The sequence below is a fragment of the Anticarsia gemmatalis genome, chromosome 4, assembly GCF_050436995.1.
Source record: "Anticarsia gemmatalis isolate Benzon Research Colony breed Stoneville strain chromosome 4, ilAntGemm2 primary, whole genome shotgun sequence".
Lineage (NCBI taxonomy): Eukaryota > Metazoa > Arthropoda > Insecta > Lepidoptera > Erebidae > Anticarsia > Anticarsia gemmatalis.
Genome location: NC_134748.1, coordinates 14,218,721 through 14,492,527, shown reverse-complemented (window position 1 = coordinate 14,492,527; position 273,807 = coordinate 14,218,721). Strand labels below are relative to the sequence as shown.

General features: G+C 35.8%; 4 protein-coding genes across 4 annotated transcripts; 2 read left to right on the top strand and 2 right to left on the bottom strand.

Annotated features, from left to right (window-relative positions):
• Positions 1–27,285: 27,285 nt before the first annotated feature.
• LOC142972626 (cytokine receptor-like) lies at positions 27,286–29,347 on the top strand. Its single transcript, XM_076113898.1, has one exon. It carries the CDS (start codon positions 27,344–27,346, stop codon positions 29,273–29,275), a length of 1,932 nt encoding a protein of 643 aa, XP_075970013.1. The 5' UTR covers positions 27,286–27,343; the 3' UTR covers positions 29,276–29,347.
• A 14,973-nt stretch (positions 29,348–44,320) lies between these two features.
• On the bottom strand, positions 44,321–64,794 carry LOC142987868 (uncharacterized). The gene is made up of 2 exons (XM_076136805.1): positions 64,036–64,794; positions 44,321–44,437 (listed from the first exon to the last, which is right to left on the bottom strand). Exons 1-2 carry the CDS (start codon positions 64,792–64,794, stop codon positions 44,321–44,323), a joined length of 876 nt encoding a protein of 291 aa, XP_075992920.1.
• A 31,324-nt stretch (positions 64,795–96,118) lies between these two features.
• Positions 96,119–254,716, top strand: AstC-R2 (Allatostatin C receptor 2). The gene is made up of 6 exons (XM_076113897.1): positions 96,119–96,303; positions 124,643–124,694; positions 183,727–183,777; positions 242,729–242,768; positions 251,372–251,416; positions 252,994–254,716. Exon 6 carries the CDS (start codon positions 253,041–253,043, stop codon positions 254,277–254,279), a length of 1,239 nt encoding a protein of 412 aa, XP_075970012.1. The 5' UTR covers positions 96,119–96,303; positions 124,643–124,694; positions 183,727–183,777; positions 242,729–242,768; positions 251,372–251,416; positions 252,994–253,040; the 3' UTR covers positions 254,280–254,716.
• LOC142987828 (uncharacterized) lies at positions 192,304–194,488 on the bottom strand. Its single transcript, XM_076136766.1, has one exon. The coding sequence runs from the start codon at positions 194,414–194,416 to the stop codon at positions 193,268–193,270; it is 1,149 nt and encodes a 382-aa protein (XP_075992881.1). The 5' UTR covers positions 194,417–194,488; the 3' UTR covers positions 192,304–193,267.
• Positions 254,717–273,807: the final 19,091 nt, after the last annotated feature.

The following is a 273,807-nucleotide window of genomic DNA, read 5'->3' as shown; positions in this document are numbered from 1 at the left end:
GTAGAAAATGTTTGAACGGAAGAACACCGACAATGGGTGACCAGAAAGAATGTAACACTCGCGTCGAGGAGGTTCAGTGTTGAGGTGCGGGGTCGCTGGTGTCGCGGCGCGTGAATAACAACGAGGTGCGCGTACGCACGCCAACGTCGCCCCTACCACCAGTGCACAAGGCACATTCTCCCGCGAGGCACAGCCACATTTAAATGTAAGTAAAAATCATCTTAAATTCAATGTAGGTAAATGTATGGCACGGTTCGGTTGAAATTCATTAGTATAAGCACAATGAAAGCGAGCGGTGACGGTGACGATGTTCACCGACGTCATTTGTAGGTCATTCGTATGTATGGGATTTTAAACAGTACGAATAATTTAAAATTGTTAATAGGCCATTCGAATTGACCTCCCACGTGAAAGGTTTGACTTGATATCCCGAAAACAGATTGTTTGTGTCCAAAGTGTTCTATGGGAGAAAACGTAGAACTTATCGGTAAAAATTATGATTAGGTACATGGCGTTACGGGTAGTAGAAACATTGTGTAAAATCAACCCTATTGTTGCTCAATAGCAAATAAAAAATAGATGATAAATAAATATTATTGGACAAGTCAGACACGGTCACTTGATTCCAAACTAAGCAGAGCTTGTACCTACTATGGTAACCAAATCTAAATAGGTATATATGTTACTGTAGGGGAAGTCCGGGAGAGTTGAACCACTTTTTCTTTAAAGTATCGTAATTTTCTTTAAATAAGACTTAGGGAAACCATTATACTATTAAAAATTAGCTTATTTATTTGGGTTTACTTACGCGTAGTAATTTTATGGCTTTTATAATACTGTAATATGTTATACATACTTCAATGAAAAATGGAATATGAGTCAAGTCTCCCCACCCCGAGCGACACTTGACCAGGGGTATGGGGAGAGTTGATCATGGATTTTTATAGGAGATAATAAAAAATAAACAGCTTAAATCGCATATTTATTTCAATAAACAACAAAATAAAACTAAAATTATAAAGAAACACAGTTATCTACTGTGTATTTAACAGAAAAACTTCTTCTTAAACAATTCAAGACAAAATAATTATTGTATCCTTTTATTAGCACGAGATAAGCTTGGTGGCTTCAGGTGTTCTTAAGATAACTCCTGGATTTCAGGAAAGGAAACCACAAAACCAGTCTTTTCCAGCGGCATGGTTTCTTGACCAGCTTTCAGGAAACTTTTTTGAATTTACTGTGGCGAAATCAGAAGCTAATTGCATCGCTTGCTTTCTAGTCAGGCCGCAATGCACTTTACTGCCTAATCTATACATATAATAAAATTATAACAACCTCATGTCTGTACATTATAGATATTAAAGAAAAACTAAGACGGATCTTCATACAACCAAGAGAAGCCAAAAATATGATTTAAATACGCTTTTTACGCAAAAACTTGATGAATGAAAAACTTTGATGATTTTTTTTTGTTATATAGTCCTCACTAACATATTGGCTATCTTTTTTTATTCGTCCAATTAACCTGTAATAAAAAAAATAATATTTAACGTAATTTAACAAGCAAAACACAAACCAAACACCAAAATCTGTCACATAAACACTGTAGAGCGAGAGTTGAACCCCTGAGCATGTTTCCCTACCTCACCATGGTGCAACTCTCCCGCATATACTACATCGACATAAATCTTGTTTCATAAAAAAACTATGAATCTTAGCGAAAAAACACTAAGCGTACGTCAAACTATAATAATCAGGCTACATTATAGTAGCAATACACAATACATACCTCTATAAACACCGTAATCTCAAAACGCTAAAAATAAATAAAAACCACTTCGCAATAACAAAAACACCTTTTCGAACCTGATAGCCCAACAAACAGACTATTGTAAAAAATGGTTGCGTGGTTGTCAATGGTCTCACGTGTGCTACCAATGACCGAAATGACGTTTCATTAGCGTGTAATTTAAATCGAATTTTTAAATGTGGTTCAACTCTCCCACCTGGGCAAGTCTCCCGGACTCCCCCTAAAAGCCCGACCTGTGGTAAATCCTAAGATTTTCCGGTAAAACCTAAGATTTACCAACTCTCAATGGTAAAAGTCCGAACAAGCCAGAGTTTAAAAACTATGTTACGATATATAAAAAAATCCTCCTTCATAACTATGTTTATAACTATTTCACGGTATAATTATATACTGTGACATAGTTATAAAGAAGGAGTTTTGGGCAAAGCGACATGGGTAGGTTAGGTTAGAAGGCTAAGGTACCCACCTTAGCCTTCGTGGTTATTTTTTTTTAACCACCCAGAAGGAGGAGCCCCGCGAAGCGGGGCTCCGGCGGCATCTCGACATCATCAAGTGAGTATAGGTAAAAGTTCGAATTAAAAGAATTGTTCGGACTTTTACCATTGCGAGTTGGTAAATCTTAGGTTATACCGGAAAATCTGAGGATTTACCATCGTTCGGGCTTTTACAGTAACATATATAACTCAAAGGTTCAAAGGACTGACTGACATAGACTGGCTGTCATCTAAAAACGCACAGCTCAAACCACTGGACGGATTGGGCTGAAATTTGGTTAAGACGTAGGCTAAGGATTTTGATCAATTCTATCCCCAAGGGGATAAAATGGGGAATGAAAGTTTGTATGAAAATTCTGTACCAAGTCAAACCACGCGGATGAAGTCGCGGGCAAAAGCTAGTCAGTAGTAACTGATAAATACTTGTAAATAAATACTTATATAGAAAAATTAACAATCAGGCTCTGGGCAGATACTCATGCTCATCACACAAATATTTGTCCTCGGTTTCGAGCCCACCACACGCGGCGCTACGGTTATTGCGGAGAGATGACCGCGTTAATCACAGCGCCAACTTTTTTTGTTTTAATTGTTACTTACTTTTATTTGTTTAATTTAAATCAATACATCAATACAATACATTAAGGATCACTTTCACGGCTTACGATATGTGACGGATAACTTATGCGATAGTTAAAGTGATAGCAAATGTATGAAACAATCGGCTAACATTTTTGGAAAGCTATCCGATGCAAAATTTTAAAGAGGCGACTCGGGCCGTGATTTACCTCTTGCAAACTATAGGTAATGTACATTGTACAGAACAGTTGAGCGCTATCAATCAGCGACATCTGGAGGCACGGAAGTGCCCCCGCAAGTCGAGCAAAAAAAAGCGGCACGGCCGTAACATCCTTTTCTCGAAGCAATTCGGGCTATTTTTGACACCCCTATAATTTCGTTGTGGATAAAACAAGAAGCCTGGATTTTCAGCAACTAATCAGTCATTGTATAAATATGGTATATTTAAAATTTCAGACAATTTGAACCAGTAGTTTAAGAATGACAACTTGTTAAAATTTTGAATTTTGTCACTCACTGATTCACTGATTCACTGACTCACTGACTCACTGACTCACCGATCATCAAAAGTCTAAGGATCTTCTAGCAGACTTAGAAGCTTAAAATTTAGAATACAAATAGGGTTTAGTGTCTTAATCATGGGAAAAATCTAATATTTTCTAATTTCGGTCCAGTTTTCTAAATACACCAACTGCAACAATAACTTTGTAATCCCATATAAATGTATAAGATTACAAGGTTACATTTGCAGTTAATGAATTATTATTACTGTAGAAAATAAAATAAATAGGTGTTAATAGGTACATACTATATGAGGCATAACGGGAGGGGGTATAGGGTGGGCAAGGGTGTTTAGCCCATGAAACTGAACAACATTCCCATAGGAAAATATGTTGAATTATGAAAAAATAACGTCTGTCCAATGTCCATACAAATTGGACTTATGTTTGCTCTACAAAAAGAAGTGAGATGCCATCAAAAACATTCTGTAAAAACCTCAAGACTCGCCGTAAAAAGTTGTGAGATCGATATAATACCAAGTCGATTAATCTATTTAGTCTCTACTTAAAGGACCTTCTGTCTTAAGTTATTACGTATGTTATTATCATGCCAATTTAAAAAAAAATACCTTTAAAACAAGTAGATCGACTTGGTCATCGCAAGAAAACACAAATTCGCCATTAACATTTCAGGTAACTTCTCGTCATGCTGTGTAGTGTGATACATACTAATAATGAAATCTTGCGATGGCCAGGTCGGTCTATTTGTTTTAAAGGTATTTTTTTTTTAATTGGCATGATAATAACATACGTAATAACTTAAGACAGAAGGTCCTTTAAGTAGAGACTAAATAGATTAATCGACTTGGTATTATATCGATCTCACAACTTTTTACGGCGAGACTTGAGGTTTTTACAGAATGTTTTTGATGGCATATTATCTTGTCGTTGCTATTCGCGGAAAAGCCGCGAACTTTCCACGTCACGGATATTACAATGTTTGTTTAAGTCACCTTCAAGCAAGCAGCCTGAATAACCTTGTTATGTACGTTAGCACAAGTTAGACAGGCCACGTTAAATAGGGCATATACATGTATGTTCTAATTAGGAAATTTTATCAGAAGGGCCCACTAAAATACTTCTAAACCCTGCTATCAATGCGGTTCAGTAACATAGCCGGGGACAAGTTTTAGATGGATTGTTGTTGTCCTCCTAAAAGTTAAACACATTGCTCCTCGGAGAACATGTCAAGTGGTTAGGATCGGCTGCCATAACTTTAAAACTTTCGCGTTGCATATAAGTATTTAATATACATATAATATAATATGAAAATTAACGCTAACTCGCGTTTTATCTTGAAGTACCTAACGTTTCGGTGCTGGTTGCACTCGCTGTAGGTCTGGTCGCAGGCTGACTGGAGCAGCGATTGTAGTACAGTCACAGTAGATGCTCATCAAAGTGTACCTAACTTCTTGTTAAAGTTTAACCTTTACTTCATCGATGATGTTCTCAAGCATGTTCAAGGGAAAGAAAGGGGCCTTCGTCTTCCTTAAAAAAAAACATCACTCCATGATTTTTACGTAGCGACCAGCGTCTTGACTCCTTGACATTTTTATTGGTCTTGAAGTATGATATGAGCCTTAGCTTCAGAGCTTTTTTATTATGTATCCAATTAATCTGCTACTGTTTCTGCTTAAGAGCTAGGGCTGAATGCGGATAGTAAGGAGTGACGAAGCTAGGAACAATAATGAACGCTAATACACTGTTTCTTATTTGTATCATTAACTGAAAGACGATTTGCGTGGTGTTGGACTCATACTTAGATTTAAGTTACGTACGTGGCATGAACGATTTAATTAATTGAAGACTATATGATCCATTATAGAACAAAACAAATTTTCGAGGAAGTGTATATTATTATTCTCTCATTTCCTTAAATTTCTTAGGTAAAGTTGTTACACAGAAATGGTGTGGTGCCATTAAAACAACTGATGCCGGGAAGTACCGTACACCATCATTATTAACTGATTGTGTTTTTACAAGTATAGCCTTCATAGTAAGTTCCAGTTTATAATCATTTCTAGCTCTCTAAAATGTCGTCCTGTCGTCAAGCCCAGATACGTTTCCGAGTCTTTTGTTTGCTGAGAATTCAGAAATATACATGTATATTTATCACTATTTTGTATTTTACTCGTAGTCGGAAGCTTAATAGTCTGACAACCAGCCTTACTGAGGAGTATTGTGTTACTCAGGTAACTGGGTTGTGGAGGTCCGATAGCAGTCGCTCCATATAAAATACTCATACTCACCTGCGTTAAGAGAGATTTGACTCTAACATAGCTGAAGGATAGACTTGGCTGGTATATAAATTATATAACGTATACCTACTAACAAAGTTTACAAACAATAATGCCTTTCACACTTCAATAGCAACTCACGTTTAAGCAAAACGTTAAAATATATCGGGTTGATTTCATTAATTTCCTTGCTGGAACTTGTGTACAGTATTAAGTAGGCTCTCTGTTCATTATTATCCTGCACAAGACCTCTTGATGGATCCAGGGCCTGACTCCCTCCCTCGATCCGGGAGGAAACCGTTGCCCATAGTGGGATGAGGGATGAGTGATGCGTTAATTAATTGGGTATCCCTAATCTTCCTTAACTGCGTTTAAAAATTGTCGAAGAGATAGGTTCCGTTTTTTTATCTACCTGGTTTATCCAAACCAAAAAAAATTAATACAGCCGAAGAGGGTTTTTGAAAAAAATAAAGACAGTTTCCAAGGATTGTAGGTATGCGAAGCTGAGCAGAAGTAGTGCGAGTACGAGCACCTCGAGTATGGAGGCGGAGCGTTACGCCTCCGTTCTATTCATACAGCTCAAATGATCTACCGGCAAGCAAATCTTCCGTTATTGTACACCGCCCTAATGATCTGTTTGCAAGCGTCAAGTGGTTGTCTCTGCTCGTTGCCGAGTGTATCACCGCGGGTCGTGTACTCGAGTATCAACTGAAACATATGTGAAGAGGGGTGGTGGAAGAATATAATTTGTTTTAGATTAGTGTCATTCAATATATAGGTGATATAACTTGGTACCTCCCACGCAAGTGGTCGCAGGTTCGAACCCAGGGCAAAACACCAATGACTTTTCGAAGTTATGTGTGTATTGTTCCGGTAAAGGACAACATCGTGATATAACCTTGCATGCCTGAGAGTTCTTTAGAACAGTTCTTGAAGGTATGCAAAGTCCCTAACCCGCACTTGGCCAGCGTGGTGGACTTAAGGCCTAGCCATAATTACGGGAGGAGACCCTTGCCCAGCAGTGGGACATTAAAGGGTTATTAGTGTCATTCAGTTTATAAAACGGTTGACCATACTGCATGTTTGAGACAGATGGAAGTTTGATGAAACTGTAATTATGTAGCATTCACTTATCACACTCGATGCTAACGCAATTACGATATGAGTGAATTATATGAAGTAAATAAGTAAGTCAAATGTAGGACATTGTAAATCAGAGGTCGCACTTATATAAAATGGGGTTATCGGGAGTCAGTGGACAACGTGACGCGAGGAGACGACGAGCTTCTGACACCGATAACTGGAGATAAGTGGGAACCGATCATACCTAAGAGTTACAGTTTTTATTTGTCGTTGGGTGGAATTCGCCACGTGTCATCGTCAAAATCGTTCGCATGAGACCCCCACAATATATAAGGTCCCCATAAAAGAAACGGAAACTCGTTTACGACGCACCGTCGCCTGGCGAACTGGTATCTCAGCGGCGACCGGGCGGCCGAGGCAAGAACCACCGGTAGCCTAGGTAGCCGAGGACGGCGAGGAGACGGGGTGGCTGGCGGTAGACGTGCCTGCAGTGGTGGTGGAGGCCGGTGGTGAGTCCCGGGGGTGGCGCGGCAGGCGGCGCCGGGCGTGGGGCGTGCTCGCGGCGCCGCCTCCGGCCGGGGCGCGGCGGGCGCGGGCAGGAGGCGAGCGCGCGGCGCCGCCACTCGCCAGTCGCCAGTCCGCGCCCAGCGCCGTCGCCGCGCGCTCGCGCCCCGCGCTCCGCCGCGCTTCACCGCGCTCCACCGCGCACCACGCTCTCGCCGCACCAGGTCCTGCAGACTTTGCCCGCTTCAATCGGAGTGGCGGTTCGCATCTTACCGGGCAGCATTAGAGTCGTATCGCTATTTTCTAATACTGTCAGGTAAAGATGTCGTCCGCGCTCCACGTTCTTCGATGGAATCTCTATGCCGCTAGGCGAAACCGGTCCGGCGACGACGGATATATTTACCGGCTCCGGCTTCGCGCTGGACGTCCGCTCCGAAGCTTCAGGTAACAGCGCGGGCACGACGCGCGCCGCATGCGCCGGCGCCGCGTGCTCGTTCAGCGCTCGTCGGGACGCCGCTCGTCGCTGGATTCTATGGTAACCTACAATAAGCGTATTGCGAGGTGGAGGGCCGGCACCATGCTGGTGGTGACGTCACGCGTGTCGCTGGCGGCGACGTGTCACCGGCGCCCGCACCGACAGATAGTAACGAATCGTCGCTTGCCAACACGCACGCCACATCGGTTCATGCTCAATTTCATTTTTGTCATCGCCGAGTCGTTCGCTCGAGCCGTAGCTCGCCTCGTGCGCCTCCACACATCGACACCGTTACCTTGCAACCGGTTATCGGCTAAGGTCTACTTCACGATTGTTTCGAATCTTAAAATATGTTGACGTGTTTTTTCAGTGTCCAATTAATGATGTTGTAATACTCTGTAATAGTATAAGTAGATAATAGTGACACGAACGCCATCTGTCCGATAACGCACGCGCCGAGTGTGGTTGAGCAAAGCGAGACGAGGCGAGGCGGCGAAACGGCGGCGGCGCTCGTAACGAGAAACGCGTAACAGTCGAGTTGTTCGGAGCAAGAAACGCTTCCCGAAGTCGATGTTATCAACATAATCCGCGCACTGTTGCGTTTCCTCATCGTCGCTCACGTAACCCACTTAACTAATTAAAATTCCTCATGGCCGGCAATGAGCACGCGTTTTCAACTCATTAACTCGCACACGATATTCCCGCCGCGGCCGCGCGAGACGCGCCGAGCCGAAGTCGCGTCGCAGTCGCACCACAGTCGCGCCACACTGCCCCTACCTCTGTATGTTTGTATGGACGCACTGATGGTTAGCATTGTTTACATAGCATGCGAGTAGACGAGTGCACTATATCAATGTCATGTTGTCTCCGCACGCACACCACGCTGACTAGTAATTCGCCGCGCAGATGCGTGATGAATGACGATGCGCTGGACGGGCGGTGAGTCGCGACTCGCGGCGGGATGCGGTCAGCAGCGACCTCACCGCAGATGCATAATTCACCAGATTATCGTTCCTCTGAGATGCGCTACATTATTCATTAGTAGGTGGAAAGTTTTGGCTTTCCGAATGTTAAGATGTGGGTCAAGGCTCGAGCCTTCACCGTGCGCCGCGGCACCCATCACACGCTCAGATGCAACCTCCTTTCTGCGCTTTTTAATTACATTTTATAGCTTCCGCTTACTCATACATAACTGACTTAGATTTAAACGATGTACGTAACGAGTACGACGAGCCAACATTCGAAAACATTTAACATTATGAACGCTTCTTTGAACAACCAGAGACCTGTACATTTTTTTATTATTTTCTGATGGGGCATCATCATGGTACTCCACACGAATGGTTTTGCGAATGTTGAATCTAGCATAAGTTTACGTACGATGGATCAATGATGAACAATGTGCATCCTGTGGCCACATGACGGACACAGAGCTACACGTGAGGCGCGCTTGTGGCGGACGCGCAGGCGGCGCGGCGCGGCGCGGCGCGGGGCGACTCGGCCGATAGCCGGCGCTCGATAACGCGACCGGTGAAAGCCGCAGTAAATTAATCGCTCAGGTGGATTCCGCTTTCGAAATGAATTTTTATCGGTATCGGAGAGTGTCGCCGCTCGGGACCGGTTCTTAATTTCCTATAGGTGCGCGCGTTGTGCATCTATTTCGGGAGTCGTTGACCGCGCGTTTGGCACTACGGGCGGCCGGTTTTATTCTGTTCGTGTCGAGAGTCGTTCCGGGAGCGGCTCGCCCGCCGAACGGCGATTTCGTGTAAAACTCGGGCGTATTTCAGGCGATGACGTAACTCGCGGGAGTGCGTCGTCCCCAGGCGCCGCGAGGGACATGCCTAATCGAGCATAATGTTATTAATAAGCCAGGGGCGGGCCGCGACTCGCCCTAGCATAAAACAACGTTTATCGCCCATCGGCCGCATGCAATGCCACCGCTATGACACACAGATATGACAGCTGCCCACCCACCACCGCACTGACCGCGCACCACAGCCCTGCACCGCTCAACAACGCTCAACACCGCTCAACACCGTACAGCTCCGAGCGAGTGACACCGCGGTGCACGTAGCATTGTTGCGCTATTTATACGCGCCACTTCTAAACTGAGCGACGACTCGCCTCCGCTAACCTGCTCATAGGAAACTAATTGCTTTGTAACTACACCACACTATATTCTGTACAACTTCCTTACCGTATCCTTTACACTACCATCAAGATCCCTATTATCATAAATCAAGTGAGTGGCTCAGATGAACCAAACGCGTCGATCAGCTGATATCAGTAGCTCTGAACGTTGAGATATTATATATGTAGATGACGTTGACCGCTGTAGAAAATTAGTTAAAGCATAGATTACCATGTATATTTGGCTAACTGTGAGTTTTTACGTGCGTACATTGCATGCTTATGTATAAAACATAGAGAGTAGCGGGCAGAGGGCGAGTGTTCCCGCCACTTCCCGCGGCCCGCTCCGTGTCGAATGCATGCTAATGTGTAAACAATTTAAGTAAATCGGTTATAATGGCGGTATTGTGGAGTGAAGCATTGTGTTGTTAATATAACGAGGCTCGGTAATCAGCGCTGATTCAGTAACCACTACAAATGCGCCACAGTAATGAGCTTCCACTAAATAATCTCATTACGCGTTATCATTTTTAAATGAATGTCACCGATCTGGGGCACCTTCATAAACTAAGTAGGTATCGTTGTTTCAGCCAATAACACGATACTGACGACTGCATTACATCTATTGTTGTCACTTTGTTAGCGATATCGTTCAGACTGTTTACGTTTTACGTTTATTTGTTACGACTGTTTGGCCTACGATCTCTAATATTATGAACTTATATGGAAGTTGTAATTAAAACACACAAGTTTCTCTAATATTATTTAATTTACAAAAGGTAAAGGTTGTTTCACGCATTCCAGTCTCTCCCCTTTCGTCTATACTAGTGTTATGCGATGACGTTTAACAAACATGAAAGCATTGGCATTGAGCTGTACGCATTTGATACTCGCTAAACCACGAAGCGCTAAAGTTTGTCTCTGTTTTTTGATGATCTTTACTTTTCGTTTACCTAGTAACAGTTTATTTTTTCATCAACTAAGGATAGCGGATAGCGTGTGTCTTTATCTTGTTATGAACAAAATGAATATGTTCGCTGCACAATTATAATAAACATTGTACACAAATTTATCACAGATCAGTGTTCGTAGTTCAGTTACTACAGTAATGTATACTTACCGCGAAGTCATCATTATACCTTCCTTTAAATGTATGCTAATCTTTTAATGCCGATGACTTGTACTTTAGTAAAAGTTTTAATTATCACAATGAATCTAACTTCTAGACATGTAATGCAATGACAGTAGAATATTGTATTGTTTAAACGGCGACTCAATCGCCTTGTTCTTATACTTAATACTAATCAATAAATACATCAAGTAACTTGATAATAAGAAAGACATTATTTCTCGACTCGATCTTTTTATAGATATCTATAAAATGTATTAAATTATGTGCGATTCGGTATCAGCAGAGTGTAATTGTCACTGGTTAAAAAAATGTGTAGATTTCGGACGCTAATTAGCATTGAAATGTGTGGTGATGTCGATAGCAAACAGGTTTATGTGAGAGAGCAGTGGGAGCAGTCGCCTCCTCGCGCGATACACCAGTGCTCAGTGTTCATATTACGCTTCATTTTTTACCAGATTATTATTGAACTGCTTTATAAGTATGGTATCTTAACGAAAAATTAAACCGTTATTTTTGTGTGGCGCAGGGATCACAGCATTATTCTATTTTCTAAAAACGCGAATAACCACAATTATATTTCAGAGCTCGTTTAAGATAACTCTCCACACCTTATTGCAAAAGCAAAGCACGTGTGTATATTTCACAGCAACTGTTCAGTATCTGCATGTGTGATTTATATAACGACATTCATGCGATACCTCTGCAATAACAGTGCATGAAAATGTAGGGTAGGTTGTGCGTTGAATTCTTTCCCAGCATCCCTCGCGAGGCGGGGAGTGCCGGCCTCCCGCCGCCCCTCCGGCGGCCTCGGCCCGCGCACCTCAGCGCGTCGCCGTCCTCCTCGGCCGAGCGACGCCTGCAAAAGACATCAACGACTCTACGCGCTACAGCCTTACGTATAACTCATCAACTAGCGCTCCTCGTGTAATGTGTTGCACAGCGAGTGTCGCCGCGCACTGAAGATCACTCATTCAATAAATACAAACCAAAACGACCTGTCAAGTAGTAGCGATGTCAACTTTGAAACAATAATTGCGGTCATGAGATGAGAACACGACGTAATCCATTATTATGTAAATAAATAGTTTACGAGATCGAGATGTAACGAGTAACTTCCGCTGTAATAAGCGTGGTGTTGTGTCGGTTACACGAGGTGGTGTCGCGCCGAGCGCCGCCGAGCCGGGCTGTTTGATCAGCTGGAAGCGAAGGCTGCGCGTCACACGTGTGCTCAATACTACTTGTAGTCAACGTGTACATACACTACACACTAGTACACACTGAACTCATCCTTCTCACATATTTGACAATTGGTGAGCATCGACTGCGATGAAGCGATTACTGCGATTACTATGGAAGCAGTAAGTTTATATTTCAAGGCTCTAGAAGTTAGAATAGTTACAGCAGGATAAGAGTCAAATGACGGCGGTGTCAGCGGTGACGGCGGCGACGGCGGATCACTACAGCGTCCACAGCAAACTATAAATAGTGAGCATTGTTGTTGTTGTGTGCGTTGTTGCGAGTGTTTATTTACGCGCGTGTGTGTCGCGTCTCTGCGCTACTATAAATACGCGCTCTTGTCTCAGCTCGGCTCGGCTCGATATTCGGATTCTCTCGTAAATGCCCACGTGCGTGTTACAGATGACACTCAATGCAAAAATAATAGTTAGCTGCGTTAAAACGAGACGAGGTTTTTTGATGGCGTCGCGCGGTTGGTGCGCGCTCGGTCGCTCGGCGACGCAGGCGCGGGCGCGAGGTCGAGCGCGCTAAGTTCAAGGCGCACTCGCCTCTGTGCGAGCTGCGTCCGCATCGTCGTCGACCCACCGGGAACCGGCTCATACGCATCATTCGTATAGATGCTGAAACTCCGAACAGAAACAGTTTATCGGTTCCTCGAGATTTTTTGCATCCATATATCAAACCGAAAGATTAAAGATGCTCTATGTAGAGTTCGAATGTTTCGATTTTAGATGTTGGTTAGTAATATTCACAATCCTGCACTTAGTAAGTAGCATCAGGGTTGAAGTTCTCCGTGGAGATAGGAGCGGCGAGGAGCGTCGCGCTCAGGCGCTCATTACACGCGCACCTTGCGACTGCGCAGATAAAACGTATCGATGGTTACTTAGCTGCGTATAACGTGCGGTTTTAAAAATACAGTTCCACGGTAACGGTCACTCGCCACACGAGGACCCAGAGATTCATAACGGACGGAGGCTCTCGGCAAGAGGGGGGCGCGCGGCGGCGGGGGCCGGCCGGCTGGACGAGTCAGCGGCGCGGGGGCGCGGGGGGAGGCGCTGCAAAGGTCAGGCTGCGTGCACCTGCGGCGCGCATTGCTGGTCCATTTATCACAATCGCCGCTACCACATTACCTATATTCCACCGCGGGCGCACACGCACAACACACTCCTACATACTCACAATGCATTCGACATATAATATACGTGCACTGCGCACTGTCGCTGCTCAACAGATCGTTACTGCCGCTGCCGGCTCACGTCTGTGGTTTGCACCTCGTTATCATATTAGTTGCGGTCAACTTATCAATCATCGAAGCTTCAACGTTTAGTTGTTGCGGAACTATTGCACGATGGCAAGGAAAACGTATTTTCACATGTCACGAGTCTGTATGGCCACAATCTTTTCAATATCGATAAATTTTTAATTAACCCTGCCGATTGAGTCATTGAGACACTAGTTATAAACCTAATTTTTCCTACGATTTGAGCCTCCAATCTTTATTTTTGTACAGTAGTTAGTGGTTACAATTTAATTGCTTTCTCGGAATAAATAGTTACTGTACATAAATGTATGTAGAAGAAAGTTATCGGACTGGTTGTACGGATTAACTCAGTACAGTTAACTGCTGAGGAAATTGTTCACACTTTGGAATAAAGCGTGGACTATCTCGCTTTACATGATACTTTTCCGCCGTTAAAACATTTATGCAGAAGCCGTCTTTTTCCCGTCGTTTTCCCGTCTACGTCTTTCAAGTCTGTGTTATGTATGCTTCTGAATATTTGTGCACTCCTGTAAACATTTCCGTAAATGCATATTATTATCAATTGAATAGAAACACATTCAAGCCAATAAGTTCACATAAACTGTAGTTGAGAGATCACATAGTGAAGTCACGTTAAGAAGCTGATACCCAGTACATATAACACTGTACACACGGTTATTTACATCGCGAGCAATGGTTTATACTTGAAGACGGTTACGGGTGTACACTCAAAAGTGTGTTAAATTCTATATAAATGTAGTAATCCGTTTAAGAGTGTATTATTGCATGCATACAATATGCTCTCACTCTTACACTCTCATGTATACGAGCAGCATTCATCGATCGTCACCAACTCTCTCGTTTATAATGTTAGTAGGGTAGTAAGACTGGCAGTAACATTAGTTGCTAAGCTGGTAAATAAGTGCCACTAGTTGTCTCACAGCGGGTGCTCGCTGTCTGTCCATTGTCCTTAATACTATCTCGATCTTCATCTTCGTGCCCAGCACCCCGCAGTTATTCATTTATACAATTAACATCTAGTTGGCGTCGTGTTTCAAATTGACACCGATATTAGATTGTATTCATGAAATCAACTATTTCTCTCTCATTATCTCTTAATAATCTCCGAAATATGGTTTTAGGCCTTAGGCTGAAGTAAAGATTGTAATGTTGACAAAGTTAAGAATAGTCTGTTGTTCGTGCGTGTCGTTGTGGTCTGGTGACGGGTCGTTGTTGGTCGGTGTATCGCTTGTCGTTATCACTGCTAATCGCCTCATTATCGCCGATACTGCCCAGTTTTGGGATAATGCGCCGATAACGCGAGATAACGGGCTGCCTCGTGTGTCCTACACGAAACACTGCCACCGGAACATCGCCGCTCAGTCACGTAGTCGCGACGACATCGACACGAACCCACGTGCCAAGGTTTGGACATTCCTTAATAATTAGCGTCATTTATAGCACAATTCACAATGTGCATGAATGTCGGAGCCGTTGATACGTTGATAGCAGGCATGCAGCGGAATGATGAATACAACGAGCACGCCTGTGAACAATAACACAATCATATGCTATTTAGGGAATATGTGTGGAATGTTATCAAAAATTAGCATTGAAGCCGTTCTTGGACGTGTGTGCGTATGAGTATAGCTAGAGCATGCGGGCAGTGCGTGTGTGTGCAGGGTGCGAGGACGCGGCGCGAGGTGCGGGGGTGAGCGCGGACACACATGACAACAGTGCACACGGGCTCATGTCCATTTGGTGGATGGGCGGTCGGCGACCCCGCGCGGCCGTGGGCGCCCGCGATAAACTTTATATATTCATACAGCGAGCCCCGCGCCGCCCGCCAGCGCCGGCTGGTTATGTCCGGTACCGTTACTTTTCTTGCTTTCAGATCTCGTTCGGTGTTTAATTCTTGTTTTAAAACTGGCCGCGCTGGCGCTGGGAGCCGGCGCCGCCGCCGCTAATGAATGTACCGCCGCATTAACATGCGCCACCACACGACACCGCGCGCACTCACACCACCGCACCCGCGCCACCACACCGCCACCACACCTCACCACACCTCACCACCTGCACATATCTATGCCATCCTGTGTCCGCCACACACCAGACATCGCCTGCTATCTGTAACCGACCACTTGTTGCTACCTAGGGTACAAGTATACAAGTATACCTGTCGGTTTGAGGTAACGCCCGCCGTAAGGGAAAACGACGCCGAATATACACAATATATATCGTAGACGCGTATGATGTTACGAGTTCCCAGTAAGTAGAGTCAGGTGAAAGCTGATAGTTTGTACAAGTAATGTGTTCACACCTCGCGATTACTTGTGTCAACGACGAAGGCAGTCGACGATTAGCACTAAACAATGAATGAAGGATACAGTTAATACAGTTAGAACATGTTATTGACAAAAATATATCACGATATGTTAGCGAGTGGACGGCGGAACCATGACGAATCGTTTAATGGCTCATTCATCAGCGGCCATTCAAGTGTCGCGTAGTGTGTGTCCGACTGAAGTGCAGGAACAACAGCAGCTTGTTCCGCGCACTTAACTGCGCTGTGTAGCGCTCTGTGCCGCCGCGGGTACGTGTCGGCGCCGGACACACCATGTGTCACACTTAGTGACTCTCGACACGAGCTCACAATGCTCACATACTTCACTCGATAATCAGCATTCGCTAGAACAGATCTCAATATAACCAGCTAACTCGCGCTAGTGTCATTGTAACACGTAAACACCAGTAGCGTTTCCTTTATCGCATCCAATATCCATCGGTGCAAGGTAAAAAGCTTGTCCATACATTTTACGCTGATAGCTTTTAACTAATATGTCGCCGAATTTAATGTATGTAACGTTGTGAGAGCTTATTACAAGAGTATACGATCAGCTGCAAATGCCAATAAGTGGTCGACATTTAACCGACTTGTCAACTTTCATTCAACTGGATAGCAGTCGAAAATATCGAAAAAAGTCTCGAAAGTGAGTGACAGCATTCCGGTGTAGACGCGTAGAAAGCAAGCAGGCTGTTACAGGCACATGGAGTTTATGCATGTCATTGCGACTGCCACGTCACGTTGTTGTTTGTGCTTCAGTCAGCTGATGGAGCAAACATCACACCACATATTGTTTTTTTCAGATACCAAATAAAAGAATCTAACAGGACAATTTCATGCACTACACGAAGATAGAGCAGTTTTGAGACAACTGCTAACATCCTTTGCATTAATGTCTTTTGTCAAGAGTAAGTGTTTTGACAGTTCTGGTCATAGTTCACGAGTGCCGTTCGTCACTCGAACTTATAAATAGCTTTCTTAGCCTTTGCCCTCATATCGAGCGCTCCAAACTAGTCCAAACTGTCCAACAGTGGAACGAAGGACGGTGTGTTGTCACTCGTCAGTAAAAGAGACGTGAGAAGCTTTGTCTCTAGCATTCGTCCATTAGTATTCTTTGTTTCCTCACAGTCGCCAGCTAATTGTATACAATTTGACAACACCACGAAACAACAATAAATAATAACTGAGAATAAAGATATACTTATTTTAGTTTCTCATGAGGTTACGTAATTCCTTAAATAAAAATAAGCTCCGTTTACAGGGAGTGTGTTAGTGTTGATTAGCAGATCAAATTAGATATTGTATAGAGACAAAGTGAAGGTACTTCATAGTTAAGTTACAGGTATGGATAGAGAAGGAGCGATATTTTAGATTAGTTTCAATTAAGGCTCGGTATCAGTTCTAGGGATCAGCAGGGTGTCAGCAGGCAGCAGGCGGGGGGCGGCGGCGGCGAGGGAGCGCGTCCGACGTCGCCCGCGGCGCTCTACGCTCGCGCCGCGCCGCCGCGCCGGCCGTAGAGGCGCGTACCGCGGTAGCTGCAATCCTGTCCACCATACACACCTACTACTATTATTTTATGACTTGCAACAAGAATTAACGTAATGTAATGTACAGAATAGTAGATGTTTTCGGTAAATTGGCCCCTAAATGTTGAGATTTGGCGCAGGCTACATGTTTTTATATAGTCTCGATCATTTATTAGCAAACTTATTATTTGAATGTGGACATAACTCTAATGAATTGTTGATAGATTGTCTTGTACGCCATTAGTAGTAAATACACGTTCAGGCAACATATAACGCGATGTCTGTAGAGTGCCCTACGCTTAACACTCGATCAATTAATCATTCAATGATTAGTTGTATTAATTAGTTTATTTGTTAAAACTGTGGAGTCTTATAAAATATACATCCTCAGAAATTTCGCAGTAACTATATTAGTCGGAAGTTAGATAAATCATCAATCAGAGTTAGATCAAGATACTTTGTTGTAGTAAAACGTTGAGTAACCAACAAGTACATTGTGTAATTACTGACTAGTGACTATTAACTGAAGAATTCAAAGCAATCATTGTCTATTTCTCTTACATGTGCTGATATACTGTACGCAACAAATGTATCCGTATTCACAAGATTGCCATACCTACTTATTCTTCGTGTTATTAGTAACTTTGGTTAATTGTATTTTGTAACGTTTTCTTTAATGACGTTTGAATTAATAAGTTAATTAATTGGCAGCGAAGCACCATTCTTCATTTGTATGGCAACGATGAGTTTAGGTTGTACATTGAATTCATCGTATAAATATAAATGAACATGTTTGTGTATAAAAAAGCAGGAGCGTAGAGTCGATGGAAAGTTCAAACATAAAAACGAGACCTTGAACTTTGCTGTACCGAATACTAAATATTCTTATAGGCGAGTTTCAATATATTTATATAGGTACATAGTCCTAAAAAGTTATCAATGCGCTAGTGTAAAGTGTATACCTACCTAAATTAATCGTAGAGTTTCCAGGTACACTATTTTAGGATACAGAGTAAATACACTATTGTTTAAGACACCTTCCGCAACACATGAAAAGTTATTTGATTGAATTATTTGTAGTTCCAATTTGTATTGATATGTACATTGATAGAGTAGAGTGCGCAGACGCATTAGTTGCAGACACAGCACATAGCTGCGAGTGTAACTACGTGATGTATATGTGATGTGTGCGATGTGTGTGATGTGTGCGATGTGTGTGATGTGTGCGAGCATATACCGAGTGTAAGCACATTCATTGATAACTTGTGACTCGCTAGACGTGAGCCATTTAATAATACCACTAATAGCACACTGTGTGACCGACTCTTCCTAAATAACGCTAATAAAAATCTACTTTATTCCAACCAGATAAGGTTTATTTTTGTATGCACGCGGCATGTCGATACTTAATAGATAATTGTTATTCGTGTATAAGAATGTTAAATCAAGGAAACGTGGGCATGTTTTGTGAGTTAAATACGTTATATTGTGTGGATTTAAATTGAATTCTGTAGGTATTGTGTTTCAACGATGTTCGGGTGTGATGTTTCGAGAATGTCGACCATGTTTTAATTGTAACAAATGTCGCAATCTTTGTATTAATCTCCTTTAGAGATATACATACGCTGAACTCTTAAGGCGAATTATTTTGAGTCATTTGGTTTTTAATAAGCAGTATTTTCGACATTTTTTAACATGCAAAAATTTAGAACATCTACTAGAGATAAGTAATAATTAACGATTGTACACAAATAATAATTTGACATTGTGAATGAAATGGTAACGATATAATATAGTAATAAGTTATTGTTTAATAAACATATAATTTAACAGCAGAAGCCGGCAAGTTGTGTGTAAGCGGCAGTTAACACATACTAGTACAGTTAATCTGTTTCTTATGAGGAACTGCCGTTACGTGGCTCTCGGTACTCTGTACAACACTACCGACTGCTTGTTATATCACTTGTGCACAGACGCGCATTGTTTGTGAAGACGAAAGTGTATCAACTGCATATCTGTAATTGTCATTGAAGCATTCATATCCATTTTTATTCTAGCCCCTTAAGTATAAAGTATTATTTTTGTGGCAAGTTATTCGTTTAATGTTCTGGAATCCAGTACCATAAATTTGTTAATCTTTGCGATAATAAGCTCTCGTAGCTACAATTGAGATTTGCTGAAGCTGAGTAGCAGGTATTATTCCATAGTGAAGTGAAAACTAGTATACGAGTTTTTGAAGCTATTAGTAACTAAGTACTTATGTAGTAGTAAACAAGTGTTTGTAACATGTGTGTTGTGTGTAAGCCGTGTAACGCTCCTAGCAATAAGTGTTTAGAGAATGTTGAACAGAAGCAACATGTGTTGACTTGTGTCTTATAATAGCTATGTGCTTGTGTCAATGTACCTATTTTAGTAATAAGTGCTATTGTGTTTTGGACACTGCCATCAATGATATACACACGTGTGGATGTCGCACGTGTGTGTGTGTGTGTGTGCTGAAACGATACGGAGCAGGCAGCCGGCGGCGTCGTCACATGACCAACTGTAACGTACATATTCAAATAAAATCGTTATGCATACATTTTGTTTTAATGGTCGATCGCTGGCGTCGCGCGCCGCTCGGGACACTCGTCAGTAAAGTTGGTGTGATCGCGGCGTGGGCGGAGATCCGCGAGGTGCTTGAACCGCCGCGTCACCGAGCTGCTGCACATCTCAGCGAGCGCGCACCAACCACGCACACACTTAGATAACAATATGTGTACGCGCTTCTGTCTCGCAAAAACTCGTCGAGTCTATCGGCGCCTGTATTGAATAATACCTGCAATGAAAGCAACTGGTGTAAACCTGCTAACATACCTAAGCTAGCATATAATATACGAGTATGCATAGTTCATCGCTAACGGTAAGGATGATCCCTGTAGGAATCAAATTCCTTGCAAATGGAAGCGCCACTGAGTAAGCACAACCAGTCGGTTACCATCCGAGTGTCGTACACGCGTCTATTAATAGACGAGAGTGGCGCGTGTGTGCGTGCGTGTGTGCACGCGTGTGGCGTGTGTGTGTGCCGCAGGTGCAGGCTCTCGGGCCAGCCTTGAGCGGGCAAGTGTCGCGCCGAGAAATTATTTGATGGCTGGCGGTCGCGCCGCGCCCACTACATTAACATACGCCACAGTACACAAACACCAGTAGCACAATTCATAAAATAAGTACTTATGTACCTATACAAAAACTTAATGTACTCACACTTTGCAGTCTCTGGGATTGTCCATCTGAAAAAAACTGCAAGTAGTTTACAGAATTAAAATAATTTAACTTTAAAAGAAATTAATTAGCCCTACAGCCTATCGCATTAGCCAACCAATATACTTATTATAAAGTAAAATAAATTAAATAATACAATACCAACGTATAAGTACAGCACAAAGTGAGGTAGAGAGCCGTAGTCCGTAGCCCCACCTGTGTGGAACAATTACAGATAGTCAACATTAATCATAGCCCTTATGGAATTAACGAAGCGCCCGCCGCCATCCACTGCGACGCGACCCATGAAATATTAACTTTAAACGCTATTAAGATTACAGTTCTTTGTTATAATATATGAAATAATAGTGCTCATACATAAACAAACGAGTATAACTCAAGTATACAATTAACAACAGGTATACATACTTCAAACGATATATTTCAGGAGAATTTTGTAATGCTTTAAGTAGGACAAAACAATCAATTGCTGCAGTGACATTCAATGTAAGATTGCCTCATAGGACGGCTAGAATAAACGTAATGCGTTTCAGTCTGAAATAATTAAGCTCTAGTGTAAACCACTTAAAAGTTATGACAGTATAGTTCCTTCCTAGGCACAGATTGTACAAGTGATATAATAACATCTAACATCGTATAGACACATCCTTATGCATCTAGACCCGCGATTTTTTATGCCGCCCATGCATTGGACGTGCGCGGTTATCCCGAGCTGTGACTATTCTTATTTCTATTTACTTGATTAATTTGCTTCACTCCTTGATATGAATTAATTTGAAATGAATTGGCAGTGTCAAAACTTGATTCCGAAATGTTAGTAAGTACCTAGCTATATTTGTATGTGGTTGTGGTGCTGCCTGTGCGTGCTGTGTGTCGCTCAGTGCAACTCATCGTGCGCCTCTCCACTGACTCTCACGACTAATTACACAACTCTACAAGTCTACATACTCGGAAATACTCTTCAATTCCTTTAAGCCTCCCCAAACAACGCTGGTCGACTGCTGGCAGAGTCTCCCTGCATCCCTTTACGAACTGTTTAACGAAACAGGACATTTTCTTTCGACTCAAGAACAAGTTATGATTATTTCTAACGTGTACATACAGTCGTACACACATAAACTTCTTTGGATTCTCGACGATATGTTTGGAAACCTTAAAAGTTTTAAAATAAACGTAAAAGCAGCAATTACGCAGAACGGAATTGGAGGATCCTACTTGTTTCCGTAAGAAATTCCACTTGTGTATGTTCTTGAGTCTAAAATGTTTTTTGCCGCTTGCGTGAACGTTGAGATGTGCGTCGTTATTACTAGTAACACTAAATTATACTTATGGGTGAATATTAAATTTATCATCCTTGCCCATTTAGAACAGAAAAGTTGGTAGGTTATTGACTCTGTTTTTTTTTCTTAAATCACAATCAAGGAAATCGTAAGCATATCACACCAAGTTTAGAATTACTGATCCAAGTAGTCAGACGATGTCCCACTACAACATTTTACATATTACCTGCTATATATTTTGATACGTATTCGTACCTACGAGGTTGGTACTACGTGGGTGTTGTGCACCTGTCCTCGGTCTCCACTGAAGGACACCCGCACGGACACTAGATCCTCCTCACATTTACTCTTTATTATATACAATAAACTTTTCAGCCTTAAACAAGTACCTACTTGTACATAAGCACTATGCTATCACTTTTATCAATATACGAATTTTGATAAATGAAAGGGCCATACTATTTGATTATGATTGAGTGGTCAATATCGCGACAATGTGCTCATATTCGTGCTCATGACTGTACATAAGTACGTACCTTGCGTCTGGCGCCGGCGCCCGCGCGGCCCCGTCTCGTCGCCGCTCCGTCCTCGCCGCGCCCTGCGCCCGCCGGCCTATGTATGCATATGTATGATTACATACATTACCTGCACACGACATGTACCTATGTACTGAGTCAAGGACACGGACTACTACTCATTCAAATACACATACCAATGATCCTGGACATTGTGGTGAGCAGGAACGAAAAAACTACATCAAACGCTTTTGGGCGATTTGAACCACTGGAAAACTGCGTTGACCCCTAGCGAGGCGAAATATAGTAATTTTGTCTTAATATAGCAATGTGTTTGTTGTTTTAATAATCTCATTGAAACAGGAATGCCACCGTCATTGTGAACAGCAGCGATATAGTGTGTAACGTGTTCACACACACGTACACTCGGTGCGTGTTTGTTGTACGTACACGTGCGCGTGTGGGTACACATTTTCACGTAGCTGTAGAAAAGTAATAGAAACAATGACTATCAGTTTTTATCAACACTAGTAATTGAGCGCCGCTCACGATGCGCGCGCGCACCTACGACAATAGCGCCGCCCCATACAATGTCAACACTGTACCAATACCAATATGTAGAACTAACAAACTAAAGCATCATTTTGATAGTCGTTTACAAAAGTTTTATCGTCATAAACTTGTCAGTCACCAGTTTTCTTATACAAAAGTAATGTATGTTATACTTACTAGCGACGCAAATAAGGATGAGAAGAACTTCTATCAATACTGTTACAAAACACATGGTCGATATTGCAACGCCATCTATTGTTATATAACCAAACACTTACTTAAATAACAATATCGTTTTATAGGTTATTGGAGGCCGGCGACTTCGCAGACGTGCATATTCGACAGTACAGACCGCTGCTGTTTGAAGTTTTGTCCAGAACGTATGAACTACTCCGTACAGAGCCAAAGTGGGACAGCATAACTCTTAGGTCCAGTCAGATAATACAAGTTTTAGAAGCGTTCGCCACTCCGTAAGTCAACGAGCTCTTATATGTAGTGTTAGATGATAGTAGAGTAGTAGATTTGATATTTCACACACAGTGTGTCACAGTGTCGCAGTTGGAAAGCGCGTGTAGTGGCGTGCGAGTGTCGCGACCCCGAGCGACGCATTAACATTCAAATTTATGTCGCCATTAACGTTCCGTAAACACCGCTTTAGTCGAATCACTGTCTCATTTGAATTTGTCAAATGAAATGGAACTCCCGATGAAGTTCTTTATAATCATTGTTGCCGTATATCAGTGCTTTATAATAAACTAATGGTCCTGCAGCTAGATCAGAATCTCCTCTCACAGGTGTGGGGGAGGAGCTACATTTTTAGAACGTATCGGTATTATTTTCGTCTACTGCAGAGTCAGTGATAACTTAAATGATGAAGATGCAATCCTACGAGTTCTAATAATTTTATTTATTCCAAAGTGTGGTGGTTCAGAGGGATATTTGTAAGTCAATCATGCCAAAACTATTAAACAGATTTTTTAGAAATTTGTTTAGTTTAAAACCGAGATGAACATATAAGACTAAAAGAAGCGGACAATAACTAGGATTGATACGCATGTAATTATAAATACTGCACATGCATAGATCTAGATGCATGCCATGGTCCATTAGTCAATCACCTGTTACATGAACTCTAAGACAGTATCTGTCACAAACGAACTGCAACGAATTGTAATATTATTTGATTTTGGCAGCGAAAGCTTTAAATCAAAGTCTAAAATATAAGTAGCACAGGAACTAACATATGACACCGACAAAATAATATGCCCAAAGATAAATAATTTGAAACCGATGGCATTAACCTTCAAATCACTACTCGAACAAAAGAACACTCTAGCACAAGGTTTCTACGGATAGATCTGATGTGAGAGCGAGCTAATCTCTGAAAGAAGCAGCTTCCTTGTCCATAATGAAGACAGTTTAGTAGTGGAGCGCGGCGGCGGCGTCGCCACATGAATATTGAACGCAGCGTCACTCGCCAACATTAGACATCAACGCGCCGCGCGGACACACCTCACACACACAAGCACAGCCTAACACAGCCTGACACACAAGCTGATATAGCTGATTATCAGTTATACTAACTATGTATAAATAACATCTTTACGCCTGTTATACCCCTAAACTTAGACACTGGTGAAATACAGGCACTTAAAGTAATTGTCAATATATACCAGACATAGTGACCTAAATCTAAGCTACGACTGAGAATAATCCAAAACAAATTAAAACAACTCAATAGTATTTGGCCTGAACTGGAATTTTCTAAATGAAAGTAGTGAGTGCTTCTCATGGGGTCAATTGAAATCGATCCAGATCTGACGAATAGGTGATTGATTAAATAATCATGTTTGATTAATGGTGGCTTCGACCGACACAACAAATGAGTAGGTAATGGAATTGTAGATTCACTAGATAGCATTTTCACATTGAAATCAGCTTCATGAAGGAAAAACCGGCCAAGTGCGAGTTGGACTTGCACACGAAGTGTTCCGTGCCATTATGTATTAAAACGTTCGTACGAGTATCACGTTTGTTGTATGGCAGCCCTCATACATACTTATTGTATTCTGTTTCTTAGTAGTTCTTGTTATAGCGGCAATATAAGAAATATATTATCTTTGAACATTTTAACTGTCTAACTATTCATTAAATGCAGGCAGCTTGCAAACAGACAGGGAAGTCTTAGTAATAAGCTGCCGTTTTGCCCTTTGGTTACGGAACCCCAAAAACATTAGAACAGATCAATTGCAATATGTACAAGAACACCGCGTCATCTGCAATCGAGTTGTTTGTGTGTGATAGTAATCTCAGTTGATAGGTAAAACCCCCACTTGTTATTGTAAAGTAATATAATATTCCTTTTGCCGTTCATAGTATTTTCCCCAGGTCAAGTGCGCCACCGATAGCGACAAATAAACGTGACCTCTTCTTCTCATTTAGGTATATCTCATTTCACAATAAAGTGATAAACCAAATACTCGATGAGTTTATATTAAATATGTTTCCCCGTGTAAATTATATATATGTAAGTGTACTATATATATTTAGGTCCGTTCTGAGTGACTTTGACCTATTAGCAAAACATTGAATTAATGGCATCTACATACCTATAGCTTCTGCCTAGTTTCATAACTATCATTTCAGCCGAGCGTTCTCGTGTTCATGTCACTGCTGTATACCACCACACATGTCAATCTATACTAATATTATAAAGCTGAAGAGTTTGTTTGTTTGTTTGTTTGAACGCGCTAATCTCAGGAACTACGGGTCCGATTTGAAAAATTCTTTCAGTGTTAGATAGTCCATTTATCGAGGAAGGTTATAGGCTATATATCATCACGCTACTACCAATAGGAGCAGAGTACCCGTAAAAAATGTTACAAAAACGGGGAAAATTTTGACCCATTCTCTCTTATGTGACGCAAGCGAAGTTGCGCGGGTCAGCTAGTGGTTAATAAAATAGTTCTAGATTGAGCGTCGCCATTCTCAGAAATATTTTCTGTGGTAAGTAGTAAACTACGTTTATCTGGGTTTTAAATCCGAATCCGAATTTCATTTCATAGTTTTTCGTGACGGAGTAACAAAGTTTCAGTTTCGTAACAAATATTCCATCGATCCCAAGAACAAATAAAATATAATTTGCGACAGTTAGATATGTAAAGATGTATGTTAGTGCATACATGTAGTTTTCATTGATAAACGTAGTTTTTGTGTTGGTCGTCCCAACTCGTCGCCGGTCTATTTTTAACTTCAACTGCGGATCTATTTTCGTAAGCGCATATCTTACCATATACGATGTGTTTCAACACACACTTATAAAAGAGGAAAATGGTCGACATGCGCACATTTCAATCAAACTGTTTGACCCTTTATTACTTGAATATAAATTCTCTTCTCATATAATGCTGTATTATGTTGGGTGTCTAATCTGAAAACTTAACAACTTGCGTCTTATTGTAAATTCTGCAAATTCGTTTAACTGATTTGAAAATTATACGTGGCTTAGTTTAGAGACGTTTAGGGGCAAAACGTCGTCATAAAAATATCAGTGATGTGGTGATTACATTTGATCGCTTATATGAGATTTCGTTCGTTGTGTGTGTAGTGGTCTGAGTGGTCAAGCGAGTGCGCTCGCGACCGGTTCGACTCCCGGGCCGCGCAGGCTACTCACACCTCTGGCACTTAACGGGACTTTAATATACCTTCTGTGTTTGTGTACTTGTATATCGTGAGGAGAAAACGTTTTGTTTAACGAACATTTCTGTAAGTTAATTAAATGAAATGAGAACTCGTGGTCTCTGTACATCATATGCCATCAAAAACATTCTGTAAAAACCTCAAGTCTCGCCGTAAAAAGTTGTGAGATCTATATAACACCAAGTCGATTAATCTATTTAGTCTCTACTTAAAGGACCTTCTGTCTTAAGTTATTACGTATGTTATTATCATGCCAATTTAAAAAGAAATACCTTTAAAACAAATAGACCGACCTGGCCATCGCAAGAAAACACAAATTCGCCATTAACATTTCAGGAGCAATAACTTCATTAATCCAGGCTTCTTGTTTTATCCACAACGAAATTATAGGGGTGTCAAAAATAGCCCGAATTGCTTCGAGAAAAGGATGTTACGGCCGTGCCGCTTTTTTTTGCTCGACTTGCGGGGGCACTTCCGTGCCCCCAGATTATTAACAGCTGAATTCTGACGGGTCTTGTGATGTTACACCTAATATATCTAGTTATCAGCACAATGTGTATAAATAGAGATGCGAGGGTTTCGCGAAATCGAGATAATAAATATCGTGTGTTTGTGACACATAGTATCACAATATTGTAATCAGCTCGAGACAGCGGACAGCAGCGATGGAAGCCGGCCGCGGATCTGTGAGCGGCACATGGACGGCATGGTGGTGGTGTGTCGCGCTGGCGTGGCTCGCGGGCGCGCCGCGCGTCTCCTCCTCCTGCCACGGTGTCAACATCTCCGTGTCCGTGGCACCCGCCGGAATTATCTTCGTACCTCACGGAGAACCTTTAGAGATATATTGTGTCAACGAGATATCTACCGCTGACGATCTACAGATGTATTTAGGCGCTGTACCCATCGAGTCGGGTGAGATAGTTAATAGCACTACCAAAAGATTTTATTTGGAAAACTTGAAAAAAGGCGCATACACTTTTTATTGTTCAAACCAAAGTACTAAGAAAAAATGCACTTCCAGAGTACTTGTGGACTCCCCGCCGTCTAATATTTCAGATTTCGGATGTTTGTCACAAAACTTGGAATCAATGAACTGTTCGTGGACATCCCCGGAGACATACTCGACGCCGCAGTACTCACTGTCGCTGTCTGTTACTAACACAGCTTGTGTTCCGAGGCGGAACGGCAAAATATATTCCTGCTATTGGGATAGTCACAGTGCTCCGAGGTACAGGCAGATGGAAGATGATTTTTATTTTGTATTAGAAGCATGCAATCATTTTGGTTGTATTCAACAGAATTTCACAATAAATCACGCATCGATCGTGCAACCTGCTCCACCAGAACTACTGAGAGCAGTGAGTACCGGCGCACACAGCGTGGACCTCACCTGGCACCTCTCACATAACTTGGTGGATCTCCTCCCGGGCGGCGTGACTCACAAAATTCAATACCAGATATTAAACTATAACGATGCGTCTCCGGGGTGTTTCCATACAGTAGACGCTTCTTTTTTGCCAACTAATAATCGTACATACAGATTTACGTTGTATTTACCATATGCTCACACGTCTTACATGGTAAGGATATGGCTCAAATCAAGGAACTCTGCCGATGATAAATTGTGGTCAGACTTTCAACAAGTGCAATTTTCTACCGACAGTGAGAAACCTCAAAGACCTCCGGCCACAGTAGCCGGCGCGTTCGAGCAGGCACTGTTTGATGGTAACAGAATTGTGTACGTATACTGGGAACCACTCGAGGAGACCGAGCGAGCCGGCGACAATTTTACGTATACAGTAATAGTCCCGTTTCATTCTCAAGCGTCACTCACTTTGGAACCGACAAACAATAATAATTACGTGGTACTGAAAAACGCACCTTCCGGAGCTATCGACGTTTCAATTTTATCAACAAACGCGATGGGATCTTCAGTCAATAGCAGTCATTTCTACGTTCCTGCCATACAAGATAGTGTGGCTATTACTGTAAACTCGTTTACCCAATTCGATGAGGGTAAGGGCAAATATCAATTATCATGGATGCCCAGAGAGAGCGTTGACAACTATACGTTGCTTTGGTGTGAACGCGTCGTAACACGTGTTTGTACCGGGCGTATATTTTCTACCGTGTTGCAAGCGAACACGAACACCCACCAGGTCGAGCTGTCGGTAAATAAACCATATCAGTTCGCAATATCAGCTAATAAAGGTGCTAAGAGCTCCGGTATGACATGGCCTTCCTGTGACGTATCCAGAGAAACGATACCGTTGTACAGCCCCTCGATAAAGTTAGACTACGAGCAGCCAGGTCCGACATCAGTGAAGATCACCTGGTCATCTGCTTGCCTGATACCCGATGTGATAAAGGGTTACGAGGTGAGGTGTTGTCGTGGTGCTAGCGCGGGTGCTGCTTGTGAGGCGGGCGAGGCGGGCGGGGTGCGCACGTGGCGCGTGGAGGGGGCGCGCGCCGCTCACCTGCTCGCGACGGAGCTCAGCCCCAGCACCACGTATCTGTGCACGTTGGCACTGAACACCACCTATGGCCTCAAGCCTATTGCCCACGCCTTTACGCGACTTACAACCGCATCAATATAACTGGACAATATCCTAGTGTCCATTCCAGGAAACTAGTAATGTTTTTTTTTGTTATTATACTTCTCGGAGTTATTTTTCATTTTTATTTGCATGTACCTACAAAATAATACCTGAATAAATAAATATATTTTCGTTACTTCCTTCACCTATTTTCAATAGTTTGTGAATCTCACGTAAGTCACATATAGTGTGCGAATACAGAGACCGATATGTCGAGTTAAGTAAGCAACTTTAGCCAGTATTAGACTTTGTTGTGGTTCAGCCCCGTAGCACATTTTTGCAAGAAACTTACTATATACCACTCACCAGACCGGTAAGCTTCCATTACTGGACACAGGCTAAAGGTGACGTATTCTTTCTATAAAGTCTTCTGGCATAATAACGGTAGTGTGCTGGAGACCGGAGAGCTCTGGTTCTGTACCTCGACTATCAGTGTTGTTGACGTAGCGCCACGTTGCAGCGGGTACAGGAAATTTAACCGGCCTTTTGTGTCTGGGTCTTTATTGCATTGATGAAGTAGCTTCCACCTGACACTGCTACGATTGACGACTACGCCGATTCTGACACCTTTTACTAACTTTCTTGTTTTTGAACTCGATATAGGTATTTGGCATTCGGAGGTGGTATTTCTGGGTTATTTTGGAAGCCCGTCAAGAATTCATAATCGGGCAACACGGGTTTGTACTGCTACTTCCATGTCAACGTCATATCAATAATCTATGGTGATTATGATACGGAATTGAGATTTCTCTTAGTCTCCTCTACTATATGGTAGAAGCACGATGGTCAAAACGAGACAACGATTTAATTCGTATAAGTACACAGTAAACTTTTTTCGTAGTCTGTATTGTAGGCTCAATTTTAATAGTAAGGCTGGTGCAAACTATAATAAGGAATTCTCAGTAATGTAGGCCTGTAGTAAAGAGTTTGCCAAAAATTCATAAGCACCGGTTGTAATGTAATGTGCGGGCGGGACGGCGGGAGTGGCCCGGGGCGCGGCGTGCGGGGGGTGAGGGTGTCATTTCACTAATTAACTCGTTGGGCGCGGCGCCACTCCATTACCGACTGTTTATTGTGACAATTATTCCACCTGAACTCTCCCCCTGCCGCCGCCGCACCCCGCCTCGCCTCCGCCTCGCCCCCGCCACTCATCATTCACCAGCCACGGCGCGCCTACGTTAGAGCCGCTGATACATTTTTGTCAGTGGATTCACTTGTTCACTCATCATTATCTTGTATGAAATATGATTAAGATATTTATTTCTGAAGCCCCAATCTCATGTAGAGTATGCAACTGCTAACGTCTGACTTGTACAAACGATAACGAAAACTGTCTAATATTAATGACTTTTTAGTCGGCTACGGCTACGGCTACGGCAGCCAGTCTTATTGGAACCAGCCAACTGTGTAGAACGTTATTCATAGTTTTAGAAATGTTTGCACAATACACAGAGGTACACTCTCTTTTCCCTTACGTTTGGTGTGACGTCTAAATCGACACGAGCAGGGAGAGGTCGGGCGCAGGACCGACCGAGGCACGAAGGTCCACGACCTCAATTCCCTAACTTCGGGCTATTTTTGTGATTTTTTTTTACAGAAAACTCAGAAAAGACTTTTTGGCACGACCAGGGATCTCTTACGCGGCGGTTGCATACACTACCGACCGCGCCACCGAGGCAAGTCAAATTTCAACAATTTTAAGAAGAACATCGTAACTGGATCATTTTCGACGCTGAATACCCAAACGGCATATCAGTCAGCTCTCAAAAATACATATGGTCAAAGGATGTGGATGTCATAAATACAGTTATTTATGGATATGTGAAGCTCACGCCAACTGTGATGTAATGTAACGTACTAGATCCATGTGAAAGAACTTAGTAGCTGGTTGTAGGGATTTCTTCTGATCGTGATGACCATGATGTTGGATAGATGTCGCTGTGTCGATGATGATCCAGTGATATCTTCGAGAGTTTTCCACGACTTTGATGCTCAAGTCCTAACACATAACGTGCGCGTGAACGTGTTATGTATAGTTACGGCGTGCCGCCGCCGCTGTCCGGCGCGCTGCAATCACGCCGGGTCACAGGCTATCTGCCACACTGCTGCCACCGATATCGCACCTCCTCACTCACCCACCGCCTCCTCACACTATATTACTGAAGCACAACACCGCAGTCTCTTCTGTCTATCGTTCAACAATAAACAGTTCCTTGCTCTAATTACATCTGGCGACAAACGCGACCCATTTCATACGCGCGTACACACACACACGTGCGCGGGCGCACTACACGTACTTGTGAGTGTGCGCTTGTGTGCGTGTGTGTGCGGTGCGCATGTTGAACGCGGGTGATAAGAAGTCGCGCGATAACCCGGCGGAGGCCGCCGATCACTCGCCGACTTCGCCTCTACACGAATTTGAGTGAAACGCGAGAGAACGCCGATTTGGACTTATTGTCTGCGGTATCTAGTGATGTGGCCTTACATGCAATCATTTTGTATCAACCACTAGCCTACTTGGAAAGAAAAAAGGGTTTAAAAATATATTTGCATATAAATGTGCCAATGTTTAGATTTTTTCAAATGTATTTCATTTAAGTAGTTACCGCATCTATGGAATAGTTTTTATAAGTAAAGCAAACCCGAGGTTCGATCAGGCCTAGGATGGTTATGAATTAGTTTCCACGTGGCGCGATGGTGGGCCACGATGGCTCCCACACGTGCGCGCTGAATACTACACAACTAGTATTTAAGATATGAACACGTTATCGGAACGCGAATAATTGTGTATGTACACTATGTACTGTTTCAACGAATACAATACATTTTATGAATGAGCGATCTAATGTAAGAAGGGAATGAGCGTCACCATAATTGTATTTTCACTAATTTGAATTTCATATCGTTGCCGTTTCGATGCAGAGACGACGCGAACGCCTCGGTACAGTCCACAAACACGTTTGAGACACGCTATCAAGTGTTCATATTGTTAATTCTTTCCATTCAGCCCTCCTCCTGTCTTAGTTAACTATATGCTATACAGCGAATCGTGGCATCTAAATCGTAGTTATCGTAACAGAAGGCAACTGATAACGAGTGATTAGAGTAGCCCGCCTTGCGGCTACCGCCGGCGGTGGCGGCGGTGGCGGCGGTGGCGGCTACGCGATTGACGGCGATAATGAAAATTAGCACGTTTTCGTTTATTAGATAACGCTGTAGCTGTAGCTGAAGCTTTGATTAATTAAATATAACTTACTCTCGCGAGTATCGTCAACAAGATTAACTTGCTCACACGTAATTTACTTGAAAACAGTCTTCTGTTTGCTATGAATAAGTTTTTCAGTTGAAATAAAAAAAATCGTTCTAAGAGCTACTTTATTTATAAACTGATTAATTTTGCTGTCAAAGTAAAACGTTATTGGTGACATAATTAGTTGAGAATTTCCGTAATTTCTTTACGATTCGTTTCCAAGTCATGGCTTAGATATAGGTATCGCCTTTCCTTATCGTTTCGGGTTATAATACTCTCGCATTCAATAGTATTCTGAACAAAATCCAAGGAACAAACATGTGTTTTTCGGGTGTACATACGTACGTGCACTTGTGTGTGTGTGTGTGTGCACCACGTGGCACTGTGGCACCGGAGGCGGCGCTGGTACCGAACTGTCTGTGAGAATGGTGCCGGCTGGCGGTCGACGCGCGCACAAGAATTCATTACTTTATGGCCTCGCGTGAATTTCTAATAGGAAATCGTTACCACTCAAATTTATAGGCGAACGAAGCATAAAATCAAATAAATGTTCTAGTGAAAAATATTCATAATTAGCATGTATTTGGGCTCCGATATCTTATGGCGCGCCCGGACGATTTGTAGTGTCGTTAAAATACTTCTTATTTTATTTGTTTTCTTTATAAATAGAGAATCTACTATGAAATTAAAATAGCGACTGTTTTAAATTATGTTTTTTTGTCATAACAGTTTATAGTAGCAGTGAAAGCGGTATTGCTATGATAACTGCGACTGCTGCGCAAAAGTCTCACGCTTGACGACTCGACCGCCAAAAGCAGTTCCTGAATTTTTCTGTTCAAATATTCAGAGATTGCCCGTAGTAAGGACACACTAAGGCACTTCTTAAGATGTTTGCTGGTTTCAGTGAAACTGGTCGCCCCTTAGATAAATTAATATCGGCTAGAGACCAATAATTTACTCTAAATCAAGTCAAGGTGAAAAGTTTAAACCCAACTTGAACCCTTTTTCTTTTTGAGTATAATATCGTTTGAGAATATAAGTTTTGTGTAGATGTAGTACATAAAAGTAGTACACACAGTATTGTGTAATAGGTACATTATGGAGTTTTCCGCAACGACGACGGTAACGTAAAGGCGAGACTTTCCGATATTATCCGATGTGAACCGATGTCAACCGCGGCTACCGACTGCTTTTTATTGCATCGCCAATAATGTTTGAACTTAGTGTAATCACGCATCGCCAAACGCAATTTATCTACCCCGTATTTATTATTTTGTACCTACAATCAATCAGTAGAATTTCAAAAATAGCAGATTAAGTGGAATTCAAAATGAAAAAGCAGCTATGCGTGATAGTCCACGTCGTCGGCCTACAGCGGATTGGGGACGTTGTTTTCAGAAATATGTCCGCAGGCGGAGGGTGTAGTCAGCGTAGTGTCGCGTCATCGCGTGTGTCGCACTAATAACCGCGAGGCGCTAATTAATGAGCCGGCACCTAGCTGTTACTTGGTCACGATACTGGCCACTTGATAACTGACACCATGTGGAAGAACGGACAAGCTTTGGCTCTACGATGGACAAACTGTTGACAGAATTTACATTTAAGTTGCTAAGAATGTTCAGCTCAAAATAACAGATGATGAACTAAATATTGTTACGCGCAATTAGAACTGAAACCATTTACAAAACCAGCATGTATATCAGCATGAATGTACAACAGACACACCGATATACCGTAGAGCTGCTACGAACTACAAACAGATCAAGCTCCATTATGTAAAACAATCTTACATAACGGACTAGTTGACATCGGCGACACACACACAGACACACATACACAGGCATACATAAACACATGTACAGTTGAATCAAGGAACTATAGGTACTGGAAACATACATCGATTGTTTAAATATTCGCGCGCAACTAGGCACGGTCAACACGCCGCACGCCGGGGTATTTGCACGCCACTTTTTAATACATTAGTGTGGGCGAGTCCGGGAGGGGGGGCAGTGTACCGAGGGCGACGATTGAAGGAGGAGGGGGGGGGGGGGGGTTCAAGACACTACTTGCACTTGACCAAACATGCGAGGATCTGTGTCAGCACACTCACTCGGTTACTCCACTTACAGGGAACAAACACCGCTGCCGCCCGCTGTTACATGTTTGAACATCTTAATTATGGTCTATTGGGATGTCATTCTATTGAATAAGGCATTCCAAGCCGTTACGTTGCTCGTTAGGTTAGGCTTTCACGTACTCTCAATAATATTAGGCTTCGGCCAGAACAGCCTGTTAGACCCTCGTGATGATATTTAAAGTCGGTATAGTATGGGAGCAATATAGGTATATCAAACCCTCCAACTATGAAAGAGCTAGCTAGTAACAGTTACTGTTAGCATCGAGAGAAAATCCGATCCACTTGCGAAAGGGCTTAGATTTCTACTTAATTCATGTCATCTGTAAAAATGATTAGGCATTGAAGTTAACAAGACATTATGTGTTATGTACAATATTGTACAGTAAGATCGACGCTGTGTAACATAGCTCAACATAGCTCATGTGACATTCATGTGTTACTTGAATTTCAAATGTTCGGGTGAGGCGGTGGACGTGCGCGCTGTTTTAAATATCGGCCATGTCGCGGCGTGTTGCCGTGTTGCTGCCTCATGTTGCCGACATGTGCGCAGGAAGTTGGACGTCAAGTCTACGAGCTCGTCGTGGGACATCCTACCTAACTGTTCCTGTACAACACCCAAATTAAGAAATCTTTGCTTAATTCCTGGATCTAAGTTATATTGATTACTTAAATAGTTTTTACAATTGAAGATAATAAGTATGATGCGACAAAGTTATGAAAACCTGATTTAATAGAACAGGAAAACTATTGTAAGTTTGTGAATATGTTAGTACGAAGCTGTTGACACGAAGAACCGTGCTCTAAACCTAGTTCCCCAATTTGTTCGCGGAGGTGAGTCGAGGTGACAGCAAACAGTCCTCAATCAGCTCCCCCTCCCCTGCCCCGGCCCTCTCGTGCGTCGCCGGGTCACGGCAATACTCCGACACACACAAGAAATTGATGAATAAACTATTATTTCTAAGTCCATTATTCGGACATACGTCCTCATTATAATTTGATATGTTCCACGGGATAGCCTTGAGTAAAGGTGCGCACTCATACGTTTGAGAACAACGCGCGTGTAATCGTTTCTTTAATCTCGAACAATTGTTTAAAACATAATTATTAAGTGTCTTATTGTTTGCATACCGTACGAGTAACAACCCTGAGCTTTATTGAGAATTAAGATTCGATACTATTGACAGAGTCGATAGTCTTACCACTTATGACTTAGACCACCGCGAGGAGCTTCAAACATTTTCTTATTTTTCAAATTAAATAAGTATTAAGTTAAAACATAATCATTAGTATCGTTTAAATTACAGCACGTGCGTGTTATTTCATATGTGCGTAGTTATATAATAATGCCACCAAAAACATTCTGTAAAAACCTTAAGTCTCGCAGCTCAGTCTTTCTGGCGTAAAAAGTGGTGAGATCTATATAATACCAAGTCGATTAATCTATTTCGTCTCTACTTAAAGGACCTTCTGTCTTAAGTTATTACATAAGTTATTATCATGCCAATATTAAAAATATTTTACGTTTAAAACAAATAGACCGCCCTGGCCATCGCATGATTTGTATGTATTATACTACACAGCACGACGAGAAGTTAATGCTCCTGAAATTTTCATGGCGAATTTGTGTTTTCATGCGATGACCAAGTCGATCTATTTGTTTTAAACGTAAAATATTTTTAATATTGGCATGATAATAACTTATGTAATAACTTAAGACAGAAGGTCCTTTAAGTAGAGACGAAATAGATTAATCGACTTGGTATTATATAGATCTCACCACTTTTTACGCCAGAAAGACTGAGCTGCGAGACTTAAGGTTTTTACAGAATGTTTTTGGTGGCATCTCACTTCTTTTTGTAGAACGAACATAAGTTCAATTTGTATGGAAAGACGTTTTTTCTTATAATTCAACATATTTTCCTATGGGAATGTTTTTCATTTTCATGGGCTAAACACCCTTACCCACCCTATATTTCCTCCCGTTATGCCTCGTATAGTATGTACCTATCTACACCTATTATTTATTATTTTCTACAGTAGTAATTATTCTTAACTGCAAATGTAATCTTGTAATCTTATACATTTATATGGGATTACAAAGTTAATGTTGCAGTTAGTGTATTTAGAAAACTGGACTGAAATTAGAAAATATTGAATTTTTCCCATGATTAAGACACTAAACCCTATTTGTATTCTAAATTTGAAGCTTCTAAGTCTGCTAGAAGTACCTTAGACTTTTGATGATCGGTGAGTCAGTGAGTCAGTGAATCAGTGAGTGACAAAATTCAAAATTTTAACAAGTTGTCATTCTTAAACTACTGGTTCAAATTGACTGAAATTTAAAATATACCGTGTTTATACAATGAATAATTAGTTGCTGAAAATTCAGGCTTCTTGTTTTATCCACAACGACATTATAGGGGGGTCGAAAATAGCCCGAATTGCTTCGAGAAAAGGATGGTACGGCCGTGCCGCTTTTTTTTGCTCGACTTGCGGGGGCACTTCCGTGCCCCCAGATAAGAATGTCAACCATCGATGGGCACAGAAAGCTCGCGAGTGACGTCATCGAGTGGCGCGGGCGCTTGCTCCGTGCTCGGTGGTAAATGGTAATAAAACTGAAACGAGATAGTGCGCGGGTTATCTTATTCTTTAATTGCTGTGTATCTCTTCATAAGATAATGTTGAAAAACTGATGACATAATATTTTTGTTGCACATTGGGAAAAGAACGACTCACAAGCTTTTTAGTTTTAAGCGATGAGAAATGTTATTCAGTAACATGTTAACAATGATGAGAGAAAGATTACTTGAATAAGTTTAATTTCTCTAATTATGATTTTTGGTTTGTGATGCTTAGCAAATATTATTTTAGACACATTTATGAAATAAAATAAAAAGTTTTAGTCTTACTAGGTACATAACATAAAGCTGACGACTATTTGCGAACATTCTGTTCGCGTAAGTGGCGAACGTCGGCGTGTGTTAAATATTGAGTGGTGACCTCAAGCAGCTCGTTAGCCGCTGTCGTATAATAGAGTACAAATAAACACGTATTGTTATATTTTAAACTGAGCTAGCTTTCGCCCGTGGCCTCGCTTCCGATCGTTTTTGTACGAGAGGTCATTAAACATCTCAGGCTTTAAACGAGTTATGAAATCGCCACAAAAACTCCAACAGAATTAGATTCACGATCGTATAAAAGTTAAGTAATTATGTACATTTATAATGAGCCTGCACGATTTCTTGCCACAACACTGTTATAATATTTAGCGCGACGACGGACGCTCCGTTCAGTGTTCAGTATTTACGGAACAGAAGCTCTCTCCACATTGTAGTTTGATAGTAGTAGGTAGGTAGGTATTATCATATCGTATGGTTCGACTTCAACCTAGTTTGTAGCCTGAAGAGTCTTTGACGCAATTTAAAGATTATTTTAAAGATCTTTATTGAAACAACCCGGAGCGACTTTTCACGTGCACGCAGCACGACCACATACAAATCAACTAACAGTAAGCGCCCACCCATCCATGGAAATTCCGCGCCAAGGGTTCCTTAACCTATAGATCGACCATAGACCGATGGCCGCACCAGGCTATGACAGCCTTTCTGGGTTTCTGAAAAGGATCAGCAAACAAGTCAAATAAAAAGACAAAATTATCAAATATAAAAAAAAAATGTTTCACTTACGGGAACAGCTTACTTCTACTATCTACCTACTTTGCAATATAATATTATGTAAACCAGCCAAATTTTGTATCGGTTCAGCCGTTTTGACGTTAATAAAAAGGAAAAACAGAATATAACAAGATACGGAAGTGTGGTGTCTAGTGGTTGTTATCACCGGACGTGACGTAGTATCAAACTTCCTGTAGGGCTGAGGGGAACATTTCGGCAAGAATGACAGCCCGTACTCCTTAGACGAACAATCATATTGCAATTGTAGAGTGCGCGATCAAATCGAACATCACCTTGCATCACAACACAACGCAAAAAAAATGCACAATATAGGCCTTAAACAGTCCATAATATTGTGCAAAACGTGGTCGTATTATTGGACGTTTTTGTAAGGCATTAGTTAGTAATGTCGAGTAAAGTGCATGCAAGCTCATCACTTGCGCGGTGTCGGAGTGGCGCGCGAGATTAATAGCGGGCGCACGCGCAGCCCGTGACGTCACCACCAGCCACCACCCGCACCCGCACCACACATGACACATGGCTCACCGCTAACGTTCCTATTACTCACACTTTATTATACAGACATACAAATAATCACAGTGATCATTGCATTCACTCGCGTCTTCGCCTGCGTTTTTAATAAACTGAAGGCCTAACCTTTCCCTCTTTACCAGACCCTTTATCCAGTAGTGGAACAGGAATGTTCAAAATGAATTGAAATTATCACTGCCTTTACTAAAGAATGTAAAAAAGACCACGATGAATAATGCGAAGAAAAGATGTACGGCACCGCGAGCTAGCCGCTTTCCTAGGACCGCGATGTAGAGAGATTGCGAGCGCGGGAGAGAGAATTAGGATGTAAGACTCTATAGAAAGCTGAAAACAAATGCGTAAAGTTATGTGTGAAGAATAGCGGGCGTAAGCCAACAGAAATGATTGTCGTTATCGCAATGGCCAATGTTTAAGTACATTCCACAGGTCGCGCGCCCCGAGCCACAGGTGGAGGGTGCTGCCCCCCCCCGCTCCCCTGCGCCCCCAGAGCGCGCCCCCGCGTGGCGCACCCTCCGTCGCGTGACGCGTGATAATTGCGGACACCTCGCCGTAATGAGCTCAGCACAGGTGAGTACCCATGTGACGTCCTGATGACTGATCCATCACAGCGTGCGTAGTGTGTGTATCTCAGTTAGCAGCAAATTGACTGCTTCTATGTTGCACATTGTTCTCATCCCTAAAATGATAGTGATTACGTCAAAGCAGCTACGTGTTGCTTACTGGTTGTTAATTTGAGACACAAAACGCCCGCAGGTGCTTGTTCATCAATATGGTGGTAGTTTACTTCGTTACAAGTGTGCAGCCAGTGTACGGCAGCAAGTATGGAATATTTACGTAATATCCATATCCATGACTACCAGTAATCCAGATTAAAAAAAATATCTAACCACAACAATAATACATAAATACTAGATTTATATTTTTACCAAACCAACACGACTTTATCTTATCGACCTATGAGAAAAGCAAAGAAAATGCCTGTACAACAAGGTCAGGTGATAAACAGCAAGGGTCACACCCTCGCCTCGTTCACCCTCAGTCCCTCACTGTCGCCGGGGCAGGCATGTTGACCGGAGGGTAACGAGCTGATCTACAAACTGCTACAAATACCTTCATTCATGCTAATACTAATCAATGCGAATATCTCTTCGTCTGTCTGCCCATCCAGCACTGAACTAGTTTCGATGAAATTGAACACGTTGTGAATTATTAACTGTAAAACGTTATAAGAGTCAGGTGGGACAATAATTTAGCAAAACTTATAAAAACAATTTAACTTGCAAATTCCCTATTGTCCACTAAAATAAAATGACGTTTATGTACAATTACTCTGTATTCAAGTAAGTTTGAGCAGGTAGGTATTGCACAGCGCAGTGTGCGAGTAGCCTAGTTACAGCGGACCAGTGTTACGTATGTTACTGGTTCAAACAGCGCATACGATACATTCTATTAATTTGGACAGTGTCGGTAGTAAGTGTGCGCAACCGACCGCGATGTTCACTGTACACGCGATGCTCTAGCGACGACCTGCATCGACCTGCATCGTAAAACATCGCCTGCCAGTAGCTGAAAGTGATGCCGAAAGTTAAGTTCACAAACGAATGTTCTCTGAGGGCAACAGCATACTATTTGACGGTTTAGGACGTCAAACGGTATCTTAAAGGCGTCAACCGTGCTTCCGAGCTGATACCAGTCAATTAATACCATAAGCTACGAAAACCATGAAACATCATATCGCTGGTCCCCGGTGGAAAGTGAGCATTAAACTCAGTTATTAGCATTATTAGCGATCGAGTGAAGGGTGCGGCTCACGTGTGCCCTGTCTCATAACGCGCTGACAAACGGCGCACATTAAACCATCCCCGCCGTGCCCGCGCTCGCCCCGACTCGCCCCAGCTCGCCGCGACTCCCTGGCGGACTCGGCCCACGCGGTCCCACTCGGCCCATACTTCATATTTGGAGGTCAACAAACGCGAGGTGGGCGCGCGCCCTTTTAATCATCACTTTATTATAATGAGCGTGTTTTGTAATCATTTAATGATCTACGTGCACTTTGTTAACGACTAACCCCCTCGGATCGTAAACGTTCGTAAACGTGGAATGGCACTGTTGTAACTGTTCACCATTTTGTATTTTTTATATCCTTCTATATAGGCTTTTATTTATAGCGTTATTCGATACCATGTTCTGTTGTAATAATGTCCGTGGCTGCGTTCTAGACTGACTCGTTTCAACTCGCAACTCATTTCTAAACTTTTACGCCCGCCGATACGTGTGTACACACGTTTCCCGTATGTTGGTTAGTTTTACCGTGCCGAGCTGTAACGCTGGACACGTGTATGTATAGGCCTACAGCTAAACTTGAAGAGCAAGAGAAAATATAAATTAGCCTTGAAATTTTACTTTTAAAGTACATAATGGAAATGCTACTTAAGTCAAAGCGAAAATAACTGGTTGTATTCAATATTCTGCCTCGTTCTCGTGTATCAAATTCATTTCTAAATGTATTTATATCAGTGTGTCGGAGAGTGTTATGTATTTCCTTGTTCGAATACATATGTATGTGCATATGTAATGTGAAGAAAGATTCATGTGGAGCAACTTTCTACGTTTGAGGAAAATATCATAGAACGTCGCGACATAGTTCACCGTCCGAGCATCGATGTCACTCGTCCGAATAACTTGAATAGCTGTTTCATTGATTAGTTTGTTACTAAGCGAGCTGCTTATACTGCCCACTGGTGAGATCTAGAAGAGACGCTAAGCGCGAATTATCCACTGCTTTATATGTATCTGTTATTACTAGTCAATAAGAACTCTTATCTGACCAATTAACTGATAGTATGCTATAAAGCCGACGTTACTTGCAATTTCTTTTTATTTCTAGTTTTTCTGTATAATATTTGAACGAATGTTTTCTGGAACACGTTGGATGTGAGGCATTCAGCGTAACGCGTTATAAAAAACTGGCCAGTGCTGGCAGTAGCCAGTAGGTACGGCCGAGCACCGAGTGTTACCGCGAGACGTCAGCGAGGACCTTAACACTGAGTGATCTTCCACAATAATATTTATAATGGTAATTTATACACTAGGAAATTTAAAGCGGCTAGTTGAATGTTGAGTATATCCGAAGTATGTTGGCAACAGTGAAATGATATGCGCTCACTTATTATTACACGAACGAGTTGGATCGTTTAACATAACCAGTGGTTTTATCGAATTGCCAAGTTCATGGCCGATGTCGATAATATACTGTATACTGGATACAAGCGTATACAAGTGTATAGTGTAATACTCGTACAGTGTGTGAGTATCGCGATAGCTGAAGTTCAACGGTAGCGAATGTATTATAAGAACTGTACCAAATGTATTGCACCATTTTATTAATTAACGGATAATTCAATCATTTTTTATCGTACTTGTATTGATAACTCTACTATAGTGAAACTAATATTTTTTTTAGATGTTTGTATGGCTACTGGTTAACTTACTTCTCTGTTCATTTGTTACTTTGTGAATCACAACAAAATTACCACTCAGAGCGCTTTTTCCACATGTCTTATATGGTTACCAAAAGCTCAAGCAAAGACTTCAAAATCAGCACAGTATATTATAACATCAGATTCACACATTGTGATGAGGAAGCTCTCGCTAATAATCTGCTTGTATTTATTAAAAGTAAATCTGTCAATGGACAGAATGTTACCAGACAATTGTTCGCAAAAAACTTGAACATCGTTGTGGAGCTGTGCGATGACGTCACAGGTGGTCACACCCCTCCGGGCTGCGAGGGGCTTGTCCGCGCTCCACAAACAAATATGACAGCGGCGAGGGCTCTCCTTAATTGCGAACACACCAACAAACACACCAACACACCGTCACACTGTCACACTGTCACCTGTCCTCGGGGACACACTCTATTATAAGTCTTTGAACTTATTGATCATTCAGTCAGATCAGTCTTTGAAATTATTTCCTCAATTTGTCTTTGTGTTCTCATAAATTACCAAGAAGAGTCAGCAAATTCACATAATTCGTCGTGTACGTCGGTTTATCTATATCTATACTTATCTATAATCTATATTTTCTATATTTAATATTATAAAGCTGAAGAGTTTGTTTGTTTGTTTGTTTGTTTGTTTGAACGCGCTAATCTCAGGAACTACTGGTCCGATTTGAAAAATTCTTTCAGTATTAGATACTCCATTTATCGAGGAAGGTTATAGGCTATATATCATCACGCTACGACCAATAGGAGCAGAGCACCAGTAAAAAATGTTACAAAAACGGGGAATTTTTTCACCCATTCTCTCTTATGTGACGCAAACGAAGTTGCGCGGGTCAGCTAGTCATTAATATTGCTTAACTATGTTTATTCCGCATTTAAAACTATCACCATATTAATTACAACCTGCAACTCAGAATGGATACAGACCGCCGGAGATTTTATTCAGTGGAAAGCTATAGGGCCCCCTCATAGCTTTGCCCAGCAGTCGACGTTACAGCGACGTTATTGTAATAATAAATAATGAAAAGCCTTGCTAGTAAACGTTCTCTGTATTTAACACAAATATGACGTTACGGACGATTTCAGTTTCTCTTCCGAATATTTCAAATGAATCAAGCTGGTATTTACCAATTAGTGTTTTGTCAGGAAACGACTCGACGTAAGTTATCGCATTTGTGCAAGTAATTTAAAGCACTGTGTTTATTGCTGTTAGAATCGCAATAGGTAGACATGAAATAATTATATTAGATGACACCCTTAGTACAGTGGTTAAGATGGGAACAATGCCACAATCACTACTACTTTGGTTGATTTATAGAACAATATTTATATTCAAGTGATTCTTGCTATTTCGGATACTATAAAAGTGGTATTGGATACGAGGTCGATTCTTAAAAAAATTGCTACCGGTTGTATCTGCTGCTTATTATTACTGTAGCGCAAATTTTCTTTATAATATTGCAAATGTAGTGAGTGTGTGCCAGTACACGACACAGTGTGACAAGTTGGAACACAGACCGCGACACAGAGAGCGGTCATTAAGAGACTGCGCTTCTTGACGTAATTAAGTAATGTGCGACGTATGATGTGTGTGTGCAACATGTTTGATACACATTGATTGATTACACAATACACAGTATACTGCTCACTATAACTATTATTTTAGGCTGATAGAGGGACCCTATCAACAAAGATTTGGTACCGTATTTTGTCACATAGCTATTTGTATTTTAAGAGGTGATTATCCTATATAATTTTAATCTGAAATTTCCTGTGTTCCATTATTTATCTAGGCATAGTACCAGTATTTAGATTTTTAATATAGATTTCGAAAGTTTTAAAGTATTATTCGGAAGAAGTGAGCAACGAATAATAAATAATTGGTGCATCATACAGAAATTTACAAATAAATACAGAAGTATGATTAAATGAGTGTAATATTGAGGGCAGCGGTAGTTTGCATAGTAATATGAGTGAATATTTGGAGCAGCACGCGCGCCGCGTGTGATCGTGCGAGCGCCGCCTCTCGCGTGACAACACTCTGTAAAACAACCATCATTTCATGAAAATTCATGAAAAACTATCGTGAATGGAACTCATATTTGTTGAATTTAATTATGAGCCTGAGATGTAGTAGTATCTTACTTTAATATCGTGTAGTGAAAAGTTATGGAATGTGTGCCATAACTATCCACTGAAGACTTTTATTTGCCCTGAAGATGATGATATTACTCTGATGAGCACACACGATTTTTTTACTACAAGAAATCTTGTCACGCAGACGAAGTTGTGGACAGAAGTTCCGGACCCGAATCATTTTCAAGGGGTTTGTTAGGTTCTTTAATTTGATAAATTTGTTACTGTTAATCAGAGCTACATCATAAATATTTGTCTAATCTTAATATTTTATCCACGATTTAAGTAAAGATAAAAAGAAAGATGCAAGGAAGTTTTTAATGCAATCTCTAATTAAAAATGTACAGAGAACTCAGTACGTTATTTATTCTTAAAAAACTTGTGTATAAGTACAAAAGTATATAGTAATAGTTAGAATGATTAGGGTGCAGTAACATCGTGTAGTGTCGGTCGGCGGGTCGCGCGCTCGACCTCGATGCCAGCCGATAGGACGTTCTTCAGCTATCGCCGCTTCCAGAAGCGCCCAGTTCAAGGGGCATGCATTATCACTCTCTTACACATTACGAACGATACTGAACCCTACGGTGTAAAACTTAAGATTAGTTTTTATTTGGACTTCTTATGGACATACAGAGAGGTCGCAGTGTTATCGGGTAGTTCTTCGTTATTTTCCGATTATAGTGATTAAGTATAAATATTCGTTGCTCTATTTCTGTATGTGGTGACAGACAGATAAGGACGGTACGTTTTTATGGGAGCTTCGATAAACGCGGCTTATCGCTGCTTGTTTGTAGACAGTCCCGGGACAGAGTGCTCAAGTACTCACTAACCAATGATGTTTATTTAAAATACTATGCCCGAATTCAGAATGTTAATACCTAATATACGGGGATTAACCGATATATGCCTCATTTGTTTACAAGTGAAAAGTGCAAGCTTCTTTCTATATTATTTGAAATCACCAAACGACGTCTACTGTCACTCAAACTAAAGACAGCATCTATATTACTTCAGCTAAATAGCAAAGCAAACTTATGAGCCACCACTAGTACGTTCAGAGACGATACATATACGATTAAGGATGTTGTTTTTAAAATAAATGTAACCTTACTTAAGAGAACAACGTGTTGCTCAGTGATTAATTGATCACACGTCGTGTATCTCTGCATTTATATATCGTAATTATACGTTACGAAGCTATTCCATAGACGACTGGTATTACGTATGAATGGAGGAAGAATACTAATCACTGTTAACACTTACTTGAGCTATCTTAAATAAATAACAAGCATCGTTACTTGTATATGATATTATAATGATTTGTGTAAGTTCAACGTTCAAGCAAAAGCACTATCTCCAAAATAAACTGTTTCAATCACATGACTATTATCTGTGTCATTTACTTACTAATACAAGATCACTTACTTGTCTCAGCTGTCACGTTGTAACGTTAATATATTGAACTCAGAATTGATATTTTTCGGTCTGCCTTTTCTGACCTCTGCCTAGCCGTCAGACATTTCCATTTGCGGGATGCTCTCTACAAAATCTGTTTAAAAAGATCTCATAGTTTCTGATTATAACTGTAAGCTTTCCTTTCAAAGCATTTCTATCACACAAGCAATAATACCTTTCAAAGTGTTTACCTTAACATTTGAGCTTTACGCCTAATAGATGGCACAGCTCAAGAAATGTACTGAATATTAAAGTTAATCTTTTAAAGCTTATAAAATAACGGACAGAAGAACGTTTTCGTACACATAATATATTATCTAAAGCCGGCTGTGGGACAGGTTGTTCACTAATCTGTCGTATAAAGTCAAGCTAATCTCTGGTTGTTTCGATGTGATTATCCGTTTCCTTGCTGCGTCGTGAACTGTTGTGCAACAAATACCGCGCTACTTAGCCAACAACTCGTTATGGAAATCACTGATTTACTTATTTATGTTTTATGATAGACACTGCCGATGCTTGTATACTTGTACGACTCATAATAACGAAAGCAGTAAATCTATTTCCGATTAAATTCGAAAGTTATTCCGTCTGTCTAGTTGTCTGCTAACTATTCACGGCTAAACTGTTTTAACTAATGCAATTAATATGGATGAATGCCTGTAGATGAATAAGCTAGAGAAAATGGGGGCAAGAAAACTAACTAGGTAGGTACTTTTAAGGATAAAAGTGTAGGGAGTATCTCCGATTACCTACTTGAGTACTTTCTGTAGTTAAAGTTCTTGCGAATGATTTCCAAACAGCTGTGTAGTTAAATAAACTAGAGTTAAGTTAGCAAAAGAGAGCATACTAGCAAGAGCTAATTAACCAATGAAACAAAAACACAATCAGAACATGTGGAACAAACAAAAACAAAACAAATCAACTTCAATACTAAACTTGTAGCTTTAAGCTCCACGTTACGTTTTTGCTACCGTATAAGTTTTTACTTGGAATAAAAAACATGACACGAAAGAAAAAGGAACACACGAACACACACACAAACACGCTGCACGTAAGTGTAGTGTGTCAGATTCCAATGTGGATCACCGATCACTTGATCAGCAACTTGTTTGTGCATCAAAAGTATTTGGACTTTGGCTACTCGCACACCTTCTTGATCTGGAATTCAGGTTTAGTATTTTGAATGTGTAGTTTCAGAGTTTCGGAAAGACGTTCAAGTTTATATTCATTTCGAAATTAAGGTAAAAAAACGAGCACTATGTACTACAAGTGTAATTTTTTTTCTGATCAAGATATATAATCTGAAAACTACAGTTGACCTTAGGGTCAGGGACGACCAAGAGCACCAATTTCTGATTCTGCTTACTTCACCTCCGTTGTGTTGAACTCGTTGTAATTAACGCTCAGATTGCCACACACTCATTAACATAGTTCGGAAAGTGTCGTGGAATCGGGCGCGTTACGCAACTGCTTACATAAAGTGAACATAATGCACATTGATCGGAACATTGGTGTAAGGTATAAGTAGGTTGAATGACACGCTCGTTCGTATCCAACACTGCAACGTGGTCGACGCACAGGGGCGCAGGGTAACGTGCTGATAGCCAACGATTTACGACTCAAGACAATGTCCAACTCTGATTCGATTGAAAACCTACTTTGCGATTTAATTGTTTTATATTTTGGAAGATTTCAAGTAATAATAAACTTAAGATAATGTGTGCTCTGAATCGCTTTTAATATAATTATGTTTTGCGTGAGATTTGAATTATTTGAATTTTGATAGCAAGATTATACTGGGCAGCTATCTTTAAAAGAGTCTTGTTATATGTTTACCCTTTTCAATTAATTTTACCATTACATACGTTATAATACCTAGAAATGGGAGTTTGAAACAACCTTGAGTTATTGAGCTTTTGCGCTGAATTCGAAGAAACTAGTTATCGCCCGCGTGCCGTTGCGTTCCATCGCCCAAATTAGGATTCATTCATTCATCCGAATTAGACGCTTTGCGCAAACACAGTTTCTGCGCTGGTCATAGGTCTCTTATCCAAATAGGGGAGCAAACATTTGCGATTTTGGAATACAGCTTTAAGTACATTCAGATCAATACAATTCCTAATGACATCCTGCATCGATTCAAGTCATCAAAAAAGAAAAGAAACTAGCTGTCTTAACGTATCTTGATAGTAAGATAATGAGCGTGGCCGTAGGTTCGTGTACTGGCCAGCGCTCAGAGGGCCAGGTGTGTGTGTTCACTAGTCACAGTTGTCACAGTGGTCACATAACTCAGGGCAGAAGGGCGCGCATAAATACACCATCGCTATTCATTGATATTCATTCTATATGGAAATTATAACCATGTTTAGCTCACGGCGTAAAAAAATTTGAACGTTTTTTTAATTGTACCGAGTTCTGTAGAATTTAATTGTTTTTTTAATGTTTGTCTACAGCTGTTTAGGTGTTCAGCGCCGTGTCTCAGTCTGCCTTTAGGCTGATTTGTTTTCGGAACGGTAGTTTAATGTAATTTATCAGCCAGCATTGATTATTTTTAACTTGATGATAAGCCTAAGTATGGAGCACGGAGATGCTCAATGAGAGCACAAACGTTTCATGAGCTGAAATAGCTATGAGTGCTTGAAGCAATCAATGTACCCTAAGTATTGTTTTTCCATGGTTTGCACGGCATTCTAACCAAAATGAAATTCTCTGAACAACATCGTTGAAACTTGAAATCTGTCGGTATGTATGAGTGTTGTACTGTGGCATGCGGTCATGTATGGATCATACTCGTAACATAATCGATCACGCGGTGAGAGGTGACGATCAATATAAGACACGTGGGCGCGTGACACCTCACTACTTAATTATTTAATTAACAGCTTATACCTATTCTCAAGCTTTAACAGTTCAGTGACCTCTCGGGCAGCTTTAAGTGGTTGCTATAGAAGAGCGAAGTATTGACCGAATCACTTAGTCAAAAGTACTTTTGACCAGCTCCATTGGGCAAAAGTACTTTTAACTGTTGTTTCAGTCAAAACCACTTTTGACCAGCCTGCTCAGTCAAAAGTACTTCCGTACTGTACCTACTCAGTTGACAACTATTTGAAAGCCACTCTACATCTCTTGGGGGGAAGTAAAGCGGGTAGCTAACGAGCTATTATCAGAATTAAAAAAAAAGATTTATACGTAATTTTCGTATAGGTGTTTGTTTGTATAGAGGTGGTCGTAAAAACTACCTCTGACGTCTCTAGTAATTAAGTAAATATAATGTGTCATGTACCTATGTGACGTCATTATTAAAAGTTATCGATTAAGAGATAAAACATATTTGATAATGGTTTATTGATTATTTTTTTTATCAGATAAGTTTTGATTAGGACTTAGAACTGTTATTACTTAACTAGCCGACCCGCGCAACTTCGCTTGCGTTACATAAGCGTTCAAATTTTTTCCCGTTTTTGTAACATTTTTCACTGGTACTCTGCTCCTATTGGTAGTAGCGTGATGATATATAGTCTATAACCTTCCTCGATAAATGGACTATCTAACACTAAAAGAATTTTTCAAATCGGACCAGTAGTTCCTGAGATTAGCGCGTTCAAACAAACAAACAAACTATTTAGCTTTATAATATTAGTATAGATTTTTGAGAGTTTCTACATTTATTATGAAATTATGTTGAAAAATCTGACAAGCTAGACATAGTTTCAGGGAGAATAAGAGATGTTTTAAGTATTTTTTCTAATATCTCCAGAAAATTAAAGTTTATTTGATATTCATAAACGGGCTCTCATACAGGTTTGTTTATTCCATAAGTCACAATCAGCTGTTGCCACCTGCCGGCGGTGAGCGGAACTAATCGAACAACATCACCGTCCATGGCGTCCATAATCTGATGCTCGTACAATTAATACGTTTAGCTATTTATGGCATTTTAGATTTAGATGTTTTATACAACAAATAACACTGAGTTACTTATCTCTCGTCTCATCCGGTTATAATGATTTTGTTATTGTGTTTTGATGTTTTCTTACAGATAATAGGATAAACGCGTACATACAGAAATGACAAGATAATGTAAGATCTATAAATTTTAATGAAACTGTTTAAAACTTTGTTTGTTCTTTGGTTTTCTCTCGTATATGCTTTAATACATAGATATATGAGTACTTATACGATTTGGCTCTATTAAGGATCACTTTAATTATGTTAAGAATTCTTTGTCAAATTCTAATAAACAATTTGGTTAGGAAGTCATATAACCGCTCTCTAATAACATAGTCCTGCTTTATTCACCAATATTTTTTGCACGTGGGAATGGAACCCACGATCTCGACACACCGTGGTAGCGCTGTAAACACTTAGTTTTGTCTAACACATACAAAAAACGGACAAGTGCTACTTTATATCAAATATAATGAGAATACCGCGATGGTATAGACTTTCACGTTGTCATACCTATGTAGTGATGACGCGACATAATGCGAACGACCGCGACCTGTTGCCGACCGAGCGTCGGGCTTCACCTGTAACATAGGGCGAACTCAGCAGTAAACGTGAGGGAATCAAGTGGTGTTAGGAAGGTCAGTGTGCATATCGAATTATACCTACATGCAAGTAATGTGTTGAGTTTGAATTTATTAATGAACAGACTGGGGAATGTAATCACATTATATCAGGTCTTAGAAAATAATTGTATAAGTCCGACTATTTTATTAGTTTCATATGAGAACACATGTCATGGGCACGGAAGGAGGAATACAAATAGACATCTAATAACGACTGAAAAGATATCGCTAAATATAAATGTATCTATACAAACGTACTTTCACTTCAGGATAAAATAGAGGCAATGCTTTAGAAACGCAGTTTTCAGCAGCGCGATTTCCTAGTCCCGGACTAACGAGTTTCTTTTTTAGATTTTCATACAAAACTTCGCGTTAGTACGGTAAAGTTGTTGATAGTCGATAGGGATAGAGACTCGCCCTACAGGTCTTTTGGGCTTTAAGACCTTTTTTAATAACTCAAGAATAGCTAGCAGCAATAGGAGTAAGGGCTGCTTATTTCATGATTACGTACCGTTCTTGTTTTTAAAGACAATCTGATATGTGCCTAAGAATGACGATATCTAAGTACTTAGAATAAGTGCAATACAAAATGTTGGGTAGGCGTCGCTATAAAATATCATAGAACATTTTATGTGTGATCTCGTGGAGCGTGGAGTGTCGCCGAGGTAACAATGTCCATATTGTCCATATACGGTGTTGATGTGGTCTATAAACTATCATCGGATGACGTCCTCCTCTGCTCATGTGGCTGACACTGTATGCAAATTACTGCAACATTGTACACAAATATATGATGCGTTAGATAAGTAGGTATATGTAGGAAACTAACTCACGATCCAATGTAGGTATGTAGTTATTTAAAAATGAATTAAATTAGCTTCGGTACGTATGTTCAGTATATGGTCAGTACGCACTGTGCCAGAATCTCAAGAAACCCAAATGTACAGAATTCATTTCTTTAGGTATAATAATTAAGATTTATGTGGGCTCTTGTATTGAGTTTCATGAAATAATACTGTAGAACACTATTCCGGTCGTTAAAGTGTGAAATTCGTTTGAATATTTTAGTTAGAAGCAGAATCGTGCAAAATAATAAATATGTTAATTGAGTGATTGATTTACGACATTTTTTAGTTAAAACAATAAAACAAAGTAGATAAGCATAATAAAAATTGTTTATACAATCTCAGTACCTAATTCGGAAGGAAATTTCCGAAGATAAAGTGAGCGAGGGCTATCGGAATATTGTTGAAATATTTCACATTCATTATGATATCATCAACCGGATGCATTTACATTTATTTATCACTCGCTCCAATCATGTTCACTTGTATTAATATGTATCAAACTATCTAAGTAGGTGTTATATTGCAATTGCTCTGTCATTATACTCCTCTGCTTGTTTCACCATTTTGGGTCAGTAATGACACAATTTTTGCTAATAATACGATTTAAACCTTTGTTGGTTATTTCTTCAAACAAAAGAAAGTTTCTTTTTCGTTCTAGGTAATGCTTTCTTTTACGTTCTAGGTAAAGCTTATGTCAGATTCAGATTTACTTGGGATCCCGATAAAATATGGGTAGTTTAGCCTGGGTATTAGTTTTCATGATACGAAGGTACTCGTATATTCCACAATGTATATTGTACTTATTATTAATAGTGCCCAATGCTTGCAAAGCAATCAGCGGGTAGGGTGCTTTTGGCATAATGGCATTTGAGCTGAGCGTCTCCTGAGCGTGCTTTGGATTGCACCTAAAAGTTGGTCCCAGTTCCTATCAAATAAGATAATTGTCGTCAAGCTTTGTCAGAGGCTTTCGGAGGGTTTGTTGATTAACTTTGATATTAGGTTGATAGGTTGACCATTAAGTGTGCGATAAATCAATGCATCTTTAATTGGGTTACTACCATTCAAACTTGCTATTCTATATGAAATGTCAAATCACATTTTAGTATAGAAATACGGAGTAATTAATGACTTCACAGTTTCATATTTTCGTTGGTATCGAATGAGTGACTAATAAAATGTGTCAGTCTGTAATAATCACAATTTCAACACTATTTACAAAATAAATTACACAGAATGAGCATGTTAGATGAACCTTTTACGAGTACAAGTTTAATAATTTTTCGTGAACGCAGTCAACTACCCAATTAAGTGGCTAGACTTGAACTTTAGACATCAATATCGATCACATGCATCTATTAGTCATTACACGTTCAATAAGCCTCGAATAATCCGTTCTTATTTAGAGGAAGAAGAAAAACAATCCGGTATCAAAACCCAATTGCTTATCTAATCATAATTATTTGTAGACATATATCATTATCATAACGATTAATGATCGTTACTGATTCGATAATCTTATTTCTTTCCAAACTTTTGTGTATTACTTAATACTCAACGTTGTGTTCAAGTTATTCAAGCCGCTGGAAATACTCTATCTTAACGACTGCAAAAGGACTACTTAGGGTGGCCATGTATGGGCTCGCTACTGACAGTTAACCGACCGATAAGTACAAATGTGTACGACTGTCAATAAATATGGTGTAACTGTTATCTGTTTCTAAAAATAACCTCGTAAAGGAATGTACCAAGTACCTACAGTCCTACATATATTAAAGGATGATAATGTACTACAGAGTAAGTCATACATCGACATCACGATTGAATTAGAATGATAGATTCCTATTTGAGAAAGTATTTGGCACTGGGCTCCTCTGTTTCGTGACGTACATATTAATAAAAGCAACAGAGGATTTGTGACTAGACAGCCCGAGAGGCTTTCAAAGGAGTTCTGTTATGAAGACCGTCGTTATTTTATAAAAGTGGAAAGTTTGACAACGCGTGCTTTAAGGCTATTGAGCAACCGGAAAATCCAACATTTTCCCGGACTTACGTGCCTTGTTCCGTGTCTAGTTGTTGGACCTTGATGTCCTAATTTCTTTGGAAAAATATTCTACGTCTGTATCTGGCTGGCATCATTGTTCCCAGCAAGTAAGAACGGCAAGTTAACTGAAATGTATGTAGTAGATGCAATAAACTGAGTAGAGGTCTAGAAGTGGAGATATAAGTTAGTCATACGCCCAGAAACATCTAGGGCCTCGTCGATTTCTCGTAATATTATGTATGAAGTCAATGTACCCAATATTGTACTGCGCCTGCCTTAAGTAATTTATATATACAATGTTGTATGTTAAATTATGTCAGACACTGAGATGTTTAGCGTAGTAGTCGACTTATCAATTTTGTTCTGATTTATCTGATCTTTAAGTAGAAAGTTAAAGAAAGCGTCAGAAGTTACTATAGCTAGTCCTAGTTGTGTATTTTGCTGTAGGAAATGGACGTTAAGAAAAAAAGAAAGAGCGGTTTGAAGCTCGATCCTGTGTCAAATTAAAGCTTTTTAGTTCCTAGTTTTTGTGGCATTTGTGTATGGTCTTCGTCGACCTGAATGAAGTTTAAATCAAATCTTAAATGACTGATATCTACGAAAATAATTTCATTAATTGAATAATGTTAAAGCTCTAAATTGTTGACAGAAATAAACAACATCGATTAATTTGGTTGCTACAATTAAGTAGTTATCATACATCTAATAAAACACGCCAAATAACGAGCGGCATAATCAAATTAGACCACGACACAGATCGTCCAAAACAAATCAGTGAGGACAAGACAACTTCGGGAACACTCGGCCATCGTCGGCGGTCGTCGGGTGTCGCCGGCCGCGCTATCGCCACAGATAATAAATCGTGCGATAGCCCCTGAACTGTGACATCTCGCGGCGATAACTGCACACTCACACACACCACAATACAATTCAAATAACACTCATTCCTCAGATAACTGGCCCATGTTTAGATCTATGCCTAATTTATTGTTGTACTCAATTATGAATTACTAAATGTATTCATTGATAATGACAGTTAGGTTTGCATGTGTTTAAAGTTCAACTATACTACTAACTAAATTAATTAATTAAATAATTTGAATATTATTATGTTGGCGTCTAGCTAACAAATTATTCTGAAATAAATTACGTTTTTCTAGTTCAAAGTAATGATTAATAACTCGCTTGCATGCTAAGTATGTATCATTTAAATGGTTTCTAAAATATTCTATCACGTTGCTTCATTTTATTTAATGATTCGTTTTGTTAAATTAAATGTGTTCAGTTTTGTTCAACTAACGCCATCTAGCGATAACGCACTGCGACATGATAATTAACACTGTACAATACTGAGCATCGTCATAGCTGTGATGCTAGTACTACATTGCTAGTAGTTTTATATAAGCAGGGTAGATGGCGCTAACATTAAAACAATAAAATTCACGACCATTTTTATTTTAGTGGATAGGTAGTATTTTAGTTATGCTGCATGCGTCGGGCATATTTTAAGAAGATTAAGTATATTACTTGGGCCGTAAAGAAGTTTAATAGATGGTTGAATTATGGCTATAGATCCTTAATAGCCTGCTTAATAGATTTTTTTATCATCATACAGAGCCTACATAATATATTTCCTTCATAACCAAATATAGGTATAATGTAAATTGCAATAAGTACATTTATTATTTTTGTGTGAGCAATTAATAGTTTCTAAAGTTTTGTTTTTAGAAGGCTGCGAATTTATAATGAGTAAGTTTAATAATAAATAGTGTTTTTGAACGACGACGACGTTGATGTCAAAACATTTTTATGACTTTGCCTTTTTAAAACTGTGAACAACAACTTGTTCTTGTCATTATAATAAATTTCAAAAGAAATATCAAGATTTTATGAAAAATATCAAGCAGCAAGGGCGTAGGACGTAGGCCTAATAGATCATATACAATGTGTACATGACAGCAATACAATAACTTTTATGAAATTAGGTATTTAATATCGTTTTGGTAGTAGATGCGTCGCGATTTTGCAAATGAACTGTTGATGCCACTGATAGAGATACATCAGCAATTCAGGACTGCAGATATCAGTCACCTAATATAATATTATGACAATGTAACTAACTCAATAATGCAAACGCATTCTATCTGCTTTGGAAGCAACGTAAAAATATAAACGAAAATAATAGAGAGCAATTTACCGTTATGCACTTAACATTCACTGAGATAGTTTAAGTTTCTTGGTACCTAAGTGCTCCAATTCCTGAAATAATGTCCCGTCATTTCATATTTGTCACATATAATTATTTAATTACTGGCAAATACGTTACAATCATACACCTCGTTCATTGAACTTGGAACAAAGTCACGATAATGATACATGTGGCGCCATCTATCCACCGTGTAACGACACCAACATTAATTATAAATTACACTTAATCATCTCGAGCACGCCAGATGGCGAGCCTTTGTCTGCTTAAACTTGGCTAAAATAATGATCTTCTTAGATAATAAATTCGAAAATTTGTGAAGATGGAGGTGTATGTAAGTATGTATGTTACTAAATCTTTCAAGCAAAATCTTTTGAACAAATTTTTGACCAATGGTTTATAACACATTTAATAAAATACTTTTTACCCCCTTGACATATTTTTGTACCGATAAAGCCGGAGATTGTAAATTAAAATGAAGCTGAAGATTAGTAACTTATAATCTTATAATACTGTAGATACCTCAACGTGTATGATGTAGGCTCGTAGCTGTCGTAGACTGTGTTGTAGTTTCGTAGACGTGTGCTACGAATTCTTGTAAACTATGTAAATATACAGAGTGGATGATATTATCGTTGCCTCAATGTCATAACTATAAACTTTTGTAAGCCTAGGTCAAAAGCTGGCCAACACTAAATAGTATTATGATATTATTAGATATCTATTTTATATCCTATGGCAATAAAGTATGTTTGTTTAATAATTGTACTTAAGTAGGAAACTGTTTTTAATAAAGAGTTTTACTTCTCAAGTATTTAAATTCAGGAAATTAATTCAATAGTAAAGTAGAACAGCGTACATTTCCTGACGGGAAATCTTGACTGGAATTAGCGGACGGAAGCTTGTCGCATACAAAACATTGCGGAAATGTAAATCGGCTTACAAACGTACGAGCAGGTTGTTGTGATTCACTAACTGTGACACCACACAGGCGTGCCTCACCACTACACGAATATCGTCATCACAATATGTACAGTCAGCTCCATAAGGCGCTTTACATCTTCATACTTTCAAAACCTCTTTATTACCAAATGTTAATAAACACATGAATAAAATCACGTAGAATTAGTTGAAATTAATCATTTCGATCAACGTCAGATGTTTTCTCGATGGAATAACATGCAATATAGGGTTTCGAAAGATTGAGTACGCTCAGCGACTTTTGGAGCTGACTGTACCTATATATGTGACGTGTTCATACTGTTCATGTAATTTTCATAGGGGATGTTTGACATGTTTGTATTCATGTCATGTCTGGCAAACGGATGAACGATTGTTAGCGGCCAGTGGTCATTTAGAGCTATTACGCACTGTCGACTGGTCGCTGGCGACTCGGTCGATGGCGACTGTGACTTACTATAGTTTATACAGGTGTTTACGCACTTGGTCGTCGATCGCCCGGGCGACTCGACGACTCGCCGCGTAGTGGCGACGTACAAGCGACTGCCGGTCGCCGGCGACCAGTCGACAGTGCGTAATAGCTCTTAGACTTGACATGGTGACACATATATGAAGGTATATTTCGAGTGCGAGGTCTCATCTCAGATTTTCGAGTTTGAAAAATAAATTCATATATTTATCTTGGTGTTCAACCCCTGATTTCTCCCCCCATTTCAGCAAAAGAGATAATAATTATCTCGATAAGTTTATTATCTTACTGAACGAAGAATTTAGCAGAAGATTTGTTTTGCATATTAATTGAACATTTATCAACTCATTGTCAAATCAAAGTTTATAGTCCCGCACTACACTCGTGGGACGTCTGAGATTGTCCAGACACGATGTTCAGAACTCAATCACGGTGTTTATTTATGTATCACAACGTCTGCTACTCGTGCTATCATACAAATGTATTAATAGTTAGTAAGCAAAACTACCCATTGTTTTTTGTTAAAAACGACCTTCCTGGCTGTTAACGAGACTTGTTTCATCTTTGGCTAAAATGTTACAATAAAAAAGACATCAATACCTTTCGACATTGCATTTAAGACCCGTCTATTCTTAATATCTGCACAAGACTTTATTTTAAGTTAAATATTTTTGCTTGGTCGTGACATAATAATTGTAACGTTTCAAATAGCTACATACTCCGATACTAAGTAATTAGCAATCAATTTTAAGTCTCAAAAACTCCAATATCAATCAAACTTTAATTTCATTAATTAAATTAAATCCGATGAAATCCGATCAAATTAATTTAGTAGAGGATTCCGTCGATAAATTAAATTAAGTAATTAGAATCAAAGTAAACGCGATAATACTTTATAAACGACCGGGGAACCGTGTCAAGTGGACACCCGGACACCCCGGACACTAGGGGGCGGCAGGGGGCGGGGAGGGGTCGAGGGAGGAGGGGTGGGGGCTGTATCCTTGCTCCAGACGGAGTAATTAATTGATGAAGGTGTCGAACGAAGCTATTGTGTCGCTGTGAGCCGCTCTGTATCACAATGTTGTGTATCGGGATGTCCGGTCAGAATTTGTTGATTGGGTTCTTATGACTTAGAATTAAGTTTGAGTTGATGACAGATTCTATTAATTAAAGCAACGGCGACGGCTGTGGTTATGCCGCAAATGAAGTACCTACAACATACAAGCAGGCAACCAGTTTAGGACAGACCAATCATTGCTTTTATCTCCAATCGTTCACGGTGATTGCTACAGACTGTAAGCGATTTAAATAAGATGTTTGTTGTATTCTAACAGGCTTTCCGCCAGTCAAACCCGGTTCAATGAATTGTCCGAACTGACTTAATTAAAGTCTCCACGTTGACACCGTTCCAAATTCACTCCTACTTACTTTCACTGTACACACACATTTTAGAGATAATTAAATTTAAAGTTTATTAATTAATAAAACGTAAAGTTAGCGATGTTAAAGCTGATCTTTGTAATTTTTCTCCGCAGTTATTAAATTAGTTTTCTTTAGGACAGTGATTCGCAATCTGTAATTTCAGTGTCTAATACTTTGAAATAGGTTCAAATTTAGCCAGATTTATCTGAACTACAGATTTACATAGGTATTATCATTAGTCCCGCATATTTTACGGTAGTATTATCAAATTTGATGTGGTTTTTAGAAAGACTTTGTCAATGTTAGTATACAATCATGCAAAAATCATTAAAATAATCAAATTCATTCATTTCTGAGCAATACGTCCATGCCAATAGCAACTAGAACGCCAGTAGGTATCCTTTATAATAAAAACTTTGAGAGCCAGTGCCTAAAACAACAGGTGCACTCAGTAATCTTTTAGTTGGAGCGAAAAATACGACGTCCAGGGAACGACACGCGCTTTGACAAGACAACTAACTTAGTTCCTAGTTGTGAGTAGATTGATCATCCTCCGAGCTCCTCCGTGTCCCTCCGAGTCTCCATTACTCTCGCGGATCATTTGCACGACTATGATAAACGTACACCTTTCCAACAGTTGGAACATTTACTTGTAAGTTTGTAAACTGTCATGGAACTGGAAACATTAGTTATTTCCTTCTTGTTCTATTTTTCGCGACAGGTAGACAGGAAAGGCTATGATTAATCTAAATGTCTCATTCCTAATCTCCTCTTAAAGCAAGCAACCACTTCGATTAATTGATTCCTTTAAGACTAGTAGCGTAATTCTGAGGCGCTGATCAGATTTTCGTGCAAATTTTCTTGGTAACTAACCGGTAGTCGGTTTCGGTAGTCGATAGTGGTACATCATCGAGCGACAAAGAGACGAAAGATCTCTGAAACATCAAACCAGTGTCCCTGAGTCCTCAGAATGTATGATGATGGTTCGCGACCTATTCACGCGACTACGCGTGATAGGAGTTTCAGTAGGTACCTATTTAGGTAGATTCTGTCGTAAAGTTATCGAGCATCATGCAATGGTAGCTGCTTGTTAGCTATTGACGGAAGCCCAAGTATTTCCTTGTTAGCAGGCTTTTTAAACCATTCTCTTCCTATTTATTCAACAAGGCATCAAATAAAATTTAAAGACATCCATCACTTAGTACACAATTGTATCAAGTACAATTATCCTCAAGGCATTTACAGTGGTAACAATAACAGTAGATTTGCATGACAAATGGAGGACGTTGTGACCGATTGCTATTGTTCCGTCCTCTATAATAACACTCCTTATAATGGATCGCTAGTTAAGCCAGGTTTATACGGAACCGATCTGAGTCTAGGGTACATTGTTCTTGCTATAGAAACAAGATGGTCGCAGTTGTGCTTTTCATTACTAAATTCAGTGGAAATTCCTCTAGAAAGGGAGTAGGGATCCCGGTATTGAGCAGCGTTTCATACTAGGTATAGCCTACTGGGATTAATTGACTTAACAGTAGAACACTAACGTAGTAAAGGCACGCTGTAGAAAATTTTAGAGAGTATGGGGAACACCAGTTAATTTTAACGGCTACCTTCTTTCTCGAAGATCTTCTTTTTCGAAGTTACCAAAGAATTCTAAAAATAAATTACTGTAGTCTTAACAAAATGATTGGTCTGATTAGTAAGGACTTTTGTCGCCTCTACTTCCTCGATTTGAGCAAATGTAATTCCGATTTCAAGCATGTTTTTACTAAAAGTAATTTATTTTTATTAAATGCTTTGTACAGTACAGTCACTATTCCTTTAATTTATTTATTTATTTTATTTATTTAATCTTTGGAAGACCAACAGCAAACAATAACATTTTAAATGCATACAATACGCAACAGACAGCCAATTATAGGTCTCCGCTTTTAGCTACTTTATATAAAAATAAAAATGATGCGTGAGCACTGAACTTATACAAACATAATAATAATGTACGAAATAATGAAAATCAAAAAGTATGTAAAACATTAAGACGTAAAAATCTAAATTAAAAAGTTGTTATGTTAATTTATTGCGGTTATCTATGGAAAAAAAATCAAGACTGAGCATCCGCCTCACTGAACTGGGTTTACTAGTGAATACATCGAAGTCGTGTGTTCTTGTTTGTCCATTTAGAGTCTTAGCTGCTCGCCAGAGAAATGCATTTTGACGATAGTTTGTAGAGACTAATGGTAGGTGCACAGGCACATAATGTCTCACGCTTCTCGATGGTACATTAAAACTAATTTTATTTAAAAGGTCAGGGCAATCAATTATACCGGATAACATATTTAACAAATAAGTCACATCGGCAATTGCGCGGCGATGAGTTAAGGGAAGTATATGAAATTTTCTGCAGAGAGTAAAGTAATCATCGGACTTATATTGTATTTTAAGTTTATAGCATAAAAATTTTATGAACTTGCGTTGTATATTTTCTATTCTAGAGATGTATTTATTATATCGCGGGTTCCAAACCTGGCTTGCGTATTCTAATATACTGCGTACATAGGTACAGTATAAAATTTTTAGTGTTTTGGCTTCTTTGAAACTATCACATGTACGTATAACGAACCCTAGTGCCTGGTATGCCTTGGTTACTATGCTATTAATGTGATCTTCAAAAAGTAATTTAGGATCGTGTATAACGCCAAGATCGCGAACATTCGTGCATCGTTGTAGTTTGTGGCCATTTAAGTAGTATTCCGAGGATACAGTTCTGGTTTTTCTACTGTAAGTCATGACCAGACATTTAGAGGGATTTAAATCTAATTTATTAAGTTTACAGTAATCGGTTAAGCGGTTAAGATCCGATTGGACACCAAGGACATCCGTAGGCGTTGAAATAGATGTAAAAATTTTCATGTCGTCAGCAAAGCACAAAACCTGGTAATTTTGGAAGCACTTATCTATATCATTAACGAATATAAGGAATAACAAAGGACCGAGGAGGGAACCTTGCGGAATGCCACTCGGTACCTTTACCCAACTTGATATGTAGTTATTGACCACTACAGCTTGCGAACGGTTAGTTATATAAGATGTCAACCATCTCAACAAATCTCCTCGTATCCCGATTAACTGTAACTTTGTAATTAACACGGTGTGATCTATTCTATCAAAACATTTTGTATAATCAGTATATATTACATCAACTTGCTTACCGCTACTCATAGATTCAGTGATGTAGTCATTAATTAAAATGAGGTTCGAAGTTGTAGAACGACCTTTCATGAATCCATGTTGAGTATTGTTAAAACTATTTTTTAAAGCCGCGTAAATTTGATTATAAATAATTTTTTCGAATATTTTTGATAGTATGCATAATTTAGAGACTGGTCTGTAATTAGTAACATCTGATTTAGATCCTTTCTTATGAATGGGCGAAATAAATGCCTTCTTCCATATCAAAGGTACAGTGCATTCGGCAACAGATTTCTTAAATAGTATGCTGATGGGGATAGCTATGGTGTCGGCACAATTATATAGGAATAGAGGAGGTATTAAGTCGGGTCCTGCTGATTTTTCGAGATCTAGTGACTTTAAAAGTTTCGTCACTGTTGTGGTGTCTATATACACTTTGTGAATATCTGATACAGCATCTTTATGAGAATGTGAAGAGATAGTGAGGGGAGAAGATGTATGAGATGGTTGCAAAAATGTTGAGTGGAAATAACTAGAGAAAGCGTTACATATGGCATCACCCGTGTTTGCTAGCTGGCCATCATATGCAACGGAGCCTGGTATAGTTGAAGACTTACGACGTGATTTGACGTAAGACCAAAAATATTTAGGATTAGTCTTGATTGATTCCTCGACTGATTTGATGTAATTCTCATAACACTGTTTTTCTAAACGTTTAACTCTTTCTCGTAATAATTTAAACGCCTCGTAGTCCGACCGATTGCCGTAAACTTTGAATTTTTTATTGTACTTATGTTTTTCTTTAATACATTTTTTTAATGAAGGTGTATACCACGGGGGAAATGAATTGTTATCATATGACAATCGTTTGACGATATATTTATCAATAAGTTGCATAATTAAAGAATAAAAACAGTCAACCGCGTCATCGACCGACATATCAGCGAATTTGCTACACCAATCGATATTACTGATACTGTTGTTTATTTCGGTATAATTACCTTTCAAGAATAAATATTTGGTTCTAGGTGCAGGTTTCAAGTAATTTAGTTTAGAAATTGTAATTTGAACAGAGAGAGCCTTGTGATGTGGGTCAATTGGAACTAATGGGTCTGAACATTCTGACACTTCAACGGTGCTGTTGGAAAGGACGAGGTCCAAAATTCTACCATATGTATTATTTACATGATTGAATTGCTGTAAATTCAGATAGTGCAATGTATCTATAAAGCTTTGCTCATCGGGGGTACTCGCTATAATAGGTGTTGTTATATTGTCATCCCAGTTCCACGATATACCGCTCAAATTAAAGTCTCCTAATATTAGGAAGGTATCGTTGGTATGATTAATAACGTTTTCCTCTAATTTAGACATGTAGTTTTGAAGCTGACAAGAAAAAGATAGACCGGTATTTTGCTTACACAAATATAGAACCCCTATAAATAAATTGCTTTGGTGACGGTGGGAAATATTGGTAGGTATTTCGATCCAAAGATCTTCTGCTGTGGAATTAAAATTATATTTGATATTGGCAGGAATATCCTTTCGAATTGCAATTAGTACCCCTCCGCCACGAGTTTGATTAGTAAGTTCATACTCTCTGTCACGTCGCCACACCACATATATTATCTGTTATCGAACAATTCGGAATCGCTAATACTAGGCGTTAACCACGATTCGGTCACTACTACAATATGATATGAGTTAAGGCAGACATTTCGGTAAAATGACAATGTTTTTGAGCGAAGACCGCGTACATTTTGATAAAAAATAGATAAACTATTAATACGGAATGTATTATAACTAGCCATTTTTGTATTTTATACACAAAAACATAACAAGCAACATCTCAAGACCATAATAAAATACTGATAAGCACATTATTTTAACCAGAACACTAAAGCATAATTCACCCAATACCCACAATAATAAAGCGCAGAAGTAGTGAGATAAAATGTGCAAAACATGAGACCTCTCATTCTCAGTAACCAGCCGCGGTAGCGTACAACGCCGTGCGAGCGAGATAGCAATATGTCTTGCATTTTTTACTTGAAGCTGAACAGGCCAGCTAGCGCAAGCGTTGGCGCGCGATGACGACTCAGTTCGTAAAGCAGGAGTGCTCAATCTTTTACATGCAATGGAGTTTAATAGTGAAAAATAAATACAATATAAAATGGAAAAGTTATTATAAATGTTAACCCACGAGAACTTTAAACCAAATGAAGCATTAAGACTTTGATGAAATATCAGCAAACTTATTATACTACAATTTAAACAATTTTGTTTAAATCCTGAACCTTATTAATAATAATAGCATGTGATGTATCATTTTTACGTACATGGATTGTGCCGTACTTCACCCAGACGAAGTTGAAATTTTTCTTTTTGGCGGCTTCTCTAGTTTTGTTTAATAGAATCTTCATATCGGCACTTAAGTGGTCGTTGACATAGATTTTCTCGGAGGAGTTGTGGTAGCCGAAATCATCTGCTTTAAGTGACTTCTTAGCGCGTGCATTCGCGATGAATTCTTCTTTGATATATCTGTTTATAAAACTGATAATAATCGGCTTCTCCTTAGAATTGTATGAAGGAACTCTAGACACATAATTGATCTGGGTTTTAGACACCTCATAACCGATTTTGGTACTGATGTTAGCGATGATTTTAAATAAATTTTCATTTTTTTCTTGAGGTATACCTTTGATCTCCACGTTGTTAAGGCGGGATCTTTGCTCCTCTTTGCAATTATACTGCTTAAGCTCCTGTACTTCCTTTTCCAACAAAGCCCACTTATGTTCTATATCTTCTATGCCTTTTTCGGCTTTGAGTATCCTTTCGTTGCAGTCATCCATTCTATCGCTGATAAACTGGCATGAACTCTTAAGGTCTAAAATTTCCTCTCTCATGTGCTTGATATCTTCTGAAATCTTAGGTATACTGACGAGTTGGCTTTTGATTTCTCTTATCTCATTCATAATACCTTCGAGAGTAACAGCTTCTTTTGGAGGTAATGATGTCGGAGAAATGTCTTTGCATGATACACATTTCCATGCCGATCTTCGTTCTGCACCTAATCGTTTCCAACCCGATTCCGTCATGTTCGCACACCCAAAGTCAAAGTGTTTCTTACAACCTCCACAAATAACGCCGTTAGAGAACTGACTGTTACAAGAGTGACACTTCAACATTGTTATTTTAGTTATTTATATGAATCGACTTCTAAAAAATGTTGACGATATATGAAAATTTTATTTAAGCAAATACGTGTTGTTCGTACAGTGGTCACACGCCGAGTGTGATTAATAATATAGACTTTATATTTTGTGACAACGTTAACGTCTCAAGTTAAACTGGCTTATTTAAACAACAAGGAACGACTTCAAACTAATATTAATATACAACAAATGAGTTATTGTTGCCGCCATTTATTCGCTTCAGTACAAATGATAATAGTTCACTTGATGGATTCCTATTGAACTAGTTTGTTGGCTGATTTATTTGTGTTGCGCTATCTCTGTTCAACATGGTTGATAGTTTAGACAGTTACAAGTTTGAAAGACACTTTGTAATAATGTTGTCATATTAATTTATTAATTTAGACTTTATAATACAAAGTTCTTCTATTAACTACCGACCGCACAAAAAGTCTTCCTTTCGCTTCTCGGGTCGGGTAAAATGTTCAAGTACCAAATTGCACGATTAAAAATGATCCAATCAGTAATAGTAATCACTATCATGGATAAGAACTGGGAATGACCTTTGATTATAACCGTATGAGCCGGCCGTCGCGAGTCATACCCGGCTAATACCCGGGTAATACCGCGGGCCGGGCGCAATCTGTGCGCGGATATCAATATTATTACATTGTGTACCCCTCATACTGCTGGCTTCCGACGAGATTAGATCGGACCGTCTTAGATACCTACTGATATTCATGTACATGTGTGTATTATTAGAATCACTTGCGCAGTTCCTTTTTATTTCATTCAACACAATTGTAACATTCTATGTACACAGTTGTGCAATAAATGTATCTTTATCTATATCCTTCATGCACTGTGTCAGACGTGCTACACTCCATGATAATTGGTTAAGTATTTAAAGCGTGAAAGCGAAACAGATAGAATTCCCTACTGTCGTATTGTAAAGCACGGGTCTCCTTCATAAGAGTTAGGTTACCTTCTATCACATTATGCATCATTTGATTGCTTCGTTTAGAAGAAAGACATAGGCTATGACTATTCTTTGAACTTTTAAACCAGGTGTAAGGCCCGTATGCCTCACCAATTAGTAGCAAAGTATGGGGTTACCAATCTCAAAATTAATTTACCTCCATTATACAATTTAATTATCAAACAAAAGATTGAGTCTATTATTAAGCTCACATCGCCCCAACCAATTCGTAACCTTGGCACAGGCTGTGTTAAAATAGCTTGGCGTCACGTGACGTTGTACACAATCGCGGAACATGGCGACGATCTCTGATACGACGAGTTTACGCTAATTGCTTATCGATTTACGTTAAACGCGGTTTAAATGATTAAAGACATGTCCTCACTAGACAGATAGCTTTGCAAGTTAGCCTGTGAAGACTTTAGAATACAATCAGTAAGAGGTTAACTGTTTACAAATTGTGGATTGTGCTTAATATTAGCACCGACTTTGAATTGTGTCCACTCCAAAAACTAGAAAGCGATTAACAGAGCACTGTTAAGTAAATGTGACTAAAATTACGACATAATACTACTCACCGTTTTTATTTTCAGTAGTATTTGCAAAGTAATCCCTATCTTATGACAACTCCGTGAAGTGCCTGCAGGAAAACTAGTTCTACATATTTTATCAATCTATCTTCCCTCCAAAGTCTGTTTTCCACTTCCTAAACGAACTGTTGTAAGATCTTACTTACCTTACGTCAAACGCGATATAATATTTTATGGTATTCTTATATTGCAAAGTCTTTACATAATTCTTTGTAACACTCATCTTTGGTTGCACATAGTTTGCCACAAAGTCTCATCGCCACGGGAACTTATCCTGAGATCATAAACGTGTGTAGTGAGGCACGTGTGTCAAGTCTCCGCTAACGTGTCGCCGCTCACCTTGTGTCTATCACGTTTGTTAGCTTTCTAGCAAGGTTCATGACTTTACCAAGAAGACGACATTTATTAGGCGGTTATTGAGGCCTTAATTTTCGCTTTCGGGGAAATGTTTTAGGGGATCATTCTAAGATATTCTTTGCCAATGTCTATAGATTAAAAAAAAAATAATTAGTCTGCTCTTTTTTTTCGCAGTTTTAACTATGTCTGCAGCTTGAAACGCTTTAATATTTCGTCCTTTTCTGTTAGGACACAATGATACATCATTACAATTTTACCTCAGGCTCAAACACCCTACTTGAGATAGGAGGCAAATGCTTAGACCACTCGCTATTGCTGCACAATACTATTTATTTGTTTCTTAACCAAAATACTACAGGAATCTGTTACAAATCTTGATTCTAACGATTGTTTACACAGTTCACGGTCAATTGTTACAAGTTTGTATGTTTGCTTACGTGATGTGTTTGTAGTCTAGCCGCAATACTATTTTGCTCTAAATATTCCGTACACAAAACAAACAAACTGCAATATCCTAATCAGTGTGATCAACAAGACAAACCACTTATTTTTATACACCCATATACTAACACGTCGGCACATTGCAAGCGTTTGAGGTAAACATAACATTTACGATATAAAAACTTTGATCATTCCCCGCCGGGTCTCGTCCGGCGTCCATCCGGCGGCCATCCGGCGTCCGTCCGGCGTCGGTCCGGCGTCGCTCCGACACGTGTCCGGGATGTGGGTCAGTGTCGCGGACAGACTTAACTTATGCCAATAGAAGAGTGCGAACCTCACAATGTATGGGTCGAGGAGATGTTTACGTCGCCATTATTTGCTACAACAATCATTTTTTGACAAGTTCCTGATAGAGAATGTTTGTCGCTCGGGACTTTGGTCATGTATTATTTATGTAATATTTATTTATAACACACGTCTTGACTGGACCCGGAAAAGTTATTTATAAATCATAAAATATAATTAACGTAAATAAAAATGATACATTTTTAAGTAATAAATGTTTTACTTTCAATTTAGGCAAGCATTGTGAGAGCAGTCTGTTATTATTTCTTACTTATTGGCTACGTAAGTAGTTGGTGGCATCCATTTAAAATGAAAAATAAATATAAATTATATTGAACTCAAAATGTGGGAGCTATAAATTGTTAAATTTAATACACCATAGCTTGAACGTTGAAATATCTAAAGTGCATCCCATTTCATTTCAAGCATACAATTTTCATATCAGACGATTTATCAGACCACAAATTCCATACAAAGTAATGGTTTAATATTCAAAATATTGCATAGTTAGTAATGTGAGGGGAATGTTCTGTAATGGTGTTCTTCACATATGTTATTGTGTTCTCGTTGAAACCAGACAGTCAAACCCCTCACAGACGCGAGTACGTATTATTAAATATCAGCCATCAATCTGCATGGAAACTATAATAGTTTTTTATTATGTGCAGACAGACATTTGGCCCGCACTTTTTATTTTGAAGTTCTCTGTTCACTTGGCGAAGAATTTTCAGCAGTTTTTCGGAGGATTTTAATAATGCCCAAATTTTAAGCAGTAATTTTTTCTTGATATTCAGGATTACATGGAAGCCATCATTAACAATTTATAAATATTAACAATTTATTGTAAAAAATAGTTGAGTGTAAATTTCTAAGAATTACCAAATTGATGAGCCTTTTATGTTACAATTCCTAAAGCAAAACATTTGAGAATGAATAACATAACATCGTTACACAGACCATAGAATAGACGTATTACATATGTATCAAATAGCATTTAATGTTTAGCATTGCTATGCAATAACACGGAGGTTTAGCTACAATTACATTTGTGCTTGTGGTCGCTCAAGCAATTACGCTTTGACTTTGCTCCACATACCACTGCACACTGCTACTAACAAGACTCGAAACTAATTAATGAATGGCCGGAATTAAATGTCAGTACATTTAATTAAACGGGCCAATCGGGACCGAATATGCATCATCGTGAAGTTTAGCCAAAATTTTGTGTATGGAGAATTTATCACTAGCGTATTTAAAAATTAAATATTTATTAGTTATTCAATAATAACACAGGTTCCTAATTGTAACATTCTACAGCAGATCTATACATCTGAACTTTACTATGTTGACTTCATACGCACGGGACAATTTTAACCAGAAACCAGTTCTAGTGATATTTTAGGACAAGTCTAATCAAATTATAAAGCATAGATACACTGCTGGAATTCCACAAATGCACAGTTCTAGGAAATCACATAACAATAGCAATATCACACATGTACACACGTATATAAACAAGGTGGTAATGTGCGCGCGCGGCGCGTAAACACGGCGCGTGATTGATCCGCGCGCGGGAACGTAACGCCTACGATGTTAGCAGCTGACTAGCTGTTGTAGCAAATACCTCACAATATCGACGCAATACATAAATTACCATCGCTACAATATTTGCGTCTTCATACAAGATTTATAACAGTTTTAGAGGTTACGAGAGATCAACTATGAGTAATGTTGTGTTATTTTTTGTCTGCCGATGTTAGAGCTAAGATGATCCTGTGCGCAGTTGGGCTTTCTAGAAAATATGTTAAAAAAATATCATGCAACTACTGCCACAAATAAAACAAAATGTGCGGTCCTATGCATCTGACGTAATGAGATCGAGAGATATTATAAAAACAGTTAATTGGCCAATTGTATTAATCCTTTCATCATCGGTATTTTATTCTACTTCAGCGTATTATAACATAAGTTCTAAAACTTAAAGCAATTACTCTTAACACTTACCAAATACAAACCTATACAAACCGTCTCTGAGATATAGTTGATAAAGTAAACATCGCAACACAAACATCGACATTCTCATTTACCGCTCACTCTCGGCTATCAATCAACTTTAAAACCAAACGTGGGCTCCCGAATTGATCCGACGAGCGGCGGACAAAGCCGATTGATATTCCCTGGATTATCTGTTAGACAGCTGTTGGTCCGGTGGGTTGTGCGTGACCCTTTTAATCTGTTCGTAACACGACAGATAAGTGCCTTCAGTTCGTCGCCTTAAGCCCTTGGCTCGAGCCACCTCGCGGTTTTAACTGAGATCATTTCACTCTCACGTCAAACTGTCGCCGATTGGTAATAGTTTCTTAGAAGGATTACTTGTTTGATAGATTGATGGATGACCTTTACATGATAGGCAGGTTGACAAGGTTACTGAATATCATAACTGTTTAATGCTTTTAATGCTAGTTAATCCATTTTCCTATCCCGCTATGAAACGGGCTGATTTGGGAGCGGTGAAACAATGGCAAATCACGTTTAAACATTGTCCCATCTACCGTATAACTACGGTCATTGTGTGCGGCATTTCTGAAACGCGAATAACATTAGCATAGTTTTCTCATCACTACACAAACATTGAACAAGGGTCCCATGTCCTATTCCTTTAATTACGTTTGCATTAATTCTAACAATTCACAGCAAATTGTAATTACATTTGGAGGCTAAAAGATTTAAGAGAACTAATCTAAAGGCTGTCTCCGCTCATTTATCTCGGCAGTGGACCCTCCCTTGTAATTTAACCGTCCGGGAGAATTGAACGCCACGTCCGGGGGAGAGCCGCGCGTCCGGCGCTGGCGTCCGATCAAATTGCTTGCAGTGTACAGTACTGTACAGCGTACAGCGTACAGTGTACAGCCTAGAGCGGCTCCCTCGCTTTGTAATTGCCTGTCGATTGGAAATCCACCGACGGAATATTGATGTCTGTTTCAAATGCAACCGACATACACACACATACACATACATACATACATACATACATGTATAACATTTGTGTATTATGAATGTGAATTGGAATGGGATGCTTTGAATTGCGATGTAATCTCTCACTGATCAATGCCGCCGCGTTGCCAATTAGAGATATAATTCAATGCGGGACATCCCGGAATCATATTAATGCTCGATAACATCAAGCATTTACCTGATATTGAACATTAGTTATACATCTAGAAGGCTGTTTAATTCTTTGATGGCCAACGTAAGCAAACAAATACACAATCTTTCATCTTTACATTATTAACCCACAAACATACGTATTTTCTTTTCACCTCAATGTTGCAACAAGTTAAAATTACCTTCCAATAAACAGCCACAGTGTGATGTTAGCGTCGTGACATCAAAGCCGTTGCATCAACGGCATCTGCCGCTCGCCTCGTGCCGCCCGCCGTCTGCCGGCGAGGGCTCGAGCCGCGGCACGTCAGCGCCGGTATTGTTCACCAGATGTTATTGTTAGCGTTGAGTTCATTTCTGTATTGTTACTGTTACACGGTTGTACTTCGTGTAAACAGACAGACATCGGTGCAGTTCATTGTGGTGCCCTCGGTGTAGCGTGTTTATAAGTCACTCAATCAGGTGATTGTTTGTGGATTTGTGGTAAACGTCTTAGTTGTGATCTCAGTAATTAATTACCATTAAATGTTTTTAGTACGATTTTTTTATTTTGTATTTTCAGACTGTTCCAAGACTAACATGGGCTGGGACACGTGGCATAACATGCGGATAAAGCTCAGATGTCCCGACATCTACACGGGTCGCCGCCTGGAATCAGGCCTGTTTTCTCCACGCGGCACAATTGCAGGTAGGAAAACTGCGCATTTATTCAAGAATTACTCGTTTAAAAACTTTCAGGTACTTATGCAACATTTTTTAACGATGTTGTCATATACCGTTAGAACCAAAGATTATTGCTTCTAATACACACATAATATAGACAGTTTCTTCACCTTAGTTTTGATCGTTCTACTACGACAAAGGCATGAAGTACATATACATTGTAATACAGCACTTAAATCCACTCAGTGTAATATTAATGTACTTGTCCTCATTACTCATAAGGGTCTCGACACATATTCGCGTGATCGGTGACATGTTCAAATTAAATACGATGTAATGTGCGTGGGTTCAATGATCTCCAGTGAACTGGCGCTAATGTGTTTGTGCTTACGACGAGGCTTCGTATCGAACATCCTCTAAGCGGGAACGATATAACTTAGAGCGAGTCTACAGTTGATAAAATAATGCTGGTATTTTCACCCTGTAAATCATATTGATACGTAGATATATGTATGTAGGCATACTTGTGGGGTTGAAACTAAGTAGGGTTTAAAACACGGGAAGTAATGGGTACAGACTAGGCGAATTTTCCCTGAAATAAATCCAAATATTTGCAAGCCCTAGTTGAGATAGTTGTTCTTGGTGAGTTTGCTGTTAAACAGGTAGCTCTGTATGAACTATCTGGCCGAATCTATGAAAAAAATCGTAGTTGTCAAAACACCCAAACATAAGTGTATGTTACAGACGTCGGAAAATGTATGGACCGATTTGTAAATGATGTATTTGTAAAGCTTTTTGAGACGTTATCATTCATAAGGATACAAATGACATAATCTAACAACACAATTTAGTGAAACTTTACGAAGTTGTATATCACAACTTGGATTGTCAAAACAGTAGGCTTTATAAAGGTGGTTACGTGTATGAGCGTTCAGATAAAACTACGAGGGGCTCTTTATAGTTTATAATAATTTTCCCTCAAATCGAAGACACGTTCGATACGAGGTTGTACTAAAATAAGCTGAAAATTGCAGATCTTCGTTTGTTATTCAAATATGAAAGAAATAATCAACTGAGCATTATAGACTTTCAAAATAAGATTCAAACTATTTGTATGTACCTCATAGCACCTATATGTTTCCTTCGTGCATTTTATAGAGCATGAAGTAGGTAATGTTTTACAAAGCTATGTATGAATTGTCCCGATCTCGGTCCGACTTTACATGTACTAATTACCGATTTTACCTTTATCAAACTTCTTTACTTGGCGCTGTATAATTACATTGCGTCAAAACGCTCTATGTAACATTACACACAAATACTAAGATTAACCATCTCCTTTAAGAAGCTGCGGTTTACTATTCAGAAGGCAACACCGAGACGTAAGTTGCGAAGCTTCACCGCTAGAGGGCGGAGGGTGTCTCACTCCTATAGCAGGCTGTTATTAGGGAAAGCGGGCAGGAAGTTCGGCCGGTATTAGTTGGTACGGGATTAAGGCGTTAGAGCCGTGTTGTGACCGACTGAGCCCAATTACTAGCTCATTTGAAACCTTCTGTCGCTGATCATTATTGTTGTTTTCCTTCGTGTTTCTTGTTTATCTCGCTTTGTGTTTGGTTCAATGTTTGTACTATGCAAAAGTAGTTAAGTTGAAGGACTAGGTTTTTGTTTCATCCGTTAGGTTTAATCTTCTTTACAACCACTTAACTGACCTTTTTCTTTCAGTGAGCTTTAAAGTTTGAAAGCAGATAAACCCTACGACATAAGACATGATATACATTAAGTACCTCTCTTACACTGATTAACGTTTCAGTAAACCGCAGTTTGATGGCCACGTTATAAAAGTCTCGCATTGTTAGCTAACAAAATATCAATTACTAAACATAAATCATCGGCTTCATCAAAAAATGCTTAAGGGGAAAGCGTTTTTTCAACTAACTCTATATCAAACCCGCAACACTGTCATCCTTCGACATAATACATACACAAACACATATAGAGGTACAAACATTAGAACCACTAAAGTAACACCATTAACAAAAACTTTACTATCAGCCAGTCGCAACAAACTTGCACTACATAAATAACAAGAGTATCAGAAAGGGCTTACAAAAGTACTCCGCCCCTAAACTTAGCGCACTACCACTATGTAGATATACTTATAGTACTATGAACTATATAGTTATATAGTATAACGTAGTATTAATGCGTCACGGGTCACAGGCGACGTGGAGGTCTATCTATTACTCGTTTTGGCCGAGGAATGCGGTGTGTGTGTATAAATCTGAAGAATGTTTGAAGTAATATATGGCGTTTTGTTTTTCGTTTCACTGTCTAGACGAAAGGCTGTTAGCTCCTTAAAATGTAGAAACTGTTGTGTCCGGTCCATATTATTATCTGCTACTAGAGATGATTGTGACCATACTTAAACAAAACATAATTTTTAGAGCCGTCATCAGTACTGAAAAAACTAGTTATAAAAACGCAACTTTCTTCATGCTGCATATGGAAAACAAAATCTTTCACAACCGTAGGCGATAGTTTAAAAGTATATGATAGGAAGGACGCTGACATACTCTTTGAGATGTACATATGTAATCATACCTTAGCATCAAATAGTTCTTGTTTGCAAAATACATTTTAGCTAAAACACATACTAAAAAAAAGTATTATAACCTAAACAATACCTTCTCTCACTCCACTGTATCATCAGTCCGATGTTCAGACCGCGTCAATGATCCCTTGTTTGTGCACGAGCCGATCTAATTGCACCTCGTCCTAAGCTCTTAATCTGACGGATCGGTGGCGTCTGACTCCAGCGATCTATGAGCTACTTGTTAACTTTACTATACAACCGGCTATATTCATTCCTATTATGTCGGTCCTTCTTAAATACTTCACATAGTAAATATACTTTGTGTACATAGAATAGATCGAGTGTATTAAACGGCTTCAAAATCATGGAAAGTGCTTACAGACTTGTAATTTTACGAAGGACTCAGATAATCGATAGTTGGTTGTCTCAATAGCTGGTCATAGTTTGGTAAGAATAAGTATGTATATTATTTTATACTGCAGCTACTTTACAAATATGACTGTTTTACTTTTATTAAATTATGTCGACTTTACTCCAAGTCTAAAATCAATGACATTTTTTTTATCAGACTGTTGATACGTAACATAATTTCTCTGACAAGACATTTTAACCTGACAACAGTAGCGATGGCGTGAAAAATTATACTACCTAAACGAAAAGTTTATCATTATTTACGACCAAAAAACACGTTGAGGCAAATTCTTTGTTGTTATTTAGTAATTGTGGAGTGAACGGAATGGTGCAATAAAATGATATGGCGTTATTTGTTTGTTGCGGCTCGTAAACCCCGCGGAGGGTGGAAACTTTTTATTAATTGACTACAGACGATAATGGCACTACTATAATGTTTCGAAGGAAAACACACGGGAGAGATATAGGCGCGTTTATGCAGCATTCACAATTAAGTGTGAAATCATAAAAATGACAATGTATAACTTTTAGATCATTTGCTTTTGATAATAAATGAGTTTGTCGGTTTGTTTGAACTTACTCTTTCATAGCTAAAGTACTTAAGCGACTTAAAAAGTCCGAGCAGTGAAGCATATATTACTACCTCCTACTCTTTGAAAAACCGAGGCCTTAAATGGGTGATGAAAATTTTAACTTGAGCAATGCGGTTCAGCTTGTTTGTTGATAAAATAAGGCCATCATGTCCCCGTGCCCGCACACACCACTGTCCAGTATATCCTCACGACAGGGGTGTTCCTCACCGTCCATAAACAATGTAACACACAAGTTTTTTACAAACACCCTTAGCGGGGAGTTTTACAAGATTTGTTGTTATTTACCGCCGAGCGACGCCGCGCTGTTAACCGATACACAACTTTATCTGCCACCCCTTTGTTTTACAAGCTGTGTTACTTGTGTACGGTGTTTGTTTTGACTGCGGCTGAAGAACAGACCGAGGACGAGAGGTGAGAGTATGTTACACGTGGCGTTACTTACGTTAATGCAATGTAAACGTGACTGGACTTATATTATCATTGTTTGTTTGCTTTATATCCTTGACTGAGATTTTAATATTCAATTTAAGTATGTTTTATTTGGTCATTGGACATTGTGTTTCTTTTGTTTTTTATCTGCATTTACAAATGCATGATGTACAACGATACATTAGGTATACATATTAATTGTTTGAGGTATTCGTTGATTGGATACAACATTTTATATATTATGTTCGAGCGTTTCTTGCTTGTTTTCTCGTAATGCATTTAGGTACTCGATATTATCATGGTAGGTATAACATATACATAAACTCTGAAGCAATTAAATTTAAAAGTGTAAAACTACTTGTACAAATAGGGTATTCGTAATGAGATCTTTTAAAGATATCTTGCAAACTAATCAGCAGTTTTGTATCATGAAACTGTATGTTTTATAAGTATTTGTATAATTATATTACCTGATATATTAATTAATATAACCTGTCGTATTTCATTGTTGTGTGAACAGCAATATGTTGAATTGTCAGCGCGATGCCGCACTGACCGCAGCGAGTGAATTGTTTGAAAATTGTCCCGCGACCCAGAATACGCGCTCAATTTAACAACATTAGTATTAAATTTACACGTGGTTTTTAGCATTTACTATTTAGCATGTCTATGTTTTGACATAGATTTCACTTCACGATAGTAGACAAACATTATTTTTATCGGATAACTATAGGAACCTTTATTTTTTGGCATATGAAATCAGGAACCAAAATAATGTTACCTGACGCCATGTTAGTTATCTGAAATAGATGAATAAAGGACAATGATGAAAACAATTAATATTTCGCCGTGAAATACATAACATTTTACAAATTAAATATGTGTAGAATGGACGCAAATTAGACACTAAATTATATTACCAGAAGTCACAACCTATTTATCTGTAACTGTGAATTGTCTCTGCACCATGTTTTGCTTCTTGTGAATGACTTATTCAAGTAGGTACACGTTCCAAAACTACTTTCTCTCTACTCAAAAACTTTTCTCAATTTAAAATCCACTACAAGCTCTCAATCTTAAGCCGAACTGGAGTAAGTAACACTTAGCGTGCTCAGGTAGTACCTGCTACTAGCTACCTACTTGCTAGTATTCACTTTGAGGCACTAAGTTAGTCGCGACGGAGTAATGCAGCCGCGATACAACTTGTTTGAGAATACTTGTACTTTGTACAGAGTAATGGAGCTTGACACTCGCAACTATTGAACATTGTTTACAGCAGAACTTGGAGCAGTCTTGATAGATGGATGGGTTTCATTATTAGGCTACTTTCAAGTTTTACAATGGGTTGATTGCCCAAGTGAAAAGTTCAATATTAATTCCACCGCATATACGTGCCATTTTAACCACCGCACCGGTACTAAGTCTGACTCAAAATACATACTTATATATCGTAGCAAGTGGCGTTTTTTGATCTCTGCCTATTTCTATGGGAAAAAGGTGTGACTATGTAGGTAAAAATTACGTTAGATTAAATCATGGTTGTTCACGTTGTCGTTTTGCGATATCTAACAACTTACTCTCTTACACAAGCCCTTGACAACTTTATTTAACTATGTAAAGAATTAAATTCTTTGAAATTGATTAAAGTGGTTGACCAATGTAGTACCGACGCAAGTATTTTGCCTGTCTATCGAGTGTGGACAGTGTATGCATCAGTATGAGTGATGCGCCAGACGACAGTTGGTAAACAGGCGGACACAATAGCGCGTATCGGTATCAGCGCGCAACACGCTGCATAGATTGATGACATGTCGCCGCGTCGTGTGAACACGCGCGACATGACGCGCGACATGCACGCCTCATGGCAAGTGTGAGCGGGCTTGTAATAGCTTGTATGACACTTTGTTTAGTTCAGGTCAATTTGTTATGGATAAAAATACTTTTTGAAAATTTATAGCTAGATTAGGTACATGTTCAAGAAGAATTACACAGGGACGCTTTTTATTAAATATTTCGAGGACAAATGTATAATAGAATACGGGAATTAACGCGAACACGCATTTTTACCTTAAAATGCCTAACGTTACGGCGCAGGTTGCACTCGCCGTGGTCGCAGGCTGGCTTATTTATTTCGAGGATTATTGTCTGGTTTATAAATGTTCCTTTTCTACAGCAATTTCGAGGCTCCATAATCTTTCATCAATCGTAATGCATACGTTGCATTTAAGAGTTGACTTTTTAAATACAATTAATTTTTATAACAGCTGACCGATATTGTCCACATTATGTATAATTTTAACACGAATACATGAAGTGATGGTGTAGTAAATTGAATACTAAAGCACTAAAGCTGGGAGGTAATGCTAACGACACATTGTCGTGTAGCGCCTCCCGTTCCTTGTCGTGAAGTAATGAGCGTTCGCTACTAATTACCGAACGACACGTGTGGATCTCCGTACACATTAGAGCATGAAAAAAATACAATAAATCTTATATGGTAATAGAACGGTAAGAGAACAATTTTTACGGTTATTATTTCGGTTACGGCACGAATAAGAAATATGAAAAAGAAAGAAAAATGCTTAGATCTAGTCTTGTTATTGTTTTCCACCCATAACTAAGATGTAATGTATGAAGTTTTGTATTCTTAATTACTAGCAAGTTGGAGTTTTTGGACAGGCATTCAGTTTGCCTGATTTTTCTTATATAGAATGCCCATGACTATGCCTTCGAACCTGAATCCTATAAATCGCTATATCTGTTCAATAGTGAAAGCGTGAACAGCCGAGACGAATCCGTGTTTGTTATTTTAGGTGTATATTGTAACTTTCTGTTTTTATATTCTGTCGAGCCAGAACATTGTTGTAGCGCAGCATCGCAATCTCTAATGCGTATTCACCTTTGACTTTACATTGCACTGATATAACGTATTACGAGTACTGGACAATTTATAATTAGTTTTGCATATAAAAGCATGTTAGGGGTAATTAGTTTCACGATGTTCTACATAAACGGTGGTAGTAAATTAACCTGACATCAAATCACACCTGTAATGGATGTAATGTGTTGATGGGTTCATTGCCCCCGTGCTTCATGGAAATAAATACTATAGTGAGGTTTTAATAGAGATATGAGTGTTTTTCGTGTTACAACTAATTGGTACAATTATGTTATAGCTTTGGATAGGTATAATTTATAGTACTATGTGTTAATTTCGTGCTATTTGGGACGGTTTTAGAGTTTCAGTTTTGTCTTCTGCCAAATAAGAAAATAAAAAGGTTAAATTGTATCTAAACTAGTCGTGTAATGAACTAGAAACTGATATCAATTTACAATTTGTTCCTTTCTGCGTGGTTAATCTATTAAAAACTTTTATTTATAGGGAAACTAATTGGATCACTTGTAAAGTAAATACTTCATTCCTACGTATTAACTTCTCTACAGTTATAACAAATTAGTCAAATGTGACGTAGTTTATAAAGTATACGACACAGTCGATTTCATAAATGGCAGAACTCGGTGTAAGTACATTCTTCAACTCAACTTGTTACAGAAGCCTATTAGGCGACGCCCGACAACTTTCAGTTGAGTTAGCGTCCTTTCACACACACCGACGTGGAGAGCACACTGAGCCTTCAAAGACCAGCTTCAAGACAACTGCATAAGACTTATCGTTTTTTTATTGGTTCTTTTAGAAAAGACCATAGTAATATCACTATCATGATAAAATCGACGACCGTTTATTTGAAATTAGGTAGTGATTAAGATAAAATCCCGAAGCGTTTGCCTTAAAGGCTACTTTTAAATTAAAATGTCAACGAGGAAACAGCGTCTAGCAAAGTTTAGAGCAAGAATTAATCTCAGAGAGAGCAAACCAACATCTTAATTTACTTCTGCTTTAATTACCATCATGCTTTGAGCTTTTCGGTCTATGGGAAAGGTCACTTACGGTCCTCAGACGAGGCGTCGTGGATCCTCACACGTCCCCCTCACCTCCTTCCCTCCCCCTCTCCCCTCCGGGCTGGGTCGCGCGTCGCGCGTGTCTGTGAATACGTTGGCGAAGCGTGAGTTTGCGCCATTGATAGATTAGCGACAACTTCGCAACTTCGCATACGCGCCGCCACTGATAACTGTGTAACCAAGTGTTTGTGTAACACCCACACAACCACACACGTATGGGTATGACAGTACATTATAAATGCCACAATTGCCTACTTCATCTACAGCAGCGTATTATACAGCAGCACACCCCCTGAGTGCCACAGAGCTCTGGCTAGTTTGATTCGTAGTCCTCGAGTTTTTGAGTTTCTCTGTCGAGAAATTTTCAGCCAACTCGGATCACAGAATTGTATGTCTTAGTTTTGTTTGTTTCATGACTGTTATAGAATGAAGTCTGTGTATAGAACTTGAATTTTTATTTCAAGGTCACTCGTACAATACGCAAGTTAATAAGAAAGAAACTAGCTCCCCTGTAGACGTAGTACGTGTCGCAGAGACTGGCCCTACGCCGGTATGACACGCACACGCAACTTATTAATATCGAACTAACTACAACCACATTAGTTCTGCCACATACTTATGGACTTATCCTTTAGCTTACGAATACCGTTTTGCAGTAAGTGTTCATATGTGATATTAAGATCGATATTTTTCTACTTCATTGCTGTACCAGTGGCCACGTGTTAAAATTGAAACTGGGTTTATAAATTCTACTTTCTTATATTTAAAAAACAAAACAAGTTTTTCTTGGCATCTTATCTCCCGTAGGTCTTGATTGTTATTTTATTAAAAAGTGAGACTGACTTTTAGATGGTCTAAAAATGTAGTTCAAATATCACATAGGTATTTGTAACACAGATTATTTGCGACTAAACTCGCTAACTGTATTCTGTATTTCTTAAACTTTTCACCTGGATTAAAGCAATTTAAATGTTCTATTTTCTAATTAAATACTATCGTTCGCAAGCAATCTTTCTTAAACAGTTAACGAAGGTCTCTTTTTGTAGTTAAATTGAAAGCGCATTAAAACGATTTCATTATAAAATGATATTCTTTAAGTAAATAGTTGTATCAGCGCTTGTTTCATTTTCAATTATGACAAGCGTCATTGAGATACCTTTAGAAACACTTTAATCTAGAGAGATTAAGTTTTAAAGCTATTCTAAAACTACACTTAATGGCTTAAATATTATAATAGACAAAGAAATTATAGACTTTTGTGGAACACTTTGCAAAATAAATTGTTTAAAGCGACAGACTATTGGTTTAATTGAGTAAACTGTAGAAAGGAGTTGAGATGTAAGACTCGCTTAAGTAACTTTTTGGAATTAAGAAAGTTATAAAATTAGTAACTTACTAATACATTTCGATGGTATCACGCTGTAGATCACTTTCGTTAAATGCTATTTAAAATCGATTTGAAAAAAATATTTTGTTGGAAAACAGGTACTAATGACGATGACCAGTTATTAAAAACTAGGTGACCCGCGTAACTTCGCTTGCGTCACATAAAGAGAATGGTTCAAAATTTTCCCCGTTTTTGTAACATTTTTCACTGGTACTCTGCTCCTATTGGTAGTAGCGTGATGATATATAGCCTATAACCTTCCTCGATAAATGGACTATCTAACACTAAAAGAATGTTTCAAATCGGACCAGCAGTTCCTGAGATTAGCGCGTTCAAACAAACAAACAAACAAACAAACTCTTCAGCTTTATAATATTAGTAGGTATAGATTTCGATAGATACTCAATAGTCAATAATAAGATGGTTTCAATGTTATAATAATACTGCATTTGTGGCACGGGCAAAATACTTTAAGTTTTTCTTATCATAATAGTAGCTCGGAGTATGGTAACCTGCCCAGGATATGACACGCAAACGAAACACAAGTATATCTCATACATATCTGTTTACACTTTAGTGTATAACAGGCGTAATATTACGTACTAGCTGACCCGCGCAACTTCGCTTGCGTCACATAAGAGAGAATGGGTCAAAATTTTACCCGTTTTTGTAACATTTTTTATTGCTACACTGCTCCGATTTGTCATAGCGTAATGATACATATATAGCCTATAGCTTTCCTCGATATATGGACTATCTAACACTGAAAGAATTTTTCAAATCGGACCAGTAGTTAGTGAGATTAGCGCGTTCAAACAAACAGACAAACAAACATACTCTTCAGCTTTATAATATTACTAGCTGACCCGCGCAACTTCGCTTGCGTCACATAAGAGAAACATAATTTTCCCGTTTTTGTAACATTTTTCACTGGTACTCTGCTCCTATTAGTCGTAACGTGATGATTTATAGCCTATAGCCTTCCTCGATAAATGGTCTATCTAACACTGAAAGCATTTTTCTAATCGGACCAGTAGTTCCTGAGATTAGCGCGTTCAAACAAACAAACAAACAAACAAACTCTTCAGCTTTATAATATTAGTATAGATAAGTATAAGTATAGATGTAATTAAGGTATGTATTTAATTACCAAAGCTCTTTGATTAATTAACTATCATTTCCCCAAGTCAATCTAGGATCAAAATTCTAATAGTCTCGTGTAATCTGTCGGCGGTTCGTTGTGCCGGTTATGTTGTTGATAAATGATTGACGAGGATCCGTAGTCATTAACTGTCAGATAACTCATCGTATATAGCCTGTATACATCGTACAGCTGTGACGAAGGTTGTATTGAGCGGTGACGGACGCGATATCTAGTGATAACTAACAATTAAGAAATATATTATAGACTAGGTATTTAAAATCAGGTTATTGTATTATAGTTTGCTTTTGCGAAGGTTGAGGGCACGTAGGTAGTGCATTAATAAACTAGTACCTCACCAGGCTAAAAATATCATATTTTGGATTTTCCCTATTACTAACAAAAGTATGCATTACATAACTTTCGGAAACTGAAGAACTGAACTAACTAGCAACACACCTGTGCAAAATTCGTGTCCGAACGTTTTGTGCAAGACTCGTTCTGTGTTATTTAAGTACCTACGTCGCATCAGTCGAAACTATATATGTGACATACAACATTCATTTGGCGCAGGACCTTTCATCACCGATCATTTGGCGCTGAAAGTTTGGTAAATGTATCTCTACTATAAAAGTCAAGTCTACTTTGCTCAGCGCAAAACCAACCTTGGATTTCGCAATCAACAGTGCTTGATTTATTTGAGCTTCAACATACTATTAAGAATTTATATTCATACTTAATTTTTTTTCTTACAGGTATAATATAGTGTGCATTATAATTTACTGCTCATAAAAAATCAAATAATTCTACTTTCATTTAAAATTACATGTAATAAACAATAATGACACTTTTATAGTGGCAATAAAATAAAAATGCATATTGCAAGTTGATAGATATATACAATACACGTGTGACTGTTTACTAAGATTATTTTGAGAAAGTCATAAATAAATGTGCAACATTACCTACGTGGTCCAGTGTTTATGGCTACTGATCTTGAAGCTTTCAGTTTGATTTCCGCGTTGCTCGTGACAAATGCTTATTTATGTGATTTACTTTCTTTAATAATTTTGTTTTATCTTCTTAAATATTTTAAATGAATTATTTATTAATTTAAATGAAATAATTTTAAGAATGAATAAAAACACTATTAAAAGATCCTACGCTAGTAAAATAAAGAATATTTTAAGTAACAGTAATAAAATAATATTAGTACAAAATAATAAAACGTAAACGTCCGTAGCACAATGTCCTTCATAATAGTTCTTGCAATCATCACTTCGATTTATAAATACTGTCTACACATTCATATTTATTTGTTATTACACGACGATGGATAACTCACACGTAATATATTATACTAATATTATTGTGATTGAAAACATCAAACAATAATTGTATGTGTATTTGTTATAGTTTTTAGATTTTCCTGAAAATGTCTACGCTTCAATTTGCGAATAGACTTGTGGAATATTTGGCGAAGGTTGCTTAAAATACATACACACAAAAAACATTTACTATGTGTGATTTTGAAAGTTTGGCTGTGTGGATGCTTGTTTGTTATTCGTTACGCTAAAACTATTGAATGCATTGTGATAAAATCTTGTGTACATAATCATTAATAACCAGGATTATACATAGAATATTTTTTGCTCCAGGAAATCTTTACAAGTATTTTATTTATTTATTTATTTATTTTATTTTAAGAAAGCTTACAGACTAATTACAAATTTATATAATCCAATAAATCTTTATGTTGCTAATGACAAGCTTCCACAAATGAATATCTTTAAAAAAAAAAAAGTGTATGAACTATCACAAACTCACACAATTCTCATTATTTTTTTGTATCGAAAACTATTGCTGGTTTGTACTTCCTTCAAAATAACTATTGGTTAGAAGTCTGCGAACCGTGGCCGAGCTGGTGTTAAATAAGTCCAAATTAAATTCTGACGACATATCGTTAAAACTGCGTACACAACGTATAAGGTAGGAGTTTCGTCTATAGTTTGCAGTGGCATAAGGTGTGTCAAGCAAAGGACGCTGTCTTAGACCTAACTGGTTTGTTCTAAGTCCGATATTACCCAATAGTTCACTACTGTCAACCAAGCCATTTGCTACATTTACCAGAAAGCAAATATCGTTCACAGTTCTCCTGTATTGTAACGGTAAGAAATGATATCGCTGACAACGCTCATGATAGTCTGCCAATCGCTGATGAGATTTGAAGTCCAAGTACCGCATGAATTTTCTTTGTATTTGCTCGATGCGGGATATATATATTTGGTATTGTGGATTCCATACTTGAGATGCATACTCTAGATGGCTGCGTACATAACTACAATATAATATTTTAACCGTTTTTAGTGACTTAAAACAGGAAGATGACCTCAATATGAAACCTAGAGCCTTGAGTGCTTTACCTATAATATAATCAATATGCTTGTCAAATAATAATTTAGAGTCCATAAGTACACCGAGATCTTTAATGTGCTCCACTTTTAAGATATCTTCGCCATTTAGGGTATAACCCTGCCCTAATGTAGATCTTTGACGGGAGAATGTCATGTAGCAGCATTTGGATATATTTAGCTGTAGTTTATTTTGTTTGCAGTAATTACCAAAACTATCCAGATCTCGTTGAAGATGCTCGATATCAGATGAACTTCGTATAGTTTTAAGGACTTTCATATCATCCGCATATAATAGTATATAAGAACTCTCAAAACACGACTTAATATCCAGTATGAATATAATAAACAACAATGGGCCTAATAATGATCCTTGTGGGACACCGGAAAGGATTGAGCACCAACTAGACGTATAGCCCTGTAATACTACAGCTTGAGTGCGATTTTCAATATACGAGCAAAACCAACGGTATAAATCGCCGTGTATACCCGCAGCAAGTATCTTTTGCAGTAACAGACGATGATCAATACGGTCAAAACATTTGGTGTAATCCGTATAGATCACATCGACTTGCGCCCCCTGCTCCATACCTCTAGAAATAAAATCATGGGATAGTATTAAATTCGACGTAGTGGAACGACCACGGAGAAATCCATGTTGTTCAGATCCAAAATTGTTCTGTATCGCCGAATAAACACCACCATAGACGATACGTTCCAATACTTTAGAGAACAAACATATTTTAGATATCGGACGGTAATTTTCGACGTCCGACCTATCTCCTTTCTTCAATATAGGCGTGATAAAAGCGGATTTCCAAATACGTGGAACAACACCTTCTGCCAAGGAGCGTCTATAAAGTATACAGAGTGGTGTTACTAAGCTCTCTGCCAGACTAACTATGAATATTGGGGGAATAAGATCGGGCCCACCAGATTTGGAGAGATCAAGGCCCTTCAATATTTTAAAAACATAATCAGACGAAACAGATATTGAATTAATAAAACTTACACAGTTACCAACATGCGTTTCTTGAAGGGGATGGTTGGCTTCTACTTCTAGCCTTGGACTTTGAAAGTTTGAACTAAAATATGTTGCGAACAGATCACAGACACCCTGACCCGTGTCAGCAGTTACGTCACCATACCGAAGTATGTTAGGATATGAGCCATTCGTTTGTTTGCTTTTAATATAAGACCAAAAAGCCTTCGGGTTTGAGACTATCAACGTTTCTATATTATTAATATATGAATTAAAGCACTCTTGCTCTAGCTCAGTAGCTCTTTGACGCAACAATGAAAACGAGTGATAATCACTAATATTCCCGTAGCGTTTGTATTTACGATGATATTTAGTCTTTTCCTTTAAAACCTTCACCAATGCCTTACTATACCATCGGGGGTGCGACGTTTGTCTTACTGATTTAAGGGGTATATATTTGTCTCTCATTTCATATAACTTATCGTAAAAAATGCCAACCGCATCGTCCAAAGGCTGCCTACTCAACAACGCATCCCAGTCAATACAATCTAATTCAGACTTGATAGAATTGTAATCACCGTTATAAAACATATATTTTTCGGACAGCCTTTCTTCAAGCTTGTGAAGTTCTACAAACTCTGCATTAATGACTAGAGGTTTATGATGGTGATCAATAGGTACAGACAGCGGCTATGAAGCCAGTTATTAAATAAAGGAGCTAATGTGCTTTTGACGGTTGTCCAAACTCTAGACTTTAACACAAAACATACCTGAAGTATACTATTTTACCCAATATGTAGGTAATTATACTGTGTTATGAATATTTATAACCTTACAGCTAGGTTTTTTTACTACTCCAGCAAGCAAAAGGCATACACTTATCGAAATTGTTCCAAAAATACTCACTCCTTGAGTGTATCGTAATCCACTGTGAGTCGAAGGGCTCGGCTCTGACGTCACGCGCTCCACAGACACACGACACTGCAAACACCACTCCATATAGTGATTTGATTTATATTGATACCAGTTGCTGCCTGAATAAATAAATATGTAGATAAATTATTAAAAATCATATTAACCGAATCGTGAAACTTTTCCTCTTTTGAAGTCGCTTAAAAACAATTGAATATGGCCAGTTATTTTTTTGAAAAAATCTTTACTTTTTCTTACAATTGGACAAAAATACTGGCTAAAATAAGTCGGTCCTCAGGGACTATTGGAAACCGACAAACAACGGACACAAAGTTGAACCAGAGTTGAAAAATTTATCTGTATAGAATAAGAAAATAAATTCTATGTGGGATTCTAACAAACTAACAAACTCTGAGGAATGTGCAGGGGTAGTCGTGTAATCACCCTATTTAGTACGTCACAGATCCTAATATTGTTATAGACTTTGATTTTTATATCACCAAAAGGAAGTAAGAAACCTAATAGCCTTTCTATTGTTACAAAATCATCAGCAAATCAGTAGCTAATTCCAATCTGAAGACAGAACTAATTTCCGTATATATTATTATTATTGAACATAGTAATTACATTAGGAATCCATTCATATCCAACTGTAGCCCAACAACATATTAGGGAGTCTTGGCATGCACAATCTACCTGGATTAAAGTTAATAATTCTGTGTATTTCTAAAATAAAATAGCTTTAACAAACAGTAGCTCGATTCTCTACTGCTATCGACTACCGACAACCGGCTAGCTATCAAGTAAATTTGCACTAATATCTGATCAGCTCTAGCGTGCTTCAGACGAACTATTTAGACTGTACATTTTAAATGCCAAGCTCTCGATACTCGACAATACCGACTGTAGACAATTGCACTACCGGTCATCGTCAGCTGCATAAGCATGAGGCCACACTGGCACTGATGTTTTAAATTCTGAATTTAGTATAGCTCCACTAGTTCTTGCATACAAGGCTCTCTACTCAGTTGTTAGACTATAGTTGGACCGCCCACGCGTCTCTGTGCGAGACGTATTGAGCGGCAAGTGGCGGCAAGTGGCGGGGAGGCTTCCAACACACTCGTATTTCCTAATATTACTAAAATAAACGTACTAATATTCTACCACTAACTGAAGGTTGATGACATGCAACTGTTGTGACCAGACATAAGAGAGATTTTCCTTCACTAAATTTCAATGTGAGTTCAGTCGTCACTATTTTTCTGTCATTTACGGCCAGGTGAGTGTGCAAGAGCTTGTGCCAAGGACGTTATCAGCATGATATGTAGTAGTAGCAGTAGAAAAAGTAGAAAAGGGGTAAGCTAACTATTAAATTAATATTATAATTTTTTGTGGACCATACAAGTCAATCTAACATACACCTCCTTTTTGTTGGGCATATAGGGAGAGTACTTTAACACAATGAAGAATTATGAGTTAGCTTATTTGCACAATTTCTCCTTAATTATCAAGACTTAACAAGCATCGTAGGAATTGTACTCATTTTTCTTTGTAACTAAGAAAAGCACCAACAATGTAAGGTTAGTAACATCAGGTGTGAGATAATGCAGGCTTCGTTATAACTCCGCGATCTCGTATAATAAGTAGTAACAAAGTAAACGAGCTCGCTGTAAACACGCCGCTGTTTACATTACTTACCTTTGTTAACGCTACCCTGAAATATATACGTTGTACAGTTTACGACTAAAATACAAGAGAACATGTTCTTAGTATTATACTAATTCCGGGCTGCTTTTGAGAATAAAGACTATTCCCGATCTAAGAATTATTTTTGTTAATACTTTTAGAGTTAAATTTAAATCAACACATCCATTTGCGTATGCGAAATTAATATTTATTATTATTTCGTGTGTTCGATACACGATTATAAACGCCGTGAAGGTATTATTTACGGATAAAATAACACCATTATTTTTTTGCGCTGTTTCAAACCCACGATATCCTGCTTAGTGAGGGTGACACGGCGACAATCTATCTATTGAGCTATATGCGTTGACATTACATATACTCATTACTGTTGAATCTTAAGAAATTAATAACACACCTTGCCCGAGAATCAAGTTCAGTACCTTAAAATAAGCATGTGCACAGTTAATACTATATTAAGCATTTCTAAGTAAAATCTCCACTAAATAAGTTTGAAGTACTTACAAAACTTACTCTTAAAAATCCAGCCGGCACTCGAACTGTGGACTGCAGACGCATAGTTGCGTGCACTCCACCTCAACGAGCTACATAGTTGGAGAGAAAGCTTGTTGACTCTACCTGCACCTCACAACTAATGTGCAGAGTCAGTCTGAGAATTACAACTATTTGTGCGCTTAAGTTAGTATACCACTACTAATTCTTTACTATTTTATACTAATTATTATGACCTTGTGAACAACAAATTAATCGTTTAATTATATTATTAGCTAGAAAACTCGTGCGGCTCTGCCTGTGTTCATGCCAATTTAGGAATGATTTTTTAATTTAAATCTTCATCAACATGATGATCATGAATTTAAATCTATTTCCTTCATATCATCCGGCTTAATTACATCAAAATCGCGTCATTTTGTGCTGCTTAATAAATGTTAGTTACGATTAAATATTAAGTTAGTGTTCCACATATTGCCGAGGATTTTCAAGCCGCCTAAAGTCTTTTACAGACTTCTGTATTGCCAATAGTCAATCTGTATATGTATGTTTTATTATTCTCACTAATAAAAATAGTATCTCTAAGACATTCACATGAGCTCGAGAGATAGAAAGACATCATATTAAAGTTATGTTTATGTCTTTCATTCGACCTTGAGACAGTGTATTTATGGAGTCATACGATTCTTAAGTCCATATAGAATAGTATGTTGTACCTACATAAAAATATATTATATAAATGTGTTGTTAATTTTAAAGTACTCGCACAATTTTCAGATATATATATGTTGTAAAAATACAGACTTTATTATGAATATGTCTACAGTTCTATGAAAATATTGTGACAGATATCACGTTTTATTTTATTTTAATATTTCACGTGATATTTTTATATCACTTTTAACTTTTGTCAGTAACGTGAAGTCAACTCTACTCCCGAATAAATGTTAAAGACTCATATTATTAATATACATATATCATACAGTAACAGTGTATTCCTTAAGAATGTTATTCATATAATCATGTGAAAAAGCAACAAACTCAACTCTAAAGCTGAACTTAAATGAACAATCACGACGAGTTTTCTCAGTCACGGCTTAATCGAGTAAAATTTTTGGTGAGAACGAACCTTTCAATAATATCTTAAAAGTTTTCTCAAAACAAATTATAACAGAATGAGACATTTGAAAAGACATTTACCAAATGGAGAGGCTTGCACGCACGGTCTTGACAACTTACTAAGTAATAAATACGTCGTCGAGTTACAAATGAAATTCTCCAAGCAAAGGACTCCACACGTTTTAGAAAGAGAGTTATTCAATTTACGAGATCTTTGATGGCACACAATGTCGCGGCAGGAACTCTCACTTTTATTGGTTTTAATGGAGGCCTCGCGAGACCACTCTCCGCTAATGAAATTACAGCATTTCCTTGTACAATCGTAAGATCCATAGGTAGGAGATCTCGCGAGATATGCGGTATAAAAGGCGAATTTATTTTTTGTAATATTGTGGAGGGTTCGGAAGGTATTGTAAGAAGGCTACGTTATTACTGGGTATTGTTAGTGAGAGGTAATACAGGTGCGATTCCCCAAGCGCGCTCGGCTTAACCCACGCTGACGGAGAATGGAGGCGACGAAAAGGTTCTTCGTGAACACTTGGTGCGTGTTGGTGGGCTTTTTGTTATGATCTTTTTGTTAATGGCAGTGGGCTATCTACTTATTACATAAGAATATATCTACGAACAAGAATGTGGATGCCAGCCGTCATTTAAATATTTCCTTGCATAATTAATAGCACATTTTTAACGAGGATTGTTGGGTATATCTACTTCTACTTCCCTATATTTTTTTAAGTTCATTAACCTTGATGTAAAGCTGACCTCGAATCTCAAGGAAACCAAAGTAAGATCACGCTTATCTCCGTGTTACATGTTCTATAATTCACATTGAAATATCATAGCAGAAAAGACTCCCGTGGACTCAGCACTATGGCTTATTATTTTCCGTGAGTATACGAGTGGAGTGGTGTAAGCGGGAGAATTTCGTCGTCGCCACTTGACAGTTAGTTGAGGCCGAGAGTGAACCAGCGACTGTTATTAGTTTGTTCATTACCCGAGGCTCTCATTACGGATTGTGCAAGTTCGCCTCACTCGGGCAACTTCCAGGACGGCCTCATTAATGCCGCGATGTGAATATTACGTTTATGTTGCTGACTGGAACGTTTGCGCACCGAAGTTATAACTTAGTTGGTGGAAAGTTTAAGAAATTAATACTAATGATGTATTAGTATAAGTGTTTCCTTATGTTACTTTATATTGTTTAGCTGTAAGATAGCATGCTGATGTAAGTTTGATTCAATACATAAATTTCCTCTCCGGCCTTTAGGGTGAAATGGTAACGGTGCTACCACAACGTCGAAAGGTCGTATGTTTATTCCCACGAATCATTTGATTCAGTTAGTGCAAATAATTATTCCGGGACTGCTTGTATTCTTTGTCAATTATTTATAAAAGACACAATTGCATTCGTATGAATGCAGTAAATGAAATAGGGTAGAATACAGTGAAGAATATTTAAATTGACTTAAACTTATTATGAAAACTGCTCATATATCAGTATGTAGATGATATGTTCCATATAAACTATGCATTATATAACAGTTCAAGTGGAGTATGTGAGCAGGTGAGTAGTACTCGCGCTAGTAATCAGCTTGAGAGCGGGGCTCCCTCGCGATGTTCCCTCGCGGTGTTCCCTCACGGTGACCTTTCCACGTTATTTGTGGCGTTTCATCTCACTTTGAGTAATACTCGCTTTGATAGATGGAGAATAAAGTGAGTGCTTGTTTGTAAGTAAGTATTTGAATGCTTGTAGCCCGTTGCATGATCACAAAAACTGTTATATTTCCGTATATTTATTCGGGTTTACCTGTAATCTATTCAGGTTTTTGAAATTTTTATAACATATTTCATGTAACATTACGAGACATGTCTGGTTATGATATTGAGGTTTTAGTGTCACAATGAATACAAGTACATAGTTCATATTAAATTTATTCTGGGAAAAGTACAGTAATCATGTCATCATCAATCAGAACCGTGGACAAGATCCAGTACATAATAATCAAGTGTTAGCGCAATGAGAAACACAGTTCACGACACACTTTGGTATCGCCACATATCATGAACTGAATTTAAAACCAGCGGCATATCAGTATTATCAAAATAGCTACAAACAAAACTACGTAAATTCTTCACATAAAAACAACAAATCAGCACTCGTCCCGCGTCCATACACCGTCCGATACCAGAACATAGCCCCTGACAGAAACAATAGCGCGGTCGTCGACGCGTACAACTCATGTATAATACACGTACAGACCTACAATTACAACTGTAGTCATTCACAACAGACTATGCTAATGAAATATTGTGCTCCAGTGATAAACGTTATTCATAGATAGCTTTTGTTTTAATTTGCTATGGGACATGCATTTTTTTCCTTAGAAGGTAAGTGGATTTGTAGATATCTCCCGTACCTTTTGGTACTGTGGCTAGTAGTAATAATTTGATGAGTCTATAGCAATTTTGTCTATAACAATTTAAATCAATTGATTTTAGCTGAATTATATTGGCTGGATAATCAACACACATTTAAATCTATAAATACTTTATCTAACCCTGAAAATGTGTAAAATTTTAATTAACCTTACAACCAAAATCACTTGCTCAAACTAAATTAAAATACGAATTTGAATCACAACAAAATTATCATAAAAATAATTTGTCGGGTAGTTTGACAAGCAATCTTGTTGACTTTCACCGAACACCTGACTACACAAATTGTCGACATAATATGAAACATTCTGACACCGAATAAAGTAAGAGGAAATACGGTTGACGGAAGCGAACAACTCATTGTCTATGAATAATAGATAAATAGACACACATGAGACGTCAAGGACGGTGTATTTGTGGGTTCAATAAAAATCTTAACGCGACAATGTTATTTATTCGGGTGCGCGGGAGTCGGCCGCCGATGACGTCACGTGCGTGTGTGTATAGCGCTCACACATGTGTCAAATCTAAACACGCCTATATAGTCGTTCGGTTTTCTAATGTTCACGTCAAAGAGATGCCTCGAGAGACTCAGCAGAAACAATAAAATACTATTGTTTAAAAGTATTTAGGTTCTTTTACTGGGTAAAGTTACATCGGGTTTGGCTGTCAGGAATCTAGCCCTGCGGGCTTATCACGTATCTCAGTTGACAGCTACTGTACGTCAAATTGATGGTCACTATTCAGTACATTGCTGCTTTGACTTAACGTGTTAATCACTATATTTTAAGAGAGAAAACAATGTACAGCATAGTGGCTTTCAAATGTTTGACAACTGAGATACGTGATAGCCCCCCTGATTAAGTTTACGAGAAACATTGTTTAAGTCAATTATGACAACAAACTTACTTCTAATTATGTCAATAATAATCATGTTATAAGTTTTACGATGGCTATTACAGAACGTTTTGGAAAAAAAAACAAAACTCTTTCGGTGCGCGCACACTCAATATTTGAACTTGAAATCACGCACACACAAGCATAACCAGTTATCACAATACGCACAGATTTATTGTGAGCGATGACAGTGGTATAAATCAGTATGTTTTATAGAGCGGCCATTAACACTGACATAACAGCTCTCGGTGAGATTTAGTTGATGTTGAGTGTCCCGCCTCAAACACGCACTTCCGCGGTATCGATACTTAGAATAGTCTGATTCAAGGCCGCATATTTGCTCGCTTGCAGATGATGTATCTTAAGATTTGTTGTCGCAAGGTCGTGCGTGTAGACCTTGCGATAAACGCACGTGTATTGAAATGTATGAAAAAAGCCAGATTTATTTATTTTCTTGTAGGGAACATAGGTAGGTATTAATATTTGGCAATAAATTATCTGATTTATTTTATTTGATTTGCAAGAATAAAAGTAATCTTAGTAACTTTTTCTTTTAATTGCTCCAACTAACAACAAGAGAAAATGAAATAGTAACCACACAAAAAATATAGCATGAATGCGCATGTGCATTCAGATTTAAAATTGATTGATACCGTCAAAGTCTCGTCAGTTTGACTTTCTAAAACTATCTTTACGCAAACTGTCCTATATATTTTTCCACTATATTACGACTTTATGAATTATATAGATTAAAAGTCACTAACCTAGCATTAATATTTATTCTCACTCATTGCCTATTATTATGCGAATGAAGTAACCAAAATTTACTAAAAATATAATCTCTTCAATACACCAAAGAAGAATTGCAATAATAATCACTCTACGTTCACCCATCATTCTGAAGTTTACGACGTTAATAACAGGTTGCATTAGTTTTAATACAGATATCAGTACTGAGCGCGCTCTCAGCTGTGAGCGCGGCTCTCAGGCTCTCAGGCTCTCAGGCTGTAAAACTCCACAAAGGAGTTTACGACTACCATTAACGCTACCTACGTGTTTCTACTGATTAATTAGCTTAACTTTTATTATGGACCGATGTACTTTACTTGATGTGTTCGTACTAGTTCAGCCGCGCGACTTTGTTCGCTTGTTATTCAGTATGTGAAAATATAAAACGGTTTTTTTTATTAAGATGTTGAATGGCCAATTTTAACAAAATATTTCTATACGATTTTTTATCACACTTAGTTTTCGAGGTTTAAACGTCAAATTGTAATACTTAAATAGTTAGTCATGGCTGTCGTCATTTAAGATAACAGTCTTTAAGCCATGTCAAAGACCTTCGGGCGACTTGAACAACTTTGACACTAGGTTGACCACTAACCATACGAAAAGAAGAAGAAGAATAATGGTTATACCGCTGTACCTACCTCATCAAAACCGGTTCGATGGTATATTCATCAATGCAAAACAGACAGAATTACATTTGCTAATATATAATATAAGCATGGATGGTGCACATCGCAGTTCAACATTCACATTAAAACCTGTAATAAAAACTTATTTGTTTGTTTTAATGTTCAGGTAAAAGGTATATTTCTATCTGTTGCTCAGCAAAAATTAAGAGATATTGGATGCAAAACACTCGGGAATTCAATCATGCAAGTATTGTATTACATTAGCGACCCAGTTTCGCCCGAAAAAAAAAATATTTTACACGAAACTTCAACAAATAATACATTAAAATACCTTCCACAGGAATCCTTTTATTTTCAGACAGAGGCATAGGGGACTTTGATTTATAATATGTAGCGCATTAAAAGTGTCGTTCAATTTTTAATAGCAATTTTGAATTTTAGCAACATAACAAGCAGATAATTTCATAATTAATATCTGCTGAATACAACAAGAAAACAATATACGTATCCAATATACCGAATAAACAGGTATATAGGTGTGTAAGTAACGTTTAAAAGCGGGCCAGGTGTGAACCGATATATAATTTACATTCAATTACGAGGAAAAAGCCTTTTCATACAACACTGTATTAAAACCTTTTTGTTGTTCGGTATTCAGGTGTAACACAATTTGTAAATTATGAATTATTACTGCTTTATTGCAAAATAAGAAGAAAAGCGATGGCTAAATGGTAAAAGCGTTTGCTTTTCACGCTGCTAGTAAAGGCTTAAAAATCTAAGGAACAAAGAAAATTATATTTCCAAGTTATGTGTGCATTAGAAATAATTGTTACTTGTTTTAAAGGAAAAGGAAATATCGTGATTAAAACTTGAATGCCTGAGAGTTCTTAAAGGATTGCAGCGACCTTAAGTGGTCTTAGCAAGTGTGATGGACTCAAGGTCTTATCCTTCTGACACTACAGGAGCCACGACAACATATTGTGATAAACATTTTTATCAATAAACCTGATTGTCAGGTCAAAAATTTACGTATTTTTTAGTCTTCGGTTTTATTTAAAATGTGTTTTGTAATAATCTGTCTAGAGTTCGTTTATTTTGAACAGGAAAATAAGTTCAATATCGTGTTATAAAGAAAGTCATTATTCTTTTAATTAAAACAATTTAGTCCAAGTTATAACTTTTTATCACTTTTCAAGTAAGGGAAGAGGCTTATTATAAAGATTAATGAGCGAAATGGGGTAAGTAGTACTTATTACGGGAAAGAAATGAGGGTGAAACAGCATTCTGTTTTAACATAGAGTTAGGTTATGTGAGAATACAGTCTTTGTCTTTCTTGTCGTCATTATTCAGATTAAGAATTAAATTGTTAACTAAAACATAGGTGTACACTGTACACGCAACTATTTTGCGAGGTACCACTTTATAAATGTAGGTACTTACCCATATGCAGAAATTCGATAATCATGTGCTATATTTAGAACTACCTCTTCACCTCCTCTTATCCAAATAAGTCATCCAGATCTATAAACAAACGTTTAAAAATAACTCGAAGTATTTTATTCATTTATTCCGAATGAATCCAATTCTCCTTCGAACCAGATTACGAAAATATGTTACGAAACCACTCGTAACATGAGCGTTCACTTCATTCAAGTACTACTACCCACGTTTGTATTAATCATTAAAAACAAATTGAAAATCAGACCCTCACGGTCCGTAGGCGGTCTACGGTGCTACGAGCTACGAGCGCTACGGTGCTACGGCTCATTCATTCCACCGAAGCGGGTCGGAGTCAGTAAGCGCGCGGCGCTCGAAGCGAACGCACGTGTCGACGCGACGTACCGGCGACATCGCGTAACTTTACTCGACTCGACTCGTATCTAAGTATCTTCAGTGAGTGAATGTTCTAACTGTATGTAGTGAATGTTTCATTTATGTGATAAGTACTAGATGTTCTAAGTTTCGTGATAAGTTAACATAACTTTTATGTAAGTATTTTTTTTATTATGAAGGTAGAATAAGAAAAGTTATGCCCGACAATTAATTTACAGTTTAACTCTGTTATTCACATTTTGATTTTTAGGCTATCTACCCGTAATTTTCAATTTAGTTTTGATGGTATTTGCAAGTTATTTTAAGACTATTTTAATTTTTTTTTTCAATCTGAATGAATATAATAAATCTGATCACGAAGTTTTTGACACTAGCTTTTGTTGTAATAAGAATTGGCTCACCTTTCAGAGCTAATTATAAAATTTTCTTAAGCAAGTTATTCAAGAAATGTCTTCTACATGATGATTTAATTTATTTCATTCTATTATTATTTGAACGTAGGTCGGCATCGACTTGATTTAAAGTCAGTCAATTTAAATTCTCCATTTTAAAGTCGGAAGTTGATTGTTTACGCGGCGGGCGTTTTGTACAAACTTTTGTTAGTAAAGTTAAACTGGGTTTGAGTCGGTAAAACTTAGTGTCAATATTGAATTATTCGGTTTACTTTGCTACAGATATTGTACAGGTTTTATAAACGAGTGATGAAATGAAATAGATAAGATTTCTTTTGTTTGATCTATGATAATTATGTTATTCTGTTGTATGACGGGAAATATTAATATATGAAACTATTTTGATAGTGTGCATTACGTGAAAAAGGTTTTTGTTTTATTGCACTCACTTGATATCGTTTATCAGCGTATTGATCAAAAGTAATTAAATTAATTAAACGACTTCAACGCTCATTACTTTCGATCTAATTTTCTATATCGATCAATATGATATGATCATTTGATTATAATAATAGTTATGAAACTTTAACATAAATGAGTAAATATTGACAGGTTTATGAAGGTTTGATGGTGGTCTATGTGGATAATTATTAGTTGTTATAAAAAACGAATATACTAGTCTATTTATTGTGAGTACACAATATGCACATGACTAAAGCCACCATGAGGACAATAAACGCACCATATATTATTTGCGGAGATAACCATCATAGTGATTTATTTTTGTACCTAACCAACCAGGTACAAAAATGAATATGTATATTATATTATAGTTGATGTTTGGGATATATCTACTTACTCTCTTACCACTCTACGTTAAATTTAATTTAATTCGTAAATAATTGAACATTTTAGTAACACATATAATTTTCACCTGACATTATATTTAGTTCAGTATCGAGCGAACAGATAATGTTATCAGCGAGTGTAATTAAAAATCGAGTTATGATAAATGCTTTCCATTTAGCGGCGTGTGGGGCACAGATAACACTTTTGTAGTGAAAGTGTCGAACAGAGTGACACGGTGAGACACTGTGTCGATCTGTGTTTGTACGTTGAAAGTAAAATTACCGCTGTTTGGTTAGCTCTTGGCCTTTGCCACTTATTTCGTACGAAAATGTTTGAGTGATTTCGGACTGATCTTTCGAAGTGAATTTGTTATTTTGGTGTTATTTTTATATCTTTTCCTGACCATACATACATAATATCACGCCTTTTCCTATAGGGATAGGTAAAGACCAAAGAACGCCACTTGGTACAATCCTTACAAACTTCCTTTGCCTGACTTCAGTTATGTAAAATAGAAGATAAAAACTCTGTCCATTATACTTCCACGGTAATATCGTTGATATATTTAGACAAACATTCGTAGTGTGTGATACCAGTACAGTATGTAAAATAAAATAAATAAACTAACGCATAGCGGTCATCTAGGATTGAGGAAGGGATGACGTATGTTGCATTTAAAACATACGACACAAGAAGGCTTGAACGACTATTTGTCGAAAACACTAAGATTAACACCGCGTGTGGTGATCGTCTCAGACAGTACGTCAAGCACAATTTTTGACCCTACTAAGAAAAAAACTAACGTAAAACTGACTTAACATAGTATTCTAGAAAACTAGATTAATTCTCATCTTATCTCAGACAAAAAGAATGATGAAATAACCTCCAAGTTACGACGTTTATAAACTAACGGCGAGTTATTAAAACTTTTATTAAAATATTACTTAGTTTTATAACAAGCTGTGATTACATCGCTTTTGTTATTACTTTTCCGGGAGACGCTGACGTAAATACAATTTGGTGATAAATTTACGTCAGAGGGTATCACGAATTTAAAAATATATTTGGGTCAGTATTTTTGCTTGGTGATATAATATTCGGCTTATTACTGTCCCAGAGATAGAAAGGAGGCGTAACAATTGTAGGTGGGGAAATACTATGTATTTTCTATTTAAAAATACATCATGTAGTAATTTCAAAGATTTTTCAATTTTTCAAATTTTCAGATTTTTCAAAGACAAGATTTAAAGCTTTACGTAAGGATGTAATCCGACCCAAACCTTCACGTGAGATGCTAATTATTAACATAAAAATCAATCAATCCCTATTTTATTAATTTACGTCAAATATTGATACTTATCATTATCAAAGTTACTGTATTTGCAATTAGCGAAATTACCAACAGTTCGGAAGGTTTACCGCTACAAACATACACCAAAAAATATTAGCTAACATTACAAAATGTTACTAATATGTACTAAGTAGTGAAGTAAATACAAAATATTGACTGGCAATGATTAGTAAGTGATTAGTGCCTACAGTTCGGCTACCTTCAGTGATCAGTGGGTGCACGCGTGATCTTTGACGATTAGAAAGTACGATAATATGTACATGTCCAAATAACTGAATCTAGAGGTAGAGGCGGGGTGTTTGCCTAATGCTTGAGACTACCATTGTGGTGAGAGGATTAGTCAGCCTAGATTCTGCGTTACCGAACCTAGCTGCTTCCAGGATGCGCCGCGGAGAGGCTCCTATCATGCACATATGATTTTAAGAAGGTATCTCTTTAACATATACGGTGAATATATTATCATAATCTCTGCCTACGCCTTCGGGTAAAATAGGCGTCACATTAATGATCGTTTGTATGTATGCATTGAGATAATATCAAGTTTTATCTTGGATACTCAAACACTTTTTGTAGACACTAGGGAAAATGTTTGTGTCATGAATAATTGGTTTTAGTAATTCGGATCAGTAGTTTCATGCGATTCAAGAAGACACAAAATATAATTCAAATAGTTTTTCTTAAGCTACAGCTTATGATAGACTCGTCTACAAATACACAATTATACAACAAGTAACTTAAAGCTTTTCAGAAATCCTTACAAGCTAACACTACGAAGTAAAGTCAACAACAGTTGTCATCAATCGGGCACGTTTCATTAATGACCGGCTGACCGCCGCGCCCGGTGGCGTCGCCGCGTCGGTCTCGTCGATCGCGCGGGACCTTCCGCGTGATTGACCGATCACGCGACACACATGTGACCACCCCCTCCCAGGGAGGGCGGTAATTACGAATCTGTTCCAACAATGTTATTAGATTACCAACTGAATGAGTTGCGACACTTTTATCACGTGAGTGCGGTATTTTTCTGTTTTGTATTCTATTTGCTGGGATAAGAGTAGATATTATGTTAAGGGATGATTTAGAATGTATTCAAAGTTATGAAATTTGCTCGAGAAGACGTATTAATCGTTTAAAGGCTTCGAAGTATGCCTTAGTATGAATTCACTCCCGGTTCTTCCGCTTCTTAATATCTATTGGTCGGCTTCTCAGGTGGAATTAGAATACTTGATTTCATACATTTCCTGTATGTTTAACGGTAGGATTAGTTATCCAACGTTTATCTACAAGCTACAACTACAAGTGATACTGGCCATTACTTTATTGGCAATGACTAGTACTCACTATAAACCGTGCGTTAGAATATATCCTCCTAAACTCTATTATAAGACTTTTTACCCACAATGACAACGCTTCCTAGTAAAATATCCTCACAGTCGGATTACTAATTTCAAAGAGTTCCCCACAAACAAACAAATCCTGTCCTCAGTTTACATAGCTTGTGTGTAATTAGAGAGCTCTGTGGTGTTCAGCAACAGGTGGTGAGATTGTGACGTCATTATCTCAACGTAACGTGATACGTGTTATCATGCTAATGTCGGGAGACGTTTGTTTGTAAGATATTGATACTGTAGTGAGGTGTATTTGATTCGGTCGGATTAATTATCTTGTTTAACTTTTATGTATAGTTCTAAAGATTCAATATGAATATATTTTGGCAGTGATATTACATAAACATGTATCATATTCTGGATATAAATCGGCAGTGCGTATGGCACAATGGAGACGGTCGTGAGTTTGATTCCTAAACAAATATATTATAGAATTTGTGTCTGTTATTTGAAAAAAGCTGTTTCTAAGTTGAGAACAGTTTAAAGGAAGTCAAGTTACCAGTTCGAAATATAGGTCTTATAAGGTAAAAGCGTTTTGTACGATGTAAGAATCGAAGTCATATCGTGTGTGTGTGAATTGAGTGAGCACCCTAAATAAAATTTAATAATATATACTAGTCATTTAGTAAAAGGTGTGAAACAATTGTAAAAACAATCTTACAATTTGTAAAAATATAAAACATGAGATATATCAGTTAATGAATGCTCACTCAGTTCGCACATACGACCACCCTGAATCTCAGAACGTATGAAGAATTCATGTAAGATTTATGTACTACTCTTTAGTAAAACCTTTATAAAGTTGTCGTTTTAGATATCAATCGCCAAGGGCCGTATAAAAAAAAATTACAAATACTTTCATATGCTCACTCAATTCACACACTTTGAAAGGACCCGATTTCTTATGAACAAACCATAATTTCATTTTGTTATAAATCTTGTTTTATTAAAAGGTATACACGTGATTTTGTAAAATACAAAGCGAACCATAAATGTAGCACGTTTTGTAATAGTTAATTAATATAAGTGCTCACTCAATCCACACAATTCTGAAAAGTTATAAACGTTAATATCTTTGAATTTATAAGGATTAGAAAGCTATAAATTGTGCTAATTTTAGTAAAGAAAAGTTACTAAAGATTTGCCATTTTACATTTAGTACTCTCAGTTTACTCTAAAAGATATTCAACTGTTTGTGTTTCAATGAAAATCTGCCATACTGTAGGGTTGTCACGGTATTTCCGAACGCAGCCTTATCCATATTTTGTTAATTTTACTAAACTACCCTCATAATAATACGCACCTAGTTTCGGATTATCCTCTCGAGCGCCCCACGTCAAAATTCAAATATACCGTTAAGCGTCCGGGCCAAAAATGGCGCGCGAAATTGAATTGGCGGTTGGCATTTAAGCGTCGATTCCGTCATATTTTAATACTAACACCCTAGACATACCTTATATATTTGAAATCTACATAAAATTTGCTATAGATTAAAACAATAAACCACAAATAATATTTGATAGTGCTAGCACAATAGTCGGTTTAATCTGAATATTGTGTGCTTTAGGCATGTGTTTGAAGAAAGTCTAATAAATATTTTTAGGCAAAAATAATAATATGACGAAAGGTCTTATCGTGTAGTTAATGAATAATAAATTTAACCCATTACTGTCCCACTGCTGGGCAAGGGTCTCCTCCCGTAATGAGGGAGGGGTTAGGCCTTGAGTCCACCACGCTGGCCAAGTGCGGGTTGGGGACTTTGCATGCCCTCAATAAATGTATTAAACAAATTTTAGGCATGCAAGGTTTCCTCACGATGTTTTCCTTCACCGTTGGAGCACGTGACAATTATTTCTAATACACACATAACTTCGAAAAGTCATTGGTGTGTTGCCTTGGGTTCGAACCTGCGACCACTTGCGTAGGAGGTGTCAACTTATACCACTCGGCTATCACTGCTCGTAGTTGTTGAATAATGACATTAAAATCCAACTGTAAAATATACTCAAATCTTTAAAATTAGTTAAAAAAGATTAGATTTAACAGGCATTGGTCATTATAAGAGTCATTATTTATCAAACGAGAAATATTTTTGCTACGACGACAACTGTACTAATATCCACGAAAGTACTGATCAAAATATTCTGTTGCACTCTTTAAGCTACATCCTGATCGACAACGATTGTTAACCCAAAAATCTAAATTTGTAATTTTTTTAATTAAACTACATTATGTAAATAAATGGTTTCAATCAAATTCGTGTATCATTGACCTTACTGTAACATCCCAGGTCCTACTGCTGACCTCGTAGATAAAGGTCATTATAAAATAAATAAAATTTTAGTTCAGCAAAAATGTCCAGCGTGACAACCCTACAGTATGGCAGATTTTCATTGAAACACAAACAGTTGAATATCTTTTAGAGTAAACTGAGAGTACTAAATGTAAAATGGCAAATCTTTAGTAACTTTTCTTTACTAAAACTAGCACAATTTATAGCTTTCTAATCCTTATAAATTCAAAGATATTAACGTTTATAACATTTCAGAATTGTGTGGATTGAGTGAGCACTTATATTAATTAACTATTACAAAACGTGCTACATTTATGGTTCGCTTTGTATTTTACAAAATCACGTGTATACCTTTTAATAAAACAAGATTTATAACAAAATGAAATTATGGTTTGTTCATAAGAAATCGGGTCCTTTCAAAGTGTGTGAATTGAGTGAGCATATGAAAGTATTTGTAATTTTTTTTTATACGGCCCTTGGCGATTGATATCTAAAACGACAACTTTATAAAGGTTTTACTAAAGAGTAGTACATAAATCTTACATGAATTCTTCATACGTTCTGAGATTCAGGGTGGTCGTATGTGCGAACTGAGTGAGCATTCATTAACTGATATATCTCATGTTTTATATTTTTACAAATTGTAAGATTGTTTTTACAATTGTTTCACACCTTTTACTAAATGACTAGTATATATTATTGAATTTTATTTAGGGTGCTCACTCAATTCACACACACACGTCATATCCCCAGGATTTATAAGTACATTCAAATGATTTACACAACAGTTAAAACGATTTATTATCAAGAAAAAATAACAAACACTGTCACAACACCCATTTCCATAATAACTATCGATAAAACAATATCTTCGAGAGCTGTTGATACCCAAATAAAAAGGGTTCAGCGACTTATCGAGTATTTGAATAGCATTACGATAAAGTGTGGGATACGCCGCGACGGAGGGACTATCCGCTCGGTGATTATGCATTGAAAATATACGAGTGTACGGACGTAATATCATGCTCTACTTGTGAAACAAGCAGGAACCAATATTTTTCCTTGTTGGCTAACATTATGGTATTTTTATAACATTATAAACTATAATGTAAAAAGGTTTAGCAACAGAAAATTTATTGCAACCATATTTATTGTTAATATTGTCATACGACCTCTAGAACATCTTACTGACTTAACTAAAAGATTCACTGCTAATTTGTGGGTAGTTCTTGGGTCAAATTATGAACAATCTAAGAAACAACTCAACCCATTGCGCTAATTTTGTGCGCAGAAAGTCTTATTATTCCTGAACTTACCGCTGAAAATACACCACGAGAAGAAGTCTTCTAACACGGATGAAGTCATGGGCATAAACCAGTACGTTCACGTGTTTGACCCACTAAACCGTTAATACTCCCTAGCGGTCACCGATGCAATAATGTACATACATACAAACATTATTGTATGTATATGTATACAGAGCTGTGGGTACCGCATTACCGCGGTGATGAGCCGCGCGCCTCGGGGACATGCACCGCCTGTACACCGCTCTAGCATACAATATAGTTTGTATAAGGTAATAGAGTTGGTAGTGTATTAGGAAGTTGACCAAAATATTGCGTGGTGTCGTTCGATTATGTTATGAGAAGTTAATTAACGCTTGTTACGTCTCAGTGGGTTGCTGGTTTTTCTGCTTTTATTAGAATCATATTAGGGTTGATTCCCAATCAGATATGACGTGTTTTTATGGAATTTCGATAATATTTGATTGCGTGATGGACTATATTAATGTGTATTTCTTTTTATTTAATTGATAAATTTTAGGATATCTTATACGCTAACGAAGTCGTTGGCAAGAACTAGCAAATTAATAGTGAAAGAGTGTTAAGAAATTTGGCAAAATAAATAAAAAAATAAGGTCATCAATATAATTGCTTACAATCTTTTAAAGAAACCCAGAAGTTTCAAAATAAGGACATTCCTAGTTGAATTTATTAATAAAACCGAGGTTTACGCGTATAATTAGCAAAGCAAAGCGAGAGTAGTTAAAGTTTTACTGTAGATCATTGAAATAAAGCCACTTCACTTTAACTCGCCTTCTTACTGCGGACTGAAGTGAATTGTTTCACTTTTATTGACCTACTCTTTTACTGTGTATTTGTATACTAAACGTAACAATAAAAGACAACACTTTTCAACTTTAATTGAAACTAAAAACTTTTTCTTTCCTAGTTACTGAGCGACTCCCATCAATTTAATTTTAAAAAAGATTAATCTCAAATTAATTTTGTTTCGAAAGTTGCGCCAAATTTTTCATAAAAATAAATTACACTATTTGTTTTAGGGCTAACACTAAGGTTTTGTCGCAATTATTATTCATTATCGCAATAAAAATCGACAACTACGATTGTCTTTCTTGTATTACTAAAGCCATTTTTATTGAAGCAGTCTACACCTACAGTCTTGGATTTACTATGTACATATATTACACAAGTGTACTATTGCTTTACAAAATACACAAGTTTGTACACTTTACCTAGCTTAAAACACAACATGACTAATAACGCCAGGACAGTAACCAACACAAAATATTATTATTTCATCTTCCACACCCTGTTGTCGTAGGTGGCTCATCCTGTATACTTAGGACCATACCTGGAGACAAGCGACGGCTCTAAAGGTACCCTATTGTCCTAAAGACACAATCATAAAGGCTTAGTACTCGTTAGTACTTAGGTTTAAGAGCCGCCTCTGCTACCTGAGATTGAAGTTTGTTGATTAAAGCTCGGAAGATAGGCGATTGTTTTGATAGCCGTCTACTAGGTAGAGATTTTGAAGTAAGATTTTTTGTGGATTACTGCTGGTCTTTGTTATATAACACGTGTCCATATGTGACCGGTGACCTTTAATTTATTTCACATTCATAACATCACACCTGTTATACCCGAAGGTGTAGGCAGAGGTGTAACAACCCACGCTTCGCTATTGACAATGTAAGTCCCATGTAATAGAAGGCGAGCCTATTGCCTTAAACTCTGCGCAACTATCCATAAATATACTAGTGTTAATTAGGAAAGACCAATAGTACTTTCCCTGACCGACGAAAACCACATAAAACAAATAAGGTATCCTAACCTTTAATTTTTAATCGCGTTTAAGACCCGTTGCATTATAATATTACGCAAAATTGCAGTTTTCGTATTGAACGAAATGCCAGAACCTGCATGTTCTAGACAGAAGATCCACAGTCAGCAATGGGTTGAAAAAAGTGATTGACATGACATTCCATTTCAAAATTGAATCAGAACATCTCACTAAATATTACTAACAGACAGAAAGGTCAAATCTACAATCACACTATGCAGTTCCATACACAGTTTATCTGTAGATATTAAAAACGTATCGAACAAAATTAAATTTGCTAGTACGAGTAGAGAAGAAGTGAGATTAAGTTCATGATTAATGTATAACTAGCTTTTGACTGCAATTTTTTATACTTACAAACTACAATTTTTATACAAACTTTCATCCCCTATTTTCTCCCCTTCCCAATAGAATTTATCAAAATCCTTTCTTAGCGGATGCCTACGTCATAATATTTACCTGCATGCCAAATTCCAGCCCGATCCGTGGTTTCCGCTGTGCGTTGATAGATCACTATGTCAGTCACCTTTGAGTTATTTTATACTTAGATTTATAATAAAGACTATACTATACTACTATATACATTGCACAAACAACCGGGTAACGTATACATTGAGGTTTATAACACATGTAATTACAAGTGAACAAACAAGGGGGCGCGTCACACTGTGCGTCTAATTACCGACCACATTCCTTGAGAGACGTACGAGTCTCCCGGCCTGCTGGACATCGATTTGTACTTAGTTATATGTGTAGTAATGAACTTAGGAGTCTCGATAGAGTTACAATACTGGCTGAAGAATTGCGTGACGGTCATGGAATCTAAAGTTAACAGATAAAAAAGTATGTGTCGGCAACAGCTTAATGGCTAAACTACTTTAAACGCTGACGATAAGACCGGTTCTTCTTTTATTTTGGACAGAAACTTAACAAAGAAAATAATACGTGAGTCGGTTCTCGCACTTACTTTTAAATGCTCTTAAAAGTTAGTGTTAGCTTATGAATACAATTAAGTTTTTCTACTTATGAATTCTCTCTCTTTCGTGATATTATTACCTCTACTTTATCAAATCTGCTACAGCATGCAGAAGTTTGTAAGGATCATACTAAGAGACGTTCTTTGGTGTGCTCCTATTGGCAATAGGCGTGAATATTGATAAACAAAGACCAAAGTATACCTTTAATAATAAATCCAAGCTTATCATCTAAAAGTTATAATAATATGGGGTATCAAAACAAACACCATGATCAAAGTGAGAGCACAAACAGAATGGCGAAGTGGATGACGCCTACTTATGGCGGGCTTTAATTATGAATAATATTAACTGAGCCTTTGTCGTCTCATTATGACTATCCCGGAAACCCCCATTACGTCCCGTGCAACTTATCTTTATAGTGTTTGACTTCAAAGATAATACTTTATTTCATTAACTTGTTACGGGCCTTTCATATTAATTCGCGAAAGGACATTATTATACACTGAAAAGGGATCGTTGTCGTAACCACTATTAGGTTAGGTGTCGTCATATTTGCGACCACTGGTAATGGTTAGTCGTCCCTAAGTGGATAGCAAGGCAGGCAATATTTTAACGTTGATCACCACTATAACTGTTTGTTTTCCCTAAATAAATAAATAAATAAATAACCATAGAAGTCAGGAAAATTAAAGAATCTACTTTGAAGGTCTCTAGGGGATACGTTAACCACACTTAACGCATTATATTATGCCTGAAATCCGTGCTAGATTATATTCAAAGACTTCTCATCTAAAAAGAATGCCGTGTTGGAACCTTGGTTAATGTCCTAACAGTAATGTGTGCACAAGAAGCTGAAACATCACTTTGACATTTGTTTGTTCCTTCAAAACTTACTTAACCCTAAAACTACACACCAGTCTAAAAAAATACCAGCCCGCAAGGTCAGGAGATTTTTCGGATATTGTCAGCAATTGTGCTATTTGTCCCAATACGACGCGGCGTAGCAACAGTGAATCGTTGCAAAATACGCTCGCTTACCCTAAACCGTTAAGGGAGGATATAGGGCGGTTTTATTCTGAGAAAATACTCCGGATCCTTCCAAGTGCCTTTTGAAGATTTTGTTTTCGGAAAATACTCAAATCTTCAAATCTTTTGCGGAAGTTTTGTAGACTGAAGTGGTGTTTATGAAATTGGTAAAACTTTAGACAGTCGAACAATCCGGTAGAATCACGCTATTAGAACTAAACGGCTTCGCGTCGGAAGGATATTAAACAGATGATACGGTAGTTTTCAATCAAGATAACTTTATAATTGTCTACTAAACCGTTAATTGACTTTAACTGCAAAAGAAACCGTTTTTTGTCTCTCTCTTATCTATATAAACAGAAAGAATAGTAATTGTCAGTGCTTGAACCCAGTTGCAGCTGTCGCGTGTGATGAATGGATGCAAGTGCGCTGGACGAGCGCAACTAGCTCGCGGCCCTGACATATCGTTTATATCATAAACTCATAGTAAACACTGTCAACCTTGGAGCTCGACACAATCATCAATTGTATAATTACTTACTACTAGGGATGGCGCTTCGACACTCGCTACAAACATCGAATCCTCGATTTGAAAGCTTCCGTGTCTAAGATTCTTTGGTCTGCTACTTTAATACGCAGAGATCGTGTGTTCGATTCGCAAATAATAAATATTAATGTGACCCACAAATAGATCAATTCGTGTCTGCTTGGATTCAGTGGTTTATAAGTTATAACAGTTGTTAATCACCAACGTTTGTAGTGGCCGAATATCAAAGCATAGCTGACTTCTGAATTTTTATCCCTTTTTACTCCCGCCCTAGAAGACAAAGTTTTTTTATCCTTTTTACTCCGATCATCCCGTAACATCCCTATTTCAATCCACTTACTTAATAACCGTGGTATTAATTAAACCGCCATAACAAACAGTAAACATTGAACACGTCGTCATAACTCAGCGAAGACCTGTGATGTCAGCACGTGACCCCCATCGGTATCGGGGGAGCCAGCTAATTAAATTGAGGGTACAACCGGGGCGCTATACTAGTGATAAATAGTATAGAAGAAGAAAAAGTACAACATGTTCACGATAGTAATTTAATTTGAATAATTTATACGCTAGTTTTTTGACGTTTCGGCGCTGGAGGATTACTGTGTACCTCAGTTGACAATCGTCTGATAGCCGCTAGTACCTTGTGTACAATGATTATTTTTAAAATGAATGGTGAGTAATACATTATGTCAAAGTTGCAATACGCATTCCACGCTTGCCTTATTGACTTGCGACCACGATTACTTCCTTGTAATATTATAGGGATCAATAACACAAAGCGATAGTTTAAGTTAATAACAGTAACAACGGGAGAGGATGTCCTATAAAAATCTATTTTGTATGTACTACTTTTCTGCATACCTATATGAAATATAATATTCGTCTAATACTTAAACACTGAGGTGAATGTTGGTGTTTTGCGTACCTACATTTATCAAAGTATTTAATGTAGTAGGTATAGATTTGAAAACAATAGATGTAATTATTATTATTATTGAAACAAATAAATATTTATATATGCATAACTTTGTGATAAATAATGGTATCACAAATAAAAAATAAATTTATATCTTATTTTATATTTGTGATACCATTAGTATTGTTAAAATATACCTATTTAATTCATAAGGCAAATCATTTTCAAGGAAATAATAACTAAATTGTTTCTAAAAGTAGATATACATACATTACTTACTATTCATGTATTTAAAAGTAAATAATAATAATTTTAATATTTTTCCTAGTATACAATATTGAAATAGATACGGTAAATTGATTAAGATTAGGTACTCGTTATAAATCAGTTATAAATCGTTACAAACTAACTCGTAGTATACTCGTTATAAATCGTTATAGACTAATTCTACATTCGATAAATATAATGGTTTTTAAACAATAACAATAAGTATCGTAACGTGAATTCATACATTTGCACATTTAAAGTTAAAATTACTCACATTACAAACTATCATTTTGTGGTGAACCGTTTAGCAGTTGCTTAACAGCCATTTTCGAAATCGTATCAGAGATAACGGATAGATCGCTGACTTAGATTAATATGTCAAATTGTAAAATTAAAGCTCCTTTGTTTAACTCTGATGAAAAAGGTTTTTTAAATTACCTTTACTTTGCTTACAATACACTAATACACTTGGGACCTTAGACATTAACATTACACCTAATGCTTTTCCAAAGTTTGTAATTAATTCAAAATCATTAATATCGTTTATAATTTAATCAAGATGAACAAAGCTTCCGTTCACGTTGTGTTCAGTGATGAATTATTACACGTCTTTGTTTCATCATTAGTTAAGATTAACAGTTTTGAGCTATAGTCATCGTTTTTCAACTAAAAGGTAGCTTTAGATATATTTTAGATGACTATTAGTGAATTCAATTTTAGTTGGGGAAGGTTTAAAAGATATTAACGATAATATAAATATATTATATATATTGAACTTTGTTTGTTGTAAAGTTGTAATGAGAAGAAATGTATATCACAATATAATAATACTTTCAACTATAGAAAAAATATACAACCAAACAATTCGTGCTCAATATAAGTTTTTAATGTTGGTTCGCGAACAAATCAAACACTCAGACGTACTGGCAGATGTCTTATTAATATAATGCGGTGACATTTATTTATAAAATAGAATTATTAATCAATACTTATTGTACCCTGTTACCCCCATAGAAACAAGGTGTGTTGTGTGTTTGACAAAAATATAAATACTTGAGATTTTATTCAAAGTTCTACGAAACTCAAATTGCTTTAAGCAAACGATAAGGCTTCTTATTCAAAGAAAATTATATTCTCGACTCTCATGACGTACACAAAGTGGAACGAATTATTTCATGGCGTGTATTGAGCACTGCTTCAATAGAAAATATAATAATAATGAATTTGGCGGGTCATCAGCTTGGTTCCTGATTGATTTACAAATACATAGTTTAAGCTAATTTTGGGATTTTCAAGATACATTCTTCAGAATATTTTTCATGTAGTATCTGTATGGAAAACAGTGGTGAAATTACCGATGTCTCTACAGATTTTGTATGACAATCTGATCAGCGCATCTAGCATGTGCTATAAGAACAATTTTTAGTCATTTTAAATGTCAAACACTGGCTAATCGAAAGCATCAATTAAGGAAACTGCGCTACAGATAATAAAATTTGTTCTAAGATCTGAATCCATTGGTTATTCGATGAGTAACTATTACCAAAGAGATGAGGAATTCATTTGCATCGCAACAATGTCGATTGCCCAAAATACTTCCTTACGGCAACGAATAATTTTAGTACAACCGTACAATCGCTTTTACCAGCTCTTAGGCTACAACAATAACAAGTCAATAATCATAACACGAACCCAAGTACGTAATAACAGAAGCCAATTACAATTACCTGTAACAGGTATTAGTACTAGTACGCGTATTAGATACGAGTGATTAACAATAACGGTTGTAAGGAACATCAAGCTTACGACTGTTGAATGTTACGAGTACGAGGAACAGGCTTATGATGTAACTGTTATTTCGTATTCAGATACGCACGATTTGCTGGATCGCTTTAAAGTTTATTGTGTCGTTTGATTTAGTTGCTTTATGTGATTCATGATTAATAACGGTTTAGGACTTGGTGTTCTGTGTTAAATAGATTAGAGTTTGATGTTTACCAGGTTATTTAGTACTATGAGAAATGTTGTATGTTCTTAGTTATTAGACTCATTTATTGAATGAGTGAAAATTAGTGTATGAAGTATTGGTACGTGGTACGTGGTATTCTTGTTTCTATATTTTTTCATTTTCGTCCTTTCCAGGAAGTTGCTAGTCTTAAATATAACATTTTGCTTAGGCAGTTATGTACAAATAAAATATTAACTACATTAAATTTCACATGAAATAGTTAAATATAATTTCCAATATTCGCCCAGCTACAATAAAACACAATAAAATTAATTCCAAATTCTGTTGCAATATCCGTGAAAAACGAAACGAAAATATTTCATATTTATTCTACAAACAAAATATCATTCGAACTCGGAGTGGCCTTATTTTTAAATTAATCTTATTTTTTCAAACGAAATTCGTTATAAATTTTGATAGGGAAAACCAATATTTTATTGGTAATATTTTCTCTACGGGAAGCCATTGGAGTGAAACGAGTAAACGAGAATGAGGAAGTAGAATGAAATGTATTGTAGAGGCCGGACGATAACAAGAGAAACAAATTAAAATATATTTGTTTTTACAAACCGATGTTTATAATGACGACCAGTTTTCCTCCAGGGGGGTTTTCACACGAGGTGTATTTACACAGTTTGTTGACGCGACGTTTTCTATAAAATTTCTCAGGTGTTGCTATAGAAACTTTCTTTATGTTAGTTATGACAATGTTCTGTACCAAAAATTTGATATTAAAATTTTTCTCCAAAATTTGTTTATACGCCTACGGCTGATCAAATTTTTTTACAAATTTTGTCGATAGTTAGCCGGTTGTCGAAAGTCGATAGTGGTACTTTCTGTCTACGATTATTTGAATTTCATATTTAAGTCATTTTCAAATTCTTACAAGCTTGGTGCTCTCAGCGGTAAAGATGAAACTCGATGATAAAATGTATTAATATGAGTATAGTAACTTTGTTTATATTCCGTTTACTAAACTAATGTCATGACGAATGTAATATAAGTAACGAAGTTTTATTTAGTGACATTTCACTTGGAATTCGTTTTGCTTCCCAAATTCCCAGTCGGCTTTCATTTCCTGAGGAAGTTAGTTTTTAGATACCAAAGAACGATAAAATGTTAGGCTGTAATTCTACAATTATCTATCAAATATTATGTAAGTAATAAACATAGTCAAGTATGACTTATTACCTTAGTAAATGTCATGCTCTTGACTATTAACTTCTAGACTTGTAATAATTAAAGTCAGGTAAACAAAAAATAATAGCAGAAACATCTACTAGTATTCTATGCCACAGGTTTTGAACATTTAGATTTAAATCTATCTCTCTTTTTTACTTGACCTATGAGAGACAATAACAATGTCCTATAGCAGCTTTTTGACTTGGAATTCGGCTTATCTTAAACAAATTCAGGCTAGTCATACTAGACCGTCCGTCATCTCGCAATCTTCTTAAAATATCATTATCACACCAAAACAAAGGCATGACAAATCGTGACCGACATTTTTTATCAAAAAATATTCCACAAAGAGAATACTACTTTTCCTTCTATCTCTCTAAATACATTAACAAGACGTTATAGTTCGACAACTTGGTTGAAAGCCTTGATTGCAAAGTTCACTGCTAGCAGAAGTATACAAAATTTAGAATTTTGAACTGTGACCTGCAGGCTTATGCTACTGAGAGTGGGCTGTTTGCTACACCTACTTTATTTTGTAGATACTTACAATTATTAATTATATTATAGATAAGTCGTGCATGCTAAGGCACTCTACTAAAGGTTCATTATATTGTACACACAGAATTACTAATTATATAAAATTATAAATACACCCTGCTTTCTACTAAGTTGTCAGGCTATAGTTGTTCCTATACACAAATAAATGAAGGTTAGTGAGTACAAAGCGTTGTTCTCACTGATGAATGTACTCTTTATAAATTCATAGCGTTTTTTCTAAGACGACGGTACTTTTTGTCTGTTTCGCAGATATTTGGAGATTCTGATTATGATGGCCTAGTTTATGATGAGGAATGTTTTTAGATATTTACTAAAGAGAAGAAAAAATGTGTATTTTTGATTGTTGAATTTACTCCTTCTAAGATATGCCATACATTTTCGTCACTGAAACGTCTTATTCTACCAATATAATTTTTTTAAATAGTTTTTAAAAATATCTTGTATAACTACTACATAAACTCGGAAATGTCCAGAGAATCAGACATTAAAGCCTTAGGAAATGTACTAGCGTTTAGACACCAGAGTTAATATGTAATAACTATTGTAAACAAAGTTATTAGACAACCACTTTTTGCAGTTTTTAATTGCGTATTGTTTTCTTAAATACTATAAAAACCAGATTCTCTTCCTGTCATAATATGATATACCTAAAAATGTAAGGTCATCCAAAGACAAAACTCGCGACTGTTTTTTTGCTGGTTTTTCATCAGAAACAAAACGTGTTTATAGTTTAATGGCTGTTTTTTGTGCATTTAAATGTTAGCATGCTTTAATATATATTCTTAAATATAAAGAATATTATAAACATATTCAAAACAAAGATGTGTGTTATAATCATTAAAGTCAAATAAGTGTACCTAGATTAATGCATTATGTTTAAAGATAACGAGCATTATTAACAAAATTTTATATAATATTTATATTACCACTAAAACAAAACTGTTTTTTAGCATTTATCCTTAAAAATAGTGCTTTTAGAAATATAAAATATTGTACGTTTCAGATAAAACTTTATTCTATTCACCTCTCACAATATCACTTACCATAAGTCACCGACAATCTCTTAGAAGTTATTGTTCGGTGACACTGCACAGTACACAGTGCACAGTATACAGCCGCCGTGTTGCACAGTTGCACAGTAGATAATGTGCGCGACAAGTATTGAAGGTATTGCGTCGAGACGTTTGTGCCGCTCGGGAACCACTGCAAATTCACTTACTGAGGAAATATAGGGCAGGAAAATGTGGACGGGAACTCTTTATAAAATATATTGCAGATTATAAATTTCTATATAACACTTACTACAGTTTTACTTGCCATTGTAAATAGTTCTATTGGTCGTAAACTAAATATTGGATTACCAAAAATGTATTTTCCAATTATTTTTATTTATTGTACGCGATTGCTTTAAATATAACCACAAAAAAAAAATTGTAAGACCTAGAGGTTTTAATCCTAACATCACATTCAATTTAGAGATTTAAGTTAGTAAGGCTAGTCGTGTAGTTTGAATAACAATTTTATTCATAGCAATAAAACAACTTTATAACCGTATCATATTTCTACGCCTATGACACAAAACATTTAAATTGAACGCTTAAACAAGCAAAGCTGAATCACCGCGAAACAAACAATATTTCTGCGAAATGCTATTTAACAGAGATATTTCAATAACGTTCAGACGGTGGGATTATTCAGCGAGAGGTATTAAAGTCACACTAACTCATTCTCGCAGCTCAAGATATTCTCAACTGTTATAAATTATCTACAGCAGACATTTGAATAACGTTTTGAATGCTATAATCCATCAAGATTTTGGTATTTAGTTATATTTCATTGCGTCAGGTCAGAGGGAGCTAGGATTAATGATATTGTTATCATAATTATCGTTTGAATGGAATTTTAAGGAGGCATCTGTAAGCTATGCTCCGTTAATTACTCTGTATTATAAATGAATTTAGAGATTTAGGAGCTTACAAGTGTAAGAAAATACGATTGAATGTTTACGCTTAAAATACATATGTACAGCTTGATGTCGAGATAAAAATGACACTACTCGTCTTCATGATAACTGTGTGAATTTTAAGTACCCAATTGGTAAATTATTTTCTTACATCCAAATTTTAAGGCCCGACAAGCTTGAAAGCAAAAAAATCCAGGTTTTTTAAAAACAATCATTTGTTACTATTGACTTGTTGTGTGTGTCGTCGAGGTATTAAAATTCCAGGAAATTTTACTTGCACGTCCCAACTGTACTGCCGTATAATTCACTTAAACGTTTTTATCAAAGAGCCTTGAGACAGCTGCTTCAGCTCTCCGATACAAAAATAACAAACTGCACAGATTTACAACTATAATACACGACTTTGTGGTACTTTGACAACGGTTTATATACAACATAGCTTGCGGGTTTGCTTTGAGTACGTTTTGAGTGTTGCGATACGGAAACATCAATGAACATTGTTCCTTAGAAAAGTAGTTGTTTATTTTTACTTTTCAGCTTTCTTAAGTTCTGACCACCTCATAACTTTAAATTAATCTCTGCACTGATGCAGTTTGAAGAACACCTAAACAAAAGATAAATAAGATTTGAATTGAAATAAATTAAAAGCATGTTGGCACACCCTTTCAATATGTCTTTAAATTAGAGCTGCTTGACACTCGTGTTTGCAGCCAAAACGACGCCATTAAAATGTGTGTCTATGAATAAATAACAAACATACAAACCAAGTTCTTTATTTATAAAGCACTGGATTGTAACAGTCAAAGACTCGCGATTTCAACTGCAGTAGTGCGCGAACATTGAATATTTAAATGTTTTAAGAAACTTTCCGAAAGTTGCCGAGAGTTGCCGAGAGTTTCCGACAGTTGCCGAGTGTTGTCGAATGTTCTTCTTTTGGTCACAGCATGAAGTTTTTCTTCGTTAAGTGGCGTATTGCTTACCTGCCAACTTCTTACATTTACATAACGAAACGTAACAAGTTTTAAGTGTTTTAGTTTGAGAGGAAATTGCCATGTTTTTCCTTATTTCGCGATACAGTTTTATCGAAAAAATATAGTTTAAGTGGTGAAATAAATGTTTTTATGGTAAAAGTTTTGAAACAAGACGAGAGTCTTAGAAAAATATCTGTTAAACTAGCTGTGTCTCGCTTTTATGGAGACTGCAGTTCTTTTGATCATACCGAGCTGTTTAAAGCTCACAATAATGATATTTCGAACCAAAATTTTCAAATCTAATAATTGTTTTTAGTAGCCTTATTACAATTGTTTGCCTGACTAATTAATCAAAATGTCGCATTTAGTCACAAACTGACTAAATAATAGAAAAAAAGGAAGCCAAATAAAATTAATTCTCGTTAAGATATCTATGTATATGTCTACATCGTTCGCACAATCACTGAAAATAGCTCATGACGTCATAATGTACAGATTTGTATATTTCTATTTCGTATGAATCCTAGAAGCATTAAGGTAACTTGGTTATGGAAGCTGTCATCGCGCATCGCTAAAAGTCGTGGTATTGAGTAAACAGCCAGTTTGTATGAGATTAAATAGAACAATCTGTTTATTGATAGCTGTCGATCAAAGCCCGAATGTCTAACCTTAATCTGTACTGATTTTCAGTCGTTTTTGTTGCTCGATTGCGAGTGGAATGCGTTTTATTTATAGAATCTTGTCTTGGTTTTCTTTGAAAAATGGACTAGGAAATAGAAAAATGTGAAAATGTTTGTCATTAGTATTAGTGTTTAGTAATGATTTTCGTATAGTTAGTCATTTTCATATAGTGTTTATTATAGTCAAATGATATGGCCATTTAGTCGGGCACTTGCTTTACTATTGTGTGCTACAAGAATAAAACTAGGGATCTCTTGGAAGTGGAATAAACTGAAAATTAAACCACCAGTTTTTATATTCAGAAATTGTACAAAGGTTTGTCCAAAACAAATCACTGTCTACAAAAATGCATGTTTATTTCAAATTTCTAAATCAATTGAGAATCCATTTAAGTCCAAAACAACAGCATTTTACTACCCTATAACTTTAAGTACCAGCTGAATATAAGACATAGTAATAACTTGATGTATTTGACTGCACGAGAAGCACGATGTTCTTTATGTCACGATTTGTTTACTCGTTGTAAGAGGTCGTTGACATGCAGATTACGTGTTTAACAGTGATTTATGTCTCTTATTTACTTGAACTTTTAACTGATTCAAATTAGAATCTAACTGTAAACATATTTGCATATTAAGTATGTGTGCAATGTGACATATTCAAAAATATTAGACGCGGTGTACAGTGAAATAGGTTTGAGATGATTGCATTTATATGCAAGCAATTATGGGACTCACCTCAATTAATTGACATTGTCTCATAAAGCTCAAAATTCTTTAAATTAGGGTAATTTCGCTCTCGAAGGCTCTCGTGTTCAATAACTTTGACAGCCATAAAAATATTAGAAGTAAATGCTCTAACAACGATTTACCTTAATATCACAAACAGTTTTGACTCCTCTGAGTTCAAACTTACTTATTTATAAAACAACACAATAGAATACTATCAAGTCCCAGTACTAAGCATAACAAAACTGGTCTCAAGCATTCTTTTGTTACAACGTACATGCAAATATATCGCGGTCATATTTCATGAACTAAAATGTGATCATCATTGCGTTGTGAACATGAAGTGTCTTGTTCTACGTACGTTACGAGCCCGCCTTGGATGTGTGCCAACGTCACATTGTGCACACAGCAGGGCTCTTTATTCCCCCGGGCCACCACTAAACATGTCTGAACATACAAATCCTCGTACATATTTGTTGTAAATTTTAAAACTCTGCGACTGACGTTTTCGTTTTGTTAAACATGGAGTCATTTGAAATATTTTTGACTTAACTTTTTGCGTTGGAAATTTGTCATGACATAATTAGCATACCATACAAATATCCTGCTTTGTTTTTCATCCCATGGAGTGCGAAGCTGCGTCTACTTTGTAAAAAGTAGAAGGTACCTGCAGAAAAGTAATAAGCCACTTCCGAATAAGTACCGGTTAGTTTATCAGATGAAATCTTACAAATAATTTTCATACATTTATAACCACTTTATCTATTGGATAGGGTATCCAAGACTTTCCATAAGGCCTTAAAGCCACTAAAAACCCGGGAGCCTAATTAAAACGTATTACAATAAGATCAAAATATCTCTACTCTATTTATACAAGTAAACAAGTTTCCTTAAAACCATTTCACTATGAATAATTAGGTATTTGTGTATAATGAAGCTCAGGCACGTGCTAAGTATATTACAAAGTTCCGGGAAAGATATTCAAAAGCTTATTATCTTCACAAGTCATTCCTAAAATAAAGTCCTGAAAAGTAATTTAAATAGTAAAGGTAATACCACTTAGTAGCGTGTACCAATAAGTTTTAAAACACTTCAGCTTAGTTCTGTATAGGTATCATTATTGCATAAATCTATACTATACTATAATATTATAAAGCTGAAGAGTTTGTTTGTTTGTTTGTTTGTTTGAACGCGCTAATCTCGGGAACTACTGGTTCCATTTGAAAAATTCTTTAAGTGTTAGATAGCCCATTTATCGAGGAAGGCTATAGGCTACATATCATCACGCTACGACCAATAGGAGCAGAGTACCGGTGAAAAATGTTACAAAAACGGGGAAAATTATGATTCTCTTATGTGACGCAAGCGAAGTTGCACGGGTCAGCTAGTATATCATAAGGCTCTACCCCCTTTCCGAGCTAGTGGTAGATTCAGTAATAAACGACTATCATAAGTGTCAACATTTGACCTAAATGAATAAATGAATTGATTTGATTTGTCTACACACAATATGCACCGTATACCAAAATCCTAAAGTCATAAAATCACGGACTCTCAAAAAAATTATTTACTAAAACTCTCATATTTTATTAGCATTTGCTTATAACTTCATCTGCGTGAAAAAGTCCTGAGGAAAAATAATCTTATATGTTAATGAAGGTAATAAACGATATATGGAACTGTTTTCATAAAAATGGTTAAGTAGTTTCTGCCTAATTGCGTGACAATTATCAAAACTTTCGAATCATAATATTAGTATAGATGTTACAAGCTCTAATCGGTATCAACCTTTAACCGGCTATCTTTCTTTGTTGTAACGTACAAAAGCAATTTACTATTTATATAACAAAACGTTCTCAAAAGATATAATTCTTTCCGAGTCGTTTCTTTAATAAATAAATTAAGTAATTACATCGCTGTCTAAACGATAGCTTTTAAGAATAATTTAATTTTGTTCGCGAGAGCATTATCGTTGAAATTGGATCTTGTTCAGTGAGATAAAGTAGGTCTCACGCAATTGGGAAGTAAACGGAGCATAATGTTTGATAATGACTTTATTGACTATCAAAATCAGGTCAATTTCGGTTATTTCAGTGAACAATATTTCAATAAATATTTTTTTCATTTAGCCGCAAAATTTATAACTATAATAACAAAAAAGGACGCCATTTTAAAAAACGTTATAATGTGTGTAGAAAGCATTAGGACACTGTTAAAAACGGCAAAGCCATTTTCCACATAAATTGCACAATATCTATTGAAAATAATGAATTATAAATCAACAAAAACCTTGTAACACGATACTCATTCGTACTAAGAATAGACAAGTTTTTCTAACACTTATCTCATTCAAATACCACTTATTTATCTTATCTTAGTTTTTGTGCCTCGATCTCGTATTTCCCAAAGACCTAGAGGCCAGAAGTCCCACAAGAGACGTCAAACTAGTATGTTTAAGAGCAACAATTCTTCACAATGAAGTGTTAGCGCTACAATATCGTATTACAGCGATGTTCAAATATTTATCCGACGCGACGCGGCCGCCACCGACGCAGTTGGGAAATTCTACCTATTCGTTATGTACCTAAGAGACGCGACACACGACGTTTTGACACGACAACCATGCGCCTTTTTTATGAGTACGCCTTTCCGCGTTTCAGGCACTTTTAATTGCGTTAAATAGACGGTAAACGATCTGTTATTACTGGTTAAGCATCGAGGGCATTCCATATAATATTATTATAATAATAATCTTCATTTCCATATAAAAGTGTGTTAACAATTTTTGACTGTCGCCGCCTTTTAAGCTACAATGCCTTTATTAATAGGCTCCACCGGATATCCATCGGTGACAACTTAGCATCGCTTGAGTCGAGCGTCTTCGTAGTTCTGTTGTCACATTTAAATATGGTTGTTGTCAATTAAAATAACAGTAATCAGCTTTAATAGCTTTGTCATTAGGTTGGTCACTAACCAAACGAAAAAATATACGCATTCTAACCTTGTATTAGAAAACTGCATTCGTTTGTATCATTACAATTTCCAATATAGACCGATATTAATAAATGCAAATGCGTGCTATGCAAATGACGTGATGCCCACGTTAACGGGGCGGTCTGAGGAGCTATCTCCTTACACTATCGACGAGAAGAGAGTACAGAGTAGCTATCTAAAAAAAATCATGACATTCAGATCAGCGCTTGTAACGTTTTTCGCATAACCATTTCTGTCACATAATTTGAAATTTTAAGCTTGTGCTAGATGATACCGACTGTAGTTACTCGCACTACTTATTGCGATGAGCTCGCGTTTTCAACGCCTTTATCAACGTAGTGTGCGAGGGCACTAACAGTGGACGGACCACTCAGGGCTGCCACGAGTACTTAGCCTAGGAATTTGGGGAATATTCCGACGCGCATTCAGTTCGGTCCAACTGTTTGTGTAGGCATAATGAATGTACGATGGAACCTATAGTGGATTGTTGCACGTGTAATCGAATATTATGCGTTTGCTTTCACTATTATGTGATGATAAATGAATGACGGAATAATTTGGTTTTGGGAATGATTTGAGTTACATTATTATTACAATGACTGTCGTAGGTCGTCAATTCTATTCTTAGCTGCATTAAATCTTTGGGCGGTACAAGGTAGGCATATTGTTTATTAAAATAATAGTTTCTAAATCCTATTGCCATAACGTAGCGACAAACTAGTCCCAATCACTGTGTTCCTACATCATCATTTCAAAATGCTGGTATTTCTAAACAGATCTGGGAATCTGGGAAATCGTGAACATTCACCTGAAACAAATAAATTATATTCCACCTTATCTACTTCCTAGTATAAGTATTATTACACTACCTTTCACAATAAGTAAACAGATAACATTATTAACTATAATACTACACAGTTACAAGAACTTGCGTAGTTACCTACAGTAAACACAAGACAGTACATACATACGGGTTATAAATAAGTAACATATAAATGAATGTAATCCATTAACTAGTCGCGTGCCGCGGCGTCGTTTACTCCTCACTGTTTAACACCGTTTTACTACTGTTATACGAGTACTTGTTACGCATTTATGTAGCCTAATCGCTATAAATATAAGTATACTAGCTGACCCGCGCAACTTCGCTTGCGACATAAGAGAATGGTTTAATTTTTTCTCCATTTTGTAACATTTTCTACTGGTATTTTGCTCCTATTGGTCGTAGCGTGATGATATATAGCATATAGCCTTTCTCGATAAATAGGCTATCTAACAGTAAAAGATTTTTTCAAATCAGACCAGTAGTTCCTGATATTAGCGCGTTCAAACAAACAAACAAACTCTTTAGCTTTATAATATTATTAGTATAGATTAGTATAGATAACGAACTTTACAGATACTTGCAGGATTATATTTTAGAAGTTTTATTCGTAAAAATGACATAACTGAATGCTCTCTGCAATATTGGGAGCCAGTTTTATGCTTAGTTTCATCACTTTTGTGTAAGTATTAGTTTTAGTTATCCACAAGCTGTTAAACTGGCCCTTACGACTTTCTAAATGTCGGATAATGTTGTTATTTTTAGTAAGTAAGACTATAATAATTGTGGAACTGTCTGTTATTCTTAAATAATATACAAAAGTATAAAATTAACTTTTAAAAAATCCAGCTGATACACATAGATACCTACTATATATACCATATATTTATTTGAAAGTGGTGAAAGCTGGTTAAATTGTTCAGTAAAACAATTGCCGATTTAGTTTCAAAATCAATCCTACAATACCCGGATAGTAGTGGTGATTTCAATTTTCCACTTCTATAAACATATTATACTAACAAATTTACGAAATTTGAGTTCACTGTGTTAAAGAAATGGGAAATATAAATTAGTAAAAGAGAAAAAGAATATTTTATATTGTTTTACTATTTTATATTTTAATACCACCGTAAAGAAAATGTACGACAAATATATTCTGTTAAAAACGAGCTCATTTAAGTTGTTTATTGATTCTTGTAAATAAAATCTCGCAGAGTTATAGTTCACATTAAATTTGTCACTATTCACGTAACATATTGCGCAACTATAAAAAATATTTATCAAAAACATCTGAAATAGTTCAATCTTTTAAAAATGAAAGCTGACATTTTGTAAACAGCGCACTAAAACATCGTTATCTCACTTAATCTTATTGAAACCGTCGCACTGGACACAAATAGCCAATTCTATCTGTCCTTTTCAAACAATAATATATTAAATTGTATCAAAACAAAACAAGATCGGGCACAAACAACGTTTAGATTAACATCAAAATCTGTTTACGCGCATACAAATCGAATATCCTTAAAGTCTTATATAGACCGGCGGTTTCCGAACATTGCCGAAAATACCCGAGTGTTTCCGAAGTGTCCCGAAGTGTCGCGAGCACTCACGACTTATTTACGAAGGATTAAAGAAAGGCTAACGGTTTGAAATGCTGTCCAAGTATAGAGGAGAATGTGTACGCAATAAAATAGCGATTACAGGAATGCACTGGGATTGTCTTCGAATGGAGCTTTGTGTCTAGATTTTATTTTGATTCTAGACATCTTTATATGTTTCGCTTGGTATAAGAGGCACTGCCAGACAATGCATTGCCCAGTGCAATATTTACTTGGACTGCAATATTGTATTTTGGGTTAGATTCCCTTTCGAGACAACTTCCAAGATTAGATCGTCTTTGACTCATTGTATGATTAAATAATAGGCTTTTAGTAAAAATAACAAATCTAAAATTATTTTCTGTTCGAATTTTTATTTTACAATTTGATACAATTGATCGAATATATATCATTTTAAAAACTAATATCGATCGTTTGACATTTGCAATTAGAACTTGGAAATGTTTCGATGGCTAGCTTCATAGTATCGTGACTAAACTAATGTTCACACACGTAAATATCAGATTTAGCTATTCATAACAAGACTATTATATACTAACACATAATCTTATATAAATATTAGCACAGTACTGTAGACACAACATTATAAAAATATTTTGATTAGGTAAGCCGCAAAAACTGATAAAAATAATACACGTGATTATTTGTGTAAAATACGACTGTATTAAGATTATTTATTCATCTTCCTAGAAATAATTTCAGTAAATTATATATTTAATTTTGTAATTTGTAATAACTAAATATATAATATTATTATATATAGTTTGACCTTTATAAGTTCCTATTGATATAGAATTAGTCTTTTGATTTCATTAATTATCAATTTGTGATTGAAAGCATATTATTTTCCTTTTATATTGAAACTAGCACACGTTTTTATGTACAATAAATACACTAATTAAGTAAGTATTTTTCCAGCTTGAGTTTGAATGGTATTAGTTTTATTTATTTAAAAAAATTACTTTTTCATAGTTTGCTAATTAATCTGAAAAGCAATTCGTTATGTTATAATACTACATAATAATTCCAAACGAGATGCATATTATTATTTTAACACTGCCTTTCTAATGGGCATGGGTGGAAAAGAGCGTGTAACAAATAACAAGTGTATCGCAATTTTCGCCAAAAATTGCAAGCACGTAAAGCTAACCGGAAAAAGCCAGTTTCAAAAATATCCTTACAGTAGTTAGCTATCTATCTACTCTTATCTTTACAATAGAAGTAGGTAACCCGCCTCGTGCGTACATCACACTACATTATCTTACATTATCATCCCACTGCGCACGCGCATACATTACCACGTTCACAACAGTGCCTCGGTGCCTGCCTCGCCTCGATACAACTCATTATAGTTTCAAATATAAGTATTTTACATCTGTTTTCCTTGTCAACTAGATGTGTATTAATATAGATATAGGTTTGTTTGTATTATTATGTCATATAAGTCCTGGATACATAATAATATGTTATATGAATCCTACTTACCTACTGAAATACGTATCTGCACTGTATTTTTATCCAAAGAAATTTTAACACGCGGACAAAGTTGGTGGCGGAATTGCACGTAATTTAGGAGGTATACCTAGAACAGAAGGATTTACAACATCAGTCGCCTACTTTATTTTTGACGGTGGCTTATTTGATACAACTACTTAACTTTGAATTCATCATTATAATCTAGATAAATCGAGCATGCCAACGCTCTCTAGGTACTGAGCTGTCAGATGTAGAAAGTTTGTGTACACGGACAATTAAATAATAATATATATCAATATAAAAGTTAGTCTAAAATAATATTGTTTTTGTTGCAGTTATAAGAACCATTAGCCGGGAGTGTTCGCGACCGTTTCACGTGGGACTCAGGTGAGTGATCGTCGCCATATTATTATTTATAACAAATATACATGTGTTTTAGATACGATAAATTGTTATAACATCACTTCTAATGTGACGATGTTTTTATAAAGTATATAACTGAACAGTTTTGTGTAGGTGTTGCTAAACTATAAACGGATTGATAATATTTATTGCGAATGATATTGAATCACTTTTATTATATTGTTGGACCATTCGATTTGTATTAAAACATATTTATTGGGGTGTTATTTCCGGCGGCTTAATGTAATGTTGAATTTATACATGATTTTATTCCGTATATCAAAACAGCAAGAACGCATTTAAAATATTCTTAACTGATCCGATCTATACATTAATCTAGATTACACTATGAGTCTATGACTGATATCATAAAGTTTTTGATCGCTTGGCAGCAATAATTTAGAATTTTTGATTTATCTTACCTCCCCAAACCGCATTTACCCAGCATTTTGGACTCGAGGCATAATCCTTTACTCATTCTGGGATAAGACGCTTGGTCAGCAGTGAGTCGGATATAATTTAAATCTACTTTTTATTATAAACCTAATAAATACAATTCCTTTCAATTTAACATCAAGTATTCAATCAAAGATCAAAATCAATAAAATAACAAAACTATTCTTCTAAGTCTTTAACTATGTAGGGTACTTACCTATACTTGAAAAACACCCTGATTGATACTTATATAAAACAGTAGAAACTACTTACATATTATTCAGTTGGTAGGCAGTTGGCTACATTCCACAGTAATAGGGTAATAGTTTCAAGACATGCTCTGTAATAAACGAGTTCCTTAACGTAACAAACTTGTGTAAAAACAATCTAGCTTACATTCTTTACTTAGCATAATGGTGATAACATTACAATAGCGTAAGAAAAATATATTTTATTTGTGTTAAAACGTTAGTCAATTTAAGGGTCATAGACTTACTGTAGCACTGTGTTATCACTAACTAGCTGCCGTCCGCGACTTTTTCCACGTGATAAAGTTTCCCGTAGAAGAAACTGTCTAATGCGTTAATCAAGGTTATTGAACTATCTGTGTATCAAATTTCTTCAGTCGTTTTTGCGTGAAAGAGTAACAAACATACATCCATCCATTCTAATAATCTTTCACATTTATAATATTAAGTAGGATAACTATTTTAACGCCCACATTAAATACGATTAGACATAATATTAGACTTCCGAAGTTCCAGTGTGTGATAAGGCCAGCACACACCATGGTGAATGCTTAAACGTGATAATTGTTAATCAAACGGCCATAGAGGATGACACTTACTACTGATTTATACATCCAGAATGAATAAATCTTATTATTTTTTGTTTTGTAAACAGTAAAAATATCTGTTTTTAGCCTTAGTAATTTTTTCATTAAGCTTTAGCGTCAGTGGTAAGCGAATTCAGAACGCCTAAATTACTTCGACGTAACTAAAAAAGCAATCAGTGCTATTTTAATTAACACACGTATTTTAAAAAATGTACAATTTTGGCTGTTCTATTTCCAACTTTTTAATTTTCGGCTCTAACTATTCACAATGGGTCATGCAGGAATGGGCCGTGTGTTACCGTGTCGAGTGTCACGCGACACGACGCGGCACGACACGACACGACACGGCACGGTACTGCACGATATAGCACGGTAATTTGCGTGACGCTAATTGTTTATTATTGCAAATGTCTACGAGTTTGTTTTATTCATTCAAGTAGAAAAATATTTTAGCGTGTAGAATATTTATATTTATAGCTAGAGTTAAAGAAATAAATTACTACCTATGTCAAATGTAGATGTAACTATTCAAAAAGAACAAAATAATGTACACTTTTATTTAGAATAGCTGACCCGCGCAACTTCGCTCGCGTCACATAAGAGAGAAAAGGGTCCTAATTTTCCCCGTTTTGTAACATTTTTGTAGCGTGTAATATAGCCCATAGCCTTCCTCGAAAAATGGACTATCTAACACTGAAATATTTTTCAAATCGGACCAGTAATTCCTGAGATTAGCGCGTGAAAACAAACAAACAAACAAACTCTTCAGTTTTATAATATTAGTGTAGATTAGGGAGTCTTATTTTCCTTTTCATTAACGTTATAGACTCACTACTTTCTGTTAGCGAATTCATCAGCGTAAAATTATTTCTTTGGTTGAAAAGTATATGTTAATCCAGGTTATAAGGTTTGAGTGCCAAGTTTCATCATAATCCATTTAGTAGCTTATGCAACATACACTCTCACAAACTTTCACATTTATTATAATAGAAAGATTATCCATATATTTACCATTACGTATTGTTTCTTACGACACTTGTCTCGACAAATATAAACAAAAATCCAGGCTTATCACATAATTTATACCTCTCCCCGTATATCGGAGAGTCCAATAATTCTGTCCAATCCATACACAGTGCTGGACACACATATCGTACAAATAAATAATGTTTATATACGGGACAGTAATCACATCCCGCACCACCATGATCTAATCTCGTAATATGTTGAACAAACAGACTCTCGTTGCTAATCAACTCATACATAGAAAAGTGTACATATTTATTCAGATATAGGTATATATCCGTATAGTACCTATAATTATGCCAATTTACTTTCTATATCGGAATTTAGCAGCAAGCCACTGCTGGGAAGGTAAATACAAGAGACGTGGGCAATAGGATGCATCTGTTCCTTTCCCTGCATTATTTCCTAGGTGTCACAAACACTCAACTTTATTTAGTCCTTCGTTCTCTTTTGAAACTGAAAACGTCCGCACTATAAATTCAATATATACAAACTTAGCAATATTTATGAATGGGAAAGTCTATCTGTTACTCTTTCACGCCCAAACCACTCAACCGACGAAATTAAGCATGGAGATAGATTTAAAACCGTGATTAAATATAGGGAACTATATTCTTAACAAATACTCCTATCAACTATGCAACTGAAAAAGGTAATAAAACTTTAGCAAGCGAAACTGAGGGGGCTAGTTTGTTAAGTAGTCAGCCCTTAATATGTCAAGTTATATTTTTCCAAAAATAGGCTTGAATTCACGGATCTTTCCTCATAAACCAAGTCACAAGGCAAGTCTAGTATATGACACACGTGTTTGTCTGGGATTACACAAATTATATTTATTTCGCCACTCGAGGTCACTCGTATAAGAGTTGTGTATTAACATTATACTTATAAATAATATTGTGTACGGAATGTCTGTTTATTTTGGTGCCGTATTTTGACATCTTGATTACAGATAATGCCTACTATCTGATTTGTTTATTTTTGGAATAAAACTGGGTAATTTACTTTGTGTGGCTTATTCTAATACGACAACACATTTGAGTGGGTTTTTCAGTTCAAGCTTTGTGTGGGAACTTTTACAAAGATACAAAAATGGACAACGGAGGTTAGACTGAACCAATACAGCTATTTGTGGATCACACAAATGTCAATCCGCAACGAAGTGGTAATGGCGTGGCAACCACTTTAACCACTGAACCACGGAGGTTGTAGACTTAAAAATAGAATACCAAAGAATTGTTTTAGTTCTGGTTGTAATTTTCAATTCCATTAAATTGTACGTCAAAACGGTTTAAAATACTAAACCTTTATCAGTTTAAATCTACGAATAAAAGTGTTTAATTTAATAGTTAAGTGAATATTGCAGTCAATCTTATCTTGTATGATATTAATCTAACTTTCTTAAAATAAAAAGTTAATGCCCGATAAATTATCTATAAGGAAAATTCAAACAAAAAGTATTTCAAATTTAAAATTTAATACAGTTTTTGGATTTTATTGCGCCATATTTTTGAGTCATTCACTGAAATTATGTGAGTTTTTTGAACTAAAAGTACTATTGAATCAAGTATACTAAATAAGAATCTGGATCGTCTTATACAGAATGTACCAGAAATACTTCTGTCTCTCCTATCTTAAAGCCAGTTAAAGCTGAAGAGAACGTCTGCTTATTAAAACTACTCATCCTTAAACTTTTGGTCCAGAATAAACAATTATTTCACCAAGAAGCACCTTGATTACTTTGAATACTATAGACTGAGTGCTGAAGGCAAAAAAGTCTTATAGACAAGTTTGTATAGTGATATTTACATCCTAATCATTGTATTAGTTATTGACTATAACTAACTCAAACAATAACACTTTTTTGTGACATCTCACACTTATGGTGGTGTGAAAGATAATATGTGTGTGTTAAATATAGTGCTCAGTTCATTTGCATGTGACCCTCGACCCGCTAAGAGGCTCCTATGAGGATGAATGTATGTGTTATAAGTATGGCTCTGATAAAAAACACAACTAGTTTCTTGTACTATAGATTACTTATTGAGTTAAAAACTATATTTCACGTTAACTAGTTTTTGGTTACAGCTTGATTTGCATAGAATATAGTCGATCAAAGAAGATATGTTCTAGAATATCAATCTATAATCTATACTATAATATTATAAAGCTGAAGAGTTTGTTTGTTTATTTGTTTGAACGCGCTAATCTCAGAAACTACTGGTCCGATTTGAAAAATTCTTTCAGTGATAGCCAATTTATCGAGGAAGGTAAAAGATTATATATCTTTACGCTACGAAAAATAGGAGCAGAGTACTAGTGAAAAATGTTACAATAACGGGGAAAATTATGTCTCTCTTATGTGACGCAAGCGAAGTTGCGCGGGTCAGCTAGTAATAATATATTCGTTTTATTTTTTTGTGAAAACGACTCTACCGAATGAAGTGATGAAATTCGGAAAGGTGACAGGCAACATTCCGATGAAGAGCATTGACTAGTTACAGCGAGCATTAGCTCATAATGAGCCACGAGACATCTATTCAGCAAATTAGATAAACACTGAAAACCTAAGAGATATATTTTCATGCATTCATTTTCTCATTTATGGTAGATATTTTGTATGACTAATAAGCATTCATCTTATATCTCATCGGGTTCTACAAACTGTGTATTGAATACATCAATAAATAAATATAATGCATATTGAGTTGCAATAAATTAATAACGATGGAAACATTTTCAAATACAACGCTCGTAAAACTGTTTTATGATCAATACACAGTTCTAAGTAATGTTTTGAGGTAAACGTATTATTCTAGTATATTTCTGGAGTTCTAAATGTGTTTTGAAATATTATCCTTCAATGTAATTAGACAACTGTAGTGGTCTGGCTATTTCCGGTTAATTTTAAACACTATCTGGGATACTTTAGACAATTTCTGTAAATAGAATTAAGATTTCCGTGAGCTCATAAAGTCTTTTTGCTGATAGTTGATGTCTAGAAGTATTAATTTAATTTATTGAGTGTAAATTTCATTAAAAAAACGTTAACAAGAAAATTTTATCAGGAGTCTATTTAAAGCCCTAGTCTATAATTCTGATATAAATAAATAAATAAATATATTTGTAAAAATAATGTATAATTTTATATCTCTATATTTTACTCTATTACATATGCTAGAGTTTTAACCAAAACCTGCTAACTCATCGCACATGACTATAACACGGCATAAATACAGTTTATAGTCTCAATATTTGCGCTCTACAGACTCTAGTTGTTTAATAAAATCCCACATAAGCTTACTGCTTACGTGTCTTATGTACATATTACACCTTATTATAGAAAACTAGTATTTATCAACTCCATGTATATACAAGTACTTTTATATGTATAGGTAACTAAGTTTGCTCTGCTTTATGTTGTTCATAGACGAGTTACGAGATTTCACTCATATCCTTAATTCTGAATTTTATACACTTATCTATATTTCCGCCTTGAATACAAATGTACATTGAACCTTTACCGGTGAAGATAAGAGAAACATTTTTATTTCGATACCTCTTTTAAAAAAAGTGTTTGTTCCATCTTATCTTCGTTATAATTAAATCTAGATTTGCATATCTTTATTATCAGCAGTTCTAGATTGATAAAGCAGTTTTTAAGATTTTTGTTTTCTTAAGACTAAGTTCTCCCGCAATGGGTTTTTAGCTATAAGACTGTCTATTTACTTTAAACTAATCAAACAATTTAGATACTGAGAATGTGTACTTTAGTTTTCATCGAAATATGTTCACTCCTGATTTCTATGAACGTATATCTCAGAACTAGCTGTCCCGCGCAACTTCGCTTGCGTCACGTAAGAGAGAATGGGTCATAATTTTCCCCGTTTTTTATAACATTTTTCGTTACTACTCCGCTCCTAATAGTCGTAGCGTGATGATATATAGCCTATAGCCTTTCTCGATAAATGGGCTATCTAACAGTGAAATAATTTTTCAAATCGGACCAGTAGTTCCTAAGATTAGCGCGTTCAAACAAACAAACTAACAATCAAACAAACAAGCTCTCTATTAGTATAGATAAACCAGATACAGAATAATTTCGATAATCCAGCGTATATTTAATAATGTGAGTAAGATTATTATATCATAACGTAATCTATTACACGTAATATTAACTAATATACAAGGGGATTATAAGATAGCTATAAATAGAATTATATTACTTCGCTACTCGCATACGTAAATTGTACCTACGTCAGTCGTTTTTATAATTCACATGTTAATAAATATGATGTTTGTGTTAGTTTCTTAAAGCGTTACGATAGAATTGCGTCAGCAGGTCAAAGTGGATTTTGGAAATGTCATCGCGATTTTATGTAAGTAGTGCCATTTTTTTTCGGATAATTCATTTTAACTTGGCACTCTCAATTTATTTTGACTTGGACTTAGTAGTCCCGACTGCAGTATAATTCCTAGTTAATGGTAAGACGTTTATCTAGGCTCGTTCTTATAATCAACTGATTTTAAACTTAATACTTGGTATCTTTGCTTGCTATGAAAATAGCCTCCTAAAAGTTTTACTCAGAAAAAACAAAGAAAAGTTTCAATTTTACATTACAATAAACTAGACTATGTAGCATCTAAACTGAGTATATAAAAAGTCTCCTGCCGCCAACTGGAGTAATGCAGTAACCTTCACCTATTACACAATAGTCATATATTTATATACAACAATAGTAAAAACAACGAAACTTATCTTAAACCAAACACAGTACAATTGACTTTAACTTATCGCCAGATAACACCGGCTTCCTGTTGACTCGCGCCTGTTTGTTTTCCAACTAGCGTGCATTGTGCGCGCTATCTGCACACAGTGCTCGCAAATATTGCTGTGTTCTTACACTGTGTTTACCTGTGTACGTGTTTGTTGTACACGTGCGAATGTTTACATGATTAGGTGCTAAATACTAGCCTAGATAAATTTTTACTACTAGAATTAGATAAATTTTAACTATCAGTTCGGAGTAATAACAACCTTTTTTCGCTGTATGTTGTTAATTTTTTGTGTTAAGATTACATGTCGCAAGATTTGGGTGGTAAATTTTGCGACAATGTTAACTACAGCTACACAATACAATTTGAAAATAGGACTTAAAAATCATTTAGTCATATTGTATGTCTACTGTCTAATTTGTAAGATAGGACTTGCCGGACCGAAGCATTTTTAAATTGAAGTCGTAACGTTTTCAAAATTTAATTCTTGGAATCTGGTTAAACCTAAATCAATGCGAAAATCTAACTTAGACAAGTCACCAAAAAAACCTACAAATCCTATCGTAAGGTTTATTGACACCAGCCGCATATAAACCATCTTATGGTGAAAACCAACAATTGTAACTTGACTATTATATGACAAATAGCTGATGAACTCCCAAACAGCAAACAAAGAGTGAATGACGCAGATCCCAGCATTGAACTGTAACCGTTACATTGTTACATTGTGATATAAATAGCTCAGCGTGCGATACTCGCTGGAAAAACGTGGGCCTTCTCTCCTAACTTACCTTATTGTTACGTCACTTATTTATGGCGAACTAGCTTTTACCCGCGACTTCATCCGCGTGGTTTGTGACTTAGGCCAGAATTTTCATTCAAACTTTCATCCCTTATTTTATCCTCTTGCGGGGTAGAATAAAATTGATCAAAATCCTTTAGAGGATGCCTGCATCATAACATACCTGCATGCCAAGTTTTAGCCCGATTTGTCCAGTGGTTTGGGCTGTGCGTTGATTTATTACTTTTGAGTTATATTTGTTCAGAATATTAGGGCGCATTTTCATTGGTCGATATGTAGGTCGATGCAACGCAACCGGGACTGCCTATCGTTCTCTTAGAACAGCTGTCATGGAACCTCGTCACTCGTACGGTTTTCCCGCATGTGGGCTCTATGGTATGCGTTTACAAAATCTTCCACAACCCGAATGCTTACCTCAATGACATTAAAATAATATTAGCTTCTCTTTTGGAGTCTAGATCAAAAATATCAAATTATTAGCCGAATATTTTCTGGTGACGGAAATATAGGACCTAAAGTCTTAATAAATCAGGTTCTCCTATAGGCAATAGTCTCAGAGGGGAAGAAATACCTAGAATGAGATATAAAATGATTTATTCTTTGAACTAATGTTTATTCACGACGTTTGAAGTATTTCTCTTTACTCATTGGTATTCATGACAATCGAGAATCGTGCTAGATGTACATTACTTCTTTCTAGGAGACCCAGGGTTCGATTCCTAGGCCGATACAAAATGAGTTCAGATATATTTTGTGTTCTTCTCCGTATCCTATATAATAAACTACTTTGATGTAATTGAAAACAATATAAATAAATAAAAAATTATATCTACACTTTCGTGGTCCATACATCGGTAACATTATTGCCACTAATATATTTTTTTATGTAATATTTTGGGAAAGACAGAAAAAATCTCTAACAGGCGAATGGAGCCGAGGGAAACAGTAGTAGTCTATAGAAAATAAACTTCAGTTTCCAATAATTACTTTGAACTACAATTACAGTAATTAACTACCATTACTCCGTCAACGATCATCAATCTAAACTTAACTGCTTTAACCGACTGCGCAAAAAATAGCAGTAATGTATTCATTCACCTTGCTTTCGCGTCAAACTCAATAGTGACAACTGAACTACATTGAAGACAATAGGGATTGTTTGATAATAGCTTGTAAATAGAAGTTAAAATGTATTGTTCTGTCAAATGATTCAAGTATAAATTACATTATTAATAGGTTTGAAAAACCTTATGAAAAACTTATTGAGGTATAAAAAATATTACTATTTATGGTGTGGTGCAAGGTCATTTATTTATAGGCTAGTAATAAATGACTTCTTTTTTATTATAAGATTTTTTTTATGAATGGTGCAGAGATGTTATAACTGCGAACATCTAAAGACTCTCTCAAAAGAAAACCAGATTTTACGAAATAGTTCCTGCTCTACCAATTTATGGGCAATATTTGAAACTGAAAAGATTAACCACAGCCAGCAGATTGACCTCAAATTTCGGCACAGTTGTATGACACCTAGTAACACAGTAATAAACGTTCAAGTGGTGTCAGTGCTCTGCGCCCACGCACGCTCGCCGATACGTCGCTACGTCGCTACGTCGAGTACCTACGTGGTGATGTCTAACGAGAGGTCAAGGGCTTCACGGTCTGTGTGACATTCAGTGTGTTTGGGTTTAGCTCATATAACGATGTGTGTCGTCAGTGTTGTGTGAAGAAAGTACACGTGATCATTCGAGGTTTAATGCTTTGACGGTCTCCGTGGTGCAGAGCTGAAGTTTATCGGTTCATCATTACTACTGCTTCAAGAGGTGGTGGGTTCGATTACTATACGGAACTGATATTATAGTGCCAAACATTGATATTTGTTTCGGGTTTAGCTGCAGACTGTGCAATATGTTTGTATGTTTGTTATAGTTTAACTGCGACGCTAAAGCAAATTTCATTGCAGGAGTTGTCTTTTGAGGAAGTAAAATCTGTTATTAAAAAGTCTGAAAATAGTTACAAATATAAGTGAATTGTACGAAAACAAGATACCCTAGTAACACAAAGCTACAATTAGAGATTTAATTACAATCTGAGTGAAGCAAGTGAACTAGTTTGAGAACTATTTGATAACAACAAGCATCTGTTGACCACAAAGCTCTCACTCCTGCGGTACACTCGGTTTATTTCACTGCTATAGTACAACAAGACCTATTTATGTCTGTATTTAGTTGTTAGCTGGTTAAATGCAATGTAAATGAACATTTAGTAGTGTATCAGTATGTCTACCACAGTACACGTGGTTACCACAGTACAAGCTCTGCTTAGTTTGGAATCAGATGTTGTCCCAATACATTGATTTATTTCGTGAAGCCCCGGCAGTGGTTCAGCTGGTCAAGTGACCAGCTGAACCACTGCCGTAAAGTTACTACGTCAATAGCGTGGGTGTCGTGAGTTCGATCCACTTAAGGGTGTTTTGGCTTGCTTATACTTTTATGTTAGTTTTGTGTATTAGAAAGCCACTACAGGAAAAATAATAGATTTAAATGATCTAGTAGTATCTAATGTATTAAACTTAATATAATGTGATATATCTGTCTGTGTAATAACATATGATTAAAACTTTAAAATAATTACAATAAAGTATGATGACTGCTGCTAACGCGAGTTGTAACAAACATTAAATTATAAGTCGTAAACTAAACTTTGTGTAACTTCAAATGTACGAAAGTTTGAGACACATTACATTGTACTCCTAAGTACTAAAATAAATAAATAAAGCTAATCTCTTTGTTTCAAAGACACAGTACAAAGTAGAGCCACGTTACGTCTCGTTACAATAGTTGAACTAACTCACATGAAACCTCTCTCAAGCGCAAACTCATACGCGACGTGGAACAAACAAAAGATAAACTTCTAAGTACTGAATAAATAAGTGTTATAGTGCTCTCGACTGCTGCGAGATAGTACATACTTGATGACATAACTTAAGTACAACACACACAACGTGCGGTTGCGGGTCGAGGCGATTCAGACGCTACAACAGCTCTTCTGTTTGGCCCTACCTTCCTAACTGGCGGTAAATTCACTCTCTGTATCATTGACTGTCATAAGCGTCAACATTTGACCGACGTGAATAGATGATTTGATTTTGATTGTGAGGATTAGGTACAGACCGTATTTTGCTCGTTGCAGCGATTGCAATGAATACGTAGTACTTATGAAATAGTGATTTTCGTAGAAGTAGGCGTCCCCTTGGTATGTGTGCTTGTCCATACAAATACTTAGAAATAAGCCACCGCGTCCGTCCCGTAGCCGCGCTATGTGTGTACTGCATTTTAGTCTCTTAGGAGAACCTACATTAAAAAATAAACAAAATGTCTTTAAGATCAGCACATAACAGAAGTAAATTTCAAAACAAATGAGTAACATGAGGCTTCAATGACAGTTTATCTTTAAATTTACATCATTTAAATAATAATGATCCACACGAAAGTGCAGTGATCGAGAACAAAGAAAACGTACACTCCAGACTTCAACTAATGTATTTTAAAAAGGAAGATTTACTTTCTTCCAACATGATCTCATTATATTATAAATCTGCCATATCCCTATCCCTATCTACTGAGTGTCTTCACACCCCTCCCCCTCCCTGCCCCACTCCCTTCTCCAGTAGTCTGTCTCACAAACAATTGAGATTCATTCCCTAAGTACCGTTTTATGTCCACTCCTTCATAATTTATAGGAACTTTCCGAACGTTACGGCCCAGACAATGGATTAAGATTGTTTTGTCACTAAAATAGACAAACTACCGAAGATTTAAATCAAAATCGAATAATTTATTCGTTTAAATTGAATACTGTCAATTTCTTTTATGAAAGAAAGATACCTCTTAGATAATAATTGCCAAGTGCTTCTACTACTTTCCATTCATGACAAAAACTGGTACGAAAATTTAACTATTTTCGGGTCTCAATTATTAATACTACGGTGTCTTTAATGATATATTCTTAATCAATCTTAAAGAGTTAAATCGTTGGACGGATTAAGATATATATATTTTGAGAAGAAAACATAGCCATAAAAAAATGAAGTACATCTTCTTTCAAAAGTCCTCACATGGAGCCGCACGCAAGTCATCAAAGAACGAAAATGTAAATCCAAAACGAAATTGAAAAATCCTTTTAGTAAGACAAACGGAGAAAGCTAAATAGTTTAAAATAGTAGTTACTTAACAAGAGTGCAGCCGGCACTCAAATACGAGACGACATTAATATCTTAATTCAGTTGAGTCGGGTTTTATGCGAGCAGCTGAACGTTTTCCAATAACACACACTGTGTCAGCTGCTGCCTCCATACTCAGTTCATAAAGTACACTGTGCACTGCGAAATGTGCTGTGTTGCGCAATATTGATGTGTGTAACATATGAAACTAATACTATGGCCGAAAACTTAAGAGTGGATTCATGTTTGTTACCCTTTCATGTTGAAATTGCTAGATGGATTTTGATGAAATTTTCAACACATATAGTTTAATAGCTGACCCGCGCAACTTCGCTTGCGTCCAATAAGAGAGAATGGGTGAAATTTTTCCCCGTTTTTGTAACATTAATTACTGGTACTCTGCTCCTTTTGGTCGTAGCGTGATGATATATAGCCTATGTCCTTTCTCGGGTATCAAAATATCTCCATACCAAATTTCATGCGAATTAGTTCAGTAGTTTAGGCGTGATTGACTAGCAGACAGACAGATAGACAGACAGACAGACAGAGTTACTTTCGCATTTATAATATTAGTATGGATAAATTTGAGTAACACTAAACGTACTCTCCATTACGAGATACAAACCCCCGGTTTATGCTCAAATAAAAATGACAGTTTGAATAGGTAAACTACCGCTAAATGTGCCTAAGAAACCGGACATTAGTGTGCTAAATAGCGGATAGTTACATTCATGCTTGTTTTAACGCATTCACGCAAAATCTACTGAACGTATTTTGATGAAATTTTTAACCAGATTCGAAAATAAATTAAAAGTCGTGCAATATCTCTCCCCTAGTACCTACCTATCTATATGAACTAACGTTATAATTAAAACTTATGTAGATATTACTGGTTTTTCGACAAATAACAGACTACGGAAAACTTTCAATACTCTAGGAATCGTAAACAAAAGCTGCTCTGCCAAAATGCACGTGTTATTTGGGGAACTATTTCAAAATAGTCCGTCACCCGTCAAGTCAGAGAAACCATTTGTGTAATGGCGCGACACCGTTTCTATTTGACACGCATTCTTGTCTTATGTTCCATCACGGAATGACACGATAATGTTACGTTATAATGTAGGAAAATATGAAAGACTCACCCTTTACGAATATGAGTCTGATGATACTGAATATATTGTTTACTTAAGGACTTTATTTGAACGACATACAAAAATATCACGTTGGTTAAAATAAAAAGGTAACAATTCACTTGACTACATTTACTCTGTACTTCAATGATTAATCCAAAAAAAAAACTTTAATTTTGATTAAAGATGAAAGATAAGCGTTGTTCATTTTAAGCAAAATTTTGAAAATATTAAAATTATCTTTGAGTAACATTCATGGGACATATTTTAAGCTGACAAAAGCTGACTAATTTAGACCCTAGTACGTTTTAATTTGTTATATCAAAAAATAAGTCCAACACAGAATAAAAATATTGCTTTTAAACATTTGTTTCCTCGTCAGTCCAAGACCTTATTTCAATAAACGCCATCGTCTTATTCCCCTCGTATGTGCTCACAAACTAATCACTCCACGAGATTCATTTCCAATCATCTAAGTTGTTTTCACACGTCACGTACTGCTTAAGTGATTGTACAGCTGTAATTAAACATACTATTTCTAAAAGGACATAAGTCTTATGTCTTTATATGTGAGTTAGGCCTTTTAATGACTTTTCTCAATACTCTTAGATGTGTGTTTTTTGGTTCAAAATTGATCGGTGGTGTGTATAGATATTTGAAAATAGAGATATCTTAAGAAAGGTATCATAGAGTATTGTATGGTAAATTGTATTGTGCTACCTTTTAAGTTTAATTTTACGCCTAGCAAGTTTTTGTCTTTCAATCAGCCTATCGCAATCAACTGCTGGACATAGGCCTCCCCTAATTCGCAGTTGAACTTTAAAAAAATGACTTTCATTGTAATAAAAAATGCATATAAGATCTCCAAAAAATGGTAAAACAAGAGCAAATGATTTATTGCTCACATAGATGAAACATTAAACGCATTTCTTAAATCTTAACATCTAAATACATATTAGTCAAAGGTGACTGACTGACATAGTGATCAATCAACGCACAGCCCAAACCACTAGAAGGATTGGGCTGAAATTTGGCATGCAGGTAGAAGTAGGTGATAGGCATCCGCTACGAAAGGATTTTGATTAAAAACTTACCCCCAAGGGAATAAAATAGGTGATGAAAGTTTGCATGAAAATTCTGTCCTAAGTCTCAAACTACGCCGACAAAGTCCCGGGCCAAAGCTAGTTTATATATAATTATGCTTCTTTAAACACAGAGAGTGAAACCAGTATGCAAAGTTTTCTACTTCTTGCACAAGTAAAAAGGCTTGATATTTCAGAAGAAACATTGAAATCACAAGGTTCATTTTCTCGTCATATTTGAACAAAGTTTTTATTTGCTTTGTTTTATTATCAGATGATGAATATTAATTTATTCTTTTTTAAGGCTATGATCTCACTGGGGCGGGTAGCATCTCTTGTGTCGTTAACTTTATGTTCGGTCGTGAAGCGGTGGTGTAAGAGATGACTACTGCTTCAATTCTCGTTCCATACAGTTGTTGTGATTGTCAAAGTAAATGTTTTAAATCTTGCTTTGATTTTATTTCTTTTAATATGTTTTAGTGCAACGATTGTAATAAAAAGAAATTATGAGTATTTTTCAATTAGTTCTCGTTGCGTTTGTAACAATTTAAAATTAACTTCTTCTATTATCTTTTTTATTTACAATATAATGTAAAAGTTCATGGTTGTGGACGTGACAAAACGAGTTTATCACACTAACACTATAAAACGAACTCGAATTGGATTAACTTTCAATGCAATCGTAGCGAGTGATATTGTCATTCGTAGATTGTTACAACTCAAATTACACCATAGTGAGCAGGTAGCTTTATATCAAAACAAGCTTGTCTTAAAGACATAATATTAGTGAAGCTAATTCATCGGAGTAAAAGTAATTTGATGGCTCGTAGTACGTTTACAGTCGTTTTACAACCCAGCGACTGAACGAATGACGTTTGTTTGCGATACTACTGTAAAATACTTGAAATATTGCTCTGGGAAATAAAGGGCTGTATTTTTCGTGGGTATTAGGGTAATAGGTATTTGTGAAACAGGTTTTAGTGGATCACTAGCTTTGCTGTTACTTGTGAACACTTTGAAATCTTTCTGCGACTTATTCATGCCTGGGGCTCGGCCGGGGCACGCAATGTCGGTGGGCATTGTTTCCCAATCGTGACACGGTGTAGTATCTTTAATTTGAACCATAATTAATTAGTTTGGTTTCAGCTATGTAGTATATTAGTATGTTGTCTTTTATCACAAAATTATCAAAGGTATTATATGCAGTAAACCATTCAAACTTCAAATAATGTTCGGTATACTATAGTCAATTAAAAGGGTAATAACAATATTATAGATACAGCTAGTTAAATAATTTTGCTAACTTTTTAGTATAAGAGTTATAGCGAAAGTCTACATCAAAAAAGTTATAACGTATACAGCTATATTATATCTAAATAGCAAACCAATAAACAACTGCGAAACTTTCAAACTCTTTCTTAAACATTTTATTGCAAAAAACAAGTTATTTTTATCAACATTCTCGCTTACCTCCAGACATCTTGACGAATGACGACCGAGTCACATTGACGCACCTCGACACTGATCTTAATTGGACTCAAACGAATTACAACTAACAATTACATTATTTTACTTAATTAAACACTTCGATGCACTTATACTTGTTATTTTAATCTATACTTATATTTAAATAAGACTGTCTGTCTGTTTCCATTTGAACGAATTAACAACTGAACCCAAACGTGATTTTTTAAAGACGGTACTGTCGACCAGCGAGCGCTTGATATTTGAAGTTACTTGAAGAAACTAGTTGTTGCGAAGTACGCTACTTAGCAGGTTTTATGAAGCAGCTCCATTGATCATAACTTTTAATCTTTCGCGTTGCAAGTATATAATGAAAGATTTAACGTGACAATGCGTTTTATCTTGAATTGTTTGACGTTTTAGCACTTTATACAGGCATCAGTAGCTCAATTCTCTACAACTATCGACTCCCGACAACCGAACTGTCATCGAGAAATTTTGTATGAAAATCTGATCAGCGCCTCTGACGGGTGTCGTAGGAAACCTTTTGGCAGTACATTCTAAATGTCAAAATATCGATAGCTAGCCGGTTGTCGGTAGTCGATAGTGGTACATAATCGAGGTACTGTACCCTGATTCTCTGCCACTACCGACAACCGGCTGGCTACCGAAATTTTGACGTTTAGAATGTACTGCCAAAATATTTCTACGACGTCCGCCAGAGGCGCTGATCAGATTTTCATTCAAAATTTCTCGATGACAGGTCGGTTGTCGGTATTCGATAGTAGTAGAGAATCGAGTTACAGCATCATCGATTTAGATAAGACCCTAAGACTAATTTAAAAAAAATAGGCGCATGCTCGCGAGCAGAGTCGAACGGTTGACTTATATTAATTATAATAGTAAATGAAGTGTTAGTTTTAAATGAATCGTTAGATTTGATTGGAGGGTGTTTTTTCAGGTTGTCTCAAGGGTAGATATTGTTTTGGTGATTAAGTTTGATGACTCATTGAATTGATGCCTATATTTAGACATCTAATCATTACTTCAATTAATTAAAGAGTACGTTTTATTATATTTACGCAGGATTATTGAAAGCAATTAAATCTATATTTTGAAGGCATGAGAAGAAGAGTTAAGACACCGAACTTACGATCAAGAGGTCTTGAGTTTGAAATTTAACCGTTCCATTTCTTACGTGAATTCACCCCCCCAACACAAGACTTTGCTTAGTTGAAGTAGTTATGAGAAATGCTATAAACCACTGATCTGTAAATTTTTTAAAAGTCTGTTTTTATTCAATCCCCGACTAAATGCCAAATTTAGCCAGATTTAGCACAAAGTTGACAAAGGAACATTAATTCAGGTTAGCGAGGAACATTGAGCCGGTACCATTTTAACCAGAAATTGTTCCTTGTCCAACAATACTCTGAAATAGAATTACTTGTGAGTGCTCATAGCTATCTCCATCAGAATTAATTATTATTGAACAGCTAGTAAATCAGGCCGCCGGTTGAGCGCCCCTGTTCACGTAATTTATGGCTGCTCTGATGTAAAACTCAATTGCGAGAGTATAATCATGGTAATGTGAAGAGGCCCTCGTACAATGATTTATACGTTTGTGGAACTACTTACTTAAATTGTAAGGGTTCTTATTAGATCAGCTGTTGAGCTATTGTTTGTTTGTACTACCGACGGCTAAGTTATAATTTGCTTAAAAGTTTGTTAAGGTAGACGTTTTACCTGAGATGTATTTTTTGTAGGATTCATATATTTTATTTTAAAACGGAAATTGAGTTTGTCTCCAAATTCTAACTATCTATTCTAACCATCACAATAATCTCTGCATCACCCCAAGGTAGACTGGCAGAAAATGCTCCTGCCATTAACTCCGGCTTTATGTATATTGCCGTTTAGGAATTGCAACTTAAATACAACATTTAGTTTTGATGATTGTGATTTGTGTTACGACAAAAACTAAACAGATTTTAATTTTTAGCATAGGTACTATGCTAAGTAATTCATATTTGGCATATAAATAAATGAGATGCAAACTTATGCTTGCAGGTCCTATATTATTACAGACAATACAAAAATGCTAGCTATGTATTTACCAAGCCATAGTTCACAGCTAAGTATTCGTTATTACAGCCCTCAGATATAATTTATTAGTTTTAATTAAACGCGGCGTTGTGCGTGCGTTGTGATCAGTATGCATCGTCGCACTAAGTACAGAGTCGTACAGATGACCTCTCAAGCAGATGTTAGTGCGGCTATGAATGTTCATTGTAATTGTTTACATGGTACGCGTGATATTTAATATTTTAATTGTTATTAATGTGAGGTTTTAAGTACTTATTTGATAGTCGTAAGATTTTGAAAAAAAATAGGCCACAGTTGTCTATTTTTTACAACTATTGTTAGATTGTATTTCGGCGAGTGAATTTTCAAAGAAGATTATTTTCGCCGATTTCGGCGTGCTGTTGACAATTGTATCTCCAGAAATCCAATAGTATTTTTCCTAAAACTAGAATTATTAGAAATTAGACTTATGCCAATTAGAAATTAGACTTATGCGAGCCGAATCAAAAATATAAGTTTTAGGAACGAAATTAGGTACCGCGTCTAGATGAATGACCTAAAGTTAAATTTCCGTAAACCTACTAACAAAAACAGACACGATAATTACATTTTATACAGCCATCCCTCATCAGAACAAATGCGCATATATACAGGGTGTTTCACAATTACGGCAGCTAAACGCTCCCATTAGCGCAGTTCACTTAGACGCGGCTCTTAGCGCCGCCACGCCGCCGTGCCGCCGCCGCAACGCCGCCGCGCCGCCGCCGTCAGTTAATTTATTCGCTACAGACACTAGTTTGTAACGACGCGGAGAATTTCATTCGGGAAGAGCGATTTTCGCAACCGTGTACTGAGTGTGTAAGCCATAAGCGATCAGCGAGTTAAGGCAATTCAGGTGCTTGTTACGGAATGGAAACAATAAGACTTTTACCACAGCTGCGCATTATTTTAGACTGTAGTTTTTGTAACATTTATTAAGTTAACCAGTTAGTTAAAAATAGCGTAATATACTTATAGTTTTGCTCTAAGTTTCTTTTTGTTTCTGGAAAATTACATAAGAAATTGAAACTTTTGTTTTTGACAATTTAAAACAGCATAATGCCTTAACCCCTTCTGAAAAAACAAAACACCCCAAAATGGTACAGGTGAATAAATAGTACAATTCCTAGCTTTCTATTATCACTTGGACTACACCAATCTCGCCTAAATTATAACCAGGCCGTGCTTGTAGCAGACATCAGCGTCAAAAACGTGCGGTGACGCTCACTATCGCCGGTAATTCCTAGTCATTCGCCCTAATTCCTGGCTATTCTGCGTAATTCCCGGTTATTCTCTGTAATTTCCAGTGAAAGTGTATAAAGCAGAACAGTCACGTCCACCACGAGCTGGATTCCTTTAAATTTTGTTGAAGTATTTAACGTAAATAGCCTATTGCGTTATCTTTGTCTTTTACTTTAAAATCTACAAGAAAACCTTCCTCACTCTTTCGCAACGATAGCTTTTAAACCCAATAATTCTAGCCAAAAGATTTTACGATAGTGTCGTATTATTTTTATCCCAAAATTGCCTTGTCCCTTCACTGTGTACAGGTTTTCTTCTAGGATATATAATTATTTTCGTTTGCTCCGTAAAGTCTAAAAAAAAAGCAAAACATGTAAAAAAAAAAAATTAACGTGTATAGCACTCTAAATATTTTAAAAACATTTTAAACGAGTGTAGCCATCACGAAACATATTCAAACTCAATTAGTATAATCATGATTAATTCGTGGCCGTGCCGCGGTGTTGAGTGTTCGTGTCAGTAGCGCGAACGTGCCGCCATTAGATAAACGAAACTTCGAGGAAATTTCACCGAACTGATTCGTTTTAATACTTTACAATTTAAAACTGAAACTCCTATTAAAGCTTACGTAAAAAGTTTTAAACGATCACATTAAATTATAAAGTTAAAAGCCTCCCTTGTTTGTAATATCTGCGATAATTTGAAAGCGAAGCGTTTTGATTTATATAGCGACGGGACGGGAACGACACGATACAAATTATATTTCTGTTTGTAATTTGTTTGTTTTCGGCAGTGGACAATTATAGTTGCCGTATTAAACTAAGATCTGTTTTAGGTCAACTACTAACAACCGTAAAATATAAAAATGTGAACATAATAAGTAATATGAAACCATAATAAACATTGTTTTTAAATAAATATCTAAATACAATCCTATTTATAATACCTCAGTAAATAAAAGGCTCGGTCTGTTTTAGAATATTTCTCAGCTGGCGTTGTTCAGACAATATAATACAAATAATATGTAAAAACAACAAAAAGTAAAATATGTACAAAAATATTTATGTAATAAAAATAAAATGTAATTTTTTGTCATGACGCTCGATAGATGGCGTTGTGTGCTAAATTAAAAGTCGCAAGCGTTTGTTTCACACCGAGTCTATATAAGACCCCGAGTTTGTATTGTGTGTGTGTGTGTGTGTATCCGAATACAGTACCATACTTAGAACAGGCGTCAGGTGTTTTATTGATATAATTCCCTAGTCGTCAATTTAGAACAATTTTGGTTCTGTGTTCTCACACCGCCAACACAAGCGCCATAAGGGTGCTTGTCCAGGCGTAGTATTTTGCTCTGAAAATGCAGTTAAATTAATTCTCCTTCTATGAGAGTCCACATTAAATTACGGACTAAATAGGTTATCTCTTAGTTTTTTCTTATTTATCTAAGACACAAGTTTACTTTCGTCTCGTTCAGTAGCGCAATTCTGTATAATCTCTGTACTTTCGAGTATCGGGAGTTTGATGTTTAGAATCAACTCCGAAAATAGTTCCTACGACGACCCGTTAGAGGCGCTGATCAGATTTTCATACGTTTCTCGATGACAAGCCGGTTGTCGGTAGTCAATAGTAGTAGAGAATCGAGCTACAGTACCTCGATTCTCTACCACTATCGACTACCGACAACCGGCTAGCTATCGAAATTTTGACATTTAGAACGTACTGCCAAAATGTTTCCTACGACACTCGTCAGAGGCGCTAATCAGATTTTCATACAAATTTTTTCGATGACAGTTCGGTTGTCGGTACTCGATAGTAGTAGAGAATCGAGCTACAGTACTCGTGTGTTATAAAGAGTAGTATATAAATAGCACATAACATTAGAGTAGCGGAGTATATTGAATTAGTGATAGACATTTAGACGACGCGTTAATAATGGATTGAGTAGACGTGCCGTTGTCGTCTCATTTCATATACCTTGTAGATTTTACATCCCATTATGATTATAACCTAAGTTGTGCCGCTTGCTTTTATTTGTAGTATGACGTGAATAATTTGCAGGTTACATTTTCAGAAATTACCTGCAATTGCAAGAAGTTATAAGAACATAGCCCCTCTACAGCCACTGTTGATGCAGAAGTATTAAATTCTCGATATACATACGTTGCCTACTTTGGCCTGCACATATGTGTATATCCGTCCGTATCTCCGTGGCGTAGTGGTCGCTATGCTACCGTTGAATCGGGAAGTCGTGGATTCGATTCCCACACGGACCAAGTATTTGTGTAGTCCACAAATAGTTGTTTCGGGTCTGGTTGTACTTTGTTCGTATGTTTGTAAAAGTCTAGAATATTACAAAAAATATGAAAGATATGATGAACATAACTGATTCTATTAGGTCTATTATAAAATGTTCAAAAGTGAGTTATCAAGTGACGCGTGGCAAGTTCAGAGATTTTAACTTGCTAAACTCATAGAGTGTGTGGGAGTGCCGCCAAAGCGCAATTTAACGTGTGAGCGAGCGTAATGGATCTTACTGAGAAGTGCCAACTATTATAGTACCAGAGTTAAGGTGACTTCATCATAATTGTCTTATTCATATTATAATTTAGTTGATTTTTGAGAGAATAGTAACGTTAAAGAACATATTTTGACTTCATTTTAATAAGTCACAACAACAGACACCCATAAATATTTTTATTTATAGTAAATATTTTACTCTTGACTGAGTAAAGATTTGTTCAATAAATTGTCGGCAGTTCGGGAAGTTACATCAGAATTTTATATCGATGAAGAAGACATAACTTTAAAAAAATATTACCTCGTTCAACTTTTATCAAATAACAAAAAAGAATACATTAACCTAAAAAGTCGAAAGCCCTTTCAATAAGTTTTCATTATTCAGTTTGAATTTCACTATGCCATTATCCTTACATTAGTTTATCTCATATTTGAGTGTTAGTTACTGTGTCTGTGTTACTACTGTGCTGGGTAATGGTACAGAACTGTGTTAAGGGCACATCATTTGAGTAGTTCAATATGCCACTTGTAATGTTCTGTTAAATGTTAATGTTCTGATAGTTTCATTTGTGTTAATTGTTTATTTCTAAGTTTAGTAAGTTTCATATTTTATTAGAGCGACTGTATGATCTCAGATTAAAAAAAAACACATAAACAAAATTTCATCAAAATCCGTTTAGCGGTAAACTGTTAGTTTAACAAATAAAGAAACAGAAAAAATAACAATCTTTTATATTTAAACTATTATTATTAATTTGATTGTATTGTTAGTGATGTAGGATGTTATTTAACACTACGCAGTGGTCTCAGCTTCAAATCCTGGAATGATTTTGTCTCAAGAAATTCTTCGTGATTGGGAAATACAGCAAATAAAGTTGTCGGTCCTGCGCTTGACCTGTGAACATGTAGGTTTGGTCGTCTGTCCCACCACTGCAGATCGAACTTAATTAGTACTAAAATAAAGTCCCGCCTTAAGATTTAGGTCCCCAACGGTAATAAGAGCCATTTTAAGTGAAATGCTATTACCGTATTCTAAGAAAAAGTTCTCATTACGTCCAGAATTAGGATTACTCCCTTGACACGTTCATCTATTAAGTCGGAAACTTATTTTGGGGCTAATGAGTTTAATACTTTACTTCACGTACCAGGCAACCAAAAAATCCTTCAAACTATCTTAAACTAAGTACTAATTGTCTCTCATTATCTAATTGACAACTAGACAGGCATGTTGAGACTTAAACTATAAAACAATTCCATTTCTTCGTTTACTGTTTTCTTATTATATTAGTACCATGGCTCGTACTGACTCAGCAATGTATATTAAACATCCAAACATTCCTCAATATTCCCATCAATAACACTAAAAGGATAAACACGTTCCATTTCATAAATATTCACAATCATATTTCTATCTCTTTTCATCATTACAGCAGTAATATATCTATCTCTTTCTGTAAGATTAATACAGTCATATTTCTCTGTGAAGTTTGTTTAATACATAAATTGTGAAGAGGTGAAACTAAGTACTTGTTCTAATATGATTTCTTATTTATAGCACGACTGTTGTTTTGCACGAAGGTGTAAGCAGAGTTGTATGTAAATAATACATCCATTTTTTGTAGTTAAGCCCATGTAATAGATAATAAGCCTATTGCCATATACTGATGGATAAATAAATTGTGAGTTATTATTAGTTATTTAAAAATTCTAATCTAATATAAATCGGTGAACCCAATAGCTATTGTGCAACTCGGGAATCAAACCGTGACCGTCTCAAAGAACATGACATATCGGTCCCCGACAATGATAAATGAGGAATATAACCACTCAATAAAAAGCTGATATATCAGGAAATTTGACGGAAGAGACGCCTAACTCCTAAGGCGGCTTTGAATCTTTTTTGTACTGTATTATTATTAAAATATACAGTTGGATGAAAAACTTGTCCTTGATGGTCCTGTGATGTATGGCGTACTCTGTTTTATTGAATAGGCCCTACTTAATCTTGAAATGTATTGAGGTAAATAATTATCCCCAGTTAAAGAGCATCTGATATACTGATAAAAAACTGTTATTAGGCTAAAATCCATCTAAATCTTTACAGATGGTTTTGATTGCTTGAGTTATAAACATGCACACATGGACAAATGCAACGTCTATATTTATATAATTTTAGTAGAGATACAAATTCGCAAATGTGCCAACTTAGAATTGGCGTAACGTAAAAAATAACATTAAATTCACATGTTTCTTAAAGGCACACATGTCTCAAACTGTATGTTATAAGAGATATGTCCAGTAAGAGATAGAAATTGATAGAATTTATAAATAAAATAGGATATTAATACAAAGGCATACATATTAATAGTCAAGACAATATCATTAATCACTCATTTCCTGTAAAGCCGACGTAAGTTAGAATTAACAAGGTACCCGGTATAAAACAAGTGTAGTCAGTTATAAGTTTCGTGGAAGGTGTCCAAGTTACCAAGTTGCTGGGGTCCGGCGAACTGGTGAACTTGAACAGGAAACTTCTCTGATCACTTAATGTATAGTCATTGATATGGTGCTGACTAGATACAGCAAGTATACTGAATATGTGCGAGTTAAACTTATTTAATTGCAATATAATATTATTTTTAGATCAAGAATCTCTGGCTTTTTGCACTTTTTATTGAAGACATAGATTAGACAATTTGATATAAAGTTTAATTATCTTATTCTATAGTTTATTTGCAAGATTCATAAGTTAATACCATCATTTATTCATCCGAATACATCTAACTAAATCTATGCTACTTTTGGATATATTATTGGAACTTTAATCACAAATTGTCGCAGATACACTAATTATCCGGCTTTTAATGCCAGTATCCCCATTCTATGTTTATCCAAACCAGAGCATATAAACGCGGATCAGTTAAAATTTTAGGCAAATTATAATATGCGAACTGACTTAAAGTTTGCGGTATCCAGCCTTCACATCAAAGTGTAAAGCCGTCGGGTACAAGCGATTAATAACGGTTAATACAGTGATTCATTGAGCGAGAACATTCAGCTTCCACATTGTTCCGATATAACCTTGTGTTTGTCTTGAGTAATGACACGGAATATTACCGTATTAGTTATTGTTTACGAACATTACATTTAGCTAAGTAATGTGTTTAATAAAGAGAACACTGTTTACTGACTCTGTTGTCTTAGTTAGTGTGTGAGTGCAGATCGTGGGTTCTTGGGGTCGATTTCCGAGTCGAAAAGTGCGCTCCCGACCCGTGGTACAATTGCGATGTCCAACTGGTTGTATCACGGGGAAGTAAAGTTAGCCATGGTTTAACTAGTTGTTCTATGTAGAAATATCTTTACCAATGGTTCCACTAAAGTGTGTATCGATCGCAGTTGTACCACGAAAAGTGATTCGATTTTTCTGTTGCCATGTCTCTTTCAGATAGGTTCAGTGTTGAAAATACTTCCAAAATATTCGTTTTTTTCGATATAATAATTTTTCGCTTTCATAATAAAATATATTGGCGGGATATTTTCTTAGTAGAACGTGTATACTTAATTATGGTTTATTTTCAGAAATAGTTTCAGGTTCTATTGCCTCACAATCGATTTATTATAGAACTCTCATCAATCTTATCTGAAGCTAAACCTACGAAATATCTAGCTTTTCTAGTTTCTTTCCCTTTCACTAAGATTGACTGATTTAATGGACTATACCGATATCGGCTTATCAATCAAGTCCCGACATGAAACCTTTTTTATACATGTAGACAGAAAAAGACAGAAACTGAATATAAATGAATCTACGAGTATATTTATCGAAGAACGTTCTTTGGTTTATAAGTCTATTTACTATTATGTCCTATTACTATCATTACGGCTTTCAGTTTTTTACCTTTCAAGTAGTCTAAAGAATCTAACTAGTCTATTTTCTAACCCATTGCATTATGCTACTGCTGGGCAAATGTCTACCTCTAGAATTGCAATAACTATTTTATACAGGACCTTAATATCAGTCAATCATTATGATGATCTAACACCTTCCAGCTTTTTGTATTACAATCGGCTTTGCTATTTACACCAGAAAAAATACAAATAGCTTCATTTTTGCTTTTACAATAAAAGCATGGCAACTACAAATTAATATACTCAACTGAATTTTGTAGATCAAAGTTCAATGACATCAGCAGTCATGCAGTCCTTAATTTAACACACACCAAATGATAATAAATGCAAATTACATTCACAATTCACGATTAATTAATCGCTTCAATTATTTCAAATATGTTTATATCTCACAATTATTGCAAATATGTTTTAAATTTTCGGTATTCTTGTGGTGTCGAGTTCACTGTGAATTTTGTCATGCGTTTAGAATAATACGAGCTGCATCTCATTAATGAGTTTGAAAATAATATAAATAATTAAATACAAAGGCGCCTCTTTGCTATTCAGTGGTTGTTTCAAAGTTTAGAACCCGTATTCATAAGCTACTCAAGTTTGTTGGAGGAAAGTTTCTTTATGGTAACTGCTTTCTGATGTTTTAAATGCGTGATGCATTTTAATAATTTACAAGTTAAATTAATTAAAATACTGAAAAAAATGCATAAGTTAAAGCACAGTTCTTTTAGAAAATAATTTGAAAACGATATATTATTTCTTGATATCTGGCAATATTTTTTTTTATAAGCCTATTTCTGTGTCCCACCTCTGAGCAAAGACATTTCCCATTGATTTCCTACCTCTTCGCTCTATGTTTGTAACGGTTATTACTAAACTTGATAATTATTTAATAATACCAGTAGAGATTTACACGTAATTGTGTGCTGAATAATCATTGCGGTATATAAATACGGGTCCAAAAAAAACTCAAATTTCAGTACACTGACCTCAGATTTGAGAATGTCTCACAAAAACAGGTATAAACACTTTTAACGTTTTCATTTCCTCGCTGTAGGTGAATTTGTTTGTAACTTTTTAATTACAAGTGAAAAATGGTCCACTCCGGGGGTAAGGGGTGAGAGGTTAGAGGGGGGAGGTTGTTTGTCTCGGCTTGTTGTGACCGAGGCTTCGTAGGAAATTAGGACGCTGGACTTTTAAACGGGTGTTGTCAACTTTTGTGGGATACAATTAGCTTAGTTTTTAGGATTGTTGCGCTGTGTTTATGTAAGATAACGAATTAAATATGTAAGAGATATAAAACTATTATTGTACCATTCTTGAGCACGGTTCATCCTCTAGATTGATAGAAAAGTGTCTTGAATCAGCTTGAATGTAGCGAAATTTACTACGAACTGATTAAGCCGTTTTACATTTAGGCGCTGAGGCTTATAAACTACGGGTAAGTACACATATTTGCAAACGAATAAATAGTTGTATTACTAAAATGATGACAAAGTTTGGGGGAGACCTTTACCTAAAACTAGAACACTACAAGCTAGATAAAAAACTCAAACATGTCACATTAAACATATATTATTATAACACAAACTTAACTTTAAATCTACTGCAGTCACTCATTCATCACAGCTTTCCCATAATCCGCGCGTCTATTGTGCCGGCTTATGTATAACTCTGAACATTCGTTAATTCAGACTGGTGTGTGGCAATTAAAACGAAACACGGCCGAGACGTATGCTCCAATAAATTGCGGTAGATCGGACGCCGCGAATAAATGCTTGTGACTGCACTACTTTACGAGGTGGAAACACATTAGACATGACCATAGTGAACATCAGATTTGGTTTGTCAGAATACTTTTTGAGTACAAAGATGTTAAACGTGGCAGTTTCTACTTTCCCAGTGTATTTTATTGCGAATTTTATACGTTATACTTTGTACGTATATCGCCATCATTCTGTTGATTATTAAATTCCAAGTATCTTACAAAAATAATTGTATTTTTATGACTGAATAACACACATTTCTAACAAACCTTATCTTTTACACCGACTTAGAAACAAGTAAATTTCCAAATAAATATTATAATAGTTCTACTGTGTGGCGAACATTAAACGAAACATAGAACATTCGCGTGAACGTTGCAACGATCTCTAACGCATACCTACCCTTAGAGGCTGTAGTGCAACTACTGCCAAATGCTTTAATTAGGTTGGTTTAGCTCGGGATTAGCGTTATCAGCGTTTATCAAGTGGCTACTGGAGCGCGAACTAGTTGTGCCGTGATTGCCACTATCGGATTACACGTACACTAGAGTTGTGGGTGAGCTTGCTTTACTGATAAACATTCAACGTGCTGTTCTGTCGTACTTTTGTGGCTTAGAATAAAACAAAAGAAATATATCATTTTATTCGATGTATATGTTGATATCTTATAAAACCTTTATTTTATAAAAATAAAATATCTGCATAAACTCACCCCTCTTTCCCATACGGGTAGGGAGAGACCAATTAATAATAATATGTTTAATAAATATTATATGTATTGAAACATGTATTATACCACGTAGTCGGATAATGGCGTCTAAATACTCATTTAACTTACAAATTTGTACATTTTACAGCCAACATTCAGCAACAATAAAAGTTAAATCACAAAATGCAATATTAATTACGTAGCTTCATTATTTCGAATAAAATATAATCTAAAACCGTTTAATATTAATCATATTACACTATAACACAAAATTTATTACAATAAAACTTAACTATAAGTAACTTTTAAAAACTAAACTAAACTAGAAATAATTTAAAAAAACGAATTATTTACATACTTACAATTATACAATATATTTACTATAATATAATATTAATATTAATTATATAATATTTAATATAATATAATTATATTAAGCCTCCTCTCGTGACGACTCACCCTTGACCCATATATTTGTACCTGACACACAAACGCAGCATGATTCGTAATTCCATCTACCCTCATGCCATCATGCCGTCATATCGTCATGCCGTCATGCCGTCATGCAGTCATGCAGTCATGCCGTCATGCAGTCATGCCGTCATGCCGTCATGCCGTCATGCCGTCATGCCGTTATGCCGTCATATCGTCAAGCCGTCGTGCAGTCATGCCGTCATGCCGTCATGCCGTCATGCCGTCATGCGCCACGAGCTCATTATAATGAAGTAATGTGTTAAGAGCTCTCTGTACGAGCACTCCTGAAGTACTCAGTGTTTCGACAACATACGTGATGCGAATTGTGATATTCATACATATTTATTCAATCTGGATTTACAAAAATATTTTTGTAAGAGATTTGTTCGGTTACGTAGAATATTTTGCTATATTTAATTTAATATTTAAAATGCCTTTTTCTTCACACTGTAAACGTTTTTTGCTTTATCTCATTCACAGTTTTTGTTATACACACAATCTGGTTGCGAGTAAAACCTAATTGATGTAAAATTAATAGATATATCAAGAAGTGATTTTTGAGACTTACGTCTCAAAAGTCCTATCGTTTAAAAAACTAACTAGGTATTACGAAATAAACCTTCTACAACACTATATTGTACAGTTTTTTATACCTTACATATTCAAAAAAAAGAGGATTTAATCTTTCCAATTAATATTAGTAATTATCTTTGAATCTTTTCAAACCGTGTCTCTATATTAACAACTGAGATTAATCCATTTCCTGTATGAAGTTACACCTCACGAGTGTAATATAATAAAGCAAGACTCCTGGTTTAATATACGTGCTGTCAGCATATCTCAGTAGATCTCTCCAGTGATAATCGACGCGAGGAATGCATTGATATCCGCGTAACGGTATGTGAGTTAAGCGTCTTCGTACCTCACGAGCTGGGAGAATGTCTGATCTGTTGGCAATTAATGGTTAGAGCTAATGCTTGTCAAGGATTTACTGCTTGTCGAATATTTGGGGCTTAACATGGGATGAAATTAAAGTAGTGTGTAATATATCATAGGCACAGTTTGCGTCTTTCTTATTTATGTTCAGCTCAAAAAGTCGCTAAACATATTCAATTTTAGGAAACTCTATTCTGATATATGTATATTATTGAGTCAAAAAATATTTAACGTTGATTAAAAAGTTTGAATTCAGCCAATTTCAAACTGATTTTGTTTAAGAACTTCAAAGTGCTGTAATAAAGACGTTTTGAAAATATGAAAAACGGTCAATAAACAAACACTTTTGACCCTATGCTCGACATAAAACAAACATCAACTACAAAAAAAAATATACTCCCTGCCGTAATTAGAAATAACTAATTGTTGTCAAGTAACGTAAAACGTCAAATACTCGATACAAAGGCGATACAATAGTACCAAATGTTTCCTACACTAGCTTTCTCTAACCCGGCAAGGCAGATTAATTAAAATGTTTCATCGTCTCGCTATTTTCGCCCAGACCTGCCAAACTGGGTTAACAAAAATAAATGATTAGTTCGCGATTGGATGAGACGTAGCAATGGATTACTTGCCTATATTGATGGATAGGCTCTCGACTTAATTACTAATTGTTTTACTAACCTAAGACCTAGTTAGACGTCTTCTGGATAACTAACAGATAGTTTATAAGAAAATAAATAATTTTAACTCATTACTGATAGGTAAGGGTCTTTCCCGAGAGAGAGGTTAAATCAGGAAAGCTATCACGTATCTCAGTTGACAACAATTTGAAAACTACTTAGCTGATTATTGTTTTCTCCTTTAATTATAGTGATTAACACGTTGCACCAAAACAGCAATGTGCAACTGCAGCAACTGAATAGTGTCAATGAATTTGACGTATCGTCAAACTGAGATACGTAATAATAGCCCGCAGATAGCTTATCAGCTGGAATTTTAATAGTTGGTTTCATACTGAAAGATAGTTTATCTGATACTTATGAGCCTTATAATCTGGCCCTTAGTCTCAATCTCCGCGTTATTCTGTGCTAATTTGAAACACGTGGAATAAATATAATAAGGCAATAAATATTCCTCCTTATTTATTTGTATCTCGTTTTTCCTCTATTAGGGAAAGTTATTATTAATACGTCTACTTTTATATTCAGTTATATTTTGGTGAAGTAACAACAATTTGTGTTAATATTCTCCTCAGTAAAGAAAATTTCAAGAGTTTGTACTGTTGAAATTAAATTGTTTATTTTGATTGTGTATTTGAAAATTATTTATAGACATATTTTGCTGTAGAGAACATTTTTCATACACTGTAAAGTAGCTTATTTCAACAAAATCAAATCATTTATTCATTTAGGTCAAATATTGACACTTATGATAGTCGTTACAATTACTGAATCTACCACTAGCTCGGAAAGGGGGTAGAGCCTTATGAGAACAGCTAGCGAGAAACTCACGGCCACTCTTTTCAATCGCCAAAAGTTTTACAATGTGGTTGATACAATAATTGATCATGTGATCAACCTTACCTTTTATAGATAGCTTTGTAATATCCTAAGTAAATATATTCTCGACTGTCCAATGAACTTCCTTTTGATATTAGTTCTTTACAAGCTCCTGCACAGTTGGCAGGTTTCAATAAAACTGGCAGCCGAATATCGGCCAGAAGGACATTATAGTCCGACGGATTTACCTGCATAGCATGTTAAAGTATCAAAACCATTCACTCCTCGCAAATAGGCCATTAGACGGAATCACAAGCACATCTCACAATATATCGAGACAATAATCACTTGATAATACGCCGACGCACATTACTTGATACTTTACTTGCATCATTATGATAGTTTCATCAACGGAATTGGTCGTTGTGTTAATTTGAAGATTGCTATTGTGTTGTTTAAGGGGATTGTACGTTATATCGAATGGATCATTTTGTTTTACACATATTAGTGTAGTTGACAAAGTTCTTTGTGTATGTTTGATGATGATGATGATAATTATTTTAGGATATGTTTTTGTTATATTTATAAGTTGCAAATAACACCTCCTAAATTCTGGGAGGAGACTCTTACTCAGGCGGTCCGATAGTATTGGATTATTAATTATTTAACTACTGAAGTATATAACAGATTTTGTTTGAAATATCAACAAACATCACAGATCGGAAATTATGAGAGCAAAGGAATTGAGAGTGTACCTGTGTATTGTGCACACACTTGGACACTGTAAACAAAGTCCTGCATCGTTGGCCAGTTTCAATGAAGCTGACCGCCGTAGTCGCATCGGCAAGGACATTATTATGAAATGACGTATAAATCATGTACATTTCCATTACTCTGCTAAATATACCTCTTGTATGAACATTTCGGTGGTAATATGAAGTAATGCTCAATTAGTGTAACGTATACAACTTGATACTTGCGCGTTGTTTGTTTAGTCTGCACTGCCTTTAATACCGCGCTGTTTGGGTTAGGGACTCGTGTTTATGATTTATAAATACACAAGCGTTTACTTGGTATTGATGTGTCTGTCTGTTACGCTTTTATGATTAAACCGATGATCTGATTGTGATAAATTTCAGTAGAATATTTGAATTCTCGAGATTAAATAAAGCTGCTTTTACTGGTGGGGGATTATTGTCGTAAAAGATCCCCCCAAAAGGTACATGAGATGGTGAAAGGTGGTGTGCGGGCGAACCCGCGAGGCAGTATTTTTTTAACGTAGGTAAAGAAGAAGAAGGAGATAATAATATGTTTATTTTTAGCACACAGCACATATGCCATACACCTTAGAAATAAGTTCACAAATACGATTAATTAAATTCTGCATACATTTTAGAGAGTACTGTAATGGGATCGTTATCACTTCTAAGCGTTAAGAAAAACATCATGAAGCAGTCATGCATGCATAAGATTTCTTTAACAAAGATTTAGAAAGAATGCGAAGTCCCCACTTTTTACCAGCGTGGTGGACTCAAGGCTTGGCCTCTCCCCTCATTTCGGGAGGTGATGCTGGCCTGCCATGCATATGTTTTAGCAAATTTCGTTTTGTTATTGTGTAAAACGATATTGATCATTATTATCTGTGCGTGGGCATTGCATTATTATTCCTATTAGTTGTTTATTAGCACTTGCACTCGTTTATCGGTTATTGATAAGAGAGGTTAAGGTGCTTTGATGACCGGCTTTAGTGTGCGTCACTGTCTGTTCAACGACCGGGAATTTACCAACAGACACATCACTGAACCTGAGACCTCGCGATCGAAGGTCACCTGTATAACCTACTTACGAGTACCTACCAATCTTTACTAGTGAATTGTGTATTGTACTTTCTGTGAAATATGTAGAAATGTTTTTTTCCATTTAAGCTTATATTATTAGCCACTTCTAAGATGCGCCTCCATTAAGCCCGTAAGACTGATCATATCTTTTCGTAGACCTGATTGTGCTACGGACCCCCTACGGTGCTACGTGACGTAGCACAGATCACTAATTTGCCTACGAAGTATTTAAAATCATGTATTTTAATAATCTGTCGTGTCATTTATCACTTTAAATAAAATATTCAGTGCGTTTCATTGTAAACGGACCTTTATTAATGATATTAATAAAACTATACTTTTTTTGGTCATTTGATTTATTACTAGGGAGAGTTTCATCAATCATTAATGAATACATTTATAAATTCTACAGTAATTATGACACGATAGTTAATGATTTTATGATGATTACTTTGGATTTATTCTTGCTAGAACTGTTTAGTGAATCGTGAATTCATGTTATTTTTTTCTCAATTATTAAATTGGCAGCTCATTAGACTGTACTTGATATTTTTGGATATCAACAAATTTGTCTCCAAAAAATGTTTATAAGTCCACAAAAAGGACTCTCCCAAGATGTTTTTTCAACCAAAAAAATATGTTTTTAACAAAGACTTTAGCATAACAGAGAGTTGTTTTTGTACAAACTCAGCGACGCATTGTCTAACTAATTGTAATAATATTACATTAGAATGTTCTCTCGACGGTACGAGCGGTATTTTTGTTCAAAGTTAACAAAGCCTGTAAGTTGAAGTCAACAAAAAACTTGTTTCTCGTTCAAAACATTGATTTAATGATGTCCTTTTATTTGATCAAGACGTTCTGTTTGTATGAATTGTTAGCAACATTTTGATTGCTATTCGCTTTTGTAAATACTGGTTGGTATCTATGGTTTTGTTCGTTAAAAATTGACACTGAGCAATTTTATATCTTCATTATTAAATTTATCTTTTTCTTCTACTTCTGTTAAGGAAGCTTCACCTTCGATGCACTCCGAAATTGTATAATCTCAAAAAGTAAAAGTGACTATAGAGGGGATTCTGTGATTAACGGTAATATTTCATAAACAATTACGAATACACATTCATGCTAGCTAGTATCAGACAAATTATCTAATTTTAAATTAAAATGATATTTTTAGTATAAAAAACATCCAGACAAACCTAATTTGTCATGAATAAAGCAATAAAAAATTTTCTTAGTTTTTCCATTTCTTCAGGGCACATTCAGTACACGACATTCTATTTGTATTTCACAAAACAATCAAATTCGAGTGGTTTCCTTTCATCTGAAAACAAACGACAATTAAAAGAACAAATGCCTCCAAGATATTAAAGACGTAAAACAATGAGTTGCCTCACAAAGTCTTTTTAAAAAGAATCAAAATCATTAAGATTGACAGAGAGGTGCTTAAGTGTCGTATTTCACAAGAGTTTTTTGAAAAAAACCTTCAATTTAACGTTGAATTTTGACAAAATATTGATACAGCGAGGGACTGAGGGCTGGAGTGCGGAGTGCGGAGGGCCCGAGGACTCTCGAGTGAAGTGTTTGCTTCAATAAAAGTTTGAACACGTTGCTACCTTTGGCGGTTAAACACGACTGTTGAGTGTGACTTCAAATTGAAGTATATTAGTGGCCTGTATTATGTGATATGACAAATAGGTGTTCTACTTATGATACAATTTCTGTTACCAGGGTTTTTCATTTTATTAGTTAATATATAAACATGTCATTTGTTTGCCTTGAAAACAAGACTTTATAAATACTTCCTTAAAGGTTTTATTTAGCAACTCGTTGTGCGATTACATGTAGGTAATAAAAGTATGGAGTATTCTCGCATATATGGCTAGGTACCAAATATTAATACTTATTTGTAAATATTGTTCACTCGTGTGCCTACCACGTGAGTAGCGAAATGAGAATTCTTAGCGTTCAAAAATATTAGCGATTTGGTTCTGCCTGATGTATGGCATATTTTTATTAATATTGTATAGTTATTATCACTTACAATTTGTATCTTAATTTTCTTTCTTAGCCTGTACTGTCTAGTTGCTGGGCAAAAGACCCCCCATTGTTTTCCAGTCATATTTACCGGATTGTTTGGATGGTGTGATGTTAACAATTTATTTCTTCTTTTTCAGGTATGACACTTCACAATATAGCACACAGCAAGCCAGTCCGTGTAAGTCATTACGACTGGGTATGTCATTTAATAATACTTTCTATTTGTAAGCTAAATAGTTAAAGATTAGGTACCAAAGCAAAGGTCTAGATAGGATTTCAGTTATCTATTGATTGACATTTAGCCTGCTTCACAACCTTGTGCAATATAATCAAAATAAGTTTTTGCTTGAACTTTAAAAACCGTAGCAGCAACAAATAACCAGATTCCAGTTTATTTCAAACAATATACCAACAGTTATTCACGCTCATAAAATAATAAAAATAAAATTGGCGCTCACCGTCCTCTGCTTTACTGCTTGCTCCACTTTTTAAATGGCGTGAGGTTTATTGTGTGCAGTCTGTGGTGTACGACTGACCGAGTGAATGAGTGAATGACTGAACGATGAGTGAACGGACTGGTGTTTTATTAGTCTTTTATGATATGCTGTATTAAACATGAGTGCGGTTTTAAAATGAGGAATGCATTTGTGGTTTTGAGTTGTGGATTATAAAGCACAAGGCTTTTGTTGACTCATGGCATAATATATTACTGCTGAACAAAAGTTGACCTCTGGTTAATAATAACTTGTGCTATTTCTGCTTTATACTTAATTTAATAAAGGCCAAAAAACATGGCTGCCTATTACGTACACTGAACGAATCGAAATTTAGTAGCAACACGAGTCAGATTTTACATAACAATAACGCGTTGTGACAGTTTAGCCACCTTCTACCACTTCATTTCACAAAATTTTGTCTAAATCTAGAACTGTACTCGAGGTTGAAGTAGACAGTCACAATTTTTTTTCGTTCTACTGGGTAATTTCTAAAAAGACAAGATTTTCCTCTATCTTTTCTTATGTTTTTCACACTACCTACATTTAAACGGATATTTTAATACAATTTGTTAGAAATCAGTGCACGTATCATGAAATAGCAACTGCGTTCGCGGATGTTTTGATGTGTCGCCGATGCCGCGCGGATTTATCAAGCATCGATAATACGACCTAGTCCACGCCACACATGTGATGAGGATAATGATAGATTAAACTAGTTTTACGTAGATTTAGATACATTTAAATGCTATAGCGCAATGTTCTACAGTCGGTACTGTCGAGTATCGAGAGTCTGATATTCAAAATGTACTGTCCAATTAGTTCCGAAGTAGCCTGGTAGAGGCGCTAAACAGATTTTCGGGTAAAATTTCTCGTTAGCTAGCTGGTTTTCGGTAGTCGATTATGTTAGAGAATCGAGCTACTTGTCAAGATATATGGGCAGGGATACGACAACGGGTTACGTCCGGGTTACCATGATAATTAAATGGTTGGAATTTGAATCTAATATTCTCACAATTGCAAGAAGAAAACTTTCATAAGAGAAGAAGAGAAAACTGCAATTTGTATAACTCTCATACAAAAGTCACAAATTAATATTATCTAATACCTATAACTTATAGCTACATATAGCCCAATACTCCTTTGTAATAAGATTACATGTTATTGTGCTATAAATCCTGATTAATCTTCCATATCACGAGTTATTAGCGGGAAGTCGAACAGACAGAGAAGTCATATCATACATTATATTATATTATTATATTAAGACTAGTTTACTCCCGCGGGGCTTCTCACGTTCCATACCCTGTGTTACTCAGTTAAAAAGTTATTTGAATAAAATTGCCTGTTATCTAATTTTTACGGGAATAACGCGAAAATTAATTTTGTCCTGAATTTCTTGACGTTTCGGCGCAGTTTATACAGGCCGTAGCTACGAGTGCAGCCAGTAAAAAAAAGTCAGGTAACTCGAAAGTGAAAAAGATAAAAATATTGTTCATTCTTTGTCCTAGTTTTAGTATTGCCAAAGATTTAATGTTTCAGCTGAAAGAGAGTATTATACAAACTTTTGAATTTGTAATATTATTACAGATGTAATATCAAATTTGAACAAGTCTTTTGAAGTTGTCGGTTAAGTAAATAGGAAGCGATGTTCGTGGTATATATACATATGTATGTATGTATGTAAGCGTTACATGAATACGAATATTAATACCAATATTATGAAGGAGTAAATGTTGATTTATGAAGTATTAACTTTGAAACTGCTGAACCGAGTTTAAAGATCCATTTGCTAATGAAAAGCTATATTAGTAACTGGTTTATGCCTTCGGTTCCATCTATACCACTGCCATTTTTTACCCTTTGTTTAGACATTTGGATATGAAGACAAATAAGCACATTTATTATTAATAGAAATACAAATAACACAAAAATAGTTTTGGTTCTTTTTATTTAATCAAAACAGGGAAAAGCGCAGAAAACATTGCGATTGGAAATTATATGTTGGATTGTAGGCTCATTATGTTAATCATTTCCTCACATATTGTATGAGCCAAATCTCCTAACAATAGAGTCAGCTGTATCTAAGCATTGCCACAGTAGATTTTCAGGCAGTCACCAACTAAAACTATTCTACATTTAAACAATACCATTAAAGACGATAAACCAAACCCCGAACGGTCACTGAAAGCCAAACGTTCCATTTAACAGTCTTCAAATGTAATATCCTCATAGCCTAAGGCTTGTAGGCTCAAAGCGATGGGCTCATGCCTGAGTGTTTTGTCTCCCATGATGAACGATGTGACAGTCTCCCGATCACGTCCGACTATTAGAGGACTAACTGCTTTATAATAGATCTTATTGTTATATTGTAATGGGTTAAATTTGGGTTTATGGTGTTAGATGATACTTATGTTACTAAGATGTCATTGTAATTTATTGTTCTCTTTAGTACTTTTTCAATGAAATTTGACAATAACGGTTGTCGTGGGTTCGATTCACTCACAAAATATATTTGTTATCTACAGAGAATTATAGAGCATTGTGCTTTTTCCACTGTATGCAAAAGCCCCTGAAACTAGTTTTTATTACGGATTTAAAAAAAAAACAAATTCCAGAAAAAAAACATATAAATAAATAAAAAACATATAGGCATTTAAAAATATTTTTAAACTAGATTTTTTTTTAGTTATTTTTTCTTTAATAAGCACAAGTTGCGGGTGCTTTTACATAGTATATAAAAAACATACAGTTTCAATTTAAACTATCCAAAAACAACACCACAAGGCTCCTCACTCCTCAACATTTTCCATAAAACATTTCCTCCATTCGAACACAATCCCATGAGTACAAGATGATCCGTACAACAATAAGTAGCACGTCATACTCCCGGTGTCGACTGACCGGAGCGACGCGTGGCCTGAGCCAATTAAAACTTGTTCCGTGCTGGTCTTACTGTTGAGTGTTGTGTCGCGCTGACCTGCGATGTACGCATCACTGTGAATGGGACTTGAAATAGGGTTTGTGTTTGCTTCATGATGATTAATAACTTTAATGCACGTTTGGCACAGTGGGTAAAGTCGTCATCTCGCTGCAATAACTGTAGGGCTGCGTGTGGTGGCTTCGAATCCACACGGGACAAATATTTGTGAAATAATATTGACGGTTACTACAAATACCAGATTATTATAATACATGTGGAATATGGAATAAAAATTGTGATTAGAAAGGTAGAAAACGATTTCGTGCTCGGTTTTTCATAAAACACTTTTAAAATGATTTTGCTCATCAAGAAGTAAGTACAGTCTTTTCCCTCAATTACTTTAGCGATATCATATACACTTAATGGTGTATAATGTAGCAATAGTTTGAAATAAAAAATAGAAATAAAAAATCGGAATACGCCAGGGGCGTTGATCAGTTTTTCATACATAATTTCTCGACAGTTGATAGTAGTATTACCATATATCCCGCTGGTGTATTACAGTTATTCCCACCGTAACTCAACACAAGTAAACTAATAGTTAATTAATAACCATATCATACAGAGAGAAATGAAATCATAGCGGAGATGGAAAATTCCTGGCTCAATACAAAGATCATTGGAGAATTTGTGATTAGTTCCCAACTACTTGAGCTCGCATAAATCTATTCGTATCAAATACACATTAGAGCTTCTGCTTATGGAGTTGAGCATTCAGGGGAATGTTTGCAGTATTCGCAATTAACCCTTACCCTGCATACGTTATTTTAGGCACTCCTCTAATCGCACTTAATACTTGAACAAATGATACATCGTTGTACTAATCGTTTATGTTCACGCAAAATAAATAGTTTATTAACAAAATTTCATAAAAAAGCTCCATGGAAAGAATACAAAAAAATTATTGGCTATCTTCTTTACTTGAAAAGTCTGCTTTAAAAATATCAGAATTTAGATTATTATAAGCAAAAACCTAAAATCAAGACCATGAATGATTGTGAAAATTGCACACCGAATTTTTCAGAATTACATTAAATTATAACGAACCCTCGGACATTGTGGTCTAATGCATATATACCTTTCACAATTCGATAACAGAACAAACAAACTAGGTCTGATATTTGGCTAAGCCTCCCCTCCCCTCAGCACTCAGACCTCTCGCCCTCCCCCGGGGGTCGTCTCTAAGAATTTTTAATTAAACATGAATAAGCCTCTTAGTCGCGGATGTTTTAATCTAAAATCATTTTATAAGAGATCGACATCGTTTGAGACCGGAGTGAGTCACTCGTAAATAAAAGTGTTTTAACGCTGTTTGATTTGAACACCGTGAATAAACAGACAAACAACTTAGTTTACTTTGAAAATGTTGCGATTTAGTAAAAAAAAAGATGATTAGTTGTACTATAATTATAAATATTCGGTACGTTTGAGTTGATTTAAAAAAAATACTTTGTCAATGTTTATTTCCAATCTTCAACTACCTCAATGCTAAGTATTATCAAAATTGCTTTAGTAGTTACTACGGGTAAGGATAAAAAAATAATCAGATAAACTTTCTCCTTTGTGATCTTATCTTTAAGCACGTATTTTTTGTTGCTCTTTATATATAAATTTTACCAGAATTGGTTAAAACACAAGTCTAACAGACGAGTTTTCGCGTCTTTAATACGGTTTCACATGATCCTCAATCGTCCTTTCATCTTCAACCAGTGAGTTGCAACAGAATAGCGTCTCAACATCAAATATATAAAACCAAGTAGGTAGAAGTCCTAAGATATTATTACATTCGTAATATGAATAAATTATTCAAGTGTAACACTGAACATTCAAATGCTGAAGAAATAAGCAGCCGAATCACTCAGATTGAATTTGTAAATGAAATAAGCGAGATGAAAGAGGTGAAGGAATTATTTTGAATCATATCTGTATTTGATGACGAGAAATTGAAACCTTTTTATATTATAATATTAGGCTCAGAAACTTATTTATAAAGGTGATCCAGGAGCAATATTATTCACAGTAGTATTTGATTAAGTTATTTTAAATTTTCAAGTGCCGCTAAAAGCTTTTATTTTTGTAAAAATTTGCTTAAACTACTTTACAGGAAGGTAATTTATCACATCAAGACATAATACACACTTTAATAAGTAAGCTATGAAAAAGCTTGTAAAAACCAAAATATGATCCGTGGATTTTGTACATAAACCTCGCAATCCGACTGTTCGATTTAGAAATCAGTGACCAAACCTGTCAATTGACATAAAAAATAGTAAAGAAATTATTGACTCATCATTTGACGTTAAATAAATAACCCAGAGCCAGAATTCCTATAATATCCTTAAATAATTCTACAAAAGAAATACTTTTCATGATGATTAAAAATAATGAACCTGATGCGCGATTCTATAACGTTTTTCCTACGATGAGGCTGACACACTTTTGCAAGGTATACTTTTGCTTCTCGATAAATAAAATAAAAAATCTTTACTACTAGATATTAAATCCACGTGAACGTAGTCGCAGGCAGAAGCTAGTATTGTACATTTCTCATCTCATTATTAGATTGTAAAAGTTGATCCATCCTCACGGTCTATTTATCTTTGAGTTCACGATTCAAATTGTTACGTTAAATTGTTCGACTTTCATACCTCTCTTCAGTATTTCTGCGAATTTTCATGTTTTCAGGCCATTTTCCAGTGACTATGTAATCAATGTATTTTCAGGGTTTGATCATAAACTCGAATGAAGTGGATCACATGAGTGGATCTCAAATAGAAGCGAGGTTTTAATGAGTTAAACAATAGTAATGTTTGAATAACTCTGGAAAAACAAAACTGTTTTAGATATAGTAGCGCCCCTTGCGTATTTTAGAGGAACTAATTTTATCAAGTAATTTTAATAGCCTGTTATACTCTGTACCATTACACTAGCGTATCGTATTCGGTAGTTTTATTTTAGTTTCAAGTCGACTGATGTATTAAATTACGTTTTAGTTACTGAAAACTAGACTTCACTCACGCTAAATGTAGGCATGAGGAGGGACTGAACTACATCAAATCTACGAAATGCGCAGCAGTTATTGTGGCGAGGTGACCACGCTACTCACACGTGCAATCTCAAGCCTGTTCACAAAGCAATGTGTTATAACTGTCGTTACAAGTGTACATCACTGAGACTGGCCATTACACGCAACATGCCTCATCTCTCTCAGCGAGCGATCCGTCATACAACACTGTTTATATTTATTTTTAGAGGAAAGCTCCAGAAACTGCGGTGCATACGTATGAGACGCGTAGGAGTCTTGTTGGGTTCTATAGCAGATTCTGATTTATATAGCTGTGTTTGATGTGACTCTAACTATAGAAGTAATTATTGCAAAGAAAAAACTTTGGATATTTATTTAAATGTACTCTCTCACAGTGGACATTGTTGTTAAAAATTGTGATCTATTGAGTAGGGTGATAATTTTGAATGATATAAGTTTAAATGATTTGTATGATATTTTTATGTCTGAAATAAAAAAAATTGTGCGACTTAGACAATTTAAAACAACAATAAGTATGAATTTTCCAGTGTGTCCCTAGTTTACAGGATTTTTTATGAAACTGTTTTTTTAATTTCCATAGACTTTATAAATCATCGTATTTTTTTAGGCCTACACTATTCCTCTAAACGTAGGCCTGAAAAAAATTGAATTCCTGTGGGTGTTATCCAAGATATTAAACATTTGCGTGGGTGTCAACATTCTCCAGCAGCAACTCCTTGAGAACTTGGCCACGTGTTCCTCCGCCGCCCACAATCACCCGCTCCTCAAGGCTCCCGAACTCTGCCATTTTGTAACCTAACATTATTCATTCATTAATATATTTACCAAGCTATACCTCTTGTTTCACTCACTCCCTCAAATAATAACTACCCACGCGTTTTGAAAAAGTATATTCCTCTTTTTCCAAAACGCGTGGGCGTCCTTTAATGTTACACAATATCATGTACGCGCGGCAGAAAAAAAATTGTTTTATTCATGTCTAGAGAAGCCTGGGGCGATGTGCCTAGTAATATCTGGATAATCACGTGACTGTGTAATTGTGAATGGAAGGTAAAGTTGTATTCCCTCGGGCAGTGTACGGGCGGGGGGCGTGCGGGGGGTGTGCGGGCGCGCGGGGGTGTGCGCTCAGAATGAAGGCTTGACTCCAGGCTATGTTGTTGTAAACAGAGACTGGAAACCTTTTACTACAGAGTCAAGGTTGGCGCGTGGGAGGCTTCGTAACCCCCGAATGATCTGACATCGAGCACGCGCCCCCCCTCACTACTAACAACTCCACTAGTCACGTGGGCGATTTTGAAAATTCAGAATTAGAGATACTAAATCAAATGTCACGACCTCTTCATTCATATTCAATTTGCCCTTTAGTGAAATTATCAAAGAAAATTTTCTGGGAACTTGCACAGGCCTTCGTAAATCGTGTAGGCTGGACACACCTTTATTGCGAAGTAAATGTGTGGTCGGCGGGCAGCGTGGGCTAGACACACCTTTATTAAGGGAAAGGATAACACTGTGTAATAACAATGTTGTATTAACTTGGAACCTACGAGCCAAGGTTGATCGAGCCTCTTTTAAGAATATGAAGGGTAAAGTTTAGCAATATTATGCAAGTTGTTGAACTTGACTTTTGGAGGGCTTATTTATGTTTGGCGCGGTGTGTTGTTCGTTTTTCGCTTTATGAGCTATTATTCATTACCATTTCTTGGGTATTACCTCATTACATACTTTAAAATATATACGTAGACCTCGTTCTAAACGTATATACTTTGCAGTCGTGTTTATTGAGACCACCGCCGCCGTTTCCAAAACAGCCAAAGAGGACAGAATTACTGTGTGATATCTATTATTAATTTCAAGTAGTTTCCATCAACCAGATTTTCGTAGGCTAACCAAAAGTGATTCGTAATCTTTTAGCTAGTTAATATTAAGTATGCGTCTGCTACACGCATGCTCATGTATGCATGTCTTTTTGATTTTATCATTTTCGTATTATATTACAAATGAAGTCACATTGTTAGAGAAAATGTCACACATTTCAAATATCACTTGTTCAACCAGACAGAGAGTAAACAATCAGAGTCAAGACGTTCATTTGCAATTCATTGAATATTTGCTCAGTTTATTGCAATTACCAAGTAACAATACCAATATAGGCGTGGTTTTATTTGTACATTTTGATTTGTTGCACAAATTGAGTTTATTTTTTCAATAGATTTCTTCAAACCTTTAGTCAACATTGAAAAACATTCAGAAATATTGAAACTGTCTTCAGTGTAGATTTCATTTTTCCCAGAATTTTCCATGGAAACATATATAGTTTTGGTCCTCCATACTTACATTACAGTGATAGTTTCTTATAGGATTTAGAAGTTAAACACGGCATTAAACGTAAGTACAATTCTATTATGTGTCTTTAATTTTCTTGTCAGTCAACTCAAAGCTATTAAATACTTAAGCAACACAAACTAAGATCTATCTTTAAGTCAAACTACTACAGCCTCGAGCCATTAAAACCGACACCCACAAAGTGGGACGTCTTAAATAAACACACCAAACCGATACATTTATCGTTGGTTCGACGCGGCGCGAGTTCCGCGCTATCGAGTGAAGAATAAACGACGTTCAGTTGTTTACTCTGCCGCATGCCGCCACTGCCGCATGCCGCGGGATAGACAGCGGCGTGACAAGGGTTAGATTGACCAATGGATCTTAGAATAGAATAGAAATAATGGTCAGTGTTATGTTAAGTTTGATGTTATCTTGTATGTTTGAGTAATATAAACGTTGTTGTTTGTCTAATTAACATTTTTAAAGCCAAATTTAATTAAGTAGGAGTTTTTACGTTAGAGTTTTTGTATCATAGAATTATCGTAATGTAGCAAATTATTGTGAACATAATTAGTTGCATCGTAATTTCATTGGGTATGAAGTTGAGGTATTGACAGTCGCATTAATTGTACCAATTTTATTTTACAAGGGTAAGGAGCCAATTCTACTATTCTGTGGAAAAAACTTTTATCGTGTCTACAAGTCTTCCTACAGTTTAAAAAAGTATTAAATTTTTTATTCTACAATTTCCTTCCTAAAATAAAAAAAAAATCCTAGAAAATTGAATGTACTATCTCGTAAACACTTTTACGTCCATACTTCGAACAACAAGCCCGTTACATGGTCATTTACTTCACCGCACAATGTGTCCCGCAAGTTGCGCAACTTGAGCGATTAAACGGACAACCGTAAACGATCCCAACATCAATGGGAAACATAAAAAATCCCATGGGGAACGGGCAAAGTTTGGCGGTCGTTACGCGGTATTGTTGTGAGTACAATATGAAAGCTATGGGGATTATACATAGGGTAAATGAAATTAATTTTATTACGCAATCATGACATACAAAAACCCAATGACTTTGACAGTGATAAAACTTTTGAAATCTGCTATAAGTTTATCAATTCAATAATATAAGAGGCATATGTAGTGGTTATGACTTGTCTCGTGTTGATATTATTCGATGTACCGATCAATCAATCTAATCTGCAGTCACCTTAATTTCTGAAACATTGCTTAAAATAAACTTGTCCAGTTGACAAAGTTTACTTTTAATTACAGGACTTTTTTCCAATGAAATATACCGCCATGTAACTACATTTCGTAAACAGCCAAATAATTTCAAACAGTGACACGAAGTACACAAGCTAACCATACGTCTAGTCATTGTGTTCACAAATAAAAGGGATCCGAACACCCTCAAAGGGCATTGTTTGACATCAAAGTCCCAATCCACATGATAAATCATCGTTAATTTGCGCCCTAGCGCGGCCCTCTCCTTTCAATTACATGCTTTTAGTGCTAGCAGCTATTAGCATTATAATTTAGAGGAAATTAATTAAGGTTTAGTTGAAACCCTATTTATAGTTAAGTACCTACTGTTTTGGACGTACCGCTTTCAGACTTTGTTGTTAAATCTTTGGCGGTTATAGCTGATTGGTTTTAAAACATAAATGTATTTCGGATCGTTTTCGAAAATCCAGCCTTGAAGATGTATAAATCCTAGACGAATTCAAATGAGGATAAGAAAGTCATAAGATTCGGCGCGGTTTATGCAAAGAAAAAATTTGTGACCCTTTGACGTTTCGCTTTCTTCATCTTGCATTAATAAGGCAATGACAATAAGAACTTCGAGATCCATCATAATTCACATGTAATAACAATGTGACAGGCGGAAAGGAAACAAAAACGATTTCTTCGGCGCGATTTAATATTGTGCGAGATCTTCTTGACTATAATTTGTTCGACTCGATAAGTGTGCGTTCACCTTTACTCGTTCGCTACAAAGTTTTTCAAGTGAGGGTAGGCGTAGAAACAGAGGCTACAAGGAAGCGAAGCTTAGCAGCCACATCAGTCTGCCCGTGACCAACACCGATGTTCCTCGGACGAAGCATCAGGTTCAAACAGGTACCGTAACCTTTAATATTTCATCGCGTTTAGACCAGTTTTCATTATATTAATATGTGAAAAGTGAAATGATACCTTCAAATCGTAAATTTTTATGAGTTTACAACATTCTGTGTTACCGACCAGCAATGCATTTTAATATCTTCCCAGCGGTTTTCTCCGCAAAGTGCAGTCAAATTAATTGCTTTCATTTCCATTTTCGATTTTCTCACCGATCGAGTTTTTTAATTGTGTAATTTATGTGTGAGTTATTAGTGAAGTTTTATAATATCGGGCGGCCATTTTATGCTGTAGTTCGAGCGGAGTAAGTACTTTACTTGTTTATCATTTGTTTTAAAATTTTATTCCGATATTGTTTAATTTTAAGGATGTTTATCACATTTTAAAAGGAGGAAAGAAATTGACCACTCGACTATTTAAGTTTTGTGGCTAAATTGACAAACTATGTTCGTAGTGTTGGTAGTTAGGCATAGGTAGTTTTTACGTTCAATTTCATCAAGTGTAAGTAGGTTCTATTCTCAAATCGTATGTATATGGGAGGTTCGTTTGCGTTTAAATATTCTGTTTTAATTTTAGGTTTAGTATAGTATATGTAGGAAATGCATATACATACTTTTTAAGCACGAGATAGGAAAGCAAATGTATGTTTTTTTTTTTATTATAGTATGTACCTTCAATGATCGATAGGTTCACCTGTCACCATTCTTAAACAAAAGCACTTACAGCGAAGTCCCATAAGCCATGTAATGAATTTCCCATGTCGCATGAGAGCGGGAACTTCTAATAATTTACGAGATTTATTCTTATGGAAAATACCCACTTTGAAATACTTTTTTTTTTTTTTTTTTTTTTATTTATTTAAAAAGACAACTCCCGCACTAAGAATTGCTCTTGTGTTGCGGGGACTTTTACAAACATACAAACAACGGACACAAAGCACAACCAGACCCGAAGCAATTATTTGTGGATCGCACAAATAATTGCTCCGTGTGGGAATCGAACCCACGACCTCCCGTTGCAGTGGTATCGGCGTGGCGACCTAAACCACTGCGCCACGGAGGCAGTCAAAACGAGGCAGTCAGACGATGCGGGGTTATTGACCTATTGAACTCATAGTCCCTGTTATGTATAAATAGGGATGCTAGCGGCTTTAAGTTAGGTAATAGGGCTAATTCCCCATACTACTAAAACCCCTATTTAATGTATGCAGAAAATAATAACGATGATTTTTGTACAGCGCTGCGTTGCGTCGCATAGCATGGCGGCTCGTTCCGTCACATTGGATAGCGTTGCGATTTCTTAAAAAGAAAATAAAAGATACGACAAGATATTATCTTCCAGAGCATCGTTGCGACGTTTTTAAAAAGGGATATCTGAGAATTTATTATCTTTATACACATAAATCTGCAGTAAATTGTTCTTGCATTTGACACTGGGCTATGTTCCATACAACTACATACAGTTTTGGACTTAATTCTCACATAAAAATGCAAAACTTGCTCTCAAATCGAACGCTGGCTTGAAATATTTGGACGCTGACGTAAACCTTTTTTAAATCTAGAGTGCTTTTTTTACGAAATTTGAAATATTGAACTAGTTGAATAATATTATCTAATGTTGATATTAATTTAATAACTTTCGTGATAGTGTGTTTTGAAGAAAATAGTTATATATAGAGCTTATGCGCATTAATGCCCGCTTCTTGAGCAAGACTCCCTTCCAGGAATGAAAGTGGGATTATCTCCTAAGTCCACCCAATCACCCAGCTGACCGAATGCGGGTTGGGTAGTTTGCATTCCTTGAAAGACCGTTACAAAACAATAATTTACTTATAGTATCCTTTTTGTATTTTCTACTAGATTTAAATGTAGTTCTGTATCATTTTTCGATAAAAATAATTTTGATTTGAACCTGGGTGCAATACTTTTGTGTTTTAATTTTTATCGTTCGTTAGTGTATTCACGTACAGTTGCCATCCAGCCATCAAATGTAGCTCACATTAAAAAAAATAGGTGGTCTCAAAAAATTTTTGAGAAGTATTCTAGGTTAGAAAACTGGAATTTTAGTTATTCCACATGCTGCTAATTAGCCCAAAATCACGTAAATAGTTACGGAAAACGTCTCTCAATCAAACTGTAAGTCAGTAATCACATAAAAATCATGATGAAATCGTTCCACAAAGCATTTAGCGTGCCTAGACAACATAGCTCGTAACACTGTAAATATCAGCGCTATCTACCAATATAAAACCTATTTGTAGAATTAGGGTGAATTCAGACAACACGCGCGAATGAGCAGTATACGCTTAGAGCTAGCCTCTTATGACAGTTCACATCTCGAAGGCAAGTCGCAAGCCCGCCTTAGGACCGTCGCTGAGGGGTGTGGTGACATTCGACCGAATAGCACATTCTTTGCAGTTGGTACTATACTACTATCCAGTATTGTATGTAAAATGTATTTAAAAGTTTGTTACTACGCCACCCACTAGGGCTGATCAGGGTTTCATATAAAATTTCTCGATAGCCTGTCTGTTGTCGATTGTTGGATAAAATCATACTAGTTACTGCTCGGAAGCTGCTTGAACGCGACGCGGGCGCAGCATTCAATTCATTTGTTTCTCGTGATAAGCAAACACCATCTGTGTCGCGTAAAAGAAAGCTAGTGTGAACTCAGCCTTACAGCGCGTCTAATATCCGTCGTCTGTCAAAATTAATGCGCCATTACTTTTTATGATGACTTGATTGAATTGCTTTTGAAGTATTTCTGTTTGCTATTATGTATATTTTCTCTCTAAATATAATATCTTTAGGCGTCCATTAGCAAAGAGCTGATAAATTATGTACGATGGACGGTATTTTGTTAGATTTTAACTTTTAAGGCTATAACAACCTTGATAAATAATAAATCAAATGGTTTTGAAAACTTAGTAATTTTCCTGATCTAAAATTCAATATTATAGCACTTAGTACTTCTTTTCTGAATCTCAATTGGTGAATTTAATATAGTAACTTAACACGTCATACATCAAAATTCTCTTTGGCCATTTTCTGCATTCACACATTTTGTCATACACTACTTGAGGGACCTGACCTTTATGAAAAATGACACTGGCTGTGACTGGTCTTTGTACATCTTTCCAAACTATCTATGTAAAATAATACCTAAACAATTCTAAGATGTAATCTATCTAAGGCTCCGTTTACAATGTCTAAGTAGTTTCAACTCGGGCGGGTAATCCCGCATCTATTAAGTTTGCTGCAGCCTCCAATAGCCATTATGTCTATGAAACTCATTCCCTGCAGTTGACAATGTCGACCTTCTGCGAGTAATTGAGTATTATGTAAAACAATTCATATTTATGATTAGAACCTAATACACTAGAAGCCGTATAGTGAAATTGTTAAATTTTAAATGTGACTAGATATTTATAGTTCCCCCAATTTTTTTTTTTTAGTTTTATCACATTGTTATTGGCATTTTCTAATTTGGAGCCACGTAAAATTGTGGGTCCCGGGTGTTAGTTTCAAAGATCTTTAACAGTCGTTAACAGTAATCAGAAGCTTGAAATTCTGACAATCAGTCTTACCGAGAGGTATCGTGTTATATACCCAGGTAACTGGGTTGTGGAGGTCTGATAGGCAGTCGCTCAATGTAAAACATTGGTATCATCCAGCTACATGCGATGAAATTGGAACTCGACTCCAACATGGTTGAAAGAAAGGCTAGGCTGATGGTGGTCTTTTTTAATTAAATTAAGAATATTTCTCAATAGAAATCCGGAGTTTGGTACAATTATGGCTAATAAATAATTAGGCTAGCCACCAATTACATGTGACTAACATATTAACGGCGAAAAGTGTATTTCGTACATCTCTGCCTACATCTTGGGGAATAACAGGCGTGCAGTTATGTATGTAAGTAAAGTAGCCAGTAAAATTTTCTTCTTAGAGCTGTTTTACATGTTATTTTTATCTAGTGCCATCTGTGCGGTGTCGTTGACCTCTAATTGTGTTATAAACACCAAGGTGCTCGCACTTTACTGACGACATAAAAATGTTAATTTGAATTTTACGGCACGTGAGTAAATACGCGAATGATACGCCATCTAGCGGCGTATTTCAATAACATGTGACGTTTATGTCCTAATACGTGGCGTATTGCCTAGACTTGAAGCTATTTGCGATTATTTGATATGTTTTATTGATAAAATGGAATATTACGTTATTTGAGACGAGATGGCGACTTGTAAGATATTATTTTGTATGCTGTAATTTGATGTTTAATCTACGAAAGTAAAATAAATCATTTCGCTAATATAATAATGGGGCATTAGAGTTTATGCTACTAGCTTTCAAACGAAAGTGTGGAAAAGTGATCAACTTAAAAACCCAGAAGATTTTTAACTATATCTAAATATAAAAGCTAAGTTTCTATAGTTTGGCTAGATTTTAATATTTAGAGACTTTGTTTTAACATATTTTTCTAATGATCAGTCTGATCGCTGCAAAATACGATTATAAAATGACCGTTTCTGAGAAAATAAACAGTGGTGTCAAAGTAGTGAAATTAGAAGGAAATCGTTACAATATCATCGTTTGATGTCATTCTGTCAAGTACGAGTGGTATGACGGTCGTAGTTGTCGGAACTGTCTTGATACTTTGCTATTACCATTATACCGTTACTGAGAAGCTATTAAAATTAAAGTATTAAAATCTATTACTCTGTGTATCTTTGACGTACAATATTTTTGTAATATTTTTATTAGTTTTTAGTAGTTTTGTTATGTGTATATTATGTGTTTTGTATGAAAATGATGACGACATATAAACTTTGTGTTTTTATTTATCATTAAGCTTAGACATTAAACAATTATTACTGTTAAGATTCCTTAAAAAAATACTTTTAGAATAAATTGGAAAGCATTTTTATTATCGAAATAATTTAAGACTATCATATAGGTAGATAATTTTTACAAACCCATTTTTTCCATAATTATACGTGCAAATATATTTACATAGTTTCTGAACGTGGTCAATGTTTGTAACGTCATTGTAAAGACTTTCCAGTCCACATATTTAATTTGTGAGATTTAAGATAAAAGGTGTAAGGACAAGAAACTAGAACAAATACTTATCAAAGAACAAATACACGTATCTCATTTTTCAAACATTATAATAGCCGTCTTTTCCAAAAGTGTAGACAGGGATGTGTGAAACGTAGATGTACCCAAGGTTAGTTACAATGTTAGGTAGTAAGGGGCAAAACCGGGCACGTTACTAAACTCCAAACTACTGAGAATATTTTAATAGAAATTTAGAAAATCTTGCCGGTATTTTCATACTAATTAGAATATCGTGTAGGCACAGACAGACAGTTGTAACAAAGGTTATAGTTCACTTTCATTCATAATGTGAGTGATTTTAGGGTCACGAGACCTTCGGGTTTAAAGGTAAAAGGTAATGTATATTGTTCGTAAAGACTTCGCTTTCTGTGGGATGTGCGGGTTATTTCGAAACGTGTCCTTGAACTGGTACATTTTCTTTAGTTGTACTTTTTACGTTTGTTAGGGGTAGGTATAGATTAGAGTGGTTGGTGGTGAATGAGGAGCTGTTATGTGTATTTATGATGATTTAATTTATTACAATCGTTGCCTTTCAGGTATCTGTGCTGAGGTACTTGGTGTCATGGGTTCGATTTTCAAACAAAACCTTTTTGTGTAATAGACTGCTGTCTGTTTTAAGTGAGTGGTTTTTTCTTTAGGATCTAACTGTTTGGAATTTTCACATTTTAGTACATCAACCTATGTGTGAAATATTTTAAGAAGATCGTACTCCTTTGAAACTTATAGATTTATATTCACCTAATTCTTGGATTTATTACATTTGCCAAACGTTATTACTAGACCATTAAAATCGTATCAATCGTGTCTACCTTGCGGCAATCAATTTGTCATTGTTTTTATTCCATTGAGTTCCAAATATTTCTCTCGGACATTCGGGTCCCCTTCGAGCTTGTTGAAATAATATCCCTTTTATTTCTAAGAATGTTACACAAAGCAGTGATGGCGGAATAAGAGAATACGTAAGCCTTAAAATACCGGCTTTAAACTATATTTTTGAATTATAATATTGCGCAAATAAATATGAAAGTCGTAAGTTTGCAAAGACAAATTGATTTGTTAGTCGGTTTTAATAATGTCGGATATAATCCTGGCTTAGTATGAAAAAATACACAAACTTACTTTCAAGTAAAATTGAATGATATTAAGAACTAATATCATTCAATTTTACTTGAAAGTAAGCCTCAGGCATAGTTTTAAAGGTGTGTCATTTTAAATATTATTTTAGGAAAATTCTTCGTCTACGACACACGAATTTAGAATCAAGCCTACATTTCTGTGATAGTATTAGCATTTGTGTCTAAAAATTACATACACTATAACCTAAATCACAAATGATTTTTATACCACACCTGTAAAACCCGCGACTAAAAATACAAACTTATTATTTATACCACATCAAAGGCCTACCTTCCACAAAAAACGTATTCGTCAACGCGACCTTTTTAGATGGAGTGTGACGGTACGTCGCGTTCAATGATAGAGCTGGTATTACCGCTAATACGAGCTAACGTGACAATGTAATATCATGCTTGGTATCACTGGCACACTGGACACAGGTGTAAATGACAGGTTTTTGTTTTCAATTTAGTGGTGTGTAAGAATCTTTGAGAGGAACTCGTGGCTTAGTTAACAACAGCCGCGCGGATCGATCTCTGAGGTTAAGCTACGCTTGTCCAGATTGTTTTTTGGATGGGTGACCATTTTATACATATCGAGTTCCTCCGTGTTTCGGAAGGCACGTTAAATTGTGGGTCCCGGCTGTCATTTTCGAAGAATATTTGACAGTCGTTAACAGTAGTCAGAAGCTTGAAAGTCTGACAACCAGTCTTGAAGGGTACCTTTGTAGATGGAGTGTGACGGTACGTCGCGTTCAATGATAGAGCTGGTATTACCGTTAATACGTGACAATGTAATATCATGCTTCGTATCACTGGCACACTGGACACAGGTGTAAATGACAGTTTGTTTTCAATTTAGTGGTGTGTAAAAATTTTCGAGAGGAACTCGTGGTTTAGCTAACAACAGCCGCCCGGATCGATCTCTGAGGTTAAGTCATGCTTGCCCAGATTGTTTTTTTGATGGGTGACCATCTTTTACATATCGAGTTCCTCCATGTTTCGGGAGGCACGTTACATTGTGGGTCCCGGCTGTCAATGTCGAAGATCTCTGTCAGTCGTTAACAGTAGTCAGAAGCTTGAAAGTCTGACAACCAGTCTTGAAGAGTACTTTTTAGATGGAGTGTGACGGTACGTCGCGTTCAATGATAGAGCTGGTATTACCGTTAATACGAGCTAACGTGACAATGTAATATCATGCCTCGTATCACTGGCACACTGGACACAGGTGTAAATGACAGGTTTTGTTTTCAATTAAGAGGTCTGTAAGAATTTTTGGGAGGAACTCGTGGCTTAGTTAACAACAGCCGCGCGGATCCATCTCTGAGGTTAAGCCATGCTTGCCGAGGTTGGTCTGTGGATGGGTGACCATCTTATACATATCGAGTTCCTCCGTGTTTCGGAAGGCACGTTAAATTGTAGGTCCCAGCTGTCTATTTCAAAGATCTTTGATAGTCGTTTACAGTAGTCAGAAGCTTGAAAGTCTGACAACCAGTCTTGAAGGGTACTTTTTTAGATGGAGTGTGACGGTACGTCGCGTTCAATGATAGAGCTGGTATTACCGTTAATACGTGACAATGTAATATCATGCCTCGTATCACTGGCACACTGGACACAGGTGTAAATGACAGGTTTTGTTTTCAATTTAGTGGTGTGTAAAAATGTTTGAGAGGAACTCGTGGCTTAGTTAACTACAGCCGCGCGGATCGATCTCTGAGGTTAAGCTACGCTTGCCTAGTTTGTTCTGTGAATGTTTGACCATCTTATACATATCGAGTTCCTCCGTGTTTCGAAAGGCACGTTAAATTGTGGGTCCGGCTGTCAATTTCGAAAATCTTTGTAGTCACTAACAGTAGTCAGAAGCTTGAAAGTCTGACAACCAGTCTGGAAGGGTACCTTTTTATTATAGATGGAGTGTGACGGTGCGTCGCGTTCAATGATGGAGCTGGTATTAACGTTAATACGAGCTAACGTGACAATGTAATATCATGCTTCATATCACTGGCACACTGGACACAGGTGTAAATGACAGTTTTTGTTTTCAATTTAGTGGTGTGTAAGAATTTGGTATTCCTACAAAAATATGTCTTTGGACATTTTAATAACGGTCATGTCATTTCAAACTGAGAAAAGCTTGTACTCAGGTTGTTAGACACCTGATGAAAGTTCCTACTCATCAATGTAGCTATGTTAGCACTAAAACTCAATAGATACTTGTACCCATCCCGGTTTTGTTACTTACAACAATATTTTTTAAGAATTATCTTGTTACTAATGTTCGGATTCCAAAGCTAGTAATTGAGTAAATAACTCCACGGTTTGAACATTTAGGTTCGAAGCTACGATGTCTCGATCGAGAATTCATTTGTACAACCTTGCGACAACCTTTATTTTTTCGGCAACGCGGTTTCGATGAGATACTAAGAAGTGCATCATAAGAATTATACCTATTCAGGATCTAATATTCGGTAGGTACTGACATAGACTTTTCATAAGAAATGCAAAGTTTTCATCCCAAGAAGTAACACACAATATAAAATCGTGTGCAACATAAAACATTTGACGATCACACACACACACACACACACACACACACACACACACACACACACACACACACACATAGCTGCCGGTTGATGGGGTTTTTATGTTTCCCTCCTAAGAAAGACGGATGCACGCCATCTAGCGGCTAGGCGATGTAAAAAGTAAGCTAACAGCGGAATTAACTGCAATAAAAAGTTACGTTGAGAAAAGTAGGAATATAAAATACTAAGGTATGTTTCTTATTCGTAAAAATATAGACTTGCTGTTTCATATCCATTTTCAAAATTATTCGTAAAGTTTGATAAAGGTAATTTCATTGTGTAAATAATTTGTGTAAGAAAACAAGCTTCGTGACGTTTTTATTATTCACTTGCATTTGTGTCTTTATGTATGTTTTATGTTATTACTTCACGAGGTAATCTCGGTGCATATGAATGTAGAAATACCCTGTTATATTAAAATTTGTTGTATCATGTCATGGCTTCAGTATTTTACTATTCAAAAATACAGGATAATCAGGTAAATTGTTAATTTAGATGTATCAATGTATTTTAAACAAAAGTATCATAGTAAGCCAAGTACTTTGATTTCTACCTACCCTCATTGAAAAAGGGTGAGATTTGATGTACGTAAAATGAAATAATTTTCTCTTATTTCTTTTGTTTGACAGAGAGCAATAAAGCTAATTAAAAATAAAACTTAACTGCAACCAACTTATTCCCTCAACTTTTAACCTTGGAATGTTGCAAAGTTAGTAGTTTATCGTGAATTAATTATAAACAATTTGTGTATGAGTAATTCCGTAGATCGTTAAAAGTTGCGAAGTGACTCGTTAACAAGCGACGTTCGCACCTGCCACGCCGCGCCGCGCCTCGCGCCTCGACGCGGATACAGGTCAACCGAGCTAATTGGATATTTTGTTAGAAAAACTCTCGCTTTATCAATGACCTAATAAATATCTAACTCGTGTAGAGTTTTGCTATCGGAATTGCTAATACTGAAAGGAATAAACTAATAAGTTATTATAATAAAGCCTGTATATTTACATATGGTGCCGATTTATCACATTGCCTATTAGACTCAAAATGTTGGTCACAAAATTATCTACAAACTATCTCATTTGTTTATATCTTAATTCTGCTATTATTACAATTATCTAGTTATTGCACTTTGAATCCGTCATAAGACCTAATCCTATCTAGTTGTCACTAGATATAATTCTATCATAACAAACTTGATTTCTAATCTGCGTCTTAAAAAACAATAATAATACGGCTGTAATCTGTTTATTTGGCCTAGTAACACAATAAACCTCAGTAGGGCAGTAACGTGTTAAATCAAAGCAGTAAATATGACAAATTGAACCGGCACGAGAGTAGTTCACGAGTACGAACCGTCAATTATCTGCGAGATAGCACTAAGCCACACTCGAGCCAGCTCTAATTAAAAACCCAATATCTTATCTCGGCGCACGCTAAATTAACGTGTCGTAGTACGGCACGTTCCATGTGAACTGATACTAGTATTTGTCGACACGGATATTTGCAACAGAATTGCTTAGAATGAAAAATATGTAAGAATAGAAATAAAACAGGAACATATTATTATACCTACTATATCTAGTTCATTCCAATTTGAAGTGTTTGTGGCAAGAATGACTACAATTATAACTATTGCAAAAACAAAAAATATATACAAATTAGTATTAATGATGATTTTGTTAATCGATGAGAAACAAGTTTTAGATGGAAACCTGCATAATCATGAATGCCGGAAAATCTTTAAAAAGCTTATTGATTTACGTATGCCATCCATACTAATATTATAAATGCGAAAGTAACTCTGTCTGTCTGTCTGTCTGTCTGTCTGTCTGTCTGCTACTCAATCACGTCTAAACTACTGAACCAATTTGCATGAAATTTGGTATGGAGATATTTTGATACCCGAGAAAGGACATAGGCTACTTTTTACCCCGGGAAAATGACGCATTTCCCGGGAAAATTCAGAAAATTCAACGAAGTCGCGAAAAATCAATATTATAATGACATTGAATTAACAAAATTCCGTTGCCATGGCAACTGTTATACTAAGAGATATAAATAATTTTGAGAATATTTTTCGTGAAAAGCATATTTTATATCATCACGCTACGACCAATAGGAGCAGAGTAGGTAACAGTAAAAAGTGTTACAAAAACATGGAAAATTCTGACCCATTCTCTCTTATGTGACGCAAGCGAAGTTGCGCGGGTCAGCTAGTAAGAAATATGTGAAGAATATTGACCTACATTTGGAACGTACCTAATTTACACGGCTGAAGTGGAAGACTGTACCCACATATTAGGTTGGGGAAAAAGTATTTTCGCATTATAGTATGTATGAACATGACTCGATATTTGGGTACCTCACGAGCTCACTGAAAGAAACCTAATGAACCGTGCACTCATTTGTGATTCTTGAAGGCAAAAAGATTTTATTACAAGTTCATACATACTATAATGCGAAAAGACTTTTTCCCCGACCTAATATGTGTGATTGTGTAATTACATAATACCGTCTTCATATGATATGCATTCAAACTAAGTAATAAATAGTGCTTTAATACAAATGCAGAGTGTAGCTGCACCACTTTGATCTCCAGTAAGAGGAGGATAAGATAGAAGTAATCTGGTTTAAATCATTCACTAGATCGTGAGTAACGTCTAATACTAATTTAGATTGATGCACTGCTTACCGATGTTTGCAAGGTCATATGACGACGGTAGTGGGAACATTACAAACTATTTTTACTGCGGGAAAATATTTTTCAATGCTTTTTTTATCCATTGCTGCCCCACTGCTGGGCAAGGGTCTCCTCCCGAATGAGAAGGGCTTACGCCTTGAGTCCACCGTGCTGGCAAAGTGGGGACTTTGTAGGTCCTTAAAAAGTGTTATAGAAAGGTTTTATCAAGCAGGCATGTTTTAATACTCACATATCTTTGGAGAGTTATCGGTATGTTTTCACGGGTTCGAACTTTTGACTGAATTAATACTAGTAAATAGAAATAGGAACAATTTGACCTCCACTCTATCCTTCTTTTACACTTTACCGAAGCCATGTCTTGTCAAAATTTTACGTTTTATGAGCTCTTGTAATACAATTTTATAAATTTTAGGAGAAATAACAGTTCCGGTAACTTGTAGCCGGCATAATTGGCCTGCCTTTTTTACATATCCTTGCCATTTCAAATAATTAGACCGTCTCTTCTCTACACATCCCTAATAATACTTCTTGTTGCCGTCATGCAACATAACACAAGAGCATGCAGACCCAAACTTACATGTCAAATAGTGTATTTTGGGGACCCCGATTTTTGATGTACATTTAGCGGTAGATAATCTATTTAATAGTGTTTAAATTCATATAAATATGACAGTTTGAATAGATAAACTACCATTAAATGTGCTTCAGAAACCGGGCAGTAATCAACTTTAGACTACACAGTTATTTTATCATCTCGATACCTTTTAAACAGCTTGAACCACGAGTGAGCTCCATACATACAGCATGAAAAAATCAAATTAAATTTTTAATTCTGAATAATCCACTTAGTGCATAAAAGAATTGGCCCAAGGTAGTTCAAACAGTGAACCTCGGCGAGATTATCTCCTAAGATTATTGGCTGTGCAAACAAGAAAGGCTGAGCCTGGCTCCTCGCCAAAGTAATCACTCTAGAAATATTGTTATGAAATAATAAGTATTGAAACTTGTATCGATGACTCAGGAGTGGGATAAGAAACCTAATTCGCGATGAAAGCTTTGTTTTATCGGATTCTGACGATATTGATATTATTTGTTGCCAAAATAGCTGCTTTCGCTGTCATTTTTCAAGGCGTTTCTTGTACTTTTCTTTTGAGTTATGAGGCGCTTGAAAATGAAATCAGTAAAAAAATACGGTGCAAGCGATACAAGATGCTTTTCAGTCAAAAACATTTCATTAGGTAAATTCGTTCTTAGCATATTGAGTTTCAAATGTAGATTGATTATGACGTATAAATGTAGATTTACATTACGATCTTATAACACTATTTTATCAGGAGACTTTTTAGTTACACTTCAAAATATCCATCAGGTGGAATTTTCACCAATGTTTTCAGTTATTTGCCGTTACTTTATTTAGTAGATATTTTATCTTATACTTAAATTTAAAAGTGAAACTGGCCCTAGCGCAAATATTTTAATAATTATCTTTATTATTGAAATCATCCTCTTTACAATGAAAAAAAAAAATTAAATCACTCAAAACATTACAATATAAGGCTGCAAAGAATGATATTAACAATCATACTACTTTCTGGTCCCCATATATTTTACTGTTTGTTTACAACAAATCGACTCTTATCTCATTTCCTAACTGCTTGTAAACTCGCGTTAACAATACATTTGTTTTGTTACAGATAACCTGCTAATTCAACAAGTTTCAACCCTTTATCACAAGCTGATGTGATGTAAGTACTATTTAATATTTATTATAATTACCCCTTTTCTACCCAGTTACTATGTATGGAGAGGCGATTTCATACCCTTACCAACTATCGACAAATATTTTATGAAAACTGAACAGCGCCTCTAGCGTGTAAAGTAGGAACTATAGTTTAAAGTAGATATTTAATGTCATTAGCTAACTAGTCGATAGTATTATAGCCGAGTGTAAAAAATCGTGTTGCTGGTCTGTTTTCCTAATAAAAGGGGTTACGCCTTAGTCGATCGCGCCAGGACAAAAACGGGTCAGTTTTTTAAAAAAATGAGTGGTTTTCTTTAATATATTTATTTACTTTAATATTTAAATATGGGCTGTGATAAAAATATATGAAGAAAACCAGATGTAGGAGCCGTTTCGAAATGTGTCTGGTTTGTGTGAATCATAAGAACGATTCGACTGTCGATCTCAAACATTGTAGGTTAATAAAATATATTTTTAAAACACTTCGAGTTTATTGTGAAAGGATATAAATAATAATTTAATCAGTAGCTTTAAGAAAAAAGGCAAGGCTTTATTACAAACTAAGAAAACTTTGATCTTACAAATGTTGATGAAATGTTACTAATACCTTAGTAACAATAGAAATACCTTTGACGATACAAAATTAAATGTTGATGAAATGTTACTAATACCTTATAATTTGAAGATTCTCTAAAGTTTCTTAACCGAGACACTTAAAATCACTTTTAGTACTTATAGTCCGGTCAATTTAGACATTTGACCCACGACAAATTCAGGGGAAGCTGAAAATTCTTAAAATTGTTTAAATTATAATTATAAACATTGTCTTAAAAGTCCCAACCGATCCCATGTAAGGAAAAAATTTTAGCGGGGTAATAAGGTCCAAAAAATGAGTTTTTCGCGATTTTCTTGAAAACGGTAAGTTTTATCGCAAAATTACCCCAGACATAATTTGTAGATCAGGGAATTTCCTATAAAAAAGGTATCAATAATTTTTTCCCTAAAAGCCACCGCTTCTGAGATATAACGATGCAAAAAATTGCGAGCGTCATAAACGCACACGTTTCGGAATTTTCTATAAAAAATAGGAAATTCCCTGATCTACAAATTATGTTTGGGGTAATTTTGCGATAAAACTTACCGTTTTCAAGAAAATCGCGAAAAACTCATTTTTTGGACCTTATTACCCCGCTAAATTTTTTTCCTTACATGGGATCGGTTGGGACTTTTAAGACAATGTTTATAATTATAATTTAAACAATTTTAAGAATTTTCAGCTTCCCCTGAATTTGTCGTGGGTTTACTGATTTTTTGGTCTAATTTGACCGGACTATTAGAACATTACAGCTTTTATACATCAAATGAATTATCCGGGGGATCTTTAACAAAGTATGTAGTATATTATGTATCTATTTAAGCCAGCTTAAATCTTAATACTTAGTCTATCGTCTAAAGAACGGCATAAATAATTTTAAACACATCTCTTATGTAAATTTAATCCAGTTTTTCTTGGTAATGCTTTAAAACGTCTCCATTGAGAGGTGCCGTGTCAAACTACTTGAGTGAATAACCAACCTGACAGCTGTCAGTCTGTCTGTCTGTCAGTAGAAGCTCTTAGCTAAAGTCTACAACAAGTGGCTACATTTTTAGACTGTAGCTGAAGAAACTTAGTACCTACATACATCTGTTTATAACCTAAAGTCTCGTTATGTTGTCACTCTCCAACCACTCCTGTAATACACTTGTTTCAGTAACACATTTACGATTATTTTATTTTACTTTATTGAATTAGTAATAATTTATCTGGACTCAAGGCCTAACCCCCCCTCATTTGTGAGGAAAACGTTGCCCTGCAGTGGGACAGAAATGGGTTATTAAAAAAATACTTATCAAGGAGAGCAGTGATAACCGAGTGGTATACCTAAATTGGTAACTCCCACACTAGCTGTAGGTTCGAACGTGAGGCAAGTGAGGCAACACACCAATGACTTTTCGAAGTTATGTGTCTATTAGAAAATTAGAAATAATTATCACTTGTTCCGTCGGTGAAGGTAAACATCGTAATGCAACCTTGCATGCCTGGGAGTTCTTCAGTACAGTTCTTGAAGGTTTGCAAAGTCCCCAACCCGCACTTGGCAAGATGGTGGACTTAAGACCTTACCCCTTCCTCATTACGGGAGGAGACCCTTGGCTAGCAGTAGGACAGTAATGGGTTAAATTTATTATTATTTTTTATAATCTAGGGAAGTCATCTATAAAGGACAAATAGATAGACATACTAGTACTCCTATAGGACGCGGTATATTTTTTACGCAGAACGGGTCGATAGATCGGAACTTTAACCCTAGAAATATAGCACATATAAGTTTGATATTCAGCGTGGAAGGCTTTATGTGTCATCGGTCAGAGGGTGTAATAGTTTGACCCACTTAGTCTGAACGATTGTCGCCGTTCGTTACGTACCCCATTCATACTAGCGAATATAGTGAACCCTTCCTTTCATACAAGACTATGAATTTGGCACAATGGTGGATCTACATACAAATAAGTTTTTCGTAGACTTTCCTTGGTAGATGTTATTAGTAGTTTGGAGGCCGTTGTCAAGGTTCCTGTAATGTTGAGGATAATGTTCTGTTAATATTATAAATGTGGAAGTTTGGATGGATGTTACACAGTCTGTAACTTGAACTAAGGATATTTATTGAATTTACCTACTATAGTTTTCGGCTTGGTCTTTTCTGTTTATATGTAAACTGTGCCAGAATATGGACATGATGATTATACACATACCTACATCCTCGGGTATCACAGGCATGATAATACGTATATATTTGTGATTTTGCAGTTTTCGATGTTTTAGAAATAATAATTTAGATTGAGAGAGCAACTTAATGTAGGTAATTTTTATCTTTAGTATTTTTTTTTCATAATTCGCTGTCAATTGGTTGATGAATGAAATGAATGAGTGGCAAAAGTAAAAAAATCGATTCGAGAAAGTTATTGACAAATCGGATATTACTTCGATTTCGGACGAGTTAAGGGCGTTGAAGGGTAACGGTTTAAAGGTGACATGAAATAATGACATTTATTGATGGGAGGAGGCATAAACAGGTAAAAAATTAAATTTTATTTGTTTTTCTTTTGAAGTCTTATTCAGAAGCTCACTAACGCGAGCAAAGCAGCGGTTGTGCACTAGTGATATAATTATGTTTTATATCCAAACAATGTAAGTGTGTGTGAGTTTGTAGCCGTGACGAGATGTAGTGCAATAAAATGAAAAATTCACATTCCGCGTCATAAAATGTTATGTGTTTTTCATGTCTTCTCCGCTTTGATATATTTTAACACAATGGCTTATAAATAACGCAATGTATGACTCACAACTTTATGTTACACTTTTGAGAGTATAAAGGGATTTTATTAGCAGATTAAAATATATTTTACAATGATTTTTGTGGCTGGAATCCGGTTGCCCAACAGTTATGAGAATAATGGATGAATCGTTCATATCATTTATTGATCAGTAGACGCTTTGTTGAAACATAAATAGGAGCAGGGCTTGACTTGCGTGAGAATTAACGGTTGTGTAAAGTTTCTTTTAAGAAAAAATTTTTAAACACATTGCTGTCCATCTGATAAGTCTATAACGCAAGCCGAAAGCATGTAAGTTGCGTTTCCTCAACAGCTGTTTATAGAACTCTCAAGCAAACCTTAAAACCATCTCACTCTAAACAAAGCGAAGTTCTAATCGACAAATAATCTATAGAAGTACAATATAACTGTCTTTCTAAAGCATGGTGTCTCAGGTGCAAGTAGTGGAGCACTTAACTCGCTTCAGTTAGAAGCAGGAACTTCCGATAACTGACGGTAACTGCGCATTTTTTGTCGTTCACAGCGACGCGACGACGCGACGACGGGAAATATTTCACTTCCTATCTTTTTATCGTTAGTCAATGCTCAGCTTTTTCTTCATTTTCTGTTTGTACTTTTATCAACACTTCCGTAGGATCTAAGTAGTTTGAAATTGGTATAAAATAATAAAGTGTAATTTAAAATCAAAATTGTTACTATTCGACTTTGGGGTATGAGTGCCTCGAGTGGCTCAACCCATGTGTATAAAGTTTCATCTCCTTTTCTAGCTTTAGCAATGGTTTCTTGAACCAAATCCTATACTACATTTTATTTCCATACCAAGTCTAAAATTTTGTTCAAAAATTGTGTTCATTAATTAAAATTTTTGCTACATACATTCTAAGAATACGTATTCGCCAGTTTGCTAGACTTTATATTTACTTGTCTTTTACTGTTGTAACTTTGATACATTTAGTTTATAGCTAACAGGCACTTTCACTTCACAGATAACCAAAGCTCCTATCCCAAAGCTTCCCCCGAAACTTTTACCATATACTCTCTCAAAGTAAAATTTCACCATCATCCACAGCAAACTAACTACAAACAAAGTTAGCTTAGCGCCAAAGATCATACCCTACTTATCGCCTAGAGTACCTGCTAGTACAACTAATGAAAGCTAATCCCTCCCCGTTTTCATTACGCCGAGATTAAACCATGATTCCGTACGTTTATGGGGGTCCTGTGTACACGGGCTAAATCCCTCTGCCCACTAATAGGGTACGGAACCTGCAGGATTAATATGGGTTCTCGAGTTATATTGTGGGATTAGTGCAAATAGAATTATTGGAGTGTAATTGATATTATGGGTCGGATTCATTTGGCCTCGTGATATTGTTAGGGCAATGGTATATTTGCTTGATCATTGTGGTACGTAAACGTAGCTGTCAATAGTTTTGCATGACGATGATGTTGCATAATTTTACAGATCTAGGCATACATACATATACAGACATAGGAACAGACGCACGAAGCGACATTTGTTTTTACTACGGGTATGTAGTGAAGTCGTTTTAACAGCCATACTCGTATATCAAATCTAATAATAATTTACGTGTTAAAATAGTCAGTAAAATATAAATACAAAAATAATTGAAGTGAGCTTCTAAATTATTCATAACACAATATCAAAATAAACAAACAATTCAACCGACAAACAAGCGCCCCAGAAAAAATAATACACGAACATAATTTAAAAATTCACAAGCATCTTAGAGTATCAATATACAGTCTTGAATAATAAACCACTTGACAAAGGTACGTCTTCAAAGGCTCTCCATCTAAGATTACCATCAGAACAGCCTCTAAAATTAAAAATAGGTCATTGACCGGACTCCTTTGTTGTATTATCTCGTAAAATGCGTAGAAATGCTATAAAGCTTTTGAATTCGCGTTTTCGTAGATATTTTTATAGGGAGATGTTAATAATGTGTGTAATTTTAGGTCGCTCAAATTTATTTATTAAAAGTATTAAATCTTGTGTTTTCTGTGTTCCTGAAGCAGTAGAAGTAGAATTGTTAGTTGATATACTAGGGATATTAATTTCATGTTAAATGTACATTCGGGGATTTCAAGAAATAAATAGTCTCTTAGGTACAATTCTTTGTTACTGCCGCGCAATGTACAACAATAAAATACTTTTAGTAACATTTTACTTAGATTTTTTCCCATTCGTAAGGGACTTAAATACAGAATTACATTTTTCCCAATTCAGGAATCAAACCTAAAACTTGTAATCAGCAATCACAATATAACTATGACCACCCAGGGGGGTTATCACTTATCCCAGTTGACAACAATTTGAAAGCCACTATGCTGTACATTGTTTCTTCCCTCAAATTATAGTGATTAACACTTTACATCAAAGCAGCAGTGTACTGAATAGTGACCATCAACTTGGCGTACCCTAGTTGACAACTTAAGATACATGATAGGCCCGCAGATAATAAAATTAATTCAAACTATAATATATTCATAAACAGAAGTTAAACATTTGAATTTTATTGCCACCATACTTCTAGTTGTCTAATAAGCAGTAATTTTAATTACTATCTGTTCACGCAGCTGTTGTACAGTACCATAACACTAAGTAAGTAGCACCCAACTGCATTAACTGCATAAAAGCTAATATCAGGGACTTATGCACTCGTATAATTAGCTACAAGTGCAGACATTACTTGATATTATAGCTGTTTGTTCTAATTAAGACATAAATAGTATTTGTATTCTAGCACTGGTGGTATAGAAATGATCATGAAATAGATTTGAATATTTTGTGTAATTCGATCGTAGTAAATAATCGGCGTTCTCTGGTCCCTGCTTATAGCTATGGGAAGAAGTCGTGATCTTTTTGAAAGGCTTTACTTTTCCATCACATTCACTAAAATAAGAAATAGTTAATCACTTTAAAATAGGTAAAAATAAAAAATCACGCTGCTAAATTACGAAAAACCCATTACACGTTTAGAAAAGCCATAACCTTTCCAACACAGGTTTCAAACGCAATAATTTCCATAAACACGTATTACATTACGTGTTGTGTGCGTCTCGCCATCACAGCCGGCTAAGTGCACCAGCAATGTACGTGAAAGTGCACATTAAGCCGTAATGTGGCCGTTGTGGCGGGAAGCAAGCCAAATAGCCGACTAATAGCCGGATAGTGGCTAATTTGAAAGAATAAATTACGTGATTGTCCTCATTTTCTTAATGTTTTGCTTTGATAAAAGAAATGGAGAGGTTTTTTGTGTTTAGAATCATGATAATGATTCTAAACCAATGATCGGAAACCAATATAAGGCTAGTTTTAGTTGAAAGGGAGATCATTGATTTTGGGCCTTTTTTTAAGTCAACGTAATCATGGATGCATGTATCGATTGAATTGCCATTATTTTTTATTATTTATTTATTTATTGTACTTTTACAATTTACCTTATTCTATTAACTAATTTATACTCGCCAAACTTATTAGTTTAACGGCGAGAATGCGCTCTTACTGACTAACATGACATACTTAAATAACTAAACAAACAATAATCAGTGACTTAAAACAAAATAATAAATATCAACATCAAAACTAAAAATTAAATTAACATTTCAACCAACAAAATTAGATAAACATAAAATAATGCTTCTTATATAATACGTATTATGTATGTATCTACTTATTATATGTAAGTTTATAATTATATTAACATTCAGTCTTTCAGTAGTGTAGCTTTAAGTTTTCTTTTAATGGTGTAATTACTCAGTTTGGGAGTCTGTCTTAACACATCAATCTTATTAAATACTTTTGGTACTATATATTTATTTGTACGCTCTCCATAATAATTTTTTATTTTAGGTTTAATCAGTCTTTTTTCTCTAGCTCTTCTTGTATTATATTTATTTTCTACAACATTTTTGTAATCATCACTAAAATAATTCTCTAAACCTATTAAGTATTCAACCTTTTTATCAATTGGTAGTATTTTACATAGTGGAAATAACTTTTCATACACTTTATTGCACATGTCTTTTTCTTTCTTACTAACTAGGTATTTTATTACTCTTAATTGTAAGTTCTTCACATCTTTTAAATACGTAATAAAAGTTCTAAAGTTAACGTAATTAGCCATTTGGATTTAGTTAGTATGGCACAAAAGTTGTAGGATCACTTTTAAACAAGTTAAGTTAAGTTTGAAGAGTAATAATCTTCAAGAATTTTGCTAAATTAACTAAATCAAAATCAAAATTATGAATAGCATGTCGTTTTAACCAAACATATTTGTCACTTGTCAGTTCTAAGATGTATAGAAAGTAATGATTTTAAAATAGACACTGTTATTTAGAATTAATAAACAAATCTGTTGTCACAATATCTCAAATTACGTCCAAATCCATTCCTAATTTATTTTCTAACAAAATAAACAGAAATTCATTTAAAACAAATATTTGAGATTATTCTTTTCAAAAGGCGTCCTATTAATTAAGGAAACGTGATTCCTTAAATCGCTAATGAAAGGTGGCGGGTTCGACTCCCGGCGGGTGAGGTATCGGCTTTGGGGAAGGTAATTCGAGAAGGTTGGGAAATAAGCCATCAAATAGCTCTTCTGTTACACTTAATTATTCTATTGGTAAGATGGTGACGCTTCGGCCCAAACATTCCTGTTACCTTTAAAAGGCCGACTAAGCAAAAAAATATTTCGAGACTAAGATTTAATTTTTTTAGCACTACTGGGCAAGGGATTGCTTGATAATTAATTAATAAACAGGCGAAGAGAATTAACTGTTCGCTGTCTTTATTATCGAAATAATGATCAATCAAATTCTATTCTTCGAATATCTTCGATTTGCGAGCAGTAGTTTGTAGCTATGTTCTGATGTATTTATTAAGTTAAATGGTGCGTCTTAATACGCATTTTTTCGTCTGTTTATGAAATAATCTCTGCATGACCTCAAAGAAAACTGGGAGATAATGCCTTTGACATTAATTCCGTTATACAACTCTATAGGTATAAAAATATAACAAAACTAATAAATATCTTTCAATATTCCTTTCTACATTCTAAAGAAACTAATTCCGTTTCATTAAAAAATAATCTTTTAAAGTAATAAAAGTCATAATATTTGTTTGTTTGCACAAGTTTATTAATGTTTGTCGTCACAATCTCGCTTTGAAGTTGATACTCTCTTTACATTGAGCTTTTATAAAAAGGGGATTCAAATACCTTTATCAAGATGTTTGTGGAGTTACTAAGTTGTGTATTATTTCTGTTCAACGCAGCTATATTATACAGTCTTATTTTGATGTGTAGGTTATTAGGCTGTTTATCAAATCTGTAATTTACCTGGTGTAGTTTTTCCTGTGCGTATTATAGAAGTTGAGTATGGACTCTACGAAATTTTGGTTTTACATTCATTCAATCATATCGGTGATGTCCTGCGAAAAGTTGAGGTGCGTCGTACATGCAACCGGCGGTGCTGAAGTTTGTAAGAATCGTACCAAGTAGGATTTTCTGGTATCTCTCTATCTCTACCTACCCCTACGGGAATTTAATGTATGTATGAAGCTAATCATTCTACCTTATTGATTAGAAATAGCAGATTTTTTCAAACAAGCCCTTTTTGCCTGAGTCTAGTCCAGTATTAAACGAAAGTTACAATAATAAAATTAAAAATATTCCAAAAATGTTTCAATGATTGTCACTTCAAACTAAACAATTTGCTCTTTGCTGGAATCTTGAACATTTTGTTCTTACTTAGAATTAGTGAAAGGGCAAATAATAGCGGAATCACTGAACTTTATACATTTAGTTAAATATAAACTCTTTGATACCTTTAAGCACAGTTTTGTTACAGATTCTCAGAAATGTTACTTAAGATTTTGTTGCTTGTCTATTATGAGCAAAAGTAGAATGAGTATAAATATACTTCTTAAGCATACCTTACAAATATTAATAACACGGGTATTTATAAACACACAACACGAGATTGAAATACTTAATTTTATCTAACTATATGTTTTCCACAACAAATACTAATTGTCATATTAGTAATTGTAATTCAGTTTTACATAAACAAACTTATAATATATTTAATCAAAAGATTCAATAGAAAGATTCTAATAGAAACCGTATAGTTGCTGAAAGCATCCCCGCAGCCGTAGCCGTAGTATGAGTGTTACATTTCCCTTTTAAAATCTCATTATTTTCAACAGAAAACTGCCAAGACACGCGCTCTCTCACATCGCCTTCCATTCTACGAGAATTATGACTCTTCACACATCCCATAGCTGTTTGAAAATCAAGTAACTGGTCTATCCAAGATCGTCTTAGAAATTGCACATGTCCTTGTAAAGAACACAACGCAATCTGTTCCATTAGTACATCAGAGACTTCAAAATTATGGTTCGCAATGTACTCGGCCTCATTGTACATCGTTGCACAGAATTTGTCCAACATACGCTTATCCTCACTCGCGGAGATAACGGTGCAGCCGCGGGAATACCTCGCCATTAATACGTATAAATATCTATGTGTTATCGCATAGCCGAAATTTGTGCCTTTTTCTATAGTCTGGACGCACGATGCGTGTGTTTCACACCGAGTCAAATGTCGGTTCTTATTGATAGGGTTTTTAGCAAGTTCGCTTATACAGTCATCCGACATCGCCGGCAGAGGCACGTGATCTTGAAACTTATATAAATGCTGCACATAAGTATCCCAGTCGGAATATACTTTATCCAGCTGTGCTTTCGAATAGCTCTTAGTCCGTTTTAGTAGATCAGTTTTAAATTTCTGCAAATATCTCTGCCAGTTTGGACTTTGGAATAATAGTTTTACGATGTTGTACAACGGAGAAGTGAATACTGACTCATCATTTCTGGTCTTCTGCAGAAAGTACTCCACGCCTTCCTTATTCTTCTTCAGTATCGCCGCTAAACGGTGCTTAACGTCCGATGGTAGCCTCTTTTCCTTGATCCTGAAGATGGTTTTAAGATTCAAGTCTATTAGGAACAATCCAAACGCTAAGTTCAAATCCAGGTAGATTTTGTTTCTGCTGTAGAAGAGTACGATTCTTTCCAGTCTAGTTAGATATTTGTCGAGATCGTTCTTCATGGGGACGTCGTCAAAGACTGCCATTTTTGTCTCGTTCTCATCATCACGTGAAGCCTCTCTACTGTTAATCAAGCTAGCAGCACATAATACTATCGCGATTACACTCGGCCACGGTGGTATAATTGATTTTACTCTCATAATTACTAAGTTTCTGTGATTGTTGTACGAAGATGTTGCTACGTCGGAGTTCTAATTAAAACTGACAGTGTTTGTCATTGTTTCGACACTGTTCCGGTGAGATAGAAATTAGTTTTTCCACGTTGCTTTCAAGGTCACTTTGTAATTTTATAATGATGCTTATTTGCTATGAACTGTTTTAAAATTATTATATAAAATAATATTTGGTGTTAATGATATACATTTTGAATGTCAATTGGCAAAAGCAAAGGCGTATGAAATACAATTACGTTTCGCCATATTTTTAATTAGCCACGTATAGCAGGAGGCCAGCCTATTGCTATAGACAGGTCACTTTATTGGTTCCCTTGCTTGCTAGAATCTAGTTATCTAAATTGGCCTAATAACATCATACCCAACTTGACAACCAAGCCTTACGTTACATACCACCAAACAGACCTCCGAGACAGTAATATACACATGCAAATATTAACTGTACGTTTGGCGCAGTAGTTAAAGTGTTCACCTCGTCGCAATTACCGCAGCGCCGTGTGTGGTGGGTTGAGTGAGTTGTCTAATGATATTTATTGTTTACTAGCTTTTACCCGTGACTTCGTCCGCCACCTGAATTTTTCCATGGGTATGCGTCATTTTCCCGGGGTAAAAAGTAACCTATGTCCTTTCTCGGGTATCAAAATATCTCCATTTCATGCAAATTGGTTCAGTAGTTTAGGCGTGATTGAGTAACAGACAGACAGACAGAGTTACTTTCGCATTTATAATATTAGTATAGATTTGCGATGACGTCAAATTATTATTTCAAACAGTCAAGTACTACAATTGAACAAACACAATACCAATAATATGTTCAAATATTGTCTCGATACGTTCTCAAGTGTATCCGATTCATTAATATATTATTATCTATCATTCTGGCTTCCTCAGTTTCCTTCAATTCCCAAACTGCGTGGTTTGTTTTCTCAACTACGTATATGATATTATTCGGCTCGTGAATAAGTAATCAAATAATAATAACTGCTTCGTTATGTGCCAGTATTATGTTACTCGTTATATGAACTTAGATATTCTGATAGTGTTGTGAGGAAATAATATATATTCTGTTTGCAAGGTCGTTATTGTTATTTTTCTGTTATAGTTAGTCGTTAAGTTGTTAGATAATTATGCTTTATTTATAACCTAACTTGTTCGGCTTTGCTGTATGATATAAATAGTTTTTCTTATAGAAAAAAATGTTTATGTTAAATGTTTATGCCACGCTATGAAAAGCCGCATTAACGTTTTGCTCTAAGCACAGTCAAAAATTTTATAATTGTACAAAATAATAATAAAATGTTTATCTGAAAATGATAAAATGTAAATTACCCGTGATTTCATACACAAAATACTTTTGGCAGAGCCTCAAATACAATACACATTTATCGTTGCATTCGATACAAAAAAGGGGAAAATATCGTAATCTATACAAACAGTAACATTTTCGCTATAAGCGACAACGACAATGTTTTTCGCCGCGGCGAATATCGCCAATGACCGGCCGTTATCCGCACTGCCCAGGGCTGTCACAACGCACATAAGCACCGTAGTTTTTCAACGAGAACCTCGCTCGTTTGAGACTGACACGTCCATCAGTTACGCTTTAAGTTTCGTTATGTTATAAGTAGTGCCATTACTCTATGAAGAGATTCTGTTAATCGGTCTAGACTTGGGTTTTGTTTTTAAATGCTTTTATCTTTAATAATGATGAATGCAGTTGTCACATTAAGTAGGATTTTTTGTGCTGGGACTGTCTAGAGGTAGTCTTTGTAATCTCTCGTCTGTTTCAAGAGCATAGTGTCTATAATAAATATATTAAAAAAACATAGAGTTAGGAGTATTGACAACATTTCATTTTTTTAAGTAACATATATTATCATTTTATTCTAAACTAGATGTGAAATAAAGGGACCCATATTTTTTATTTTTGTGATATTTAGTTATTCTCATTCATGATTTTCACTTTGAAAATTGTTTCATTCTAAACAGACGTAAGTGCCAAATGACGTCACACATACGGCGGAATAGCATAATGCCTTTGCCTCACAAGTCACATCATTTTGAAAAAAATATATATAAATGTCAGTGTCTTGTCAACCTGGCGCGTCTATCGTATTATTGTTTGCTTACAAATACATTAATTGTTTTATAAGTTATTATTTTCCGTTCTCCGTTATTTATAAGTCATGGAGGTATCTGAAGGACTCCAAGTTGCTGATAGTGGGAACCTGCCCATAGTAAATAACTTAATGCTTTTGGAATATATGCACGAAAACATACTTACTTATGCATTACTTTGTCCATATTTTCTGAAGAATGTGAGAAGCGTAAAATAGACTCAGGACTAATTCTGAATTATTGTGGTAAACATCAGCCTACTTTAAATGACTACAGCATATTTAATTTAATGCTCCAGTATATACACCAGCAGCAAGACCATAGCTATAGGGATTTTAATCAGTTCTGTCAAGATGCTCAAAGTGAAAAGGTGATTGACAGTGTGGCTGAAGCAACAAAAGATCAAGCAGATTCAAAGCTGTGGCATTCCATGTGTCAGGGAAGAGTCACTGGTTCTAGGATCTATGAAGCCGTACATTGTCAAACAGGAAATGGTGTTTTGGTGCAGAGTATCTTAGGTGGCTATAAGGTCCCTGAATTTTAAGCCATATGACGAAGTAAAACATTATAAAAACAATTAATTAAAATATTAGAAAATGATTTTGGAGTTATTCTAAGTTCAGGCCTAATTCTAATTTCCCCTGTTATTGGTGTTCTACCAGATGGGATTTCTGCAAAATTTGTTCTGGGGATAAAATGCCCAATAAGTGGAAAAACAATCAAGAATTATGTTAAAAATGGCAAACTCCAAGGATAATGTAAGGCCCAAATAATGGTTCAGATGCATGCTGAAAGATCTGTTTTGTATTGCTGATCCAACTTTTGAACAGACAAAATTAATACACAAATTGAGTATAATGCAAATTACACTACAAAGATTTTAGAAGACGCTGAACCATTCTGGAAGCAATACATTGTTAAGACTATTTTAGAAAGTGTTAAATAAAACAAATTGAAATTAGTTTACGTCTTTTTATTCATTTTTTATTATAGGACTATGGAGATTTATTGACCCACATGCTACTGTGACTTTTTCATCTGAATTAGTTTATTATATATAACAGTGTGGCTTGAGTATCTTAAACACGGACACACAACACCCAAAGTATTACACTATTCTTGCTTGTTTAAGTTAGGCGCAGCAAAAAATTGTTTTCGATCGTCTCCAGAACTGCTTTCGTAAGATGGCACAAAACAATATTTGAGATCCTTCATAACCCTATACTGTTAACTAGGATTCATTTCGAGAAATCTATAATGTTTAAAGTTCATAAATGATGCTAAATACTTCAGTAACCTATTTATTGTGGTATTTTCGTGTTTGTTTACTTTAAAACATTAATGACATTTCAAATGTCAATCTACATAACTTATATTCAAATTACAAAGGCAAAGGTAACGTTATTCTTCCGTATATGTGACGTCACAGCGTAATTTTTGGTTTTTATTTTATTTCTCCCGAAATGTTGAGCCAAAAAATATAAAAAAATATGTTTTGTATTCAGGATGAGAAAATGAAGAAATGGTATTTTTATTTTAGGTACTTTAAAATTTTGAAAAGTTGTCAATTCAAAAAATATTATATTCCATGAAAAACTCCTTAATTGACAAATTAACAAACCGATTGACCAAGGGCTCAGGAAATTTGCGGGAAAGGTGTGTGCCCAGCATTGAAAAAATATAGTACACAAAAATAATATTTTTTATCAACCAAACACTTAATTCCGAAAATCCGGAAAAATCGACACAGAACCAACCCTACCCGAGTGCAGATACGGTGAAATATTTACGATAGGTTTCGGCTTTTAAAACGGCGCGACCTGCAGCGGTAGATAAAGGGTTATTGTTGTGTGCCGACACTGCCAACACTGCCAACACGGCCGACACTCACACCGCTCATATATTGTTGGTTTTATACGTTAATTAATATTATTTCCATCGCGAACGTACTGCGGAGGTCATAAATTCGCTTTTTATGTTTGTTCATTTAATAATGTGTGAAATTGACTGTTTTCGAGTAATACGAGTAGCTATCGGATCATGCAGTTTTGTATAGTTTTCGATTTTAATAGAATAATTGTACTATACTATTTACTGGTCTCTTTCTACACCTTTGGCAAGAAGGCGTTATCTTATCTATATATGGATAGTACTAAATATTGTGTGATAGTTATTTACGATCAAAAATAAGTAATGACGAAGAAGGTATTTGAGCGCGCAACGTATTGTGAACTAACCGAATACATCGAGTCATATTCATTGACGTTTTAGTGATAATCGTAATTGTAAGGAAATTTTGCAAACCCCCGTATAGACAATCCTGAAAAAAATATAGACTGTGATCAACCAGCCCTTTAAAGTATCTTGCGTAGTAACACAACGCTGTTTTATGAAACGAGCATTCATATTACCATGATTCAATTCCACCGTGACGTCACTCAGTCGTCAATGACGTCATCGATCACAAATCACCTACAATTTGATCAATCAGCTTCACATTCAGATCTTTTGAATGAAATCACGTATTTATAATATTTTCCAATAGTTGCAAATTGCTTTGAATCTATTAAGTAATCATTTTTGTAGAGGGTACAATAAAAAATGTGTTCTGACGTCAGTAAAAATAATTTTTATTTTATAGTAAAATTTCTATGTATGTGCTGTTCGTAACGCAAAACTAATACTTTATGTATTGGTTTTGCGTGGAAATTGAATCTGAGTGCAGTGATAGTAGCCTACCCTTTATTCCTTTTGCTCCACCTTAAACAAGAAGAAATAATTCAAGTCTAAGTATTTGTATAACAACGCATTTTTTTTATTTATCCAGTAACATTTTGTTTCTTAGATAGACGCCATATTCATAATCATGCGCTTAAATCATCAAAGACACACATAATTATAACGAAACAAAAGAACTAGACGTTTATATGAAAGAACAAACTGCACTAAGACAGACAAAATAGTCTTGTCATCTGTGACTGCTTTGATGTCATCCATACTAATATTATAAATGCGAAAGTAACTCTGTCTGTCTGTCTGTCTGTCTGTCTGTCTGTCTGTCTGCTACTCAATCACGCCTAAACTACTGAACCAATTTGCATGAAATTTGGTATGGAGATATTTTGATACCCGGGAAAGGACATAGGCTACTTTTTACCCCGGGAAAATGACGCATTTCCCGGGAAAATTCAGGTGGCGAACGAAGTCGAATTATAATGACACATTCAATTAACAGTATTCCGTTGTCATGGCAACTGTTTTAATGCCGGATATGCCTTAGCGCGACTTCGTTATATTAAGAGATATAAATAATTTTGAGAATATTTTTCGTGAAAAAAAAAGCATATTTTATATCATCACGCTACGACCAATAGGAGCAGAGTAACAGTAAAAAGGTTGAAAATTCTGACCCATTCTCTCTTACGTGACGCAAGCGAAGTTGCGCGGGTCAGCTAGTCATAAATATTTCTTTGTTTGATGATTTCTAATGGCAAGCTGCATTTACGTTGACTCCATATCGGTATCAGTAAAACAAAAAGTATAATGTTACTAGCTGACCCGCGCAACTTCGCTTGCGTCACATGAGAGAGAATGGGTCATAATTTCCTCGTTTTTGTAACAATTTTCGTAGCTAATCCGCTCCTATTGGCCGAAGCGTGATGTTATATAGCTTATTATTATAGCTTTCCTCGGTAAATGGTCAACATACAAATATTTTTCAATTCGAGCCAGTAGTTCCTGAGAATAGCGCGTTCAAACAAACTCAGCTTTATAATATTTGTATAGATAAGAGAACCTCGTAGCTAAGTAACCACCGCGTGCATCCAACTCTAAGGTTAAACTACGCTTGCCGAGGTTGTTCCATGAAAGGGTGACCATATACTATAATATAATACTCATAACTATTTAAAAGAATATACAATTAAACTAACACGAAATTCTACCAAACACCACTAAATGGGTATAATATTAACATTAAATACGAAAAGAATGTAATTAAAACTACTTAAAAGAATATACAAACAAATTTATTATAACTAACACGAAATATTTAGTGGAAACTATTTCAAACTAATATCAATTCGAAAGAGTATAACCCCAACTGATTAGAATAACGTAAGTAGCATAATAATCAAATTTCGGTTAAAAATCTCCAAAGCGTAGGCTTACCCAGCTAAGACATAAAACGTAATGATAGTGCGATTTAATATTGCCAGTAGCGCCATCTAGTGAAAGCGCCAGTGCAACCGCAAAGCGGTGGAGCGGTTTCTTCCGATTGTCGCTGTTTTCCGTGGGAATGAGATATTTTCCCGGAGTAAAAAGTAGCCTATGTCCTTTCTCGGATATCAAAGTATCTCCATACCAAATTTCACGCAAATTGGTTCAGTAGTTTAGGCGTGATTGAGTAGCAGACAGACAGACAGACAGACAGACAGACAGACAGAGTTACTTTCACATTTATAATATTAGTATGGAAGTATGGATTATCTGAACAGCGGAAGATATACTTAGTTTTTATCTGTTTAAAAGAATGTCATCATAATAATAATATAATTAAACACGTGCAAAGTCTAATTGGTCCTATACATATAGGTAGTGGAAAGTGCATGATACGCTAGAATATCGTATCTACAACACGTCCCACTATACAGTTTGTTTTGAAACATCTTCACACACGATGTTCTATCTCTCCATGTATAAAGCCTCTACGTTGCAAAAACAAACAGTCTTGAAGACGTATTTTGGCACGTGCCTCAAGAAATACAACCAGAAATTATTAGCCTGAGAATAAAATCATCTTTCCTTAGTCACTCTGGTTGTTGCTATACCATTAAAGCATGTACGCAAAATCACGCCCTTTTCCCATAGGGATAGACAGGGACCAAAGAACTTGTAATGCTCCTTACAAACTTATCTTGTCTCATTCACATTCTTTCATGTGTCATATCACTCATATGACCATTTTACAAAGCTATAATTGACAACAACCAGGACCTGCACTTTACGTGCCCACCGAAGCACGGAGACGCCCAGCTCGACTACCACTATGCGGCCACCCATCTATGGAGTGACCGCACCAAGGTTAGCTTAACACACAGATGTTTCACCGACGGGTGAGCGCAATTATATCTACTGATAGTACATATTCAGTAACCTGTACCACAAAGTGTTCGGTTGACAAGTTTCTTTAGTGTGAGATAATGTGTGAAGCGAGGTGGTAACTACTTCACGCTCTCGACACAGTGCTGTTCAAGTACTTGGTATAAGTTGAAATGAGTACAAGTTAAGTGTGTGAAGCATGCAGTTTTATACGTTTTTATTTTTTGTTGTAATGGAATGTTAATATGAAGTGAGTTTAGTAGAAGAGCATATAAATGTTTATTTATATTGAGTTACAAACCAATTATAAATCGATTGTATTGCCAAATGATTTTGTAAAATATCTTTGATGCATTTTGCCATTTAATGCCATTATTAGCTATTAAATTTTATTAGTAATTGTAATTTTTAAATTGCATGAAATAGCAAATCCAGTTGTTGTGAAGAAATAATTACAACATTATTTGTTACCCAATTCAATCGGTCTCAAAAGAAGACTTGTTTTGTCCTTTTCTTAATTTCTTTCGGTACCAACACTCATTATATTACAGCTTAAACTTTTATAAGAGGCAGGTATACAGGGTGTAAACGACGGTTAACCGAAAACTTCAGTGTTAATTTTGTGACACTAAATGCGCGAAATTTACTTCAACCATTTTTCTCGGAAATGATTGGTTCCCGAGTTAGTCATTTTTGAGCATTCAATGTATAGTGAACAACGCGATATATCTCCGCGCATGCCTACGAGATTTCTGGCGGCGGCGGCGCGCTGAGCGACGACATGTCGCGACGCGTCGTAGGTATCAAAATCAAAATCAAATCATTTATTCATTTAGGTCAAATGTTGACACTTACGATAGTCGTTACAATTACTGAATCTACCACTAGCTCGGAAAGGGGGTAGAGCCTTATGAGAAGAGCTAGCGAGAAACTCACGGCCACTCTTTTCAATCGCCAAAAGTTTTACAATGTGGTTGATACAATAATTGATCATGCGAGGAGCTGCCAACAATCAGCGGTACGTACGCGTACCACCACGTCTATGCGCTCACTAGTATGTATTATTAGATAACAATCTCATGTATCGTTTATGGTAGGTATCGTAAGTACGCTCGTATGTTACAATAGCTCATAGTAAAATTGTAAGTAGGTAGATACCTACTTGGCTTACGTGAAATCAAACAATAATAGCAGAATGTAACCAATAATAAGAAAGTGCTAAAACGAATTGTTATCAATGTCTATCAACACGCAATTACCTGGTGTATGGCGAGAGTTTGAGTAGGTACCTTTGGATCCGGACGTACAGGTGCAGAGCACGCCGTGCACTTCCACGTGCTTCACCATACATAGCACATCAACATTTCTTCCTATTTACGAACACAACTGCACTTCGAAAACAATAACAACAAAAATAATAACAATAAAAACACTAACAGCTCAAAACCGAAACAATAACAAGTAATAATAAACAACAGTTCACACACGACACGACGAATAGGACATAACGAACGACACCGGTGAAGAGCTTCCGTCTTCCGCGAGCGAATTGCTCGAACTATCAAAGAGAGCCGCCGGCGCGGGCGCCTCTCCGCTCACTCGCGCCGCCCCTCGCCCGCGCCACCCGCTCCCTCCGCGCCGTCCGTGCGCGCGCCGCCGATTTGGTGACGAGCGACGAGTTAGGATCCCAGCGAGAGATTAGATTGAATAAAATATTGATGTGGCATTAGGTACTATTTTTACTTGTCACAGTTGTTACTCGTTGCATTGTAGTTTTATTCAAATACCGAATAACATTACAAACATTATTGATGTAAGTTTAAAATACCTACTTTGATATTTAATAACATAAAATCAGATTAAAGTAAATAAAATAAACACGAAACGTTTATTTAATTAAACCATAAAAAATGTAGGTACATAACAATGATAACAATCAACATCCATTAATATTCTTATCAGAGAAACTAACTTATCATAATTCATTATCCCCGGAGAATTACTTAGCATTCATTTTGTCGCATCCCATCTATGTAACATCCACGCGCGGTCGCGGCGTCACGCGTCACTACGGCCATCTACTTTTCGAGTCGCACCGCGCTTGTATGAATGAGCGTGTAAATATCGAATAGAATAATAAGTTTGCAAGAACAAATAGAACAAAGCGACAATACTTGTTAAATTGTTTATTAGAGATTTTTATAGCGCTAAAGAATATCAATAGTATTTTTTGTCGTTCTGTATGTATTTGTACGTGTAATAATAATAAGATATCACACATTTTAAATCTTATTAATGTACCTTTTATCGGAGAGCGGGATAATTATGTCATTTTCATTTTTAACATAGAAGAACAAATACTAAGTAACGCTGCATACTAGTGAGAGTGAGGCTGACAGCTGTGTGCGTAATCGTGTCTGTGTGGCGCGCGTAGGTACGTCGACCGTCGCGGCCGGCCGCCGCCGGCGCGGTGTCGTTGGCCGCGGACAGCTGATAGCGAATTTATACGTTGTTTTAATCCATTGCTGTTTTTTGTGAAAAACAGTAATATGACGGATTTTTTCTCATATTCATGTTGCACTGTGTAGTATTAACGAAATAATACCGAAAAAAAAATAAAAAAACGCATAAAAAATCGGAAAATTCATGAAAAAAGCGATGAAAATTTTCAACGCCATAAGCACCAGAATCATGTCTAGAATCATTTTTTTTTCGTTTTCGGTAGCCTGTCTGTTACACCCTGTATAATAGTTTTCATTCATACAAAGACGTTCACAATACACTTCTAACTTGAAACAATACTCGTAAGTTACAACTTCCAGTTGGTTGCGTTTCAAATCTCCGTGAAACCGCTCAGCAACAAGACTGTGTGGAATAAACTGCGCAGTGTATAACGTACAACTTATTTCGTTAGTTCCTGTGTGCGATAGTTTCGATAGTCACTACTTTACTTTGTTTTCCGTTTCCGATACAATGTTCGTGTGTTGTAAACTTGGGGAACTTGTGTTTTAACTTTTATGAAAGGAAATAGTCTGGTACAAGATTCGGAATCCAGTTTGCAGGTGTGAATACTACATTTAAATCATCAATCTTACTTGTTAAAATAATGGTGTAATAGTTAGTTTAGTAAAACAGTTTATATTTATAAAAATGTGTGTGGTTAGTAATAAACTTTTTTTATTATAAAATTCTGAGTGTCAACGCTTTCACGCTTCTTGATATAAAAATTTGTAGACAATTTTTTTTTTAAATAAATCCCTGGTACATATTTTCACAGATTACAAACGCGAAGATGCACACCTGTCACCTATATTATACAAAGCTATCCTATAACATTTAACCTATACTTAGAATACCTTACGATACACCTTGAATTCCGGTATTCAAGATACCTCAACCAATGTGAAATTACAGCAGCGTAACATATTCATTAATATACAAACTAACACAGATATTAATAAGGTTGTCTCAGTACCGCCAGTGAATTAGCTCATAATATTCAGTGCTAATCTGGTGACGTCATCACTCCTCATACAAACGTCTTGTACACGAGTTAGCTTTCAGAGCAGAGACACTAAGTAGCTTCGTAATGCTTTGATGAACGATACGACGGTCTTTAGACTTGTGTATTAGGTTTAAAGAGATAAATCTATGCTTAATATTATAAATGCAGGAGGCTGTCTCTTGTGTCTGAATCACTGAACCGATTTAGATAAATTTTCGCAAAGAGATAACAAAAAATGTATGATAAAACATTGTATTTTTTTATACAAGACACCAAGCTTCTAAAATAGGGATGAAATTATGTTCGCGAACAGAGTCGTGCGGATCAACTAGTATTATTATGTTTTGCATAATATTTAACTTCATAATATGAGGTTTAGTTACTTCATCCGCATGTTAAAACGAGATTCATATCTATACTAATATTATATTTAATATAAGGCAAGATTTACTAAAAATGCTAAAAATATGTTTCGAACTAAAACTACCCTTGTAACGGGGTTCAGTACTGTGTATAATATAGTGAGCCTACATAGTATAACCATCATCATCACAAAAAGAGCAATTGTACCCATGACAGTACTCATTTTGTATGAATGTACATAGATGAGCGTAAAAAACACAATATTATGTAATGTCTTGTTCCTTGTGTACTCCCGTGAGGCGGAAACCTAATATTACGCAAAAAGGAATCTACAAAAACACATATTCACAAAAACTTTCATAAGGTCGCACCTTTTCTGCATTTCTACCTTTTTTCCCTTTCATTTGGTAAGCATTCTTGCAAATATTCTGACCGCAGGGAATAAACCCTTTCTCATATTCACGGAGGTTCATTTTTAAGTCCACCCTTTGTGCTTAACATGCATTCTTCATACAAACGAGTGTGGCCAGTAATGTGAGAGAGCTGTTTATGTTTTGTATTGTCGGTATTAGATGGGATTTTGTACAATTTATTATATAAGCAGGGAAGTTTAGAAGGGTTTAATTCTTATATTTAATATGGTTTGCTAGTGACCCAGTCACAAGTATAGGAGTTTCACCAGTATAAGATAGGAGCTAGCTTAGGTTATATGAAACGCATAGGAATACAAATATTGGCAGAAATCTTTGTATTTCTTCAAGAACTGATAAGCAAAATGATTGTAGGAACGTAGTTTCCCTTTATTTTTTTTTGCTGTTAGAGTTAAGTTGTTTCAAAGTCTTTTGGTATAATGGTTAGTACCTATAACCAATTGCGGTTTCGTGGATTGTATAGGAAGAAAAATAATCGTTTTACGACTCGGTCTGATAAATGTGTATCGCAATAAACAAGTATAAGACTTAGACTAGACCAATAATGTTGTGTTTTATTACTATTATCTTTATTGTTATAGACTCCTTGTCTATTACATGGAAGTAAAAATATATATGGTTAGGAATACAGGCGTATCTGTTCAACTTTGATTTGGCAAAATCGAGTAGTTTAAGCACTAGAGTCACTAAATTTAAACTACAGTATAATATGATGGATAATCATTAAAAATGCTGTAGTGTAATCAACTGCTGATCGCAAGGTCTTAGGTGCAATTTTCAGATCAGGCAATTTGTCTTTTGTAAAAGTGATATCAGATTTATTAAAAAATACGAACGAATAAAAGTTTTTATTATGTAAAGCTCTTATTTTTTCAAATATGTATTATAGCAAAAAAATGCGAGTAAATTCGGGAGTGAAACCTAGTGCCCCACAAACCCAGTTGTTTACAATTAGTGTGTCACAATATTATATAACGAAGGGGAGTGATACAATTAATGTTGATTTGTTTTCTCCAAACATCTATAAAATATTAATGGCCGCCTTTATTCGTGTTTTGATTGAGACATGTCTACGACCCGCTACGATTGCCTACGATTATTCGTAGCGGCTCTGTTGTGCTACGCCGTAGACGTAAATATTGAACTATCATAACAACCATTTTAATGGTTATTACGGTTTGCTTTTAGGTTAATGACCTGAAAAACTGTTTTCTATAGACTGTCGATTTTGTTTGTGTTTCGCAATAAAGATATAATGAACTTAAGAAAAAAAAAAATGCTTTCCTATAGCGAATGAATAGAATTGGTTTGACTACCAACATTATAAATGTGGTTTTTCATTAAAACAAAACTTTTGGTACATAGAATTGGTAGATGAATGTAGAATGCTCTACAAAACAGTATTCATTCAGGGACTTTTGCTAACATACATACATCAAACTTAACAGCTAGATTCAAATCCAATCATATAAATGTGAGAATCAAATCCACTACCTACTATTCCACAAGTCGTCAAACCAGTTAAACCACATGTTATTACTTATCTACTAAATCTAACTTTATAAACGCTCATCAAAGTCAACAACCTAACACCAGCCAGTATCAATTACAGAATAAAGAAAAAATAACAACTCAATCATTGGCAATGAAAACGTGACCCAAATCAAATGTATCAATAAATCGAACACAACCCCTCCTGTGTGCTGTGTATAATATGTACGCGCCCTTAGTATATACGAGCCTAAGTGAAAATTTATGAAAAAAAAATTTTAGCTTAGGGACAAAATGATATTCTCTATCACTTAGCGATGTAGTTAATGCATTTATGTTTAATTAATTTATTCCATTGATTACAATTCTTAATCATTTTAGTGGTTATTTATATACTAGCATTACTAGTTATCAAAGAACAATTCTGATCTGATTTCAAATTTCAAGCTTGTTACTCAAATAGCATGCATATGTTTCCAAAAATAAACCGGAATAACACAATTCTGCATTTTAAGGTAAAATGCGTGTTCGCGTTAATTCCCTAGCATTCTATTATACAATAAACATGCAACGCGAGAGTTTAAAAGTTATGACAATTCTGAATGTTTCCTAAGAAACTACTTTTTCGTCTTTTGCCTGTATATTATTGAGGGTGGGTGTGTGTATTATTGTGTATGATAGTACACAACACATGTGTGTAGTACACAGTACACAGGCGTCGGCGTGTCGGCGCTAATCGGAGAGAAGGGGTATAGACGCCGACTTACTTGTACGAGTACATGTACTGTGGATTTTGGCAAGTTTTAAATTTATCGTGTTTTGTGGCAGTTATTTTCAGTAGTTTATTTATTTGGCCCTAAGTGGGCACGGCAGGATTTTTAGAAGGGTAATAAAACTCAGAACGATTTTGATTTGTTTTTGGTAGTATTGTAGCTTTAAGTATTATCTATTTTTACCTGATTTTCATTCCGAAACCTTAAGTAATCGAGGTTAAAATAAATGCGTGTCTAAGCTAAAGATTTAATATTTGATAAGAAACATACAAAAAACAACAGTAACGGCAGTTATTTATCCCTTTAGAACTTCGCAATTTGACCTTATACTAAAGCATTGTATATAATCTCATATGTTTTCAAAACTATGTCATATTTATCACAAGACGAACTAACCTTTCGATAAAGGTGTTCATAAATAAGGTACGCTTGATCGTCGGTAGAGGGTAGCGTCAGTAGTGTGACATTTGATGCCAGGTTAATTGGCCGTTCACCTCTCTCGGCTATATGCTGGTTATACATGGGTTTATGTTTGAGTGATAATGGAGTTTAGTTTATATTAAGGCATTATTGTATTTGATGAAGATATTGTTTTATAAAGGTTTGCGTATTTTCTTTTTTGTCAGTGTCAAATCAATTAGATATTAGTCGGTTATGACATTGAATTTTCTAAAGATATACGTGTTGATTTTCGTAACGTTTCAGTTAAGTTTTTTAGTCTAAAATAATTTTATGAAACTTGAATAAAATTCGGATCAAAGCTTTCTACGCAGCCTTAACAAAATTTTCGTAAATTTTGATATTATTAGTGTTGTTTAACTAAAAGTCAAGTGCGTGGTACTCGTAACCGTGTATGACAAAATGTATGATGTTGTGAATAATGCAAGAGAAATTTGTTAGGATTATTTAAATTGGATTCTGCCTACTTCCTACGTGAAAAAAAATGTGTGTTTGTTGTAATTTGTATGAAAACTGATTAACCTCATCATTTGAATTCATCATTTGAAATGTGATAGATAAATATTCGATTCAAATCCTATCCTATAATACCGTGTGTAGGTAGCCGCGCTACTATAAGCGATATATTTGTACAAGATGGGGTATTAAGTCAACAGCTACAATTAATAGTGAAACTTCGACAATTCATACATTATGTATTATTACGGGTTTGTACCTGCAGCGCTATAAATTTACTCAAATTGCCTATTAACAACTTTGATGGTATTGTACAATATATGTATGCGAGTTTGTCACTGGCGACTGCTGATTTAAGACAATTTTGCATCTGCGCATATTCGTCTTTGTCATATCTTCAAGGCACTACTGAGAGACAATAAATATATATGTTACTGTAAAAGCCCAAACGGTGGTAAATCCTAAGATTTTCCGGTATAACCTAAGATTTACCAACTCGCAATGGTAAAAGTCCGAACAATTCTTTTATTTCGAACTTTTACCTATATTCACTTGATGATATCGAGATGTAGCCGGAGCCCCGCTAAAAAACTCCTTCTTTATAACAATGTCACAGTATATAATTATACCGTGAAATAGTTATAAACATAGTTATGAAGGAGGATTTTTTTATATATCGTAACATAGTTTTTAAACTCTGGCTTGTTCGGACTTTTACCATTGAGAGTTGGTAAATCTTAGGTTTTGCCGGAAAATCTTAGGATTTACCACAGTTCGGGCTTTTACAGTAACATATACACAATATCAAACTATGTCATTTTCGTGACAAGATCATGAGCTAACCTTTCTTGTCGATAAAGGTGTTCATAAATAAGGATAAATTTGATCGACGGTCGAGGGTAGCGTCACTAATATGATATTTAATAATTACTTGCTTCATATTTCATAATTACTAGCTGTTGCCCGTGGCTTTGCCTGTGTGAAAACATTTTCCGGGAGAAAGTATACCATGTACCGGGTTATGAAATATCAGTAAACAAAAATTCGTAAAACTCCATTCAGTAGTTTTTGGCACCACCACCTAATCCACCGAGCTTTGTTCAGCGCTCAAAAAGTCAGGAACCAGGCGATTGGTCAGGCGTAGGACCGAAGACTTTACGTACAATCCGAGACCTCAAATTCCTTACCTCGGGCCATTACTAATATCTGAAACAAGATACTAATACCATTTTTGGCCTCATCTGAGATTCAAATTTGTGACTCCTGATTAGCAGTTGAATACACATCCGATGCACTTCAGACAGAGACAGTTACGCGGTATAACACAAAAGACAAACACAATTTGTTAAAAAAAACTATTCCACGAAACACTAAACAATCTCTTACTTTCCATCGCACCAGAGTGACGACAATGACGGATAGCTGAACATCTGCTACGCGTCGGATACGTCGTATGTGTTGTGTGTGTTGTGTGTGTAGCGTGTGTAGCGTGTGGCGGGCCGTGATTGATCGCTGCTGTTTAGTGTCGTTGATTATGATGTGGTTTGAGCGCGGAAAATGGTATAAACGTGATTTTTTAACTGACTGTTCAAAAAACATAGGTCTAGCATGTAAGCAGCGAAATATCTGTATGTATTTATATATTTCTACCTACAACTTAGGGTCTAACAAGCGCGATTGACATAATACATATGTGATGTTACTGAATTCGTAAAACTTTCGGATAGAAGGTAAATTACTGGAAAATTCTTAGTCAACGGAAAATTCCATATTTTTCAGTAGACGGTACAAAGGCTGTACATTGTCATAATCAGTAGTTAAGCTTGATTTAGATTTTCTTGATAAGTTAAGATTGATTTCAACTAACAACTCGTTTTTGGTATTTCTTGGTAGAAGAACCGTGTTTTCCGAGAAGAAAATAATTGATAACGCCAATATCTTGTCGTTTAGTTATTCATTTAGGTCAAATTTTGACGCGATTATTCACGGTCGAATTGACATTTAATAAAGTTAGTCGCAGATTGACAAATTAACGACTTTAAACTCTAGCGACTCAGACACATAATAGAATAATAAATAATAGAATAAATGCATTTTAGCATGTATTGTATAATCGCTGGGCAAAGATCTCCCCAGAGAGGTGTCGTCACACAAAATATTTTAACAAAAGGAAGTATGGTAAAAGGAAGCAGACCTTATTCCCCATAATCATTTTCCATGCAATCTAAAAAAGATCCGAAATTCATACGAAACAGCTTGCAGAGACTGTCTCCAATAAAAATTGCCACCGATTGCGTATTTGCGGCAAAGAAGCACGGCTCCCGGGGGTAATCCGAAATTCGCGCCAAGTACACTCTCCGCTAATATTACACGCAACAGGCACACACATAATATTATATATTTATACATACATGTATGTATGTGTGTGAAGTGTATGAAGCCTCTAAAAATACCGAAATGTCCTTCAGTGAACTTGGAAGTTTGGTAATAAGCTAAAAGATCAAAGGTTCGTACTATGTTGTTTGACAAACATGGTGCCGTTTTTAGATTGTCGTATTTATGTGATTTGATGTGTACATGTACTACGAGAGTTATATTACTTCGTAATGTTTTATTATTATCATGATTGCTGAATTTACTACAAGTAGTCGTCTCATTGAGTCTCATAGAGTCACAAATTCAATTACTAGATTAATCAAAGTTATAAACGCCATTTATTTTAAGAAAACCAGTCGGTATTTCATGCCACCCAACCGATTTGGATAAATAAAATTTTAGACTCGAGAAAGGATGATGGTTGGGGGCTTGGTGGTTGATGATGAATGGTTTTATTCGGGAATCTTGAACAAAAGGAATGTTAAAGGAGACGCGGGCAACTATTCGCATAGTGTAATTTCGATTTAAGCCCACGGTTTTTAGTCATTTACATACTTTATTATATCAACATATAAGGTATATGACTGGGCAAAACAATCGCACGAAAACAAAACTTCAGGGCGGGGACAACAACAAACATAACAGATTACGTACAGGTAGGGCGCTGCAAAAACTATTAGCTAAAGTGGGACAAAAACTATGGGACTGCTGGACCCTTCAGCGATCCCATGTGTTTGTGAAAGCTTATACTATGTAGGTAGGTCAGGAAGGCAGCCCCAAATACCATTGTATACTTGTAGATTGAATTATTTTCTCTGACTAATTAGTAGGTACTCTAAAACAAGAATTTAAATTAGTAGGTACTATTATTATATTTTATTTCAGTCTCAAAAACAGAACGCCAGTCTCGTTAATATTGTTGTCTCTTTTTTAGATAAAAAGCGTAACAGATAGAATTACGCATTCATAATATGAATGTAGTAGTCTTTCGTAGTAGGTATATATTTTTACCCATCCTCTTCTACTCAAACATACGGTCACAACTACTCTTCAGTACAAAGTCTGTGAAAGTACAGTTCGAGTCGTATTAACGTCGGCGGCAATACTTGAAACACGCTTTTGTTCAGCTCTTGTTTAGATCAGTAGTACTGCACTGCTTGCAGACTGCCTCCAAACGGGTTAAGTCTGTCGTTGTATTGTGTGTAGTTCCTAGTAGTTGCTACAGTTTTTTACTTTATAACCGTTTCATTTTGTTTTAACCCGTGGCTGCTGTACTGCTAGGCTTCTCCCGAATGAGGGACGGATTAAGGATTTGTCAAAAATGACAGTTACTATAGAATTACCCCTTCTAAACATAATATGTCGCATAAGTGTCAAATAACCTATCAACCAAATAAACTGACAGCAAACGTATGAAATCAACTGTCAAAATTGAATTTGGTAATCTAACTGACATTTACCCAAAAGTGGTAATAGTTTGGCTAACTGTTTAATATTATAAATGCGAAAGTAACTCTGTCTGTCTGTCTGTTTGTCTGTTACTCAATAACGCCTAAACTAGAGAACCAATTTGCATGAAATTTGGTATGGAGGTATTTTTATACCCGAGAAAGGACATAGGGTACTTTTTACCCTGGGAAAATGACGCATTCTCATGGGAAAATTTAGGTGGCGAACGAAGTTGCGGGTAAAAGCTAGTAATAAATAAATAAATGCACATGGCGAATTTTGTCATACATTTCTGTCTTTCGCATAAAAATAAATGCGAGGGTATTAAATACAAATAAAAGAAAGCGTATATTTATTGTATTGTTAATTACCGCTGATATTCTCCAGAGTGGAATGATAAACGACTTGCAATCATCGCGTGTTGATATTACAGTTTATTCAATAACGCCGCGTGCGATGTTTTTAATTGGAAATAAATCATTTTGTGAAGCGTTCGAGTATTGACGATAAATATTACATGACAGTTATCACGAGTAACACGTGTGGGTGTTCCATTTAAAATTGGTAGAGTTGACTACGGCCTAGCAGCGCTGAAATGTCGAGTCATTCAAGGTGCAATGAATTTTTGTGTTAATTCCCATTCAATATGAGATTATAGGCCTGCAACCAAAGAGTTTAAAGATTAGAACAGATTTTATGTATAAAAAGATTTCTGCTAAGGTTCTGGTTACCACCCTGAACAAGAGATGAGTAGGAGGACCTTCAAAGCACGAAAAGACTATCAGTTATAGAGCCTTTGGGCTTAGCTAGAGGGATCTTTATGTACAATGTTACAAATAATTCTTTAAAAAAAGTACATCATTGTCATTCCAAAGAAAATCAGACAAATTACAAGCTCAAACAAGAATATTATGTTAACATCATTATTCAGATACTCAAAATGATAATTTGGAATTTAAACAGCTTGTTCTTCCCAATTTGAAAATTTTGCGTAGGCCTGCCCACACGTGGCCGCCTACGCGAAATTTTGATATTTGAGGGTATACAGGAGTCCAAGACCACTGAAGATTTGAGCTAGAGGCCTTCGGGCGGACCTCCCACGTCCCTCCCACACTCTCATAGTTAGTCTAACCCTGAGGGAAGACAATTGTTTTTGTTAGCCTCCAGTATTTTTTTCCTTAATTGATTCATAACATTAACTTTTACTAACTGTTTATTCTTAGATTCTGTGAATGGAGACACACCCCTTCGACTTTGAAATAACAGATCTTACGACTATTCTCATTCAATTTATTGTAACAAGTCTAACCTAAGTATTTTTGTACGATTGTCGTGTAATAAACCTTCTGTTGTTGTCAAGCCCTCTCTTTTAGTTTTGCTAAATTGTTAGATTTATTACAAGATCATATCTGTGTGTTAAATAAAGACCACCACTATTTGTGTACAGAGGGGCTTCCACCACTTACAGGAACCGACTATCTTTAAACAATTTTGGAAAACTGATCGGCGCCCCTAGCGTGCGCCGTAGTATTTAACCATTCAAACAAACAAACGAGTGAAACACACCGTCAGACAGACTTGCTACACACAAATTCGGGTCTGCACGTTATGTTTGGCAAAATTACCGAACAAAAAACCGACTCGACTCACTTGCTCGGCTTCTGCCGATCTGGATCATCTACTCATATTCGATTCTGCCTCCCAGCTAAGCCGATTAATGCCAAAACGTATATGTGTGTAATACAGCCACATCCAGCCTATTAATTTCAAGTGCAAAGCCATTTTTTTGTAGCCAACTACATTTTTACACACTATTCACCAATCACATCACTATTCCCATCCAATCACGCTAGTCCGTGTACACACAAGTATTACTTGTGCTAATATTGTGACAGCGTTCGCTCGGCCCCTCGGAGTTAATCAACTGTGTGTGTACTATGAACGAGCACTAATTGTTCGCGGCCATTACACGAGGAGATTGTCTTTCTATGGACCGTGGTGACGGAAAGTAGGTTACACCGAAGCGTAACATAGGCATTTATTTTATACTTGTATTTTTATGCTCGCGCAATGATGGCGCGAATTTTTACAAAAAGTGGCGTTCTTTGGTCTCTGCATACCCCTTTAGAAAAATATGAGATTTTATGTATCTATGTAATTTTCTCCTTAAGATCTTATTAGCGAATAGAAAAGATGTTGCGAGGTTGGATAACAGCACTTCAAACGTTGACGTTGTAATAAACATGATGTATTCGACATGATGTTCTCACAAAGTATACGATCGAGTCATAATATTAAGCGTCATGGTTATAAATACAGAGCTTTACATTTGTCCGTGTGTGTAGTTTTACGTGAATCCATAAAAAATAAGTAGCAAAAATATGGATATTTGATTTACACGTTTTAGCTATTTTTAATCGTTAAAGACTTGCGCGTGTAACATCTAAGGCCTTCCATAAATAATGTATGTGCTTACATCAAACGGCAATATAATAAATTGATTCCAAAATCAGATAGCTTCTCTTTTCTACCAAATGTAATAAATAATAATGTGAACGTTGTATAATTTACGAGTTGCGATAGTATACGCTAAATATTTATGTGTTCGGTGTGAGAGGCGGCCGGACTATCGATCACACCGCTAACCAATTTATAGTTTATAATGAGTTCCTGTACACTAATGTGTTTGTGTATTTGTATTATGTATTCGCGCTGTATTATAAATTGTATTGATGATTTTGATATGCATATTATAATTTAGTTCGTATTTGTGTTAGCAATGTTCCAGTAGTTTAAGATAAATATTTATGGGAACTCAAATTTAACTTCTTGAAGATTCTGTATCATAAAGTTTGTGTTCAAATAGTGAGCATATAGTTAATGCAAAATATGTAAAATTATTACATTTATATTGACCAATATTAAAAAAAATCTATCAATATCTTTAAAAAATATACGCCGAACAAAAGAAGTGTGATTTTCTTATCTAACAGGAATCCAAAAGGATCGTACTAAGAGGCGTTCTTTGGTCTTTACCAACCCCAATGGGAACAAGGCGTGATTTTATGTGTTTATGTAAAAGGAATTAGATTTTTTAAATATATTTCATAGATATTGTATTTTTTATTCAGTAAAAAGAAATATCCATAATTTTTCTTTGTAACATTTTGCATTGCATTGCAAATCAATAACAAAATAAGCTAAACTAAGAGATAAACTTAGTTATCTCTCTCTATCTTCAAAGGGTTTATATTAAATCTATCCATTGTCTTAGAAAATTAACTTTGAAAGTATCTTAAAACGAATTACATCTTGTTTTTCAATACTAATGTGTCTAAATTTAATTGTAATTGAAGCTTAATGGATACGAAAGAGTATTTTTTAGTTCTTCTTTAAATCCGAGTTAATTCTATTGACTATTTAAGACAAAGTTTTTCTTAGTATTTGAGATGGCTGTTACAAGTTTTGTTTAATTTCAACTAGTAAGTCTGTGCTTAAAGGATTTAACTAACTATATGTATCGAAAACTTTGAGTAAACTTTTGGAAGAAATGTTTTTGATACGGGTGATTGGTAAATTATACGACTGTTATTTGACCTCTTTACAATGTTATATTCTTTAGTAGTTGATTTGGGTGATATGAAGGTCCAAGGTTCGGTTAAAATTTAAATTATTAAAGTTCTTTAAATTTTGTGTCAAAAACTATAATCTTAGATTTAACTTTTCAACTGAAGCTTTACTCGACGATGTTTTTCAAAGCATTAATTTTTCGTATGATATCTGAAAACTAACATTCTCTGCCTCGCTAATGGCGTGAAATAAGTAAGTAAAAACAAATATCTGCTCGGGTAAAGCCTAACGCCTATAAAAATTGAAGTATTGATACAGAAAATACAGCCTCAATAATATTCACATTTAACTTTCACATATCGAATAAACAAACATCTGCATTTCCTAGTACAAACGGTACCATCTGGCATGCGATGGCAAATAAAAACGCTTGCCAAATGTGCCCGTGGCGTATAGGGTAGTGGAGCCAATCGCTGTCCATTGGCAGGCCACCAACAAGATTGTATACATGCGTCATAAAAGTGGACGAGCGGACAAACGCTGCTAATTAGGACTGTTACCCTGTTAGAGAGAGTTCACATTGATCGTGTGTTTTTTGTGTGAAGCGACTGCTGAAAACTGGTCAGTGATACAAGAGACTGATTGCTTTCTAGGCGTAAGTAGTCTGAACTGATGATTCTGATTACATTTGTACAACTTATCACTCACTTCACTGTAATGATACAATTTTCATTCTTGATAAAAACATTTTCTTTTGTGAAAAAGGCACATGACTAATGTTGACTTTAATGGAATAAATAAATCCAAATAATAAATTTGCAAGATTAAATAATTGATTGCTCGTGAATTAAAATGGACTCAAGACCTTAACCCTCCCTCATTTCGGGAAGAGACCCTTGCTCAGCAGAGGGACAGTGATGAGTAAAAAACACCCTAAACAGGCACTTTCGAGACTTAACCAATTAAAAGCCTTTTTAGTACTCTCAAAATCTTCATCCTCTCAATATACACTACTACACTACACTCTAAATTAACACACACAATAAAATTAGCCTCTCTCCGGCTGACTAGATGGCAGTGTGACCTCTCCATATACCGTGACCTGTATACTGTATACAAGTAATTTCGCCGGTGCATTGCTAACGATTACATTCATTAGTGCTCTGCTGACCTCTATTGACTGCATTAACATTACGACCTCACCTACTGGGCTTGACACACTTAGCCCCGGGAGGGTGGAGTAATAACGATTTAAAATCTACCCCCCTTTTTCCTGGAGAGCTTATTGGATACTTTTTCTATATTAAAGTTTGTTTCGTTTCGTAAAAGGCGAGTTTATTCTGTTTTTTTCACTGAGCGTAGAGATAGCAAGGACTTTACTATCACAATACTTTAGCATTTTGGTTGGCATAGCAATCAAACCTAAAATTTTAGAATTGTTACATATTGGGTATTATATTGACTGCTGAGCTTATTTTATCTGCTGGGTTTTAAAGTCTTAACTACCTCCACTTTGGTATAAAGAATAAATAAATACAGGTGTATGTGTATATAAATTTTAATAATTAGATATCTTTAGTTATATTTTGAGCAAAAGTCGGATATTGACATAAAATATCGATTTAATAATGGGTATTATTCAAAAGTTTTGTGGTTTCTACTAATTTAACAAACAGTCGTCATTTTACTATTTTCATTGTTAAAAATGCTCCAAAACAGTGCATACATAATTCTGCTCTTAACTTATACTTGTTGTATTGCGAGAGTTTGTCCCAAAAACGAAAATCCTTCTACCCCCATTCTGTTTTGTATACAAAAACCACAATACGTGCACAATTGTCCGAGTGGGAATAAACCTTTACAACCAAACTTTTTCACGGAAACTTCGTTACAGTGTTTATGCACATCGTAATATGCTCGCATTATAACTAGTGAGTGTTGCAAGTAATTATAAACTCTATGTGTATGTGATAGGGTAAGCATTTGAAGTGCGTGGTTGATTAAGATGTGGTTGGGATGTTGCTTGTATTTTAAAGTGTTTATAATTGTTTTAGAATGTAAAAGCTTATGTATTTGTGTGAGTACGAACTTACGCGCATACCGAGTTTAGTCATCTAATTAAAATTTAAATAATTATTTTTGGTTTTAAGCATTTGACTTAAGCGATTATTATTCTTGCTTGATTTTAACAACATCACATTTTTTATTAGGTGCCTTATAATAAAGTCATTCTTTTTACAAAACAATTACCGTTATCGTAAACAAACTATTAACTGGTATTACAAATGCCAATAAGCCTCAACAATATTTTTCAACCAGGGAATCAAACCCAAAACTTCGAGATCTGCTACAACTACCCTTAGACTACACCTCGTTGTATTCAAAACAATCAAAATATTCCAACACACTCACACACTAACATTTTAATTAATACACACGCCACTAACACACAGAGTGGTGTGTGTATTGGAGTGATGCTGTAAAACAACGTTGTGCCCACGGGTGCCTTTGACCCGCTGACCTGAAAGCTTGTTAAGTAAAACGAATCATTTGTACCATTGTACTACACTTCTAAACATGTGTTACCTGACAACTTTTGAATTGTACCGCGCGAAAAGTCGCCTCATAGTTTCACGCGGGTTATTAATTCACTGCCTCCGTGGCGCAGTGGTTTAGGTCGTCACGCCGATACTACTGCTTCGGGAGGCCGTGGGTTCGATTCCCACACGGAACAAATATTTGTGCGATCCACAAATAATTGTTTCGGGCCTGGTTGTTCTTTGTGTCCGTTGTTTGTATGTTTGTAAAAGTCTCCGTGACACAAGAGCAATTCTTAGTGCGGGAGGTGTCCTAAAAAAATATTTATAAGGTAAGTATGTCAGCAGAATAAACATCAACAATTACAATAATTTCTGTAGTTAATACAAGGGCGTATGCTTTTGCCAATTACAGACATATCATTACATGCAGGTTGCTGAATACACTATGAAACTAGTTACAGATTGTTGATTAAGTAACTAGTCTTCTTAGATAGAGATTATTCAAAAGTTTCGATTATTTTTTTTATCTTTGCTTGAGGGTAGACTTATAATAATGTTCCTTTAAACATAGGAAAAATGGAGCAAGCGTGTCGTAAGTTCAATTTCATTGTCTTTTTCAATTCAAAAGTGTCGTACACTCAGTTTCACTGTGGAGATAATCGTTATTTTCAAGTTTATAATCATCGTTGCAAAGCCTCAATTTTAGTAATTTACAATTTCTTCTCGAAAATAAATATTGCTCCTAGACATACTCTTAAAATAGTTTCTTCGCCTCGGAGCTTTGCGTCTCTCTTATATTTTCAGACACAATTCTTTCACATTTTCAAGTATTTTCTCACGTCTTTACGTCGTGTGTAACTATTGTGTCCTCAACAATTACTATTGCGCTCGGTGTGCACACGACATAAAGATGTCTGGCGTTCTTTACGACGACTCGGAGAGATTTGCATTTGACCTGGATGCTTGTATAAATGTCACAGATCCCGCGAGACGAAACTATTCTTTGGGATAACGATGTCTTTACATTATTTAAAATTGCAATACATATTGTTGATCATGAGTACAAATTGTGGAACAGATTTTTTATTGTTTATTAGTGCAAATTCTTGAATGCTTTTTTTCTTTCTGTTGAAATGTTTGAGAAAGTTTTATGAAGTTTGTTATTGTGGATGATAGATAGTATCTCCAACAACATTAGATTTGTTTTTTTAAACGAATGAAAATAGTAAAAGTAGTAAATTCTTAATGAAATGACTAAGCTGTTATTAGCTGGTTTTAGTAAACGTTTGTAAAGATAAACAAGTTTTTTTAGCCTTTGTTCTATCAGCGGGAACGAAGTACAATATTATTTAACAATCTTGCTACATTCCAATTATCAATTTTTAAGGATCGCTTAAAAATAATTGTAGGGTGCGACAGCAGACGCATCTAACTAGTGTCAAATACACTGAAAATAAAAATGCTTGCGTTGATTCCTGTGTCATAAAAGATTCAAAATAAATGACAATGATCAAATCTATTCTCACAGGAACAAAGCAATATCTTACAAGTACGTCTGTGTGTCACAAGTATGTGTCAAGTGCGAGTCGTGTCGCGGCCGCATTACTTCTAATTGTTATTCACGTTCGGCGTGTGATCAAACAGAGCCTTCACATTACATCGCTGATGACACTTGAGCTGAACGTAGCGGCACGGTTTTATAAAATATTCTTAACATTGAGATTGAGTCGGGAATGAAAAGAGTTCTGTTACTGTCAAAGTTATGTATAGGAATTATTGTGATTTCGAAGTTAGTGTTATTCCTAGTTGTTACCACGTTTGAAGCAAAATGTTTATTAGTTACCAAATTTGAATAAAAAAATATACAATTCAGAAAGACTGTTTGACACTTTCAAAATGTGTACTGAGTTAACTATTTGCATTTCTAGTAAAAAAAAAACAATTCTTGATTTTATCGTGAAAATTAAGGTTAAGTGAACTTGAATTTCTTGAAAACTTCTCACAATATATAAAAAATATTTAAAAAATATATATAATTAATTGAACCAACCAATAGGTATGCAAAAAAAAAAATACCAAGCAAATATTAACTAATTTCACTTACTTAAAAGTGATCATGTCAATGTGTCAAATAGTATAATTATATTCTAACGTAAGCATTAGCGTAAGAGTGTTCGATGAATCCGTTCCTACATCTCTACATCAGTACATAGTCCTCTACATCGTGTCTCTACGTAGAGCGAGATATTTATCTTCGTTTCCAAGGGCTTGTGTACTGAGTGAATGGAATAATTCATACGTGTTCTTTTGTAGACCTTACGTCAATGTTTTGGGGTCATGTTTACCGGAAATTATTTTGAAATACAGAGTAGGTAGAGTTCAAGGAACAAGGAAATTATGTAGTGTAGTATATGTGATTAGCAAAATTTTTGAATATTGTTCAGTGGGGACACCGGGATAATTTGTTTATTCCGAATAATGACTTGAAAGCGATACCCGTGTGCGATAACACGACTCAATACCTCTACACCATAGAACATCCACAGTATGAATCTTCAAACCTGTATAACTCGGTTCAAAGCGATCCTACCGGTTTCGTGCCATACTAACTATTGCTCAAAATAGCTAGCTGTATCGATACATGCCACTTTTTTTTGTTGGCCATCACTTTGAAAAAAGGCCCAAAAATGTATGGATCCTGGATGATCTCCTTTTACCCATTACTGTCCCACTACCGAGCAATGTAATCGCCAGAATGGGAGTGAAATTAGGACTAGATTTCAACATACTGGCCAAGTACGAATTTGCGTCCTAACCGAAGACTATAATTCAACACCTTCAGGCATGCAAAGTTTAATCACAATGTTCCGCTTTTTTCAAACATATATGTGCAAAATAAAATATATAAATAACCATTGGGAATGCAATTTCCTCATCCATGCAAAATATACGAGTGCATTTTCTAATAAAAACGTCGTTCTAATTACAAATGGCATGTGGCGTCGATAAATAAGGCTGCGTTACACTGGCCCCGTGCGATAAATAAAGTTGCGATACACTGCGGGATTTATTGCGCGGGCTGACGGAACCGCACCGTGCGGTCACTGTATCGACGGCAATGGAATGTGTGTCATTCCACGGTTGAGCGCTTTGAAAGGGCTTTTAAGTTAAAAATAGTTTAATCGTGGGCCGACTAATATAAAATAATTAAACAATGAGTGAGGCTCTATGATATTTAATATGTTATATTTCAAGCACATTATTTGATAAGTTCTATGAATGGCAAGGCTTATAGAAATGCTAACAGAAAGATAATATTTTTGTATGTTCTCGCCTGTTTTTATCATAAGGTAGGCAGAATTGTATAGTTAGAACGAGACTTTAGCAATTTTGAAGTCAATTTAGTCTCTATTAGATTTATAGAGATATTGTGTGTTTTTTTAAACACAACAAACATAGGCTTTCAATAATAAAAGTATCCTTTAATATATAATTATTTAAATAGCTGCACTTTTCTCACAAAATTTTCCTACTTTTAAATCTATAAAGTTTCCCAAAAACCGCAATTGCCGTCGCGTGGTCTCCGCTCGCAGCGCGATGAGACCGCAAAGGAAATGAAAATATATTTATCGCACTCGTTCTGATTGGTGTGAGTCCGAGCCGTCCGGTACCGTCCCGTGCCGTCACGTGACGCCCAGTGCCGTCCGGCCTCGTCCGGTCCCGTCCGAGTCGTCCGAGCGTGGCTTGCGGCCAGATGCGTCCGAAACCGACCAATTAAACTGCGACGAATGAATAAATTGATAGTGTTGGCGTAAAAATGGTCCGGAGAGAGGTCTGGCTATTAATTGAATAGAGGTAAAATAAAATATTTTTGTGTTGCTGTGTGTAGTGCAATGGGTTGATTTCTATAATACCTAGTCAGGTCATAAGTTCTGTCACACAATAAAAACTTTTCAATTATGGAATGCTGGCCACAAAAATGTTTCTTAATTTTGAATTTAGAATCTTTTGCGAAAATAAGAGGGTGTATTTTTCATATTTGGCGTATTTTTAAATATGGAGTGGACGCTTAAAGAAGACCGTGTCGCGGTTATCGCGCTACATCGATGTGGTTACGCGCCAACTCAGATTTTTGATATACTAAAAAAATTGAATTTAACCAAAAGATTCATTTATCGTACCATCAAACGTTATAATGAGGACTCAAGTTTGGAAGATAGAAAAAGAAGTGGTCGCCCTCGCTCTGTTAGGACGCCAGCAGTGATAAAAGCTGTGAAGGCGCGAATCCAAAGAAATCCCATACGCAAGCAGAAACTGTTGGCCCTTCAAATGGGGTTAAGCAGAACCACGGTCAAAAGGGTGTTGAATGAAGACCTAGGGCTTACGAGCCTATCGCAGAAAATCAGGACATCGCTTAGATGCGCGTCTAATGGACATGAGACTGAAGAGATCCCGCGTTTTGTTGAAGCGGTACGCGGGAAAAAAGCATCGTCAAATTCTCTTTTCGGACGAAAAAATTTTTACCGTGGAGGAGAGTTACAATAAACAAAATGATAAGGTGTACGCCCACAGCAGTGAAGAGGCCAGCAAGCGTATTCCGCGTGTCCAGCGAGGACATTTTCCACCCTCACTCATGGTTTGGCTAGGAATCTCATATTTGGGCTTAACTGAGGTACATTTTTGTGAGAAAGGCGTAAAAACAAACGCGATTGTGTATCAAAATACAGTCCTAGCCAACCTTGTGGAACCAGTTTCTCATACAATGTTCAATAATAGACCTTGGGTATTCCAGCAAGATTCTGCACCAGCTCATAGAGCGAAAAGCACGCAAGACTGGCTAGCGGCGCGCGAAATTGACTTCATCCGGCACGAAGACTGGCCCTCCTCCAGTCCAGACTTAAATCCGTTGGATTACAAAATATGGCAACACTTAGAGGAAAAGGCCTGCTCAACACGCCATCCTAATGTGGAGTCACTCAAGGCATCCTTGATCAAAGCAGCCGCCGATATTGACATGGACCTCGTGCGTGCTGCTGTAGACGACTGGCCGCGCAGGTTGAAGGCTTGCGTACAAAATCGCGGAGCTCATTTTGAATAACAGTAATTAAAATAAGAATCCATGCTTTATTACGTTTCTTTTGATATATAAATGATTATTCTAAAAACAAACATGTCTCAATTATTTCACAATAAAAATGTGACAGAACTTACGACCCGACTAAGTACATAAATCGCTTCTTTACGGGAGAAACACAGACAAAAAGTATAAATAAACTATGGGGACGCTATGATTAAAATAATTAAGCTAACAACTAAGTCGTAAACCTATTGTTTTAACAAACATAAATAGAAAAGGAATTCAGGATTATTTTTTTCATATTTTTCAACTTTTTTAAAACTATATCTTTCAGATCTTTTTCAAAACAAAATACCATACATATGTATCTAAAATCGCACATTTTTCTCCATAAGGTTGGTAGGGACTAAAGAACGCCATAAACTTCTCTTCCTTATTCACATCCATACATCTTGTCATACCAACTCATTACAAACACTGTATCAAATCCTAAACCTTTAACAAAACATCACCACATACAAAAGTATCAAATGAACCTCATAACCGAATCATAAGTATAACATATGCCGTACGATTCAACTAAATAGATGTTCTTTTGTTCCGTGGACGGCCGCGGCCCATGAGCGCTCATGACCGGGGCATTTGTTGGACCTTTCCGTGGACGTTACATACGACAGGTAATGGTCTGTCCCATCTTATGGGTTGTAAATGGATCAGAATATATTTTTCGACTTGGATAACAAATATTGGAAAAAGGAAAAATTTTTCCTTGTGACAAAGGTGTGTTTGTTTAAATTTGTGCTCATGTAATGTTTAAAAATGATATGTTTGTACTTATTAAGTAACTGATTGAATCTCACTATCTCTCTTCGGTCTCGTTCTTACGAAGATTTTACACAAAAAAAGTCAGTCAATCATGGGTTATAATCAATACGTTAAGATTTTTCACCCTTTAAATCTATCTGGGTCATTTTTGCTTGATAATATATGAAATAAAAATAAAATAGTAGCTAAAATTATGAAAAACTACTTAACAGCATAAATAAACAAAATGTATACCGTACTTCTGAAATATTAAAAGTTTAGCAAAAATTCACCTGGCTAAAGTTTTAAATAGGAAATATCCAACACGTTACCAATTAAAACTTTTAGTTGCAGCTCCAATTATTTTAATGACGTAAAGACCGTTTCCATATTGTTTTAACACGCAATTTTAACACAACTGTTTGTTCACTCATGTTTGTAATTGTTTAAGCGCTTGTATTTTTAAATATTCACCTATTAAACTTTTATAGGTAAGTAAAAGGTTTTAATAATATAATCCTTCGTAAGTTGTCACGAATGAAATCACAATTTTCGCTTTTTTCGAATAAGATGATGAATATTTTGGGTAGCAAATTCAACACATATTTATACACAATGATAATGCATAATTAATTTGAAAAATCCCATCTATGAGGAGGTGAATAAATCCACTAGAAAACAAAATAAATAAAATCTCATCATATGTATTCTGGAACGTGTTATTAGGGCTTTTTCTTATAAGTAAGTAACTAATCTTCAACATACAATTTAATTAAAATCTGGTATCTTAATTACTACAAAAAATATATAAAATGAGTAGTGTTATTTACAATACACTTTTGTAAAATATAAATCTAAAAAAACATACAACATTTTTTTAAAACCACACTTTATCGCCATTCATTTACATCCCACACATAACTTTAGTCTATCTTTACAATAATGGCTCCACAGGCTATTAACTCGGTCTATCTAATTGTGGCCAGGCTGAAATATTAGCGCTGTCCACTTAACCGGCCTCAGGTAGACGGTAACTAATGGATGGCAGCGGACGCCACTGGCCGCACAGACACGTGGACGTATAGCCTTTTTGCTCATGAAAATATAACAAGAAAAGTTGTGTAGTATTTTGTGTCTCTATTTAGAACTGTCATGTAAACGGTTGGGAAGTAAATTAGGTGTAAGTTTCCGCGATTGTTAGTTGTTTATTTAAAAGACATTCCTTCTTCTTCTTATCTTAATTTTTATTTAAATACACATAAACTTTATTTAAATAGTTATTATTAAATTAGTATTTTTATTTCTATGCTCCACTTTTTTGAATACACATAAAAAGACAGTATTTTTTAGTTACACGTAATTTTATAGCCTGACTTTTTATACCCGTCAGATTGCTATGGAACAGGAGTTAAGGTTGTCACTCCTCAAAGAAAAGGAAGAGTAACATGTAGAGATTGATTCCGGTATAGTTTCATACACCAGTTATTAGAATCATATTTAAAGTTAGCGAGTTCAACAACTAACAAAAAATGGAAATTAATATTTTTTAAGTTTATTTCCTCATACATAAGGAATGCTATATGTAAATAAGCAAGTATTTCCTCATAAGGTATATGTAAATAAGCAAGAACATTTATAAATAAATCTCATATCTATATCGGGTCGCACGTCGTGTATTGATCACAGCGGGTGGGCGGAAGCAACGTGTCGCGCACTCACTCGCAGGAATGTGCAGATTAATTACAAGTTCTGCGACACCCACGTGACTGACGGCTATTTCTGATAGCCGACTATCGTTTGCCTAACACAGATTAGTATGGTTGAGGAAAATTTATAGAAAATCATATGAACACGTTAACAAAGTTCCAAAATGTTCATTTGCTAGAATATGAATTTGGCAATCCTCTCGCCGTACATGGGATTGACATTGTTAACGGTGAAACTTATATTTGATAATTGCCTATACCTTCGGGTTTATCCGGCGTGATATTATGTATGTATGTGTTGAATTACTTGACTACTACTTTACGACACATTTATTACAAGAAGAAATGATATGGGAAGTTTACCAAATGGGAATTAGCCGATTTATCAGCCTCGTTATTCAATAAAATAATAGTAGAAAACTGGTCTTGGCTTAACAATGCTTTTTATATAAAGTTAAGTAAAAAAAACTAAATTAAATTGTTCCTCAAAATTACTTCTCCCCTAGCCATAAATGGCACTGTACAGTCAGTCAAGTTGAATGCACTAAAATCCTTCCCTACAAAACCATTAGTTTAACACCACATTAGCTAATCTGATAGAAGATAGCCAGTGAATTAGCCAGGTGGTAGACGCAGACGACACTAACAGATGACTGGGATACCGACACGATAAAGTGGGGTTTTTTCTTGAAATCTAGACAAACGTACAGTTTCATTTTCTGATTTATATTTCTAAGCAGTGTTTTTGGGTTGGCTTCGGTTGAGTATGATATGTTAGAATTGTTAAAATTAATAAGTTGAAATTACAACTATCCAATATATTGTTATTTCTTTTCACTCTTTGTAAATGTAATAGTTCTTAATGTATAAAAACTCTAGCGATGCAAACCAATGCTTGATCGCAACTGTAATAATCTGAAGCAAGTTCCGAACTTGTAAACTTCAATTCAAAAGTTCTCAAACAGCATGCTCATCTTCTACAGTAAACAAGAATTTCTTTGCCACTTTTTAGTTTACCTAATCAAAGAAAAAACTAAATCATCTCATATTACTGTTGTACAACTTTCAAAGAAATACTCTTTACGGTCTCTTTGGTGCCTATAGCCAGTGGCGCTTACTGGTCGGTAAACGATCTGTGGGTTAAGCAAACCTTGGCGTGGTCATTCCATGGATGGGTGACCGCATGGATGTATTTGACATGGGCATCTCCGTACTTCGGAGGGCACATAAAAAATCGGTCCCGGTTGTTGTTAATTAAGATAACAGTTATTAGGCCACTTCAGAGGCCTTCGGGCGGCTTGAACAACTTTGACACTAGGTTGACCACTAACCATACGATAAAAAGAAGAACAGTCAATAATAGTCATATCGCAACATAAAAAACCATCTAACAAAGAATAAGGAAGTGTTTGCTCTATATTTCAAATCGGAATACAATAACATACGCAGCATGGGTCCTTGGAGCTACTCTTTACCTTTGAGTTACAAATAGTAGCACCACAAAGAGTCACGTACCGTCATGTCCCGTCATGTGCCGTCATGTACCGTCATGTACCGTCATGAACCGTCATGTGCCGTCATGTACTGACGAGTGTGACGTGTGACGTGACAATGATCGCCATCTCCCGGCGGATGTGTCGCAATGAATTTACATGCTGGTGGGATAATACGGAATGTTAATTTGTGCGTTTCTGTCTCTGATTATTACTTAGTACTTAAAATTCATTTATATTCGCGTTTGCGATTCTTAAGGCATATTGATTGTCTAAATTATTTTAGAAAAAGTGTTTTTACGTAAAACTGATTGAATCAATTCCAAATCCACTTTAAGACAAATATCCTATCCTGCGTAACTAACATGCCATTCCATAGAAAAACTTTAATTACAGGAAATTAAATACACACTTTGGTCCTAGAGGTAAAATGTTTTTAACTTTAAAGACATCATCACACATGCAAATTTAGCATTCGAGTCATTTATAATGTCTTTTACTACCCAAAAGCTACAAATGACCAAAACATCGTTCATTGACAAGATCATAAAGAAAACTCGTAAGCATATACATATATCATACTAAATTGCATTCACACACACAATCAGCTCAGTTTATTGCAACATCCAAATACACAATACACGCAGCGTCCCCGCACACAATCTCCTCCCGTGTATCCTGCTATTATTTCCACAAGTATCCGACAATGGTCGTAGATCGACTTATATTCGTCACAATGGCTCAGTGGCGCACAATACACGGATACGTGACAATACCGATAGTTATCGCGACTTCGCCGTAGATACTAGAGATAACTAGTTTGTTTGTAGGTATGTGAACGGAGTTTTCCTTACGTTTGTACTTCACTTTGAAATATGTATATGTTGGTTTTTGAGGTCCACATGTAGAAAATTAAATAAAGCGTGAAATGATGGTTATTTTTTATAAGTTCACAACTTTATTTGAATTACTTGTTACCGCAGGGGTTGATAGAATCGGAATTCCCCTCATTTTTTGACATTTGTAATATCAGTTCTGTGTAATAGGTATTGGTCAATATAAAATTTAATTAAACACAGACTAGCACTAATCTAATCACATAGCAGCAAATTACTACCGAGGTCTCTTGAGTGACATACATACGTATGCGACAGCACAACTAAGACTAAGAAGTTAAGAAACTATTGTATATTTAATTCCCTATATCAGATATACTCGTACTCTACATATTCTATTGATATTGATATGGCCTTGTATGACGATGCATTGATGTAAATGAAGCAAGTGAACTTTGTAAGAATCGTAACAAGTAACGGAAAAATACGTAGTTTTATTTATGTATTATGATACTGTACCAATTGGCATTATTTGGTATCCATCTACCCCTGCAGGCAAAAGGCGTGATTTTATGTATGAAATAGATATAGCACAGTAAAAAAACTCAGTAGTAAGATAAACATAGCCTAAGGTAAATAAACCGAGTTCAATCTCATGTTTGATCAAAACTCGGCAGCGATTAACTCGCAAACTCTTAACTTTAAAACTAAAGAATAAACTCGAGAGTAGTCGAGACTTGTAAGAACTCCAACAAATAGTTTTTCTAGACTCGCTCTCAAATAACTCGGGAAAGTTTTACTTGAAGAAATAGGGAAGAATTTTACTTGAATTGTTTTAGAAAAGTATACGTTAGCCTATTCATTTCATTGATAGCTTAAAAAAAAGATTAACTCTTCTTAAGTAATTACTATACCTATAACCCTTTTTCATAGATCGACTTTGAATATTTTGGGCAAAGCTAGTACTAACTACGTATGTATTGTAAAAAAAAATGATTTTTTTCAGAATTAATACTCAAATAAAGTTTAAATCGAATATTTATTTACACAACCTTCGAAAATGAGGGGTTAAAACACTTTTTGTGGTGCAAAATAACCCAACGATGACATTTTATAAGCGATAATAACAAACCCACACTGAACTCCGAACAGCCATAAAGTCACAACTCACACTTTGAACACAAACCCGCAAAGCAAAATAACATAACCGAAAAAAACACATTTTATCGAAAAATATTCTCGAAACCTCTCGTTTATCGATATCAAATGTGAATAAAAGTCGGTGTTTTTGCTTGTTTTTCATAATCGGAAACAATTTCGCTTCGTCCGGAACACAAATCGACTATTCATGTTCCAAAGATTTTTTCCTTGAGAATGATTGACTCGCTTTTTCCTCGTATTTGCGTGAACTGATGTGTGTCGGTCGATAATGTAATGATTAGACGTAAAGTATTCTCTGTAGAAAATTCGCTGAAATTATTTCTTTGGATATTAATTTTGTTGGGTTGTGTAATTACTAGGTATATAAGGTTACATAAAAATTACGAATTTGCGACTATGTTATTAAGAATACTCGTATAACCATACAAAAATACAAAACGTTTACTCATAATTATTCTAATCTTTTTTAAGAAAACTTTTTAACATGCTTACTGTTTCTACATTAAACAAATTGGTACGCATTTGTTGCAGGAAACGAAATCCGAATGTGTGCGTTAACAAATAGTTAATTTTTTTTTCATGGGGTCAGAATGAAACTAAACTACGCATACAATTTACTATGCGTACGCATTACATAGATACATACCTTCATTCGTAAAGTCAGTAATCCCACAGAGGCAAAAACGCTCGGCTTCATTATTATACCTTATCATCGTCATTCATCAGTGCTAACCGTGAAAATTGCGCAAAAACACTCCGCCTTTAGACATGTGAGTTCGCCAGTCCGTTACTCCGCCAGTCCGCCAGTCCGCCGGCTAATCTCTCCGTGTTTTTGTATCAAAAACGTTTTATGTAAATGAAGCAGTTCGGTGGTCTCATCTCCGAAACTAGATGAGCTTTTGATTTCATTCCCAAATAATAAATTAGATTAGACTTAAGGGATAAAATTAATATTGGAGTTATTTTTATAATATTTTTGCCAGAGTTTATTGAATGAATTATTGTTTATTTTTAGATATAGAGGAAAGATAAACTTTCATTTTCATTATTACTGGAGGTCGAAATCTAAAAATATAATCAAAGTCTATTTTTAACTACTTGCCAGCGACTTATCCTGCGTGGTGATTTTTGAAAATTTGCCTTTTGTATTTTCACAAATTTAGACAACCTTTGCATTTATAATCCTAGTCCGAATTTCCTCCCATATGTTACTTTTTCACATAAACACAGGTGGCTTGAAGTATTTTTTACACCTTGCATAGAAGTAAGATAAAGCGATCTAAAATATAAACATCACGTGGTTTCAAATAAAAATCTCGGTACATTTTTAAAGGTGCATTCCGTTACAAATGTGTTCCACTACTCACTGCGATATCGTTTATACGTCACGTGCTATCGACGTGACGGGACCGGAACGAGCTTTACGATCGCTTAATCATTCAGTCGGATTTATATCGCTGCATTCAGTTTGTTTTATATTTATATATCTTATTTGTTTTAGTACTCATTTTGTTAAAGTTACAAAAACATTGAGTACCTACAAATACAGTTAATATCCGGTAATTAGTCTCTAGATTAAAATCAGATTTAATCAAAATAAGTATATTTTATTAGCAGCGGTTAGAGTTAACATGTTAAACTGCATTAATCAAAACAGCTCGTAAATGCTGACTTCTTCACGCTGAGAAGCGTAAGGACAAAACAGCTATCCTATTTTTTAAATAATAGATCACTGTTTATAAAAATATATCTACACATGGGAATAACATAAATCCAAGCAAAATTAAATTATCCTTCAAACTAGCTCCATCCATTTTCGTACGAAACAAACTATAAAAGTTTAGCAGTCAAACTTTAGTGCATCGTTTACACGTCACGAGGCGAGCACGTAACGTCGACGACATAAGCAGAACAGCAACACGGACGTGCGATTACTCAGCTGCATTTGCGTCGCAGCGTTCGGCGATATGGCTATTGTCGAATATTTGAAGAAACTCGTTTATACGGCACGACGTGTGACGCTTGTGAAGTCAACTATTTATTATTTTACGTCCAATATTGCAGCAAAACTATACCGGAGTAGTTTGGTAGAATAACTAATACTTAAAACAAATTGCAACGCTTGCTCCCCAGCTAGCGTTGAGATTTGGTTTAAGTATCCATATGTCCTGAGGTAAAAACAATTGTTAACTATATTACTTGAGATGACATCATATGTTTTCATTGAGAAACACTCATTTTCACTCATTTTTGGTGAAAGAAAATAGGTACCGTAAGTATACAGATTTATTGGGGTCAAACTTTTTTTCTGTAGTAACATCTAATTTTATCACAGCTAAGAAAATATAATACCTCTTATCTAAGCGTAACAGCAGTCATCCAATACCATATCTTCAAACTATTTGCAACATTAAAAACCCAACATTTCTCCACTAGTACATATTTCTTCACAAGCGAGCGGACGTCAGTACTCGTATAAAGTCGTGTAGTGTCCGATGTTCATCGATGTTCCGGATCTGAGATATTTTATTCAGCAGTGTGTACAATTTGTTCGGCACCGACACATTCGTGACCGTATGAACGGCTTGTACACCATGAATGCGAAGCGATGCCTGTTATTTTGATGTATTTTATTTACACTTGAGAATTGTAAAAATTAAATGTTGGAGGATAGACTTTAAGATCGTTGAATAAAATAGGCTTGGCATTTTGTTCATTGCCTACGCGAAATGTTATTTTTATACTATTGTTCCACTAATTAATACTGAGCATTTTTGTAACCGAATTTTAAAAACACACAAAAAAATGGAACTACTAAATCCAAAACAATGTTTTAAATTGCGAATTTAAAACAATAGCTTTGGAAAAGGGGGTGATTTAACGTATGTAAGATTCTTTAGGGACATTAAAAAATAATATAGAGTTAGAAGTTCAAATAAATATCATTATCTCTTAATACTTTACCACAAACAAATATGTGCTAAATATTTTACTAAGTCACTTAAAATTTCCAAAGTAAATCTCTTAATAAGACAATTTGCTATGCTTTATTTTACTATCAACAACGTTTTATTTTAAGAAAGTGGTATGTTGATGAGGTTAATATGAACACTTGTGTGAACATTCATCATATTCAACTCTTTTGATGTTTACAAGCATGCTTTGTTCTACCATGTTAACAACGTTTATGAAATAAAATTTGTATGTTTGCGAAACACAATTTTGGGGTCAGGATACCGTTCTTTTTAAAGTTTAATAGCTCTACAAATTAATGGTATTTTGAAAGGTTTTTTAGAAGATAAATGCAGAATAAACAATCTTGTTATTAAAATTTACAATAAATTATAGCGTTACTGTACTTGTGTAACGTAAAATAAAATCGTTTTATATTATAGTAATTAGTGTCATTATTACATTACGTACTTTTTTTTATTATTCAACCTAATTTATCCTTTTATTTTGAAAAGAGATCTACTGCATTAGGAATTACTCTTCTGTTGCTTTTAAAAACAAAAGAGACAATGTATAATAGAATCAGTCAGTCAGTCAGCCTGCGACCACGGCGAGTGCAACCTGCGCGGAAACGTTAGACATTTTAAGGTAAAATGCGTGTTCGCGTTAATTCCCGTATTCTATTATACATTGAACATGCAACGCGAGAGTTTAAAAGTTATGAACAAAAGAGACAAGTTATTATCGATCATACATTTCGTTTTCACCTATCCACGAATTCAACACGGTATTAATGGTGAGGCGACCACCTAAAGCACTGCACCGCGGTAATCGGCTTATGTGAAAACGACATCACTATTTCCATATTTGGACTAAAACTTGTCTGCGAATTAATATAAAAGTCGTGTAGTGTAAACAATCGATGGTTTATCGTGAGTGAGTATGATTGAGTTGGGTATGTAACGATGTGGGCTTTTTGTATGTATGTATGTATGTATGTTTGTGTGCGCGGCTGAGATTGATCGCGTTGTTATTCTACACTCATTTGTGGGACTTATCTCGTGTTCCCCGTAACAGTGAGGTTTCACTGGTTGTATTTTTAGATTTTTATAAAGTTATTTTTGGTAGAACGACGTCCCAAGCGTAGGTGTGTGAAATTTTTGGGAAGCGATAACAGAAGGCCATACAACTGACAGGCAGAAAGACTGCCATATAATTATTATATATATATTTTAATTAATAAGCAAGGCATATATTCTTTTTTTTTGAGAATTAATAGAGCCCTTGATTCTCCAAACAAATCCATTTGTTTGTGTGGCTAAATGCCAGTTAATATAATATTAAATCACCAATATCATCTATACACTCGGTAGCGAGAAGCCATTGTCATATAAATAAATCTCTGCTATAGTAGAGAATTGCACTACTGTAAGCAATATTTAAGTTTATTATTGTGATTAGCAACAATACGCGTCTAACAGTCTTTATTTGCACAAATTTTGTAATACAATACTACTTATATATTGAGTTATGAGACACTAACACATATAATAAGATATGTAATTCAAAATGCAATGCTATCTCAACCTAGGATCAACAATAATTCAAACTAATTGTGCTAGTTCCTAGAACAAGTAGAACCGTGATTAGTCACCACAAGCCAAAGCCACTGCTGTAGTAATTAATTTATATCTAATGAGCTAATATAATAATATACCCGTCCTTGTAGCTAATTGTAATGGTTCATTGATAAGCTGACTAGTGACGAGCTTGTTTAGATATTCATTGAGTAATTTAGAATATAATTGCATTACGGATACATTAGCCCGAAATGCTTAAGGGTTATTAGTACAGAATATAGACTTAGACTGACAGACTAGTAAGACAGTTTTGATGATTCAGTCGTAGCATCTTTTTATATGAAATGTGAATGGAAAGTAAGGAGAAATGCAGGACTTTTCTTTTAATATTATTTATTAATGTAATAGGCTTTTAGTTTCAGATGTTTTTCACTTAAACTCTCAAAAATTGTTGATTAGGACTGCTTTTTCAAAACACAATAGTTTTTTTAATTACATATTGCTACTTCAATTCTAAATAAGTAAACTTACAACAATAAATACAACAGTGGATTCACGCGAGCAGAGCCACATGCGTCAGCTAGTAATAAATAAATGACGGCATGCCAGCAACTATTGTCTACATACAATTGCATTTTATTACGTAACCTAGTGTCCATTATGTACTAAACTATTTGAAAAAACTCTCAAAACCACAAGAAAACTAAGGCTATTGAACTAATTCACCACAAAAACAAATTAACACGCAATCTTGATTCCTACTTATTTATACGCGAAAATTAATCCAATTTTCTTCTAAAAATAGAGGGTATTCGGAACTTAATTCGTCGGATATTGGACAAAGAATTTAAGTGAGTGGTGGGAGCGGATATTGAAGAATAGACAGTCATCCGCGCGGCTGTCGACTCAGCCCACTGAGCTCCACGGCTGGCGAGTGTGGCAAGTGTGGTGAAATGCCTTCCCTAGGACTATCGGCAAATCTATTTCTAGTGGAGGATTTATGTGGTTGACTGTGGAGATGTTTAAAGAAATTGATGTGTATATTGGAAGTGCAGTACGATTAAATAGTTTAACTTTAAAGAAAAGAAATAGAGTACGTGATTCATATTTGTACGTTTTGTTTAGGTTAGATTTCGTATACTATGTGCTCAGAAAATATCATATATGGCCGTATCATCTGAGAAAAGTTGCAAAAGTATTTGCAATGAAAATCTTTCTAACATTTTGTCCCTAACATATACAACAAAAACTCAAAATCACAATCTTTTCGAAATATTGAAGCATGTATTTTTAAAATACTGCAGCGAAAGAATTTAAAAAATCTCCCTAAAGTGAAGGACTTTGCATACATTTTCCCCTTTTTAGTGGAAATCTTTTCTTCGGGCAACACTGATTAGGGACGATTAATATTCCAATTTGAGGGTAGATGGAAAAAATAATGGCTTGCCATTGTGCGTCGGGAGAGACCATCGTTCTTCAGATAATAAGATCACTTGTTTACTCACCAATTTATTTATACCAGTCAATGTTTTCTAAAGTGAATGGCAAAATTGGTTTACCCGATTTGAGTATGAGCTAGCTTATTATGATAGTAAAGTCTTGTTATTAACTTTAGAGTAAAATAGTTAGTCAGCTGTTTTGTGCCTGTAGTTAAATGGTATGTACCAAGTATTTTAAATTGTTCTGACATTTCTATACTTGTTATTTATAGTACCTCCTCATAAAGAAACGAATGGTATAAGTACTTACAATAAAAGTCAACTGTACCCTTGAAAGAAACAACAGACCCAATGAAACAATAATGTAGTAAACGAAAACTTATTCAACTCCAAGGCTAAGAAACAAACTAAATCAAGAAGTAAGAAAACATCAAAAAAACCCGAACTGTAGCGAAAAAGCCGAACTCAAATAAAAATAATTCACTTCGGTCCAGACTTACGACAATAAAACATAAACTGTTGGAGTTTTCACAGAAAAAATCCTCCACGTTTGTTTCAATAAGTCTTGTCAAATGAGACAAGTGCGCGTTGGTCTTATTGCAAACCCTGCACTTGGCCCCTTATTGAAATAAAACCTTACAACCCACCACTGAAAAACCAACCTTATCTCTTCAACCTTAAAGTCTATTTCACTTTGTCATGTTGTTCAACAGCTGACTCATCACATAACCAAAATTGAACTAAGTCGTAATAAATATAAGGTTGGAAATAGTTTGCAGTAGATATTCAAAGCTGGGTTTAGGAAGAAATAGTTGCGATCGCAAAGAAGATGGATTAAGCTGGGCACGATAAGGGCGTAGTCTGGTACTAAAGCGTCTAGGCTAAGTTGTTCGGAGGTCATTGACCCTAGTGCTAACGGTCGCAGGTTTTGAATATAAATTAATACTGCAATTATAGAAAATTTATTACTTGATGATGCAGCTGTAGATGATGTCTAGGTTCTGTTATGAATTAGAAATGGAATAAATGGTTTATGGTAAAAGTTTTGTTCTTTAATCTTTGCCTAAATGCCTTGTCCAAGTTTTATTCATATAATTTAAAAGTCAAGTTAAGATTCTAGTGTGAGATGCGATGCATATTTTAATAACACAATTTTGTTTCTTTACATTCAAATAAAAAAAAACTTCTATTATTGCGAATATAACCAGACAAACTCTTCACTAATATCTAAAAGAACACTTAAAAGTAACCTTGACTAACACAAAAACCTGAACTTAGGTTTTTTCATAAACTATTTAAGGCAATCTTTAGACTGAAATTCCCAAGTAATTATCCTTAAACCTAATGACTAGTCGTGCAGACGTAAATGGAGGCACAAATACTTTCCTAGAGCGAAGCATTACGACGTGGGCGTCTGTCACCGGCAGAGAGCTATTGATTGATGGCCGTGACCGGGCGCCGCCAAATGAGCCGATAAACCGCGCAAATTAAACGTTTTGTTTACAAAGCTTTTGTAATCTTATTAATATTATAAATGGGAAAATTTGTTAGAACTGTTACACCAATAACTGAGTGTTTTAATGGGCACATAGAGAGTTTGTACCCGGAAAAACTTTCTATGCGAAAGAAGTCTTTTAGTCTTTTAGCTTTTTCAGGATACCCGAAATTCTTAAGTATGTGTTTGTAACGATTTCTTGGTTACACCGATTTTAATTACATTTTGCAGGGTATTTCTATCATATTTGCTGAAGACGCGGAAACCAAAACAGGCTACTTTATGTATTAAAATCTAAGCAGCTTAAATCGCAAATATAATTAAAAACGACCAAAACCGCGAGTCAGATAGTATGTCATAGAAAGGCTTCAACTAAGATGTTAAGAAATTAAAAGTTTGTTCAAAAAATAAAAAGTTGAAAATCTTTGAAGTTTTATTTTTATTATAAACGGCTATTTTTGTAGTAATTAGGGTAAAGTTGAGTCACAAGAATTTTAATTTGGCGTAACTCTTAGATTTATAATTGTAGTAACTTTGTCTCCAGCGAGTTTTTTTGTTATAACGTCATCTCATAATCGTAGGCTAAATATTGGAATTCATACGTAATCCAAAATTTTACCTACGAATGTTTAGTGTTTAAATAATTTAGCTTAACTCAGCAGTTACGAATATCAGTTTGTTAGTAATCGACGTAAGAAAATCTAGTAAAAACCCGTCTGTACGATCGAAGACCACTTATCAATTAGACCACAAGATGTTTTGTTCTCATATTATTAAGTTTAAGATGTGGACTGTAATCGTTTTAGGATATTTCTACTAGGTTTGAGAACAAAAAACTAGTTGAAATTGCTTAATCGACATCCATAAACAAACCGATACAAAACTTAAAAACATTCAAACAATAATCTAACACAAGCCTAGAATAAACCTAGTCTATATCAAATTAGTCGTTCATTAAGACAAACACACCATGTATTGTACTCAGTAAGTATGTAGTGGTAATAAATAGGGCTCAGTCTGACTATGAAGATGTCTGGCTCTCTACGTGAGGGAAAGAACGCGTAACGTAAAATATGTGTCTACGTTGAGAGAGGAGTTACTTTTGTGCCTTAAAAAATATAATATATTATGTATAGGGCTTGACAGAATTATAAGTAAAATAGATCATTGAGAATTTTGTGAGGATGGATAGATGAATTATGATAAAACAATTTAACGATTTACGAAAAACATTATAGTATGATTATGAGCAGTGATAGCCGAGTTATTTAAGTTGTACCATCCACGCAAGTGGTCGAGGGTTTGATGTTACTTTAACAGAAATACACATTGTAACTTAACACCATACAAAAGTTTTACAAAACATTATTACTATACAGAACTCTATTAAAATATGGCCTCAGAAGAATAGGTAACTTTCTAATACAAGTTTCATAACACGTATACGTATTGTTCGTTAAAATAAATTAATTCAAAGAGAAAAACTTTTCGAAATATTTCGCTCCCGAAATAGCCTCATTCAATCTTCTTCAGGCTTCAGACACCTCGTGTTATTTTCATTCTAAAAATATATGCTGAGAATATTTAGATTTGTACGATAATATTCCATAAAAAGATGCTATGTTATTTGAATCAAAGATATTGAGTAAATATCAAAGGGTATGTTTTGTTAAAAATATATACTTCGATGAATCTCTTTACGTATGTAATCTGCGCTGCGTCGTATTTCTTAGAATTTTATAGATACTTTTTGTATCCACTTATATGTCCTACTGCCAGGAAAAACCAAATTCTTCACATTGATTGAAATGCTTTCTATATGCGACTATAATTAAGCCTTTAAAATGTAACGTGAAAATTTGATTCTGAAATTGTGAAGTTTAATAAAGTCAAATAATTTAAATCGCAATTTAATCATACGAGTATTTGCAACTTACTTTTGATTTCGAAATAAACGGTCTCAACCAGAATTTTACAAACAGAATTTATTTTCTCATATTCACAAGTTATTTTCGTAACGGTATTTGATTTATTTGTTTTCCTAACTTATGTAATAATGAAAGTTTCACAATGAACGCTTGTTTTTCGTCAAGGTCAGAAAATATTGAATATATCATCGAAATACTGAGTTATTTATAAACTTACATGCACTACATATATGTATAAGTAACAGCACTGCTTACCCATCCTACCATATTTCGTAAAAAAGGCGCACTGCTGGGCAAGGGTCTCCTCCCGAAATGAGGGAGGGGTTAGGTCTTGCGTCCCCACGCTGGCTAAATACGGGTGTATATGATTCTGTCCGTATGTTACGCATTCATAGCTAAACCACTGAACCAATTTTCATAAAATTTTGATCGGAGTTAGTCAAAGCTCGGAGTCAAACATACACGTAAGCGGAGTCACGTGGGTCAGTTAGTATCAAAAAACACGTTTTTCAACATGTAGTAATTATATCTAACTGAAATAACTTACGAAAAATGTGACTGTAGGTAAACAAAATTACAAGAGTTTAAATCGTGCGGAACATTTAATTTCATGCACATTAGTCCCGTAAGTCCCGAAACACCCTTTCTGCGATCGAATTATACCCAAATTACGTCACTGAAAAACGCAGATAGGTATAATCTGTTTTAAGATAGCAATTTGGAACTTCATCCTTTTTGTTCAATACTTATGCAAAACATTTTTTTAAAGACACCTTCCGCTCTTAGAATTACTATTCATTCTTATTATAATATTTATTTAATTAACGAATAATTAATCTGATCTAGTTGTAAATTACAACCTCCTAACTTGTTTGTTTGTTTGTCGTATGGTTAGTGGTCAACCTAGTGTCAAAGTTGTTCAAGCCGTCCGAGAGGCCTTTGACGTGGCTTATCGACTGTTATCTAAGTAGACAACAGCCGGGACCGACTTTTAACGTGCCCTCCGAAGCACGGAGACGCCCAGTTCAAATACCACTATGCGGTCACCCATCTATGGAACGGCCGCGCCAATGGTTGCTTCACCCACAGATCGTTTACCGACCGGTGAGCGCAACTGGCTATGGGCGCTCAACCTCCTAACTTACTTGCTATCGCTAGAAAAATATGAAAAAACCCCTCGTTCACCAGAAACTCTTTAATCTAATCCTTAAACCTTTATTAATTTAACTAACCGTTCAGAAGAGGAATTTAAAATAGATGTAATTTGTCTTTAGATGTTGACTGAACCGTCTGAACACTGAACAATAATGCTGGAGGTGGCAATTTGAATAATGTTATTCATGACTCGACCGCCACCTCCACTGCTGAAGGGAATTTGTTTTTAAATCATGGACGCTAATGAAATAAGCTTGGTTATTATATGATTTTAAGTTTATAATATTCTTATTTAATGTTTATAGTTGGTTGATGAGAAAGGTAATTATTTATACATTCAGTTATAAGATTGGTTGAGCATTTTACATGTAAATTTCAGGACTGTGTGATTCTTTATGTCGTGTGATTAAAAGTGTTTATCGAAGTGAAGTGCAATTGTTAGAGTGATTGCATTTCTCATTAGGTGGTGTAATAAGTTCGTATTCTATAGACTCCCAAATTTTAGTAATAGTTGTTCTTTGTGGTCGTTTCGTTCGATTACTACCGCAATTGAATTCTATGCAAAAAAACTAGTTTCACTCAAACCATGGCTTCAGGTTAAAAAAGTAAAAATCACACTAATATTAACTATAGTAAGTTATATGCCTAGTTTCATTTATGCTAACAATCCGTAAGCCTCTACATAACTAGAAATAACAAGTTTTAAACTTAAAGTAGCATAAAACTAAACCAATACATTATTTTCAACGGAAACTCGTTACAAAATGGACTAATCTAGTGGATTATCTCGCCAACATAAAATGCAAATGTGTTAGGTGGGAAGTGGTAAAATCAACAGCTACCTGATGGATGGAGACCGAAGGCAGGTGAGGCCTACCCGCCCACATTACTACGTACTAATCACTACATGTATTTGTGAAACTAAGCGCTTCAAACATTCTAGGTGATGAGATTTTAATTACATTTTGGTAGAAAAAGTATATGGTAAGTAAGTATTTTTTTGGTATCAAATTGCCGAAAAAATCAAGCTTAATGTAATATGGTTGTTGCTTGGTCTCTGCCATATGTAACTTCCATTTAAATGTCTGTGTCAAATGACTATGGAAATCGTTTGCCTGACAAGGAACTCAAAAATACGTAATTAAATGCATTTTTAAATAACAGCAGTGGGACAGCACCGGGTTATGAATATGCGATAGATATACGGTAAATACGTGACCTATCAATGCCTAGTTAAAAATGATAACGGTTAAAAGTATACTATTAAATGCAAAACACATAATCTTTAATAATATGCTCATAGATAAAACTAAACAATGAGAAATTACATCGGTCATAGGCACCAACAATCAGTTGGACCCCTTAAACGATCAGTCGTTTAAGTCTAAGTTAAAAAACAAATATATCGACACAACATATTTTTTCTTTAGGCCGACTATTTGTAAAGTATCTAGAAAAAGGTGATCTTTATAATCCTTCAACACCTTTAAGTATCTTGCAGCATAGCTAACAAAATTACACCCACAATAAAAATGATTGTGCAGTATAAAATAATATGAAGTCAAAAATAACTGGATGAACGCAGCGCGCGTACTAATCTCTCGCAGAGATAAATTCAATCTGTTCGGGATTCAATCCAATCATGTGCTTATATACACGTAGTGTTTTGTTTTATATGAACTTGTTACACGGTTGAAATACTGTGTTTGTTATAGTGATGATGATTTCGAATTACTATGTACGATTATGAAGTTCTGGTAGTGTGAATTGGAGTTTTTTAATGGATAGATTTTGAGTCCTTTGGTTTTTTTGATGCCTGTTTTCAGAGAATAGATGCAACTTTAAAAATTTAACGAATTCGTAATTTTTTTAGACGAAAGGACTAATCCCCTCTTCAATTCAGAAGTAGATGTTGGCCTAGCAAGTGGGCTGAAGTTAATAAGTTAAAAAACCCAAATAAATTGGGTCTTTGGCTGAGATTTTGAGAATACAATAAACTAATATACATTTTGTTTGTTACAGATTTCGGCATGATGATTCCCTTGAAGTTACCAGTTCTTAGGTTAGTATACCACAAATATATTTTTATAAAAAAGTTTCAGATACAAATATTGCATTCTATTAAAACTCTAATTATATTTGTGTTTGTTTTTGTGCTATCTTCCCAATGTTATACCCACTTGCCGAAAAAAGTCTCTCGTCTGCGTCTTTTTCAAATCTCAATACAAATTACGGTTCAGAATTTTTCAATTTGCACCTCGGCACCCAAAATGAAATGAAACCAATAGAAAAAAATCTAAATTCACCACGTGTGATTGCATTATAAATTCAATAAGACACTACAGAGCTACACTTTTGGCTGAAATAAGATTTTTTCTCTCCATTTATATACTTGACTTTATTTAGTCAAGTAATTGAAAAGAAAATAGACTTTTGGCAGCTGTTTTTCGATTTATTCAACTGATAAATAGATTTGAAAACATGTTTGTAATAAAAACCGATATGAATTATTTATATTTTCTATTTTTATCTTGAATCCTTGAAGGCTTTTTTACGCTACCTTCAATTTGGTCTGACTGTGATTCAAACTCATATACTATTACTTCGTAAACTACTAAAGCCAATATAAATAAATAGTTTTAAAACAGCTGTGTATCGCCTCAGCCTACTTCTAATCCAGCAAAAAGACGTAAAAGTTTATGTTTATACTACAGCGATCAGAAAACTGAAAAATCTACCGATTAATAGACACGTAATAGTCGATAACTTTACTTCTAAAGTAAAAACTAATGCTCATCCCACAGAGCGCCGCAATAATAATAGCAAGGTGACCACGTAAACCATCACGTCAAACAAGCAAAAGAAAATTAAGTGCCTCTGATACCTTTGGGAATTTCCACCGTGACCCTTAAATAAAGGTCACGTTACCACAAATACACTTCAACACTAAAAAGCTCTTACAATTTAAAATATTCCCATTCAGTAGGCATTAAAATAGTTTCGATGTAGCCGATCGTAGAGCCTCCTACTTTATGCGACCTAAGTGCTACGCCACGGCCTACGTCGTAGCAAATTGCTACGGCCATTTCATTACTAAAATGTGAGTTTTATTTTAGCGGTTTTGCGATAGGCGATAAATAAAATTTAAAACGTCGATAGGTAATAACATTTACATATTACAGAGAAAACGCTTTTTAAAGACATTTTGTTTAAATCGACTGCCTCTGTGGTCCGAACAGCACGCGATGCGTGCGATGAATGGCAAAACATTTTTTATTTCATATACCTCTATCTAATCCTTGTTAAAATAACATACGTTTGCTACAATTAGTTGCACCCTCATTTAGTCAGACAAAAAAGGGTGGGCCAGAATAGGAGACGTTTTTCATTTCAAGGGCTAAATTTACCTACTTTCCTGTACAGTTTTCGCGATGTATTTTCGAATGTCAGAGGTCATGCCCTTGGTCGGCTCAGCTGTATGGGACCCATGGGAGTCTCATGGTTACTTACGTAATGGGGAATAGGGAGGACCATCTATTTCTTTAAGCGACGATAGCTATGTTGGTTTACTAACAATTGATGGTACGGGAAATTCCCAAGAGAAGAAGATAAATTGAGGTGTTTTGAGAAATATGGTACTGTTGTTGTTGTTAGTATTAACCTCACTGACATAAATACTTAGACTGACGGACTATTTTTAGCTGAATACCGTACAAATAGAAACCTAAAAGAGCTTGTGTTGGAAAAATTATCTAATTCATTTTGGTTTGCTTTCTGTATAATCTTGCCCTGAAAACTCGTTTGGCGAGCTAAAATTTTTATTAACAAGATAAAAAAAGTAAAACACAAACGACTTAAAAATGCGTTTTTTATATGATCCATTAATAGTAGCCTAGAATATGATAAATTTCGATGAAAAGGCTTTTCCTTATTACAAACTTGGCTTAGCGTAGAGTATATAGAAACACAATGGTGATATTATTAACCCACCCTTTTGAGAAAAAGTAACGAGATATTACAAATATTGGCAAAGATACGTTAAACTTTATAACGAGATAGAAACTCGATGTAATAGCGAGTGCCGAAATAAAATCTTTATTTGTTAGAAAGTGTTTCGTAAAGAAAATTGACACTGTTATGAACTTGTGTACCAATATAGCTCTGTATGGTACGATGGTAAAGGGAATTTTCCACCTGCGAAGCGAAGAGAACAGAAAAACATAGTAAAATTGTACAATTAATTAATTTAATGGATATCATTTTTGGTAGTTATTTTTATTATATACATACACATTATCGCACCTTTTGTATCCGGAGGTAGGCAGAGATGTATAAATACTATTACGTTATTTGTTTTTTTTTTGTATTGAAGGTCAAATGTGTAAAAATCTTGTGTACCATTTTGAAGATTTTGACTATTTTTTTGCAACGATAAGCTAAACGGATATTGTTTTCGCCTCGCTTCACCAGTGGAAAATAACCTTAACACAAGCTATCGAGAACAGTCGTAAACGTTAGTATCAGAAAACGATCATTTTTATATGGCGGCTTGTTCAGGAACATTGTTCAGCTGGTAACTGTTTTGTTCTGATTTTGTAATATTCATATCTCAAGGGAACAACAAGGGCTTCCCTTTTTTCGTTTCAAAATTTTTTTGTTGCCTAAATATATGATGTTATAAGCGTTACCAAAATTATTTGCGGCGTCTTCAGAAAAATACAAATAGATTGATTCTAAACATAACGCTTTAAGTTTACCATCGTGTTGCTTCCAAGAATTTATCAAAAATAGAAATTTTTGCTGTACTCCGCCCTCTGGTACATGCAAAAATATTTTTGTTATAATGTTGAATGTCAAACGTTAGCTAATTGATAGCACCGAGGATAGAAAATTGCGTTACTGATTCTAAATTCTACTAATTCCAAAACTCATTGCCATTACCTACTACTGATATAATTGTAAATTATTAACCCTTCAAATACCGACCATAAATCTCGAATTCCCCTAAAACTGGTGGTATTTACAATCTGAACCTTATCCCAGCTACTTTAAGGAGTGTATCACATCACTTATTAACTAGTAGGATGGTTACTTGCCAAGTAATTCTGCAATATTGAACTGCTCCTAAGGGAGACCACAATTCGGCCGACTGAATCCACTGCGCTAAATATTTGATACTATAGCACGGCTAGCTTGAAGTGTTTTCTGAAAGTAGGTCCTATAATGTTAAGTTACTGGTCAGTACCGGTTTAATCTTTTTGTGGGTAAATTTTTAACAGATTGTCAAAGTTTACTACCTGGTTTTTATGTTTGAGTTGTAGATTTTTTTCAGCAGGCACTACTTGTATAATTTAAACATCTTGCATAACAATGAATGATCTAACAATTACGACATAATCTTAGCCTACAATATTTCTATTTCAAATCCATCAATGCAATTAATACCACGCAGATTTCTTTGCGAAATTCGTCTTTTAACATTAGTATACCAAACGGGTTTAACCTAAAATAAGATTTTAAAAGACCTATAATTTTACCCAAAAAATATTCTTATTTGTCACAAGAACCTTTATTTTAAGAACCCAAGTACTTCTAGATCAAAAACCCGAAACCCGTGAATCTCAAAGGCTTCCAAGAGGCTTGCATTAGTCGCTCACAAAGGACAGAGCCGAGGCGTTGCTGCTGAACAAAAAGGTAAACAACACAAAGAGTCACCCTGATGAAGTGTTGCGGAGAACGCGACGGAGATCAGAATATACATCAGTTAGGTCACTACTTCTTAAGAAATGCGCTTGATATTTTGTTGCATAGTTTCAGTTATTTCAATATGACTTGTAGAATGTTTCAGTATTGTTTTTGAAGTTTTGATTTTAGAAGTTTTTCTGTTCTAATGGTCTTTTATATTTAACTTGCAGCTATACATTAAGAACAAAATACTGTTCTTGTATTTTACTGTTTTATCGTTATTATTACAATAGGTTCTTTTTTGACTATCTGCTAGATTTTACAAATAAATGGTAAAACTAAATTGTAGTGGTAAAACCCACACACAATAAAGTACACAACAAACACAATAATTTGAGGTAAATTCACTCTGTATCATTGATTACTATGATAATACCTCTATATGTTACAGTATTTTACACAAATGAGTGTTTTGATTTTGTAACTAATACATTTTTGCTCACAACAAACTACCAAATATTTACACGAAAAATATCTAAACTAATTATTTAAATTATAAATATAAAAGATTCGTAAATTACCAACTAAATCAATTCATTAATCGCACCATAACGGCCACAAATCCCCAAATCCATTTCTAAAACTTTCTGAATTCGCTACGATTAAAATTCAGTCCGAACGTTCCTTTATCTTTATCTAGGTCGTATTTAAATAGATATAAAACGTAACAATGAACAATGTACAGCAGAACATCGCAAATCTTGTTTGATGGCTGTATGTTCTCATTAATCATGTTTACGACGCGACTGTGGAAATAGCGACGCGCGCGCATATGTGTACTTTATTGTATTATGTTTGTAGCGAAATGTCTACTTTATAACAAGAACGTGCGGATTTTTAACGTGTTTATTTTAAAGAAAGTATGTAGCCTGTGTTTTACGGCGGTTGTTCAATGTCTACGACAATTGAACAACCGGCTTTAAGCGTCGCTAAAACGCTAAGCTTCCTTAAAATCAATGTTCAGTGGTTTAGTCGTGAAACAGATAGACTTAATTATTTTAGGTATCAGTATGAATTGTGGCGTCTTATGAAATTCCAGAGCGATTAGAAATACTATTGAAACGATATATGTCTGACAGGCTTAATTAAAATTTTAGCATTTTTTCAATTTTTACTGGCGATTCATACTGAAACAGCGTATAAATCTACACAATAGATAAAAATTTAGAATCTTGGGAAGTTATTTAATCTCTACAATTAAAATTAGTTTCGAGAATAAGTCGCACTACCACTAAATAATTTATCTATAGAAATGAAGAAAGTGGTTTAGTTTGGCACCTCCCACTCCAGTAGTCACAAGTTCAAACCCGAGGCAACACACTAATGACTTTTCGAAGTTATGTGTGAAATAATTATCATACATCGTGATGAATGAAACCTTGCATGCCTAAAATTTATTTAATACATTTAATGAGGGCATGCAAAGTTCTCAACCCGCACTAGACCAGCGTGGTGGAATCAAGGCCTAACCCCTTCCTAGTTTGGGAGGAGACCCTGCTCTGCAGGGGGACATTAATAGGTTATAAACAAAGAAATCAAAAATTACTACAAGGACGATTCTATATCGCGTGCACGGAACCTACCAACCAATATAGATAATGTGTTGACAGAGCATGCGACAGATGATTGACAGTTTGACAACATACATGTTTGATATTAGTTATTACGAATATATTACTGTTGCTCGATTCTCTACTACTATCGACTAAGGACAACCGGCTTGTCATCGAGAAATTTTGTATGAAAATCTGATCAGCGCCTCTGACGGGCGTCGTAGGAACAATTTTGGCAGTACATTCTAAATGTCAAACTCTCGATACTCGACAGTACAGATTATACAGAATTGCTCTACTGTTGTTACGTGTGGATGAACGTACTTGGTATAATAGTCGTACAGCTTTACGAATCTACTTCGAAAACGCAGGATTTTAAATGAAACTAAAGAACAATTTGTTTAGCTAGGAGCTAAAGTCTGGATTGATTATCTAGACTTTTAACAATCTAATTTACAAACTCATTGAAACTCTACGCTTGTTTTAAACACTAAATCAATATTCGTTAAAAGGGAACCTAAATGAAATCAAAAAAAACTAAATAGCCTTACGACTTGCAGCTATCGAAATTAAATAAATACACATCTTTGGGCAAATTACATACGATGGTCTGATTCCACACTGAACTTCTACTATGGTAATCAGACAACTGATAAACAAACTTATATACTTCTAAAAACGAACATAGATAAACTTATATCTAATATCGAAAGTTCATTCCACAGGTATTTGTCCTGTCTGGGATTGGAACGCACGACAGCGCATATTTAGGATTACTTTAACCGTTGAGCAAAATCTTATAACCATAGATAATCATCATCATTTTTTGAGGAACCATTAAGAGGGCAGTTTGGAAGTTAAAAACAATGGAATCATGAAATTGTCTAACCTCAGCGCGACCCTTACAAAAACAATAGCGCTATAATACAATATTAATTGTCCTTTCACTGCGGAACACAATATCGTCAAATTATAAGACATTGTCGAAAGTTTTTGATTATGCCCCATTTTTTCACACTGACCTATTTGTAAAGCCTCATATTTATTTATAGACTTGGCGTCTGCTAGATAAAGTAACTACAAATGTATATTATTACTAGCTGACCCGGCAAACGTTGTTTTGCCATAAAAATTAAAAAAAAAGTGTCACTTAGGGGCATGGAAAATAGATGTTGGCCGATTCTCAGACCTAATCAATATGCTCACAAAATTTCATGGGAATCGGTCAAGCCGTTTCGGAGGAGTACGGTAACCAAAAATGGTGACGCGAGAATTTTATATATTAGATTTCTGAGAATTTTTGTTGGTGATTTGTTTTCCGACACTAGTTTAACCTTTCAAACTATTCATTTTCACCAACAAATATTCCATATCTACACAAAAACCCCCACTTCATATTAACGGTCAAGTTATCTCCCTACACACATAAGGTAGGTGACAGACATAAGGCTCTCATAAACCCGGGTGTAAACACTCGTAAAACTTTAATAGATTTATTATCTCACACATACAGCGACTTACGACTTTTCCTTATGTTCACATTGACCTCTTAAAATATTATATTTAGTAAACAAACGTAATACTTATACGATATACAAGGCCTTGCTCATAAGTCTAAATAAAAAAATCAGATATAGAATTTGCTGGATTGAAGGTCTAATTCATCCTTCGTTAGGGACGAGACCCTTGCCCAGCAATGAACAGTAATGGGTTAAAAAAATCATAATTCTTTTCAAGATTTAGGCTTTTGTTCAGTTTTACAGTTTTCAGGTATTTTGTATCACTGTGATGATAGATTTTCCATATTTAAGTACACAACACGTATGTTGGTTTTAAATCGCAAAATCGTAATAAACTCGAATGGAGGAAAAAGTTTTTTAAGGAAAGTACCACCCGCGGCAGGGCGTCATTTTATGTAGATGTTTCACCGTAAAACCGTGAATTTGAAATCAATTCAATGAATTAATTCAAACATTAATCAAAACAAAACAATAACTATCAACACATAGAAAACATACTGCATACAGCTGCCACGCATCCGCCACGCACGCAACACGCACACATCACGCAACACAGAGCTATTCTTTCCCTATACAATAATCATATTGAAGTAAACACGTCGACCATACAACTGACAGATTGCCTTGTGTATTCTACAATAACGGGATTTCAAGCAAAACTGTAATATCTCTAAAGACAATTTTATTGCAAACTAAAAATAAAGTCCGAAATAAGGGAGATTTCCTACCACTAGCAACTGTTGACAACCAGTTAGCTACCGAAATATCTGGACTTAGGTTTCTGAATCAAGCAAAGTGTTTATTGAATCTCTTAGTTTTTAGTCGTAATATTCTCAATAGCAGCTCAGAATTTAGTAACGTGCCCTATAAATGGCCAGTAGACTCGACTCCTATTACTTGGGACTAAATAATTTTAATAGCGACATGGTTGTATTGCATACAACTTTGCCTACACCTTTGGATATAACAAGCGTAGTGCTACTTTTGTATGCATTTATATTTCGTGTACACATAGAATATTTGAAAAATTATAAAAAAAATCATCAATGCGTTAAACCTCATTAAGGAATAGCTTTAGGTTTAAATACCACTAGATTTCCTTTCGAAAACTAAAAGCCTTGTATAGACGTGTTTGTATTTATTTATTGCTGTAAAGCGTTATAATTATACCGCGAGAATACACAATGTTTAGTACAGCGCTCTTGTTTCAAACCGTTCTGACTAATGACCCATCATTAAATTGAGCTTAAACCTAACCTTTTCCACTATTAAATGTGGATTAATTAATCACGGGAATATTTAGCTCATGATATTAGAATACTGTGTTGTTGTAGCCATTATTATAAGAGAATATTGTTATAAGATCAAAATATTTAACTAATAATTGCAATTCCGACCGTGAACAAAGTTTCACGACAACATACAGAATAAAGAGACTTCACGTCACAATATTAACGATATGCTCGTATATTCTAAGATTTGCTTCGATGCTTGTACAATTATCTCTATAATATCCAGTCGATAAAACGTAAACCTATTAACGAAAATAAATTTGAAGAAACCACCTCTTTCACTATTTAAAAATCCCGGACTGTTACTATTGCAGAACACGTAAAAAAAGTCTACACGAAACGGCCAGCTACAAAAACAAAAAAATATTCCCCAGTCATTCAGGAAACAAAACCAGTAATCTGGCATATAATAACACTTAACCTAACTCCGGTATAATACCTACATATGTTTTTATTTCCCTGTACGATTATTACGAACGTAAAGCTACCGATAAAGGTAGCACCTTTTCAATTCTACCGTTACAACAAGCTAACGACAGCGTTTCTTTGTTTCAGACGTGTAGCGGCACACTTCAACAAATAATCGTGCTGACACAAAATGTAAGTAGATTTTATACCTATTCCTTTTGTTGTTTCAAGAGATTATAATAAGCATTTTGCTTAATAAAAAGCTGGATGCAGGCTCTGAAATAAAAGACTTGAAGTAAACTTAAACTAGTTATTACAATCTTTGCTTAATCAAGTTTGAAAGTATTAGTGAAACTATACTAAACACGAATAGACTAGTCTGAGCGAACGCCATGTTAATAATAAGGTACTTTAAAGTTTTGAGAATACTGTAATGTCCCAAAATACTATTCGAAAAATAATTAAATCCGCACTTGCGGTCAGCTGGGTGAAGTCATTTGGATGGTAGGTACCAAAAACTGGTTGTCATCAACTAAATAATAAACTTGCCTGCCTGCTTTTTTCGCCGAGAATTTTTAAATTCAACCCAGTTATACATACAAATTTTGATCAAATACCACTAATAGACAATCTATGAATAGACTGCGGCAAAAGTTGCTTACCTTACTATCGGTAAGGTTAGCAACTTTTATCTAGGGTTATCATTTAGAATGTAACAGGCTCTCGACAAATCGAATTTATTTTTAGCGCCATTTCAACGCTGAGGCTCTCCCACGCACACTTCGCTCCCATATCAATATTCACAAGATATTTCACTAGAATGTTATAATAAAATCACTTAAATGATTTATCAGTTAGGCTTCGAATTTCAGGCACCTCTCGGGCTTCTTTCAGGCATTTTTCAGGCACTTTTGTATGAGCAACAATAAACGACCTTATGATATAGCCACTCGTTCAACGATGATAAATCATATTCATAGAAATGTAAAAAATATTAATTTTTAATATTCGATCCGAAATGTATATTGAATTTCGAAAAAGCTGTATAAAGCGCATTCAACAAATTAAGTATGTGTTCGGTCGTGCGAGTTGATTAAAATAGTTGGAATTATCGACGTTTTAATATAAAAAATTCAGTAGAAATTCACAAGCTATCTTTTTTTATAACTTTTATAACTGTCGCAATGCAAAAATTTCATCTGATTATGAGAACTAACGTGAATAATGCTTTGATAGGGCTTTGCATAACTGTTGCAAAGACCAGGATCGCAAGACTGCCTCTACATTATACCTAACAATTAGAACAAGCAAAATTCATATTTTTTGGAAACTTGACATATTAAATGATTGCTTAAAAATCGTTTCAAGAATTAACTATGTATTAAAAAACATTGACTTATTAAAAAATACGAATTTTGATCATGAACCACATATAAACACATATTTATTTTAGCTACCCCACTCTCAAACCCCGCCCACTGCGTCACACACTCTTTTCCTTTTTATTTTTTTAGGATAAACCCAACAATGATTACGAAACAAAATACCACATCCGAACACATGTAATTAAAACGAATGTTATATTGTTGCGCATATTCTGAGCTGTATTTATCTGCTCCCAGTAATCCGATCACACAACAGACCGCCCCGATTATTTTAATTACCGTCTGATGTAATTAAAATCTAATGCAAACTGTACGAACGCCAGTTTTTTCACAATCCTCCGGATAAAACGACGAGAGTTTACACTAGACATTTTTTTGTTGCAGGTAACTAATTTCTTCAATAAAACCTCGTAGTCTTCTGTATCGTCACAATGGAGCTGGAAGATGTGGAGATGTACCGCGGCGGCAACTACTCGTACGATGAGAACGGCACTTATAACGGCACCTTCGAGAACTGTCCCAACATCAACCTGCCCGTCGTGTACGTCGTCACTCAGGTGCTCTACGCCCTGGTCTGCGTCGTCGGTCTACTCGGAAACACCCTCGTTATCTACGTGGTGCTCCGCTACTCCAAGATGCAGACTGTCACCAACATGTACATCGTGAACCTGGCCATAGCAGACGAATGCTTCCTCATCGGTATACCGTTCCTCATAACGACAATGTCTCTCCGCGCCTGGCCTTTCGGACGGTTCATGTGCAAAGCGTACATGATCTCCACTGGAATCAATCAGTTCACGAGTAGTATTTTCTTGTGTATTATGAGTGCCGATAGATACATAGCAGTGTGCCATCCTATCGCAGCGCCGCGGCTGCGCACGCCATTCGTGTCTCGCGTGGTGTCTGCAGCCGCCTGGACCGCATCAGCTCTCGTTATGACCCCTATATTCATGTATACGACTTTGATACCGACTGAAAATGGATTGTCTTGTAACATCGTCTGGCCGGAGCGTGAGTTTAACAAAGGACAAACATCTTTCACGCTGTACTCCTTCGCACTCGGCTTTGCCGCACCGCTCACTCTTATCTTCGTGTTCTACTGCCTCGTTATACGAAAACTGAAGACAGTCGGCCCAAAGAACAAATCGAAGGAAAAGAAACGATCTCATAGAAAGGTGACCAAGCTCGTGTTGACCGTTATAGCTGTGTATGTGTTGTGCTGGCTGCCGTACTGGGCGTTCCAAGTGGCGCTCATCTATTCACCACCTACAGAGTGCGCTAGTCGGATCACCATAACTGTGTTCTTGGTGGCGGCCTGCTTCAGCTACAGCAACTCGGCGATGAATCCGATCCTCTACGCTTTCTTGTCGGATAACTTTAAGAAGAGTTTCCTGAAGGCGTGCACGTGTGCCGCCGGCAAGGATGTGAACGCGACGTTACATGTGGAGAACAGTGTGATACCGAGGAAACGCGCGGCGAGAGCGCAAGCCCGTGCTCTGGAGTCGCGTGGTGCGTTGTCCGTGGCTGCAGGGGGAGGATCGCGCTCCGAAGCCTCCACAGCGCTGACGTCGAAGTCAGTGGCGGCGAGCGAGGCGGTGCCGCTGGAGGCGCGGCCGGCCACGCTGACCCCGCTGATAGCCACCAACGGGCTGACGCACACGCGGCTCTGAGTGAGGGCCTCTCGCCGTCGCGAGCCCTCCAGCGCCATGCTCGAGGAAGACACGCTAATCGTGTCGATCGATTAGAGCAGTAAGACTGTATGTGTAGTGTGAGCGCGCTCGCGGCGCCGCGCGGCCCGAGCCCTGCCTCGCGCCGCCGCCGCGCGCTCGGCACCACTTTTCTACCGGTTCAAGTTTATTATAACATAGTGTAAGTGACGGACAGTTGTCCCGTTTATTGTATAAAGTTTAATATGTCATTGTATGGAGTCGATTCGGCCTGGGGTTGTAACGATGAATTTACTAAAATGTAATTTTTTATCGCATAGCGAATGTAAGGTTTACTGTTTGTATACCAGTAATTAAGATGTAAAAAAAGTTGTACATATCGTGTAAATATTCGTAAAATTGACATAATGTCACAGTTGTAATAAAATTACGTTCGTGAAAATGTGTATTGTGGTTGTTATTTATTGTGAACCTTATTACCTTTGGAATAAAGGTGAGTATTGTGTGTGTGTACGAGTGTATGAGACAGTGGGTTGATATGAATAAATGACTAGTATTTGGAACATTTACGAGGCGGTTGTTTCTGTTGAGTATGTTTTATACGCAGTACTGCGCACACATCAAATCTTTGTTTAGAACGATTGTACACAGAAGCACACGTTTAACGTGCTCGTTACATTTTATTGCTGATGGTTAATGAAGTAAGGGAAATTTACTTGAACGATGTTGTTTAATGGAAAGGGATTTTAGGATACGAGCTAAGATATCTTCATATACGACTGTCTTGAACACTGAGGAGCTGACAAACAACACACTCGTGTTATGGCCGATGTTACTTCACATCCCGTTTGACACGAAGAACGACTTACATTTTCTTTGTATGTACGCGTCATAAAAATAAAGCCAGATTTTAAATAAAAAAAGTGTTAAGAAATATATGATGTTAGAAATGGTACTGACAATAATTCATCTTAACGACGACGAAATAATAGTTAGCAAATAAATCTAAAAGATGGTAATTGATCTTACGTTACTACAGAAAGTTTTGGGTTCGAATCCCATCTAATGCATTGGCAATGTGGGACCATTTATAACAAGTCGTTGAGCTTAGCAAGATTGCGTAAAAGAACCAGTAATCTGAACAAAAATCTAAAGAATTCTAATCTTAATCTGCAACATCAGTCAAACGTGTTATTTCTAGAACATTGGCGGAGTCCAAACAAACGTGTACTGTAACAAACACCAACTTCAATCTCTTGAAGCCAACATAAATCATTTGTTTAAAAAATATACTTACAAAAATACACGCTATTATTGTTGGCTTCACCCGTTACTGTGAACGAGGTAAAGGTGGGTATATATTGGAACATTTAGCTCGATTCTCTACTACTATCGACTACCGACAACCGGCTTCCCATCGAGAAATTTGTGTTAGTGCCTCTGAAGGGTGTCGTAGGAACTATTTTGGCAGTACATTCTAAATGTCAAACTCTCGAAACTCGTCAGTACATATTATACAGAATTGTGCTACAGATTGAATCGAACCGAAATCGAATTAACCTATGGGGTAGTTATATATTGGGCGTGCTCCAGTTGTATTATAGGGCAGTTTTCTGTATTTGGTATTCGGATATGTATATAGGTATGGTAAGTTACATAAAACTATTAGTAGCGAAGATATAATTCACGCGTTATACAGGAAAATCCATGAAAATGAAACACGAGGATTTCGACATGTAATTGAAAATTATACACAATTGAATCTTTGAAAATGATTTCTGCGTCTTCAGGAATTCACTTGCAAACCAAAATGTTCGATAAGTCAGACACATGATACTAAAGCTCGCTTGAATGGTCTAATGTGTATTTAGGTTAATATAGGAACGAGGCGCCAGAAATAATATTTTGAGAGTGACTTTTTGAAAAGAGTTGTGTTAATGGGAGAGGGGAGGAGGGGAGGTCGACCTCGTTGTGTCTCTAAGGCTTGAAAGAACATCCGGATAATTGTATTTTAAAGGGTTGCTGGTCGTGCTATAGGTCAATGACTCTTGAGAACGGTGGACTGAGGAAGCTCTATAATTTGGAAAGGTAATGTGTAGTGGAGTAAGTATGATTAATCTTTATGTGAGATTTTATATACCTAACCAGCTTTTGCCCGCAACGTCGCTCGCGTGGTTTGTGACTTAGGACAGAATTTTCATACAAACATTTATCCCCTGGGAGAGGTAGAAAGTTGAAAGTTTTTTTAAACTCACGACAATTACAGAAAGCATAAGATTAATGATTTAGCTGACTGTAAAAGTACCCGCGACACGTCAGCAAATTCGTTATCAATATTAGTACGGGAGTTGCTTTTTTAAAAGAAAAATAAAAAATAATAATTAAAAAATAGCAACACAATAGCAAAAAATAGGAACCTTTTATCTAAATAATACTCCAGCTAATAGCTGTTCTTAAATTGTCCATAATATATTCAATAGTAGATTCAATTCAATAATATAGGTACATGACCTGTACAATGTACAGGCGAGACGACAAGAAGGAAATTTTTACTTCACGTAACTTTAATACACAATTTATTGTCGTTTACAACATAAATTGAGCGCTCAAATAACTTAGAAAGTATTTTCATTAGGTTTTTGAGACTTGTTTAAAAAGTATGCAGAGATCTTAGAATATTTTATAGCTCACACTTGCCACACCTTTTAAGGAGAAAATGCTTATAGATATTATATTTACCATAGTTAAGAAAGGTGTATTCTGACGATAAAATTCGCAACAAACAATTACACGACTATCGACGAAAATAAACCTTTCCCTTTTGGTAACAAACCCACGGCATCAAACCTAAAGACATAACCAATTTATTCATAAACACACTATAAACTTATTTTAGTAAAAAAAAACTACTAAAATATGTTTTCTCTCTTTCATTTCGCTAAGGAGTGAAGAAAACAAAGCTCTTTATGAGCCTTTAATTACTTCGTATATTTTTATGAATAAGAGGAATTATATTTATTACCTTTTGAACTACTTGTGCCATCATAATGTCTGACTTCACGAGGAAAGTAAAACATAACATAAGTTAATAAACTTTATCCTAACTAATACTAATTAACAATTCAGTGAGGATCTTTAACAGTAGAAAGAACTAAAACTTAGAATAAATTACTATTTATGAGTAAAATCAAGTTAAATGTTAAAAGTAATAAAATTACACCCGACGAGCGAGCTAATTAGTTTAGTTCTTAAAATAACAATTTAAATAAAGGCTGTATTAACTTAGAAGTAACGTTTCAATTCTTAGTAACTTGGAATTGAAATAGAAGCTTAAGTTGATCGTTTTGGATTGATATTGTAAAGATTTCATATTGAATTAAGTGTGCCACAGTTGATGTGCTTTTAGACTGATATAGGCTTTTAGTCTGTCATCACCGTCACGAAATATTAAACATTTCGGGAAGGAGAATAACTAGGTTTATAAATATGGTTTTAAACTACCTCCCTGCAAAAACTACGTGTAAATCTCTGTTTGCGATAAAAAGTGGCACATCGCAAAAGTTATCGCTACTATTCACAATTCATTGAAAATATATATGTATGTTAAACTATAATTATTGAGCTCGTATTGTGATAATGCAATTATTATCTACATCCTACAATTTAAAATAACAGTAATAAAGCAACAGCTTAAGAGAAAAAAAATAGATGTTCATTGGTTTTAAAAATAATTTTATAACAGTAATGTATGAAAAATAACTGTAAAATATTTGAAGTCGTTTGTTAAGTGATGTAAAGGGGCCGGCCATAAACTATGTTGTCGGGTTGTCGGATGTGTCGCGTGATCGCTATCGAAACATGCAGTCGTACGGTCGCTACACATGAGTTACTGCTGTTACGCTCTCGTAAATACAGTGGCAAGAAAGACGCTATAATTTTGAAATGTTATAGATGGCTCATAAAAGTCTAATTTAGCTACGGTGTTTGTAAATGCTAAGCTTTTGTACATCTTACTGTAAAGCAATATGTATCCGGAATTCTTCTTTTACGCCAATAAAGGGTAGGCCGATTTTTTTTTATTTGGTACTGTGTTATAGAATCAACCGCAGCAAATCAGAAAGTTATTAATAAAATGTTTTGTTGCTTGACATTTTCTTTGCTATTTATTTACTGCAATATCATAGTTAGACTGTAACAAAATAACTCTTTAAAATCTACTAATTTCTGGTTTTACGTTCTAACAAATATAACTAGATCCTAAGTGTTATTCTTTAAACCACACTAAACAATCAAATATAAAGCCAAACCCACACATACACTACATGCACTCGATAGCTAATCGCGCAGAAAATTATATCGCGTCGTAGGGGCGAGCCATAAACTACGTCGTACATATTGTCGCTAACACGTCGACGTGCAGTATCAGATAGACCATCGTCCCCTTGTTAGGTATTCACTTGGTCTTCACATAAATCACCCCCAGCACATAAATAATAGGGGAGGGAAATATGGGGGTGTAATCAGAGGCCTTACTACGAAAACGAATGTTCGTTGAAATTTCGGTTGTTCCTTATCACAATTCTATCTGTTATAAAGAGGAGCTCATACCTTAGTTAACAGCAGCCGCGCGGATCGATCTTTTAGGTAAAGTCACGCTTGCCGAGGTTGTTCTTTTGATGGGTGGCCATCTTATACATATCGAGTTCCTCCGTGATTCGGAAGGCATTAAATTATGGGTCCCGGCTGTCATTTTCAAAGATCATTGACAGTAGACAGAAGCTCAGATAGGCAGTCGCTCCATGTAAAACACTGGTATTCAGCTGCATCCGGTGAGACTGGAAGCCGACTCCAACATAGTTTAATAGAATGGCTAAGCTGATATATAATTCTATCCGTTATAAAATATCGACGAAACTATGGAACAAGAATATAATATAAGGCATGCTTATCCGATACTGCCTACTTCATGTAAAAATAGAATAAAAAGTTCCTAAACGAACACCTTCAATATTTTACGAAATTTCGTTTTCACGAACCGTAGTAGGCTCTGTGTTAATTTAGAGCTCGCAAATGTAGGTGAAAGTTGATAAAGCCTTAGATGTTGTCGCGATATTACACTGATTTACTAGACTTATAGAAGATAATTTATGGTACACTTAGAACTTTCCATGTTTTCACTGGGTTGTTATTGATTTGATGAAAAGTAGCAGATCTGTAGATTACAGACTTTTGCTTTTACCTGTTTGTAAGAATTATTGGTGAAAAATTAAACCGTATAACTTTTGTTTGTTGCTTGTGAATAGCGACAGTATCACATAATCAGTTACTCAATATTTGACAGTAGCCCATTACGGACCCAGAACTGGACAAGTCTTCCCTCAAAACTTTTGAGGGAAGACCCGAAAACTAGGCAGATTTTAGGCTTTAAGTGTACCACACAGACCAAGTGAAAAATTGTGATGACATTGAAAATTAAAAAACCCCTTAAAAATGCAACAAGCATAAACGTTATCCTAATAATGGCCATAAAAATACTTATTTCAAGAAACAACAGTGAACACTTGTTTAGCGCATTGACTTCCAACACAAATAGTCTGTTATCTTCGAAGCGTAAATAAACCAATGTTATAATAATTTATTAATGAATTCTGTCAGCTCATACATCTAGGCTAACTAACGCTACACTCAGTATTTAGGTCGAACTAATCTTACTTGCTATTCAGAAGTTCTGGAGATGCGAGCAAAGATATGTATGTTTGTGCAAACACGTGTGCCACAGACCAAATGAATATGAATTACTAGAGACATACTTAAACTGTAACTGCCCAAAGCTAGGCACAAGCTTAAAATAATATATAATAAGACTAAACTTATTTTTTAATATGCGTGGGTAACATTGAACAAAAAACATGTCTGTATAGCTTCGAATGACATAATTATTTGATTTATAATAAATATCACTGAATTGTTTTGTTAAAAACTGCTATTAATGAAGGCTCTTAAATAAACAGCTACGTACATACATGAAATCACGCCTTTTTCTCACAGGCATAATCATAGACCAGATATAGACATATAACTGTAAAGCTCTTATTAAAATTTTGTACCAGAAAAACCTATATACAACTCAATTAAACCAGCAATCGAATTCGCTAACCCCATGACCAAAACATCACAAAACTTTAACTCATCATAAAACACCACGATCGAGATAAAAATCATGCAAATGCACTCGTATTCGCCCAGTTTCATTTCCTCCCGCACATGTGCTACGATGATGCACATACATACCTACTGGTATATGTTCATAACCGAGTTATGTCGTGACCCATAAAATACGCCATGACTTGCCATCGATCGTCGTAGAAGACTACCCCCATCGATACAGAATGGTTTACGGTGACCAGATGTTTGACTTTTGATGGGTATTTGCGAATGTTATGATCAAGTTATGTGGGGATGCTTATTTATTTTGTATAATGTATACCTACTGATTTAATAAATAAATCATATGCTTTTCATTGAAGTTCAGATGATGGTAACTACAGTATTTTGTCAGAAGCAATGCTGGTAAAGACTTGAAAATTACCCGGAACCCACAATTTAACGTGTCGTCCGAAACGCGGAGGAACTCTGTATGTAAATATATGTAAAATACGGTCACCCATCTACAGACCAACCTCGGCAAACGTAGCTTCCCTGAGAGATCCTTGTTGTCACTTAGCCACGAGCTCCTCTGTTTATTAGCTATTGTAGCCGTTACAAATTTAAATAAAATACAGTAAACACTGTCATAGGTTAAATGTAATACTGTCACAGTGTCTATTCATATGAATATTTGGATATGCGTTTAATCATATGAATATTTGGATAAATAACATATCATCACATAAATGAGTCTCATAGATTTGTTACATACCACTTACTTCCTATATTCACGGTACAATCACCGACCATTGACCCCAAACTCCTAAAGTTTACTCAAACTTGATCGCAACTATTACTTTATCAAGTTCCTCTTCACTATATATCCCTGAACACCCATCTACTCGGGTCATCCTACATAAACGACGCACAAAAAGTGTGGTGATCAATCACCGCTCGACAAGCACCGACATGTCCGCCAACAAGTCGATATCGTTCAATGAATATGCAAAAACGCGAAATTGTCGCCGCCCGGCTATCGACCTAAATGACACGTTACATTGATGGTTTAGTGTGTATTAAAAGTAATACGTCAACAGAATGTACTTCATTAATCTTGTAAGTTTTGCTTATATTTAGTTTGGATTTTTGCTGAATAATATTTTTGAAACAAATCTCTTCTTCAAATCTCGTGATGATGATTTTTATGGAGTTGGTTTTTCTTTGGTTAGATATTACTATTGGAATTTTAAGACTTTTTAATATTACACCATATACTATTTATTACGAACAGTTAATGTCTGCAAGTCTGCAAATTACGCAAAAACAAAAAGTTGACCATTAAAATCTCCCATTACAAAATCAGTTTGTTGTCACAAGTCAAATTGCTACTAGCCATATTATAAAGAGAACTCTATCTTTATCTGAACATTTCCGAAAAGAAAAATACCACTTTAACTTCGTCCTTGACCTTTCACTTGACCTCTGAGACAACAACACGATAAAATTTAATCACTATGAACACTTACACGACCCGCATATGTAAACATACGCGCTCGTTTCCTTGTCTATCTCCATATTGGTTAGAGACCGAGGCCGGTTCTAACATTTAGTAGAAAACTGTAGAAATATTAGAAAATGAGCATCTTATATCTAACCTCTATTCTAATATAACTACTACAGACGCTTTGAGTTGCTGTTAATGCAAAAGCACCGTATATGTCAAAACTGGAAAGTGTTTTACAGTGACTACTGTCGGTAGTATGTACGACTGCTATCCTTGTAGTATGAAGTGGGACTCCAAAGTCGAGTAAGGAGCTATTGGCTTTTTCTATTTTTTATTTGATTGTTCTCAATAGCAGCCTGGAGTTTGGCAAATTTCTATATAATTCTGTAAATAGTGAAACGACTCGTATGTATTTTATATCAATCAGAATATATCATCGGGTACAACAGGCTTGATATTATTTGGTATAAATGATGTATAGACTATTAGCTTTTGATATAAGGGATTCTTTGACTCACTAAATCATAAACGCCAAAATAGATTAAATATGGATTATCTAATGGCTTTTCACCAACACTTAATATATCAAACGAGTCGCTTAAACACTGAATATAAGACTTAATTCACGTTAGAAGTTGGAGTAAAACTTGAGCGTTCTTAATCCATTCGTTCATATTTGAATCTGTTTGAATATGCATGCGACTTTAACTAGTACTCGGCTTTACTCGCTAGTCTACATGGATGATTTAATCATTTTCGCTTAAACCATTTTGGTTTCGTTTTGAGATGGTTGCAGTTTTATAATTTTTGTTAAATGACATATTTTATTTATTTACTGCAAACTCTTTTAGTGGCTTAGTGATATAGTGGGGAGATTTCATTTTTATAAGAGATTGGTATTAGATTTACAAGTGACATAATGTTATTGAAATATTCTGTAATGCATACAAACATACTCAGTTGCATAATTGAAATTACAAGTATGGACAAAATCATTAATTCCTTGACAGACTTGTTCATTATATTTTTGTAAACATTATGTCTAGCACTCACTAATACCGAACACTTCACTTCATAATGTAGTATAAAATAAGCAGTATTTATTTTTTAATAGCTACCCAACCAATACGAAATATCTACACCAATAAGCAGACTGCCAAAGTTAAATCTATTTTAAACCAATCATTACAGGTTATCTTTACATCTTATCTATTTCAAACTAAGCAAAAATCGCTTATTAAAATTTCACAACGATTATTCGTAAACCCTTTAACATCCTCACAAAGCATAGCATTCAAAATCAAAAGTCCGGTACATAATGATGTCGCAGCTAAGCAATGAATTAGCATATGTATGACGTATTACCATATAAATGTGTAAGGGATTGAGACAATGTGTCTGCTCTGTGGCCGCCCGACCGTTTCACTAACAAACACAATTACCGCTATGTAATGATGAATATTATTTTGTCTGGATGTTTAGATCTTAGGAGATAGTACTTTTGCGATGGAGCAGAGCTTTGTGGTATTTTTGCATGAATATTGTAGTATGGCATGTGTACAATATCTAAATTTATATAATTCTGTATCACAAGGAGCTTGCAAACAATTGCACCAACATATTGTGCAACCTATGGGATTATTATGTATTTTAGTTGACATCTATTTTAAACACACTGTACTGTACATAGTTTTTATTTCTTAGATTATTATGATAAACATGTTATGTCAAAAGCAGCAATGTGTAATAGTGACTATAACTTGACGTACACTAGTTGTCAACTGATACGTGATACGCATACAGATTCGAAACAACTAATTATGAATCGCAAAAATATTTGCTCTATATAGAAATAAAACCCAAAATCTTAGAGCGCTGGATTGTAATGCATAATAACAGTAACCACGAATTTCCATACAGTGTTTTCGAATCAATCAACAAAACTATCCTCAAATCAAGGAACGAAAATGTGTTGAAGAAATAGTTAATTAAGTAGGTACCTGAAGTACAAATAATACTGTGACTATATTAATAAATCGATTAAAATAAACCCAGGAAGCCATTTTCACTATTAACACAATTCCATTTAGAAAACAACAAAATATTTTTGTTTGTTCATCCATCACGATCGTTATAGAAGTCGTTAAAAGTAACACGAACTTTTACCAATGATACTTAAACTAAACGATAAGGGTTACCAAATCGACTGAAAACAGAAAAATAGGTCTTTATAAGTTCATAATTTATTACTCTTGTTTATATTAGTAGGCGGTGTTTTGCAAAATATAGGGACGATGAAAATATCTCGACACTTTGTCAGCAATGACATTGAAATCTTGCACTGAAAGTTTTAAAAGTCGAAAGAACTTTTTGAAAAAAAAAGTTTATGTTTTCAATTTGAAAAAATATGTTTAGGGTAATATAGTCATATATATTATTATTATTAAGTTAAGTATACATACGTTTATAACCTGCATTTGGGTAGCGTGATGGGTGCAAAGGATAACGTACTCTCATTATGAGAGGAGAAAAGCGGCCAGTAGAGGCACAGTTGTAATCTCAATTTATTTATTACCTCTATATTTCGACGAAACAAAAATAATAACGTTTAATCACAATGAGTTAGCAACTTTCTATCATTTATCTAACCTTTACTTTATCTTCAAACAACGCGGCTCAAGGTAATAATAGCATATTACATCGGCATGTTAGTTATGAATAATTATTTGTGAAAGGCTATTTCATTCGGACAAACAGCTATATGGAGCAGAGATAAGAAAGTAACCTATTTTATGTTAATGTGGCATTTTAAATATATTTTAAGTAAACATAGTGCTTGATTAAATACAATACGTTTTGAAAAGTATTAATCACGATTATTCTACTCTTAAAAAAACTCACAATATAACTGGACCAAGAATTAACAATTATTTTTTTACGAAAAAGTCGCCAAAAAGAATTACCTTAATGTGCAGTTAGCTTTTAGCTTACAAGTCACGCAAGACTGTTTGGGATGTTACCAATTCAAACAATACTTAACACAACTGTCTCATACTTAACATAAATATTTTTCAAAATAAAAACACACCTATAGCACATAATAATATGCATATACAACAGCAAAAGTTTAAAATAACGCCATACAAACTCAGTAGAAAAGCTCTTCCTACTCAAAACAAACATCATTCCCCCCCCCTCCCCCCAACGCGCGACCTTCTTCACTCTATCAGCAATCACATCACAATACACTCAATCACTCAACTACATTAACTCACTAAACTTTTAATTGGTATCGTGGATACGTCGGCGCTTATCAAACTGCGCAGCTGATTTACATCTATTGAAAACTTTTTATTTATTATTTGAAATGATATAAGTGCGACTAAATTATGTAAGTTTTTATGTATTTGAACATGACTTTAAAAAGGTAAGGAAAAAGTAATTCGTTTCTAAAAGCTAATTATGTTACGCTAGTTGTGAGTATAACATTAAATAACGTTCAATTTTTGAAATGAAATGAAACTGTTGAAGATGTAAAATGTTATAAAGCTATAGCTGCTGTTCTATTTATTTCTCCTAACTATTTAAAAATCGCAAAACCGAATACCGAAAGTATTTCTTTTGCTTTAAAACACAAGGGGCAAAGAATTTTCGTTTCGTATTACTCGCAGAAGTAACGATGACATTATGAGATTTAAGTACGATTGAATGCGCACCGTTTCAGTGCCATACCGACTACAACTGTTTAGTTTCATAGAATACTAGCAAGAATCTTCAATAACTCCTTCAATACAAGTAACAACGTTAAATTCAGACATACGCTTAAGAATTTCACAATACATGTCATACTAAAGATTCATATATCTTCGACGGTCAACGCTTCTATCACAAATAAAAACACTCCACCACCTAATATCAAAACATATGTCTTACATAGTCCGAGCTTGAAACTTTGTTGAGAAAAACAAGTGACATGTGAAACATTTGAACGATGCATACAATATTGCAGTATGAGATGACTAAGTTTAGTCTAGACTCAATGCTTAGTCCGTCGGCTTGTGATTGTTGCTATCTACAGATTGCATTTTGTATGACTTGATGGATTTAATAAACATGCTTGTTTTGATAAGTTTAGAAATATTTTTGGAGTATAGTTTTTGGAAAGTATCTGTTGGTGAACTGTTGTTTTGGCAATACAAATGAATTGCATCTACCAATCGCTCTATAGAATAATGTTCTGGAAATGGGAGATCGTTTAATCAGTCGACTTATTTTTGTCATACTGTGTTTGGCATTTTCACAAATGCAAGCTGAAATATAAAAGTCTCAACGTTGAATAGCTTGTTTCTGGATTTCTTTATGCGATAATAAATATATTAGCGACAATCTTAAATGTGCTCTGTTGCTGAGCCAAAATAATATTTTATGTCTTCCTGCGATCATTCATACATTAATATAGTAATGGTCAGGCATACAAGTAATGAATGAAAACGGTTAGAATATTATTAAAAAAATCAAAGATTTGACAGATTCCTTTTCATAAAATAACGGTCACTATCTGCGCAGATTCATACAAACAATGTGTTTTATGCATGGTGTCTAGCCCATCAAAAACTCAAAAACTATTATATAAATTGAAGCTAAACTAACACTACTGGTGGCACTATTTCTATAATTTATAAATGTAAACTAATTGCCATACTCTATAAACGATTACCTCAGTAACACGTATACTATACGTTATCTTTACCAAACCTCACATACCTTCAACTAGCAACAAACTCACGAAACAATCGAATGTTACACAGATAAAAGTAATCGGACGCTATCTACATACTTAATGAAATTCCAAACTACTTGAGTTTCCATTATCCTACTAATATTATAAATGCGAAAGTTTGTGAGTATGTATGTATGTTTGTTACTCTTTCACGCAAATACTACTGAATTGATTACGATGAGATTTGGTATGTAGGTAGCTGAATACCCAGAATAACACATAGGCTACTTTTTATCTCGAAGTTTTCGAGGGATTGGGATTTACACGGGAAGGGTTTCCACGCAGACGAAGTCGCGGGCTACCTCTAGTATTAATATAAACAAGAGATTGGAATTAGTTTCGTATTAATGTCGGTTCTGTTTGCTGTTTCAAAGTTTCAAGTGTTTTTAAATAGGGGTTGCTGTTTGTATTAATATTAAGCCATATTTTATATTGATTAAAATACTCAAAGAGAGTTTAAGGGTAATTTTGAATGTTATTAATATGGGTCTTGAGAAGTGGTCGATAATCAAATCTAATGTTACCGGTGTTAGAAAATAGCTGTGAAAAGTCATTGTTTTTCAGTTAAGTTTGTTAAAGGAATTACATTTCGACCGTGAAAAAGACAATGCGTTTAGCTTATGTACTTAACTACACCTATTGCCATACGCGAGGCTAAGTTAATCAATATTTTGTCACTATAAACCAAGTAAAAACAACATATATAATAGTATGTGAGAAAATTACAACACACAGTTTATGCATTACTAAAGACGGAAAGATGATTTTGTCTCTCACAACCTAGAATGGATACAGACTACCAGATACCGGTTACAATCGAAAGCCAAAGGAGAGGTCTTTGTCAATCAGTGGCATGTAATAGAAATAATAACTGTAAAGCTTTAGTGTATAAAGATCTCTATTTTAGAAATATTTAAAAGAAGTTCCAATTGATCAGAAATCTATTCACAAACTAAGCACAACATTAACGCAATACGTTATCAAGTAAAAACTTATCCATTTCACGACCAATATATTCAGAAAAACAGAAAGAAATTCCTTCACGTAGTAAAGTGCAATTTATCCAAATAAATCCTAACGTGGAACTGACTGGTGTAGACACCTGAGTCAGGGGCCAGCAACATTTTGCAGACGGAATTAATAACGTGGCTGTGGGAACTTATTAGTTCTTTAACCTCTGTCCAAAGGGACATCAGGTTGTGGGAAGGAGTGAAGGAAATAAAGCATTGTTTTGTACGAGTGTGTTTGCTAGGTGTGCCTCCTGTTTGCTGTTTTTGTTTTGGCTCTGGAAATTATTTCGTCACGTGTCGATGTATTTGTGATTACTTTTTGTAGTAGTTTCTTTTGAATGAACGATAATATTTCTTCGTTTCGCTTGAATTAGAACGTCATTGTGTATATGTTACTAATATATTTTTTTATTGAGAGTTATGTAGTCCTTTATGGAGGATTATTATCTAAAAAACCCGTGTTTTGATACAATCATGTAGTATTACTTAATGCGTCATCGCTGACAAGTCAATCTGTGAATTAAGCCTATAACAACACGAAATGTTTAAAACAATTAATACAAAAAAGAAAGATTTATTTAAGCAAAATGTTAAAAAGATTCTTAATTAAACGGAAGTGTAATAAAATGTAGACAAAATTTCCATATTGCATAAAGTTAATACATATTCAGACAGGAGGTTGTGTTTGTTGCACGTATAAAAAGTATAAGACAAATAAAACGTGCTCACTTGGCCGTTATTCTATCAGCTAGATTAGCTATGAGGCCGTTGTACTCGCACACACAGACACACACACACGCCCATGTACTCGCACACACAATCACACACACAAAACCTCACACACCTGTAGTTAAACACACAAATATTTGCATACATTTTGTTATTGGGTACACTTGATAGATTTCAACGCTTTCTTTGGAAGGTTGTAGTTGTTTCGACAATGTTTCAAAACTTTATGCATAGTATTGATTTAATTGCTATTTTATACAAGACTGTCTGAGATGCATTTATTTCGTTAAAGGTTATTACCGCATCGAGGTTTTCATCTATACTTAATATTATAAAGCTGAAGAGTTTGTTTCTTTGTTTGTTTGTTTGTTCGAACGCGCTAATCTCAGGAACTACTGATCCGATTTTAAAAAAATCTAGCAGTGCTAGATAGTCCATTTATCGAGGAAGGCTATAGGCTATATATCATCACGCTACGACTAATAGGAGCAGAGTACCAGTAAAAAATGTTACAAAAACGGGGAAAATTTTGACCCATTCTCTCTCATGTGAGCTAGTCGAGAATAAACTTTAAAAGATAAACTGTCGTTGTAGAGACTTTTTCAAGCAACAACGGTAACAAAGTGCCTCATGTCTTTTAATATTATTTTTAAATCTCAAACAGGTCTATATTCTTTGTAAGAATCAAACCTGTGACCTATAGTCTTTAAAATATAGCTTGATTAGAATGACAGATGTCAAACTGTTTTGACTAGGGTTGTAGAACTATTGATCAAAATCGATAGCGGAAAAATCGAATCTAAAATAATTATATTCGATTCAATTATTTTTGAATTAGCTTTTTACGAATTGTTGTTGTGAATCTTATTGTTTAATCAAATTCGTATAGGACGACCAGCCCTACTTTTAACACCGCACGGAGACCTCTCCTAGTTTAGTATTAATTAGGATCAATTAAATAAAACAATGAAAACAGTTAAATAAAATTAATTTATTCAGTTAATGGTGCAATTCTGATGATAGGGATGAGGATGATAGTAATATAGGATGCGCAGTTAATAGTGCGCATCCTAAATCAGTATCATCCTCATCGCTGTCATCAGAATCGCTGGAACAATCTTGGAGATTAATTATTAATTCTTGGTCACGAATAGTATCAAAGTGTACTTCGCGATTAACGATTAATCAGATGATTTACTCTTATCTATTGTGTCTCCTCACTAAAATTTTTGCAACATGACGTAGCCTTGTAGAGAGGTTGAAAATTATTAGGTTTATTTTTAAGACTAAAGAAAATAGTACTGACTTTTAGTTTAAAGGCTGATTGTATTGAATTATTCTGATTTCTTATTGAGGATCTGTATTTAAAAAATAGTTATAATGCTAGACAAGACAGATTTTTCGTGTTTCAATTTGTAATACTCGTTAGACGTCACTACAAAGTTGTGTTCTCTGTTTTGCTTAGAACTGTCATTTTAATCAAGCTATATTTTAAAGAGTATAATAGCAGAACTTTCCATCTTAGCTTGAAATGCCTAAGGTTTCGGCGCAGGTTGCATTCGCTGTTTTTCTCGTTATATCCCGTTTCTATCCATACTAATATAATAAATGCGAAAGTAACTCTGTCTGTCTGTCTGTCTGTCTGCTACTCAATCGCACCTAAACTACTGAACCAATTTGCATGAAACTTGGTATGGAGATATTTTGATACCCGAGAAAGGACATAGGCTATAATATACGAGTATATCATCACGCTACGACCAAAAGGAGCAGAGTACCAGTAATTAATGTTACAAAAACGGGGAAAAATTTCACACATTCTCTCTTATTGGTCAGCTAGTCATATATATATTAAACATGCAACGCATTTAAAAGTAATAATATTTTTACATCAACTGTAACCCTGGAAAATCGTACGTCATCGCTGATCAAAATTTATTAATCAATTTATAAGAATAAATAAAAATAATAAATAAATTTAACCCATTACTGTCCCACTGCTGGGCAAGGGTCTCCTCCCGTAATGAGGGAGGGGTTAGGCCTTGAGTCCACCACGCTGGCCAAGTGCGGGTTGGGGACTTTGCATGCCCTCAATAAATGTATTAAACAAATTTTAGGCATGCAAGGTTTCCTCACGATGTTTTCCTTCACCGTTGGAGCACGTGACAATTATTTCTAATACACACATAACTTTCGAAAAGTCATTGGTGTGTTGCCTTGGGTTCGAACCTGCGACCACTTGCGTAGGAGGTGTCAACTTATACCACTCGGCTATCACTGCTCTAAGAATACTCACTGGAGAATACTGCTTTAAATCTACCAATTATATTTTATTCTACAGTCTCTCCGAGCCCAAGGTTATTAGCCGTAGACTTTAACCCGTAGGTGCGAAGCCGCCAGCGTAAACAACTCAATGCTAAACAAATATTTGTAGCAGGAATCGAATCTGCGACTGTTTGCACAGAAGGTGCAGCGGTCCCATCGATCTTTGTACCAATATGCTGTTGATCGGGGATTTTATTTATAGAAAGGAATTGTATTATTATTCATGTTATTATTTATTAAAGTAGAAGTGTACCTTTTTCAGAATATTTAGTTAATCATTAAAGTCTAAAATATAAAAATAGTTTAAGTATTAAATTATAAGCACTTTCTATTATCTATACTAATATTATAAAGCTGAAGAGTTTGTTTGTTTGTTTGATTGTTTGTTTGTTTGTTTGTTTGAACGCGCTAATCTCAGGAACTACTGGTCCGATTTGAAAAAAATCTTTCAGTGTTAGATAGTCCATTTATCGGGGAAGGTTATAGGCTATATATCATCACGCTACGACTAATAGGAGCAGAGTACCAGTAAAAAATGTTATAAAAACGGGGAAAAATTTCACCTATTCTCTCTTATGTGACGCAAGCGAAGCTGCGCGGGTCAGCTAGTTCTAAATATTTATGATGGATTATAATAGTTAAATAATCATATCATAATAACTATCGTGACCAAGGTAAGGAAAAATATATATTTTGTTAAGATAAGTACTTAACCACACAAAATAGGGTAAATCACTGGGTGATTTATCCTGTTTTTTACTACTTTATATGACGTGTTGTACTTAACCAGTCTTTATTTTAAGCCGTTCAGACTTTTACTTTTTATACTAATTTGTATTTCTCATTTACACACCGGCTTATTTTTTTATCTCCTAATGTACATTATATTGCCTAAAGTCACAAGGGTAAAAAACAATGTCCAAAATGCGAAGAATTTATATAACTCTAAGTGATAAATGTTTAGAACCCCTGTCTCTTGTTTCTTTGTTTCAAGTGGCTTATTAACCACTGGATGTATTAAGGGGTACACAACATTTTTACATTTTACTTTGTATAATTTTAAATGATTTACACAGTTGTTTATTGGCGTATTAACATTTTTATAGCACTGAGAAAAACTTTGGTTGCATTAATATGGCGATAAAAAAACTAGAAGTTTTTCAAAAACGAATTTATGAATTGCGCTGTAGTGTTAAAAATATGTAATTTTAAGAGGAATATTTATAAATAAATCACACATGAAAAGTAGGGCAAAGTACAGAAAAAACTATTTTCTTAAGTCGGTATCGGTAAAAACCAAATAAAAGCAGTGCGATGGCACTTTATTTAAGCTCTATCAAAATCACTCAACTTTAGGAAACCTTTCTCAATATTTCAATTATTCAATTCGCTGCTATATTTACGCACACACTAAGTTCTTTGACGCATACTATGTTTATACTGTTCACTGTACTCAAATGAAACTGAAAGTTAAATTGCTCTAAGTCCAGTCTACGACATAAACGAGACATCCTGAATCCACCTCCTCACCACTCATATGTAGTGTTTTATAATCGCCATTAAAACCTCAATTAGGTCATCAAGTATTTTTCCTGAATGCAAAACACGACTTACTTATCTTTACGAATATTCTATCATATCTAAAGACCGGCCTTTATAAACGAAGGCTAATACATTTACCTCTGGCCTAAAATGAACTGCCCTAGAAATAGCAGCCAACTCCGAACACAATTACGAACCGTTTCCAACGTTACACTACCTCCGGTTTCAAAGCATTTTTTGTTTAAAACCTTTTTTTTTGGGGTATAACGCACGTGATACGTTTGCACCAGCGATTTTCGGAAGTGCAATATTGTGTCTCTAAACCGCACTAAGTCAGCGTGATATATCCAAGGCCTAGCCCCTCTAGTTCAGGAGGAGACCTTCGTCCAGGTGTAAGACAGTAGCAGTAAATATTGTGCTTGAATGCATTATTCTGCATTTATCTCCCACCTAGACAATAAATCGCTATTTGAACACTGCGTGCGTTTGCAAAATATTGCGCGATTAAACAAACAGTAAAGTTTTTATTAATGTCCAAATAAATTTACGTGGATCGATTAACTTTCTCGTGTATGTATGTGTGTGTCCGCGGATTTAAAATTCAACATTGTCACACTGTTGGACGAGGGTCTCCTCCCAAAAGATGGAGGGGTTACGCCTTGAGTCCACCACGGCCAAGTGCGAGTTAGGGACTTTGCGCACTTTAAGATTAAAGATAATGATGAACCACATACATTCAAATTAGATTACGATACCTCTATTAAAAGTTGCAAATTTTGAAAATGCGACGCTAAATCAATGAGTTGCCGCTTGTAAACGGATGTGTAATGCCTTTAAAGCTCGCCTTATGCGGCTTAATGATAAGATGCGGTACCCATTATAAAAATGTTCAACGTTAAATCATTTTCCTCTCTTCGCAGTCAAATTCAATAGGAAATGTTCATATGATGTGAAATTTTCAGTCGCCGAATAAAATTATTTCAAATCGGTGCTGCTTGAAAATGCGCGTAGATTTTGGAAGCGGGAAATATATTTTGTTTTTTTTCTTTTATCTTTCCCGTATTTTGGCTTTACGAGAAGTTCTTTTCTATGTAAAATAGTGTTTTTTAAACTGGTTTTTGCATCCAATTTTTATTTTACTATTTGTACTTACTTAGCAAGGTTTTAAAAAATATAATTTAGTGTAATTTGTTTAGTCGTTAATCTAACTATAAACATTTGTCACGCATTTAATGACGGTCCATTTTTAAAATTTGCGAGAATTTCATCCAATTCTATCACATGCTAGACAGTTAAAATATATTAAAAATACTGAATTAATTTTCATGAATTAGTCCTTCTCATTTACTAACCTAGACCTAGTACTACTTTACCCCAAAGGTAAGTAATTTAAGGCATTTTCGGACTGTATCCCATCTGGCCCGGTGACTTGGCCCGGCACCGGGCCAGATGGGAAAAAAAAGTTTTAACTGGCCCGGTGCTATGTATACCGGG

Bases quoted from the DNA above. Each gene is read 5' to 3' on its own strand.
- LOC142972626 (XM_076113898.1), top strand. From the start codon at position 27,344: ATGGAAGCCGGCCGCGGATCTGTGAGCGGCACATGGACGGCATGGTGG.
- LOC142987868 (XM_076136805.1), bottom strand. From the start codon at position 64,794: ATGACGGAATCGGGTTGGAAACGATTAGGTGCAGAACGAAGATCGGCA. The intron at 44,438-64,035 runs GTACGTAAAAAT...GTTGTTTTACAG, and splicing joins TGAAGTACGGCACAATCCAT to AGTGTTGTCACGCGAGAGGC.
- LOC142987828 (XM_076136766.1), bottom strand. From the start codon at position 194,416: ATGAGAGTAAAATCAATTATACCACCGTGGCCGAGTGTAATCGCGATA.
- AstC-R2 (XM_076113897.1), top strand. From the start codon at position 253,041: ATGGAGCTGGAAGATGTGGAGATGTACCGCGGCGGCAACTACTCGTAC.